At 48.6% G+C, this 262,836-nt stretch overlaps 3 protein-coding genes, 1 non-coding gene and 1 pseudogene across 22 annotated transcripts; 4 read left to right on the forward strand and 1 right to left on the reverse strand.

Annotated features, from left to right (window-relative positions):
• Nucleotides 1–3,038: 3,038 nt before the first annotated feature.
• Abcc6 (ATP binding cassette subfamily C member 6) lies at nt 3,039–55,878 on the forward strand. 10 transcript variants are annotated; one of them, XR_015450501.1, is made up of 32 exons: nt 3,046–3,427; nt 4,769–4,951; nt 6,529–6,654; nt 6,790–6,918; nt 10,575–10,700; nt 12,025–12,086; nt 13,808–13,939; nt 15,632–15,838; nt 16,901–17,078; nt 17,379–17,540; nt 19,539–19,631; nt 20,629–20,832; nt 20,977–21,123; nt 21,989–22,076; nt 25,397–25,472; nt 26,347–26,473; nt 26,643–26,819; nt 29,115–29,282; nt 30,140–30,314; nt 31,656–31,719; nt 33,080–33,200; nt 34,846–35,053; nt 38,521–38,831; nt 40,685–40,884; nt 42,228–42,354; nt 42,899–43,000; nt 44,148–44,294; nt 45,634–45,792; nt 45,864–46,030; nt 48,211–48,405; nt 48,698–49,938; nt 50,063–55,878. XR_015450501.1 is itself a non-coding variant. In XM_087209183.1 (31 exons), exons 1-31 carry the CDS (start codon nt 3,392–3,394, stop codon nt 48,804–48,806), a joined length of 4,431 nt encoding a protein of 1,476 aa, XP_087065309.1. In that variant the 5' UTR covers nt 3,044–3,391; the 3' UTR covers nt 48,807–55,878. The 10 variants fall into 10 exon arrangements, 8 of the variants coding, with proteins under 8 accessions (XP_087065315.1, XP_087065314.1, XP_087065313.1 ...); XM_087209183.1 differs by having other exon boundaries at nt 3,044–3,427; nt 19,614–19,631; nt 48,698–55,878; XM_087209184.1 differs by having other exon boundaries at nt 3,044–3,427; nt 19,617–19,631; nt 48,698–55,878.
• LOC147828681 (U4 spliceosomal RNA) lies at nt 7,828–7,966 on the forward strand. The gene has a single exon (XR_015450519.1). It is a non-coding gene; the product is annotated as a U4 spliceosomal RNA (small nuclear RNA).
• Nucleotides 53,095–192,450, reverse strand: Abcc1 (ATP binding cassette subfamily C member 1 (ABCC1 blood group)). Of its 4 annotated transcripts, XM_021237215.2 has the most exons (32): nt 192,295–192,413; nt 168,786–169,061; nt 154,809–154,985; nt 151,048–151,173; nt 147,581–147,718; nt 145,673–145,798; nt 132,897–132,958; nt 130,281–130,412; nt 120,393–120,629; nt 119,583–119,760; nt 117,950–118,111; nt 114,626–114,718; nt 113,390–113,593; nt 101,827–101,973; nt 100,590–100,677; nt 97,644–97,719; nt 95,058–95,184; nt 91,790–91,966; nt 90,142–90,309; nt 88,337–88,520; nt 78,284–78,374; nt 73,198–73,330; nt 70,330–70,537; nt 68,111–68,421; nt 66,227–66,426; nt 64,826–64,952; nt 64,073–64,174; nt 61,221–61,367; nt 59,220–59,378; nt 58,160–58,326; nt 56,893–57,087; nt 53,095–54,710 (listed from the first exon to the last, which is right to left on the reverse strand). In XM_021237215.2, exons 3-32 carry the CDS (start codon nt 154,833–154,835, stop codon nt 54,602–54,604), a joined length of 4,401 nt encoding a protein of 1,466 aa, XP_021092874.2. In that variant the 5' UTR covers nt 154,836–154,985; nt 168,786–169,061; nt 192,295–192,413; the 3' UTR covers nt 53,095–54,601. The 4 variants fall into 4 exon arrangements, with proteins under 4 accessions (XP_021092874.2, XP_004855847.2, XP_087065307.1 ...); XM_004855790.3 differs by lacking the exon at nt 168,786–169,061 and having other exon boundaries at nt 192,295–192,450; XM_087209181.1 differs by lacking the exons at nt 130,281–130,412; nt 168,786–169,061 and having other exon boundaries at nt 192,295–192,450.
• Nucleotides 192,451–202,793: 10,343 nt separating this feature from the next.
• On the forward strand, nt 202,794–203,414 carry LOC110344223 (U6 snRNA-associated Sm-like protein LSm3 pseudogene; annotated as a pseudogene).
• A 40,368-nt stretch (nt 203,415–243,782) lies between these two features.
• Cep20 (centrosomal protein 20) lies at nt 243,783–260,896 on the forward strand. 7 transcript variants are annotated; one of them, XR_205705.3, is made up of 6 exons: nt 243,783–243,940; nt 246,507–246,704; nt 249,958–250,042; nt 256,349–256,485; nt 259,375–259,534; nt 260,651–260,896. XR_205705.3 is itself a non-coding variant. In XM_004855785.3 (5 exons), the coding sequence occupies exons 1-5, from the start codon at nt 243,913–243,915 to the stop codon at nt 260,716–260,718; spliced, it is 516 nt and encodes a 171-aa protein (XP_004855842.1). In that variant the 5' UTR covers nt 243,784–243,912; the 3' UTR covers nt 260,719–260,896. The 7 variants fall into 7 exon arrangements, 2 of the variants coding, with proteins under 2 accessions (XP_012931913.1, XP_004855842.1); XR_001184204.3 differs by lacking the exon at nt 260,651–260,896 and adding an exon at nt 257,497–257,625; XM_004855785.3 differs by lacking the exon at nt 259,375–259,534 and having other exon boundaries at nt 243,784–243,940.
• Nucleotides 260,897–262,836: the final 1,940 nt, after the last annotated feature.

Genomic DNA, 262,836 nt, shown 5'->3' on the forward strand with positions numbered 1-262,836 from the left:
ACACAGCTAAGAATAACAATGAATTAAAACTACACAATGGGCAAAACCTTCACAGGGGCTTCAAGAGAATGAAACATTGACCACAGGGCCATTGACCACAGGGCCACATTGTGCCTGACTTCTGTTTCTCACTCTAATCCCCACTCAAAATACAATGAGGCTCTCAGCTAGTGTCATACAGAGAAATGTTTCATGTAGTGTATTCACTGGTGTTTGTTATTTATGACCATAATCAATACATGCCTTTTGCCCTCCTTAACATGAACCTCTGTTTTTGGTTTTGTGTTGTTGTTTTTTTTTTCTTTTGGTATCAGGGATCGAACTCAGGACCTTGTGGTTGTGAGGCAGGTGCATGAATCTCTGATATGTCTTAGAACATCATCGGGGGTGAAATCCATGGCGGTCTGTAACAGCTTCTCATCTTGTGGAATGAGAAGCAGAGACCAGAGAGGGGAAAAGGACTCATCTAGAACTCTTTATGCATAGCCATATGTGTTCTAAGAGCTAGAAAGTAGGAATTGGGATCCCCAAGTCCTGTTTTTTTGTTCACCCCGATTGATTTCTGCCATGTTCTTCTGACTTCCTGAGCAGGTTCTGTAATTCATCTTCAACCATACAAAGAAATAAACCCCCAGGGTGGTGACAGTGTCAATGAGAAGGTGGTGGTTTGCAGGAAGAGAGAGGTTCTACTTTCCCCATAATTTCTATGGCTCCACCAAAACCACCTCAAATAAGCAGGTAAGATGTTCATGTAAGGAGCAGACCTGCCATGCTCAGCTTCAAGACAAACCCTGGTTCTTTGTGAGTCTCCTCTTCCAAAAGACATGTGCAGGTGGACAGCTGAAGTGGGCCAAGAAACCACACTGGATGGGGGAGACTCCAAAGATAGGCAAGCAAGGCATGATGATGCAGGAGGATCACAAGTTCAAGTCTCACCTGGGCAACTTATCATGACCCTGTCTCAAATTAGGGGGCAGGCTGGGGATTTAGCTCAGTGGTTCCACTGCCTGCCTTGCAAGCGCAAGGTCCCAAGTTCGATCCCTGGTACAAAAAAAAAAAATAGACCTTCAAATTAGGGGGCAGAGTGAGAAGCCTGAAGATGTATCTATAGCTCAGTCTAAGGCACTGAGTTGGATCCCAAGTACCAAAAAGGGGTGAGGGACGGGTCTTTGGGACCCCACAATACGGAGGCCCTGTGAGAGGTGAGGCTGGAGAAAAAGGAGGACAAGATCTGGAGGAAAGTCACATCTGGGGAGGGGCTTACACCACACCATGCCACACCACTGCTCTGCTGGAACACGCAGCTACTGGGATCCTGCTAGGACTGTGAACTCTCAGCTTCAGTGATGAATTAAAGAGGCAGAGTTTAAAATAAAAGAAGATGGGAAAAGATGGGGGGAAAGGAAGATAGACAGCTACTCTGAGAGAGTGGGGAACATCAGAAGTGAATACCTGTGGATTTTTGTCCTCAGCTCCTTTTTATTTAGGACTAGTGATTTCTCCCACCCTCCAAGGTGGGCACCCAGAAGTTGCTGCCATCTAATTGGCTCTGGCTGTCTTTGATCCTAACCTAAGCACTTCTATCTGGCCATTTGATTTCTTCCTGTCCCTTTGTGATGGATAAGGGGGGGAGGGTAGAGAAAGTTAAAGATTAATGATTAAGTGAGACATGTTAATGATTAATGGTTACGTTAAGGGGACATTTGTGTTTTATATATTAAACAAGAGTCCTTAGCTGGCTCTTCCTTATCTCCTTTTCATTTTGGGAAGGGCTGGTTACCCTGACCTTTCATGTTCCTGGCTACATCCCTGTTTTGCCTGTGAACTCTTCTTACTAAATCATGTTAATTGTGTTACCTGGTGCTTTCCCGGGTCTATTCTCTCTCTCTCTCTCTCTCTCTCTCTCTCTCTCTCTCTCTCTCTCTCTCTCTGATTGCTGGATCTAACTGCAGAGGCCAAAAGCTGCCTTTAGTAAGATTTCCTATTAATTTTGTTAATAAAGCTTAATTAGATTCTATTTTATCCTTTCTCCTGGCTATAGCCTCCTGCCTCTACAGAAGGACAGACAGAGCAGAGGTTTTTATTCTTCACCCTCACAGAATACCAAGAATTGTCTGCCTGAAAGAGCTAAGTTGTACAATCCTATCTTAAATGCATGCTTGTTCCTCTCCAAAAACAAAAAAGAAAAGTAGCATCCCTGTGATTCCTGTACTGGTGCATTCCCATCTTTTATTTATGCATTTATGATAACGCTACAGTCTTTGAAAAGATGCAGCAGCTGCAAACTCTGACACAAGCTGCACATCTTGCTTTAAAACTCAGGACACAGGAAGAGTGGTACACGCCTTACCTTCAGTATCACATCTGGTGTGGGTAGATTTTATCTAGGGTTCATAAACTTTCAATCAATACAAGATTTAGAGATATAAGTCTAGAAGAAGAAACCAAATCACTTTATTAGAAAGAGGCGAGTAAGAAAGGGAGCCTGGAGCCAGTACCCAGCCTCTTTTATTATATGGCACGGAAGGGACTCTCTCCTCTGAGAGCTGTTATAACCTGGTGGGCTCTTTTAGGCTCTGAGACCCTGAGTCGGCCACTGTCCCTTTGCATTGCCTACCTGCAAATTCTTGGGTAAGCTCTCCTTGGTCCTCTTTGTTTTGTCAGGCAATGTCTTTGAGATTTAAAGCAGAACCTTACATTCAAGGCTGAATTAGCAATCAGTAAAGGGATATATGTACACTGTAGTGCATTAACATGGTGAGAGAACAATAATCTATATGTATTTGTATGTAGGTGTGTGTGTCCAGGCGTGAGCCCAGCAGTTTGAGACTGGTCTGGGTAACATAGCAAGACCCCTGTTTAAAATATAAAAATAATATCTAACTTATTTAACATGTACTGTGTGCCCTGCACTGTACTAAATTTTTTTTTTTTTTTTTGGAACCCGGGATCGAACTCGAGTCCTTGCGCTTGCGCAGCAGGCTGCGAAACCACTGAGCTAAATAAATCCCTAGCCCTGTACTAAACTCTTTATTAAGAATCCTCTTAAATTTTTCCTGCAGATAGTGCCCACCCCCGTGGTTGGACACTTAGGCCACCATCACACCTCCACTTACGACACAGTGCACACCTGTCGCTCCCTCCGCCAGTCTAGAGTGTGGTGGTCGCTGGTCTGGGGATCACCTCCCTAGGCGCCTGCCTGGGCCTGAGTCCACCTCCCCTCGTTCCGCCCGCACCGTCCTCCCCAGCCGTGCAGCCAGACCTTTGCCCCGGGCCTGGCGATCCGAGCTCCAGCCGCTCCCGGACCCGCCCCTTGCCCGGGAGAGCGCGGGGGTGAGGCTGCGGGACAGACGGACCGACAGACTCCGCTGGAACCGACAGCGGGGCGCCGATGGCCGCGCCGGGCGAACCCTGCACCGGGCCCGGGGTGAGTTCCGCTCCCCACTCGTAGTCAGCCAGGACTGCAAACCCGGGGAGAGGAGAGACCCCCCGAACTCTGGGCCCCTGCCGTGCAGGCACCGCGGATTGTGACCGGCAGAGCCCAGGACTTTTCAGGGGTCCCAGGACCTCGCAGATACTGGGGACTTTGACCTTATTTGCATAAAGCTGGGGGACCTTCCCACTCTCAGAGAGCCCCTTCCTGTCTCCTGGAGCCCCTGCCTCCCTGGCTGCCTCCCCCTTCGGATCCCAACAAAGCACTGCAGGGAGTGGAGTTGGTGGGGTGGCCTGGGGGCCGCGAACTCCCGACGTCGGGGAGGGGGGGGGGACAATGAGACGGACGCTGGCTCCGCGCCTGCGCTGTGCGGTGGCTTTCCGCTAGCGTCCCACGCATCACCGTGCTTAGTGGGAAGGGTGCTCTCCCGTTTCGTCCCTGTAAAAGGGAAGGAAACGGAGGCCCTGCGCCTGGCTGGTGAGTAGTGAAGCCAGGACCAAAGATAAGCGCTGAGCAGGGTGGGGTCAAGGTCGGAGGACTGGGGCCGCCAGGCCCTCTAAACTCGCCACACTGCTAGTCCCGAAGAGAGGGCCCGCAGAAGGGTCCGGGTAAACACCGCAGATGGAGCTGGGCTCAGGGACGCACACCTGGGACCCCCGCGCTCCGGGGACCTGAGGCAGCAGCGTTGCAAGCTTAAGTTCAGCTTGGGCAACTTAATGAGGTCCTGTCTCAAAATCTAAAAAACATTGAAAGGGGTCAGAGGTGCACCTCATCGTCTCCTCGTGAAGGCCCTGGATTCCATCCCCAGTACGGGGTTAAAACAAACTCGCAAATCCAGACAGGCTTCGAGGCAGTTGTGCCCCTGCCAGAGTCAGCAGCTCCTGTTTTGTGGGCTGGAAGGGAGCAGCCTACCTCTTGGTGACGCTCATCTACTGTCTGTGGCATGGAGACAGTGACATCTGCCTCCTAGAATTGTTACCGGCAGTGACCCTCTGTGTCTAGCACTCATTACGGAGCCCAGGCTTTCTCCACTCCAGGACCCAACTCCCCGGGTTCAAATCCCAGCCCCACCACTTCCCATCTGGGAAGCATCAGCCAAGTTACTCAGCCTCTCTGGGTCTCAGCTTCCTCATCTGCTAAATCAGTGGGATGACTGCATCTACTTTGCAGAGCTGAGGCTAGGATGAGAAGAGTTGAAAATCCAAAGACATTCCACAGAGGGCTCGGAACACGTGTATGTAATGTTAGGGTCCAAAACGCTGCCTGACCCTGTGGGTGAGACTGGGACCCGGCTGTTGTTCCGTGCTAAGCTCCCCACCCTCTGTGTCTTTTCAGGTGTGGAACCAAACGGAGCCGGAGCCTGCTGCCTCCCACCTGCTGAGCCTGTGCTTCCTGAAGGCAGCAGGGGTCTGGGTGCCCCCTCTGTACCTCTGGGTCCTCGGCCCCTTCTACCTTCTCTACATCCACCGGCATGGCCGGGGCTACCTCCGGATGTCCCCCCTCTTCAAAGCCAAAATGGTAGCCATTGCCCCTGGGAGCACAGAACCAGACAGTGGGGAGGGGCAGGCTGGAGCCTGGCGGAGATCCCAAAATGAACACCCCTCCCATCAGGGCGCACACAGGGTGTGATGGAAGGGAACCTGCTGAGGAAGCAGATCAGTACTCCCGAGGTGCCAGAGATAAACCAAGTGGAGCACAGTTAAAGTTCCCTTGGACACATTTTGTAATTGTGAAAACCCATGCACATTCATACAGACACACACGTGTTCTAGGACGGCAGTAGCTCCCACAACCTGCCATTTCCCACTGTGCCATGGGCACTTTTGGGGTACACAGAATGCTTTTAGGACCACACAAGGATAGACTTCTTAAATTTTAACAGTTAAGCTTTTACTTTATGGGATTTTATTTTCTGGGCTGGGATAGGAAGAACCCAGGGGTTTGTGAATGCTAAGCTGCACCTCAGAGAAATAGTCCCAGCCCAGTTATGCACTCATTTTTGTGTTTCCCCCGCTGACAAACCTACTGAACAATTTTTTATATTGTTATGTGCTCACGTTAGTGTGTTAGTTAACACTGGCTTTCCAAGTGCGAGCCTTTGTGCTCACTGTCCTCCATACTGGTATAGGAATGTTCTTCAAAGTTCTTTCACTTCCATGGCACCTTGCTAAGTCAGCTCTGCTGCTGCCACCTGTCTGTCCAGAGACTGGCAGACTGAGAGGGCCAGAGAGTTGGGGCTTGCAGGCCCCACAGTCATCTCCCTTCCAAAAGCTGGGTTCCGCTAACGCACTGTGAAAACAGCCATAGAAGTCATGAATAAATAGGCGTGACTGTGTTTCAATAGACATTACGGTCACTGAAATGTGAATTGCTTCTAATTTTCCCTCATCACTAATGATTTTTTAATTTAAAAAAATTTTTTTTGTTGTTGTTTTTGTTTTTGGTACCAGGAACCAAACTCCGGTCCTTGTGCTTGCAAGGCAGGTGGCGGAACCACTGAGCTAAATCCCCGGCCCTTAAAAATTTTTAATGATTAAAAATTATTTCTAATGATTTCTTAGCTCCCAGGCCATACAAAAGCAGATGCCAGCCCAACTTAGCCTGGAGATGGGATTTGCCAACCCTGCTCTAGGCTAACTGGGTACTGGAAGAATTCTAGCCTGCCTTCTCTATGGTGTATGCGTGCACACTTTTTCTTTCTTGCTTTATTTTATTCAAAAGAGAGAGAAGTATATAGCAGAGATGCCTGGAAACTTACTGACCGCACGCAAAGCTTCTCCTGGACTTAGTAGCACAGACTGCAGACGCTTGGTAGAAACTCCTCTTCCCTCCTGGCTTCACGCTGGAAGCCACGGCGCACCTGCACTGGTGGGGATCCACTCGTGGGGTCCTGGCCTGCTGCGAATGACTCATGGCAATCACAGTCAGGAGTGGTCTGCGGTGTCCCTCCTTCGGTCTTCATGGTGACACACTGATAACATCGGTTCATTCCAGGGCCCCGCTGGGGACTCTGCAGAACCACCACCCAAGTGGCCTGAGGTCATTGGCTGCCACCTTCCCTCTTACTCACAGCCTTATCTGAGCTGTTTCCCCAGGTCCTTGGGTTTGCCCTCATCCTCCTGTGCACCTTCAATGTGGCTGTGCCTCTGTGGAGAATCCAGCAGGGGAAGCCCCAGGCCCCGGAAGTCCTCATTCGTCCTGCAGTGTGGCTCACCACCATGGTAACAGCCTCTCTGCTGGGCCTGCCTGGCTGCTGCTTTTCCAGCGTGGGTGGAGGGCATGGGAAAAGTGGCGTTTCCCTCCATCCCCTTCCCTCCCCGCAACCCTCTAAGGCCCATCTGGACTTTCCTGCCCAGACCTTTGCCATGTTCCTGGTCCACGTGGAGAGGAAGAAGGGCGTCCAGGCATCCGGGGTGCAGTTTGGGTACTGGCTGCTCTGCTGTCTCTTGCCAGCTACCAGCACTGCCCAGCAGGCCTCAAGTGGGGTAAGTGGAGGCCTGGGCCATGGGGGAGACCAGGAAGCCTGGGTCCCTTTTGCCTCCTCCTCTTTCCATGCATGATTTCTACTCTCCATGGGGACACCCAGGCTCTTACACGCTGAAGACACACAAACACATCCTCACCTCTAAGTACCCGTGATTTCATACATTTTCTATTTTGTTTTAAAATGACCCATAATAATTGCAGATATTCATGGGGCACTGTGTGGTTGTTTTGTTTTCTTTATTTCACGGGACAGCGATGGAACCCAGGCTGTCATGCGTGCTAGACAAGTGCTTTACCACTGAGCTGCATCCCCAACCCTTTAAAAAAAAATTTTTTTTTTAGTACCAGGGATCGAACTTGGGTCCTTGCACTTGTGAGGCAAGCAGCAGAACCGCTAAGCCAAATCCCCAACCCAACCCAACCCTTTAAAATTTTGAGGCATGGTCTTGCTAAGTTGCTTAGGGTGGCCTCAAATTTGTGATCCTCCTGCCTCAGCTGGTATTTTGATGCATGTGTGCACTGTGTAATAATCAGAGCAGGGTATTTAGCACACTAACACCTCACACCGTCATCGTTTCTATTTGGTTAGTGCATTCAGAGTTTTCTCCTCTACCTGTTTTGAAATATTCAGTGTAATATTGTTAATTAGGGTCCCCCTGCTGTGACCACTATAGTGCGTATTATTCCTAATTGTACCTGCTGACAACTCTCTCCCTGTCCTTGCTCCCTCCTGGTAACCACCATTCTACGCTCAACTTCTATGGAATCAACTCTTTACATCCCACATGTGAGTGAGGTCACGCAGTATTTATCTTTCTGTGCCCGATTTATTTCCCTTAACATAATGATCTCCAAGTTCATTCACACTGTTGCCCAGACCTTTTTTATCGACACAAATTCCCATTGTCAGCTTTGCACAGTGTCAGTATCGGAGCCAATGAGGTTTATCTGAGGTGCGATTATTGCTAATTGAAAACTTCCCAATACCCCGCCATGACGACTTGAAATATAGTCGGCATGGGCAACTTTTGACAGTCTCTATGGAGACTGAGAAAAAAAATTCCCATTGTCCTACACAGCTTTATCACATACTCTGTTCGCACGCTACACACACACACTGTGCCTCACATGCACAACCTGGTCACACACGCGTGTCTGCTCTTCCTTGTGTACATGCAGGCTTCCCCTGACCCTCACACGGGGATTCTCCCCCACATTCCCAGATGTGTATTTACACTCATTTTGCCCAGCCACTTATATTTCAGTTTCCCAATTTGGGAAGCGGCATTCCTGTATCAGAGGACATAGTGGATCATTTTCTTTGCAAAGAAAAAAAAAAATATATATAGTCCGAACCAGGTTTTCTATAGCTGCTTTCCGTTTAGCACTGCTGGGGATTAAATCCAGGGCGGGTGGCTGTCACCAAGCTCCCTACCACTGAGTCTCCTCCCCACCCCTCCTAGACTAGGTTCTCACAGGCTCGGCATTGTTGACGTCATGGCTGGAAAACACTCCACTGGGAGATAAGGCTACCCCATCCTTTGTGCCCTACCCACTTGCTACCAACATGGCAGCCCCCAGCATTGCAGTATGACCCCCAATGCCTCTAGATGTTGCCAAATGTCCCCTGGGGGCACAGCCACCCTCCTGCCTGGAAGGCAGGAGAAGGTGCCCATGATGGAGGCAGGTCGAGGCTGGACAGGGTTCCCATGCCAGCAGCAGTCTAGTCTAGCACTCACTTGCCTGGGCTCAGAGGAGCCACCTGGAAACCAGAGATCAGGCTGCAGCAGGTTGCACCCCATCATTTCCTCTGCCCAGTGATTACTTTGCCCTATCCCTACAGGGGAAGGTAGAGGAATATCATCCTGTCCTTAAGGAGAGAGTTTTATTTTGTACTTTTTGTGTGGTGCTGGGGATGGAACCCAGGGCCTAGCCCGTGCTCAGCAGGTACTCCACCACTGAGCTATGCCCTGGCCTAAGGAGGGATTTTTAACAAGTCACCTGTTTTAATTAATGGATACAAAAGGGGTCCCATGGCTGACCTCTGGATCAGCTCTTCAGAGCACAGTGCAGAAACAGCGATCCTGGGACCCTGTTCGTGCTGGGACTCCAGCCCTGGCATGTGCTGCAGCAAGTGCTCATGTACAAGTTCTCACTGGGGTCACATTAGTGCTCTGTGGTAGAGTCTAACAGTCTCACTTAATTTTATTATTATCATATTATTTTGTTTTGTTGAGACAGGGTCTCACTATGTAGTTCAGGCTGGCTTTGAACTCACCATGTAGCCCCAGCTGACCTCAAATTCCCAGCAATCCTCCTGCCTCGGCCTCCTGGGACCGGGATTACAGGAGTGCAGCACCACATCCGTTTTAATGGACCCATCGTAGATGAGGACAGAGGCTGAAAGAAGGGCGTGACTTTTTCGGGGTCACACACTTCTGTAGTATGGAGGCCAAGTCTGTCTCACCCATACTCAGAACAAACTTTCCAATATAAAAATAGTGGTAAAAATGGTAGGACGGGGAAGGTGGAGCACAAATTTCCTGCTATCTGTTAAAAGAAAATCCAGAAGAAGATACCATCCGTACAGGAATTCTGGTTTGAAATGAGGGCTCTTCTTTAAGCAGCAAAAGCTCAACTCACACTAGTTTAAGGGAAAGGAACCCGAGGGAATTTACTAGTTCATGTCTTTACTAGCTCGCATCTACAGGATCTCCCAGGCATAATGGATCCAGGCGCTCAGCACCACCAGATGTCCTCTCTGCGTCCCTTGGCTGTGCCGTGTCATCTTCATTCTCAGTGAGGCAGCAGCAGAACCCCATAGCTCCAGGCTTACGTTCTGCCGGTGCAGTGAACCCTGGGACTCTCCCAATGGACTCGGCTCTCATTGGCTCAGCATAAATCCTGAGTCCATTCCCGATCCAGCACGGTTGCCAGGCCCGGGAAGGGACTCATCACCAGGCTCAGTGTCCTGCTCACCTCGGAGCAGAGTCAGTTCTGTGCAAACCATGTGGCTAAGCATAAAGGAAAGAATACTGGGGTGCCGTGACCAGAAGAGGGGGCAGCAGCATGACAGCAATTGCAGCAGGTGGCAGCAAAAGCCCCCGTTTAAATCAGACAGGCTGTGTGCTCTGGGCCCAGTGCTATGGGTTCTCTGAGGCTTGGTTTCCCCAGGAGTAAAATGAAGCAAGTTAACTCCCACTGTTCAGGGACAACACTGCATGTGCCAGGGTGGAGGAGATGCCCAGTAAAAGCAGCTCCCTTTTCTGTCAGCCGGAGGACCCTGTCCACGAGGGAATGAGGTGGGAGATTGGGATGGGGGACCGAGATGGAGAGATGATTTTCTTTCCACACAAGGAAAACGTCCAAGCGTCCCGGAATCTCACTGTTCCAGCACTGTGGCCGGTCTACACTGGCACAGCCTTGACTCCCACTTGTTCACACGGAGTGTGTGTGAGTCGGGTAGTCACAAATTGGGACAAGCAGGAATGCTGGAGGCTCTGGATTTCGAGCACCGTGGCCCTGGTCCCATCTAGACTGCTGCTGGCACGGGGACCCTGTCCAGCCTCGACCTGGCTCCATCATGGGCACCTTCCGCTGCCTCAGCTCCTCACCAGCTGCAGGCTCAGTGTGGCTTCTGCTTTCTCCCCTGCAGGACTTCCTGAGTGACCCCCTACGCCACCTGTCCACTTACCTGTGTTTGTCTCTGGTCATGGCTGAGTTTGTGCTGTCCTGCCTGGTGGATCAGCCCCCCTTCTTCCAAAAAGACTCCCAGCAGGCTGTAAGTCCCCAGACCCCCCGCCCAGGGACTCCTTTGTCCCTGTGTCTGCTTCCCCATGTAGCCAAAGCAAGCTGAACTAGGACACAGGCCTTTCATTTTTTATTCACTCAGGCATTCAGCAACATGTGAATTTGCACAGCGATTCATTGCCACTGTTTGGCTTTCTGTTTAGGGCAAGGAAGAAAATCTTTTAGGCTTTGTGAGCCGTAGGACCAGCCTAGCTCGTCTCTGCCATCATGGTACAAAAGCTGCAAAAGGCGTTATGTACACAAGAGAGCAGGCCTGTGTTTTGATAAAACTTTATTTGTAGAAACAAGCAGTGGGCCGGGTTTGGCCAGGAGGCCATGGTTTGTTGCCCCTGTCCTATACTTCAGCAGGATGCTGAGGATTTGTGGTGAACGGCAGATATGGTCCCTGTGCTTATTAGTTCCCAGTCACATCGGGAAGCTGCTGTTAAGGAAGTCACATATTATGTAACTGTGTAGAAGCTGGACCACGGGTTTGTGCTTTGCAGAAATACAGGCTCCTTGAGAGTTTTCAGCAGGTAACAGTGAAGCAGTCTGTGAAATCAGGAGAGAATTCTCTGGGGGAAGATACTGACCTCGCTTGTCTTTAAAAATGCTCAAATGAGCCAAGCTTGGTGACACACCTGTAATACCAACATGGTGGGAGGCTCAGGCAGGAGGATTACAAGTCTGAGCCCAACTTGGGCAACTCAGAGAGACTCTGTCTCAAATACAAAACTTTTAAAAAGGGATGGGGATGTAGCTCAGTACAAAGGTCCTGGCTTCAATTGCCAGTACTGAAAACAACAATCAAAAAAAACAAAAACTCAAATATTCCAGTAATCTATTTAAAACCATAACAGGACTTTTTCCCTGTCAGAATGGCAAAAAACCCCAAAAACCCGACAACAAACTGTGATGGCAAAGATGTGGTGAAATGGGTACCCTCGTGCCTCGATGGTGAAGAGGGTAAATCCTGAGTTCCTTCCAGAGCAGCTGACAAAAAGCACAGTGCAGAGCCCTCTGCACAATGTCCACTCAGAGATGCAGCTGAGGACTCTCTTTCTCATGCACAGTCCTTGCTTTGAGAACGTCTGGGTCTCAGTGTAATAATAGTCGTTCTTGTGAGAAGCTCTTATTCTTACCTTGTGAACACAGTCAGTGGTCAGTCCAGGTGGACCAGACCCTTCTTGCCTTGGCTGCCAGGAAGCCACCAAGCTCACTGGGCTCCTCTGGTCAGTGCACCCTGTGTTCCTGACCTTGGTCAGCTGCTCTCCACGGAGGCCAAGGTCTTCCTCTCCCTCCTTTGTCTTTTGCAGAATCCATGCCCCGAGGCTGGGGTCTCCTTCCCCTCCAGGGCTGCGTTTTGGTGGGCTTCTGGGTAAGCAGGTGCAGGGGAGGGCTGGGTGGGGCTGCTGCTCTCACTCCTCTCCACGCTTTGCCCCGTGTGTCCCCCACCGCACCCCAGGGCTGACATCCCAGCCCAGCCAGGGTCCCCACCACTCACTGGAGTGACGGCCAGACTTGAATCCTCCTTGTCAGGACCCCTGCTTTCCCCTCTGTAACATGGGGACAGAGATGACTCACCTTCATTAAATGGAAGTGCCTAGTGCTTGCCCATAGCAGGCACCCAATAAAACTATTTATTATTCAGTTCAGTCATTTCACCAACACTAGGTAAGCACCTACTATGTGCTAAGCACCAGGCGCAAAATGAAAAAGACAGAGTCTTTCTTGCCTGGAGGGTCCCAGGCTGATGGAGAAAACAGCAGCTTCTCTGGCACCAGCCCACACCAGGCACTACAAAGGTGCCCACCTACTGGCGCCCCCCCGCCGGCGCCCCTCTGTTGCCGCAGTCAGACTTCCGTATTATGGGGCCACAGATTGGAATCCTGGCCCCACCACTTCCTGGCTGTGTGACCTTGGGTGAGCTACTTAGCTCTCTGTGCCTCGGTCTCCACACCTGTGAAATGGGAGTAAGGACAGCATCTACCTGTGGGCTGTGAGGTCCAAGTGAGACAGAGATGGCGAGACTTGGAAAAGGGCCCGTACATAGTGTTCTGTCCAGTACCCGTTATGTAGACGAAGAACATGTGCTTCCGGATTTGTGGAGGTGGTGGGAAGAGAATAGAAGTTTGCTAAACAGTTCTACTTGGGGTCTTGCCCTCAGCTTCCTAAACTTTTCACTCTTTTTTTGCCACATTGGGCATCACCCCAACTCCAGGAATGTTTTTCTTTAATCCAACTCATTCTCTTACTTTAATAAACTTTTAAAAACAGGAATCTTTTTATCACTGCCCAAACTTGAAAAATCAATCAAATTGCTTGCCCTGGAAGAGAAGTTCAAAAATAATTTCAGAGAAAAACCAATGTTAATCATTTCCAGGCCAGGCCTGTGGCTTTCCCAAGTTGCTGTGAGTCAGAAAAGGGCACCTGGCAAGGCCTAGAGAGACAAAGGCCAGCGCCCAAAGACCCTCCTCCACCACACTGTTGGAGAGACAAGAGACTCAATAGGAAAACAGGGCTCCCACTGTGGAAGTCCTGGGCAGTTGTGATGGAATCTCCTTGGCTAGGGAGGTCAAACCAAGCCTGCCTGAGAAGCCATGTCTAAGCACAGATGTGAAGGAAGAGTAAGAAATGGCAGGTGAAGGGCAGCAGGAAAAGACCTTGGAGCAGAGTGGCATGCAAAGGTCCTGAGGCCAGCTGGCTGGAACCATGAATGAGGAGGCTGGGGCATTAAAAGGAAGGAGTTCAGGTTTCCTCCACAATGAGTTTTAGACCCCAGATTCCTGGCTCTTGGGAGGGGTAACTTCCCTGGCCATGCCAGTTGTCTCTTGCTGAAGTCACTTAATCTCTCCCCACCTGTTTTCCTCCTCATCTATAAAATGAGCCAATAACAAGCTACCAGATGCAAGCATCTCTATAAACTGAGTAGTGCCCTGCAGGTCTTAGGTGGGTGTAGGCTCTTTGCCTTCATTGACCCAGGAGTCAGCAGAGGTGCAGAGAGAAGTAAAGCGACTCCCCCAGGGTCACAGAGCTGCCAGCTGGGCCCCTGCCGGGGTGGATGACGAGAGGCGCTTATATGGGTGCTGTCTTTTACAGGCTACTCTGGAGGGGCTACAGGAAGCCACTGAGACCAAAAGACCTCTGGTCCCTTGAGCCAGAAAACTCCACAGAGGAACTCGTTTCCCAGCTGGAAAGGGAATGGATGAGGAACCGCGGTGTGGCCCAGGGGTGAGTGGGTGGCGAACCAGACCTCAAGCTGGTATGGTTGGCCAAGCTCACCCATCGCATGGCTCTCAGTCCAGTCGTGATCCTGTCAGGCTGAGTATACAGCTCTCCCCAGGGTAGACATCCCAGCGGAGACTCCCAGTGGGGGCTCTTGGAAGGCCCCACAGGAAGCGGTCATGGCGGAATGGCAGGTGGGAGACAGAAGGGGGGTTAAGTCTGGGCTCAGAGCGCTAGGTGGTGGCTCATAGGTGCAGGCAACTGCTTGCTTCTTGTGCCATTGGTCGCCTGGGTCAGTTTTCTCACCTGCTCAATGGGGGTGGCATTGCCCAGCAGGTGCGAGGCTCTGGGTTCCATCCCCAACACTGCAGAGGAAAAGGGGGAGGTCACTGGGCCCTCACTCATAGCTCATGGAGTCATAAAAAGAGATGATTTACGGAAAATGGCAAATCCTCAAAATTGGCAGAAACACAAGCAAAGATTAGCTAGCCAGGAGATTCCAAGGTCACTGGAGTTGCTCACTCCACCTGGCCGTGCCGTGCCCTTGGTGGCCTCTCTGGGAACAAACTTGGCTCTAAAGGAAGAATTTCAGGGTCCCCTACAAATTCTAGGGCTTTGGTGGTTGCTATGGATGGCCGAATCCCACAAATGACAGAGACAGTCAGACAGACAGACAGACAGAAGACAGTAGGCTCATGTGATTAAGATGTGGCCTCAAGCAGAAAGGGGAAAGGCAGGGTTATACAAGCCATTTTCTGAGCTAACTGACTGCACCTGAGAAAAGTTTGGGTTTATTTCTGAAATATCTGAAGTATCTGGGGAAGAGAGAGGATCTCATCCAGAGAGGACAAAAGGCAAACCACCTCCCACCAAATCACCTTCCCAAGGTCTGTTGGGTCCACATGGTATTTTGCTATTGTTGATTGGATTGTTCGGTTTTGTAATGAGTTGCCTATTTTTATTAGTACACGTGTGCAGGACAAAATGCTTACATCCCTGGTGTGGCATTGGTCCGTGGACATCACACGCCTTCATCCTTTTTACGCTCGACCCCCTTAGCAATGTCACCTAACAAATCTGGAATCCTGGTCTCTCTAAAAGTAGGTCCGGCAGCCCACACCCCTCCCACTGCACAGCAGGCTCAGCAGGCAGAGACCTGAGACCAAATGCCAGTGCTTTTTATTTTTTTATTTATATTTTTTCAGTACAGGGGGTCAAACGCAGGGCCTTCAGACTAAGCTACAGTCCCTGCCGTGTTTTTGCTGAGTTGCCAGAGTTGGGCTCCAATTTGTGACCCTCCTGTCTCAGCCTCCCAGGGTGCTGGGATTACAGACGTGCCCACTCACTCCACCTGGCGCAGATCCTAGCTCTCTTCCCTCAGCTGTCTGCCCTTGGTACATTCGCCCCTCGGAACCTCAGTTCCCCATCTGTGAAATGCGGACACCACCCCCCCACCCCCCCACCCCCGCTTGCAGGGCTCCCAGGAGGACTGCGCATGCCTGGCACACAGCAGGTGCTCGCTGTGGTGTGCGTTTGCACGAGCGAGCGCCCGAGCCCGCCTGGCTCCTTAGTGAGTCCTGGGCGGGGAGGGCCATCAGGGCCACGCCGCGGGCCCCTTTTGCTGAGGGACCCCCCCCCGCCCTTCACAGCTGCCGGCCGCCCACGGCTAAAGCAGGCGCCCGCCCTCCCTCTCCCCAGGTGCGCCACCGCGGAGTTAAAAGGCCCTAATCGCGGGAGCGGGAGCCGGGCGGCCCCGGAGCTGCAGGCCCTCGTGCCCCGGGGAGGGCGCCCGCGGGGCCCGCTGCTCAGGGCCCTGTGGAGCGTGTTCTGCGGCTCCTTCCTCCTGGGCACGCTCAGCCTCCTGGTCGCCGACGCCTTCCGGTTCGCGGTCCCCAAGCTTCTCAGGTAGGTCTGGCCTGGGCCTGGCTGAGCCGGGGGCCCCGGGCGCCGGCCCAGGCCAGCGCAGCGGCCTCCTCTGCCTCTGCGGTGCACGCGCCCAGGCCCCGAGGCCAGAGGGAGGGAAGAGACAGCGCCGGGGCAAGCTGCAGGGTCGCCTCCTGCGTGGTCGGCGAGGGCTGCACACGCGGCCCTGGGGTGAGGGGTTAGAGCCGCGGGCGCCCCCCAGCGGCGCTTTCCTTGGATGGGCTCCCCCGTGTGTGGCCGGCTGCTGGGCCGGCTGGAGGTGGTTGCATCCGCATGGCTCGTCCGTGATCGACGCAGTTCCCCTCCTCCAAAAGGCTGCGCAGCCTTGTTCACTAGGAAGGTTCCAGAAGACGGAACAAAAGCTGTGTTTTCTCCAGAGCCCCAGGCTGCAGCTGGCAGTCTCGCTGCCTCCGTGGTGGTGGGTCACAGCTGGTCACAGGACCCGCGGGATTCACGGGGTGGAGTGGCCAGGCGCGGTGGCACCTGCCTGCGATCCCAGCGCTCTGGGAGGCTGAGGCGGGAGGGTCCCAAATGCGAGCCCAGCCTGGGGAACTCAGAGACTTAGCAGATCCTGTCTCGATAAAAAAGGCCTAGGGAATACAGCTTAGGGCTCAGGGCTCAGGCCCTAGGTTCAGTTCCTAGTGCAGAAAAATAAAAACAAAGCAGGCTGGAGTGTTAGGCTGCCACAATAAAGTGCCACGGAAGAACGGGGGTGCGAAGAGCAGCACTTCATCTCCCTCCCGCCATCTGAGGCTGGAGTCCAGGAGCAAGGTGCGGTCAGCCCCTTCTCCCTGTGTCCTCGGCGTGGTCCTCTGCACGTGTGGACGCCCAGGGATCTCCGTCCAAGTGTCCTCCGGGGAGGACCCAGCCGCCGGCCCCTCTCCCATCACTGTTTCTGTGGGGACCCCGTTCGGCCTCACGGTGGGACAGAAGCCCACCTGGGGAGCAGGGGAGCCGCGGAGTCGCACCGAGAAGCAGTGGACGTGGCGGAGCCGACTGTGGGGCTGTGTCACTCATCCCAGGCCCGGGCCCTTCTCCCCCAAGCCTGTTCCTGGAGTTCATGGGCACCCCCCAGAGCCCCGCCTGGCAGGGCTCGCTGCTGGCCGTGCTGATGCTGCTCTCGGCCGGCCTGCAGACGCTGTTCGAACAGCAGCACATGTACCGGCTCAAGGCGCTGCAGATGCGACTGCGCACGGCCCTGGCGGGGCTGGTGTGCAGGAAGGTGAGCAGCGGCGCGGCGCGGCGGGAGGGGGCGCCCGGGCTGCGACGATTCCCACTCGGCCGGTGCCCTTTGCCCCCAGGGCTCCCTCCTGCCAGGTTCCGTGAGGCCCTGTGATGTGACCCCGGCGTGGCCACCCTGTGCCTACCCCATCCCCCAAGCACACCGGGCTCCTGTAGGTCACCATTCATTTCCTCCCCTCTTGGGACGCGCGCCAGGGCCTGCTGCTCACAAGCAGAGCTGAGGCTGGGCGGACAGAAGCTGCTGTCCTCCCTCCTCCCTCCTCCCTCCTCCCTCCCGCAGGTCCTGGTTCTGTCCCGCGGCGCCAAGAAAGCCGGCGCGGTGGGCGACGTGGTCAACCTGCTCTCCGTGGACGTGCAGCGGCTCAGTGAGAGCGTCCTCTACCTCAACGGGCTCTGGCTGCCGCTGCTCTGGATCACGGTTTGCTTCGTCTACCTGTGGCAGGTGTGTGGTGGAGGCGGGGGCCCTTCGAGTCCTGCATCTCCTCCCGGTCCCCCTCCTCCTCGCTCATGTGACCGGAAGCCTTGGAGAAGGGTGGTCTTTGCTTGCCCTTGAGCCAGGATACTGACCTTCCCTGGGACTCAAGTTTCCTCTCTCGTAAAATGGTGACATTGGTACCTCTCGGGTAGGTTCTCAGGGTACCCAGTAGGCAGATTAAACAACTTTGAAGTTATCGGTAATGCTGGGGCATCATTGTCGTTAACAAAAGCAGTAAAAAAGAAACCAATTTTTTTTTTTTTTGTACCGGGGATTGAACTCGGGTCCTTGCGCTTGCAAGGCAGGCACCGGAACCACTGAGCTAAATCCCTGGCCCCCCAAAAAACAATTGTAAGCGGGGGAGAAATTGCTACCTAGTGTTTGAAAAGCATGACGCAACCATCAGGAAAAAACCAAACTTTTCCAACTTCCTTCATTTTGCCCTGTCATATTAGTATTTTTACAAATTGAAATCACAGACTCTGTATCAGTACTGCCTGGGTTCAAATCCTGCTCTGGCTGGGAAACCTCTCATGTGTGGCATTTCTTCATCTCTAGGAAGAGATCACAAGTAGGAATCGTACCCTGGCCTAGGATTGCCAGGGTATAGATGGGCTCACACAGGCTGTGCGTCCTTAACCCACAGTGCTCAGGACCAGAAAGTGTTTCAGATTTGGGTCTTTTCTTGGTGTTAGAATATTTGCACATACATGATGAGATCTCTCAAAGATGGGACACAATCTAAACATGAAATTAATTTCTGTTCTCTCCATGCCTTATACACATGGTCTGAAGGTAATTGTATACAACATTTTTAGTGCACCAGTGTTTTGGTTGTGACCTGCCACATGAGGCCAGGTGTGGAATTTTCCCCTTGGGTCATGTTGGTGTTTAAAACATTTTAAGCCAGGCCAGCACTCGGGAGGCCGAGGCAGGAGGATTGCAAGTTTGTGCCTAGCCTAGGAAATTTAGTGAGACAGTGTGTCCAGATTTTTTAAAGGGCTGGGGATTTCAATCCCCGGTACTGAAGGAAGAGCGGGAGGGGGAGCGTCAGAGTCCAAGACGTCTGCCTGTAATATAGCTTGTGTATATCCACATACACACCCCATCCCTGGCGCCCCCAGCAGATAGCTCCTATATCAGAAGCCACCATGCAATCCTAGTTAAGGAGGGACAGCTATGGGTGTTGCTACAGATGGAGGACACCATTTTTGTTTGCTAGAGAGAGCTTTCTGCCTTGTCTCCTGGAGGTTTTTCCAGTCCCAGCGGTGGGCATTTGCCTTCTGGACACTTCTCCGTGGAGCCACTGGGTGGCGCCATTGCCATATAAATGAAACAAACTGGGTTCATTCCCAAGATGAGACGATAAATGTAATTAAAGGTGGAGGAGAGAAACTGAGGCCCGCAGAATAGAAATGGCCATATTCAACAGAATATCCAATTAAACTTGAATTTCACATAAACCAAACAATATCTTAGTCTAGCTCTCAAATACCATCTTACATAGGACATTAACAGACTTAAAACTTCTTATCTGAAATTCACATTTGTATGGTTATCTGCTAAAGCTGGCAAATCTCCTAAGGGCTGAAATGAAGACTAGACTAATAATCGCATTGGATGACAGGAACAACTATTCCCACTTTGCACACAGCAACTGCAGCTTACAAAGCGTGGGCGAGTTACCCAAGGCCGCACTAGCCGGTGTCAGAGCTAGAGTGAAACGGGTCCATATCCAAAGGTCGCAGTGCCACCCTGAGGTCAGGAGTGGCCCTCACCCCGGCCGTCTACACGCAGGACCCCGCCTCGGAGCCCTGAGCACCCGTCTTCAGCAGCCAGCGTCTCTGGCCCCCCGAGTCCTGTCCTTGGTGACCTCAGCTGCCTTCCTCAGGCCCTGATGTCCCCCTGCCTTAGGACCCTCATCTGACCAAGACCCCAGGGCCATCTTACCTCCTTTGTCCCCAGCTCCTGGGGCCTTCTGCCCTCACCGCCGTCGCTGTCTTCCTGGGCCTTCTTCCTCTGAATTTCTTCATCTCCAAGAAGAGGAGCCACCATCAGGTTTGGCATTTGGGGACAGGAACAGGCCAGGCAGAAGGGAGGAGCCTGCAGGGCCTGCATTGGTGGCAGACCCCAGGAGCGGAAAGGCCTGGGGGCTGGCGGTGTCCTTGTCCTTGTTCTGTGACTGCTCATCACCAGCCCCTGGGCTCCGGCCCTACCCAGGGTGTGACCCTCTGACCTGGATCTGGTGGCCACCCCTCCCTGCCTGGCCGACTCCCGGCCTCTGTGCCACCCCTACATGCGGGCTCATCTCACTCGCCAGTCACAGGGGACGTGTGGCAGCCAGACAGACCTGCCACCTCTTCCCAGACAGGGCCAGAGACCTCCAGCGCGGTGGCCTGGCCCTGCGACCTCTGACCCCCTCCTGCCTGTTACTTCCCCTCTGTCCCCCAGCTGCCCCGCCTCTGGCTTTGCTGCCCCTGTCGGAACCACCCCCACGCACAGGCTCGCGGCTCCTTGCCCTGCGCTGTTTTTTATTCCCTTGTAACCCTGTCCCTGGGCAACCGGCAGGCGTCACGGTCCGTCCTTACTGGAGTGGGTGCTCCAGCTCCGGGGGTCCCTGAGGCTAACTGGGCACCCGACTAGCGGCGCATAGAAGGTGGTCCTGGGAGGGAGAGAGACGAGGGAGCGGAGCAGGGGAGGCCCCTCCCTGCCCGGGTACCTGGGCTCTCAGCAACTGGGTGGCCAAGGTCGCCTCCACCCAGCCGCTCTGCTCTGGTGCGGCCTGAGCCCCGAGCCTGCCCGCCCGACTCCACCCGCACCCCGCCGGCACACTGCCTCTGCCCTCCGCTGCCCCCACCCACCCTCTATCATCCGCTCTCCGCCGCGCTCTCCCTGCAGCTCAGGCGGCACCTGCACCTCCAGGAGGCCTCCCCGTGGGCCTCGGGGCTCCCTCGGGTGGCTCCTCATCCAGCGGGGCGGGCGCCCAGTGCGGGCCGGCGCGGGAGGAGCCGGGCAGGCACCGAGGACGCTCTCGCCCCTGCCTCCCTGGTCCCAGGAGGGGCAGATGAGGCGGAAGGACTCCCGCGCGCGCCTCACCAGCGCCGTCCTGCGGGCCATGAGGACCGTCAAGTCCCAGGGCTGGGAGGCCGCCTTCCTGGACAGGGTCCTGCGCATCCGCGGCCGGGAGCTGGGCGCCTTGAGGACCTCCAGCCTCCTCTTCTCCGTGTCCCTGGTGTCCTTCCAGGTGTCCACGTCTCTGGTGCGGACCCTGTGGTCCCCCCGCAGAGGACTGGCCGAAGGAGGGTGCTGGGGTGGGCGCCGGTGCCCACGCCGACGGGGTCCCTGGCTCGCCAGGCTGCCGGGCGAGCGCCGCGGCCCCCTGGTCACCCGTGTGCCTCTCCAGGCGGCGCTGGTCGTGTTTGCCGTCCACACCCTGGTGGCTGAGGAGAACGCGATGGATGCGGAGAAAGCCTTCGTGACGCTCGCGGTGCTGGGGATCCTCAACAAGGCCCAGGCTTTCCTGCCCTTCTGCGCCCACTGCCTCGTCCAGGTGCGGGCGCCGATGCGCTGGGCCTGGATTCCGTGCCCTGAGGAGAGGCGGAGGGAGGCGCGGCCCGGAGCCGTGGCCCAGGGTGCAGAGGGCGGCCTGGGCCTCACAACGCTTCCTCCAGGCTCGCAGAGACTCGGCGTGTAAGAAGAACTCACCCCGAGTCCGTTCTTCTTCTCTCGTGGTACTGGGGCTGGAAGCCAGTGGCGCTGTGCCAACGAGCTCTTTTCATTTCATTGTGAGATAGAGTCTTGCTAAGTAGCCGTAGCCCAGGCTGGCCTCAAATTTGTGATCCGCCTGCCTCAGTCTCCCAAGTAGCTGGGATTCACAGACGTTCGCCGCCACACCCAGCCCAGTTCCCTTTGTTGGACAGAGCCCCTTTATTTCTCTGCCTTTAGTCATGAGTCCTTTCCCATTGTGCAACCCCGGGCGTGCTGAAAATGAGGAGCGACGCGTAACTAAGCCCCCTCTATTTTACTTTATTTATTTTTTAAGCCCCCTCTATTATAATGGTTCCCTTTTGAGTCTTCAAAATGGGTTTGGCAGGGATCTGAGCTGGCGCCCCCAGCTGGACAAAGTGTGAAATTACTCCACGTTGTGGTTTGAGGAGGACAATTCGAAAACTCCCTGTTCTCTTCCCAGATTTTGTCTGCAGTACTGGCTGCTTGGTTTCTCTCACTTGGAGCTGGAGGCGGGAGAGGCCCCAGCACCATGACGGTCGCAGCCTCACGAGCACGTCCTCCAAGAGCTGGAACACTGTCCCCATGCTTTGCAAACACACAGGGCTTAGTGGGCAGGAGCTCGAGCACACATCTCGAGGGCTGAGCGCTCCGCTCTTCTGTGCTGACCGGGGCTCTGGCTTCCCCAGGCCCGGGTGTCCTTTGACCGCTTGGCCGCCTTCCTGTACCTGGAGGAAGTTGACCCTGGCGCCGTGGACTCGAGTCCCTCCAGAGGCTGTGAGTGCTGAGTGCAGCAGAGGGTCTGTGGGAGGCTGGTGTGGAGGAACATGAGGAGACCCGGCCTCCTCGCTGGGGACCGCAGGACTGCTGGGCATGGGGTGGCAGGTGCAGATCCTGCCGCTGGCATTGTCACCGGAAATAGGCATTGTGGGCTGCTTTTCTGTAGGTTGCTCAGTGATTGCTCCCAGGTCTCCTGCAGGCGGCATTCTGAGTGCCCAGCAATGGGCACTCTAACCAGTCCTTGCCCTCACCCAGAAACCCCAGGGAGAGAGGCCCAGGTGTCTTTTGTGAAGGTGGAGAGAAGATCAGAGTTACAGGTGCCACCGGGAGGTGATTCGCTGCGTGCTGGTCAGCAGGGCCTCCCAGCTCTGCTCCACCTTCCCTTCCACCTGTAGGTTAGCAGCATCCACTGCTGCTGTGGGAGGGTGACCTGTTGCTGGGCCATCTGGTCAACCTGCTTACCTAGAAACACCTGGGGAGTGGTTAAAAATCCCAGCCCATGGGGATGGATGAGCCAGGTCCACATTCTGGCCCCAGCGCTGACCTTGGCGAGTTACTAACCCCTCGGAGCCTCAGGGCCTCCATCTGTGGGGATCATAACACCTGCTCCCTGTGCTTGCTGTCAAGGTCGGCTGTGTGTTTAACTAAATGATACCCTTGGCATAGAGCCCAGTGCAAAGTCAGCTATAGATGTGTGTTCTTAGTATAATTATTAGGGAGAAAACTGGAAATAGCACAGAGCCCTCTAAGAAACCCAAAATTGGCATTTTTGAGATGACTCAAAGCTCTGACCCAGTTTCCTCTGATTCATTCAGCCTAATCAATGAGATTCGGGAGTTCAGACCCAGAAACAGGGCTCAGATCTGTGCCCACCCCTCCCTCTGGGGCCCTGGGCAGCAACTCCTCCCCTCCTGGCCTCAGATTCCCAACTGCCAGCATCCTCATAGCAACACAAGAGACAGCAAGCACCTGGCTTTTAGGAGCTGCTCAGTAAATAGCTTGGGTCCATGACAACTGTGCCATTAGCTCTGCTGGAGTTAATATGGGTCCTCAACCAGAGACCCAAGTGTGATCTTAGCCATGAGTTTGACACACCTGGTCACTTGTTTGGGGTCAGAGCCTCCGTCTCCCAAAGCTGTGCTTGCAACAGTGAGATGAATGCTGACACCCACTGCTCGTGCTAAGTGGATGCTTACCACATGGTACGTAGTTCAGTGTGCTCTGTGTAAAAATAAGCCCAGCCACGCGTGGTTGTACACACCTGTGATCCCAGCTACTCAGGAGGCTGAGCCAGGAGGGTCACAATTCCAAGCCTGGGCAACTTAGAATCTCCAAATAAAAATGGCTGGGGATGTAGCTCAGTGGTTTCAATAAAACTTTATAAAACTGGGATGTATGATGCCATGGGCTCAATCCTTAATAGAGGGAAGGGAAAGGAAAGAAAGGAGAGAAGCAAGGAAGAGCACCCCACGTTCTCTGAGCAGCACTGTGAGTGAGGTGCTTCCAGGACTTGCTCATTTTACAGATGGGTAAGTGGAGGGCAAGGGAGAGAGGGATTCCTGCACCTCAGATTGTAGATGAGACAAATCCCCTAGAGTACAGTAGCTAGATTCATGAATGAAAATATAGAATGCCTAGTTACATTTGAATTTCAGATAAAGAGAATTTGTTTTTTAGTATATGTATGTCGCGTGAAATATTTGGGGGCATATTTATACCAAAAGGAGTAAACATTTCTCTCTTTATCTGAATTTCAAATTTAGCTGGGCACCCTGCTGAATCCACCCCTCAGATTCTGATTTAATTGATTTGGGCTGAGCCATAGAAAGCTTTGTTTTAGAACATCTTCCCGGGGGATTCCAAATGTGTGTTCAGAGTGGAGAACTCCTAATCTCGATCCTCCCTCATCACAGGGATGAAATCTGAGACCCAGAGATGAGGAGAAGCCGTCCACCTCTCTCCACACTGCTTATCCCAGTGAGATAAACAACGCCCCCTCCATTGGCCAAAGCCTTGGATTGGGTGTAAATTATATCACAAGCTCACCAAGTTTTTCTGTAAAGGACCTGAGCGTACATACTTTAGACTCGTGGCCCTACGTCTTTGTCATGACCATTCAACTCTGCCATTGTAGTGTGAAAGTAGCCATTTTTAAAAACTGATAAAAATATGGCAAATGTTTAAATTTTTTTTCTTTTTTTTGGTACCAGGGATCAAGCTTGGGACCTTGCGCTTACGAGGGAGGCGCCGGAACCACTGAGCTAAATCCCCGGCCCAAATGTTTAAATTTTAAAAATGTATTATAGTAGGGCTGCGCCTGTCTCTAAAGCACCAGGTCCTGAGTTCAATCCTTGGTAACAGAAAAAAAAAAATTATAATAACACATTGCCATGAATCCCCGTTGCTTCAAACACACTTATCTCATCGTTCTTGCCACTTTCTGAAGCAGTTGTAAAGTCTTCTGAGTGTCTTTAGTGGCTGTCTCGATGTTCTGAATCAATTCAAAATGTTTACCTTTCATGGCCATTTTTTTTTTTTTTTTTTTTTTTTTTTTGGTACTGGGGATCAAACTCGGGTCCTTGCGCTTGCACAACAGGCAGCGAAACCACTGAACTAAATCCCACCCCTTCATGGCCGTTTTGACTTTGGAAAGAGCCGGAAGTCCCATGTACCAGATCCAGTGGATGAGGACACACCATAATGTTTCCATTTGGCAGACGTTGCTGTAAATGTTTGATCAGTGGGTGATCAAAATAAGTGAGCGTTTAAATAAAATATTTATTACAAGTAACAGGCATATCGCCATTGATCACCCTCAATATTCTCAAAATACTCAACTTTGAACACACATCCCATTATTCCTGGTGATGTCTTTTACTGTAATGTTTTTTAAAAAATTTAAACATTCATTGTATTTTTCAACCACTCCCTTATATAAACGAATAGATACAATTGCGGGGGTTTTTTTGTTTTTGTTTTTTTGTACTGGGGATTGAACTCGGGATCTTGCACTTCCAAGGCAGGCAGTGGAACCACTGAGCTAATTCCCTGGCCCACGATTTTGTTTCAATAAAACTTTATTTGTAAAAATAGGCAGGATTTGGTCCCCTGGCTGTGGTTTGCCTTCCCCTGAATTATGTGGCCACGGGACACAATGGAATCCCTGCAAGTTCACCCACAACTGGCGAACAGTAGGCAGGTGGCTCCCTGGGAGGTTTCAGCTACAGCCTACTACTGGGCTTGGTGGGTAGGTGCCAGGGGGTCCCCGGATAGGCCAGACAGGAGCCGCCCAGTGACCCGCCTTCTGTGCCCTGTAGCCCCTGGGAAGGACTGCATTGCCATACGGGATGGCACCTTTGCATGGTCCCAGGAGAGCCCTCCCTGCCTGCACAGGTAGGAATGACCCCCCCACCTCCCAGGAGCTACCTCCACCTTTCTAAGAAAGTGATGTGTGGAGCACCTGGCACTTCCTGACTGTGAGACAGGGCAGGTCTCCAGCCCCATGTTGGGGGTTTCCTAGCAGAATTAGGAAAGCAGGCATCTTCATGGATAGGGCAGCAGGGCATCTGAGCCTCCCTAGTGAGGGGGAGATGCCTCCCTGCTCCCCAGTTGGCCGAGGGGACAGCATATGAGGCTGGACGTGGGTCATAGTCTTTAAGACTTTAGCTTTGACCTTGAGCGGGGTAGAAATGCAGAAAGGCTTCAGCAGGGCAGGGTGGTGATCTGATTTAGGTCTTAACAGGTCCCTGGGGCTGCAGGGTGGAGGGTGGACTACAGGAGATGGACAGGAGCAGAGGCAGAACAGCATGAACCATCTTCACAGGTGTGTGTGTGTGTGTGTATGCACTTGTGCACAGTGGGTGCATGTACATGCATATGTGAGAGGACTGTACAGATATATGTATCCAAGCCTGTATACATGTGTGCACACAGCTGTGTGGATTGTGTGCATGTATGTGAGCAGGTGCACTTGTGTGTGGTAGCTGCATGTGGATGCTTCGTAAGTGTGCACACCTGTGGTATGTGGCTACAAGTATGCTTATATGAGTGCCACCTGTACCTGTGTCCTTGTGTGAGTGTGCATGCATGTGTGGAGTTTGCATGTGTGTGTGCACACCTGTATAAAGTGTGTGTGCATGTGAGTGGACAAGGATGGGGAAGCGTGGAGGAGTGGCCAGCTGGACGGGCTGGCCGTGTCCAGGGCTCATCTGTCCTGCACAGACAGATGGACCCTGACCAGGGCTGCATCTCTCTCCTGGGTTGCTAGGATCAACCTCACTGTGCCCCAGGGCTGTTTGCTGGCTATTGTGGGCCCAGTAGGGACAGGGAAATCCTCCCTGCTCTCCGCCCTCCTCGGGGAGCTGTCAAAGCTAGAAGGGTCCGTGAGCATCCAGGTGAGGCTGCCCTCCCCCCTGCTAAGAGGTCCCCATCCCGGAAGCCCCTTCCTCCTTCCTCCCATGGCCCTCTTCACAGCTAAGACCCTTCCATCTCCTCTCTCCTAGCCCAGCCCCTCTACTCCAGAATCATCCCCACCTCTGTCTTCAAAAGTGAGTTGTGTTTCAGGGTCCGGTGGCTTACGTGCCTCAGGAGGCCTGGGTCCAGAACACCTCAGTGGTGGAGAACGTGTGCTTCCGGCAGGAGCTGGACCTATCCTGGCTGGAGAGGGTGCTGGAGGCCTGTGCCCTGGGGCCAGATGTGGACAGCTTTCCTGCGGGCATTCACACCCTAATTGGGGAGCAGGTGAACACTTCAGGCTTTCTTGGGATGAGGAGGCATTGCAGCTAGGGGCTGTTTGCTTCCCTGACCTGTGGACAGTGACAGAGCAGGTCAGGGAAGTAGGAGAGAAGGTCCCAGCTCAGGGTCAGACGTAGCAACACCCAATAGTTGTTAATTAATAATGATTGAAAATAGAATCAGAGAGAAAAGCAGAGAGTTGTAACCAGGATTAGTAATGAAATATTTTCCAACAGCTGCCAGTAAGAAGACTGTTATGGCTTATGTGTCGATGTCCCCACAAAGCCCAATGCAGTCATAGGTGGGTTTTTTCAGAGATGACTGGATCTAGGGTGTGTGATGCTGGGATTAAGGAATTTCCACCCTTGGGTGTGGGTGGTAGCCTGGAAGTTATAAAAGGGAGAGGCAGGTAGGCTGCTGCTTCAGCTGCTGCTGCTTCTGCTGCCTTTGCTGCCGTCATTGCTTGCTTCTTCCTGCCCTACCTTGCCATGGCCTGTTTTTCCTTCCTGATGTCCCTGTGTCACGCCACTCTGGTTTGGAGCCAGCTGACTATGGATTAAAACCTCTACAAACTGTGAGCCAAAATAAACCTTTCCTCCTTTAACTTTGGGCATTAGATATTTTGTCTCAGCAGTGAGAAAACCGAGACAAAGACCTAGATTCCTGCCCTGCTCTGTCCTGCTGTGTGATGTTGGTCAGATTTCTTCTCTTCACTGGGGCTCAGCAAAGGGTCGGGGCAGAGATGTACAATAAACAGGATATAGGCATCCAGAGCTGTGGACTGGCCAGGGACCGGCAAATGGTGTCCCATGTGTCAAATATGGCCCACTGCCTGCTTTTATAAATAAAGCTTTATTGAGACACAAGTCACATTCATTTTCCTATGGTCCATGGCTAGTTTTTTGGTTAAAAGTTAGAGCTGAGCAGTTGTGACAGAGACTGTGTCCCCAAAGCTCAAGACTGTTACTCTTTGGCCTTTCCCAAAAAAGCCTTACTGACCCCTGGATTAGGGAATTGTCAGTGAGAAAATGGGAGTTCAAGTTAAGGGAGGGGTGAGGTTTCCTGGGAGGAGAGGAGAGGCCTGGGGAGGGTCTTGGGGAGCCTGCTAAGGGCTGCAGTGCAGAGGACAAGCCGGACAAGTGACCAAGGGTGGTGGGGCGGGGCATCATGGAGGCCAGGGAAGAGTGTTCCAGAAGGGAAAAGGTGCCGGCTGCCTCCACGTCTGCCCAGCTGTGTCACACCCCGGCCAAATGCCCGGTCCCCCAGAACCACCTCCTCCTGAAGGCTCTGACCCCCTCCTTGTGTGTCTGATTCTCTTCCTCTGACATCCACAGCGCCTGTTGTGTCTTCCCCAGGAGCAGGCCTGGAATGTCCCCTTGCCCCACCACATCGCTGGAGTAGCTTCCTCGATGGCTCCTTGCTCCTGACCCCAACCTCCTTCACCCAATCCCACTGCTTGGCCAGAGGGAGCCAAAATCCTGACCTCCTTGGCCAGATGCCCTGCCATCCCGTCTGGCCCTACTTCTCTCTCTCCACATGTCCCTTCATGCTCCCCCTTTCCTGCTTCTGTTCAGCCACAGGGATCCCTGCAGTGTTCCCTGATACCCAGAGTACATCCTCACCCCAGGCCCTTTGCACATACTTTCCCCTCACTTCTGTCACCTTCAGACTGCCCTGGCTGCCTTACCCCGCCCTGCAGTGACTCTGCTCCGGTCAGTTCACTCTGTACCCACCTGCTTACTGGTCCTCATGGCACTTGACACCATCCTGTGTACCATCTGCTTTACCTGTTTGGGTCATGGATTGTCTGTCCCCTTGCCCTACCCTCATTAGAATGAGAGACAGAAGAGCAAGGACTTGGTTCCGATCATTGCTGTATCCTTAGAGCCTAGGACCTTGCTGGATGCAGAGTAGCCATGCAATGAGAATTAGCTGAATAAATGAATGAATGAATGAAAATAAGGACTGAAAAGGCAATACCACCAGATTAGGCAACAGGGAAACGAGTGATGTCCTCCATGAATGCTGTGTCTGTGGAGGAACCAGACTGAGCAGGATGGGGAAGTGAACAGGAGGAAAGTGGACACCTCGGGTGTGGACCACTCCTCCAGGAAGCTTGGCTGGAAGGGAATGGCGAGGCTGCAGGGCATGCTGGATGGGAGTGGGTGCCCTTCACTAGCTGTGGCCCAGGGGACAGGCACACTGAGATCTGGTGTGTCCGACCTGCCTGGCCCAGTCATTTCCGTGTCACCCAGCAGATGTGATGTAGACCCACCCCCTTGCCCCTCTCTGTGACCACAGGGCATGAGCCTCTCTGGGGGCCAGAAGCAGCGGCTGAGCCTGGCCCGGGCTGTGTACAGAAAGGCTGCCGTGTACCTACTGGATGATCCCCTCGCAGCCCTGGATGCGCACGTTGGCCAGCATGTCTTCAACCAGGTCATCGGGCCCAGTGGGCTGCTCCAAGGAACAGTGAGTCTGGGAATGTTTGTCAGAGGCCACAGGACAAGGGAAGAGGAAGCCCCTAGAAACCAGTCTTTACCCACGCTATCTCAGTACTCTCCCCTTCAGTCCAGTTTTCCCCTTTGTATTTGTCAGCTTTTACTGCGATACTACCACATAACAAACAGTCCCCAAATCTCTGTGGCTTGCAACACCCCTTATTTGTTTAAGAGTCTGAGGTTTAACTACTTAGGATTTTTTCAATTTTAGGATATGCAAAAGTGATAGGCATTTAGCAGAAACCATGCAATTTGCATTTTGACCTTTTCCTGGGCTATTAATACTCTCATGGTGCTGAGCAGTGGCAGCCAGTGAACCCCACAGTTACAAAGGGGAAGCCCAGGGCTCCACAGTGTGCTGTGTGGCTGAGCTAGGACCTTCATTAAGTTTTGTGTAATAAATGCACTCTTGACCTATGATGTCATTTTTTTTTTTTTTTTTGGTACTGGAGATCGAACTCAGGTCCTTGCGCTTGTGAGGCAGGCAATGGAACCACTGAGCTAAATCCCCGGCCCTGACCTATGATGTCTCTAACTTACCCTTAATCCCCACACGGTGACCCCAAAGTCAGTTGAGAGCACGTCAACTGCCCAGCTCTGCCTCAGGTCACGGGCGAGGCTGAGGTGAACACCACCTCCTCCTGCTTGGAGATATGGCTCGAATGAGACCCTCGATCTCTCTCTGTGGACATTGCTGCTTTCCAGAGGGGGCAGGAGCACAAGACAGGCATCTCTGCCACCCTGGGCCCGGGGACGAAGCCCTCCCTACCCTTGGCTGCGGAAGACCGGCCAAGCACATGTGCGTGACTTCTGCCCCTCTCTACGCAGACACGGATCCTCGTGACCCACGCACTGCACGTCCTGCCCCAGGCTGATCGCATCGCGGTGCTGGCAGACGGCTGCATCACAGAGGTGGGCTCCTACCAGGAACTGCTCCGCAGGAAGGGGGCGCTGGTGGCACTTCTGGAGGGAGCCAGACAGTCCGGCGGTGGAGGAGACAGAGGTACTGGCTGGGCTTTGCTGATTCTGTATCTGGTCCTGCTGCCTGGGAGAAGGCTCCACAGTCCCCTGGTGTGACTGGAGTACCCTCAGCGCCCTCCTGTGGGCCGGGCTGGAAGCACCTGTGAGCCAGGGGCTGTGCGAGGTGATGCTGTAACATCCTACAGCTGAGCAGAGAGAAGGGATCACACGCCCAAGCTCCCCCGTGGGCACTTAGGTGCGTCCAGCCCGAGTCTATGCTCGACGCTGCTGCACAGACCAAGCCCGAAGGTCGTTGGTGCCTAGAAAGCTGCAGCATGTTGGCTGGGGCTCCTGCTAACCCTGAGGACACCAAGGCTGCTGGGCCAGCCGTGCCAGTGTACCCACAGTGAGCAACAAGTACAGACTGCGGCAGCTCATTGAACCAGTGCAGTGCCTCTGGGGCTTGGTGCTCTCATTGTCCCCACTTCACAGATGAGCAGACTGAGGTCCACATGGCTGATAAGTGGCAGCTCTGGGATGTGAACCCAAGCGACTGGACTCTAGAGTATGTGCTACATCATGACAAAAGCAAGGACTCGCACCAAGGTCTCCCCAGTTTTGGTGCTACCTCTCCTGGAATCATCTGCTCAGCACCGGCCCATCCTTGTCAAAGCCCTAAGTGTCAATTCAGTGTTCCAGTCCTGGGGCTTGAAAACGGAGCACACCTATTTGTGCTGGTCAGCTTTTGCTGTGACAATGCTGCATAACATACAACCCCCAAATCTCAGTGCCTTAAAACAGCAGTTGCTTTTTGTTCATGGATTTGTGCTTAACATGTTCATGATGGGGCCACAGTTCCTACGTCTCGCTGCTGGGCAGCTTGAACCACAGGTGGTACATGCATGACTGCACCACTTCTACCACCAGGGGCACGAGTCACCCCATGGGACAGTCATGATGAACCACCAATGGTTCATGCCAGCGGGAGCAGCTCTGCTGGCCCAGACTAGGGAGTGGATGGGCCTTCCTGGGAGACATGGCACCTGAGGGTGGAAGTTGGCCAGGAAAGAGCATTCCAGGCATAGGGTTGAGCAAGGATGTCTGGGGAGCCAGGGGAAATTGGCTTTGTGTAATGTCCACTGCTTTTTTCTAAACCCCAAGTGTGTAGCAGGTGCTGAATTATATTTGCTAAGTGGATAAGTCAGTCAATGGGGAACGAATGAATAAGGTTCCCAAGTGAACCCAGGGGAAGGGTTGGGAGGTTGGAAAGGCAGCAGGAGCCAGATCAGGGACACGGATGCTCTCATAAAGTGATGGTCGAAGCCAGCATCTGGGTCCTGTGGAGTGGCTGCCACTGTGTGATAGGACTCCCTTGGCCTTGCAGAAGCACAACCTGCAGCCAGCACCAGTGACCCTGGAGGCAGAAGGCCTGACCACAGATCAGAGAGGTGAGTTCGCTGCAGTGCTGGGCACAGGCTGAGATTTCTGTGGGTCCTACTTGTGACCACTGCGTCTCAGGTGGTGGAGTGTGGTGTGGTGCAGACTATCACAGGTGGAGCACCTGCTGGATATTCCACGTGCTTGGTGTGGCATGATTCACCAAGAGATATTTGCCAGTCTTTTGGCCAAAATGATAAAGTCTCCAGAGGGCCAGTTCACAATGTGAACAACTGGCCCTCCAACATGGTGGGCGCCCTACTGTGCACTGAGGACGGTTTGTCAGAGTTGCCTCGCTGCTGCAGTAAGGCAGGTGGGCTCCAAGAAAGATCCTCACCATGACCACAACAGCCTCATCCTTTATGCCTTGACAGCCAGGCCAGCCAGAGGACTCAAGTCCACACCCAAGGCATCACTGGGTGCTGGGCAGGACACACAGGCGGAGAGGGGGCCACCAGGAGGAGGTCCACTGTCCCCTGTTCTCTCAGCCTCCAGGGCACAGCTAAACTCACAGTGGGGCTATCTGTCGCAGCAGAACCTACAGCTGGCCTGCCTTATGGAGGGCAACCAAGTGAAGCAGAGGGCCAGACACTTGGAGCTGAAGTGCCAGGGGTCAGGGGACATGCAGGGGGACCGTGGGGGCTTCAGTCCTTGGGGATATCGAGGCTGGGTATAGCTCCTCCCTTCCCATCCCAGTGAGCCACCTTGAGAGCTCCCCTGAGTGCAACACAGGCACTGTTGCACAAGGATCCTGAGTGAGAGCAGATAGAGATGGATGGATGGATGTGTGTATATGGGAAGATGGACAGGGAATAGGAGGAAGGATGGATAGATGCACTGAGAGGTGATTCGTGATAGTATAAACAGATTGATAAATGATAAGTTGGTAGATAATGGATAGGTGATGCATCAAAATGGTAGATATCACCATCTTATAAGTGGAGAAACTGAGGCATGGGGTAGTTAAGTCAGCCCACGCATCCACAGATGAAAGGAAGATTCAAGGAGTCTTAATCAGTGCAAAACCGACCTGCTAGGTTGGGCCAACAAACATGAGGGTAAACATTAGGGACAGAACAATTGCAGCAACGTTTAGGCCAGACTGAGAACAATTCCAATTTTGGACAAACATTTGTTCCATGAAATGTCACAGGAGGAACAGGCTTGCTTGGCTCTGGGGTGCTGGATGGCGCTGAGCTGGCTGCCACATGGGGAGAAGGGCAGCTGACCCCCAGCGGGACTCAGTGTGTTAGCTGAGGGAGGGGAGGGGAGGAGAGGAGAGAACCTTAGGGCTCAGCGGTCCCCAGGGCCTGAGGGCTGGGTCACCCTCCACGGGAAAGATACTGACTTGTTCTCACCTCTAACTTACAGGTCCATAAAGCCAACCCCTACAAGGGGCGGTGGCATCTCAGAAGCCCAGGCGGCAGCTGCTCTAGATGGTCCCAGGGGGACAGGACAGCCAGGTGGAGAGGGCAGTGTGCAGTACGGCCGGGTAACCATCAGCCGCTCCTTCCCTTCCTGCTGTTGCCCCCAGGCCCGAGTCCGCCTCCTACCAGATCTAGCCCTGGCGCAGCGGGAGGGGGGGGGCGGACCTAACCTTTACTGAGCACCTACTGTGTGCCAAGTAAGATCCTAGACCTTCGTGTCTTTTAACCCTTATAACCATCCTTAAAAATAGATGGTGCTGGGCTGGGGATTTAGCTCTGGTTCCAGCGTTTGCCTCAAAAGCGCAAGGTCCCAAGTACAATCCCCTGTACCAAAAAAAGATGGTGCTGGCTCTATTTTGGAGATGAAGAAACTGAGTTATGGGAGAGTTAAGAGTCTTGTATGTATGACAAACTTGGTAACCAAGTCTAGGTCGGTCCAAATCTGAAGCTTGTGTTGTTTTTATTCTTCCATACTGCTTTGTCCATCCATCCATCTATCCACCCACCCACCCATCCACCTATCCACCCTGTCTTCCATCTTTATGTGCATTCACCCCTTTACCCATCCACCATCCCACCAACCATCCACCTACCTGTGAAATCATTTATTCAGCCATCCTCTCATCTGTATGCCTATCTGTTCCCCATCTATCTGAACACTCATCCATCCACCTACCCCTCGCTGACGCATGTATCATCTGTCCTCCCATCTGTTCACCCACTCATCCATCTACCCTGCCACCTATATACCTGCTCATTTATCCACCCATCCGTCCATCCACTCATTCACCCACTCATGCAAACATCCGCCTGCCCGTTCGTCCATTCATCCACCCAGCATTCACACTCCATGCCAGGCAAAGTCTGCCCTGTTGCAAGTTTCATGCTAGTGAAGGGGGCAGACAGTAAATGCTTGGACCAGTGATGGCGAACCTTTTAGAGCTTTGAGTGATCCAAACAGTCTGCTGGGTCACCCAGGCCATAGGTTTGCCACCACTGACTTAGACTGACTTCTGATCATGATGAGAAGAAATGAAGGGTGATGAAATGCAGCCCAGCTGAGGGTCAGGGCAGCCTGGATGGGATGCTGTCAGGAGCAATGTTTGTGGTGTCCTGAAGGATGTGAAGGAACTCGCCAGGCAGTGTGGGAGGAGGCATGCTCGAGGCAGAGGGAACAGCGGATGCAGAGGTGGAGGTGGGAGAGCTCGGAAAGGCTCTGTGACGCTGGCACATGCTAAGTGGGGGCACTTTGAGTGAGAGAGCCACAGGCAGGTAGCAGCAACGAAGCACAATTAGTTGATGTTCTCAGAAGTCCGCTCTGGCCACAGCCGGGCAGAGTGCTCCAGAGTGGAAGGACCGGTACCTTATACGAGCTGCTGCTCCTCTCTGTGCCTCAGTGCCCTCATCTGGGGAATGAAAGTGATTGTAAGCATAGAGATGTGTGCCTGTCTCATAGTAGGTGCTCAAGAAAGTGCTCTGAATCCAGAAGTCACCCCGTCTGTCACCATTAAGACTTCTGATGACCCACTGGGGACACGCTGGCAGAAGGGGGCAGCAAGGCTGGGCAGGGCCTGGAGGGGAGACGGTGCTCCTGGTAGGAGGGACTGAGAGAGGATGCACGAGGTTCCCTTGGCCTGTTTTGGGGGCACCTCAGCTGGCCTTGCCCTGACTTACCCCTCTCCTTGGCCCTGACCTCCACCTGTCCCGCAGGTGAAGGCTGCCATGTACCTGAGCTACCTGCAAGCCGTGGGCATCCCCCTCTGCACCTACACGCTCTTCCTCTTCCTGTGCCAGCAAGTGGCCTCCTTCTGCCGGGGCTACTGGCTGAGCCTGTGGGCGGATGACCCAGTTGTGGACGGGCAGCAGATGCAGACGGCCTTGCGTGGTTGGGTCTTTGGGCTCCTCGGCTGTCTCCAAGGTACCTGGTACCCATGAGCTCATCTCCTGCCTCCACTGAGGGGTGCTCTGGGCTCCCGTGCTCTCCCCGCACTGGCTCAACTTGTCCTCCCTGAGCGTCTGTGGGAAATACCCTGGGCCCAAGCACAGACCTGTGCTCTTAAGATGAGGCTGGAGGGAGCCGATGCTTGGGGAAGAGGACGTTGCTCTCCTGGAATCTGCCACAGATCTCCCAGCCGCTCCCACTTGCAGGGGCAGCTCCAGGCCACCTGCTGTGGACCCTTACTGCCCCGCTTCTGGATTCTTGACAGAACAAAGGTCCCTCCTAAAAGAGATCCCTGCCACTGTCACCTACCCCCTATCTTCCTGTCCTCTCCTTTTAAAAGGTGAACTATGTACTGAAAGAACAGTAGGTTCACATTCAGGTGTGAAACATAATGCAGACCTCCCTCCCGCATTCCGCCCATCACTTGGCAAAGTGAGTACCACGTCACACACAGGAATTGGCAGTGGCCAGGGCATTGGTCTTCTCGGGATTTGCCTAGTTTTACTCATGTGTATTTCTGAGTAATTACTCACCAGAGACAGTCCTGTCTTCTGCTTCTGAGCCTCAGTGCTCACATTGGCCATTTCTGCTGCCTACACTTTCAGTAAGATTTGTGATCTCCTGAATTCCTATTTAGAACCTTTTTATGGACTCAGATTCTTCTCTGTGTTGGTCATTCACGTTTTGGATCATCTTATTTAGCTGTGGTAGCTTTTTTTTTGGTACTGGGGATTGAACTCAGGACCTTATACTCGCAAGGCAGGTGGTGGCACCACTGAGCTAAATCCCTGGTCCTCTGGTAGCTTTTTTATTAGTGTCTTCTGTAGGCTTTTTGATTGTACTCTTTGGCTCCGTATCTGCTTACTTGTATCTTCTTGCCAAGTGTCTCACTGATTTCTTTTGTCATCTCCTCTGTCATCGTTTCAAATTCTTCGGTTGTGTGGCTTTTGGTCTTCTCCCGTTTGATGTTCCCTGGATCAGCTTTGGGGGAGTTGCGAGTTTCGGAGTCATTTTTTTGCCTTCTCATATTTTTATTTTTTGTTGTTTGTTTTTTGTGTTCAAGCTTGTGGGTTGATTAGGGTAGCAAGCTTTGTGGCTAGTATGGACACCTCTTTAGTTAATGTCTACTTTCAGCAGTGCCCTCTGGGTGTGGCTAACTATTTGCTGTTGCCATGGTGCCAGGATCCAATCACCTCCATGAGCTTGGGCGGACAGGTTTTAGTGTATTTGGCCCAGTATCCAGTTCTCCAGGTATGGGCCACAGTATGGTTAGTGACCCCCAAGGCAATCCAGACATTGGCATATAGAGAAAACCAATTAATAGCAACACCTGTGTCACCTTGGCTATAGTAATAAAATCAGTAACAGTGTCAGAGACAAACTAGATGTTAACAAACTCCAAGAACCAATAATGTACTGCCCTTAACCAGAGAAAAGAGAACTATAATTATAGTATGAACATTAAGACAAACCAAATATTAACCTACTGTTGACCTGCAGTAAATATCTACTAAACTTTACTTCCACTGACAATAAAAGTGTTAAGCGGTATTAAGTTAACTAGCTATCTAGAGATCCATAAAGCTTAGTAGTAAAGGTGAGGGGGTGGAAAAAGCAAAATTTGAAAAATTAATGGGATGTGGGATGGAGGAGAGAAGAGCGAGACAGAGTGTCCTACTGGAGAATAAATGGACGTTAGAAAGCAATCACAGAAAAGAACGAGCCAGAGTACAGGTGCAAGCACCCAGTGATAAATGGAAACGTACTGCATACCTAAACGGGCCGGTAGAACAATGAACAAGAAGAAAACCAGCAAAATACAGGAAAATGAAAGACAAAAAGGCAGAGAGAGATAGTTGAAAGGGGAAAAGAAAACTAAGGAGAAAACAATACCAAAAAAAGATTGTAAAAAAGTCCAACCCCCCAAAACCAATGAAGAGACTAATAATTAAAAATAGAAAAAAATTTAAATATGAAGTTGAAGAACAAATTCCTCTGTGGTTTTGAATGAGTGGCCTCTTCCCAGGTTCTGCAGTCTTGGAATCTAGTCAGTCACGATTTTCTCTGCCCAGCACTGGGGCCTGTGGGCATCTGAGATGCCCTTCCCATGCCACAGGCCCCTCTGTCCATTCACCCCAGATGGTGGTTGCCATTCAGGCCGGGGAGTGTCCTTGCTCACACTAGCAAGGGGGAAAGTGGTCAGCTCTCGGTCTCTGCTGGATGTTGGCTGCAGGGCTGGGGTTCAAGCGTACTGGTGGACTTAAAATTGAGGGGTCTGGTTGCTCCCTACAGAGGCCAGTGCCCGTGTCCTCCTCGGCTTGAGCTTGCTCTTCTCAGGGAGGTCTATGTCTGGCCACTCCCTTTCCGTGGGGGTCCCCTGTGGTTCTCTCATGGTCACTCTGGGCAGGTAACACTGGAGTCCGGAAGCTGCTGGCCAGGTTCATACTCTCTCCCTGGGTCTGCTGGGCCTCCGGGTTTACCTTCTCTCCCCAGGCATCTGCTGCCTCAGCCTGGAGTTGGTGGATGGTTGCATTGTGCACAGGGTGGTGTCGCCTGCTGGGTTTAGCCTCAGCTTTAAAAGATGGTTTTAGTCTGGTCTCCTGGGTGACCGTGGCCACATTGCCAGACTGGTCTGAGCCCATGTCCTCCACCCCTGGAAAAGGGGCACATGAGGCCTGAACACAAGGACCCCTCTAGTGGTAATAACTGGGAAACCTGCTCCCCAGGGCTGGCTGGATGGTAGTGCCTTTGGGCCCGTGCCTACTTAGTCCAGAGGGATCAGACAGGGAGCTGTCCACATTAGTCCAGCCCTGGGATAACTCAGGTTCTCATTTGCATGGGGCAGTCCCCTCTCATTACATGGCACATGACAGTGTATCAGTTTCGTAGGGCTGCTGTAAAACAAACTGCCACCAGTGTGGTAGCGTAGAACACCAGAAACATACCCTCTCACAGTTCCGAGGCCATAAATCTAGTACAAGGTGTGAGCAGGGCTGGTTCCATTGGGAAGGCCACAGGAGAAAACCCTCACTGCTTTCTCCTGGCTTCTGGTGGCCGCCAGCATCCTTGACTAGTAGATGCAGCCCCTCATCTCTCCCTGTGTGGTCATGGAATCTTCTGAGTCTCTGTCTGTCTCACCTGTTCTCGCAAGGACATCAAAAATTGGATTTCAAATCCACTTAAAGATTAGAATCTTTAATCATGTCTCCAAAAACTATTGCTAAGTAAGTTCATATTCTGAGGTTCTGGATGGACATGAATTTTGGGGACATTATTGAAACCTCTAAAAAAGTGGATCCATCGGGGGCGGGGGGGGCAGATAATCAGGGTGGCCAGATGATAAGATGACCACCCCAGGGCTGAGGGAGTCCTGCTCAAGTCCTGCAAGGAGAGTCTCAGGGGCCTCTGGGTCCACACTCTGACTTCCTCTCCTTCCTCCCCAGCCATTGGACTCTTTGCCTCCATGGCCGCAGTGTTCCTGGGCGGGGTCCAGGCGTCCAGCCTGCTCTTCCAGAGGCTCCTGCGGGATGTGGCTCGGTCTCCCATTGGCTTCTTTGAGCGGACACCTGTTGGAAACCTGCTAAACCACTTCTCCAAGGAAATGGATACGGTGGACGTGGAAATCCCGGACAAGCTCCAGGCCCTGCTGACTTACACCTTTGGACTCCTGGAGGTCTGCCTGGCAGTGATGACAGCCACACCCCTGGCCATCGTGGCCATCCTGCCACTGATGCTCCTTTACGCTGGGTTTCAGGTACAGGGATGTCAGAGAGGCTCCGGGGCCAGCTGAGGCCACCTCCGGCAGTCCCAGCTCTGGGGTCAGGACTGTGTGAGGGGGCTGCCCAGCTGAGCACATGGGTGGCACCTAGCGGCAGCACCCGAAGTAGTCTGTTCTTCTTGATGTCTGGCCTTGCTCCTGCTGCTGCAGGTTCCTCTTTTCCACTTATCTGGATACCAGGGAGTGATTGCAGTGGCTCAGAGACTATTCTGTTCAGCTCAGATCCTTTCCATTGCCAGGGCCAGAGACCAACTTCAAAACAACAGAATTGAATGCTTGCATTCTAGGGTGCAGTGGGCCCGGCTGGCACCAGGGCACTTACTGTCTCACATTATACTCAGTGGATCTCAGAATGGGACTCCAGTCTGGCAACATCAGGCTCACCTGGGGAGAGGGAGGGATGTGGGTTCTTAGGTCCCTCCCAGACCTACTGACTCAGATGCTATCAGAGTGGGGCCAACTGCCTGGCTGCTAACGGCAGTATTCTGTTGTGTGCTAGTGTTCAAGAACCACTGCTTAATGCTTCTTTATTTTGTGCATACACTTTTTTTTTGTGCTGGGGATCGAACTCAGGACCTTGTGCTTGTGAGGCAGGCGGTGTAACCATTGAGCTGAATCCCTGGCCCCTGCACATGCTCTTTTCAGGGGTGGGTCAGTGACCTTTAGCAGCCCTGTGCTCACATCATCCTTCATTAGCAACCCAACAAAAAGAACACTCTTCTCCGAGACAGGTGTGGAGGTGAATGCCTGTAACCGCAGCACTTTGGAAGGCTGAAGCAGGAAGATCTCAAGTTTGAGCCCAGCCCTGGCAACTTAATGACTTAGTGAGACCTGTCTCAAAAAATAAAAAGGGATGGGCATAGAGTTCAGTGTGAAGACCCTGGGTTCAATGCCCAGTACTGAAAAATAAAACATACTCTTCTCTAGCTCAGCATTCATAGGTCAGTCCCAGGGAAGATTCTGATTGGCTCTTTCTGGATCATGTGCCCATTCCTGAAACTAACTGACTCATTGAATAGTATATCCTGATTGGCTAAACAGGGAGGGCTGTGTGACACCTATATGATCAGGTCCCATGATTGACAGTGCCACCTTCCCAGCACCTCTCACCTATAGATCAGACATAGAGCAAAAGAAAACACTGTCGTCACACAAATCCCTGGCCACCACTGTCCTCCGAAGTGACCCTAGGTCTTCTCTAAGTCCTCTTGCCTTGGGGCAGGGCTGTTTCTCTGCCACTTACTGTGGAGCTCAGAGAGCTGCTTTAGCCCTCAAGCCTTGGGTGCTCTCACCTGTCAGCCATGAATGAGATACTGTTTGTAAGGATCCTGGCGCTATAGCTTTCTGCCTGTCTGCCAGCTGCAGTCAGCTGTGTCAGCCAATTAACAGGTACTGTGCATCAGCGGAGCATGTAACTCTTGAGCAGTGAACTGTCTCCATTGCTCATTATGGGTTTGATCCCACAAAGACCTATCAAAGACCTGACCTTTGGTGTCAGAGTTTGCTAGTGAGAGATTTCGACTTGGTTGATAGTTCCTTGACTCTGGCTTTTAAATAAATACCACACCAAGATGATTTCTACAGAATCCTGAATCTGGAATGTAGGGCATTGGAGGTTTTCAGAGCTCCCCAGGTGATTTTTTAAAAGAATCATAGAACTCTGATTCTGGAAGGAAACTGGAGCTCCGAGAAGGCAAGCAATTGGCCCCAGGTCACACAGCAAGCTGGTAACTGAGTCTGAACCTCCTGGACTTGGGGCTCCCTGTGCTTCTGAAAGTTACCTCTCTGTCTCTGGCTTCTCCCTTCACTCTCCCACCCATCTCCTTCAGAGCCTGTACGTGGCCACTTTGTGCCAGCTGAGACGCATAGAGTCAGCCAGCTACTCATCCGTGTGCTCCCATGTGGCCGAGATGTTCCAGGGCAGCGCAGTGGTCAGGGCATTCCAAGCCCAGGACCATTTTGTGGCTCAGAGTGACGCTCTCATGGACATGAACCAGAGGGTCAGTTTCCCACGCCTGGTGGCTGACAGGTAGGCAGAGAAACCCCTGTGATCCACCTGTGTCCTCAGAGTGGTCCCCAAGATCTTACTGTGTGGTCAGAGAGGTCAGGTGGCCCCTTCAAGGTCAAAAGAAGGTTGGGGAATGAGGAGGAGCCTGGGTCCCATGGGCCGTCTCGGGACTGCACTGCGAGCACATGGACCCCAGCCGGAGAGGTCCCCACCAGCAGTGGCAGGAGGTGTGGGAAGGAGACTCCATGGCCGGGCAACTGGTCCATGCCTTGTTGACAAAGTAGCTGCTTAAGCTCTTGAGTACAGACAGATGCAGGTTCTAATCCCAGCTTGGCTGCTTAGGAGCTGGCTGATCCTGGCAAGTTGTCTGACCTCTCCAAGCCTGAGCATCATCTGGACTGGGCTTGTGCTCAGAATGGCTATGAGGACTACATACATACTCATGGGTAATATTTGTAATGTGGCTACTACATGCCGGGCACTGTTCTGATATATATATATATATATATATATATATATATATATATGTAAAATTTTATTTTTACTGTACTAGGGATTGAACCCAGGGCCTTTGCACTGAGCTACATCCCCAGCTCTTCATTTTGAGACAGGGTCTCACTATGTGGGCCAGGCTGGCCTCACACTTGGTGACCCTCTTGCTTCAGCCTCCTGAGTAGCTGGGATTATGGTGTGTGCCACCACTCCCGGCAAAGCAGGGAGTTTTAACTGTTTTATTCACAGCCTCATCTCCAGGACCTCCACCATGCCTGGCACGCAAGTGTCCAGTCCAGTATGTATCCCATAAGTGAATGGATGTTGAGTGGATGGCAGAGCAGGGACTCAACAAGAGGGTCCATATTCACTCATCATCCACTAGATCCCTCGAGCACCTGCTATGTGCTGGGACCTGTACAGGCCCTAGAGATAATGCCAGGAGTGAGTCAGACAAGACCTGCCAAGCTCTGATCTCCCAATGGAGCTTAAACAGTCGATGACCGATTACATTTTAGTCATAAGAGATGGCTGCCACAGAGGATGTCACCAGCACTGTGTTAGAGGAGAGGTAACAATGGAGGTGACCTGCAATGAAGATGATGTTGGCCACATGAAGGAGGACACATTCAGGCCAGTGGACAGCAAGGAGATGTGCCCGGGCATATCCCAGGGACATGACAGCTCTCCTGAGCTCTGCCAGGCAAGCAGGACAGTGTCACCTGCCCCTACTCACCTAGCTCAGGCAGGACGACACCACTGCTGGGTGCCCGTGGGCACAGAGCCACTGTGAAGGCAGTCCTTATGCGCAGAGCAGTGGGTCCCGGCAGATGAGGGAACCTGCAGACCCTGTGCCCTGCTTCCCTTTGCAGGTGGCTCGCTGTCAACCTGGAGCTCCTGGGGAATGGCCTGGTGTTCGTGGCTGCCATGTGTGCTGTACTGAGCAAGGCCCACCTCAGTGCTGGCCTTGTGGGGTTCTCTGTCTCAGCCGCCCTGCAGGTAGGTACCCCAGAAGAGGGCCTGGAGTGTGTGTGTCTGCTCAGGCAGAAGGCACCAGGAGGGGCCCTGGAGGATGTGGCTGGGGAGGACCTCATATGGAAGGTGGGGCTGGAGAAGGGAGCCTGTAGTAGTCCCTGGGGATGGGGGCAGCCAGGCTGGGCAGGGCTGGAGCCTGAGGTGGCTCCGTGTGTGACAGGAAGTCAGCACAGGCCCAGCCTCACAGGTCTGGATCCCTCTGGATGTCCTTGAGAGGGCGGGCTAGGCACCCTCCTGGCCCTGTCTCCCCTCCTGTATCACCGTGCTCTGGACGGACTGGCATCTGAGACTCCTTCCTGCTCTGCACATTCTGGTTCTACTGAAGGAAGGGAGGGGTCCTATTGGCTGAGGCCAAATCCCATCCCTCTGGCCCAGGAGGCCTAGGTCCTCCAGCCACCCTGTTCCTAAGTTCCATCCTGATTCCCTGGGTCCTGTCTCCCAGGCCCTGCCTGGGGATGGGGACTCGCAGATCCAAGGTGAGGCAAGCCTGTGATGTCTTATTGCACAGGTGACCCAGACCCTGCAGTGGGTGGTTCGAAGCTGGACAGACCTGGAGAACAGCATGCTGTCGGTGGAGCGAGTACAGGACTACGCTCACACGCCCAAGGAGGTGATGGATGGGACATGGGGAAGGAAGTGGACCCAGGTCCATGCTGCAGGGGCTTTGGAGTCTGCACCCTTTTCTGTCCCACTAAGCCCACCAACTGTCAGCTGCCTCATAGGGTGGCAGGGATGGCTAACAGCATCCAATCCTGCTTCCTAGTTTGAGCAAGGCACAGCACTACTGGTCTCAGTGAAAGGGGGCATGGAGAAACGGGCCAGGTTATGCAGCAGCCACGGGAGATACCATCCCTGCAACATAATTGCAACAGTGTGGGATCAGATACATTGTAGGAATAGAATAGCAACACTGCAGCAACACGACTAGCCCGCTATAGCTTTACAGCAACTGTGATAGCAACAGTACAGTCACAGAAAGGAGCATAGCAGTATACTGGGTTTTTTCATTAGTACATGTTTACAGTATATAATACATTCCTCCTGGGAAGTTGGTACATGTACATAACACATCTTATTTTTTTTCATCCCCTCTCATCTTTCGGTTCCCTTCCCTTTTGCAAGAGATCTGTCTTCCTATTTCTACTTACTTTTTATTTATATTTTGAGTTTCTCACATAGAGAAACCATGTGACATTTAAGCTTATGTGTCTGATTTCTTTCACTTAACTAATACAATATTATGGTCTCAAGATGCATCCATTTTCCTACAGATGACTCGTTTGTCCTTTATGGCAGAGCAGTACTCCATTGTGTACAAATACATGTATGCTGACAGAGACTGGGTTTACTGGGAGGATCAGCAGCGATCCCACAGTGGACTTAGTCTGGCACACTATGGACACTCAGTACGTGTCCACTGCTCTTCTGGTCCCCATTTCAAAGATGAAGCCAAGGCTCAAGGGGGTGGAATGACCTCTTCTAGGTCCAGGAGTAGCACAGGGCGGCGCTGGCCTCCACACCACAGTCCCTTCCCCTTTGCAGAGAGTAGTTTTTGACAATGAACTGCGCCTGACGCTAGTAAGAGATAAAAGGTGTGAGGCCGGGAACTGTTTTTAACATTGCTGTACTCTCTGCTTTTGGGGTTTACTTTCTACAACAGCCCTCTAAAATGTCAGAAAAGATCCCCACTTTGCAGAAGAGATCGAGGCGCAAAGAGCTAGGCAGGCTCCTCTGATCCAAGTGCCCTCCTGCTCCAGGCGCCCTGGACGCTGCCCGCCTGTGCAGCCCGGCCGCCCTGGCCTCGAGGCGGACAGATTGAGTTCCGGGACTTCGGGCTGCGACACTGGCCAGAGCTGCCGCTGGCTGTGCGGGGCGTGTCCTTCCAGGTGCACGCAGGAGAGAAGGTTCGAGGGTCTCTCGGGGTGTGCTGGGGCGGCACCTCGCAATCCCCCGCTTGCGGAGCCAGCCCTTCTGCCCTGAGCTCCCCACCCTCTACTCTGCTGCCCTCCCCACCTACCGGGCGTCCCCACGTGGGGAGGCTTCTGTCTGACCCCCTTCCTCTGACCTCCGCTGAACACCCAGCCTGTGCGGGGCAGCACTAAGCATCCTGCCCGCCCCACCGGGTTGCACCGTGTGGGAATATCAGTGCTAACCTCGGCGTGGCTGTGACGTTTGAGTTAGCACCCAGGAAGCGGTAGACAGAGCAAGGGCTCCAGGACTGTGGCTGATGGGCTGCTTCATCATCACTGCCCTGCTTATCTCACAGCCGCCCCAGGAGGAGGCAGGCACCAGCGTTACCCCGTTTCACAGACGCCTGGGGCCCCTCCATGGGACCCTCTTCCCTCCCCACCTGCACACAGCTCCCACCTCTGCCCGCCTTCCTCTCCCCACTCCTTGCATCCCGCCGCCTCCACCTCAGTCTCCGGGATCTGCACTTGAGCCCGTCATTCCCCCGGCTCGGGCTTTTACCAGTTCCTCGCTTCCCTTGGGGTAAACTGAGTTCCTGATCTTGACATTCAGAGCCTTTCCCTCCTCCTCCTCCATTGCTCTGCCAGGGCTCAGCCAAATTTGGGGAGCTGCTGGCTCTAGGCCAGGTGGGCACGGGATGCTGTACGCTCAGGGGGGTGTAGTCTCCCCCTTGCTGAACTCCTACTCATCCACTTGTATTCCCCTCCTCCGGGAACTTTCTCCCCATCCCAGGCAGCACGAGCAGCACCCTCTCACCGAGTCCTGAGCTTGTGCAGAACCCCATGTTTACTCTGAGAGTGAGCACTCGGTGTCTATTCCTCGTGCTGAAAAGCATGCCTGTCATGCGGGGAGGGGTGGAGTGGGGACTCGCGGGTCCGTTTATGTGTTAACCAAGTGGCGCTGACTCCCCACCTGTGTCTGTGTCTGAGGGCCCCACAGTAGCAACAGCGAGAGGGTGAGGGACAGGCAGAAGGACAGACAGGTGGGCGGAAGGAAGGGTGGGACCCCCAGGAGCATGGATCGGGGGTGGTGGGTAGGGTGAGAGGGGATGAGCAGCAGGAGGAAAGGTGAGGGAGGACGGAAGGGTGCGGAGGGAAGCAGGCGCGGGCTCGGGAGGAAGGGGGCTGCTGGCGAGGGCAGGAAGCGTGGAGGGAAGAGACGGGCACTTAGCACGAGGAGCAGATGCACAGACCTCCCAGATGGATGCCCGCGACCCCTGGGCCGTGGCTTGCCTTCCTCGGGTCACCCCAGGTCCTGCCCTCCTGTCCCTGGCAGGTTGGCATTGTGGGCAGGACAGGGGCTGGGAAGTCTTCCCTGGCCGGGGGCCTGCTGCGGCTCCAGGAGGCAGCCGAGGGCGGCGTCTGGATCGACGGGGTCCCTATCACCCAGGTGGGGCTGCACATGCTGCGGTCCAGGATCACCATCATCCCGCAGGTGAGGTCTGGAGCGGCTGGGCAGAGCCGGGAGGGTGGCAGGTCCTGCTCTGATCCCCCACCTCTCCCCAGGACCCCGTGCTCATCCCCGGCTCTCTGCGGATGAACCTGGACCTGCTGCAGGAGCACTCAGATGACGCCATCTGGGCGGCCTTGGAGACAGTGCAGCTCAAGGCCTTCGTGGCCAGCCTGCCCGGGCAGCTGCAGCACGAGTGTGCGGAGCACGGCGAGAACCTGAGGTGTGGGCCCATCCTGGGGAGGCAGGCAGGGGGAGGACAGCCGGGACCCTCAGGACCGACATCCACTCCCCCAGAGCATTGGCTGACCCTTCTGTTAATAACTCCTTGATGCTCCAGCCCTTATCTGCAATTCCCAACCCCAGCGCACTCTCTGAATACCTAGGTTTGTTTTTTTTGCTAAATTAGCTTTCAAAATTTGATGGCAGAACTCAACCTTCACTGACATAGGTCTGCTTATCATCTCTATCTTGTTCAGGGTTTCATTTTGCTACAAAAATATTGTGCTGGATGTTGGACACTGACCTCACTCTCCCTGGGCTGGATATACCCTTCATAAAAAAAAGTTTTAAGTGTGGTAAAATACACAGAGCATCACACTTGGCATCCTGCTCCCCTTTAAATACGGTGTTTAGTCAAGACTGGGACATGGCATTGCACCTCCAGGCGGTTCACATATCCAGCAGTGGATCCACCAGAGTATCCTGCCCAGTGACGACGTAGCCATTGAGGTTTGCCTAAGTCTGCTGGGTGAGGGTGACACGCTTGTTAAGTGATGCAGGACTGTATGTTCACACTGTCGTGTGACAGATCTCCAGGACTCTTCTCTTGCAAAACTGAAACTTTGGCCGGGGATTTAGCTCAGTCGTTCCGCTGCCTGACTCAAAAGTGCAAGGTCCCAAGTTCGATCCCCAGTACCAACCCCCCCCCCCAACAAAAAACAAAAAAAAACCCCAAGTAAAAAAAACTGAAACTCTGTATCCACTAAGCACATGCTGGGCAAGTGCTCCACCGCTGCGCTCCATCCCAAGCCCTGCCCACTGACACCACCTGCCCATTCCCCTCTCCCAGCCCACCGCCACCCTTCCTGTCTCTCAGGATCCCAGGAGCTTTATACGAGTGAAGTAAGATGGTGTATCTTGCACCTGGCTTATTTTACGTAGCAAAATGTCCTTCAGGTTCTTCCATGCTGTAGCACAGGTCAGGATTTCCTTCCTTCCTTGAGGCTGAACATTACTGCATCGTATGGAGAGGACACAGTTTAGCCATCTGGCAGTAGACCCGTGGGTGGCTGCTCCCTTTCGACCACCATGAATAAGGCTGCCGTGAACACGGGTGGACAGGTGTATGGCTTGTGAGAAGCTATATGTTCTGAATTCGTAAACCCACCTGACCCTAGGGTGGCAAGGCGGGGACCGTGGACCTCAGGGCTTCCGCATCAGACAGGCCACGTGGCTGAGGGGTGGGGCTCAGACTGGCTCAAACCCAGCCCCCCCCGCTTGGTGTTGCGGATCCATGGCCGTTACCTGATCACCTGGGCCTTGGTTTGCTCGTCTGTAAGACAGGGCCAACAGTACCTACCCAGGTGAGGAGGAAGTGAACTCATATCTGTGACCCAGCGAAACCCTGCCTGGCACAGACGAACGGCAAGTGTTCCTCTGACTGCCCCAAGCCGCCACCTCACCGCTTCTATTGCACCGGCTTGGAAGCCGAGCCCCAGCTTGCTGACCCTGCATGGCCCAAGCAGGCTCTGGGTCTCTGAAGAGAACTCACGCCACGGAAGAATGGTTTGCTGTGAGAGAAGCAGGTGGGAGAGGAAACAGTCCCAGCCCCCCACCCCAGAGGCAGCGTTCTCACTGGCCAGGACCGTGGTCCTCGACGTGCCATCTGTAAGAAGCTGTCGAATGCCAAGGGCTTCCTGTGTGTCAGGGCTTAGCTCACCTTCGAGCCTCAGTGCGGAAGGAGCCATCAGCAGCATAGACTCTGGAGTCGGAGGTCCTGGGTTCGAATTCCACCTCCCTCACTGTGACCTGTGACAAGCCACTTAGCCCAGCCCTTCTCCCTTCCGCCTCATACAAAAGGACAGAACAGTCTCCGCTTCGGTGGATGCCATCTACATAAGTGCTAGGAATGTGTCTGCCACATGAGCCCAGAACAGAGGAAACGAATAGCTTTACGCGTGGGGAGCCTGAGGCATGAAGGGTCCGGATCCTTCTCTGAAGTCAGCCTGCTCGAAGAGGGTGGGACGGGGATTCCAAGGGCGCTGTGGACCTCAGACCTTGGGTGTGGGGATGCACAGGAGCCCCCGCTTCTGCAGCTGTCCCAGGGACCGGTGCATAGGCCTGCCCTGTAAATCATGACCTGCAGACACACATCCGGCCTCACTTCCCCTTCCTTCACAGTGTGGGCCAGAAGCAGCTCCTCTGCCTGGCACGGGCCCTTCTCCGGAACACCCAGATCCTCATCCTGGATGAAGCCATGGCCGCAGTGGACCCGGGGACGGAGCTCCAGATGCAGGCAGCCCTCGGGCACTGGTTCGCCCGGTGCACCGTGCTGCTCATCGCCCACCGCCTGCGCTCCGTGATGGGCTGCGGCAGGTAAGGGCTAACCTCCGCCGTGCAGCGGGGGGTGGGTGGGCGTGTGTGTGCAGTCCCTGTCTTCAGGCCCTCACATGGACCACGAGGTACCCACCCACTGTGCAGGTGGCAAGACCGAGGCCCCAAGGGGGAAGGGATGGGCCCAGGACACATTCTTCCAACGTGCTCTTGGGGCCAGGGAGCTGCGTGGAGGGCTAGGCCTCAGGAGAGCAAAGCTTGAAGCAGAGGGGGGTTCTCAGAGCCCTGAGCCTGGCCCGATGGGCAGAGCTGTCCTGTCCCCTCTCCCCCACAGGGTGCTGGTCATGGACAACGGGCAGGTGGTGGAGAGTGGCAGCCCAGCCCAGCTGCTGGGCCAGCAGGGACTGTTTTACAGGCTGGCCCAGGAGTCGGGCCTAGTCTGAGCTGGGTCTCTCCACTGTCCCCGGCTGGGTCAGCTACAGATCCTGCTGTGCCTGGAGAAGCCAGTGACCCAGGCTCTTCGTGGTCCCAGGTAGTGTCCTGGTCTCTGAGAGGAAAATAGCAAAGAAAGCGTCTGAGTATCACCAATGTAAGGCCCAGGACACGGCCAACCCCAGGCTGACCTGGGCAAGGCCCGTGCTGCCCCGTCCACCCTGGAGCCAGCGTCAACAGTGGCTCTCAGTCCTGGTGGCTTACAGGTCTCACGTGGCTGACAGTACTATGCCCCGGATGCATTAAATCGGAATTCATGGGGCTGGGGCAATGGCGCGTGTACTTTTTCCAAATTAACCTTGAGCTAATCATAGATTCATATGCAGTTTTATGAAACTGGTGGGGTGGGGCATGCCTGTAATCTCAGTTCCTTGGGAGGCTGAGACAGGAGGACTAGCTAGGGCAACTTAGTGAGACTCTAGGATTTACAAGGGGCTGAGGGTGCAGCTTGGAGGTAGAGTACTTGGCTTGCAGCACGTGGCCCTGGGTTCAATCCCCGGTACCACAAAACCAAGCCAAACCAGAGATCTCTGGTGCCCTCGACCCTGTTTCTCCCAGTGATGACATAGTGTAAAACTCTAGGGCAAGATCACAAGCAGGACACAGACATTAATAAAACCACCCATCTTCAACACAAGGACCCAAGTTCGCTCCCCGGTACCAAAAAACAAACCCCACCCATCTTGTTCAGCTTGGCTCGTGTGCTTATTTGCATGCACAAGGATTTAGTTCTAAGTGTTTGGCCATGGAGGTTTGTGCACACACAGCCCTCTGCCACCCCCACAACCTCAGATTGGGTCTCTGTCATGGCACTTTTTTTTTCTGGTACCAGGAATCGAACTCAGAACTTTGCATTTGCCAGGCAGGGCCCGGTGCCGCCAAGCTGCATCCTGGCCCATCTTTGTATAGAGGTTTAAGCTTCTCCTAGGTCTCCAGCATGCAGCCAGGACTGAGGAAGGCCGCCCGGTGCCTGCTGCTGCCCCTCTGCCCCTGTAGAGAAGCTCCCGGGAGCCTCTTATCTGGTGTGGACACAAGCCAGGTGCCTTCACCCCTCACAGAGAAGGGGCTCTCTGGGCAAAGCAGGTATGTGCATGGATTCAGTCCCCAACACAAGAGAGGCGGGTGGCAGGACACTCTGCCCAGGACTCTGCACATCTCAGGGATGTGGTTGCTAAATTCCAACTCCATTCTGTGGGTGCCCCTGCAGCCATCAGCACCCTAAATGATTCGCCCACACTGCTGCCCTGGAGACTGCTGAGAGTTGAGCACTTGCTGTAACCAGGGATGACCAATGCATGGCTCACTACTGCTCGGGCCTGTCCATGACAGGGGTCAGAAATCGAGCATGGGCTCATAAGACCAGCTTCAGGCACCAGGAAAGAAGAACTAAGAGTCCAGAAGAGCCAAGCCTAAGGGTGTGCGTGCGCGTACACACACACACACACAGGTGAAGGGCAGCAAGAGGAGTCAGTTGGGTCCCTCAACGCTCCCGATGCCAGCTCGGAACTTCTCACTGGCTGCGTGGCCCTGCTGCACAGTTAAGACACGCTGCACACAGCAGTATTTGGGGAGGCAGAGGAGACAAGCCAGGCTGTCTCAGGCCTGTCACCAGGGACACACAGGGGAGGACAGTTCCCGTGAGGAATTGCATAATTCTGTCCACCGCAGCATGTTTAGCAGTATCGCGGACTCTACTCCTCCGAGGCAGGAGCAGGCCATGCCCATCTGCAGTTGTGACGAAGATGGTTCCACACAGTGGCATGAAGCCCCTGGGGGTCGAATCACCAGTCTAACCGGCCCCACTATTGTACCTAACCTGCTGATAGACAGGCAGTGGCTGTGCTGGCTTTGGGCAGAAGCCTCCAGGACACAGGGCTGGCTCTGCTCTGTCCAGGCCGTGGCCCCTCTCTGGTGGCCCATCCCGGTGCAGGCTTTGGAGGTCCCCTCATCCCTGGGTAATCTAGACCCAATGGAGCTTCTCCACCCCCCTTTCAGAGATGTGGCCAGCAGCTCATTTGCTGGATTCATCCAACAAGAGGAGAGAGTACCCCTTAGCTCCTCCATCTTTGTGCTCCCCACAAAGCAGTAGACCGTTCCTACCAAACCCAGGCGGGTCCACTGGCACACAGGACATGGGTTGCCAGGGCCCCAGCTATAAGGGGCAGAGCAGGGATTCACTCCTGGATCTATACCGCAAAGCTCAACCCACTGATGGGCGCCTCCAGGCTTTAGAGAAAGGGAAGCTGTCAGATGCAGCACAGCTTCTCTGCCCACAGCCGAGCTCCTGGCATCCTCTGTAGAGGGACCATGGCCAGAGGCTGCCAGAGTCTGGCACACTCAGCTGAGTTCACTCCAGGGCCACCAGAGTCTCTGTCATGGACCAGCACTGGCCAGCAAGTGGGAGCCAGCACCTTCGTCAGTGCTAACAGGGCTGCTGTTGGGCTGGCACCACAGCGCCCTGGGCGCTCTCTAGGCCATCAAACCCCTGCGATGGGCTCTGCCAACAGGGCCTGGCTGGAGGGAGGAGCCCAAGTTAGCGCCAGCAAGGGTGCGCACAGCTGTCTCTGGTGACTGCCTCACAGCTTTGCAACCTCACCTGCGCCCTCTCTCGCCTGGGTGCCACTCAGTGGATCCTGGCAGGAGGTGGGCACCACCGTGTGGGCCCCACCAGGACCTTGGAGGAGGATGGCACTACGGCTGCACCCCTTTGACAGATGAGCGGACAGACAGCCTTTAGTGAGCAGGCAGCTCTACCCAGCAGACTGGTGGCAGAATGCCTGTCCTAACCACGGAGTTGCCCTGCCTCCTCTTGGGCTAGGATCTCAGCCCATGACAAGAGTCACTTCCGCTCTAGAATCCCACCCGGAGGACAGGGGGGAACATGCTTCCTGGCCTCCTTGAGCGAGGGACCTGGGCAGGTTTGTCCAGCGTACTTCCCCTGCACCGGCACCATGCACAGGTTCCACAGGCGCTATGTGGCGGGAGGGAGCAACGAGGGACAGCCACCCAACGCTGCACAGGTGTCCTTGGCAGGCGAGGTGCCGAGTGCCTTACCTGGTCTGCTTCTGTCCTCACCAAACCTGGCCAGGAGCTGTGATGATCCCAGGTGCATGACGGAACCCACAGCTCCTGAAGGGCGAGGCTGAGGCACCCAGGCTCCCGGCGCACAATCTCCCCATTAGGGTAGGCCCTGGAGGAGGGTCTGAGCCAAGATCCAACACGGAAGTCCCCTGCTCACCTGCAGCTGCCATCCCGAGACAAACAGGACAGGAGCGAGCTGGGCTGGCCTGCGTGAGTGGGAGCCAGGCAGGGCTGTGCCAGCAGGATGGAGGGAGGAGCTGACAGCTCCCAGGAAGGCAACGTCGGCAGGGCCTTGAGGGTGGGAGACCGCTGCGGAAGCCTCGCACGGACACAAGGGAGAGGGGACAGTGGCAGTGATGGGGAAGGGGCAGTAGTGGGATTCTGGGTTGTTTCGGAGAAAGAATTTGCCACAGAACCGGTTTGAGGGACAGGCGCTGGAAGCATCAGGCCCAGTCTTTACCGCCCTTGGCCAGGGGCCCTTCCAAGGAAAGAGCTTTGCCAACAGAAAGCCAGGGCAGGGCACACAGTAGGGGCACAAAGCTGACGCCGCCCTTGCTCCCTTCATCACTGAGGCACTTACCTGGGAAGGGCTACTGACCCTGTGTTGGCGTGGAATAGACCTATGCTCCTCTCCCAAGTGTCTGTAGCCTGACACTGCAGCGCGGCCCTGCCCACCCTAATACAGAGGGATATGCCAGGGTGATGGTGGCCGTGTGGCATCTCTGCCTTCGACCTGAGGTGGATCACACGTTCCAAAGCGTCACCACTCAACTTTGTGACAATCACAGCCTGTGAAGTCATTCTGACCAGCCCCACTGTACGAGAAGCAGCGACTGAGCACCCGGCCTAAGTGACTTGCCCAGGGTCACACAACCAACAAATGAGGGCAGGACTCAGGTCTGTCCAATCCCTGCACCTCACCGTGCTGCCTCCTTGCCCAGCCCCACCCCACCCATGATCTTAGCACCCCCACGGTTTTTTTTGGTACCGGAGATCGAACCCAGGTCCTCAGCTCGCGAGGCAGGCGGTAGAACAGCACCCCCATTCCTGACAAGGGCACATCACAGACCTCCCATCGGCCACATCCGGATTCTACCAGAGAAGGCTGAATCCTCTGCTGATGCTTGTAAGAAGCCGGAACAATTGTTTAGAAAGAAATCATTTTTTTTTTTTACTGCAAATGTTTGCTTCCAGTGTAAGTCATTACAAAAAGATCCCCAAGAAAAACGTGGGTTTTCTAACCTGAAATGATGGTATAACTTACAAAAAATAAATATATATTTCCACCTAAAAAGAAGAAAGATGGTTCTCTGGGTTCGAAGTCAGCAGTGTACAGTAATTCATAGCAAGTATGAATCCTGGGGCAGCAGTGAGCTCTCGCTGCTGACGGGGTCTCACTTTGGTCTGTAACTGAGACACCTAACGGCCCCTCTAGACGCGAAGGGCTTCGCCTCTGCTTTCTTCCAAGGATGCTGAATGCCAAATAAAGAGCCAGGTTTGCCAGTCCCTGCTCCTTGGCCCAGGACTTCCTCCCAAGAAATTAAACCCTTAAGACAGTCTTTCTCCCTGGATAGTACTTAAAAAACAAAATTACTGATATTCATGAATGGGGTCTTTTCTTCTCGTGGAAGAGCATCGGTATCCAAAATGTCAAGCTTTCCGCCATATGCTGCCCCCGGCAGCCAGCCAGATGCCAGGGGTGAGAAATTAAAACCAAAGAATGAAGAGGAGACTCCAGGGGACTCCCTTTGGTATCAACTGGTAATACTTGGGAGGTCCCTCAGGCTCTTTGCTCTGGATGCTTCGTAGCCAATGGCAGTCCTTCTGCTCTTCCCAGTACTGACAGAAGTAAACCCGCCCTAGCAATGGGTGTTAGGAGGCCAAAGGAAAGCAAGGGAAAGGTGGAACAGGTGGTGAGTGAGCAGGCTGGAAAGTCAGCAGCAACCACCCGGCCCTGGGGTTTCCGGTCCGGGTCAGCCACAGGTCCAGCCACGCCCTTCCGGTGAGCACAGAAGCATGGTGGGGCCACAAGGCTGCCTCTGGCCACTGAAGCACAGCCTGGCAGGCAGGGCTGGAGTGTTGCTCCCAGCATCGCAGTGTCTGGAAGACCAGATGGTGGCAAGAAGGCTGCCAGGACCCTTGGGAAACGGCCTGGGGGTCAGAATGATTTTCACCAGGCCTCTCAACCTCAGGGCTGAAGCCCCAAGGAAACGAGGCATTCGGCTGGAACCAGGTAAGGTTCTAGAGGTGACAGGGAGCCTCTTGAAGCCTTGAACCACAGGCTTTGGCTGGAGAGATGAGGCAGCTGGCTGGGTTTGGTCACTAGCATGTTCTACACAGCCAATTTCTCCGAAGTCTGGCTGCTGACGCCCCGCCGTGTAACCACCCGGGACACAGCTTGCATTTTTGAAGTGTGAGCACATGTATGGGTCTCCTGGGGGCTGGGGTGTCTGGGCTCTGTCTCCTGTTTCTTCAAGGTCCATGCTGGGCAGGGGCTAGATGATGGCAGCTACTTTGTGTGCATTTTGGTTTGATGGGTTTGGTTTTCTTTCTTCTTTTTTTGGTTTTGAGAGGACTGCGTACCCAAGGACGCTGGCTCATCCCTGGACCCTGGACACTGGTGTGCCGGCCCTGCAGTTCTGACCAGGTGCAGCAGCTCCGCCACTCACACCAGGCCGGCATCTCTGGCCATGCTGTAGAAGAGGCCCCTCTGCTGGAGGAGGTCGGAGGGGGTGCCACACTCCCGGATTTCCCCTTTGTCCAGCACAATCACCCTGCAGGGGAAGGATGCAGACATGAGGGCCAGGAGCTTGTGTCCCTGAGAGCCCCTCTGGGCAAGTCACTGTTTTGGGGCTGATCCCGAACTTCCACCGAGGCTGCTGCGGTGGCCTTCCAGCTACTGGCTGCCCAGCTTTAATCCCTATTTCTGATCCATTTCAAACTCCTGCCCCCTAAATTTCTATCCCAAACAGTGTTGGGGACAGTTCATAACGATAATGATGTCAATTGTTCAGATTCATTGGTCCGTTACACTCAGAATACAATAAGAAGGTCTTAGCATTGTCTACAACAGGGCTCAACAGCCTTTCTTCTGGAAAGTTCCAGATGGTAAACATCTTCAGCATGCTTTCAGTTACACTGCTCAACTCGGCTGTATTCAAAATGTGAAAGCAGCCAGAGGTGACAGGAAGATGAGGCTGTGTGCCAAAACAACTGTATTCATACAAATGGACAATCGGCTGAGTTTGGCCTGTGGGCCATAATTTGCTGACCCTTGGTATACAAGGTTCTGTCAAGATCCAACAATGTCCATTTCTGATCTCATGTCAAACTAATTTCCACTGGGTCTCAAATGTGCCACCATGGCACCTGTTACATAGCAGGTGCTCAAAAATTTCTTAAAACTGTCACATCAGCTGGGTGTGACGGTGCAGACCTGTAATCCTAGTACTCTGGGAGGCTGAGTAGGATCACAAATTCAAGCTCAGCCTTGGCTACTCAGTGACTTAGCAAGACCCTGTCTCAAGATAAAAAGCAAAACGAGGGGGATGGGCCTAGGGATGTAGCTGTGTGAAGGGCCTGGATTCAATCCCTAGAAGTGAAAAAAAGAAAACAGGTCACTCCCCTGCTTAAGACCCTCTATGACTTCACAGTGCTCTTGGAATAAGTTCCTAACCTCCTCATGTGACTACCTGGTGCTCTCAGGTCTAGCCCCTGGTTACCGTTCTGGCTTCCTCTCCTATCAGGATCCACTCAAGTCTAACCTCTAGGCACAATGGCCTTCAAATTCAGTAAACACATTCCCATTTTAGGGCCTTTATACTATGCTGTGCCCTCTGCCTAGGATATTCTTTCTTTAGATCAAAGTTTGCCAAACTATGGCCTGGTGGCCAAATCTGGCCCTCTTCCTGTTTTTATGAGTAAAGTTTTATTAGAACATAACTGTGCTCACTCATTTCTGTATTGCCTATACCTGCATTCATGCTACTATGTTGGAACTGAACAGCTGTAACCATGACCTCCTGACCTGCAAAGCTGAAAATATTCTGGTCCTTTACAGAAAAAGACTACTGAACCCTGTTCTGGATTTTTCTGTGGCCAACATTCTCATTATTCAGGCCTCAGCTCAAATGTCACCTCCTCAGGGGGGCCTTTCCTGATCACCCATGCTAAATTCAAAACCTTCAGCACCCTGCACCAGGGCCACGTGACGACTTCTGTGGACAATGATGCCTGCATGGCTGCTTGCTCCATACCAATGTTTTTTTTTTGTACCGGGGATCGAACTCGGGACCTTGCATTTGCCAGGCAGGCGGTGGAACCACTGAGCTAAATCCCCGGCACCAATGTCTAACAATTTGATTTTACAACTGTGTAGGTATAAAGACAACTATAATCTGGGATGGATTATATTTTTTTCTTTTTTCTTTTTTTGGCAGTACAAGTACTAGTACTATAGTGGGTTTATACTGAGCTACATCCCCATCCTTTAGTTTTTTATTTTGAGATAAGGTCTCACTAAGTTGCCCAGAGTGGGTTCAAACTTGCAATCCTCTGCTTCAGCCTCCCAGAGTACTGGTATGACACCACCAAGCACAGACTGCTACTGCCTTCCCCTTTGCCCATTATCTTCCCAACATATACTGCCCTCTGAAATCATGTTATTTGTTGCTCTGCTCATTGTCTCCTCAAACTACACTACCCAGTCCCTGGATGGGTGCCCTGGCCAACAGCATCATGTAGAGCTCCCAGGGCCCAGAGCTAAGCCCCACTTCTAGGCACATAGAAGGCACCATGCATAGAGAAGATGAGAATAAATGAGTGCATGATGCCACAAGCACCTGGCACTACCCAAGATATAGAAGCCCCACCAACGGGCTGTTCCTTGGCATAAGGACTGGATGGATGGATGGATGGGGCAGTGACCAGAGCCAGGCCTCTTAGCTAGGGCTTCACCTTGTGTAGTCCATGATGGTGTTGAGCCGGTGGGCAATGGTGAGGACCGTGCAGTCCTCGAACTGTGTCCTGATGGTGGACTGGATGAGGTCATCTGTTTCCAGGTCGACGGCTGCCGTGGCCTCATCCAGCACGAGGATCTTTGTCTTCCTCAGCAAAGCCCGGGCCAGGCACACAAGCTGGCGCTGCCCAATGCTAGAAAAGCCGAAGAAGACCAGAGACCATGTTAACCAAGCCTGACCCTGAAGCCAGCTGATCTGGGAGAAGGAGAGGAGACACTTGGTCCTGTTTAGACCAGAAGAGCCCACCCACTCCCCATTTCCATGCCTGTGGCAGACATCACTAATCAATTGTCTATTTCCTGTGGCAGGAGAAGCAGGATAAATTTCTACACAGGGTTCAGAGGAGCTATTCAAAATACTGGTCCCGTTCACCATGAGTGGTGTAGTGAGTAGCAAATGGCCCTTATCCATGCACCCCTATCCAACCACACGGCCCTCACAGCTGACTCGACTTGGCCATGTGCCTGGCCTTGATGAAGAGGATGTGACAAACACAGGGAGAGCAGAAGCCGGACCTGGGGATGAACACTGGGCCTTCCCCGTCACCATGACAACAGGCCCACCTGGTCTGCTGGGGGACGACAGGCACATGGAGTGCTCCCTACTGCTCTTAAGAAGGCCAGAAAGATCAGCCAACAGCCAGGTGACCCTCGCCACATGAGTGAGCGCAGTCAGGCGAACAGAGCCCCCGGCAGACCACCCTAGCATGTGAGCACAGGGAGGACGGTTGTCATGGCGATGGGTAGCTGAACCAAGCTCTGACTAAAGGCACTGGGACAAGACTGGGGAGATTCCTCACTGAAACAGGCGTTAGCTGCGGAATCCTAGGGAGATCCCGGAGACCCTGAGAAGAAAGCCAAGGCAGCAGGGACGGTGGGTAGGGAGGCTCAGAGCAGAGCTACCTGCCAACTGGTACAGCGCCCTTTCATAGTTTAACAAATGACAGGCACCCTCAGTGCGTTTGGGCCAATGTATGATGGGAAATGCACTGTTCTTCCTGGTTATACTTCAAGGAAAATAGAGCCTGGAGTGAAAACGATTTTACAGCCATGGAGGCTGAGGCGCCAAGGGGCGAAGGGACAAGTGGCTTGTCTGTGGCGGAACCAGGCCTCAAACCCACACAAGAGGGCAGAATCTCCACACACGCGGGCCTGGGCGGTGCCCAGGGGACCTGCTTCCCGCCCGACTGGCCCGGCTCCAACCACCTCAGGTTCTCTCCGCCTTCCGCGCACTCATGGTTCAGCTTGTCCGGCAGGCCCGACACGAAGCCCTTCAGGTGAGCCAGCTCCAGGGCTGTCCAGACTTCGTCGTCAGAGTACTGGGCGAAGGGGTCCAGGTTCATGCGGAGGGAACCCGAGAACAAAACAGGGTCCTGCGCAGAGGGGAGAGGAGCCGGCATGTGAAGCTCGTGCCATGTTCAGCGGGGACAGAACCCAGAGGCAGATGCAAAACGTTCTCCACAGAACTGCGGAGCAACAGACTTCAGAGTCCCTCAGAATCCCTAATTCTAGAGATGTTCATCATTTAAAAAAGAAAAGGAAACCTCAGGTTAAGTGGTAGGACACAAATCTCCCTTGGGCACAGCTTCTCGGAGCTTTCGACAGGCAAATGTGCTGGGGTCCACACAGAATGTAGCACCGGCAAATGCTAAGGTGCTGTGGCTTCCTCCCGTCTCCCACCTCTGGAACGGAACCCTGGGAGAAATTCTGGGAGAGTAATCCCAACAGGCAACGTATTAGGGAGCCGCCACCTACACCGATCAGTCTGCAGGGAATTCTCACTCGGTTAGTCTTGGAAGCAATAAAGATTCTCATTCTGACTCTGACAGCCAGGAGAGGAGACAGGGTTGCACTAAGACCCCTCTCAGATATCAAAATCCACAGGTGCTCAGGCCCCGTGGGTAATGGTGCGGTATATGTATATAACTTACATCCTCCTGTACACTGTCGGCTACCTCTAGATTATTTAGAGTACTAGGACAGTCTGAATGCTGTGTGAGCAGTTGTTATATTGTATCACTTAGGGAATGATGTCAAGAAAAAAATCTGTACATGTTCCATATAGATCTAAATTTTTTTTTTTTTGGTACCGGGGATCAAAGTCGGGTCCTTGCACTCGCGCAGCAGGTGGCGAAACCACTGAGCTAAATCCCTGGCCCTAGATATAAATTTTTGAAAAAAAAGAGAAAACATCTGTGATTTAGGGTTGGTCGAGTCCACACACAGCAGGCTGCTGTCACTGTCTGTGAGGGCCCACCGGCCCCACCTGGGGTATTATGGTGATCTTGAAGCGCAGGTTGTGCAGGCCGATTTTAGCGATGTTGATGCCATCGACGACGATCTCGCCTCCAGAGGACTCATTCATCCGAAACAGGCCCAGGGTGAGAGAGGACTTGCCGGCTCCTGTTCGCCCCACGATGCCCACCTGTTGGACAAGAAGGGCCTGGATGAGGTGGGAATGCTCAAATCTGGGGCTGCCCTGGCCTCGCAGTGTCCTCACTGTGGGCGGCTGGGCGGGAGAGGTCCAGTCATCTGCTTGACCCAACTCCCACCAGCACACTCTGTCCTCAGATCCCCAGGACACTCCTGTAGGGGCTGCTTTGGCCAAATGTCAAGAGACACTCCCTTGTGGGGTGTGGGAGTCACATGCCTGTGATCCCAGCACTCTGGGAGGCTGAGGCAGGAGGACTGCAAGTTTAAACCTAGCCTTGGCAACTTAGCAAGATAGTCTCAAAATAAAAAATAAATAAGGCCTGGGGATATAGCCAAACTCAAGGAACTTAAGTCAGCAGAGACCTCCAAAAAGACAGGTATCAGGCAGAAGGAATTTTTTTTTTTTTTTTGGTACCAGGGATCACACTTGGGACACCCTGCACTTGCAAGGCAGGTGGTGGCACCACTGAGCCAAATCCCCGGCCTCAGAAGGAATATTTAATAAGGCCTATTACATTCAACTCAGGAGAGGATTAAGCAACGGTTGGGTATTTCCTTTTCTTCCCCACCCTGTGTTTCACTCCTCTAATGGGGATCTTCCCAACCTGAGCTACTGAAATTTCTGAGACGCAAGCAGATGCCACCGACCCCTTTTAATATGGCCTGGTCTCCACTGGAGAGATCTGGGCTTCCCATTAACAGCCAGCGGCTGGCATCCCTGATGCCCCACACAGCCTCTCTGCCTCCGGCCTGGTGAGAGGCAGGCTCCCACAACCCTGTAACAGATGTCACAGCGCAGCAGGCAGGAGCAGTTCCTATGCTGTGATGTAAGTCAGAAAGACGCCGTGGGAATACGGGCTGCCCTAGTTTCCCCCTTCCCTTGTTAGAAGTCATCTAATGGGAATGAGATGTTCTGAGCCTCATGCAGGGAGAGTTTAACAAATCCGTATGATCAGAAATACCAACTGCCAGGAAGACCTCTGACCTGATTTCCGGGGAAATTCTAAGGATCCCAAGGATGTCTTCCAGGAATAGCTTCCAACCAAAGGAAGGTCCTAAAATCCCCACAATTTGTATGTGCCTCGAGCTGCCCCTAAGCAGTGACAAGGACATCACCTTGCAGGCCTTCAAAGGGCCCAGCTGACACCATGCAGGGGGAACAGGGAGGCTATAGAGCTTTTGCAAATGGGAGGAGGACCAAGAGACTAAGGCGGAGGGAGGGAAGGGGACGCAGAAGGATCTTGGGGGTGCCACGTACACGCACCGGCTAACCACAATGAATGCGATCATCGTGTGCCACAAACGTGAGCTAGAAAGAAAAGAAGAAAGAAAAGGGGGGAGGGAATCTACAGCCGGAGAGATGGAGGGAGGAGAAGGGGAGGGAAGGGGAACAGAGAGTCAAAATACGTTAGGTGCAAGTGCCCAGTCCCTAAAACCAATGCCAACATGCACTGAGTGCATGCACTAGTAAAAAATAAAATCATTCACTCCAAAAAAAAGTGCCAGGAAGGTGCATTGGTCCAATGTTGTTAAATGTCCTGACATGTCAAGCAAAGTGGCTGTGTTTCTGTGTAAAATGTGAACAGACTTTTCAGTATTCATGACTCGCTTGCATCCCCCCTCTCTCCCCAAACAAATCTGCAGCCTCATTTGGCCTCTGGGCTCCTGGCATGAAACCTCTGGACACGGATCAGCCCTCACTTCCACTGGCCCCACACAGTGCGGGGCTGCCCTGGCTGGGGAGGTGACTGTTGGCTTTAGCTGCCTGACTCCAGCCCGAATGCCCAACTGTGAACAGGTGTGTGTGTGGGAGGGGGGCACAACACAAACCCACCTTTTCTCCCCCTTCGATGGTGAAGTTGATGTGCTTGAGAACCAAGTCCAGGTCCTCTCTGTACCGCAGGCTGTAATCCCGGAACTCCACTTGGCCCACCTGGGGCCAGGTGCTGGGTGGAGCTGTCTCCTGGATTTGCCAGGGAGCCTTAGGTCACAGGGAGGGACAGGAAGGGGGAGAAAAGAGGAATCCTGAGTCCGTCCTGCACGCCACAGGCTCTATCAGAACAGACCTCCGACTTCCCTCCCGCCCTGTCTCCCTCCCTGTCCTGCTAGACACACCCCATGGCCTGCCTCCACCTTTGCACCTCCTGTTTGCTTGTCCGGGAACGCTCTTCCCCAGGCTACCCACTGGGCCCCACGTTCACCTCCTGCAGACTCAGGGCCACCCCCGGCCCTGTGTCCTCGTGCCCTCCCCTGCTCGGTGGTCCTTCAGAGCGCTGACCACCTCCCACACACCCCTGACCACCATGCTCTGACACTGTTTTCTGCTGTCTCTATGCCAGAGCACACAGTAGGGGGCTGATGAAATGCTCACGGACAGAAGCGATGCGTGAGTGGCCTTCTCCCAACAGGCGTGAGAGTAAAGGTGCACAGCTGACTCCCTGGCCTGGAGAGCAACAGTGACGCCATGGCTGGCTGACACTAGACCACCAAGTGCCAAGCTCCGCACCCCACCCATGACTGTCACCTGACCTCATTCCTCCTCCCAGGGACCTCCAAAGGGTCCTGTGACATCCCCAGTCCACACATGAAGAAGCTGAGCTGAAGGCAGGCTAAGCGCCTCACGCAGGTCATGCAGCCCCTACTTCTGAAAAATGCAGTTCAGCATTTGCTGAACCCACAAGAGGTATGCTCTGGGCCAGGCTTGGGGGCTGTGGCCCAGGGAATGCATATCCCTCCTGAGACCAGCACGTGCAGGAGCATCCTGCTGCAGGTCAGCAAAGAGCAGGACAGGGCGGATGACCCGTCTGGCACAGAATCACTAAAACACACCAGCGTGTTTAGGGAGCACTTACAGTGCTCTGGGCGCTCCGCTCAGTCTTGGTGACTGAGGATCTCACTGGAGGCTCGAAGCAAACCTACCAGGCAGGGACTACTGTATTTTTTCAGATGCAGACATGCCTGGGCCCCGAGCAGGGCCAAAGACAAGGGGGAGCACCTGCACAGAAAAACCCACACATGTGACTGGGGTTAAAAGAAACAGAAGCATGCAAGGGTGTGCATACGCCAGGGAAAGGTCTAGGACCTGCCTGTGAATAAGGGCTCTGTCCAGGGAAGGAGCCAGCGCAGGGCACAGGAAAGGACAGCTGTCATCTGTTCTCCCCTGGAAACTTCCTGCATAAGTCTTTTTAACAATAAGCCTACCTCCACTCTATAATTTAGGGACATGCACGAAGGCGACATGTTATAGAACAGAGAGGACTGGAAAGAAGCGCATGGAGGATCACCGCAAGTTCCAGGCCAACCTGGGCTACACAGTGAGTTTGAGGCCAGCCTGGACTACATGGCCTCCAAAAAAAAAAAAAAGTAAAAATATGTAAAGTGTTTTCTTAAAAACAGCTGCAGGGCATGTGGATTATATCTCGATAAAGCTACTATAAGAAAGTAAATTCACCGTGGGGTGGGTAACAGCACTGGACCCACTTTCACAGTAGACCTGGGTCATGGTGTGGGTGAATTAAAGGTCAGATGCAGGCCACTGCGCTGGCTCTCAGGACAGACCTGCACTGGGACTTTGGTCCTGGTCCCAGAGGGGCATGTTCTCAGTGGGCAGCAGGGCACCATGCAGGCCCACATCTGGGTCCACCGTCTGCCAGACATGTGACCGGGGTGAGTGGCTCACACCTCTCTGAGTCTCAGCCTCCTTGCCTGTAAAGCAGACCTAATAAGAGCATCTACTACAATGCAGCACAGTGGTGACGGTGAGTCACCCTGTGCAGAGACATTCAGGACAGGGCCTGACCTCACCAGAGCACAGCGTGTGTCCCTGGTGGCCTTGCCAGTCACTCTTGTTACTATCATGACTGTCACTAACACTGCTGCTGGTGGGGCTGCTCAGGCCTCGAGGGTGCCATCAGGCTGGGGACCTTGGTCTTAGTCCCCTGCCGCCCTGAGCCCCTTGTGACCCTGATTGGCACCGGTCCTTCCTGGTCTAGAAAATAGAGACCAGCTTTCCTGAGGCTCAGGCAATGCCTTACCACACCAAGATTTCTGCCGTAACCATCTACCGATTCCTTTGTCACTGACTTTCTGTCACTTATTTTCGACACTGCGAATCAACGCATTTCTACTTAATTGTTTAACTTACTTAAAAGGAAAACTTCTATACAATCACAAATGGAAAACTAGTTATCTTCTGTAACAGAAGCTCCTTGTAAAACTACAAAACAAATAGCAGGTCATCTTGGCTGGATAAATGCTGCCCCTTGAAGGCTGCTCTTTACATCTGCTGGCGGGAGATTATCTTCAGATAGTGCAGCAAACTAAGACTTTCTCGGCGAGGCCAACAAAAGCTAGAAATGATGAGAATCAGGAGGGGTAAGATGTCCTCACTACACAGTGAAGGCTGTCTGATGCCCTGAAAACATCCTGTGACCTTGTATACTGGCCTCCTATATCTGGGAAAAACCTGGATAATTAGAAACTATCTTCTTACTCTAAAACCAGGTGGTTCCAGGCAGGCATCGAAAGAGGCAATAGGAGCACCAGACGGACTTCTACCCGGTGGGGCATCCAACACACTGTCCCGCTCAGAACAGGAGGCACAAGCCACGGCTGCTCGGGTGTCTTCTGGGGTAAAGCCACAGTGATGGGCAGGCCCAAGGGGTCAGGCTGGGGCCCCGGCTTTACCTCTTTCTCGGTTTCTGAATACTCCTTGAGTCTCTCCACGGCTACAATGTTGGTCTCCATCTCGGATGACATCCGAACCAGCCAGTTCAAGTATGAGGTGATCTGCAAGTGGAAGAGTCAGCGTGGAGCTTACAGAGCGAACGCGACTTACTTTATTTTCATCATGAAACACTTCAAGTAAGAAAAGTACAGATGTTAGCAACCCCACAGACAGCGGTCACCCACACTGCCCGCACTTCATCCCTAAGCACTGTGTTTTTCAAAATGATCATGGGCCACACAAGTCTTTGGAAAGGAAACCAGAAAACACTTGGAATTAATCGATAATATGAAAACACAATGTATCAAAACTCATGAGACCAGAGGGAGGTAAATCCGAATTTGGGGTTTGCTGTGGTTTTTTGAGTCAGGGCCTTGCTAAGTTGTCCAAGCTGGGCTTGAACTTCTGATTCTCCTGCCTTAGCCTCCCTGAGTGCTGGCTTGAAATTCGCAGTTTTAAAAGCGTTTCCCTTGTAGCTGGCAGCATCCCCTCACGCCATCGAGGAGTTTTCTCGACTGGTGGAGAATCCCGGCCGTGTCAAATCCCTCTTCTGCTTCAGGTGGCCCAGGTTCTGCACTCAGATCTCCCCGGTCCTCCTGCTCCCTTCCCTCTCTTCCCATTCCTGAGAGAATGCAGTCAAGGCCCAGGAACCTGGCAACTGTTTCTCCCCACTGTGAGATGTGAACCGTCCAGCTAAGAGCGGCCGCTCCTACCTGCAAGGAGTAAGACACCGAGAGGCCCACCAGGCCGGCGCTGAGGCTGTTCCGGGAGATGACTGCGAACAGGGCGGCGAACAGGACGATGCAGTTCCCCACGCATTCCAGTCGCACCGCGAGCCACCTGCACAGAGGGAGACACAGGCGGACGGGCACACAGACACACGCACACAGTCAGCCTTTCAGAGACCTGGCTCCAGGCCATGGGGGCAGACGGTCAATGTGCTAGCTGGAATGACTCCCGAGAGTTCTGGAGAAAGGCCTTCTCAGCGCTGCCCGGAACAAAACATGTGGCCTGGCCACGGGGCCAGGGCCCGTGAGACTTGAAGTTCCTACCTCCCACCGGCCCGGTCAGCCCCAGGAGAAGCACAGGGTTCTCCAGAAGCTTTTCCCCTGGAATCTGAAACTTGCCTTCTTAGGAACCAACCTTTTCTCAAGAAGTCTTTTAAATGTTACGCACATACGCATCTCATAAAAAGATACCCTAGAACTTAAACACAAAGAAGCCCTCAACGGTAAGAGGCGCCACTGATTTAAAATGAGTCTCCTGGGCTGGGGCTGTAGCTCGTGCTAGAATGCTTGCCGAGCATGTGTGAGACCCTGGGTTCAATCCCCAGCACCGCAAACGAATGAACAAGTCTCTGAGAAAGAGACAGATCTAGAAGGGAGATGCACGCTACTATGTTCAATGTGCCTGACATGTTCTCAGAAACACAAAAATGTATTATTTACTTTTTTAAACATAAAGATATTTTGTGTGTTTAAAGTTAACTTTCATAAGCTATCATGTAGCCCGAGAGAAACTATTTTCACATTTTAAAATGTAAAGGAGTTTGCATTTCTTTCAGGAAATAGGGCGGCTGGATCAACTTTTTTCCCTTACCATCTATGTGACTGATCCTCTTATGTGTGAAATTCTCCTACAGACAAAGCCAGACTTTGGCAAACTTCCTAACAGCCCTGCCAGGAAGTCAAGGGCTCCAGCAACTCTGGGTCTCCACCCAGCCTGTAGCGATGGGATCAGACTGTGCCCAGTGGGTGAGGTTGGCGATGATCTACACTGCCTTTCAACAAAGTGTGCCAGCGTGCAAAAGGGTGAGGAGGGGAGGCTATTTGGGGATACAGCAAACACTACTCTAAATTCAGCAAATAATTTGCAAACCTCTGCCCGTCATGGAGGACCGGACGTCACCAAGACAGCAGTAGACAGTGCTCGAGGGACTCTACGACTCCAGCAGAAACCTGTCCTGCGCTCACAGCGCTCCTGTCTGTCTCGGACGGTCGCCGTGCCTCCCCTCCGCAGGGGCCCCAGCCTGTCTGCTTGGCTGCTTTGCGCCCTGCCCATGACCCAGGGGCCCAGGCGGAATCTCCCGATGGCCCTCCCATCCCAGTGCCCACCTGTTGGCCACAATGCTGGGGTAGTAGGCCTTCTGGTTCTCATCCACCTTCAGGTCACTCTGGTGGATAAAGCGCTCCTGCTCCTCAAAGGCGCGGATGACGCTGACCCCCAGCAAGGTCTCGTTGAAGTGGGAGTAAACTGGGGAGCGGCTGACTGACTCAAGGCGCTTTAGCTGCCGAGAGGAAGCCACGTAGAACCTCTGGGGGGGTGGGGGAGAAGCGACAATTTGGCAATGGTTGGCTCATCTGGTCCTGCTGGGGCTGTGCTGGAGAAGTCTGGATATGACTGATACTTCCAGGAGGCAAAATGCTGGGCACTTAACAAGTGTCCTGCTCACCTGGTGGACTTCAGGCACAGCGTGGACAACAGTGACAATAACCAATATTTACACAGAGCCCAGTGTCCACGCCCAGTGTATGATCCTCACAGCAAACCCACGAGGTGCTCCCTCGCCCTCCTGCCTCAGGCGGAGGAAATCAGGCACACAGAGCCCAGCAGAGGTGGGGCCTGGCTGGAGGTGGGCGCTGGGGTGGACCTGGAAGGTGTATTCCCGTCCCCGCTCCCTGACGCCCTGCTTTCTGGCTGCCACGGGGCGAGCACCTCTTCCTCTGCCGTGCTATTTCCGCCTTGGAGCCAGCTGGCATGGACTGAAACCGTGAGCCAAGATAAACCTCTAAGCTGTGGGTGTTGGATATTCTGTTCTAGTGATGGGAAAGTGGCTATGATACAACACTTTCAGTAAATGCAGCTACAAGATTTGCCAAGAAAAAGTGGCACCAATTTAAAGAGGCTATGGGGAGGCCCTGGGAACTGGATCTGGCCTCTCTGACTCGGTCCTTCTTCCTGCTCAACAATTCCCAGGCTGCAGTATAAGGGGGTCCAGGGGTGGGCTGGACCAAGGCCTGCTGGACCTCACCCAAACAGAGAGGAATGGGGTACCATGCACCCCTGCTTTGCCGTGGGAACGCTCCCATCTCAGCCAAGAACCTCACCTAGCAAGTGTGCTACAGTTAATGCTTTGGTGCAGCCGAGGGCAGGACAAGCTTGGGTTCACGTGCTGAACCCCGGCACTTGGGTAAGATGCTTCTCCTCCTCGGGCCTCAACACACTCGCCTGTCAACTGGGAACACGATCTGAGAAACCAGTGTGTTCAAAGAAAAGATGGTAACAGGTTCTACAGAGGGGCTGGGGCAGAGAATACTAACTGCTTGCACAGTATCCTCTTCTTTCCCAGCCAAAATTTATTATCGGAAACTACAATGTGCCCAGCTAAAAAACTGCACTTGCTACCCTCCTTGCAAAGAGCAGGGGTCACATGACCAAGTTTGGACCATTAGCTGTAATTAAATGGGTAGAACTGATTCAGCAACCATACACTTTCTTGGCCTGTTCCTTCTCTTCGTCTCACTGTCTGAAAATACAGATATGATGGCTGAAACCCCAGCAACCCTCTTGGACCATGAGACCAATTTAAGAATAGAATGCTTATGCAAGAAGGGAGAGAAGAAGAGACAATCTAGCACACTAACAAAGTCATTGAGCTGCCATCTCAGCCCTGGCCTACCCCGAGATATCTATTACAAGAGAGAAAAACAGACGTCTATCCTGCTTAAGTTGCTATCTTTTGTGTCTCCATTATCTGGTTATATCTAGCAGATGTATCTTTATACCTATACAGTTTTGTTTTCTAACTCAAAGCTAAAAAAGTACAATTTACTAGAAGGAACACATATGCGTTTTGGTTATCGCAGCTAAAAATCAATTTAGGTATTCAAAACAGACAGAAGCAAACCTAAGCTCCCTCCAGGAAGTCCTCGACCGCCCTATGCTGGGCAAACAGGGAGATGTCGGGTGACAGGCCCTGGACACCACACCTCCCTCACCTGCACGAAGAAGTAGATGAGGCCCAGCGGCGGGATGACCACAGCAGCGATGGGGGTTGCCAGCAGGATGAGGATGCAGGAGCCCAGGACGGTGAACAGGGAGCCCATGAACATCTTGATGACCTGAGGAATCATGGAGTCCACCGTGTCCAGCTCCTTGGAGAAGCGGTTCACCAGGTTCCCGCTGGGGGTGCGCTCAAAGAAGCTCATGGGCGACCGGAGGACGTTGTGCAGCAGGTCCAGGTGCAGGCGGCGGGAGGCAAAGATGCCCCCGATGGACACCGTCATGGAGTAGCCAAACACGGCAACACCTGCAAACACTTGCGTGTGAGGCTCTGTGGTGGGGAGGGGCCAGGCAGGGGCTGAGCTGCAGGAGGAGGGATGCACGGAGCAGGCAGGCCGGACTCCCAGCTTCCCAGAGTGGCAGTGCACTAAGTACCTGCAGAGCAGGGCGCTAGGCCTTCACACCTGTCTAAATCTAGGGACCCCTGGGTAAGTTCTACTGCTACCTGCTTCAGATGAGAAAATGAAACCCAGACCAGCGGATTCTGCGCAAAGCGTATTTAGCAGATGAAAGCAGAGTGGGCCTGGGCTCCAGGCTCCCAGCCTTCACCCCTGGGCCTTCGGCAGTGTCCCAAGCTGTCCACCTGCGTGGTCCAGGAGGGCGGCACCAGCCGCAGTGGCCACTGAGCACTGGCCGAGTGGTTCATTCAACCCAAGAACTGAATGGTCAGTTCTCACTACCTGGAATTCAAACAGCCACCAGAGCTTGTGGCTGCAGAGCAGACGCTGACTGTGTGGGCCCAGGTAAGCATCATACCCTCTCTGCTCTCTGCTTTCCCTCAAAAAGAATTTGCAGGCCACAGCCCTTTGCCCCACTAGTAGGGGAAGGGGAGGTTACCAACTGAGAAACTCAAGAAATGCACATCTGCTCTTCTGTTAATAGCTTTTTCCAAAGCCACTTCCTAGTGATCATGACTCATCTGAGGCTCCTCCAAACCACCCCCAGCAGAGTGCAGTTCTTTCCAGGCTGCAATGCGGTAGGTGTGGAGAGGCTTCCCCGGTGGCTGCTTTGATCAGGAAGAAACTCAGAGGCCAGGGTGAGAATGGGAGGGTCTCGTCTCTGGCCAACACTGCCAAACACTATCTCTGCCACTTGCTAGTTTGGGGACCTTCCCCAAGTCACTTAACCTCTGAACCTCAGTTCCCTTATCTGTAAGATGGGGACAATGACATTTACCTTAGAGCACTATTGAATGCCAAGTGGCAACGTGCCTGCCATACAGAAGTGCTCCAGTGTGTCAACCGTATGCATTTACTGTACACGCTCACATATCACAGACACCGGACAGGTGCAGGCATACCCGCAGTTTCTGTGAGCACATACGCAAAATCCCATGTCCTGCACAGCACAGCCGCTAAGGGTGTGAGCCCCTGAGCCCAGAATGACTCATTCAGTACCTGCTCTGCCATGCATTCGCTATGTGACTCTGGGCAACTGACTTAACCTCTCTGGCCCTCACTTTTTCTACTGCTGAAAGGGGGAAAATAATAGCTCCTCCCTCATGGGATTGCTGTTAGGATAAAACACTTTAGCACATGTAGCAGAGCTGAGAGTGGAGCCAGGCACCGAGTAAATGCTCTGTTGTGTCCGGGTACCTCCATGGGTCACACAGAAGGCAGACGACAGAATTCTCCGTCTCCTCACTGCTGACTCACCCTGGCTGCTGTGGGGCTGTTCTGTGCACCCTGGAATATTCAGCCTTCAGGTGCCAGGGGCCACAACCCACCTCCCCTCTGGATGGGACAACGAGAAATATCTCCGGGTGTGGTCCCGCATCCCCAGGGACAGCACCCAATAAACCTGAACCTTTGCACAGCAGGCCACTGCTTACAGAAGACTCTGCAGGAGCCCCATCAGGCAGCAGAGCAATGGGACAAGGGGCCTCCAGCCTGCACAGCTCCCAGCGGCCCCTGCTCCCAACTTTCCCCATCTGGAAAATGGGCAAGGAGCTCACCTCCCTCCAGCCTCCTCGGGGCCGAAGAGTCAGTGTATTCGAGAAGCATTACCTCTACAAATGCCTGAGGCCCTGCTATGTGACTGATGCTGCTCACCTGGGTTTGGCTTGGTTTTGGGGATCCATGCAACCTCGAGCACTTAGGGGCCCAATTCTGTAATCAGACGTGAAGTGATTACAGGGTGGGATGGTGACACCCACCTTGTGCGATGCCCAGAGCTCCGTAGACGCCCAGCCGGACATTCGTGTGCTCCTGGGTCCCGTTGACGACACGGTCGTCCGTCCACAGACTGAGCCAGTAGTTGGAAGCCAGGGAGGAGACGTGGTTGCACAGGAAGAGGAAGATGCTCAGGAAGGAGAGGAAGAGCCCGATCGCCTTCATGTAGTCCCAGTACACCGAGAGCTGCACCTAGGGGCCGCGGAGACAGCAGTTGGGGCAGGGTCGGCAACATCCCTAGCTCGTTTCCACCCAGACCCACACCACCCTCCCTTCAGTCATTCGACGGAGGAAGCCGTCAGAGGACAACAGTCAAAGCCTCTGCCTTTGCAGAGCCTCCAGCCAAGGGGCCACACATGTTGCCATCCAATCATCCACGGGGTAAATGCATGATCGGAGAAAGGCTATCATGGGTGTGCAATTCCAAAAGTATTAAACTGCACACCCTAACCTAACCCCCAGGGAGGGGGTATCAGGGGAGGTTTCATCTAAGGAAGTAACAGTAGGGAGTTCACCAACTGAAAGTGGAATACTTCAAGTGGAGGGAGCAAGTGCAAAGGCACGGAGGCAGGAGGAAGCACAGCACCTTTGGGCAACTGGAAAGGGGCAAAGGTGGCTGAAGTGAGAGCACGGGGTGGAGAGGAAGGTGAGGTTGGAGGGGGAAGTCGCACCCGGGTCACCCACGGTCTGGCGATTCAGGTCAGGGTTCTGATCTTCACTGCAGGACGCTCAGGAAGCCGTCAGAGTTTTAGACCAAGGGTAAGGTGGGACACGCTGTCTACCAACCAAAGCCAACCGTCACTGCCACTGCACAGTCGGTGCTGCCCGTGACTCAGCACCAAGAACCACCTCGGCTGGATGCCCACTGCTCGGTGCTTGCTGAGCCCTTCAGGGTGACACCGGGGCTAGGAGACACCTAGCGGCCTGATGCCAGGGGCAGGCTTCCTAGTTTAAGCCAGGCCCCACCCTAACCGCTCCAGGTCTCCCTTCCCGCGTGTGTGCTCACTGCCGCTTCAGGCTTTGCATGCTTCCATCTGGAAAATAAGAATCATCTGACTGCAGAAGGCAGGGAGATCGCAGGTCTGACACACAGCCGTGGATTTCATTGCTCCTGTCCAAGCCTCCTCCTGGCACTGAAATACTCAGGGTGCGGCCTCCAGGAGCAGGCTCAGAAGGGTGAGCTTCTTTCACCACCTGGCCTCAGCATGCAGCCGAGCGGCCTGCCGGGGACCCTTTGCTTGGGGGAAGTGGAATACAGAGGTGTCAGGGCTCAGAGAGCACCGGGGAGTGTTGAGCACGGCTCCACTCTTGTCCACCTTTGGCAAGTGTGAGGCTCTGGCCTCACAGGTCCTCATGTGTAAATCGGGGGTGACCTTGCAAGCTGTCTCCGGCCAACTCGGGGACTAGATGAGGATCACACAGGTCTGCAGCTCTGCCTTTCCTTCCCATGGGTTGGGTCTGGGCTAACTTTTCTGGCCACTAGGAGGGTAGTATGAGAAAGGAGAGGGGACACTACTGTCACCTCTTGCCCTTGGCCAGGGCCCTTAGTGTGACAACAAGACAAGACACCCAGGGGCAGAGGCTGCCAAGAGGCTCTAGCTACAACTGAGCAGAGGTAAGAGAGGGTGCCTGTGAGGCGGGACTGAAGAAGATACAGACAGGACGGAGACGTGGGAAGCTGTAATGTTACAACTGTACTTCTAAGGAACTACAGCTTCTGGACATAATCAAGTTACACAAGGTCACGCTGCCCACCCCCACCTGCTAGGCAAATGACTCCAAAATTCCTGAGAGTCTTACGAGTCAAGGTATTGCCTCTAAATTCTCCTGTAAGCTGACCAATTCCACAGACTTCCAGCCCCAAGACCACACAAATTCCCCCAGACCATAAGCACCTGCACCCCTTTCTGGGGGTGCTCTTTGATTCTGCTTAATACACCTGCCTGTGCCTCCCGTGCTTGCTGTGTGCTGCAACACTTTTCTGGGATGAAAGTGGACACGCCTACTCCATGGAGTGGGGGCAGGCTGAGGGTCCCCTATCTTCTTTTGGGGGACCTTCCTTAGACCTCATCCAGTGGCCCCTGACCCTGCTCAGTCTATTCCTACCTTTTGTAGGTGTTTTGGTTTTGTCTGTGTACTTACTTTCTACTTATTTTACCAATATGATTCCCCATTTTGGGGAACATGGGAGGTGGAACCTAGGGCCTTGTACAGCTCCATCACCCAGCTATAATCGAGGCCCATTTTTGTTGTTACATAACCACATTTACTTCTTAAAGTAAACTCTGAATTGCTACTGTAAATGGAAAATGACTGATGCTTGCCCGATCAGATGATGGCAGGTGATCTTTAAAAAATACAATGAAAGGAGAGATCCATGTTGGGTGCTAAGACAGGCTAGCCCTCAAAGGAAGCTTTTATACTGATGTAATCATAAAGGCTGAAACAGACGCGAAGAGCGAGCACTGACCACGTCAGATCATGATGTCGAGTGTGTGCTGTGTCTGCACACAACCTGAAACCGCCTCTCACACATCTAAAGCGCACTGCATGGGAGGCCTGGAGCTAAAGGGTCCAGGTTGCCTAAGCTTGGGGAGGCCTCAAGCTGCTCAATGAGAGGCGGGAGTCAGGGCTCCACCGCCAAGTGCCAAGCCTGGAGCCCAACAGCAGGATTCAGAGCTGCTTGCCAGCTGTGACCCTGGGTAAGAAGCCACTCAGTCCCTCTGGCCTCAGTCGCCGGCACCTGGATAGGCTCATCATCAGGGTGCAGGTGCTCATGGAGCCCCCACATCCCACACACAGCCAGGGCTGTGCAAACCTGGTGTCGTCCTTCCCGAGGAGCAGGCCCTCACCTGCCCCGTCTGCGCCTTGTCCGCCTCCATCAGCTTCCAGCTCTCCTCCTGGGCCCCGGGTTTCTGCAGCTCAGTGGCGCTGGTGTGGTGCTTGCTGGCATCACCGCTGTAGGAGGAGGAGCTGCTGAGCTGCCTGGGAGGCAAAGCACAGCAATGTCAACCAAGGATGCCTCGACAGGCACCACGCTGGGGCTGCAACAGGGGCTGCCAACAACGCACATGCCACGCACATGCATGAAGATGCACACGTGTGCCCACATATCGGCCCCACAGCCGTGAGTCCTGGGGAAAGGAGTTAATGGCCCCCAGAGTCTGCACAAAGCCGACGACCACAGGCACACGGAGTGTTTTCTGCACAATGCCTGCATGAAGAGATGGTTCTGGATTCTCCCAGGGGCCTCTGGGGCGAGTCCAACCCTCTCCACCCCTCTTCTACATCCATAACGTAGGAAGATCCAGCAAGTTGGATACTTATCTTAGTTTTTTCATTTGGTTTCAATTTTTGGATGCTTTTTCATGCTTGGAAGATGACCTAAGATCAGCCCTTTTGATTTATTTTTATCTTTGTTTTTTGGAGGTCAAGTCTAATGCTTTTTGGTAACTATCTGCATGTAATTTCAAATTTATAGCAAAGCTCCAAAAATACTATGAGAGATTCTGTACATCCTCTACCAGACTCACCCGTTCCTCCCATTCTGCCCCCATTTGCTTTACCCTTTAACCATAGGTATCATTCTCTTGGAATATAAATACATCAATTTCTGAATTCGGCGTCATTTTATTTTCCATGTTAAAATAGTTTAACGTTAATGCCCCAAAATACATAAACGAGATATGCTCACCACCCACAATAACAAATGGTCCCGCTATGGTCTGGACACAGCTTGCCCCCCACCGACTCGCCACAGTCTAATCTTCACAATGCAGTATTTCAAGGTGGGCTGCCCGAGGCCTTCGAGAGGCGACCAGTTTGCCCTCAGGAACGTGTTCGTGCATTCACGGGACTGACAGGGAATTTCAAGAGTGGATCTACTGTGAAAGCCCGTTTGGCTAAGGCCCCTCTCTGGCCCTCCTGGTGTCTCCTACATGATGCCTGACCCCGGCTGGGACTCTGGTGTAAGAAGGCCATCACTGACACAGTGGCACATTCTGGAGGCTGAGGCAGGAGGATTCAGAGTTTGAGCCCAGCCCGGGAAACTTAGTGACTTTGCAAGACCCTGTCTCAAAAACAAAAGCAACAACAACAACAAAATCAAAAACAAACAAAAAAAACCCTTTTTTTTTTTTTTTTTTTGGTACCAGGGATCGAACTCGGGACCTTCTGCTTGTGAGGCAGGCGGCAGAACCACTGAGCTAAATTCCCAGCCCCCCATTTTTAAAAAAAAGACTGGAGATGTAGGTCAAGGGTTCAATTCCCAGTACTGCAAAAAAAAAAAAAAAAAAAAAAAAAAAGCCATCATTAGATTTGGTCCCTTGTCCTTGGTCCGGAACTAAGGCAAAATAAATCTTTCTAAACTTTCCCAGTCTGTGGTATTGTGATTAGATACAGAAAAGGGATCATGACAGTAATATTCTGTCTTACTTCCCTTAACTCTAACTCATTAGATAGCTCCTGATGACACAGACAAAATTAAACATGAAAAAAATTTTCCTCCTTTTTTCTCTTCCCTTAACCTTAAAACCCAGTTTTGAAGTTGGTGTTCTCTTCCTGTATTTTGCATACTTTATCACCAAGGTGCACATCCATAAGGATATGTGTGTTTAATATGCAAGCCAAGAATTTTACACTTTTCGTTTTGGTTAAGAAGCCTCATTCAGAGCTTCATGCATCATGCGATGCTCTGGGCAGTGGATGAGCTGGCACCTCAAGCCCTCCTCGGCTGCCACAGCAGCCCCTCAGGCCCTCTCCGATTCCAACGGCCTCCGGTTTCATGGAGACCCTCTTAGACCCCCTCAACACAGGCACAGCAAGCCCATGTGCCTGCTGGCCTGGGGGACACAGAAATGAGGAAAGGGGAGACAGCAGACACTCAGGCAACCAGGGAGTCAAGTCCACAGGACGACAGACCTAGCTCCAGCCAGCGCGCTGCGGGAACACCGTGCCTGTGGTGGCGGGCCTCTCAGTGCTCTCATGAAGCTGAGGATCAGAGCTATTGATGAGAGATTATAGAGGCCAGGTAAGAGGCACCTGGCTTTCTCCAGTAGAACCTTCTAGCCTCCACGGGTCTGTGTATCACCCGCCCAAGATCACAAGGGCCTAGGGCAGGGGTCCGGGGTGACTCATCCCTGGGCTGTACCCCCAGAGCTGGGTCCCCTGTTAACACTTCCGGAAGGGATAAGCCTTCAGCACCTCCCTCCTTTAGACTAGGTCCCAAGGGGCATCTTTCCTCACCCTGGAGGTCTGCTCAGAAGTCTTTGGCTGAGGAAATGGGGGTGCAGAAGTGGACCCCCCAACACAAAAATATAAGTGAGTGCTCAGAGAGCAGCAGGAAGGAGAATGAGGGCCACTCTGGGGACACCCAGAAAGGTGTCCAGAATCCAGGCAGGGAACTGGGGCTTCCTGCTTTGTTTTTTGGGGTTTCTTTTTGTTTTGGTCCTGGGGATCGAGCTTGGGACCTTGTGCCTGCAAGGCAGGTGGCAGAACCACTGAGCTAAATCCCGGCCCCTACTTGCTTTGTGCTCTAGGACCATACAGGTTCATACGTCTGGGACAGAAGGCCTTCCGCCTTCACCTGCTGCCTGGGGTCTCCCGCTAGCCTAAGCTCTGGGGATACTACTGACAGCAAAGGCCACAGGCCACATCTGTCGAGTGTCCACTCTACACCAGGCACTGTGTCAGCTCTGCCATCTTTGCTCCCTGCTGACTCCAAAAGCAACCACAGGTCCACAATCCTCTCTCCAACACTGGGGGACAGACATGCTCAGTCTGACTTGTCCACTTGACAAAAATAGTGTGGTGAAGGTAGTGCAGGTGACAAAAGCCCAGGGATCTGGGGAAGCCCCATAATCACACGCACAGATACTTCCGCAGTGAGAGGCAGGAACAGCTCCACCAAGAGAAAAGCAAAGGTTTGCTGGGCCTCAGGACAGTTCAGATTCTGCCGTGAAATAAGTGTGCTGCACACTGAGGTTTAACTCTACCAAGTAAATCTTCTACCAAATGAGTCTCCTACAAGCCCACTTCCAGAGCTCGGGGGCCTATGTCACTGCACTCACTTTGCAGATGGAGAACCCTGTTCCTGGTCCCTGAACTAGGAAGCAGTAGGGCTGGGATCTGAACCTGGCCAGCACCTTGGCTGTTTTCATGACCACGGGGGCTCCGGGGCGGAGACAGTGCCAGACTCAGAAGAGGGACTGTGTCTGGATGAGGAAGCCCTCCCGAATGGAGCACGCAGGAGGACAGGAAGGCCGGCCCCACACTTGAGGCGGCACTGCCCGTCTGCTGACCGACTCCAAGATGCCCTCCGAGGGACTCTGTCTCCAGACACATGCCCTCTTGCCACCCTCGCCGGAGGTGTGGGCGTCACCCAGCTGTCTCTTTCACCTAGGGATCAGACCCCGACTGCCGTCTTGGTCTGTGTGCTTGATCAATCGGGCATCTGAGCTGAGGCGTTCTGAGCAGCGGAACTGGAGGGCCTCCAGGTAATGGCCAGTTAGGAATGGAGGACACAGCACCGAGCTCTGCCAAGAGCCATGTGAGCCTGAGCCTACACAGAAGACTCCAGCCCAGACCATCATGCTAGCTACAGACTCCTAAGAGACCTTGAAGCAGAGGACCCAGCTAAGCTGCACCTGGACTCCTGACACCCAGAAACTGGGAGGTGATCAGCTGCTTGCTGAGTTTGTGGACTGATCCAGCCAGTGGTCTGCGGTCTTAGCCCGCTCCCCTCCATGGCACCCTCCAGCAAGTTCCTGCTATCACCTGTCCCTACATCTCAAGACGACACCTAGGTGTGGACCATGAAGTGCCTCACTCACAGCATGCTCCGCACATGCTATCCAAGAGTTCCAAGACACCTGGCCACCACCTGGACTGCTGTGCCAACAGGTCAGGAAACACTTCCGCCTGCCCCATAGGACAGCGTTGAGCTCAGGAGGGAACTGCAGGCACCGCTCTGACAGGCACAACCGTGCCCATTTCCTTCCCAGCCCCATCTCTGAAATCACCCACTCCAAAGAGGCAGAAGTTCAGGCCACCCCAGCTGCCTGGCACTGTTCACATGCACCATACTGTGTCTACCCTACTACAAGCCCATCTGGTAGGAATTACCATAAACCCCACTTGACAGATGAGGAAACTGAGACACAGAGGCTCTGCAACGAAGCCTGAGATGCCACTGCCAATCACCCAGTGGCTTCACCACTGCTGTAAAGCAGTGGAATGCAGAACTTAGACCAGCTCAGAGGCCGGAGCTGGGTACGAAACCAAGCTCAGCTTCTTTCTAGCTGGGTGACCTGTGAACAGCGCTCAGTTTGCCCACCTATGAAATGGAAATATGACAGCAACTACCTCCAGTTCAACAGACCATGCAGGGCCTGGCTCCTCATGGTGCATAAAACATAGCAGGCATTATTAACGTGACTGTTTTTTAAACACTGGGAATTGAACCCAAGCCTTGTGAATGGTAGGCAAGCACTCTACCATCTATACATCAACCATATCCTCTGTGTCCCCCCACTGTTTTGAGACAGGGTCTAAGTTCTCCAGGCTAGCCTCCAAACTGCAATTCCCTTGCCTCTGCCTCCAGAGTAGCAGGGACTGCAGGCATGGGCCACCACACCCAGCTCATTCTATTTTTAATCAAACATTGCTCTGCAGAGCCTGACCACTGTAGGCCCTGTGAGTGGCCTGGACAGAGACCCACACCACGCAGGGAACGTGAGTGTCAGGAGTGGGGAGAGGGGTTTCAGTTGTGAGGCCTGGGAGAGTTGTGCAGTGGACACGAACAGAACCAACTTGTGCTGTGGGCCTCCAGAAAGTGGGGTCCCAGAGGACTTGGATGGGGGCACAGAGGGCCTTCTGGGGGCGGTGGCCGGCACCCTGTCCCTCCTCTCCCCACCCAGGCGAGCAGGGCCCTGCGCTCACCTCTGCAGCTGCCTCCCAGTGGTGTCCGTCACCAGCATGCCGTTCTCCATTTGCTTTGGCTCCTTGCCTGGACCACTGATGCCTGTCACCCCTGGCAGGAGAGAGACGAAGGACACGACTGGTGTTTAGGAGCTGATCAGAGCCAAAACTAAAGACAAGAAAACCGCCACCTCGGGGAAGAGTGGGCAGGTAAGCTGGCTGCCAGGAAAGAGCTGCTTTGTGAGGGCACAGAAGGCTCTCCCGCCTCGGCTGGGGGCTGGGATGGCTACAGGTGAAGGTCCCGGGCTTGGGCAGCTGCCCTGTGCTGGTGGTGATGAGTAAAATCCAGTCTAGTTCACAGGTACATTTAGCCAGCGGGATGGGGCTGCAAAGGATCACACAGAGCCCTCTGGTGGCCAAGCGGTCCAGGGGTGTGTGTGTGTGGGGGTGTGTGTGTGTGTGTGTGTGTGTACGCAAAATAAAAAACAACCAGTCGACAAGGGCGGCAGGCAGTGAGGAGAAGCCCCTGCAGTGCAGGGTTAATCTTTTGGTGGACAGATCCTTAGGCCCCAGGAAGTACTTCAATATGTAAACTGAGGAGCTCCTGCACAGCACCCCACCTAGACAGGCCCCAGTCCCAGAAGGATCCACTCAGGCTCAACAGAGATCCCCAGAACAGCAGCCAGGACAACGACGGCTGGCAGTTTTGAGGGGAGGATCAGCACTGTGCTGGGTGGAATCAGTCAGCTCTTTGCATCTTTAAGCCTCAGTGAGGTCAGGGAGGTGTTATGACCACGCCCGCTCTGCACCGATTTCCTCCTCCTCTGGGGCCAGGAAAGAGAGGCAAGTACAACACAGAGCAGCACAGGGCTGCCCTGGGAGGAGACCAGGAGAGAGGTCACAGATGGGCTAAATACACTGCCAGCAGCATGGTCACAGTGGCCCTGGGAACACGATGGTGTGACATGAGTGTACACAGAGTGCAACAAGCCAGGCTCTCAGAGGTGACAGCACAGGGAGTGTGGGCAACACTGGAAGGAACAAGGGAGCCGGGGATGGGTCCCAAGATGGGGCAGGTGTCTTAGCCAGGGATTCTCCATCACGGCTGGGAATAACTCTCCGAGGGTGAGGGTGCTGTATAAATGAGCAGATGCCCCGGTCCCCACAGGGACTTGGAGCTGGGGCAGAGGCAGGTGGCCCAGGCTCTGGAGCTGCTCTCTCACTTCCTAGCTGTGCACCCTGAGGAAACGGGAAGCCTCTGGAGCCTCAACTTGCACATCTGCAAAACACATCAGTAGATGCCAGCGTCAGAGGCAGGGGGCTGAGATGGGATGGTGTGCGGCCCCGGGCACAGCCAGTGCTCTGGAAGAGGGAAGAGTACGGTGCTCACACCGCGAGCATTTGTCAACGCAATCTACGGGGAACTCTGGACACGGGAGGGCTGGGGATCACTGCTTTAAACATTCTTTGAATGTCAGCTTCTCTTCTTCTTGAATAAGCCACAAAAACAAAAGCAGCCCATCATCCAGGAAGGAAGAGTGGTAACAAGCAGGCCTTCCCATCCCATGCAGCCACAGGCAGTCAGTGCTCAAACACGTCACTGGCAGCCAGGTGTGGCACAGCCACCACTCGCCATGCAGGACGCCCAGCCTGAGAGTGCCAGGCTTCAGAGACGTGCTCTGCCCCAGCCGGCTGCCCTGGCCACCCCTCTGTAAGTCTTGGCCTTACCTTCTCTGCTCATCTTTCCTGCAGCCCACCGGCTCTCCAGAGGAACTCCACAGGTGGTCTCCTAGGCTGCCTCACCTTCCACCCACTTGCTGGCCCCAGGCTGGCCTCCAGCCGGGGTCTGGAAAACCCGACTCTGCCGGGGGCTGAGGGTCTCACGGGAGGGACAGCAACAGGCCGGCCTGCCACCCACCCAGGCAGGCCGCCCCACGGGTGCTGGGCTCCCCCGGCCAAGGATGGCCCTGCCCGGGTCCCCAGGATTCTGCACTGTATCAATGGCCGAAGGAGCACAATGATCCTAGCTGGTCTATCCTCAAGGGTCTATGCAGATTCCCAGACTTCCCAATCTTTGACTTCGGCCATTTTCTAAGGTGGCCAGAGTCAGCATCTTGTCTGCAAAGAGCCCTTGGTCTGGACCCTCAGCCCCACACCACTGGGTACAGGAGCAGCAGGGACAGCCCAGCCAGCGTGGACTCTGCTGGCCAGCACCCTGCTCATCCCCACTGCCAGTCACCCTGCATCAGCTGGCCTGGGCACATTCCAACCACGCTCGGGAACGTGTCTTGGTGTCTTTCATCATCCACCCACTGTGCACCAGGCCCTGCACACTGCAGTCAGCGACCCCAGGACAATAAAGCTTAGCCAAGGCCCAGGTGGCACGCCAGAGCTGGGGAAACCCAAAATGTATCCTCAGCACCACCACAGAGCTTGGAGGTGAAAACAGAGACATTCAAGGCCCCTTGCCAGGCATGCAATGACAATCCTGGTCCATCTACGGCCTCCATCTACAGTCTATAAGCACAGCTAACTGCGACCCAGGCGCTACTGACCTTCCTCCTCCTTGTCCACCACTTCGCTGCCTGGGAAGTCACAAGATCCGAGAAGGTGTTAAGAACCCAAGCAATACCCTTCCCCATGCTTCCCTGAACACCCAGAGGGAATGGATGGATTCTCTCAGAAGAGTGAGGGGCCAGCACTGCTGAGGGGTCCCCCTATTTGTGCCTCCCAAGCACACTGCCTGAGACCGGCCCCTTTCTCCGAAATTCCTGTCTTTGAACATCAAAAGAGCTAGAAGCTGAGCGTGGTGTCGTGGCACAGCTGTGATCCGGGCACTAGGGAGCTGAGCAGGAGGATTGCGAGTTCGAGGCCAGCCTGCACTACCTAGCAAGACCTGCCTCAAAAACACCCCAAACAACAACAACAAAGAGCTAGAAAATTAATGCTGCAAAACAATTTTCCATCTTTTTACCTGCCTTCATGGCAGTGGAGGGAAGAGATTTGCAGAGGGGTAGGGCAGGCATGAAGCTGGGAGGAGGCACAGGCCTCAGCTCCAGACACACATGGCCTTAGTTGCTGGAGGACAGACACTGCCCTGAAGAGGAGTCCACACCCATGGAAACTTATACGGGGACAGCTGCACAAGGACCCCAGAAAGGGGGACGAGACGGTGACTGGGCTCCGATATCATCCCAGACCCCCCAGAATGGGCTCGGCCCTTTTCTGGGCTCTCACAGGCCCGAGGCTCCCACTGCCGCCTCACTGACCACCAGGACGCCCTCTGTCACTTAGCATTTGTTCCCCAGCAGACGATGGACTGGTCCTTATCCACCACTGTACTCCAGCACGGGACACGCCCTGGACAGCTCTGGGGAGGAGATCTACTCTGCGGGGTGGCTTGGGTGCCAGGCGGTCCTGCAGCACACAGTAGTGCCCTTGTGGACATAGCGGAGGGGCGTGTGGACAGCCCGACAAGTGGCCAGCTGTGAACAAGCAGAGCTGACCTTCCAGTGCCACAAGGACATCATGCAGCTTCATAACCTCTTGCATAACCTCCCGTCTCTATAAAGCTGGCTTCCAGACTGGCCCCCAGAGAAACTGGTAAAATTAGCTCACGTTTTCTTTTAATCTGGGATATTTATGCAGCTTTATTACAATCCAAAACCATCTGACTCATGGGTTTTTTTCCTCCCCAGTACTGGGGATTGAACCCAGGGCCTTTGTGCTGAGCTACATCCCCAGCTGTTTTTATTTTGAGACAGGGTCTCACAAAGTCATTAAGTTGTCCAGGTGAGGCTCAAACCTGTGATCCTCCTGCCTTGGCCTCCCAGAGTGCTGGGCTCACAGGCGTGTGCCACTGCACCTGGCTAACAGTTTACACAGGGGACATCCTGAACAATCAAGGTGTGATCTACTCACTCTCTTACATAAGACATAATATCAAGTGTCTACTTTGTGCAGGTGCCGTTCTCAGTCCTTGGGGATACAGAGGCAGCCACGGGGAGAGAGAACCAGTAAACAAACCACAGACCCTGAATTTACTGCCAGGCGGTGTGGTAGGTGCGACAGAACATAAAGCAGGGTATCAGGTGGCGGGTCTCTGGTGCCGGCAAGCCAGGTCTGTCCCCGCCCTGAGCCCCAGAAGTGCAGCCCGGGCAGAGCCAAGCCAAGCTGACAGCATGCACAGCAGCCTTTCAGAGGCTGTTTATGCCAACGCTGCCTTCGCTTGGGAAGGGTCTGGATCTCGGCCCGGCCTCCCTTGGGAGAAGAATTCAGCTCACTGCTGTGCAGGCGACATCTCGTTTTTGACCAAAAACGGAATTGGCTGGCTGTACCACCCAAGCTCTCACTCGAGCTGGAGCTACGAAAGTTGTCTTTCCTCAAAAGAGGATGAAACTCAGGCCCTGCAAGGGCTCAGAGGACCTTGCAGTCCACTCACTGCGAGGGGGCCCTGGGGATTCAGGGAAGGAAGAGGGCAGGTGGGCAGGTGCGGGTGAGATGCGGTCTTCCCACCAGCCCGACTTCCCCCGGCCTTTCTCCCTGGCAAAGTGGGGGCTGTTCCACGAGTCCTCTCACGGCCCCAGCCTGCCTGCTTTCTCTGTTATGGAGGGGCGGGAATGCAATTAAGTCCTGAACTGTGTGAGGTTTAGCAGCACTGCCGGGCTCTGCCCAGGGGATATCTGTAGAAACCCCAATCCAGGGGAGACGGCAAAAAAACATCTCCTCCAGTGGTCAAATGCCCAGTGTCATGACTGTTCACCGTGGGAAATCCCTGACCTGGGCTGTACGTTCCTGAAGAACAAATGCAGCTCAGTGGTAGAGCACCTGCTGAGCAAGCGTGAGGCGCAGGCTTCATCTCCAGTACTGTGGAAGGAAAAAAAGAAGAAACCAGCCAGGTGCGGTGGCACAGGCTTGTAACCCCAGCACTCTGGGAGGCCCAGGCAGAACTGCCAGTTTGAGCCAAGCCTGGGCAATTTAGAACTTCATGTGATTCTGTTTCAAAATAAAAATGTAAAGGGTTGGGAATATAGGTCAGTGTGAAGGCCATGAGTTTCCCCAGTACTGCAAAAAAGCAAAACCAGACAAAAAACAAAACCAAAGTTATAAAAATGTTCTTTACTTCTCACGTATGCACGTTAATAAATTGCCATCCGAAATAAGTACTAAATAGATTTCCCAGAAACCAGTATAGTAAGCATCCATTTTCATCTCACTTTTGCCATAACACTAAGAACCATCCCCAACCAACACTGCCTTCAGCCTGGGTGTTAGACCTCAGGAATCCAACCAGAGAACGTTTCCCCTTTAGGAGCCAAAAATGTGGCTCCACAGACCCAAGGTCACTGGTTGCAGCTGGCCAGGGGTGAGCAAGACGGGGGCGGGATGCCAGGGCTTCCAGATGGGGCCACCTGGTTTGAGGCCACAGGCTGAGGATGCCGCGTGTCCCACCTGGCCAGAGAGGAGGTGGCTGGCCTGGGGACGTGGGCACAGAGGCACTTGGTGGTAGGTGGCATTCTTATCACCAAACTAAGTGCCAGTGTACACAGAAAATAATAAAGAAACGGGCCACTTTCAATGTTCTGTACAAGCTGCTTTGCACACGCTGGCAGCTGGAGAGGAGGGGCAGGGCAAAACTCAACCGAGCCGATAACTGAAGGAGGTTCCTTGGTCACCTGGGTGGAAAGGGGGGTGGGGACAGACAGCAGCTGAGAAGGAAAGACAGAGAGAGGCAGAGACAGACAAAGGACAGACCATCTTGGAAAAAAAGATTCAATTGAATCCATTCCCTCAATTTAGAAAGCAAAGCATTATTTTTACCTAAATGCAGCCCACCAGGCAGATCAACGAAGAGAAGTCACCAGGACCCATCCCTGGGGCTGAGAGACAGAGACAGGAGACCCTGCAGCAAGATGGGACAGGCTAGTCTTAAGGCAGAACTTCCCAGCTACAAGGGCCCGAATCTGTACAAACTCATTCCAGTCACAGAAATTAAAAGCTGAAGGGAACGTCAGTTATCACATACAGCAAACAAAACAACAACAACAAAACCACAAGCACAACTTTTCTCTTAACACACAAGACTCGGTGAAAGAAGCCAGTCCCAAAATGTCACACATCACGGAGTTCGTTTACACAAAAAGTCCCGGCTAAGCCGATCTATAGAGACAGAGAGATGAGTGGTCGCCTAGGGCTTGGCTGGCAAAAAACGGGGAGTGACTGCAAATGCGTACGGGGCTTCCTGGGCGGGTGAGATGACAATATTCTCACTGACGGTGGCAACGGCTACACAGCTCTGAATACACGAATGGTCACTGGATTAAGGGACTTTAAGTGGGCAAGTTATACAGCACACGAATGCTCTCTCAATAAATCACCGCTAGATTAAATTAAAAACCACCAGGAGAACTGGGACACGGTGGCACTGCCTGTAATCCCCAGCACTCTGACAGGCTGAAGCAGGAAGCCAGCAGGTTCAAGCCTAGCTTGGGTAACTTAGTGAGATAGTGGCTCAATCCCCAGTACAGTACCGCCATAAAACAAAGCCAAACAACAACAAAAAATCCACTAAAAGCCTCACAGGAAGACCCTAATACATGAGGTGCCCAAGACCAAACTTGAGGTCCGATCCGCCAGCAGCAGCTGGGAGTCCTCAGGGCACTCTTCCTTCACTCTTACCGAGGGGCTCCCCATGGGTTTAGACCAAAGTCCCCATCTTGAAGGCTGCGCAGGGGTGTCCTCGCCACCCCCCATGCCCCGTCCACCCTGTTCTGGCCACACCAGGCTCCCGAAAGTTTTTATACAGATGGAGACCACGCTGGTCCCCAGGCCTCTGTGCCTGCTGGTCCCTGAGCTTCTCCGCCTGGCTCCTTCCGCCTGTCACCTCCCTGTCTGAGCGGCCAGCCTGCCACCTCACTGCTCCCTGGCCTGTTCTCTGCTTTTTTCTTCACAATGCTTAATGGTACCATTTCACTTGCTTCTTGTCCTTCTCTCCCTCTAGACTTTAAGCTCCACAAGGACAGGGCTTTGCCTGAATCTCAAGCACTACTGTCTCTCCAAGACCTTGAAGAGTACTGTTTGAGGTTGACTTGGTCCCTTAAAATTCCTCTGTGGAAGCCCTCCCTCCAGCACTTCAGAATGTAACTATATTTAGAGACAGGGTCATTGCAGATGTACAAGGGGTGATCAAAATATACGGCGAATGTTTACATTTAAGCAATTGATTATAGTAAAAGACACTGCCATTAATCTCCCTCAGAATACTCCCTCTTGGGCCCGGGGATTTAGCTCAGTGGTTTCACCACCTGCTGCACAAGCGCAAGGACCTGAGTTTGATCCCTGGTACCAAAAAAAGAAGACTCCTTCTTGCTTTAAACACACATGTCACCATTCTAGCTAATCTCTGATGAAGCAGTCCTGGAAGTGCTCTTTTGTGAGTGTCTTTATGAGATGTGATTAAAAAAAAATATATGGTGAATGCTGCTGCCAAGTGACATCCAATGTAGAGGCAGGATCATAAAAATATTACAGTGTGTCCTCATCCACCTTATTCACTGGGCCTGGCACCTGTGTTATTTGACTCTTCCCCAAAGTCAAAATGACCATGAAAGGTAAACACTTTGAATTGATTCACTACATCAAGGCAGACAGCACAGTGCAACTAGAGACACTCGTAAAGGAGGTTCAGAAACCTGTAAGAATAATGGGATGAGTGTGTCCAAAGTGAGAGGGAATATTTTGAAGAGGGATTAATGGTAATGTGTCTTTTACTATAATACATTTTTAGAAATTTAAATATCCTCCCTATTTTTTGACCACATGTTGTACTTGTTAAAATGAGGTCATGCTACAATATAAACTGGTTTCCTTATGGGGGGATTTGGAGTTGGGGGGCTGTGGGGGATTAACTAATGGTCAACTTGCAACGCCCAGCTGAACTGAATCAGTGTGGTCTGGGCATGGAGGATCCACCTGAGGACTGTTATCAATAGCCATAAAAAGAGAACTGGAGGGGAAGATCGTGGGCTGTTGATTTTCTAGGAGAAGCTTGGTGCGGATGGTTTTCCTGATGCGAACTTGGGTGTTCTCATTGGAGGAAGAGCTCGGGGCCTCGTTGTCACTGGGAATGGCTGCTGTTCTCATCAGGGGAGCTCTGATCTTCACTGTGAGCATCACTTCCTGGCTCCAATGTAGATCCCTCAGCCTGGTGGTACAAATCCTTCATTCCATTGGCATAGGTTTTCTGGCTTCCACCACTGGCCTTTGGGCCTTCCAGGTGCAGATCCTCAATACAGACAAGCACGAGACTTGTCCACTGGCTGGACTCGAGGAGGACATTGCCTTGGACTCTAGGCCTTCAGCTGGACTTGTGTGGGAAACTGCTGGGATCCAGGCCCTCAGCTGCATCCTTTGGGCCTCTAGTGTGTGGCTAATCTCTTGCACTCCTTTGTATTTGACTTTTTGAGTAAATATCATAAAATAATCCTATAAATTATGTGTCCTGTATTAAATCTATTCCCTTGCAAAACCCTGACTACAACAGGGGCACCATGTGAGAGGAAGGCACATGAGAGAACATCATGTGAAGAGGAAGGCAGACCCCAAGCTGGGGAAGGCCAGGCACCAGCCCTCCCCTCGAAGCCAGGTCAGGCCTGCAACAGATTCTCCCGCATGCCATCCTCAGGAGGAGCCTCCCTGCCCACACCTTGATCTTGGACTGTGAGATAATAAATGTTTGTGGTTTAAGTCGCCCAGTCTGTGGTGCTATGTGACAGCAGCCCTAGGAAAATAATACAAGTACTTAACACAAAGTGAGAACTCAAAAAATCCCTCAACCAAATAAACAAACACCTAATAGCTCCTTTTTGGCAACCTCAGGGCCCCTTGGGCTGCTGGGCTGTACAACTCCAGGCCCTTCACACGGAGCTCGGAGTGGGTCTTGCCCGTGGGAAGTTGTACAGCCCGGCCCTGTAGCCATGCCCCGAGGACAGTTTATCTGTGGCCTGTCTGAGACAAAGTGCGTCACAGACACAGCCCAGAGGCCCAGCGAGTCTCTGCATGCCTCCTGCAAGAAGCAGGTCGGGGGGGGGGGGACAGGTGACCCCTCTTTTGAGCAGCACTGAAACCAAAGCAGGGTCCCCTAGACAAAAGGCATGGCCGTGTGGACCGCAGAGAAAGCATCACATGACATGTGCCCATCCATGTCAATTCAGGCCACAGCTCTCAGACAGGTGAGCGGAGGAAGCTCCGAGATGCCAGTGTGACCACGAGGACACAGCGCAGCCTGAGAAGCCCGCAACTCACCCCACGCTTGAACCAACTGGTGAGAGGCAGCGGGATTCTTACAAATCCACCCTGCCGAGAAGCCTCCAAAGTGCCCCAGAGCAACCCACTGTCAGATTCCAGCCTGGGGGCATCCCAGGCAAGGTGGCTGGGAATGGGCAGGTCTGCTGTGACCCGAGGAAGCCAGGGACAGCCATTCTCCCCGGGGCCCTAACAATAACAGCTACCACTTCAGAACACTCAGGAAGGACTGGGCACCGGCTGGGTGCTGTGTCCATTGGACACTGAACCACCACCCCACGCCAGGAAGCTGTTTCTGCTGTCACACTGCCTTATCAGCGAGGACACAGGCTGAAGGGTCTGAAGGACAAGTCTGAGGTCACAGAGCTAGTTAGAGCAGCAGGCAGGATTTGAAGCCAGGGCCAGTGACCCAAGAACACAGGCTCAGCTCTTGAGCCTCACCTGTCCGGAGTTTTACCACGCATCCTTGCCCCGTCTCAGTCTCAGTCTCTGCACAGAGGGACTATAAAATTATCAGTGTCCTCGATTTTGCCCTCAGGACCCCAAAGCTCATGGAGCCAAGGGTATTTTTAGGAAAGACTGGCTCCCACGCTTAGGTCAGCTGAACTGAGGCCTGGTGCTCTTGGGACATGAGATCTGGCCCTAAAGTATGCAGTCCCCTCCCCATCCAGCTGCTTCTTCCTGATGCCTGCATGAGCCCCCTTCCCAAGGTGGCTGGTGGGAACCTCCGAGAGGCACATGTGGCCTCAAGTCAGCACCCCGCTGCCTTACCGTCATCCTCTGAGGCCTGCTCCTGCTCCATGCTGGCATACGTGCGCAAGAACTCAGCGAAGGCCCCATCCCGGGCCAGCAGCTCCTGATAAGAGCCCATCTCTGAGATCTTGCCGCCAGTCATGACGACAATGACATCCACCTGTGGCAAGTAGCTGATGCCATGTGTGACCAGGATCCGAGTCTGCAGGGTCAAGCAGAAACCCAGTTACAGGAGCTCACACATGTGGACAGCCTCACAAGGCACAACGATGACTAAGGGAGGCATCGCCAGGCCTGGGGCAGCAGCACTCAAGTCTGAAGGCAGGGCACGTACCTGGGACAGAAGCAGGCTAGAGCCCGAGTCTGTGTGCCGGGGTCTGCCCTGCACAGGGGGATAGGCACAGAGCTGCGGAGCAGGGGCATGTAGCAAGAACAAGACCAACAGAGACCCCTACCCCGACCCCAGTACGGAGGAGAAATGAATAGGAAAAAAGGTGCACTGGATGGTGCAAGCACAGCCAAAAAGGGAACAGGTGGGGGCGCAAGTTTAACAGGGGTGATGGGGAAAACACTGCATGCAATGGCCTAATTTTTTTTTGAAAAGCCAACTCTCCTTGTCCCCCTTCCCCAAAAGCCACTATGAAATCTGTATATGTATATATATATTTTTTATTTCATTTATTTATTTTGGAGTGCTAAGAAGCAAGGGTATGTTTTATCTATGGATGTGGAAGTCTTGGAAGACATTCATTCAACTGTTAGTAGAAGTCAGCCAAGTCCCTTCTCACAGGGCCAGATGGTAAATGTTTCTGGCCTCACAGCCCTTACAGTTAGCGGGCAGCAGCTCAGCTCTGAAGCAGCCACGGTGACCCCTGAAGCACAGGTGGCTGCACTGCACCCCAAGAAAGCTTTATTCGTGGACAATGATGCTTAGACTTAATATGATTTTGGCATGTCACAAATCACTGTTTACATTTTTCCTGCCAACTTTAAAAGATGTAAAACCCATTATCAGCCTGCTGACTTCTGCACTCAAGAAAGAACTTAGAGGCTCAGGATGCAGGGACCCATGAATGGACCTGCACACACACACAGGCACACACATATCTATGTACTCTTTGATCTTGTTACCACGGCCATGTATTCCTTTGAAAACCTAAAATATATTTAAGAGCTTTTTGCACTGAATGTTAGTGGTGTCCACAGGACTGCTTAGAGCAGGGTACGTGCTATGATGCTGTCTATATAGATAGGTAAGACGTGATAATCCTACTTAAAAAGTTTATACACATAGCAAAATGACTCAAAAGAAACACAAAAATCTAAGTAGTAGGATTATGCATAACTGCTTTTGCTTTCCACAAGCTTCAGTATTCCTCCATGGGGATATGTTTTCATGAAGAGGTGGACTACTATGCCCCCTTCCCTCACTGTCCGCCCACCCCAAGCACAGGAGCTATTTCCTACCACATTAGGTGTCCTGGTGAATTTCATACTCCAAACCTGCATCACTCGGTCACCTCCGCCTGGAAGTGGAGCTATCTCAGTCCCAGGAGGTCACGGGTGGGATTTCCCTCTGAGAAGCCAGCCCCATGACTTAATTGGGAAGAGAGGCCACCTTTGGGCAGCGGATGCAGTGAATTCAAGTCAGTGCCAAGGACTTACCCTATAAAGACGAGTCCAAGGCAACTGCCTTGGGAAGGCTTCCAAGGGAAGCATGAGAAATGTGTTCAAGTCCAGTTTAAAAAATAAAAAAGCCTGGGAAGAGAACTCCTAAAGGGAGCATATCCTGGCTTAACCAAAGAGCAGGAAGGTTACAGCACCTTATTCTTCAGCATCCCTTTGGGGCCAATCACGTTTTCAAAAATGTGCTTCCCCACGTGGGCATCCACGGCTGAGAGGGGGTCATCGAAGAGGTAGATGTCTGAGTCACAGTACACGGCCCGGGCCAGGCTCACACGCTGCTTCTGGCCCCCGGACAGGTTCACGCCCTGGGAGACACAGCACAGAAGATGGGTGTCCTGGGAAACTGAAGATGCAGGAAATGCAGAGAGCTACTGACCGAGCTGCTGCCAGGGATGCAGAGGACCCAGCCAGACTGCAGGGCTGTGCCCCGGCCCTATGACAGCGTGAGGCATGAGAGGATGGCACAGCAGCAGGCCGGCCCTTCCCACAACAGGTGGCTCAAAGCCACTGCCATGCCTGGCTGGGGGAACGAAGTGGATACCTGCTGGGTTAGCCTGGCAGAACCCGAGATCCCTGGAAACTGTTTATCCTTTCCAAGGAGCTGCAAATTTATGTCAACTGAAAGAAACCATTCACCCAGTCAGAGAGCTGATGGAGCCGCCAGCCTGTGACTGGAGACAGACAGGTGGGCTCTTTGCACTCTTGCTTTTCTGGGGAGTGGCCGCTGCTTCTAAGTGTATGCTGTGAATGTGCACTGGACTGCCACCAGGGCACGGGGGCAAGCAGGCTGGGCCAAGGCCAGGGAGTGGGAACCCTGGGGCTGGGAGCACGGAGTGGGCTGGAGGGGCAGAGTGCGGGAAGGGAGCACAAAGAACAGCCATTTTTCAGAAGTAACCAAATGAATCAGGTGCAGTCCTGCATGCCTACAATCCTAGCTTCTGGGAGACTGGGGCTGGAGGATCCCAAGTTCAAGGTCAACCTGGGCAATTTAATGATTTAGAAAGATCTTGTCTCAAAATAAAGTGTAGCTTAGCAGCAGAGCATCACTGGGTTCATCTCCATTATGACATACACACATACATAAGAGACAAAAGGTAGCAGGGAAGAAGGACAAAGGAGCCTCTCTCTCTAATATTCTCTGGCTATGTGGCCTCAGGCAAGTCATTTAGCCTCTCTGGGCATCTTCCTTTCCTCACCCATTACATGGGAGTAACATCAAATCCCATGGGGGGGGGGAGTTGCCATGGCGATGAAATAGGAAAAGTACTCAGCACAGGACCTAGTGCAGAGCAGTGCTCCACGCATTAGCTGTTACATTATCACCTTTATTACTCATGTCTGTTGGCAGCGACTGTGGACAAGTGAGATGCCCACAGCCCTCCTCCCTGTGTCATACTTTCTGTCAACCTCGCAGCCATGTGATTGCAACAGTGGAGTGCCCCTCCTGTGATCTGCTTTGTGTGAGTCAGGGGCAGGCCATGCTGCTTCAGTTGTTCTCTTGGGCTTTTGCTGTTACAGGACAGAAGCTTCCCTGGGGCAGCTGCTGGGCCTCAGCCCAGGCCCCAGGAAGAGCCCACATCGGGTAGACTGAGCCAAACTCCCAGGGTTCTACTGGAACAAGCATGGAGCACAGCCTCCCTCCCAGAGGAGCCAGCCCGATCACAGTGGATCACAGCCCAAACACAGGACAGTCGTGTTCAGCGCTGTATGTCACTGAGACTGTGACTGTGTGCTATAGAGCCAGAGCTGCCTGATCCAGGAGCCTGGTGCCGATACCATACCCACCTTCTCGCCAATCTCGGTCCGGTCCCCGCTGGGCAGGATTTCCAAGTCTGGGAGGAGGGCACAGGCCTCGACGACAGACTTGTAGTGTTGTTCTTGCAGCTGGTGCCCAAAGAGGATGTTTTCTCGGAGAGAGTCGTTCTGAATCCAGGCCTGTTGAGGGACATAGGCCACCGAGCCCTATGTGATAGGTGAAGGGGGTGAGACAGACAGACAGACTCAGTCAGTGAGACAGCAGCCTACATACCACTTGCCAAGAGAACCCTACTGCGCATGACATTTTCATTACAGCTACTGCTTCAGTAAGAGGGAAATTGAGTCACACAGAGCCCATCTGAGGTCAATCACTGACTCCAATATCAGGAGTTAAAGAGCTGAAATCCTGCCGGGCCTGGTAGCGCACACCTGTCATGCCAGCACTCAGAAGACTGAGACACAGCCGAGGATTTAGCTTACTGGTTCCGCCACCTGCCTCGCAGGTGCAAGGTTCTGAGTTCAATCCCTGATACGATAAATAAATAAATAAATAAATAAATAAAAAGAAAGCTGAGACAGGAGGATACTGCAAGTTGAAGGCCAGCCTGAACTATATAGCAAGACCTTGTCTCAAAAAACAAATCAAAATGAAACAAAACAGGGCCAAAATCCTGATTGCTGAAACTGTAGTTATGTATTTAGTATTTACTGAATACCCATGACAGCAAACAAAAGCCTGCCTTCAGAAATTGGGCATCCCTCAGAGGGCCAAAAGAATCATCTGATTAGTGGGAAATGCTATGGGATAAAAACATACAAGGCCTTTAAAAAAGGTCCTTTAAATCCAGCTGTGGGGCGAATGCCCGTGATTCCGACACTCCAGAACAGTGGTGGTGAACCTATGGCACACACATTAGCGCGCTGCTTGTTATCACTGAAGGCTCTAAAAGGTTCACATCACTGCTCTAGAAGGTTGAGGCAGGAGGATGCCAAGTTCAAACCAAGCCTCAGCAATTAATGAGACTTTATCTCAAAAAAAAGAAAGAAAAAAGGGCTGGGGATGTAGCTCAGTGTGAAGGCCCTGGTTCAACCCCTCGTACTGCAAGGAAAAGAAAAAAGGCCTTTAAACACTGCCCATTTTCTTACTTTACAGTGCTCACCTAATTTGGGGCTTTGGGGAGGGAGTCCTTGAGGAGGTTCTCCCAGTGAAATTTAAGCAAAGACTTCTATAGCAAAATGGCTCATGTCAAAGGCTGTTTTGTTTGTATTTTCATGTGACTGAAGGCATCAAGAGTAGTACAGGATGGGGCTAGGGTTAAGAGAGTTTCTTTTATGGGTTTAGTAATACAAACACTGAGATTACTAGAATTTGTTCTGAACAAGTCAGAATGGTGAAGGATCAGAGTCTCCCAAAGAAGACAGAAGAACACTGAAGTCAGAGAAGCAGGGTTGAAGACAAGAAGTACTTGGTGCACTGAAGACACAGGAAGGTCGGGGGCCCGGACGGGGGTGGGCCCCACAGGGGGCAGACAGGCAAGAAAGAGTCAGGGTGGCCGGGCCAGCTCACACTGGGCTGGTGGCCAGACTGACCGCACCATCAGCCCTATGGGAGCCGCCAAAGATTCTTAAGCAATTCTGGGACAAAGCTGGGTGTGGAAACCAGGGGTCCTGACTCCTGATCTAAATTCCCAGATAAATGACCAAACTTCGGGCTACAATACTCTAACTTTTTTTTGAGACAGGGTCTCACTATGTAGTTCAGGCTGGCCTTGAGCTCACTATGTAGCCCAGGCTGGCTTCGAACTCAAAGTGATCGCCCTGCCTCTGCCTCCCGAGTGCTGGGATCACAGGCATGCGCCACAACACGGCCTTGATACTCTTAACTTGTAAGGGATCAAAATGTCAGAGCATCAAACCTGCAGATAATTAGCCATGGTGGGCACAAGCCATACCAACAAAAACATTTATCTGACCCCAAAGGTGCGTAGTGCTGGGATTGTGAAGACCGAGGTTAATGAAAGAGAAGGCAAAGTGGATCCCAGTGTGGTAGAAAATGTTCTTTCATTACTGCAGCTCACACTGCCCATTATCTTACTTTACAACGTGCTTGAAAGCTATTATAGAACAGTTCTTAAAACAACAGCTAAATATCATTAACCTGGACCCAGTGACTGCAATGTTTGCTTTCAAAAAGGCACCATATAATGACCAAGAAACGATTTTGCCTGAAATGAAAACAATGGCATAAGCTATCACTCCCCAGTGTTTATGCCACAAGACAACTAAGTAGGTCTTGGAAGAAAACAAAGAAGTCCAGGCAACCGTAGCTGCGACACACTGGTTAAATGAAGTTAAGTTTTTTCGATTTGCAAAACTTCTCAGAGCCTTTACTTTGTTAATGTTTCCAAGAGGGACGGAGGGAGAGGTGAAGTGTTTCCCAAGATGTAGGACCTGGGGGCCCTTTATCCCTGAAACATCCAGCAAGATGAATCCATTGCATGTTGCACTCCAAAGAACGCTGGTGTCAAATTATTTCTACACCAGGAGAGGCCTTCGGAGGGGCAGATAATGTGCGCGACAAGCTCTTGATTTCCAGCGGGACTTATTTGTATAGGAGCCTCTTAAGCTCTCTCTCAAGGAATTTCAACGTAGTTCAAAGCACTCTATTAAAAACAGTAAAGCCATACTGTTCTATCAGTGCCACATTAAGATTTCAACAAACACTGATAATTTAAACTGGTCCCTCATAAACGATGCTCTAAGAAAATATTCCAACATTTTACAATTTTGTTTTAGACGGCACAGTGGCACACACTGGTAATCCCAGCACTCTGGGATTGCAAGTTCGAGCCCAGGCTGGGCAACTCGGCAAACCCTGTCTTCAAATAAAAAACTTAAAAAGGACCAGGGCTGTAGCTCGAGGTAGAAGCAGTGGGTTCAATCCCCCGGACAGGAGATTTGTGCTTGTAAGAAGAGAATCACAGAGACTCATAAAGAGAAAGAATAAGCCAGAAGACTCACACGCAGGGACCACAAGATGCAGAGGGAGGAGAGACTGGGCAGGAAGGAAAGACAGAGTGAACCACAAGGTATCTGTATGCTCTCCACGTTTACTGATGGCCTACCCTGCTCTAGGAGCTGGGATGCAGCAGGAGTGACTGACATCCTGCCATCTGGGATGGCGGGCAGGGTGGGGGGCAGGAAGTGAAACTCGGTCACTCTCTCTTCAAGCTCAGAGACAGTCCTAAAGGGGAACAGCTCAGTCCTTGACCTCCCCCTTCAGCCCCTCTCCTACCTTGAGAGTCACATGCCCCTCCAGCTTGTCCATCTCTCCCAAGAACGCCGAGAGCAGAGACGATTTTCCGCAGCCCACCTGGCCCACCACAGCCACCAAAGCGCCTTCTGGGACGGAGAAGGTGATGCTGGAGAGAGAGAGAGAGTGTGCCTGCCTCAGCCCCAGGGGACAGAGGTAGGAGGGGGTGGACACCAGGGGGGGTGGTCGAGAGCATTTAAGGTCTCAAAATTCCTTCCACCATTTCTGTGGCTGAGCCGAGCTCAGTGAGTTGCCTCCGGGCTTTGGGGGAGTGCGTCAGGTGTGAGGCAGGTGCCAGGTGTGAGGCAGGGGCTGGGATGAAATTCATCTGGGGAGGGCACAGAAGAGGCCCAGGGAGTCATGTCACACCCAGAGTTAAACCGAGGGGTATCAGGTTTGTAAGACAGGTGGCAGCCAGGCCTGGGAGGACCTTATGGGACGTGGTGCTGAGACACCTGCTCTTTGCCAACTGGGAGCCACCAAATGGCTGAAGGGAAGATTGACATGAACTGATCTGAGCAGAGTTTCAGAAAGACCTCTACAGTACTGTCCTTTGATAGACGAGTCAACCAAGTGAGACGAAAGAAGTGCACTGCCCTACTAGCAAGACCAGCTAGCACAGGAGGGTACACAGCCTTGGCTGCTCTTGCTGAGACAGTGCAGTCCAGCCAGGGTCCGCCCCTGAGAGGGTGGGCTGGCAGGGCTCTGCGCTCCCCTGCACTGACTCCTGTCACTGCTGCTGTTCTAACTTCACTGTGTTAACAGAGACGCCGGTAGGTTCTGACTGATATTCTCTCTCTCTCATGCTGGAGACTGAGCCCAGGGCTTTGTACATTCTAAACATGCACCCTACCACTGAGCTACATCCCCAGCCAGCAAACACTAGATCTTGTACTGGTCGATGGTGCCAGTCTTACGGCCCTGCTGCTGGGTGGCGTGGCTTACTCTCAGGCCCGTGTTAGGTGGGGAAAGGGTTATGGGCCCCAGTGGACAGGAAGCCCAGGGAAGGCGAACCTGCCACTGTCCAGGTGAGACTGGAATACTCTCTTAGGCTGGGGGAGGGAAGGGCTGAACATAGAAAGGATTCCGGGGCTCCAGGGGGCAGAGTGGCTGGAAGAGGAGGCCTCTGAGACAGGAAGGAGGGAAAGAAGGGGCCCCAGATACAGATCAGCTGTGCAGCATGACAAAGGGGAAAGTTACAAATAAAACAGGATTTAAATGAGACATAAGCAAGAACTTCCCAGACATGCAGTCCCACCGAGAATTTCCAACAGACCTAAAAAAGAGATAGACTCTGTTCTCTGAAGAGTTTGTGCCCTGCTTGATAAAATACAACAGTAATGTGGCCATCCAGTCATTTGGCCATCTTCTGGGACTTCCCTAAGGCCCAGGCAAACTGTGAAGCAAGCATGAGGTGGATGTGACAGCCCATCCACCTGTACTCCCGGCACTCTGGGAGGCTGAGGGAGGGGATCACAAGTTCAAACTCAACCCGGGGGGCAACTTAGGGACTTAGTAAGAGCCTGTCTCAAAATAAAAAATAAAGGCCTGGGGATTTAGCTCAGTGGTTCCGGCGCCTGCCTTGCAAGCACAAGGTCCCAAGTTCGATCCCCGGCACAGAAAAAAAAAAAAAAAAATAGTGAACATTAAAATAAAAAATAAAAAGGGGTGAAGATGAGGCTCAGTGCAAAGCCCCTGAGTTCAATCCCCAGTAAGTGAAAAAAAATAAAGAAAGAGAAAGGAGGCGCATACCGGTCACCCAGGGAACAAGGCCAGTTCTCTGGACACAGTACAGTGGGGGAAGATCAGGGCTGCAGTGGGCAGGGTCCCGGTGGGAAGGTGTTGAAAAAGGGCCAACCAGGCGGAGAGGGCCATGGAGAGAACAGAGACAGTCAATCCCACCCTAAGCAGAAACACAGCGGCAGACGATAGCTTCTAGCACAACAACTGTGGGCTCCACAGGCCACCAGCCTGCCCAGGCCCTCCAAGCACCTTGACTGGTTCTGGAAGGAGCACCTGACCCAGTCTGGACCAATAGGAGGCAGGTAGCCTCCCACTGATGTTCACAGACACATTGATTGGCTCAGGGAGGAGCCTGGGACCTGGATGGAGCAATAGGAGTTAGGCAGCCTCCAGCCCAGTACACCCAGAACTGCAGACTCTGCCACCCCACAGGAGAGGAAGTCAGAGAATGAAGCACAGAGGAAAGCGGAACGAACCATGGTTGGGCAGAATTCTCACAGCCCAGGCTGAGACACTGGATCACCCTGTACCTGAAAGGGGAGGATCTCAGTTATGAGGGCCAAAACTCCCCCATGTTGCCTCGCTGTGCACAGTTCCTGTCACTTACCCTCAGGGGAGCCCTGTGTGCTAGGCACCCTCTCGTCTGCTCCTCACATAGCCCAAGAGTGTGACTAGACCTGTTTTCCAGATGGATAAACTGGGGCTCAGACAGGCAAAGAGATCTGCTCAAGGACCCGGAAGCGGAGAACAGACAGAATTGGAATCCATGTTTGCCCGGAGCCCTGGAGCTGTCTCCATGCCCCTCGTGACGGCACCCTGGCTTACCCATTCAGCGTGGGGGCTTCGCCTCTGGCCCATGTGAACGTGGCGTTCTTCACAGTAACGCTGTTCGTCCCCCCAGCTGGAAAGCACCAGAGACAACATGTCAGGCACAGATGGAGCAGAGGCACTGAGTGTGAGCAAACTGCTCTTTTCTGTTTTCCCTCATCGAGCAGTTTAACCTCAGATGCCGGAAGATGATGGCACTGGGCCTTATCTGGTGACATCAACCACAGTTCCTCACCAAGCACACCCATCTGGAGTTTGGGCGGTGGCCTCAGACCCAGAAAGCAACTGGAAACCACAAGAGGGTTGGGCTCCTGGGACTGCAGTCTGTGGTGCCAGACACACAGCTCGAAGGCATGGGGTGTGGGGGCCCACACAGGGTGCTCCGTGCCGCTCCAGGAGGGCCGAGTGGCAGCCAAGGCCGAGGGGCAGAGGGGACCAGGCAGTGCCCACATGCACATCTCTCCCACGCCAGGGGGCCCATCATGTGGAGGCTTCCCTCACCTTCAAAACGGGGTCCCCTGCTCTTCAACTGCTGGGTCCTGGCCTCCCAAATGCTTCTTTCTTGCTGTGTCCCCTCCCTCTCTCCAGTCCTACCACCCCGCACACCTCCTGGCAGGTCAGTCGTTTCAAAAGAGCGGTCACAATAAGCTGAACACCAGCAGGTTGTGAACAGGAAGTGTGGCAGGCAGTGGGGGAGGGCCGAGGTCTAAGACAAAGCCCACATTATATGGTTCCAGGGAGTCCTGGCTCTTGGCAGCTCTGTCTCCATTTGCTTTGAATGCCCTTGTTTTCCTTTCACTTCCTATACCTTGATTAAAAAAAGATTGTCTCCTAATTAGGAGCCACTTTAAAACCATCCAGAGATAATATAGGGGTATTTTTTTAAGGTTGTCAAATGAAGGAATAACTTCCCCCATACATCAAAGAAACAAAAAACTGCCAAGAGGAAGTGACTGATTGCCCTAAATTAACCTCCCACAGCTCCCGCAAAAGAGGAAACTGCTTGTTTTCTTGTGGTGCTAGGGATGAAATCCAGGGCATCCTAAATGCTAGCACTGAGCCACATCCCCAGGCCCTGAAGAGGAAACTGGAAGGTGCTATGTAAGGAATTTTGGAAAAACCACTCCAGTCAGCCCCAAGCTGCCAAAGCACCCAATCTGGCACATGCAGAGAATGCGGATAAACATCTCAGAAAGGAGCAAGACAGAAAAGCTCAGGGTTTCCTGAAGCTTGTAGGGCGCTGTGAACAACTTCAGTACAAGAAACCTCCTGTGGCCTTCTCAAGTTTCAACCGGTGTTTTGTAGAGAAAGGCAGCTCTGGCATAGAAGGCATCATCCCCATACCTGTGAGGGGACTTGGTCCTCAGGGCAGCTGAAATCTAGGGAGGAAGATTCCAGCATCTACTTAGGCAGTGGCTCTCAAAGAGGGGCGACTGTGTCCCCTCAACAGACAGCTGGCAATGTCTGGGAACAGTTTTGGCTGTCAATATCGGGGTAGGAACACAGTGGACAAAAGCCGAATATGCTGAACAATACCTACAGTTCACAAGACGGTTCTCAACAACCGAGGACCATCTGGCCCTGAAGGTGGTGTGTCCAGCATGAAGAACCTGCTGCAGGTGGTGCAGCTGAGGAAGCTACCACACTAGACAGGTGAAAACTGCCACCTGTCTGCTCCATGTGTAGCGTCTTCTATGCAGCAGGCATGCTGTGAAGTATTTCATGTGCCACTGAGACATCTGAAAACCTACCAGGCACCAGGCAATGCTGACAGATTATAGCCAATGTCTACGCATGTTCAGTCCTCCGACTTTATTGAATTTGAGCCAGATCACATGGGCTTGAAGCCCTGTGCTACCACTTTCCAGCTGGGCAGCCACAGGCAAGTTACTTAACTTCTCTGTGTCTCTTTCCTTCTGTAAATGGGACAGATGACAGTGACCTCAGAGGGCTGTAGTAGGAGTCAAGGAGGAAATACGCACAGAGCGCTTGCCACAGTGGCTGTCACACAGCAGGTGCTCGGCGAATCTCAGCACAGCAGTGCACAGAGCGGCTAAGAACAGGGATTCTCCCAAGCGGCTAGGGATGTGAATCCTGGCTTGATTTATACACTGAGCGATTTCAGGCAATTACTTAAGCCACTTTCCTCACCTGTAAAGTGGGGGTTTCCACAGCCCCCTTTCCAGCGTGCCACGCCAACCACTGGCTAAGTTAATACACCGACACCCTTAGTCAGCAGAGTCACGGAGGTGAATGGGTTGCTGGCTGGTGTCACTGATACTTATTACTAAGTGCCTAGCAAGACGGCAATAAACAAGACCCCTGCGGGGCTGGGGATTTAGCTCAGTGGTTCCCCCGCCTGCCTCACAAGCGCAAGGTGCCGAGTTCGATCCCTGGTACCAAAACAACAACAACAACAACAACAACAAGACCCCTGCCCAAGGAGACGGCTGGAAAAGGGTAAAATAATAGTCTGTAAAACAAATAAACCAACCAATAAAAACCCATAGAACACCCTGCCAGAGAAAGGTACTTCCATTCCCATTACCCCTGTGAGGAAACTGAGGCTCAGACCCACACAGATACAGCGCCTGAGTGGTACAGCCTGCCCGGTCCCCACATCCTTACTCTGCCTGTCCATCTGCTCAGAACAGAATCAAGGTCCGGGCCCAGGAACCCGACTCCAAGGAAGGCTTCAGCCGGGGGCTCCCTCTCAGCAAGCAGGCAAAAGGGCAAGTCCATCCCCTTGGGATGTGTGACCTAAGAGGCCCGTGGGATTCCGGGACGCTTGGCCTCCTATCCTGTCTGCCCCGCTGCAGAGGCCTTGCTTCTTGGTGTCTTTCAGTCAAGCTGCTGGGCAGACGGGAGCCCAAGGGCAGCAAAGGGCGAGCAAGGCTGGGGTCTGGGGGCTGCGTGGCAGGAGGTGGGGACAGTGGCACACACCGTCTTTGACAGGCTGCCGCTCGATGCTACCAGGCTCCAGCTCCTCGTGGGACAGGAAGGTCCTCAGGCGTTTGAGGGAGACACTCGCCTACACAGAAACCAGTGACAGGGCATGGTTAATTTTAAAAAGCATTTTGCACAATACATCCCCGCTGACTTTCAGTGGTTTCCCCTGGGCGAGGAGAGGGCACATCCTCCCTCAGTTCTCAAGACTCTGCACAGTGTATCTGCTGCAAAATAAAAAATAAATGGGTTTTCCTTCTTGTTTTTCTTCAGAAGGCCACAAAAGGCAGTAAAGTGTGTGGGTGTGTCGGGGGTGGTGCTCAACAGAAAAGGACTTCACAAACCTACCAACCTAAGGCAAGAGAGGCAGCCAGCCATGGAGATGATTCTGGAACTCTTCAGGGAACTTCAGCATAGACTGAGTATTATTTTAAGCAATTACTGGCAATTGGGTTCGGTATGATAATGGTGTATAATTATGTAAGATGAAATGCATACTCAAGTATTTATGGGCCAACAGTCAAGAGGTCTGGGATTTGCTTTAAAATTCTTCAGCAAACAAAGAAAGAAATGAAGGAAGGAGGGAGGGAAGGAGGATCAGATGAAGCTAGTGGGGCAAAATGTGGTGGCTGGGCCTGGGTGATGGGGACATGAACTCACACTACTACTACTTCTATGTACATGTGAAAATTTTCATAACGGAAAGAGTACTCTGTTTCTGTTAAAACCTACAACCGGAGCTATATAATCAGGTCTTTAGGGCAAGTTGTCTCTGTAGCTAAAAACGGAGTTGAATATGTGCAAAGCTGAGGAGAAAAATGTGAAAAATACTGGCAGAAACGCGGCAGGGGCTTCAATAGCACCAAAATGTGACAAAGTACAGCACGCGCTGGGAGTGTCAAGGGGGTTGTGAAATTCATCGAGGGGGGTCAAGAGCTGTGTTTTGAAAAAGCAGGCTAGGACAGGCCAGGGTGGCAGAGGAGAGGACATTCCAGAAAGGTTCTTCCAGAAGCCCGGGAAGGCCTTGTCGCATCAAACTTTTGATCCACGCACTCAACAGTGAGTTCCCATCAAGAAGTCTAAGGTCTTTCTTGGGGCCAGCTGTGGTCCGGGCCCTGCTAAGCCCAAGGGCACACGGGCGGGTGAGGCAGAGGGAACACGGGGCCGGGGATTTCTGTGCCTTCCGCTTTGCCCCTGACCCCCGAGGTGCCGTCTCTGCCAAGCCCCTCGGTACCTGCACGATGCTGCTGATGACCATGGGGAGGATGTTCAGGGGAAAGCGGAGGATGTTGAACAAGGCCAAGGACACAAAGGCTCTCTGGGCATCCAGGACGTTGTTCTTGTCGATGGTCACGTAGACGGCAAACGTAGACAGGGCCACCTGCGAGCAGGACACCGAGCTCTGAACACTGTGCCCAAATGAGGGTCACAACCACGGCCCCTAGGGAGGCACGGCCACCTCCCCACGTGACCGGGCCGCACAGCAGGGAGTGGTCAGCGCCTCAGGTGGCATCTGCACAAGCAGGTGCTCACTAAACTGCCAAAGAACACCTGGACAATGAGTGACAGCGGCCCCAAATGCCTGCAGCTCCCACCAACTTCCTAGGGGACACCGCGGGGCACCCCCACTCCTGGGCGGGACCAAACGTGTCCCCAGTGTGGACTTCTGCCCCAGTCATGTTCTAGCTGTCCCCTTCCCAAAGGGCCGTGCACCTGCCCCAGGGCAGCCCTGCCCAGCACTGTAGCCCTGACCCCGGCTTCCGGCTCACCTTCCTTCCCTGCGCCTCTCACTACCTTGTGTAATGGTCTTACGCAGGTTTATTGTCCATCTTACACACCAAAAAGCCACCTCCTCGCAGGGACTTGGTTCCCCATGCACGGTGCCTTCTGTGTCTAGAATGATCCCTGGAACTTAGCGACAATAAAGACAACCTCCGGGCAGGTTTACTTCTTCTCCCAGGGCCTCAACTCTCCCCTGCGTGAAATGTGGCCGGAGGATGAATGTCTCTGTTTAAAGTTCCTTCCAGCTCGTACAGTGTATGATTCTATGCTTCAAGGAAAGAAATACTTTAAAAAGGAAAACAAAAGGCAGGGGTATGGTTCTGGGGAAGCCCATCGGTCCTCAAAGACTCACCCCAGGCCCTTGGTGGCTCCCAGGCTTGACCCCCAGGACTTAGAGATCCCCTGAACTTGGGCTAGCGGTCTGGGGGACAGCACCTTACCCATCAAGTGCTTCCTTTCCCCCTTGACAACCCCGGATGGGAAGGCTGGCTAAGGAGAGCAGTAAAGAGGAACAGGCGGGTTTGGGGCAGCCACTCTCGGCCAGGTGTCACCAGTGGGACCCCACAAGCCCTCTGACAACTGCAGGCAGCCGGGACAAGGGTCCTGGCAGAGTGCTCAGCAAGGCCCGCCAGGGAAAGCCAGCCTGTGGCGGCTGGTCTCTTTTTGTTCTTAGGAGCCGAGGGCAAGTGCCTGGTGCAGCCAGTTCCAGCGCTGACAGTAAAAAGTCAGCCGACCTCGCGCAAGGCTCTGGTGCTAAGTGGCTCCTCCACAGGGCACAGCCAAAGGCCTCATGCACCAGCCTTGAACCCAAGGATACTCTAAAAACCCCATTTTTTCCTAATCTATTTGAACTGATATACTATATAAAAGTTGTACCTATCACTGAAACACCATGTAATGCTTAAATAAGGCTAAACAGATCTACCTCAACCATTTCTCATTTCTTTACAGTAAAAACATTTTGATTCTTTCCTTCTAGCTTTCTGAACTTGTCATCTTTGCCACCCCACCACGCAACAGCTCAGCAGAGCTTCTTGGTCCTAACTGTAACTTAGTACTCACTGATAAAGCTTTCTCCATCCCTCTCCCCCTCAAAGATATCCCTGCTCAAAACCCTCCAAATATATCCACACAATGGAATATTATTCAGCCATCAAAAGGAATGCAATCTTTTTCTTCCAGGACTTGGATGGAGCTTTACGCATGCCAGGCAAGGACTCCACCAGCGAGCTACACCCCCAGGCCAGGAATGCAATTCTTACACGTGTTACAACAAGGATGAACCTGAAAACATCAGGCTACAAGAAAGACAGACACCGGAAGCCATGAAGAGTTTGCTTCCCTCTATGTGAAATGTCCAGAACAGGCAAATACCCAGAGGCGGGAAACAGATTAGTAGTTGTCATGGGGTGGGGAGCAATTACTAGCAGTATAGAGTTTCCTTTTGGGGTAATAAAAATGTTCTGGAATTAGTAGTGAAGGTTGTACAACCTATATGAAGAATACTGAGTCATACACTTGAATGTGATTATATCTCTACCAAAAAAGAAAAAACACCTCTCTGAAGCCAACCTTCTACTTAGTACAGAATCCAAAGTCTTAACCCAGGGCCAGGGGCCATCTGATTCATCGGTGGCCACCTGCCTCCCATCCAGCCAGATTCTCCTCGCTCCCTCTGTGCTAGGCTCCATGGTTATCCTGCCTGTGAGCAGCATAGTCCTACCGCAGGGCCTTTGTACCTGCTCCCCCCTTTCCCCACCTGGCCTCTTCACTGCCATCAGGTCTGTACTCAAATGTCACCTTCTTGGTGATTCTCTGACCACCCTCTTTAAAACCCCAAACCCTCCTTGTCACTCAGACACAATTTTTCAAAAATTCTATAGCAGTTCTGACAGTGTACCATGCAATATGGTTTATTTATTTATTACTGTCCATCTCTCCCAGTTATAATGAGAGCAGTCACTGGTATCTGCAGTGCTCGGTGTTCTCTTGTCAGTGCCTAGCACAGCACCTGGACCACTGCAGACACTCAGTACATGTTTGCTGGCTGCATGAGCGGTGGGCGGACAGAGAAACCTGTTAGAGGGATGTGAAGGTCCCGTGGGTGAGTGGGTGGAGGATTTGCCTGAGGGCAGGAGGGCAGGAGCATATCCACTCAGAGGCATCATTTGGCAGTGAAGAAATCAGGCCTCGACAGCTCATGGTCAGAACATAACTCCCACTGTTGATCAGAGGCTGCAGGCTGGCAGGTCAGAGACCCCAAAGAGCGGACAACATCGTGCAGTCTGTCAGGCCTATGGTTTTGGCTTTTCCAGGAGGTGAAGGTCACCCGCCCATTATTAATTAACCACCGAATGTGCACAGGGCATCAGCCTAAGGGCTGGGGCCATGGGCAGTGGAGAGGTGAGGAGGCCCCATAATAAGTGAGGAGCCTGGGCTGGGGATTGAGCTCAGTGGTTCCGCTGCCTGCCTTGCAAGCGCAAGGTCCCGAGTTCGATCCCCGGTACCAAAAAAAAAAAATTATTAAAAATTAATAAGCGAGGAGCTTGAACTGTAGCCCAGCTCCTCAGCTCCTGACGCCTCCTTGGGCAGAGAGATGTTCTTCCTGGTGCCCAGCATCTGTGCCTCTGGTTCTGGAGCCACCCCACTTTTCCTGTGGGAACTGACATTCTTCCAAGCTCAAGCGATGAGCGCCTCAGTCCAAGCATCCCACCGCCTAGGCCCAGTGACTGGGCCAGGAACAGGCGTGTGACTGTCTATGTGCAACCAATGAGGCCACATTGCACAGCTTCGTAAGAACCACTGGGAGAGAGCAGGGTGGTCAAAAACGGGGTTCTCGGGGCCGGAGATTCAACTCAGTGGTTCCGGCGCCTGCCTCACAAGCGCAAGGTCCTGAGTTCGATCCCCGGTACCAAAAAAACCCCCAATAAAATGGGGTTCTCCGCTCACAGGGGTTACTGAGGTGACAGAACGATCCAGAAGTAGTGGCTGACAAAGAATCCACCATGAAGAAAGCAGAGGGGAGAGAGAGCTACTCCCAACTTTATCTCCGACACATCTAGATCCAGCCATTCTGTACCCCCAGCCATGCTTACAAGTAGTTTCTTCCTCGGTTTTACGGCTCAAAAATCCTCATGGCTTTTTTCACTGCAGTTGATTTGAGTGAGGTTTCTGTCTCTTGCAAGATAGTTCCTGATTACCACAGGTCATTTCATTCATTCAACTACATGTATCTGCCAAATGTGCACCATCTGCCGAGTTCCCTCTGCTCTGGGGATGTCAGCATTCAACGACATGGCCTGTGTCTCCGGGACCTTATTATCTAGTCAGCAGAGAACTACATGGCAGAGAATCATGAGGTAAGAATTATTCCAAGGAAGAGACATACAAGGTAAGTAGAAAGCAAGAAGCACACAAATTATCTAAGATGGAAAATGCTAACCATTGACAGGCTGCTTGGGGCTGCTATTTTAGGCACGGGTACTAAGTGGACATGACAAATGCCAGACTCTGTGTTCCAGAACGGCAGCCCCATTCGGCCCCTGGACGGCATCCCCAGGCCCATCTGCCCACCCCGGTCTGTCTTCCATCACCCCTACCACTGGATAAACAGCGCATCATCCCTGCAGCACAAGAATTTACCAGTGGAAAGAACATGCAAGAACCTTCCAGGGAAACGGCGGGCCACATATTTTATCCTAATGTAGTCAGAGGCCTTGGCATCTTGGCCAAGGCTAAGGTCTTTGGCTGACACCCAGGCCCATCTGCTCTTTGCCAAACAGTCCAACAAGCCCTGTGCCTGGAAGCCCGGGACCTCCAACCTTCACCATCTACCTGGAAACCAAGGGGGAAATTCAGAGGTCAAGATAAGCCAGTGTGGCTCTTCAGCATCTTTCCCTGTGGGGTTTCTGATGGGGACCAGGGCAGGAAATGAAACACAGGACCATAATGTTCAGGTGACAACCTAGAAATCACAGGTTCTGTCAAAGGACCCAACACGCAGGGTAAAGGCACAGGAAAAAATCCACTCTGTCCCTACTCTGACCTAAATGGAAAATACCTCACAGACAAAGCTGGTCACCTCCCGTTCTGGTCTCAGGCTTCTGCCCGTAAGAGAAAGCAATTTGAAACACCATGGATTCCTGTATAGTTAGCAATCACTGGTGTCACAGTAAAACAAACAAAGAAACGTAACTACCTGTACTGCGTGTATCCACTGGTACAGACAGAAACTCTCCAAACACACACCAGAAACTGCTGTGGGGAGACGGGTGAAGTGGAGGGGTGTGAGGTGGAGGGGCTTGGCTTTTCACCGGCACCTCTGCTCCCCATGCCGGGGGGATTTGTCTCCAGGGGACTATTTGGCAATGACTGGAGATATTTCCAGCTGTCACAACTGGTGACACAGCGGAAGGGACTGCTTGGTATCTAGTGGACAGAGGCCAGGGATGCTGCTACACACCCTACAATGCACAGGGCAGCCCCACATCACATAAACAAGGAATGACCTGTTCTCAAACATCAGCAATAGTGCTGAGGCTGAAAGTCTGCTCTGTGGGGATCATCAGTGCTCACTGTGGAAGTGCTCAGTGGTAAAGCACATGCTCAGCATGCGACAGGGCCTGGGTTCAACTCCAGCACATAAATAGACAAATAAAGTCCTATGGGATGAACAAAGGCATTAAGATACTCAGCTGAGCTGGGTGTGGTGGTACAGCCCTGGAATCCCAGCTGAGACAGGAGGATCACAAATTCAAGGGCAGCCTGGGCAACTTAGCCACAACTCACCTCAAAACAAAATGTAAAAAAGGCTGCAGGTGTAGCTTAGTAGTAGAGCACTTGCCTAGTGTGCGTGAGGCCCTGGGTCTCATTTCTAGTACCACACAAAAAAATAATAGTATTAAAGTAAAATAAAATAAAAATGTATCATACCTAAAAATGAGAATATTTCACAGTGACATACAATGCATACAGACTTTAAACAGTTCAAAGAAAAATGATAAAATGAACCTCCTATATCACCTTCAAGCAGTCTGAGATCTGATTTACAAAGAGGCTGCCCATGACCTGGGAAAAGTCTGGGGCACTGAAGCGAAAAAAGAATTCAAGATCATGCTCTGGCTGCCCAGGATGCCAGGGGAATCGATTGCTCCCTACTGGGATTCCCAGAATGGTGAAGAGATGTCACTGCTCGTGACAGCAGATTGCGGTCCCCTAGAGGGTCACTGGGCCTGCTTTGGCGAGAGAGCACCATGACTGACTTTGGCTGTCTGCTGAGGCCACAGGAGGGCAGGGCACGGCCCTGTCTTTGACACCCTGAGATTTAACCCCTTCCACGTTCACATGAGAAAATCCAGAGCCTGGCCGGCAACAGAATGCGGCAAGTGTCCTGACTTTCAGAAAAACACCCCAGTGTTCTATGCCAGGGGCCCACGAGGCCAACATCTGTTTACAGGTGGTTTGTGAACTCAGAATGGATCTTACATTTTTTAAATGGTTAGGGGAAAAAAACAATCCGAAGATTATTCCATGACACACAAAAATTTTATAAAATTCAAATTTCAGTGTCTATAAACACAGGCTTACAGGAACATGGCCACACTCACTAGTTTATGGCTCATCAGCTGCTGCTTTTGCACTCACCTGGGACATACAAGTATTTGGAAGAAACTGTACGGCCCAGGATACCTTACATATTCACCACCTGGCCCTTTACAGAAAAGACTGCTTACTGCTGCTCTCTGCATGTCTCTAAAATCTCACATATGTATGAACTATCTACAGAGCCTGGTAAAATTCAGTTTCTGTTTCAACTGGTATTGGAGGAAGCCTGAGAGTCTGCAATATTTCTAGCAATGAGCAGGGGATGCTGATACTGCTGGTCCACGGACCATGTTTGAGTAGGGAGAAGACTCTGGTGGGTCTCAAAGTGCGGGCCACAGGGAGAGAACCAGCAGTGAGTGCCTGGGAAGGAGGCACAAGGGAAGGCACTCAGGCCTCCCCTGCACCTACTCGGAGATGTTGGGTGCAGCCCGGCAGGCTGGGTTCCAGTGGGCATGCAGGTGACTCTGATGCATGCTCATTTAGTCTCCCTTCGCCATTTCAGCTCCTGTGCAGGTCCAGGTTCTGGGAGATGGGCGGTAAGCTGACAAAAGCCGGAACAAGCACAGTTTGCAAATCTTGAAAAGGCAGGAGTTTCCTTAGGGACTCTCCCTGCAGCTCAGCTGAGATGGCGCAGGCAAGGGTCTAACAGAAAAGCTGCCTAGTTATGAAAACGTGATTTCAGTTCACAGAAACTTCCGAGAACACAAACAGTTACCCTCTGGTCTTGGCAGGGGACTGGCTCCCGGATCTCCCACGGATACTCCAACCCAAGGATGCTCAAGTCCCTTATATGAAACGGCCGAATAGTTGCATCTAACCTGTGCACACCCTTCCATATGCTTTAAGTCATAACTCATTTCTGAATTAGTATAATACCTAATGAATGTAAATGGTATGTAAATGGCTATTATTTTTCTCCAAATTTTTTAAAATCTGCAGTTGGTTCAATCAAGGATGACGAACCATGGCTATAGAGGGCAGCTGTATTTACCAGCATAACTGAGAAGGAACAGACATTGCTAGCAAAACATTTAAAAAGAACAACCTGGCCAGGGATTTAGCTCAGTGGTTCTGCTGCCTGCCTCGAAAGCACAAAGTCCCAAGTTCGATCCCAGGTACCAAAAAAAAGAACCATCACTGGGGATGGTAACGTGCACTTGTAGTCCCAGATACTCTGGAGGCTGAGGGAGGAGAACTGCTCGAAATCAGGAATTTAAGCTCAGCTGGGCAACATGGCAAGATCTTGTCTGAAGGAGGGAAACAAAAGAGGAAGAGGAAGAAGAGTGGGAAAGAAGGGAAAGAAGAAACTTCTAGGGCTGGGAATATACCTTAGAGCATGCTTAGCATGCAGAAGGCCCTAGGATCAACCCCTAGTACCAAACAGAAAGGACAGTTAATAATACAAAAAGACAGAAAACAAAACAAAACAAAAACACAGGAGTAGGGAAGGCCAGATACCACAGTCATTCTGAGCTGTTTAACGGTGACCAACTGCGCTTAAAGGGAGCGTCTATATTCCATCCCTACACAGTCTCCTGGTTGGGGGCCAGCTTTGCACTGTTGTTTTCAACCTTTTCACTAACAGTAAAGAATGGACCAACCTGAATGACCAGAATGGTAGACAGGCTGGGTCAACCTGGGACTGGGCATCCATGTGCTGGAGAAGTGTGCTTCACTAACACAAATAAAACTGACCCAAAGGCATGAGCCAAGGGGGACAGATTGAATGCAGAAATGACATAGAATTCTATGTATGAACTGTGATGTAAAAATAGAGTGGACTGGCTGGGGATTTAGCTCAGTGGTTCTGCCTCCTGCCTTGCAAGCGCAAGGTTCCAAGTTTGATCCCTAGAACCAAAAATAAATAAATAAATAAAAATAGAGTGGCTGCTGAAATTTTAAAAAAATTATGACAGTAAAAGACACATTACCTATTACAATGTTTACATTTTTGATGCATTTCTGTTCTAGTTTAGCGCATGGTGAGAGATGTGGGTCCAGGTTTAAACTTTATCACGTGGAAAGCCAGTTTTCCCAGCACCATTCATTAAAGAGGTTCTTTCTTCCAGTGAAGGTGTCTGGCCCCTTTGTCAAAGATGAGGTTGCTGTGTGTCTGGAGTGGTTTTTTTATCTTCTACTCTTTTCCGTTGATCCTCAGGTCTTTTTTTTTGTTTTTGCCAATGCAATGCTGTTTTTATTACTGTAGCTTTGTAGTATAATTTAAAGTCAGGGATTGTGATGCACCCTCCCTTGCTTTTGTTGCCCAGAATTGCCTTTGCTATTCTAGGTCTCTTCTGGTTCCAAATGAATTTTAGGATGTTTTCTCTAATTCTGTGGGGTAACTTACTGGTATTTTGATCAGGATTGCATTAAATCTGTATAACAATCTTGGCATTGTGACCATTCACTATATCAGTTCTTCCTAAGAACAAGGGATATTTTTCCATGTTATGTTATCCTCTTCGATCTCCTTTCTCAGAGTACTATAGTTTTCAGGGTAAAGGTCTTTTACTTCCTTCATTAGATTAATTCTTAAGTATTCATTTTTTTCAATGTTACTGTGAAAGGTGTGGTTTCCCTAATTTCTCTCTCAATGAGTTTATTATTTGTGTACAGGAAGGCTATTGATTTTTGGGTGCTAACTTTGTATCCAGCTACATATCTGAATTTGGTTATTAAATCTAGAAGTCTTTTGGTGGAGTTTTTGGGGTCATCTACGTAGAATATTATATCATCTGCAAATAATAACTTAACTTCTTCCTTTCCTATCTTTACTCCTTTTATTTATTTCTTTTGTCGGACTGCTGTGGCTAATGTTCCCAGAACTATATTGAATAGGAGTGGTGATAGTGGACATCCTTGTCTTGTTCCTGAAAAATCTGCTGGAAGATAGAAAGGTAGTGCTCTTGAAGACACAGCTGTAGGCATAGACTTTATGAACAAAACCCTGATCGCACAGGAAATATTACAAAGAATCAACAACTGGGATCTCATCTTATTAAAAAGCTTTTGCACTGCAAAAGAAACCAACAGAGCGAAGAGACAACTCACACAGTAGGAAAAAATTTTGCCAGCTGTTCCTCCGACAAAGGACTAATATCTAGAATATATAAAGAACTAAAAAAAAAAAATCAGACACCCCGCCCCCAAAATTTAAAGACCCAATCTAAAAATGAGCATCTGAAATGAACAGATACTCCTCAGGTAAATAAGTACAAATGGCAAATAAATCAACCAATAACAAATGCTGGTGAGGCTGTGGGGGAAAAGGAACCCTTCTGAGTATAGACTGGTACAATCACTGTGGAAATCTCTGTGGAGATTCCTCGAAAAACAAAAAGTAGAGGTTCCATTCAACCCACTATTCCTCTTCTTGGTATCCTCCCAAAAGAATTAAAAGCATCATACCACAGCGATATATGCACACCCATGTTTATAGCAGCACAGTTTATAATAGCTACATCTTGGAAACAGCTCAAATGCCCATCAACCAATGAATGGATAAAGAAGATGTGGTTTTTAAATATAGTAGAGTACTATTCTGCCATAAAGAAGGATAAACTTGAGACATTTCTAGTTAAATGGATGCACCTTGAGACCATACTCTTAAGTGAAATACGTCTGACAGACATTCGTAAATACTGTATTGTTTCTCTGGTGTGACAAACCAAAAGGGTAAATGAGGACCAAAATGTATAACAGATACTGGGAAAAAGGAAGACAATGTTCAATTGAGAAGGGGAACAAGGGAGTAGGGAGAGGGAAAGGAAAGAAGGGAAAAGAAAAAAACAGAAAAAAATGGCAACAAAAATTTTGCAAATAAAGAAGGGAAGAGGTGTTGAAGGGAGGGGAGGGGATGGGGGAGAAAGAATCAAGATATATCATGTACAGGTACAAATTCCCTACGCTGAATGTGATCATTATGTATATCTAAAATGCACCAATAAAATTAGTTTTTAAAAGACACATTGCCATTAATCCCCCTCAAAACACTCCCCCTCACTTTGACCACACTTATCCCATTGTTCTTGCCACCTTCTGAAGCAGTTCTGAAAATTATTTTTCCTGAGTGCCTATAGTTGCAATGTTGTGGCTGCCCCTATGTCCTGAATGAATTCATCTTTCAGGGTCATTTAGACTTTGAGGAAGAGCCAGAAGGTGCATGGTATTAGATATGGTGAATAAGGTGGATGAGGACCCAGTGTCATGTTTTTACAAGCCTGCCTGTCCTACGGATGGCGCTCAGCCCAGCATTCGCCATATTGTTGATCACACAGTGGAAATAGACTCGAGAAAGAGGACTTCAGAACTGCTTCAGAAAGTGGCAAGAATGATGAGATAAGTACGTTGAAAGCAAGGCAGAATATTTTGAGAGCAATTAATGGAAATGTGTCTTTTGCTGTAATAAATATTTAAACATATACCATTATTTTGATTACACCTTGTATAGCATGATTCCTTTTTAATATTAAAGATGTATTTTAAGATACCCATATACTTAAATATATTTTTTAGAAAAGATACATAAAACCATCACAATGGAGGAGAGGATAAGATACAGGAGAGGACAATATGCTCTTACATGTGACATCTTTCTTTACGATCTGAATTCTTCTCCGACAGCCCCAATATTTATTGACAAGTGAACTCTTTATATTTACAAGGCAACCAATTTTACACAGCATTTGTTAGGTTTTGAAATTTCTGTATACTAAACAAGTACTTGCTGAGTAGCTACTTGGCACTATTTTATTTTTGTCTCTTTGAGACAAAGTCTTGCTATGTAGTTGAGCCTGAACTTGAGCTCACTAGGTAACCCAGGCTGGCTTCAAACTAGCAGCAATCCTCCTGTCTCAGCCTCTGGAGTGCTGGGATTATAGGTGTGTTACCACACCCAGGATACAGCAGTCAACAGAAAAGGCAAACCCCTGCCTGCCTGGAGCTGACATTCTAGTGCAGACAGACAAAAACAAAATAGTAAATTATTGAGGTGCATTTGGTGGTGCCACTGAACTAACTTGTGGTCAACTGGTCACCAATGCATGATTGTGACCAGCTGGTAAAGAGAGAGCAGGGCCTACGTTGTAGACCAGTTATGACACTAAGTACACTGTTTAGGTCACGAATGTGCTTTTCCTGCAAGACTTTCTCGGTGAAGGCAGCAGAGACTGGTGTACACCTGGGTGCACTCCTGTCTCATAGCAAACACATAACAAGCAGTTCCTAATCTGGCTGGCTGGAAGCTGCAAAGGGCCAAGAATAAAATAAAGGGGCTGGAGAGTGGTGGTGATCTTACAAAGAAGCAGTCAGAGAAGGCACTGTGGAAATAGTGACCTTTTCAAAATATCTGGGTAGCAAAAGCAAAGAAAACATAAAGCAACATGACCCATGAGAAACGGGGCTCCACTCACCAGGAAAGGAGTGCAGACCCAGGTGAAGGTCCCCACGGCCGCCAGGTAGGCAGACTTCTTCAGCACCTTCAGCTCCTCCTGCCTGATAGCCATCACCTTGTCCTTGAACGCCAGCTCCCATGCATACAGCTTCAGCACTTTGATCCCGTTGAGGATTTCATTCATCAGCCTGATCCGATTGTCTTTGCTCTTCATGTGGGCCACCTTCACAGACACGAGTGATCAGCGGTCACCGAGGGCGGGTCACTCACCTCTGTCCTGCCGTCACTTCATCACCCAGTGGCACAATGACTAAATACGGTCTCCCTGGTGCTGGAAGGCTGGCGCTGGAACCCCTGTGAGCCCTGGGCTTGGCCTGAGAACACCCCAACAGACTCCTCGATCATGAAAGAACAAGCTGCTTCGAGTTCCACTAGATCAGACATTAGAGAAACCTATTCAATTTAGAACCATGGAACAGAAGTGAAAAAGACCTTTGGAGCACACAGAAGACAGGACCTGGGCTCCGCTCTGCTGATAAAAACATAGCAAGGATGGTGTTACTTTTCTTCTCCATTTTCTCAATTGATCTGCTACCAGTTCGTGGCTGTTAAAACCTGAAATGTTTCCATAGCAGTGGCACTGGTTTCTGACCACTGGGTGCCCATGCTGTACAGGTGGTTAAATAGCTTACTGCTGCCCGGCGTTTTCCACCAGCCAGGCACTGTTCTAAGCATTTCATACACATTCAGCAATTCAACATGCATGACTGGTGACACAAGTGAGACAGTCATGCATGTACCACAGGGGTTCAAGCCACACGGCAGCGAGACATACGAATTATGGCCACGCTGTGAACGTGTCGTGCTCACAAGGACCATGTAGGCCCCCCCCGAGGTCTCAGACGGGACACTCTGAAGCATCATGACCTGCACACCAGTGAGGGCAGCAAAGGTGCCCACCAGGAGAAACCCACACACCCAGGGGACGGATGGGAGGTGACATGGCCCTAAACCTGCTGCCTCCCTTCCCCGACCTGTCGCGCCCCACCTGGCCCCCGTCCTGGAACTCACTGTCCCTGCAGATTGCAGCGGGGCCAGGAGCGCTCATGTGAAACCCACAGGCACATCACAGCACCCACCCATCTCCAGAGAGGAGAGAAACAAACTCCATCTCTCTTATATAAAAAAAAGTATACGTCTGTGTATACAGGGCTCGGCCAGTGGCGTGTGCAGCCTGGCAGGGACAGGCACCTACCTGATAGGTCTTAGTCTTCATCGCCATCACAGCATTAAAGGGCACCATGAGGATCATCACGGCCACCCCAGCCAGGACGGAAGGGCCCAGGTTCTAGAGAAAGAGAAGACAGTCACTCAACAAACAGGACAGAATAAGGTCCTTCATGTTCTACACAGGCTGTCTGTCCTACACGGATTCGGCCAAGTGAGCTTGGGGCAGACGCATTCCTTCTGCCCACTGATGGGGTAAAAAGCTGGTGGCTTGGGGGCCTCCCTACCCCTTCAAGAACGTCCAGGTCTGTGATCCTTTATGTGAAGCCCTTGGGCCCAGATGAGTTTTACAAATTAGAAGTATAGAATTTTAGAAAGGTAAAATAATACTGGGTAAGACACAGTTCACACAGCTGTCCTGACCCCTTATGGGACTTGAAAGGTGCTTGCAAGTTTGGCCCATGGCCGGGAACCTGGATTTCAGGAGGGTTTCCGCCACTCACGAAATGGGCACGAGGGGCTCACTGTGTCTGAATTGTCTACACAACCAGGGGGGCTTATGTTGGACTCTGCTTTTCCTCCTGGGAGGCTGGAATCGTGGAAGGCTCTAGGCAGAGGACACCATGCGACCAGCTCTCAGGAACAACTCCTGGCACTGCGTATTTATCCTACTGGGGGTGGGGGAACTCACGAGTGACTCTAGGGAATTGTTGCTAGGGAATTAAGTGCATCCGTGTGCTCCACTCCCTGGGAGAGTCTAGAAGCCTGGAGCTGGTTCCCCTGGACTTCGCCCTGGCTGCCTCTTTCCTTCGTCAACGGACTGTCCTAAATTACAGCCAGGGGTGCTACTGGCATTAGATGGGTAGAGAGCAGCATGCTGATAAGTACTCTGGAATGTAAAGGACAGTCCCCAAAGCGAAGGCTTATCCGGCCCCAAAGGTCCACAGAGCTGAGACTAAGCAATCCTCCTCCACACGAGAACAGTGGTGTCAAACAGCTTTTTTTTTCAGTAAGGCATATTAGGAAGACACATTAACATGCATAGATACACAGTAAATAATTAAACACATGCCACTCTCAGTGAACTATAAAGAAAAAAATAACATGAAGGGAAAAATTGTTTTCAGAGAAATTTTTGTCTTTTAGAGCGATCACGTGTCTATTTGCATATTAGAAAATTATTAGACTTGATATATAAACTTGTCAAACAACTTTTTTTTTTGGTACTGAAGATCGAACTCGGGACCTTGCGTTTGCAAGGCAGGCGGTAGCACCACTGAGCTAAATCCCTGGCCTCAAACAACTTTCTTAATGGTTCATAAACCAATTCTCTGAAAATTGAAGACAATTCTAAAAAAAACAGCATTCCAAAAATATTTTCACCTATAGGTGGTACTTTCTGGGAAAGTAAATACCCCAGATACTTGCCTAAAAAGACATTTTACCTAGATATTTATATTCTAGTGTTGAGGGCTAGGGATGTACTCAGTGAGAGAGCACTTGCCTAGCATGAGTGAGGCCCTGCATTCAATCCCCGGCACTGCGTGAAAAAATAAATAAAATTCTGGTGTTTTCCCTTCTAAGTTTCATCAGTAAGAATACTATGGGGCCGGGGATTTAGCTCAGTGGTTCTGCCACCTGCTTTGCAAGCGCAAGGTCCCGAGTTTGATCCCCGGTACCAAAAAACAAAAAGAAAGAATACTGTGGAGTGGGGGGGTACACTCAGTGACTGACACACACACACACACACCCACCCATACATACGCATATGGCTCACAAAAATATACACAAAAATATAAACTACAGTCACAGCAACTGATAATTGGCTGGGTTCATACCATGTATAGCCTGTCTGGGGTGCATCTCCAAGTCGCCAACTTGCTACCAGGGCAAGGTAGCAATGAGTACACAAAAATTGCAGTATACAGAAAAATTTGTTTGAGACTTTTGTTTGTTCACTCATTCACTCACGGTACTGAGCCTTGAGCCACATCCCCAGCTCTTTTTATTATTTACTTATTTATTTATTAATTAGGTATCAGGGATCAAAATCAGGACCTTGTGCTTGCAAAGCTGGCGGCGGAACTACCAAGCTAAATCCCCGGGGCCTTATTTTTTATTTTGAGACAAGGTCTAGCTAACTTACTAAACTGCCCAGGCTGTGCTCAAACTTGTGATTGTCCTGCCTCAGCTTCCCAAAGTGCTGGGATTATAGGTGGGTGCCACTATATCTGGCTGTTATTTCAGAAAGTAAAATCAGGTAAATTCCTGTAAAGTTATCTGAATTCAAAAAAGCAAGAAGTCTATCTAATTGAGAGGGAGAGAAAAAAGTCATCAGAAGGAGCATTAGTCATATCCTTGAAGGATGGGCAGCAGTTCATTAGTTGGAAGGAAGGAGTGAATGGAGGGAGAAAGGGGGCAAGAGAAGAAGGAAAAGAGTTCCTGGTAAAAGGAAAGACGTGTGCAAAGGCCCAGAGGTGAGAAAGAACAAGGCACGTGTGATGCTATGCGCCCCATGCTCATCATCTTTTCACTCTGGGAGATGTCTGTCCCCATGTGTGGATATGGAGAGACTATCACATCTCCACAGTGGGAGGAGACATGGCTCAGGCTGGCTGATCAGACTTCTCCCTCTCGGGCCACAGCAATTAGTTGAGGGGCGGGAACAGGATCATGCTGGGCCGATCAGAAGCCCGTGGGATCTGGCTGAGGCCGAGGATAGTCTTCTCTGGGACTCCGGTCTGTAAGATGACACAAGCTCAAAGAAAACGGGGCCAAGAAACAGTGAAAGAATGTGAGAGTAAGTCCTTAAAACACTGCCTGATCTCCTAGATCACGCACACATGCCACAGCGGGCTGTTTGTTATCACTGAAAGCTCTAAAGGGTTCACTACTGCCATCCTAGATCCACCCATGCCCGCAGAAAAATCCTTAGATTTCTTTCAGATACCTTAAAAATTCCCTTTATTTGTTAGGCTAAAATGGATTTCTATCCCTTACATCAGAGAGAAGCTTGACCCACATAGTTAAGGACCAATGAATGAGTTTCATTCACATTTGAGAGGGAAGAGTGGGAGAAACATGGTGTGTGTGTGTGTGTGTGTGTGTTTTGTAGGGTTGTTTATTCAATACACTCAAGAAAAGGCACATGCAAAGAAACACCATGCCCCAAAGAGAATATACTCCTGACAAATTGAGGGAAGGCATAAAATACCCAGAAATTGGTTAATGGGCCAGAAAATAAATGACAGCAAGAAATGCCAGCTGGCTACAGAACTCTCATCAGAGCACCCACTGCCTACGTGTGGAGGCCCCTTGCTACCCGTGCACGGGAAGGACACTGGACACACACCAGCCAGAGGAGGTAGAGCGCGAGGATGACCTGCAGAGGGGCTGACCAGATCATGTTAATGTACGTGGCCAAGTCCATGAACCGCTGGGCATCCACAGACATGAGGTTGACGATCTCCCCGACCGTGGAGGACTTTCTGGCTGAATTGGTGATCACCAGGGCCTGAGGGATGAAGGAGAGGTGAGTGCAGGCAGTGATGGGCCCTGGACTCCTCTTGCCCCAGAACCGGGAGCGGAAGGCGACTCCTGACAGTAACAACACCATGGATCTTTTCTCCTCCCCTGCCAGTCCAGCTACCTTCTCAGCCTTAGCTAATCCGCGTCATCACGAAGGCCACATGCCTATCAGTTGCAGTCACTGCCTCCCCATGGCGAGTCTTCCATGTGGAAGGGCCCTCAGATGCCCTCAAGCCAGGGCTTTGCACACTTTGATGTGCACACATGTCACCTGGGGACCATAAGGCCAAGCCGCTTCTGATCAGCAGGTCTGTCATAGGGGCTGAGGTTCTGCATTTTTAACAATCTCCAGGGTCACACAGACGCTGCTGGGCCTAGACCCTGACAAAGGACCCAGAGTCAAGGCCAGAGGTACTAGCCTTGGCATTCTCAGCATTCAGTCCTGGGTCACTGTTTGTGTGCTTATTCTGTACAGGCTGAGATGCTCTGCTTAGCAGCCTCCCGGGCCTCTACCCACTAGATGCTACATCCTCAGTTGTGACAACCAAAAATGTCTCTGGACATTGTCAAACATTCCTGGGGGGAACAAACCACTGGGTGGAGAACCCCTCATCTAAACCACTGGTTCTGAAATGTGGTTCAACACTATCACTTGGAGAGTTTAAAAAAAATTTTTTTTTGGTACTGGAGATCGAACTCAGGACCTTGCGCTTGTGAGGCAGGTGCAGTGCCACTGAGCTAAATCCCCGGCCCTGAGTTTTAAAACCCTTGACACCCATGCGCCCTTGGCTGTTCATTCAGCTGGTTTCAGGTGCTGCTTAGGCACCAGGACTCCAGCTCCCTTGAGAATCTAACTCACAGACAGCACTGAGAACCACTAGCCTACTTCTTAAAGACACTATCTATAGGACTGTGGGGCTCTTCCCAAACCGTGGGCCAAGCAGTGTCCTTGCCTCCAAAGGCTCTGAAATGAGATCAAGAAGCTAAGCTGGTTTCTTTGAAGCCAGGTGTGGAGGCGGAGGCTATGGCTCAGTGGTGGAGTGCCTGCCTACCAACCCAAGCTCCATCAAAAAAATAAATGTGTTCAAAGTTAGAAACTGTGTACTCCATCGTTCAGGGTATACATCTCCCACTCAGTTTAATTCAAAGGTGAAAGCAGGTCAAACACAGAACATTAACAGCAGAAGGATCTGAACTTGGATTTGCCCACATCGAGGACCGCCAAGCCCTTGAAGAAACTCAGTTACCCACGGCTGACATGTGGGCTCACAACATTCCACACCCCAACCCAAAAAACCCTGCTTTGCTAAGGGATAAGGACTGAGGGGCGCCATCCTCACCACCCCTAGTCATTTCCGTCCTCTCATCCTCTTGCTCCAGAGACTTGGCTAGACATCCCCATGGGTGCTAGAGAGACCAGCCGAGTCCAGCAGAGGGGATGTGGAAGCTGGCCCTACCTTGCGATAGACAGCCCCGATGACAGCGGTCTTGATCCTCATCCCACTGACAAAGCAGATGTGGAAGTACTGGTGCAGCACCAGTGTCTGCAGGCAGGCGGTCACGAACAGCAGCGCTGTGTAGAAGTAGCCCTGCCAGTCTGGGGCCTTCTTGTCATTCACAAAGTTGATGAGCAACCTGATAGGGGATAAGGTGTGACCCCGGAACCACATCGGTAGAACCCATGAAGCTGGAAAAAGTGCTTCCAGGTCAGCACTGCCAGGCAAGGCAGGCTCTGGCCTCCAACCTCACAGGCACAAACAGGAGCCCACAGCAGCCATCTGACTGTGCAAGGGGCCCGTGCCACGCACACAGGGGCCTCTGCCTTGGGACCCCCACATTGGTTTCAAGGATATGCCTCCCCACCATCAAGTCACCCAGAAGGGACCAAATGGAGAACACAGGGACAGAGAAAAGGAGGGAAAAGGAACGACCGTGAGGCCCAGAGAGACACAGGGAAGGGGAGAGGCAACACCTTTCTGAATTCCTAGTCCCACTGTAATTTTTCACAAGAGCTGCCTGCATCTCCTTGCTCTTGGCTTGCCAAGACAACCCCATTCCCTCCCGTCTTAGATTAAGTAGGTTTCTGTTACTTGCAAAACAAAATGACTTCCATACAAACTGCAGTTAAGCAAAGAGGGTGAAGACAAGGATACCTGGCTACAAGCGCCCATCAGCACACGGCAGGACCCCAAGGTTAGGAGCAAGGCAAGCAAGAGGTCAAACCAGGGAGGCAAAGGGGAGCCCAGCTGGGAGGGAAGAGCTCTTACTTTAGGATCTCAGGGCCAGCAAACATCATCAGGTCGTGAAGAGCCTTAAACAAGAAGCTCATGAGGAAGTAGGGCCCAAAGGTCTTGTATAGCACTTTGAACAGGGAGGGGTCCCGCTCCCTCGGGGGGGACTTGACAATCAGAGACTCAGCCTCCTCGTGCACATCCACCTTGGAACTCCCTTCGGGCTTGGCGGCATCCTTGGAGGAGGAGGAGTACACCATCTTCACGGGGTGCCTGCAACACAAGGACAGGGAGAGGAGGTGAGATCCTCCACACATGCAGCCAGTGCCTGAGAGACAGGTAGGGCCCGAGACAAGTCACCAAGGAGGGGCTGCTGAGGAGAGCCGCAGGGCAGGAACCCGGACTCGTGCCCGGGGTTCAGATCCTTTGCCAGCTGTGGGGCTTTAGGCAAGTCACTCAGCTTCTCTAGGACCCACATCGTAGGGTGGCTGTGAATGAGTCAATGTACATGAAGGGCTTACAAGGCTACCAGCCCCAAACTTAGCCACAGAAGCAATGCAGTCCCTGCTGGAACCCCAGCTGGCTGCCTGTACAAATGGGTGTGTGAGTTCTAAAATTCATATGAAAATTCAAGAGACCCAGCATAGCCAAAACAGTCCTAGAAGAGAAAATAAAGGTGAGATTCACACTTCCCAATTTCAAAACTCCCTACAAAATGACAGGTATCATGACAGGCACAGGAACAGGCACATAGAGATCACTGAATTAGGAGCCCAGAAACAAACCTACTGACTTTTGGCAAGAATGTGAAGACCATGCATTGGAGACAAAATAGTCTCTAAAACCTGGTGCTGGGAAAGTGGACAGCCACATGCAACAGGATGAGCTTGGGCCCTGATCTTACACCAAATATAAAAATTAACACAGAATGAATCAGACTTTAGTGAAAGCTAAAACTCTAAAATCCTTAGGCAGAAACAAGGGTACATTGTTACACCCTTAAATTTGGCAATACAGTCTTTGATATCACCTGAAAAGCACAAGGACAAGAGAAATTACCCAACAGATAATTATCCAACAGATAAATTAGACTTTATCAAAATGAGACACTGGGGCCTGAAAAGATACTATCAAAAAAGTGAAAGGACAAACAACCTTGGGAGAAAATATCTGCAATTAATAACTGCATAAGGGACTTGTATCTAGGACACACAAAGAATGCTTATCATGCCATAAGAAAAAGACAACCCAACCTAAAAAGGCACAAAAGATATGAAGAAAGTTCTCCTAAGAAGATAAGCAACCAGCTGATAAGCCCATGAAATGTTGCTCAACATCACTGGTCATCAGGGAAATGCTAATTAAAACCACAGTAAAATACCATTTCACACCAGTAAGATACCATTTCACACTGACTAAGCCAGCTACAAGTCAGATAATAAAAAGTACAAGGATACAGAGAAACAAGAACACTCCCAACAGGAATGCAAAATGATGTCACTGTAGAAAACAGCCATGTGCCTCCCTGAAATGTTAAACACAGAAATACCATGTAACTCCTAGGTGTATACCTAAGAGAAATGAAGATACACACACACCTAAAACTTTGTAATTGGATATTTACAGCAGTAATATTCATAATCGATGGAATATTAGTTGGCCATAAAAAGCAACAAAGCACGGAAACTTGCCACAATACAGATGCACCCTGACACCACGCTAAGTGAGAGAAACCAGATACAAAAGCCACACATCAATTCCATGTCCATGAAATGTCCAGAACAGGCAAATCTATAAAGACAGAGAATAATTTCAGGTTGCTTACATGTGGGGCTGGGAAGATGAGGAGATTAGGGGATAAAAGAAGTATGAAGCTTCTTTCAGGAGTAGGAAATGAAAATGTTCTAAAATCAACTGCGTTGAAAGTCGCACAACTCTGAGGATATAATGGGAAAATAATCACCAAACAGCACATTTTCTTTTTTGTACTGCAGATGGTTTTTATTTTCCTGACATCTACATTATACAACCCTAATCATTAAGTTCTTCTTCATACGTGCTCTTCTTTACCCTCGGGCGCTGTGAATCCTCTGAGGTCGAGGGGCCCCCTGTGCGGGGTTCCGTTGGTTCTGCTCTCCAGTCTTGGCTGCTGGGACACGATGGCTTGGCTGAGACTCTCCAGAGCGGGGTCTTCCCCTTCGTCTTCACTTTCTGCTGCGTCCTCAGTGTCTTCCGGTTCGGGAATTTTCTTCTTCTTTTTTTCTTTCTTCTTGGGAGGCTCAAGTTCTCCAAGCATATTTTTCGGACAGGCATACCTTAAGTGTCCACTTTCCCCACATTCGTAGCACTTCGATTCATCAAAGTAGTTTCACCTTCAGATGCATTCAGCGGCTCTACCATTGTCAATAGCAACGCTTGCCTTTATCACTCTACCAAACAACTGTTTTGCTATGGCTCTGGTGCAGTTTTGTGCAGAATCTTTATCCAAAAGTAATATAAATGCGGCCCCTTTACTCTTCCTCGTATCCTTGTCATTCATTATAGTAACCTTCACAACTTTGCCATACTTGGAAAATAGCTGGTGTAAGTCGTTGTTCGTCAGGGAGAAGGGCCAGTTGGACACATACACTGTGCCGCTCTTACTCGGAGCCAAGCCACCACCCATCTCTGCAGGGTCGGCGGTCCCGGCGCAGCGGGGGTTCAACCCCGACTTTTTCTCACCCCTCACAGCGGCCTGGGCATCCCGTGCCCAGGCAGAGCCTGCACAGAGCCCTACAAATGCACATTTTTAATACAGAGTGTATGAATTACATCTCCATAAAGCTGTCACCAGGCAAAACAGTTCACCTGGTCCCCAACTTACGATGGTTAGACCGAGAGCTGTCCAGTTTCCTGATGGTACAAAATTTGGCAGAAAACGTACTTCAAATTCTGAATTATGATCTTTTCCCAAGTTAGCAATCTGCAGTAAGACCCTTGCTCACGATGCCAGGCAGCGGTATCCAGGCGTGGTGCAGCCACATCACATCACAGAAGAACTGAGCGCAAGGTGCACTGCATTGCTAAGCTACGGAGCCAGGAGGGCCGGCTGTATGACCTGCATTTCTTTACCGAGTGCATGTTTGTGACACCAACGATGATGTCTGCTGTGGAGACCTGGCATCTGCACACCACAGATCTCCATCATTTTCAACCCTTTTGTCTCTTCCCTATCTCCAGGAGTCTGCCTTCTAGTTCCCCATCACCTCTCCTTTCCTTTATTCTCTTTGATATTTACATTTTAGGTTTCTGGTGTAAGAGGAAGCATGTGAGACTAACAGATTCAAAGAATCTAGCTTCTTTCACTTGGCACGATGGTCTCGAATCCCATCCATTTTCCAGCAAATGACATGATTCCATTTTGTTTAATGGCGGAATAACACTGCATCATGTATACATGCATTTCTTTATCTAGCCATTTCTTGACAGCACCTAGGCTGTTTTCAGGGCTTAGCAATTGTGAACTGTGCCACTATAAACATAGGTATACAGCCAGGCATAGTGGTGTAGGCCTGCAGTCCCAGCACTCCAGGACGCTGAGGCAGGAGGATCACAAGTTCAAACCCAGCCTGGACAACTCAGCACTCTAGTGAGACCTTGTCTCAAAATTAAAAAAGAACACAAACAAACAATGTAAAGGTCTGGGAGTGAAACTCAGTGTGAAGGCCCTGGGTTCGATCCCCTGTACTGTGCAGAAGAGAAAAAGGGGGGCGGTGCATTAAATGGATTTTTGATATTTTAAACTTACAATGGGTTTACTGAGACATAACCCCATTATAAGTCAAGAGGCATTGGTAGTTTTTATATTATTGAGATATTTCTTAAAAATGCCAGTCAACACAACAGAATGTTATTTGTTATTTTATGTCAGGGCTAGACAGGAACTAGAAACATGGCAAAGTCAAATCCATCTGCTCCTCAGGTACGAGCTGAGGTTCAGAGAGGTCACACTGCTGGTCCAAGCTGCACAGACCTGGCAGCCTGAGGTGCTGGCGAGGTACCACTGTGTCACCACCCCACACATCATGGCAGCCAGCCTCAGAGCGGGCCTGCAACAACTGAGTCCCACCCTCCTGGGGTTTGTGCCCCGTGGAATCCCTTCCGGCTCAGAACAGGATACCATGGGCAGGGTGGGCCGTGGACCCACACTGGGTGACGGAAAACACTGGCTTCCATCTTGCCTCTCTTCGGTTGCTCACTCTGGACAAGGTCAACGACCATGTCCTATGTACAATCAGTCCTGGAGAGAAGCCCCCTGGATTGATCTTGCAAAGAGCCAGCCTAGCTTGCAACTGTGAGCGACCCAGAAACAGATCTCGCAGCCCCTGCCAAGCCTTCAGAGGAGTGGCCCTAGATGGGGACACCACAAGACCCTAGTCCAGAACTCAGGGCTAAGCCATTCCCTGAGGCCCAGAGAAAACGTGAGTCGATGCTCATTTTTATTAGGTTAAGCTGCTACTTTTGGAGCAATTTGTTTTGTAGCACAGACACTAATACACCCCAGCTCTCCTCTCCCCAAATGCAGTCAGAGCAGTATCATCTCACATCCAAATTCTCCCACACTTCCAGAAGTCTGAAACCTCCAGTGGAGGCACAAGGGGAGAAATCTGCTTCCTCTCCCTTTCCAGCTTCTAGAGGTCTCCTGTACCTTCTGGTTCACGAAGTCTGTGATCACACCAGAATAGTCTCCCCATCGTTAAACTCTTAAACACAGCTACAGACATTCTGCTAAGGAAGATTACATACTCTCAGATTCTGGGGCTCAGGAGGGGACATCTTTGGAGAGGAAGGGCATTATTCCCTCTGACCACAAGGATTATTTCTAGTTTTCATGCTGTCATTGTCTTCCCTAAGGTCCTTCCCTGGTCACTGCACCTCCCTCCCTCGAAGCTGGTTCCTCCTGGATGTTTAGGACAACTTTCTTTTCACCCACAGAAGCCTGCATGGCCAGGAGGAAGGGAGAGGCTCCGTGTCACTTCCTGAGTGGGGCCCTGGCCTCCTGGGGTATGGACTGCCCTGACCCTGGGCTGTGCTTAGGGAGAAGGTCTCAGCAAGCAGGAAGGAGGAAGGCTCAGGCCGGAGTGGAGGAAGCCAAGTGCAGTGGAAGTGATCAGAGCAGGGTGAGTCAGGAAAGGGAAATACCTGGCAAACTAGGAGAAAGGGAAGAAGGGAGGGAGGGAAAGAAGGAGGGGCTGCCAGACTGGGAAGATGCAAGCAAAGCTTCTGAGCAGTACAGCTGGGCGGAGTCAGGAAGGCCGGACAGGGAAGGCCCAAGTTGGGAGAACACTGCCCAGAACAGGGGAGGAAGAGGGGACTCACTGACCTGGCCCATTTCAGTGGATTGCTTGTAGGTGGAGAGCTGGCGGAGGAGAGAACAGGAGTGGTGGAGGAGGGGAAGGGTGCTCCAGGCAGAAGGAACACAGGGAGCAAGGCCTGGAGGTGAGGAGGAGTTAAGGGGTTTGGACGCAGCCCCTCTGAGAACTGTAAGAAGCTTCAAAAAAAAAAAAATCACAGGAGGCCATTGTTCTGGACTAAGATCCTGCACTGGCCCCGGCAGACCAGAACAAACTAAAAACAGATTCCAAATCCACACGCTAAAACCCCCATGGGGTCACTGGCCCCAGAGCTCCAGGTCAGCAGGCTGCAACTGTGTCTGCTCTTCCCTGCAGTCAGGGAGAGGGAGAACAATCTCCCGAGCAGGGCAGTTTGACATGGCATCAAGAAGTCCCCTCTGCCTTCATTCTCACACAGGAAAAGACAACCTGAAGTAACCTGGCAGTAACTCACCAGTTATTTTTCTACTCTTCAGTCTCCCTGTCCCTGCTTCACAAGAGAAGATTTCAATCTTCGATTCGTTTTATTTTTGTTCTGCCTTCTGCAGCCCTTTTCTGTCTATAAAATCAACCTCTTCTGCTGGGATCTTTGGAAAAAACCAAACAAACGGTCTGCCCTTATCTGCAGGGGACATGTCCCAAAGGCCTAATGGATGGCTGAAACCCAAGACAGCACTGAACCCTGTCTATACTGTATTCTTTCCTCCAGGTACATCTACTGAGGTAGAGATGTACAGAGACGGGCAGAAAGCAGACAATGAAAATCCTAATTGTCAAACTATCCTTAAAGAGAGAAACAAAAACTCCAGCCTCGGGACATAAGAGTTACCCACGGTTCTGATGCCTCTTTCCCCTCCAGAAAGCTCAATCCGGGCCTCACAGATACAAGAAGCCCATAATCAGGGTTTGTGCTTTCTACCTGTGCACTGAAGGGCAGCGTCTCTCTGAACAGCACGTTCAGGCGCTTTACATTCTGACACAGTCAGCAGGAAAGCGCGTAGAAGACCACCCTGAGGATGCCCCAAGACCACACAAAGCCCCAGCCCATAATCGGCCTCCCTCCCACAGGCCTGCATGCTCTTCTCTCTGAGTGTGCTCTTCTTTATCCACCTAATTCTGTGCCTCTTGCTGAGTCATCCTACAATTCTTTTTTTTTTTTTGCTCCTGAGGATTGAACTTGGGTCCCTGCGCTTGCAAGGCAAGCGACGGAACCACTGAGCTAAATCCCCAGCCTGATCCTACTATTCTTTTCTGTGATAAACATCAGCAAACCTACAACCTCTCCTACGGATTGGGCAGTCGAGGTCCCCATCTCCTCTCTCGGGGGGCTTCTTCGGAGCCCATCCAGTGACACTACACTAAGTTTAATGTATAAATCAGGGAATTGAGAGATTAACAATGAGAGCTAATAACAACAACTGTGACAATATACAGTACTGTAGCAAAAGTTATGTAAATGTGGTCTCTCTTTCAAAGTATTTCCGTATTCTGAATTCAACAGACACACTCCCCACCTTTTTTGCCGTACTGGGGATTGAACCCAGGGTCTGCACGATAAGCTACATCCCCAACCCTTTTTAAATTTTTTATTATTTTTATTTTTGAGACAGGGTCTGGCTAAGTCACAAGTTGCCCAAGCTGGGCTCAAACTTGCAATCCTCCTGCCTCAGCCTCCCAGAGTGCTGAGATTATAGGCATGCACCACCTGGCTTAACTCTCACCCTTCATGATGGGAAATGATACAGTGTCTGCATGATTAGGTGGGACAGAGGCACTGTGAGGTAGCACTAGGCTACTACATAAAGATTACTTGAGCACAAGCACCATCAATCTGATAACCAAGAGGGCTATTGAGTGACTGAAAGGTGGGTAGTGTATACAGTGTGGATACACTGGACAAAAGGATGATCCACAGCCCAGGTGATGATGTAATGGGATGGTGCAAGAACAGTTCACACTTTAAAATTTATGAATTATTTCTTGAATTTAAGATTTAATACTTTCAAATTACAGTTACCACACATGGCCGAAACCACCCAAAGCAAAACTACAGATTAGAGGAGACTACTGAAGCTCAATTTTTTTTTAAGAATATAAGCTTTTGTGAACACACTATTTTGTTTCAGACTTTGCCAAGTGTTGGTCACTGTTCTGCAAAACCTCATCTCCAAGGGTGATAATGCTGCTGGTACTTTAATCTCCAGGAAAACACCGAGGGATTAGTTGGGATTTATACCTGGGGTAGCTTTTGTACACTAAAATACATGTTGCTTAATTACAGATTATTCACTTTTCAGTCTTTGTTTCCTATCTAGGGAGAGTATCGTATTGATTTTTTTTTTTTAAATCAGATACACTGGTAGGTTGGCTGTGCATCTGCAGATTTTGGTATGTAAGGGGTATTATGGAGCAGACCTAGAGGGAAATTGCTCCTTTCTGTCTGTTTTCCTTCACTCAGTGTAACGATTCCACATTCATCCTTCCTGTGGCATTGATAGTTCAATCTTGGAGACCTCTTTGAAGGAGTCCACGTGTGGATTCCATGGTTGGCACCATGACCTGTACCGCTACTCACTTATTAATGAGTGACTTGCTTGTCTCTGGTTTGGCTATCACACAAAGCAGCTACAAGTCTGTACAAGTCCTTTAGGAGAGTAAGTTTCCAGCCCTCTTTGGTATCTGCCTAGGAAAGGAGTGGCTAGTGGTATGGCAACTATGTCTAATTTAAAAAAAAAAAAAACAAAAAACTGCCAAACTCTTTTTCCACAGCCACTAAACCACTTTATACTCCTGCCAGCTGGAGCCATGATCCAAAATGCCCTTAAGCCTGGGTGGCTACGGGTTGAAGAGAACACAGTCACTTAACAAACCAATGAGGCACTGGCTTACTTATTTATTTATTTATGTGGTACCAGAGATCCAACAGAACCTTGTGCTTGCAAACACTAGGTTTTTTTGAGGCAGGGTCTTGCTATATTAGCTCCAGCTGGCCTTGAACTCCCGGCAATTCTCCTAACTTCGCCTTCCAAGTGCTGAAATTGCAGGTATGTACCACCACACCTGGCCAGGCACTGGATTTCAAAACCCACAGGTTGGAGCTGGGAGGCAAAGCAGTCCTGGCTACTGAGAGGGGCCAGATGGAGCCAAGATACCAAGGAAAAACTTTGCCCACAATCCCTCACCTTCCCCAGAACCCCCAGGACTCCCCACGGCCCACAGCCCACCGGAGGTGCACACTTCTCTGTTGACTGGAGAGACATGGGTGTGAGGGACCATGCTAAGTTGAGGCCTAGCAGGACGCGCATCCTCTGAGCCCTCCACATCCACACTGGGTTACACCCAGCTGATGCTCTTAAAGGCCACAGCACCAGCCAGGTCTGCCCTGAGGGAGGTGGCTTTCAAGCCCCATGGGCCAGCTCTTGCCATGTCCTCCCTGGTGACAGAAGCATACAGCCCAGGGCTGCACTCCGGTGAATAAAAGTTGATCCATCCACCTACACGCCAGGGTTTCCAGGACCAGGTCAGAGCTTCGAGGTGACAGAGAACTCTGACCTCTTGGGAAGCCCTCTGAGTAGAAAGGGAGGCTGGGAGTGTGGCGTGAAGGGACGTCCCAGGCAGCCCCTGAGCCGCTGTCCATTCTCTCCACCACCCAACCTCTCCAGGGCTCCCCGTGCCACTGCCCTGCATCAACCCTATCTCCTCACTGCGCCTGGAGTCAAACCCTGAGTCTTCAGCCCAGCCTCTGAGACCCCCGGAACATTCCTCTGCCTTCCTCCCTCCTGTTTTCGCCATCACCCACTCCACGCAGGCTGCACGGTCACTCTGCCACTGTGTGTGGCTCAGGCCCTTTCCACTGCTTATTCCCTGTGACTGGGAAGCCCTCCTCCGGGGTCACATTCCCTCTGCCAAATCTCTGCTCAAACGTCAACTCAGAGCAGCCGTCCCTGACCCTGTATCTCACAGCTGGGTCGCACTCATGTCCTTGTTCTCCTCTCGCCCTATGGGCTCCGCAGCAGCTCTTCAGTGCGTGCTCGGCTCCTGTCTCTCTTCTAGACTGGAAATGGCACCATACAAGGTGCCTGCCCCGAGCCTCGGAGCTGGGCATGGAAGGAGCAGCGAATCACATCTGCTCAGTGAATGCATGAAGGCCCAGGCCGGAGGCAGAGCTTCTTGATTCAAGTCCCATCCCATCTCCCACCGGTCAGCTGGACAAGCTCAACAGCAACACACCAAATGGCAGGAGCACTCACAGTGCCAGGCGCACAGAGGAAGGCACAAAAAGTGAACATAAGGGAGAGAGCGCCGCACACCCCAGGCACACACTCACAGGGGTCACAGCGGACGGAGTCTCCTTTGCTGCCCAGACTGCCTTTGCCACGGCCAGGTCCACCTGGCAGATGAGACGACGGCAGCTCAGGGAAGGGAAGCAACATTCCTGAGCCCACGAAGCTTGATGGTGGTGGCACTGCCAGCGTGCTGGCCTGGAGCAGACCGTGACCAGCTCATCCTAGGGTATGTGGCTTCTCCGGAGTGCAAGAAAACCCACACTTACTTCCTACACTTGGCACATTCCTTCTTCCAGTTCCTCACCAACACAGGCACGACCTGTTCCGATGTGTCCTCCTTATTCAGGGACCAGAGGTCACCACCCTCCAGGGGCTGCCGGTAGCCTTGAACCATCAACCTGTGGCCAAGACACAGGGGCAGGTGATGAGCACTGACGAGGGCAGGAAGAGGACAGTGTTGCAGTCCATGGGCCTACCGACACGACACGGCTACCCCAGCAGCTAGGTGACCGGGAAAATCCCAACAGGAGGGCCATTAGGGCACACAGCTAGTTCTGCCACCCAGGGAAAATGGCTCCATCTTAGAGAGATGCATGTAGGGTATTCAGGGGGGAAACATCAGAAAGCTTCCAATTTAGGGTTCCTTTTTTGTGTTGAGGGGTTTTGTGGTTCTTATGGTTTTCTGCAGTGATGGGAATGGAATCTAGGACCTCATTCAGATGAGGCAAGCGCTCCACTGCTGAGCCACATCCCTAACTCTAACTTACTTCTTAAATTTTAAATCAGAAAAGGCTAATATGATGAAACACTATCATTAAATCTGAGTGATGAGTTTACTGAATTTTATGATACAGGTTGAACATCCTTTACTGGAAACACAAGTATTCAGATTTCGTATTTGTTCCCAATTTTAGAATATCTTGCATGTACTGAAGGAGATAGCCTGGGGATGAACATGAAATTCATTTACATCTAATATATATTTTATCCACGTAGCCTAGAGGTAAATTCATACAATATTCTTAATTCGCCTGAGTTTTTTGTTGTTGTTTTTTTTGGTACCAGGGATGGAACTCAGGACCTTGCACTCGCCAGGCAGGGGCGGTGCCACTGAGCCACATCCCCGGGCCTGTGCCGGAGTTTGGACTGCAACTCGCCACATGAGGTCAGCTGTAGGAATTTCCACCTGGGAGGCGTCACCTCGGTGCTCGGAGTTTCAGTTTTCAGAGAATTTCAGACTTCAGGTGTGAGATGTTCAACCTGTACCAATCTATCCACATGCTTGAACACATTCAGAATAAAAAGTAAACCCCGTATCTTTACTTATTTTGAAATAAGTTCAAACTTATAGAAAAACTGCATAAATTACAAAAAGAATTCACTTAAGTTTAATGTATTTGTGGTATCCCTCTATTTCCATCTGTATGCATACAAATACACAAATACAAATTTTTTCTAGATCACTTAACAACAGGGTAGACTCTACACAGCTTTGTCCCTAAATATTAGTGTACAGCCCCTGAAAATCGGCCATACATGCTGATGTAACCAGGACACAATGTTCAAGAACAAGAATGCTATCAGTATGGAGGCTGTAAGCATCAGCCCAACTATTTCAGTGATGGTCGCTTTTTCTCTTCTTCATGTTTTTGAAATAGAGTCTCGCCTTGTAGTTCAGGCTGGTCGTGAACTCTCTATATAGTCCAGGCCAGCATCCTGCCTCAGCCTCCCAAGTGCTGAGATTATAGGTGTGTGACACCATGCCCAACCAGCTTCCAGTGATTAAAAAGTAATTTACTTGATAAAGTAATGTGAAAAATATTTATTACAACTATTTAAGAACTATATTTGCAAAAAGCTTCTGATGACAAGAACCATGCCTACTAGGGGAAAAATGCATTCAAACAACCCCCAGTAGGGTTCTGACACACAAGAAAAGATGTGGCCTTTGTAAGCAGGGAGGGGTGGAGAGGTTGCAGAGAGGGCAGGGTAGTGGGGAAAAATAAGAACCACGATACATCATGTAGAGGTACAAGATCCCAATGATGAATGTCATCATATTGTACAGCTAAAATGTACCAATAAACTTAACTAACAAAAAAGAGATGTGCCAAAACACAGGAGGACCACAAAGAAGCCTATCCAGATGCTGACGGGGGAGGGGGCGGTGCCTCTAAGTTTTCTTGCATTGTTTTTTCTATGCATACTTTTTTACCCACATTTCCTATGCTGTGTATGCATGGTTTTTATAATGGGGGGGAGAGAATGCCAATAATAACACAGTCAGCCTTCCGTATGTACAGCTCCCACACCCACAGATTCAACGAAGCATGAAAATATTAAAAATGTGTCTGTGCTGAATATGTGCAATTGTTTCTCTTACCAGCATTCCAAAGCAATATACTCTGCAAACTATTTCTGTAATATTTACATTGTATTGGGTAAGAAATCTAGATAGGATTTAAAGTACACGGGAAGATGTCCATCGGGCATAAGAGGACAACTGCCTGTTTTATGTAAGGTACTTGAGCTTGGAGGATGGTAGGAGCTGCAAGGGTTCTAGAACCAGTCTTCTTTGGACACCAAGGGATGACTAATCTTACTTCGTGTACCAAAATCACCCAAATCCGCAGGTGACCCTGGAGCTGGACAGTGCCCAGGCTGAGCCTTTCACAGCGGCGAGCCACTCGTGTCTGTGTGGACATCACACCAGGGTTCAAGAGCGCGGGGCGGCGTCAGTGTCTCTGAGCCCACACGGCCAGTGGAGGGGGACTTAGGACACAACTCCGAAGGGGAGTGGGGAAGGGAGCGGGAGCCGCGCTGCATGAACCATTCATTCATTCATCCCCACCACCTGCCCAGGGACTGGGGCCCGGCCTTACCCTGTGATCCACCAGAAGGTGATCCTGGAAAGGAAGGAGGCGCCGGATTCCGGGCAAGGATTCTAGCAGAGAAAAGCACAGGGTGGGGAGGAGATGGGATACACAGTTAAGCATTTCATCTATGCCAGAGCTAGGCCAAGGGCAGTCACTGCTCTCACAGGACCCTCACGCACTCCCACACTGATTCTTCCCCCGAGCCTCAGGAGAGTGCAGCCCGAGGCTGCTCCTCTGGTTTCACACACTCACACATACACACACACACACAAAATTCCCGAGTGTCCACTATGTACAAGTACGAAGACCGTGCCACAGACCCACCCCGTCGTACATTCCCACAGCAACCCTGCCGGTTATCATCACTGTTCCACGTCACTCATTCATTCAGCAAGTATTTGCCGAGGACCCTCTGTGTGTCTGGCACTCTACAAAGCACTACAGACCTGCCTTTCCCTCTAACCCTACAACAGTCCTAAGGGCCGGTGCCACTGCTGTCCATGCTGTACTCCCTTCATTCACTGAGCAAACATTTACGGAGCACCTACTATGTGCCAGGCAATATACAAAGAACTATGGTCTTGCACTACATCTCCAGAGAACTTGGTGAACATATTATCTCCATCTCATTCATTTATTCATCCAACAGAACATCTACAAGTACCACGCATTGTGTACACGAATCTGAACAGAGACACAGCTCCTGCCTTCACGAAGCAAGTGGCAAGTTACTGATAACCATCCTGCTAACCCGCTCTACTAGTTGGCCTGGTGCTACGAGCGTTACACAGGTTATCTCATTTAATCTTCTTTTGCAACCTTTGTGATCCAAACTATCTCAAAGTTAAAGACCAAAAGTAAAGCAAAATAATGCACAGGCTCCAGTAATACACACTGAAGTGTTTATGCAGGTGATACACGGTAAAGTCCATGGCAGCTCATTATATGTTTGTCATAAAAGCGAAATGCAAAGTCCCCTGCAGCAATCCAAACACACGGCCTGCACTATGATGGTGGGGCCACAAAGCCCCACTGCCCAAGAGAATCACTGGGGACTTTGCAAAACACAGGTGCCCTGTCCCAGACTGACTCAATCAGGACCTCTGCAGTTGGGCCCTGGCATGAACATATTTTTAGTAAATTAAATCAGTGCAGTGGGTCCATGGACCAATATTCCAGACCAACCAAAAGCAAACTAAATTCAGACCATGGAGCCAGTAAGTTCAAATCCTAGCTCTGGTATTTTTCAGCTGAATGACCTTGGGCCAAGTCCTTCCGCCTGCAAGCCCTGGTTTCCATACCCAGAAAGTGGGAGTGGGAGCCCGACAGCTTAGCATGCCTCACAGGACAGCCAGGAGCCCAGTTGGGTAGGACGCTGGGGCCTCGTGGTAAGCTTGATCCTTCCAGACAAAGGTGGCAACATTATCTGAGGAGGAGGTGGAGACAGTGGCATTGTAGGCCAGGCAGAAAATATTTCATTGCGGCCTGGTTATTCTTCCAAAAGAGTAGGCACCTTCCTGCCCAAGGCCCGCCCACGCCACCATCAGGGGTTACCAGGGAATCACAAATCCACTGAGACCACAGCCCAAGTCTCTGTGCCCCCTGGCAGGGAAGAGATGAGAGGGTGGGTAACAGCCGGCAACGATACATTTATTTCTCAGGCAAATAGTTAGGGAAGACCTGCTTATACAAGGATGAGGGCCGAGTGCTGAGCACAAGGCTGTGAACCAGACCGTGCGGTCTCTGTCCCCACCCAGTTTCCCGAGGGACACACGGACACAAGGCAAACCAAGGGGCTGCGTGTAAATACAGAACGATGTAAGAGGTGAGAAGAGCCAGAGGGGGTAAGGGGCAAGGGAGAAGGGGGCAGGCGCAGCTCAGGGTGAAGCAGCTGTCTCAGGAGCTGTGGGGCCTTGGGCAAGTTGCTTGGTGGCACATATTAAAGTACTTGGTGGCCAAGTACTTAGAATAGTACCTCGTTCACAGTACAAGCTCAAGAAATGGTACTAGTATAATAGTAAAAACAGTAACAATGGCTTCCATGTATAGCAAAACAGCAAGCTGCATATCTTAAATATTTAAATATGTGTAATTTTTATCTGTCAACTTATCAATTGTAGGGAACAGGGAAAGGGGACGTTACTAGAGCCTCTGCAGTGAGTGCCAGTCTCCAGCGAGCCACGGCAGCACAAGGTGAATTAACTTATTATACAGGAAAGGTAGAAAAAAAAGGGACTTTGGGAAGAAGCTGAGCTTTGGGCCTGATCAGTGCTGCTCTGGGCGGCAAAGACCAAAGCCCCCAGCTGACCACACAAACAAATGTAACAAATGACTGGCAGAGAGTTCAGTACGGTGGGAGAAACAGATGTAACAAATGACTGGGGGGTGATGGAAATCCAAGAACAATGAGGATCTGAGTAGATGTGAAGATTTTGTTCCTCCCAGGATGTCTTCAGCTGGTGTAATCTTGTCCTGGAGCATCACAGCATCACTGGATCATTGACGTCTCAGCTGTGACCGGAGGCCAAAATGGAATTATGTCTCGAAATGCCATAGCTGGCCTGTGGGCAGGAGAACTAGGCCTAATCAAATGATTTTTCCCTAAAGCTATGTAGCACTGCTCCCAACAATCAATAAAGCAGAGAGAAAAGAAAGTCAAAGGTTTCCATTTCTTGCAGACCCATGAGAAGCTAACTCTTGCACCAGATGCTTTCTGTATGGGGGTGAGGGAGGCAAACAGTGGCCCACCAGCTGGCTGTTTCATTTACACACTGCGGCTGCTCTTGAACTACAAGGGAAGAACTGAGTATTGCAACAGAGACTACATGGGCTACAAAGCCTGAAATATTTACTAGGTAGCCCTTTACAGAAAAAGCTGACTGACTCCTGCCTGTATCAAACTTCACACACTCTGCGATATGGTGATTATTAAGGAGTGAAGCCAGGCCTCAAACGACAGTCTTTGCCTCCAAATCCAGGCTTCCTTCGGCCTTGGGATCAACGAGGAAGACAGGCTGCTAATGGGGGCCGAAGTGCAGCCTGCTCCTACACTGCCAAGGCCTATGGGCACCAACCCCACCCAGGCTAGTCGAACTGAGGTCCCAGCCACCAGCAGAACACCCACTCTGCAGACAGAGTAAGGTCACAGCATCAAAGGAACATCTCGCAGTCTCTAATTCTCACCCACAAAGAGCTACACCTCATCTTCTCCCGGCGTCTCCTCTCCTCCGGATCCAAACACAGATTTTCAGATCAGCCGAAGTGACAGAAACAGGGACCAGCCCAGGACTGCCTTCACCAGCGCTGAAGGAAATCTGAGCGTGAAAGCTGGTCTCCAGAGTTTCTAGGGGATGCAGAAAGCCTCATTTGATAGCAAAGACCTGTCATGAAGTAGCTGAAGATCAACAGTTAAATAGGAGGGTCAAAGCCAGGCTGGTGAATAAGGGTCCTGGCAACATCGCACTCCTTGGAATCTATGGTCCAGCTTCTGGAGGAATTCATTAAGTGCAAAAGAGTGGCCAGCTGAGAGACTGAAATCAGCACTCCTGCCCCGATGGAACGAGGGAGGCTTATTAACTGGTACCTCGTTCACGAACTCCAAGTGCCGTGGCACACACCTGTCATCCCAGCACCATGGGAGGCTGAGGTAGGAGGATCACAAATTCCAGCCCAGCCCAGGCAACTTAGCAAGACCCAATATCAAAATAAAAAATTAAAAAGGGCTGGAGAGAGCCAGGTGTGGTGGTACACACCTGTAATCCCAGCACTCGAGAGGCTGAGGCAGGAGGATCCCTGTGAGTTCAAGGATAGCCTGAACTACATGGGAAGGCCCTGGCTCAAAACATTAAAAAAAAAAAAAAGCAGGTCGGGGGGGGGGGGCGGATTTAGCTCAGTGATGCTGCACTGGCCTGGCAAGCACGAGGTCCTGAGTTCAATTCCCAGTACCAAAGGGGGGGGGGCTGGAGATGTAGATGTAGCTCAGTGTCGAGGTCCTAGGTTCAATCCCAACAAGAAGAAGGGGAGGAGGGTGGTGGGGTGGGGAGGAGGAGGAAGAAGAAAAGAAATAAAAACTCCAACAAGTCCCGGCTGAAGGCAGAGGGAGGGCACATCTGATTTACGTAGCTCAGAAACTCACTCTTTAGCATCCATCCACATATGCATCTGTGTTCTGCACCAGGTGACCTGGCCAGAAACCATGGAGGAAATGAATTTGGTCAAAGAGCCCCAGATACCACTTCTTTTAGAACGGATCACGAATGACCACGCACGGGGGATCTGATCTGGGTCTTTCAGCCTTTGGTTTGTCAGAAATTCTCTGGGTCACCACATACATTTCTGGTTTTGCTTCTGCTTTCAGTTCTCACTGGTTTTCTGCAGGACACTCCCACAATGCACTGCACACAGCCAGAGAGCTCAGAGCAGTGGTTCTCACCTGTGGCTCCACCCTCATCAGCACCTGGGAACTGGTTAGAAACACAAACGTTCTCGCCCCACTCAAACCTATGATACTGTGCACCACGAGACCCAGCAAAGTGCATTTAACACAGGATGTGATATGGGCCAAGAGGGAGAACCCAGTGGGACGCCGGCAGCCGCTTCACCATTCTGACCCTCTTTGTCCTCATCTGCTCATCCCGCCTTGCTGGGTTACTACGAGGACTAAATAAATTAACAAATAAATTAGTGCATGGAGCCACTGGCTGCAACAATCTAAATGTTCCAGGAGACTTCCCAGTACAATGTAAACACTGGCGCTTTGTTTGCCCTGCTGCTCACCAGCTGTGCAAATCGCCTCCCTGCTCCGGCCTCTATTTCCCTCCAGGGTAGCACACACCCGAATCCTTCTCCAGGCCTTTTCCCATGAATTTACCCATTTTTTTCTCTTGGTTTTTGGCCCTGTTGTGTGCACGGACACACAACACAATGTCCTGGCTGTCTCTGGGGTCATGGTCTGTTCATCTCTACCTCAGCTCAGGCCTGGCTTTGTAAGTGCCACCAACATCCCCATGTTCAATGCAACCTCCTCCTTTCATTTCAGCTGGAGGGATCCTCCAAAACCATGTCCTAACTGAGGGTGTCATTCCACTCCACAGAACCTTTTGTGGGGTCCCACCACGGTAGAGTTAAAATTCCAAGTTCCCACCATGGCTCACAATACTATCCTGCGCCCTCATCCTTGGCTTCCTATCATTTCCTTAACTCCTGACCCCTCCAAGGAGCTGAGCAGAATTCCAGGACCCCCCCAACACACACAAGCTCCATCACAGGGCTGGACCTGCACCAGGAGCGCCTCTGCCTGTCCTACTGCCTCTCCCCTTCCTCAAACAGCAGAGGCCTCTCCTTCCTTCCACTCAGCCACTGCCTCCCTCCCTGCTGGGATGCTGGCCCTGGGGTGCCTCAGCTGAGTTGGGGACTGCTCCACAGGCCCCCCAGCCCCAGCACTCCCCTTCTTCAGCCCCCGTGGTCCATCCTACAGACGCTAGTGCATTTGCCTGCTGCTCCTCACCCTTCCATCTCTCCCGGGGGTCTGCTCACTTCCAGCCCGGCTCAGCCTGGCACAACACTGATCTACTTAATGAATGAAAGCATGGGAAAGGGAACGGAGTTTACGCCACAGTACAGGATCGGACCTCAAAGAGGAGGGGGATGAAGTCTGACCGTGAAGTGGTTCAAGGGAACTCTCTGGGCCCCAGTAATGCTCTGTATCTTGACAGCCATTTATTTGCTTATCAAAACCCATCAAAGAGTAACAAGATCGAGAATTTCATAGTATCTCTTTCTCTAACAGAAAAGACAGAACTGCAAACAAAACATTGAACTCCAGCTATGATCTGCATACAGAAGTGTCTAGGGGAAGGAAAGGAACATACTTCAAATAATTTCCATGTGTAAAATTTAGCAGGCTGGCTGAAGACAGATGTGTGATAAGGCAAGTTTAGCATAATGTTAACCAACCGTAGCTCTCTGGATATATGGCTGCTCATTCTATAAGTCTTTGAACTTTGCTTCCACTTTGAAAATGTTCACAGTAAAATGTCAGTAGAAAAAGACTCCAAATTGCTTGGGCAGGAATAAAAATACTTCCCACTCCAAATAAGCTGAGCAGCTCTTGGGCAATCATCTAAACCAGTGGTTTTCAACCGGGAACCACCCGAGGATCTTGTTACAAGTGAGACTCTGATTCGCGTGGGTCTGTGTGGGGGCTGAGGCTGGATTCCAGCAAGCTCCCAAAGCATGCTACACCCATGCTGCTGCCCCATGGACCCCACAGGGAGCACCAAGGATACTAACTGACCTCATTTGGCCTCTACTCCTTGACCTTTGGGATCCACCTCCACCCACCCGATGTCCTAGCCTCAGGGCCAGCAAGAAAAAAGGACTAGAGCCTGGGGATGGGAGCCCCAGGAAAGCTCTGAAAGCTTGGTCAGCTCGTCCTGGCCCCCAAAACCCCCGCTGGCCCTGGCTAGAGGACAGATAGGAAGATCCCCACCAAGAACCAGGCAGGGGCAGGAATAAACATCTGAGTCACGGAGCAGGCACGGGGCCAGCTGGGGAGGATGGTCACTTGGTGACTCAGCACAGGCAGCCTGGAGCCGGCCCCGCCAGTCCCCACCCTGGCCCTGCCTGACCCAGGCTGCCCTGGGGCTTGGCTGACCACTCACTCTGAGGGTAGGTGACATGTGATTGCTGCTGCTGCCTTGAAGATGAGACAGCAGCAGGACCTGGACACCCCCGATTTTCCAGGCTCTACTGTCACCCTGGCCCAGAGGGCTGTAAAGAGACAAGCTGAAAGGGCACATTACAAAGTCATCCTCCTCAGAAGACTGAAGACCCTAGAGCTGGGAAGGGCCGCAGCCAACATCAAATCAACCACAACCAATTTTCAGAAAGGAAAAGCAAGCCAAGCGTTGTAGTCCACGCCTGTAATCCCAGCACTTGGGAGGGTGAGACAGGATTACCACTACTTCAGTGCCAACTTGAGCAACATAGTGAGTTCAAGGCCAGCCGGAGCTAAAAAAAGTGACTTGCCCCAAGTCACGAGGCTAGTTCATGTTCACATTATCAGATTCTACCCGCCCCTGCCTACAACTGGCAGTCTGTTGGCTGACGTCAGGCTTCCCAGGAGCCAGGGCTGGTGGCATCTTCCAAAGAGAGCTAGGACGCTCTGGAGGTTTTCTTGTCCCTGTGTGCCCTCCCTGCCATGAGGCATGGCCATTTCTCCATCGAGAGGTAGGGTTTCCTTCCCCTCCTCTGGCACCTGGGCAGTTAGTTACCTATGACAGTCTAACCAACTGAGCATGGTAAGAGTAACACCGCGTGACCATGGGAACAGGTCTAAAAAGTGACAGACTTTTCACATGGAACACCATGTGACACACTTTGCATGTTCCACATGGAACACCAATTCCAGCATGGTGGCATACTCCTATAATCCCAGCTCTCTGGGTGCTGAGGCAAGAAGACTGTCAGTTTGAGCCCAGCTTGGGCAATTTAGCGACTTAGCAAGACTCTATCTCAAAATAAAACATTTAAAAAGCGGTGCGGATGTAGCTCAGTGTGATGGCCCTGGGTTCAATCTCTCATAACACACACACACACAAGTGACAGCTTCCACTTGGAACACTCACTCTTGGAGACCAGCTGCCACGCTGTGCAGAGAGACTACTCGTAGGTGTCAGCAGGAGGTGAGACTGCCAGCGGTCCCCTGCCTTCACCCCCCAACACTAGAGGAAGCCTCTGAGTTACCTCAAGTTGCAGCTACCATCTGACCGTGACTGCAGGAGGGAATGACAGAACTGGACACACTCTAGACACAGGACCATGAGGTGTCACCATCCATTTCTGTTAAATGCAGAGAAAGCCAGGACTATACAGTTGCCCCTTAGAATCCATCCATTCTAGGGCCCCTGTTAGAAACCCAAATCCAAGATGTTCAAGTCCCTTATATAAAGGAGGGCAGTATCTGCATGTGACCTACCGTGCCTTCCCTACACTTTCACTCCTAAACTAGATCGTGACTCAAATACCTAATAAATGTAACTGCTGTGCAAATAATTGTTATACTGCACTGTTTAGGGAAGAATGACAAGAAAAAAGTCTGCACATGTTCAGAACAAATTTTTGCCGCAAATATTTCAATCTGTAGTTGGTTGAATCCATGAATGGAGAATATTCCAATACAGAGGGCCAACTGTATTGAGTCATCAATTCTGACCCCCTCAGAATAGGCGGCCCCAAAATGTGCCACTTTAGCACAAAAATGGTTTTGAGCTGCGAGCAATTATGCACCAACAGTGCAGAAAATTCCCTGTCCTTCCCCTACCTGCCTAAAGGCAGCACATAAAGTCCGTTTCCTGCTGGTTTTCCCGACTCCTCTTCCGGACCAGGAGAAGAACCAGCATTATCAAGGCAGCCCCAATGGATCCACACAAACCAGCCTTACTAAAATAATCCTTATCTTGCAGTGGTTTCTCCCATCTATTTACTTTCTCACAATGTGCCACTCATAGAAGCCTATGCCCTTTTTGCTTGGTCTTGTCATTTCTCCAAAAATCTACCACTCTGTTAAAAAGGTATGTAACAACAGTGGTGAACCTATGGCATGTGTGCCACAGCCTGCTGTTTGTTATCATTGAAAGCTCTAAAAGCTTTGCCATCACTGGTCTGTAAGCTCTCAGGCCTAACCACTTCTAGAGATTTTCATTTTTTGTGAGGCCCACCCTTTGTGTGTATGTAATAATCATCTCCTCCCATTAATCTTTTATGGGTTTGATTCACAGGCCCCAGACCCCGAACTTGAGAGCAGAGGAACAGTGTTCCCTCTCCGACAGTTCAAGCTGTGTCTGTCTCACACACTGCTGTGTACCCAGCACACTATGCAACAGAAGCTTAGCAAATGCCTGTTGAAGGGATAAAAGAACCAAGGTGGAACTAGAGCCCAAGTCAGCGCAATTCCAGCAGGGGTCTCCTCTTCCATCGCACCACACCACCACCATCATCAGGGTATAAACGGGGACCCAGCAGCTTAATCTCAGTTGACATTGAGCCACAATTCTTTCACACCTTAACACACACACACACACACACACACGTACACCCCTTGGGGCTAGGGATGAGGCTCAGGGGTAGCGAGCTTGCCAGGCTACTGTGAGGTTTGAACCAAGGTTTCTAAATTTCTTTGTGCACAAGAATGCCCCGGGACACTGTCCAAGTGCAGGTTCTGGTCTGGGAAAAAGCCCGAGAGACACTGCTCATCTAAGTACGCTCCAGATGAGATCAGTGCTACTGGTCACTGTTCCCACGTAGAGTGGCAGGACTCTGAATGAAATAGAAAGCTCTTAATGCCATTTTAAGTTCTTAAGATGGCAAACCTTGCGGCCAAGGTGGTGCTGCCACCTGCCTCGCAAGCGCAAAGTCCTGAGTTCGATCCCCAGTACCAAAGTTTTTAAAAAGGCAAACCTTATATACTGTATCACAATAAACAAATTAAAAAATTTTTAAAGAGGAAAGGAAGCTCTTAGTACCACACCAGGCCTTCAACAGGTCACTATACAATGCTGATCCTTTCTCTTCCACCTGCTAACATGAGAAGAGGGCAGAGGCAGAGAGAAGTCGTGGTCTGACCTCCTGGGAGGTCCCAGGCAGACCTTGCACTTTAGCGAGACATCCACACTGAGCACCTCCCCACCACACAACAGCAATGAATTACCCTAAGGGCTTCATGTACACAGGGCCCTGTCCTAGGCCCTGGGACCCCAGGGCAGGTTCTGCCCCATGGAGCTCACAGCCCAACACAGAGCTGTTTAATTAGCCAAGGCCCTGCCCTCAAGCAGGGGTAGGATTCTGCAGAAGGCCCAAGCCTGAGCTTGAATTCCTACTCCACCACGGACACTGGGCAAGGCATTTTGTTCCTTGAGACTCAGTTTCTCTGCTGGCAAAATGGAAAAACCAGTATCTTGAAGATCACTGAAGCTGGCATGAGGCTTAAATGAAGCATAGATATGAAGGGCTCAGCACAGTGCCTGGTAGACAGCAGGGACTCCCTGTCCTCACCTGTTGTAGGAAAAACAGACCCTGGATAAGGATGGCAGACAAAAGCGGAAGGTAAAAGTCAGCAGCGCTCAAGCAATGGGACAGACCAGGAAAAGACAACCTGCAAAGAGCCAGACTGGAAATACTCCGGGCTCTGCAGGAGATACAGTCTGCAGCAACTACTCAGCCCTGCTCCACGTCTCCAGGCGGCCACCAGCAACGCTAAGGAACAAGCATGGCTGTGATCCGGGAAAATTTTGTTGGGGCCACTCCCTGGTCTACAGCCCAAACTGCAAAGAGACAAATGGCAATCCGCTGGGTTTCTGAGCTGTAACTCAAAGGAGGCAGGCTGGCGAGAGGGACCAAGGAAAGCCTCCCAGCTCAGAGGCAGAAACGGAGCAGGCCACAAACCTTTGTCTGCCACTGGATCTCGCTGCTCGAGAGGCAAACCCGTGCTTTCCAGGAAGATCAGGAATGACACGGAGAGGGTCGGAGGCGAGAGACCGAAGCTGAGACACAGTGACTAGGAGAAGATGGGCGGCGGCGGGGGAGCCCAGTGTCCAGGGAACACAGAAAGCGGGAAGAGAGGATCAGGTCAGCCTAACAGATGCATTCCCAGGGCAGAAGTAGAAGGGAAACGGGGGAGAAGGGCAGTCTAGGGGACTGAACCCTGGGCCTTTACACTGAGCTACATCCCATTGTTTTATTTTTTATTCTGAGACGGGGCCTCGCAAAGTCACTAAGTTGCCCATGCAAGGCTCAAACTTGGGATCCTCCTGCTTCGGCTTCCCAGGGTGCAGGGTCTATAGGCTTATGCTACCAGGCCTGGCTACAGAGGGATTTTTATGGAGATTCCCCCAGTGAGAGAAGAAAGTCACCCCCTATAAAGCTTCCAAGAAGCAGGAAGGGTCAGGTAATCCCCACGCTGGCCTGTCAGCCCACTTGGACCTGGTTTACCCCCAGGGCAACCCAGGGGTTACAACCAATCAGGTGGGCACAACTTATGTAATGCGGCCCCCGCTCTGCAGGACAACCCAACACCGAGGGGGTGTTTCCTGCAGCAAACACTTGGCCTCCTCCCACCTACAAACAGACGAGCGAGACACAGTACTAGCCCACGGCAGGCACGGGCCGAGAGCCCGACGGGGGGGCCCTAGGCGCGCTCACTGCGTTTCAGAACTTTACACCTACACACAGACACAGGTGCACACGTGCACTCACAAACAGCAGGGGACAGGAACACACTCTGACATTTGTGCAGACAGACACACGTGCAAACACACATACATGCACATGTAAATACACAAACATACAGGAGCACACACAGATACGTGAACTCATAAACACACACACACACTTGGCTAAGACTCCAGCTTTGTTCCTCCCTGAGCAGAACGTTCAGGAACTGGGTCTCCTAGAACACGTGGGAACACAGGTTTCTGTGACCTCTCGGCTGTGTCAACCTCCTCCTCCATGCCAGTGGCTTTCCAAGTCTTTCCTCACCCACAGCCCTTTGCTGAGGTCCAGGCTGAACCAACAGAACTCGCAGCAGCTGAAAACTGCTCCCACTGCAATCCGCCCACTCACAACTGATCGACCAGGAACAAAGAGCCCCCCAACGGCTTCCTGCCTCCTTCTGGAAACATCCAAAGGGCCCAGGGGACCCTCAGGGGCCAGCTCACCTCCTAGGTCTTTCCCGACTCTCGCTGCTGCAGTAACGCTGGGTGTTCTGCAGTTCCCTGCACACTCTCAGACAGCTCCACCCAAGGGCCCTCGCGCCTGCAGCAGCTATGCTTCTCTGCCTAGACCCCTTCTTCTCTTGGTGTCAGCCTGGCTGCCTCTCTCTCCAGAGACTTCTGTCCACGTGTGTTCCTGGGGAGGCCTTGCCTGACAGCTCTGATCACACACTGCACAAGACCCTGGCTAGCATCCTCCACAGCCTTCCCTGATTTCTTGTCTCAGCCTCTACCACCGTCTAACACTGGGGTCCTGGGTTAATGTTTGCCCCTTACCCCTGAAAACATGAGCCTCAAGTGGGCAAGGACTGTGCTTTATTCACTGCTAAAGCCAACACCCAGATCCAGGTTGGAAGGAGGGAGGGAAGGAAAAAAGAGAGGAGGAAGGAAGAGAAGGAGAGGAAGGAAGACAGAACGAAGGAGGAGTGAGGAGGAGGAGGGAGGGACTCCAGGGAGACAAAGGATTTTGCACCCGAGCTTCTACCAGCAGGACGAGCGGCCACCTCCTTGCTCCAGCTGTCATAGCTGCCGTCACTGAAGTAGAGTGGAGACAAAGGTCTCAAACCTGAATCCCTCGGGGGCAGATGTGTGCCGTAACGGAGGGCAGCAGGGGCTGCGGGACCCAAGGGAGCACAAGAGACTCCAGCTACACCCTGCGGTTCCTGCCAACTGCTCCCCGTGGGATTCTAGCCCAAATCTGCCAGAACTTCTCATTTTTTAAGAAACCTAGCCAGACCACATCTATATAATATTTACTGATTTCTTAATATTTGCTCGCATTTTCTAAAACCACTGTGCCACTAAGCCACCTACAACCAGCAGGCGGATTCTCTCCCTAAGCCTTCCTAGCCACATCTAAACCTTGGTGATCATACCTATGCAGCAAGGAGGTGGCACTGCTTGTCTTGGACATTTGAGGTAATAACAAGACTCAGAATCAGCCCCAGCAAGCGTTGGCTGGTGTCGTATGATATTTCTCTCCTGCACGCAGGCACACACGTTGGTCACACTTACGGGGTCGTTGATGGTTTCGGAGAACAGAGGCAAGCGGTCGGAGAAACAGGCCAACACAAGTTGAATCAGCACAAGGAAAAAGTACAGGTAGAACGTGATATCACGGAACAGGCTGACTTTGGCGCTCTGAATGGGAGAAAGGAAAAGAAAAGATCATTTTCCAGAAGCAGCTGCCAGGCCAACAAGTTTGTCTCCTCTAAAACTCATGATCAAGGCTGAATCCCCAAAGTCATGTGGAAATGGTATTTGAAGGCAGGACCCCCATGATGGCATCAGCAGCCTTAGGAAATAGAAGTCACACAAGGTGCCACATGCTTGGAATCCCAGCACTTTGGAAGGCTGAGGCAGGAGGACCTCAAGTTTGAGCCCAGCCTGAACAGCTTAATGAGATTCTGCTTCAAAGTAAAAAATGTTTAAAAGGGCTGGAGACGTAGCTCAGTGTGAAAGCCCTGGGTTCACTCCCAGTACCATCCAAAAAAAAAAAAAAAAGAGGACAACAGACCCAAGTTAGGGTGTCTGCTGAATCACCAGACAATGTCCTGAGCTGCCCTGGGCTCTGCACAGTCCTCATCAGCCAGGTGTCACCAGATGGAGCGCCTCCAGCTTGGAGCTCCCAGCTCCAGAACCACAAACTGAGTACATTTTTATTCTTTATAAATTATCCACTCTGTAGTACTCAATGATGGCAACAGAAAACTGACAAAGACCAGCCAGGAGAGTGGGCTACCGGTGGCCCACTTCTCTGCAGCAGGTCTAGTCACAGGCTTCTGGCTGTGTCCTACCTCCTCTGAGACAGAACAGCAGGAAAGGTGGCTCTGTGCCTCGTCGCCACACTGCTCACTACTCCCCAGGAGGGTCACGCACAGCAGGAGGAAGGCCAGGTGTAGGAGGGAAACTGAGCAACATACAAGGCCTGGCTCTGCTCACACGGGCCCTGGGTCCTTGTGCACTCTCTTAGCCTCTCTGAGTCTCGGTCTCCCCATGTACAAACAGGCCAGGGATCCTCAACTAAGGGTAAGTTTGCCTCCCAGGGGATACGCCTCCAAGTTAGGTCTAGGGACTCGTTTGTTTTGACTCGAGGGGAGGGATGCTGCTGGTACCCAAGGCGGGGAGGCCAGGGAGGCCTCTGAACTTTCCAAAGTCCAGGACAGCAACCTGTTACAAAGTCACCTCCGGCCCAAAGTGCAACCGCTGCTGAGGCTGAGAAGCGCTGTCAGTCGTCGTGAGAAGTCACAAGATTAGTCATAAAAAAACTCAGGCCCTGAGTGGCAATGAGAAAGCAGGAACTTGATGAATGTCAGCAGCCATTAGGATCAAAGAGAGCATTCTGCGCTCCCTGGATGCTCGATAAGTGTTCCTTCCTTTCCCTTCCTTTGCCTCAAGCCAGTCCCTGACTAGCTCCAAGGTAGGTGGGCACAGCAGGTTAGAGTCAAAAAGTGCACACTCCTCAAATTCCTAGAGCGGTTCACAGCAGCCAATGCAAACTTCTTCAGCCAGAGGAGCGGCTGATGGTACAGAGGTAAAACAGGGACAAGTCTAGGGCCCCTGGGGAAACAATCACTCTGCAAATACCACTCCCAGCTTAATGCCACTGCAAACCGGAGACACATGGAGCAGACTTCCTTTGCGGTACCGTGGACAAAGGTTCACAGTGTGACACTATTGGCCCCCAGCTCTTGCAAGAGCCACGTGGGCCCCTCGGGGATACACAGTCAAGGGGAGATGAGGGAAAAAAGGTTCTAGGACAAAGGTCACAGCCGACTTGGTGAGGATTTGATGGAGTAGGGATGGCCCCAGGGAAGAAGACATGGTACCCATGGCAACCCTTAACTTCTACACACGCGAGAAGGAACAAGCATCTCTCCCACGGGGCCCTGAAGGAGGATGCCAGAGGAGGCCACCACTTACCTCTTTTAAGGCGGTTGTGACTCTGGATCTGAAGATGACAAGGGCACACAGTAGGGCTATAAGCCAGAAAGTGAGCATGATCCCCGAGGACTGAACACCCTTCCTTCTCTCGAGCTGAATTAGAAAGGTGGCGAGCAGCTAGAAGGGAAAAGCATCCAACATGAGCTGATCAGAGAAGGCGGATCCTGAGGCCCCCACTGTCCCAGGACATGGCAGGTATCAGCCAAGAGCAAGGACTGTCATCCACCAAGACCGCAAGAACTGCCACACAGGTGCTGCAGGGCAAGTCACAGAATCGCTCAGAGCCCCCAAGGCCCCATCTGCAAACTGGAGACAGGAGCCATCCCTGGAGAGTGCTGGGGATTTAATGAGACCCTAACAGAGACCTGAGAGAAAGCTTAGTTTAGCTGTAGGACCACATAACACAGGTTTAGGCTTCGTGGACTAGTCTCCTTCACAACTACTCAGCTCTGCAGCTGTATAATGAAAACAGCCGTGGATGATATGTAAGTGAATGGATCTGATTGTCTATGTCAATAAAACTTTATTCACAAAACGAGCAGTGGGCTAGGTCTGGGCTATCATCAACCAACCCTCGATCTAGAGCCCTAAAGACCTGGGTTGAAGTCCTAGCCCCCACGGTTACTAGGTACCTGCCGTACTGGTCCCGTATGAGGTGCCTCAGGTGCTCTGCCATAGACAGCCCCACCTGGAAGACATAGGAACTAAGGTCCAGACAGAGAACACCTCCCACCTACAGAAATCAAGATGCCCCATCCTTGCTCCAACCCTTTCCCTTTAGGACCAGGGGTTCAACCTGGGGTGCAAGGATGGGCTGGGGCTAGAAGCCAGGGCTCTATGACCTTGGACAGCAACAACGACATCTTTCCGTCTGCTGATCAGCACCACCAAGGCGGAGGGAAGGAGCATCACGCAACTGTGCAGCACAGATGGCCTTGTCACCAGCCCAAATCAGCTATCTCCATATTCCATAGGTGTACCCAAGGATGCCTCCACCTATCACGTACAGGCACTGCTACTTAGGAATTAAGGCATCATCCCACCTGCGGCTAGAGCTGGATTTGAAGTGCATGAACAGAGAAGCATATATCTTTCTGATTAGATTTGCTTTTTAGCATCTTGATTAACTGTGTTTAACTCTGATTCATTTCCTAGCCTGAATGTCCTGCAACTGAGGAATAAATGACGGATGGAGTGCATCACAATCAAATGCTCAGCGTCTTACTGAGTTGCCCAAGCTGGGCTTGAACTTGTGATTCTCCTGGCTCAGCCCCCCAGAGTGCTAGGATTTTAGGTGTGGGACCCCGCGCCCAGGCTAAGAAAGATCTTTTGATTCATACAATGATGAGACCTCAGAGCTGCAAAGCCAGAGCTGCTCCAGCTGACAGTCTCAGTCCCGTGACACTCTGGAGGTGCAGAGCAGTGGGACAGGAAACACCTATCCTGAGCAGTGACGGGGCGGGAGGCAGGAAAGGCAGCAGGAGGGAACTCTGGGGCAAGGGGCAGCTCCTCAGGCTGTTCATGCAGGAGGAAGGCACACGACAACACCGGATTCTCAGAACTCACAGAACTGTACAGGAGAAGAGATGAATTTCACTGAATGGAAAATTAAACCTTGAGTATAAATATATGTGGATGCCACATCCTCTTCATGGGTGTGCGTGTGTGTATGTAAATGGGATTGGTTTCCCTTATTAGCCTCTGCATTTTATGTTTACAAGAACATTACTCTAAGGAGACTTACACCAGGATGGCAAAGGCTGAAAAGGGTCTGGAAGGCATAAAAAAGGTTTAGGACCCAGCTTTGGAAATGGAGAAATAAAACCCCACTAGCCCCGATGCTCCAAGTTCTGCCGGGTCAGACTCTGCCTTCCCTGCTGCCCCACTCCCCTCCTACCTCCTCTGCATCTCTGCTCCAGCCACACAGGCCGCCTCAATTTCTCCCTCCTGCCCCAGGACCGCTGTGCATGCTGTTCTCAGTGGAAGGGTCCTGGGCTCTCAGTTCCTTCCTCCTGCTCATCCTTTGAGCCTCAGCTCCACTGTCCTCCCCTGAGAGACATCTCCCTACCCTCAGACCAAGTCAAGTCTCCTGGCTTTATCCTCATGGCCCTCTATATACATGTACACATTTTGTGCCTTTGTGGGGGAACTGTTTGTTCTGTGTCTGTTTCCCCAGCTACACGCTTTTTTTTTTTTTTGGTACCGGGGATAGAACTCAGTTCCTTGCGCTTGCGCAGCAGGCGGTGAAACCACTGAGCTAAATCCCCGGCCACCAGCTACACACTTTTATCACCACCTTCTGGAACACAGTAAGTGTGACAGTTAAGCTGGGCTGTGAACTTGGCTGGCTAGGGATCTGTCTAGGGGTTACCAAAGCGTACTTCCAGGTATGTCTGGGGGATCATGAAGGCATGGCCTTGGGACTATATCAGGTCCCTTTCTCTCTCACACTGTTCCCCTGCTCCTCTTCCGGCCACCATGCACTAAGCAGCTTTGCTGCCTCCAGGCCCTTACACCATGACATTTCTGCCTTGGAGCCAGATGACCATGGACCGAACCCTCTGAAACCGTAACTACTAAGCCTCTCCTCCTTTAAGTTGTGGGTGTCAGGTATTGTGTCCCAGGGGCAGCAAAGGTGGCCAATACAGAAGGACAGGTAGGGCTGCCTCCCATCTCACATTCCTAGTGCCTGCCAGAGCTATGCAGTCCCAAAGGAAGCAAGGCCCAGCAGAACACCCACAAGGACCGCATGCAGGACAGATGCATGACACACGTTTGGAATCTGGCCCTACCACTTTCTGGCTGCATGGCCTTGCACAGTTCCCCCACTTCCCTGTACCTCCGTCTGCTTATCTGCGATATGAGGGAACTGGTCAAATACACATAAATCAGACAAGTGAAACATCAGGAACCCTGCCAGGTACAGTAAGCCCTCAACGACTTGGGCCGTAATTAACGAGGTGGCTTCCGGGGCAGCATGGAACCCCACCTGCTACAGCACAGGCCCTGAGGTCCCAGGCAGACCTATAAATGACTGAGGTAGCCAGCCTGAGAACACAGGGCAGCCAACACAACGGAAGAAGGCATCTGTCAATCAGCCGCAGGGGCGGGAGGCAACAGGGGACGGCGGAAGGGCAGCTGCATCTCCATTCCAGCTGATCCCGCCCTGAAACAAATGCGTGTCCAGCACTGCCAAATCTCAGAATTGTTCGAGAGGAGGCGGATTCTGGATTTTCACCTTGGACTCTCCTCATGTCCAACTGCCAGCTACTACTTTTTTTACATTTACATTTTAATTTTTACTAGTACATGAAGTACATAATGCTTCCATTCATCGTGGGGAGCTGGTATTCTTTCTACTTCCCCTTCCCTTCCCACTGGCTACTACTTTGGGTCCCAACAGGGCATGGTACATGGCCAAGGGTCTGCAGCCGGCTTCTACTCACCATGGTGATGCCCAAGAGGGTGGGGCTGACCAACAACACTGGGGGCACGGGCTGGCCCTGACTTCTCTCCCACAAAGAGTAGAAGAGGTCTGCCCAGCAGATAACCCACAGCAAGGACCCCAAGGCCTGCAAGAGAAGAGCACACATGTCTGTCTCATGACACACAGCACTGCGCTGGCCCCTGTGCCCCCACCGAGGCTCAGGCCAGGCACCAGCCGGCCCCCAGCGATCACTCTCGGTCTCCAAGAAGCCCCAGCTCTGGGAATACAGCCAAGTCGAGCTCAGGCTCCTCTGCCAAGTCTGGCTAATGCTGTTGCCGCATCAAACACTTGAGAGACGGGCCTGGGGCTCTCAAATGCTTGGGGAAACAACAGAGAACAATACAAAGTTGCTGCCTTCATGGAGCTGATGGTCTAGTGGAAGAAAACAGGAAAGAAACAAACTGAAAAATGCACACACCCATGCCAGACAGGAGTAAGTGTTTCGCAGAAAAATGAAATCAGTTAATCGACAGAGTGGTTCGGAAAGGCCTCTCTGATCAGGCAACATCTAAGTTAAGAATTGAAGGAAATGATTACGTGAAGAAAAAAATAACCCAAACAAAACATGCAGGAAGTGCAAAAGCCCTGTGGTAGGAACAAGCCCAAAGGGTTTGCTGCAGTTGCAGAATAAGCAATGGCCGTGGTAGGAGGTGGCTGAAGAGGAACCTGTGTCGGAGCCAGATGTGCTGGGCCAGTGGGAGCAGTTCCAGGTTATATTCCTGGTTGTGAAAAGCTAAGGAAAGGTTTTTGAGCAAGGCAAAGAACAAAATCTGATTTATATTTTTAAAATGATAATGTTCCCCAAGAAACATATGAAGTACTCCTAGAGGTCTGAAAGGAAGACATCACATCTAGTAAAGGATAGGGAAATGCATGACATTTTTTTTTGTATATCCTTTTATTGGTACATTTTAGGTGTACAACACAATGACATTCATCATTGGAGATTTGCACCTTTACATAATCTCTCTTGGTTCTTATTTTTCCCCCTTCCCCTACCCTCCCTTCAACCCGTCCATCACTCCCTATTTACAAAGACTTTGTTTCCATTTTTTCATTTTCTCATATTAATTCCATTCCCTTCTTTCCTTTCCCCTACCCCTCCCACTTCCCCTTCCCCTTTGCCCCTTTTCTTCCTATTTCACATTACCTATTATACATTTTAGTCCTTATTTACACTTTCAGTTTCTCACACCAGAGAAACTATTCGGTATTTACGCATGTGTATCCTATTTATTTCACTTAAGAGTATCACCTCAATGTGCATCCATTTAGCAATAAATGTCTCTAATTTCTCATTTTTCATGGCTGAGTAGTACTCCATTTTATTAAAAAACCACATTTTCTTTATCCAGTCTCCAGTTGATGGGCGTTTGGGCTGTTTCCAAGTTTTAGCTATCACAAACTGTGCTGCTATGAACATGGGTGCACATATATCACTGTGGTATGATTCTTTTAATTCTTTGGGGAAGATCCCCAGCAGTGGAATAGCTGGGTCAAATGGGACTTCCAGTCCTAGTACTTTGAGGTATCTCCATACTGATTTCTACAGTGCTTTCACCAGTCTACACTCCCACCAGCAGTGGAGCAGGGTTCCTCCTTCCCCACAGCCCCGCCAGCATTTGTTATTGGTTGATTTCATGATAGCAGCCATTCTTTCTGGAGTGAGGTGGAATCTCAGTGTTGTTTTCATTTGCCTCTCTCGAATGACCAGTGATATTGAACATTTTTTCATATGTTTATTTGCCATGTCCACTTCTTTATCTGAGAAATGTCTGTTCATTTCAGATGCCCATTTTCGGATTGGGTCTTTAAATTTGGGAGGTCTGATCTTTTTAAGTTCTTTATAGATTCTAGAGAGTAGACCTTTGTCTGAGGGACAGCTGGTGAAGATTTTTCCCCACATTGTGGGTTGTCTCTTCACACTGCTGGTGGTTTCTCTTGTTATGTAGAAGCTTTATAGTAAGAACAGATCCCACTTGTTGATTGTTTGTGCTGGTTCACGGGCCACTGAGGTTTTGTTCATAAAATCTTTTCCTACGCCAATGTCTTCAAGGGTTCTACCTAACCTCTGTTCCAGCTGGTTCAGAGTTTCTATTTTAATATTTAGATCTTTAATCCATTTTGATTTTAGTGTAGTGCATGGTGAGAGATACAGGTCTAGTTTTAATCTTTGGCAAGTTGAAGCCCAATTTTTCCAGCATCATTTATTAAAGAGGCTCTCTTTCCTCCAGTCAGGGTGTTTAGCTCCTTTGTCAAAGATGAGTGGATGAGTGTGTCTGGAGTTGTTTCTGCATCTTCTAATCTGTCCCACTGCTCCTCAGGTCTGTTTCTTTGCCAGTACCATGCTGTTTTTATCACAGCAGCTTTGTGGTATAGTTTCAAGTTGGGGATTATGATACCCCTTGCCATGTCTCTGTTACCTAGAATTGCTTTTGTTATTCTGGGTCTCTTCTTGTTCCAAATGAATTTTTGGATTGTTTTCTCAAGGTCCATGAAGTATGCTGCTAGGATTTCAATTGGGATTGCACTGACTCTATATAGCAGTTTTGGAAGTATGGTCATTTTTGCTATGTTGATCCTTCCTAGCCAGGAGCAAGGGATGTCTGTCCATTTTCTGATATCCTCTTCAATCTCTTTTTTCAAAGTGCTATAGTTTTCAGAGAAGAGGTCTTTGATTTCTAAAAGACTTGTTTTAAAGCAGTCTGAGGTTCACTGAAATATTAAGAGGAACATGCAGAGACTTCCCATCTGCCCACTGCATGCCCCCCGGCCCCCATCAACACAGCTGCCCCAGGGTGGCACATTTATTGCGAGTGATGAGCCCACAAGGACACACTGTTGCCACCCAGGGACGCACGTTAAAGTTCCCTCTGGTGACAGACACACCATAGGCTCGGAGGTGGGGTACAGGAAGAGGTTTTAGGTCGCTGGGGGTATCCCATCCCCCTTGAAGGGGACTGTGGGACCCTGGTCTCTCAATTTTCCAACCATGAATTGAATGGCTTGGTCCGCCATGTGTCCCTACCGTGATGCACTGCTGGCCAGACGTCCCAAAACTGGTGAACATAAGCAATGAGTATAGGCCAGTGATGGCAAACCTTTTAGAGCTTTCAATGCTAACTAACAGCCCGCTGTGGCAGGCGTGCCACGGGTTCGCCACCACTGGTATAGGGAGTCAGCAGTAGTTCTGGTAGCATGCTTGGAACTTTCATGTAGTTTTAAGTTACTTCAAAATAAAAACTTTAAAGTAGAAAATAAAAAGAAAATAGGAGGAAGACCATCTGATAATTTCTTGATAATCCCTAAATAACAAGTCTATCAACTCCACCACACAAATGGAAAAGAGAAGGCTTGGTGAAGTTAAAAAATGTGTCAAAGGTCACAGAACTAGAAAGTGACGGAGCCGGGATTTGAACCTATGTTTGGCTCCAAAGCTCCATCTTTCATCTACCACACTATTCTTCTGCCTTCAAGAAAAAGGAATGCAGGGTCAGGGGTTTAGCTCAGTGGTTTTGCCTGCTGCACAAGTATAAGGACCTGAGTTTGATCCCCAGTACCAAAAAAAAAAAAAAAAAAAGAAAAGAAAAGAAAGAAAAAGGAAGGTAGGGCCAATTAAATGAAAGGAAAATGTGAGTTTGAACAAGGGTCCGTGGCTGCCCACCCAGGTGCCCCACACCCTCCACTCCCACCACCCTAGTGATGTCGCAGGGGACTTACAGTTTTGGCTTTGTTGAGGTGTGTCATCTGAATGTAGCCCCGGTCATGTCGGGAGAGATACAGGAAGTAGAAAGGGAAGCAGGCCCAGAGGTAGCAGCAAGGCACCCACACGAGGACGGTGTTCTGAAAGCACTTGGTGAACTCAGGGCTGCTGGTGGACCACGTGGCATTCCAGTCCTGCAGACACACACGGCAGCACAGCTTAGGGACCGCCCCCCAACCAGGAAGGCGGGCTTGCCCGGGGCTCAACACAGCTGCTGTGGAGCTGCCAGAAACAGACCAAGCTCTGCACCCCACTGCCCAGTGGGGTACAAGGTTGCTGCCCAGGAAGACCACGAAGCAAGGGCTGGGAACACAGTGATTCATGTCTCACCTTGCAGCACAGACAAGGTCCTGGGACTCTGGCAACTCCCACTGCTGTACAAATAGACAGCGCCACTTCACAGGACCATAAAGATGCTCTTTTGTAAACAAAGGACCCTCTGGTTACTCGGGTCCCTCTAACTTTACCGTCCTGGGAACTGAAAACTTTCTGATCCACTTCATCACCTTCACCACCACCATCACAGCAGCTCTAGTGCCAGGCCCTACTCCAAGTGCTTGGATAAAGCACTTACTACATCCTTTGATTCTAGGAGTTAAGTATTTTATCATTTCCTTTTTTCAGATGTGAAAATTAGGGCCAACTGTGGTGGTCCACACCTGTAAATCCCAGCACTCAGGAGGCTGAGGCAGGAGGATTGTCACAAGTTCGAGGCCAGCCTGGACTACATAGCAAGACCCTGACTCAAAAAAAAATGTGGAAACTAAGTCACAGAGAAGTTGAACCCAGGATCACATAGCTGGGAAGTTCTGGAGCTGAATCCAAATTCAGGCAATGAATCCTACATCTCACCATTAAACTATCCAACACTCAGGAGGCTGAGACAGGAGGGTCATAAGGATCATAAATTTGAGGCTATATAGCAAGTTCAAGGCCAGCCTGGGCTATTTAGGGAAACCCTATCTTAAAAAGTAATTAATTAACTAATTAATTAATAATCCCAGCACTGAGGGAGGCTGAAGCAGGGGAATTGCAAATCTGAGTCCTACCAGGGCAGCTTAGCAAGATACTGTCTCAAAATAAAAAGGGCTGGGCTATAGCTCAGTGGTAAAGCATCCCTGGGTTCAATCCCCAGTAATGGGAGAAAAAAAGAAAGAAAGAAAAATAAAATAAAATAAAAAGCTTGTGTTTTGTTAAAGAGACATGCCGACAAATAAACAGATCCACATGTGTGTAGCTAGATCAGGTATATCTGCCCAAGAATTAACCTCTACTAGCTGTTGGAATTCTGTAATAGAGAACCTAACTTCGCTTTCAGTCCTGATCTGACTGTGGACCAGGTACACAACTTTGGGAAAAGTTGGTGCCCTACGGTGGGGGTCTCAATTTCCCATCTCTGTCACAATTAGACTGGATAAAATGAGAAGTATAAAGCAGACCCCAACCCAAGGCCAATTTAGTCCACCAATAGTTCACTGCCGCAGTTTTAGGCATGCTTTAAAACCTCAGATTAGTTGCTTACTATAATCAGCTCACTTTCACATAAAATTCTGGATTTGGGGCTTCTTTGCAAAAGTCCGAACATGGGCCCACATCCCTGCTTCATACCCGTCGGCAGGAGCTGGCCCTTGGAAAAGGTTCCCGAGTGGCCGTGGGCTACAGTGTGTACGGCCTCCTGTGTCGCAGCCCAGCCCACACGCCACTGGTTACACAGCCCCTCACGGCACCCACTGCAACAGCATCCTCAGTCTCAGGGCAAGGCCACCAAGGAGCTCCAGGCAGTACGGAGCTCTACAATGCCACACCGCAGCTTCAGAGAAAGGGAGAAGCAAGCAGATCATTTCACCTGGAGAAAACGGCTGAGGGCCGGGTGAGCAACTCAGGGGAAGAGCCCTTGACGGTGGGCACGTGTGAGACCCTGGGCTCCCTCTCTACCCCCCCCAAAAGAAAAGAATACGGGTGACAACTGATCAACATATGTGCGCCAAGAAGTTCGAACCAGGGATCGACTTAGGCATAAGAGGCACACACGGCCACAGAATCACACACTTAAAAACCGCTCAAGAGGTTATAAATGTAAGAAATAAAGGAGTTTTGCAGTTTGACCAGAGAGAGAGAGATCGAGCGATCTAGATATAAAGCAAGTACCTACACCAGTCTTCAGAAATATAACTATTATTTGGACAAAGGATTATTAAAAAGTAAACTTGAGAAGGCTAACAGTCAAAGAGATTTAGTTTGGAAACTTCAAGACATAAAAAAACCTAACAGTAAATAAATTAAAAAGTTTTTAAAAGACAAAGCTCAGGCTTTTGTGGACTTGGGCATTTAGAAGAGAGCCTCATAAATAAGAATTTGATTAGGGAGAGGAGTGATTTATATTAAAGACTGATGATTTTAATTGGTTTCACGCCACGTAAGTCTTCAGGTGATAACTGAAAGGGATTAAGCTGTTGGTGGTTATTACACACAGAACAATTTCCGAGCAGTTGCCAGAAAAAGCTCATGCCAAAGGAATTTGCCCTTCTAGAAAGAAAACCAGGCTGGGAGCTACAGAGTTATGTATACAAGAAACGTAATTCATATGAGAGATATTCAACGATCTGACCCTGGCTCAGTAAGTCCTGGCCTAGGCCATTGCAATAGCAGCTTGTGCCTCTCCTGACCCTCCTCAGCGCCGGCCCCCAGCCAGTTATCCAGCCCATGTCCCAGCCCATGGACATCCACAGACATCCATGAGACCACCCACCCACCTCTCTGTGGATCTACCCACCACTGTGTGCAGATCCATGCCTCTACTCGGCCCCCAGCCACGCACATAAATCCATCCCTATTTCCTTCTCTCTCTCTGGACTTGTTTGTTTATAACAGCTAATACATTTGGGTGCTAATGCTTTTGCAAACTACACAAATAGCATATGGTAAAAACTAGGTTTCCCTTAACTAGCTGCCCCTCATCTCACCCCACAGGCAAACTACCACTGCACACACCATACACCTGTTCCAAATACAGAACATCTATTTGGTTTCCTCAAAGAGTACTGGGAGATTTTACTCTGTTCTCTCCTTTGCTTTTTTTAACCTAAGCAGTACTGGAAACTGACCTTTATCAGATGCAGATTTGCTTAATTCTTGACATTTGAATTTCTTTTGATCAGAATAGAAATGAGAAGTCTTCCATCCCATTCCTTAAAATCTCCCTACTCAGTTCCTCTCTCTAGAAGCAACTATTACCAATTTCTTGTGTGCCCTTCCAGAAAGTAACACATACATACGCAACAAAACAGGTGTTCTGTTATCAAATGCAAGGAACCATACTTCACATAATATTCTGTACCTTGGTTTTCTTTTTTTTTTGGTACCGGGGATTGAACTCGGGTCCATGCACTTGTGCAGCAGGGGGCGAAACCACTGAGCTAAATCCCTGGCCCTTGCTCTTAACAATAGATCTTAAATTGTACATGAACTTTCTTCATTCTCTGCGATGCATGCTCTGTGTTCCTTTGTATGGATGAACTTAAAATGCCTCCTGCTCCCTTGGCTTTTGGGTTACTCTTCCAAATAAACAATGCAGCTTTGGGAAAAAATGTCATTTCACAGGCAAGCAAGCACATCTATGACACAACTTTCTAGAGGGGAAACTGCTGGGTTGGAGGGTGCACACTTAAAGGTAAGGCAGGCACTGTCACCAGAGCATTATCATCGATGTGTGCTCTACCTCCCTGGGCACAGTGTTCCGGGCTCTGGGTCTGCCAAAGTGATAGTAGAGGCCGGGGATTTAGCTCAGTGTTTCCGCCGCCTACCGCACATGCGCAAGGACCCGAGTTCAATCCCCAGTACCAAAAAAAAAACAAAACAAAAAACCAAAGTGATAGTAGAAAATATCTCACTGTAGTTTAACTTCCCGTTCTCTTTATGTTGAGTGAAACTGAAGACCTTTTCATTGTGTTGAAAAGCAGCCAGGAAAATTCACAGGCTCATGTATTTGCATTAATGAGACAGCGGTGGAAGAACGGCTGAGGGGTATAGGGCTTGCCCAGCACGTGTAAGCCCCTAGGTCCAATCCCCACCTTGTGGGAATACACGTACACACACACTCACACACTTAGTAAAAATAAATGAGACTGATCTAGTTGCCCTCTCCTGTGGCTAACACCCTCCAAGGTTCCGCATGCCTTCTGCATGCAAGTCCCACCTGCTTCCCTGCAATTTCCCCAGCACTGGTCTTCAAAGTGCCAACCCCGGCATTTACTCAAAGGAACATTTGCCAAGACTGTGTTCACGCCCCGGGAGATGGGGGAAGGCCTGGTCCTCGCCCGCAAGGCACTATGCAGAGCCTAGGAAAATGACTGGTTTCTTCCATTGTCTCTTGCTAGACCTTCTCTCCATACTATGTTTCCCCTAACAAACTCCTACTCACCCTTCAATTCCCAACTTAGATACCTCCATTAAGAAGGCTTTCTCCTTTCAGCCCCTCACTGTGGCAATGACTACTAATTGACTATCACTGTGCATGTAAGGATCTGAACCATGTTTTATCTACCTTTGACTCTGATCTTCCTCACCCAGCAGGTACCCAGAAATTACAAATAATATAAAACCATGCCTTCCTTCCCCGGGATTATATCCTACTTCCTTTGTTGTTAGTTTCCCTTGTTCATGTGGTTTTTGTACATAAAAACTGGTCCCAAGCTGGGTGTCGCGGCAAATATCTGTAATCTCGGCACTCTGGGAGGCTGAGACAGGAAGATCTCAAGATCAAGCCCAGCCTAGGCAATGTGACCACTTAGCAAAACCCTGGCAAAAAATGAAAGGGCTGGAGATGTGGTTCAGCATGAAGGCCCTGGGTTCAATCACCAGCACTGGGGGCGGAGTCAGTCCAGGCAGAGGCCAGCTACGAGCTCTGGCTTTCTGATCAGGAAAGGTGTGGATTCCGACTGGACAGGCGACTCGCTTTCCTAGTGAAGCAGACAGGAGGGCATACCTCCCGGGAGGTTCCAGAGAGAAGGCAATGGGCCCACGAGGGCGGCGCTGTGGGGGCTGGAGCGCGCTCCAGTCGGCAGTGGCCGCGAGGGGCAGACACCAACCAACAGCCGCCCCCACCCCTTCGAGCCCCACCACTGGGGTCAAGCAGCTTAAAGGCCAAAGAAAAGCTCCGGCTGGCAAGTCGGCTTGGGAGGAAAGCAGGGCCTCTAAGGACACGGACCCCAGGAAGGAGAGGTCAGGAGCGCCCAGCAGAGGAAGGCGTCCCTGACAGAGGGCAAACTGAGGCGAGCTTAAGGCTGGGTTTCTGCTCACAGCCAGGCGGCAGCCAGAGAGGGAGAGGAGCAGGGACACAGAAAGGGGAAATCTGCCCCAGAACAGGAACTTGCACTGCTCAGGAAGGCAGCCAGGAGGCCCCCTGCCCCTCACCCAGCCGCAAGGTGCTCTGACCACAGCCGTCCCTGCCAAGAGGGGTCTCCTGTGAGTCCCTCTGTGGCCAGACCCAGAGGTGTCCTTCACCCAACCACAACCTCCAACACCCGGGAAGCAGAAGTGTGGCCCTCTCTCTTGGGGTTCCTGGGGGTGCTGACCACTGGCCTCACCCACGGCTCCAGGAAGGGACGAGGTAGAAATCCAATGGGTCCCTCGCTGCTCCCGACTCAAGAGGCCGAAGCCACCCTGGGCCACCCTGGGCCTCCCTCCTAGGCCACAAGGGGCCTCAGGGATCAACCCGGCCGGGCCAGCCCTCGGCTTCTGCTCAGGAGAACCATGGACCCACAAAAGTCAGCTCTGGAAGAGAAGCCAGGAAGCCCGCACCACATGGCTCTGGCCTGCACTCCGGGAAGCCTTGGCCCCAGGAATTTAAGCGTGATGGTACGTCCTGGCCACCTCACCACCACGCTGGTCTTCCCAAGATGCCTCAGCAGCTTAGTCTCCTTTGAGGTCCCCTCGCCCTCGGCTCTGACAGGATCTGGGGAACAAGTCCACGTTGGCTTGCCGGGGGCGCTGTGCCTTCCTGAACTTGAATCACTGCACACGGCCCCTCTCCGGGCTGAAGGACCGAGGCTGTCGGGCCAAGGCCCCGCAGAAGGTCATGGCCCGTGCAGTCCTCCAAGAAGAGGCCCTGCTTTACCCCCATTCCACAGCTGAGGAAACTGTGACCCCATGAGACACCTTTTCAAAGACTGTGCTGTAGCATCTGTCTTGTGCTACAGTAAAAATACATGAAGCTTTGATCAGTAGACTCCTAGTAAAATAAGCTTATAGTCTTATGGATAACACACCACAGCTGCCTAGCATTAGCTGAGCACTGATCACTGAATTTTATGTAAATTAACTCATTTAATCATCACAATCACCTATAAGGGAGGTTGTTTTGATCCCAATTAGATGAGGAAACTGAGGCGGAGAGAAGCCAAACACCTTGCCTAAGGTTGCAAGGCTTAGAAATGATATGGCTGGGGCTCACTCCTAGGGGACTTTATCCTTGAGCCAGGGACCATCCCCTGTGCCAGTTCCTAGTGCTGGTAACAAATTTTAACAAGGGACCTCTTGGCTTTACCTGTGGGAAATCTGGGCTGGGTTAAGCGAAAGAACTGAGTTCTCAAAAGGCCACCAAGTTCAGAACCAGTTACCTATGTTGGTTTCCTATTGCTGCTGTTACAAATGATGGCTTAAAACAGTACCACATACAGTTCTGGAGGTCAGAAATCTTAAACAGGTCTCACTAGGTGACAATTTAGGTATGGACTGGGCATGATGGTTCGTGCCTATATCATCCTAGCACTCTGGGAGGCCGAGGCAGTAGTATAGCAAGTTTGAGCGCAGCCTGGGCAACTATGACTTAGCAAGACTCTGTCTCAAAACTTTTTTTTAAAAGGCTGGGAATAAAGCTCAACGCAAAAGCCCTGGATTCAATTCTCAGTACAGCAATCAATCAGTCAATCAATCAATAAATATTAAGGCATGGGCAGGGCTGCATCCTCCTGGAGGCACTGAGGAAGAATCTGTGTCTTCATCTTTCCAGCTTCCAAAGGATGCTCACATTCCCTGGCTCAAGGCCCCTCCTCTCTTCAAAACCAGCAGCACCAGGCTGAGTTCTCTGATTCTCTCTCTTCTGCCTCCCCCTCCACTCTCACAAGGACTCTAGTGTTACCCTGGGCCCAGCCAGCAGCCCCAGATGATCTCCCCTCTGAAGGCCGGCTTCGCAGCAACCTTCGTTCCATCTGAGACCTTCTCTTCCCCTTCCACACAGTGACATGCAGGGGCTCCTGGGGACGAGGTGGCAGCTGTCTTTGGGAGGCCACTCTTCTGCCTACCATACCTCTTGGGTTTCTTCTGGTCTCCCTTACACCCCACGGTGCAGGCCTCACCATGGGGTCAGATCCAGAAGCCACCGCACTCTCGCTGAACACAAGCAAGCAGTGGCCTCGTGCCAAGAGGTGGCTGCGCACAAACCTAGGACAGGGCCTAGAGCCAAGAATAAGACTGATGGTGACTGGGCCTCCCGCTCAGAAGTGCCCATCTTAGACGGGCCATGGCCCAGGCACTTCCCCAGCCTCCCTCCATTCCGCTGCTCCAGCCTGGATGGCATGGCTTCCAGAGGGACACTGGGCAGGGGGCGGCCCAGGACCCAAGCAAACAGCTCCGGGATAGCAGGGGTGGATTACGAACCTGGAGGCTGCTCAGTGTCCCCCACGCCTGCAGTGACAGGAGCTCTTGTGGTGGCAACAAGGACTTAATAGGTACCCCGAGCTCCACTGGGGCCTGCGTTGTGATAGCAACGTACCACAGTTCCCATTTATAAATCACCTAGGACTGGTCAGGGATGTCTTCTTAGAAGGATTCAAGAAAGATGAACAGCTGATCTCCAGGGGGCTGATCCACACCCAGCAAGAGGCAGGCGACTATTAGTTTTTGGTTTATTATCTTTTGTTCTGTTTGAATATTTTACTCTGCATGTATTGGCTCTATCATAACAGCAACAAGTCTAGTTCACACTTTAAATAAACAAACAGCAGCAGGAATTTAAGGGTAGAAATTTCTAAATGCTGAGTTGGGAAAAAAGAGCCAGAGCAGCACTGTTTACCGGGTGCCAGCAATAACAGCAACGGCTCGTCCTTTAGCGTCTTCCCAGTCGGAGTCCTTTTAAACCTCCCAACAGGGCTCCACAGCCAGCTGCTAAAACTTCCTCCTGTTCCGGCAAGGACCCTGAGGTCCAGAAGGTCTCACAACTTCTTCCGTTCAAAAACCAGGAAGAGGTAGAGCTGAGACTTGAACCTGTGGGGAGCCTGACACTGAGCTTCTAGCTTGTTCTTGAAACCAGGTGCAGGGAGCTCCCAGGGCTTGGCAAGACCATGGGTGCGGCGCCCAGCCTGCCACGGCCCAGAGACAGCAGCTCTGGGGGTGCATGACACCCACTAGAGGCACTCAGCCTCAGGAACCAAGTTCATGCGCACAGAACAGAGAAGCAAAGTTCTGACTCGACCTGCAGTGACCCACGCCCCACAGAACGCAAGCAGCCCAGGGAAGTGGTGAGGAACATGGGCCACAGGGCTGGGCTTGCATCTCTACCACTTGCAGACCAGCGTCCCCAAGTGGGGCTTCACCTCAGAACCAGTGACATTTGAGGCTGGATTACTGTCGTGCGCCTGTTCCATGCAGGGCAGGATGCTGAGCGGCATCCCCAGCCTGCACCCACCGCCCACCTCCAATCACAACGAGAATGTCTCCAGCCACTGCAAATATCCCGCTGCCCCAAAGCAAGTCTGCTCACTGCTGGACACCCCAGCTGCTCATGTGTAAAATGGGACTCACTCGTTCTAGACCCGATTACTACAGAGTGAGCAGGAGAGTGAAACTGGACAACACAATTGGCCCCAGGTTCGATTCCCGGCAGCTGAGGGCCGGATGTACGTGTACAAGTGCAAGTTCTGATCACTGGTCCATTCAACCCTGGCCAAACCCTGGGCCAAGCATGGGGATCTGAGGCCAAATCAGACCTGGTCTCTGCACTCTTAAAACGCACAGTCATGCAGTATGTAAGCTCACAAATAAAAATGTAACGACAAAGAGTGGTGCTTGCTGGGAAGGACAGTGAGCACCAGGGTGAGGGTCTGGGGAGGGGACATTCAAGGCTGGGGGAGGGCACTGCAGAGGCCCTGGGACAGGAAGCCCACGCGGCTGCTGCATCGACCAGGACCCAAGATGGGGCTGAAGAAGTCACCTGGGGCCACAACTTGGCCAATGTTGAAGCTGCGGTAAGGAGTGCAGATTTCCACTCTGTGTACCACAGGAAGCCATGGGTAGGCGAGTAACAGGCGCATGGCACTGCCGCATGTGCAGGCGAAGGGATGCTGGGGGCTCCTGGGGGAGGGAGGCAGGCAAAGAGGCTGGGTGGTCATCAAGGCAACAGAAGAGACGACAGAGAAGCCTGGTACAAAGTGACCACCAAGTCAAGGCTTACAGTGATAAGACATTCACTTCCCCATAACCTTAACAGCAAGTGGGGACCAGAAAGGCTACAGAAGTTTTCCAACACCATACAGCCACGATCGGGGATGCAAGGGTGTCTGACATCAGAGTCAGCCCCCAGGAGGTGCACGGAGTACCAGCTGCTCCTTGCAGGGCGGAGTCTAAGTGTCTTTTACACTGGTTGTGCAGCCTGCCTGCTGCCGGGGCTCTGCTCTGCAGTGAAGCCGTGTGCAGAGAGGCGGCACCCTCGAGGGATGTTGCTCCCCACGGAGCTTGCTGTGGCCACCCTTCCCTAGGGACAGAAAGAGCCTGCGCCTTCTGTATGCAGACTGGTGCTCTGTGTAGTCAACAAAAATTAAAAGGGACACAGATCCATTCCATACAGGTTTCCCTGAGAATTAAAGGCAACAGCAGCCCCAGGCCCTATGATGCCCAAATCCCACTCCCACAGCTGAATGCTCAATGCCAAGAGGCACAAAACTCCTGAGCGAGGGAAATATGAGTGACATCCCAATCCTGACCATACGTGGACCACAAAAAGGAACTCACAACCCCTGCGCACGGTTACAACACTGTCCCAATAGCCAGACCACCTAGATGTCCACCCATGGATGAACGTACACAGGCAGCACATACATGCAACAGAATATTACTCAGCCTTAAAAAAGAGGCAGACCCTGCCACTTGTGATGTGGCTGACCCTGGAGGACATTCTGCTAAGTAAGATCAGCCAGGCACAGAAAGACAAATACAAACTTACTTCTTACACATGGGCTCTAAAATGAAGTGCAGCTCATGAGGCAGAGAGCAGAGTGGTGGTTACCAGGGCCCAGGCAAACAGGAGGTGCAAAGTTCAATTATTCAAGATGAGTAAGTCCCAGGAGCTACACAGCACTGTGCACAGTTAGCACTGCTGTACTGAAAACCTGAAAATTCACTAGGCAGGTGATCTTACGTTAAATGTTCTATCACAAATAAAGAGGGATGAAACTTTTGGGTGCGAAGTGTTCGTGGCATTGAATGTGGTGATGGTTTTCACAGGGACGTTCTTACCTGCAAACTCGAGTTGTACACATTAAATGTGCACTCTCTGTACACCAATTATCCCTCAAAAATGATGGAGAGAAGACCAGACCAGCACAGGTGGTCTGCAGGAGGGGCAGGGACCCAGCTCCCAAAGCCCGCACCTGGGCGAACTCAACGAATTATATATGGACACGCACACAGGAAGTGCACAGGCATATCCACACGTGCGCAAAATCTCTCTGAAGAGAAAGCCCGGGAAACTGGGAATGTGGTCGCTTACTTCCGGGAAAGGCCCTCGAGAGGCTGGGACAGGGCCGCGTGTGACCGTTCCCAACAGGTACCTTTTGCATCTTGAGCCAGGAGGAGGTACAGCTTTTTAGAAACGAAGGCACACAGCCCAGGAGAAGAAAGGAAGAGAAGGCAGGAAAGGCATAAAGAAGATGAATATAAAAGACAGTGCCAACAAACAAGGGGACCTGGAGCCGGAGGGACTAGGTTTGAATCCAGTCTCCATTCCCAGGGTCCCTGCCACAAGAGACAACATGCAGAGCTGACACGGGGTGCAGCCCCTCGGGATGGCAGCTCTGGCTAACAAGAGTGGCAGTAACAACAAAACGGCAGCTCTCACTAAGCCACAACTTCATGCCAGGCACTGGGTTCGGGTTTAACATGTTCCTGCCAGCTTGAACCACTGATGGTTCGGAGCCACCGAGCAGCGAGACAGGAATTACGGCCCCGTCTCGAACGTGTTAAGGACCCTCCTGTGTTACCATCCTGGCAACCCTTGGAGGCAGGCACTATAATTATTTCCATTTTATAGAAAGGGACACAGAGACAAAACAGAGGGGAGAGGACCAGCCACAAGTCACTTGGGCCTGGGTCAAACCCAGGCAGGCTGGCCCTGAGTTCACAAGCTCTTCCGCCTGACACAGCCCGGAAAGAGCCAGGCTTAGAAGGAACAAGAGGCCACTTCTGAAGGCCATTTTTGTGGATAATCCCACCACTGTGAAAGGCTGAGGCAGGAGGATTCCCAAGTTCCAGCCCAACCTGGGCAACTCAGCACCTTAGTAAGGCCATCTCAAAATAAAAAATAAAAAACGGGCTACGGGTCTAACTCAGTGTGAAGGTCCTGGGCTCAATCAAGCCCAAGGAGAAGAGGAGGGGAGAGGAGGAGGCTGTGCATGGTGAACCACACCTAGCACTCTGGGAGGCTGAGGCAGGAGGATTACAAGTTTGAGCCAAGGCTGGGCAACTCAAGAAGACCCCATCTCAAAAGAGCTGGGGCTACAGTTCAGGGTGAAGGCACTGGAAAAAAGGGGGAAGTGTGTTAGGCACCAGCCCAGACACAGGTCTCCAGCCAAGCCCGGGGCAGCCTGGAAGCCAAGCACAGCTGAGCAAAGGGGCACAGAGAGGCCAGCAGTGAAGGTAGGGCCTGCTGGGCTGCTGGACACTGAGCCCGCTGAGACATAGCACAGAAGTCCACATCTAGCTGCCCGGCACAGCGTGGGCCACGTGCGGCCAGCGGCGTGGTACAGGGCAGGAGAAAGGCAGTGACAGCAGCACTGTTGGCAGCGAAGCCACCCCTCGCGATGCTGGGCTGAGCTGACCCTTCCCTCGCCCTCTGAGTCATCAAAACTAAAAATAAAGCCCAGAAATGTGGAAAGGGAGGGCCGAGTCCAGACCGTCACCAAACACCCACGGAGGCAGGGTACGGCCCAGAGTGGTCCCTGCACTGCCCAGCAGGGGCCCCAAACCCTCCTGCCCAAGGCTCAGAGCCACAGAGCCGCACACTTGGGAGAAGGCAGAGAAAGAGGCCCTGTCTTACGGGGCTGCCAGCACTGAAGGCAACAGAGCTGCGCTGCTCCCCCAGGTGCCCGGAGGTCACCGTGGGCAGCTTGTCAACCCGCTTCGACCTGACTCTCCACAGGGCCCCAGGCGGCCCTTCCCACTCATCCTTGTTCCAACTGTGTTGCTCATTTCCCCCCAGCCACTCATCAGACCCTCGGGCTGCACCAAGCTCCTTGGTCACAAATCCCGGGGCTCATGGGGCTCAGCGATGTGCCAGGCACAGGGATGTGTCTGGAACATGGCAGTAACAGGACATGGCATTCATCCCATGCACTGGCCCTTGAGTGAGGGTCAGGCAGTTAACAACAGGAGAATGGACTGCACCTGCCCTGCTGGAAGTGACGCCCAAGGAGACGGAACAGACAGTAAGATAAAGGACAGGTGATCACACACACACAGAGTGCATGTGTGAGTGTGTTAGATGAAAAGGCCTCAGAAGAGGAGGACTCCTTGCTGAGCATGTGCATTTGAATAAAGGATCAGAGGAAAGAAACAAAGGCCTAAGCCAAATAGTGAGAGGGGGCGGGGGGGGGGGGCTGCTCCAAGCAAGGAAAGAGCAAGTGGAAAGGTCCTGAGGCAGGACCATGTTTGGCATTTCTGACCAAAAGAGAAGCTGATAGGTCTCAACAGTACCTGAGAGAGGAGGGCATGGAGGAGACAGACTGGGTGGGGCTCACAGGCCATTACAGGGATCCTGACTGTTACTCACAATGACGTGGGGGCCACGAACTGGATGTCCCATGATCTGATCTACGCTCTAACAGAGTCTCTGTGTGCGCTGGGCAAGTGCTCTGCCACTGAGCTACAGCCCCAACCCGGTTCCCTTTTCAGAACAGGCCAAGTAAGCTGACCACATCTCGAGGCTTCCACTTAAAACTGGACCTTGCCACGTGGCTGCCCCACACAGGAGCCTCCGCTCCCTGGTCCCTGTTCCCTTCCTCCACCGGGTGGAGCGCACTGTTTACCCAGTCCTACCGACAGCCACTTGGGTCATGGCCAATCTTCTGCTACTGCAAACAATGACCCAATGAATTCGCTTAGGGACTGCTTCTTGAGCTAAAGAAAACAAGGGTGGGCTGGGGATTTACCTCAGTGGTGCCACTACCTACCTGCAAGTGCAAGGACCTGAGTTCGATCCCAGGCACCAAAAAAAAAAAAAAAAAAAAAAAAAGCCAACAAAAAGAAAAAGAAAAGGGAAAGCCTGAGCCTCAGACTAATTGGGCTTTCCTTCTAATAACTGCTAAGGCTTGAGGTTCAGAAAACAAGGAGAAAGGTTCAGGTGAGGTGTGCAGACTGGGAGCTGCACACTGAGAGCCGGAAAGCAACAATAAATAGCAACCCAGTAATGCTCATGGGAATTTCATGCTTCAAGCTCCACTAGAGGAAGGCGTGTGTATGCCTGGAGCTTTATAACTCTAAGTACTATAGCATATTATCACAGAACATTTAAATTTTAGCAGAAGAATACACTGTGGAAATCTGCATTGTCCAACACAGCAGCCAAAAGTCACGGAATGCTGGCCATTTCCTACGGCCCAATCTCAGGTTAGTTATTTTAGGCATCATTTTTCCAGACCCCACTCCCCACCCCCCCACACACACACCCGGGGCAGTGAATGCTCAGGCTGTTGTCCCTGGATGCGTCACTCATCGTTGCTGCAGGGTCCCTGGAGGACACTCGAGGTGCCTAAGGAATCCACCGACAGACACCAGAACGTGCCTCCACCCAAACGGAAGTGCAGGACAGTTGAGGTTTGTGATCACTGCGCCAGGACCAGGTCTCAAACCCAAACCGGGAAGTGAAGATGAAAATGTCCCAATGCTGACTGGTGACAGAGCCACAACTCTGAATGTAGTACCAGACGCCACTTAGCTGTACACTGTAAATACACAAAGCATGAATTATAAAGCCAGTAAAATAAAAAATGAGTGAGACCCGGGGTCATGTTGACAGAGTAATTTCACCTACACGTGAAGGACCTTATACCCTCCTCAAAAAAAAAACCTCAACACACTTCATCTCAGTAAGAGACATCATCTAAGCTAAAATGTGTTTGCAGCATTTGTTTAAAATTTTTAAATGCCATGTTTTACATTGCTACGTCCCTTTCGCCCTGGGCTTCACACCCTCCGCTCTGCTGATATTTCAGGCCACTACTTCTATCCTATGCATTGCAGGACATTTAGCAGCATCCTGGCCACTGCCCCATTAAAGTGTCCACCCTCCCACCCCCAGCTGTAACAACAAAAATGTCCACAGATACTGCCAACTACCCCCAAATTCGTTCCCAGCTGAGACAGGCTGCCACAACAGTTTTTCCATCTGGCCCCAACCCTGCCACCAATGCCTAGCCACTCCGAAGCCCCACGCCGGGCCCATCCATCCATTCAGCACATCTGCTGGGCCCCGTTTGTGTCAGGACTCCAACCAGAGAAAAACACGCTTGCATCTTGCCCCCCAGGGGCTTAGACTCAGCTGTATGTGGTGGTGCACACCTGCAATCCCAGCACTCCAGGAAGCTGAGCCAGGAAGACCACAAGTTCAGGCCCAGCCTGCACAACTTACCAAGACCCTGTCTCAAAATTTTTTTTACAAAAAAGGGCTGAGGATATAACTCAGTGAGAAGGTCCTAGGTTCAATCCCCAGTATTTAAAACAAAAAGAGTTTAGACTCTTAAACACAAGGTAGAACAGTTAGCTAAAGAGCCATCATGAAGATTTCAAAAGCAAAAAGCAAAGAGATACAGGGAAATGACAAGAAGTGCCTCTAGGAGAGGTGCTAATTCACAAGGCGAAGGAAAGGAAGACTCCATCTCCTGCTCAAGGGCAAGGATGACACCTGCTTCTCAGAAACACACATGAAGTGGCTTCATCTTCACTCGGAAGTGGTGTGCTCTTCCCACTTTGCAGAGGGAGCGAGTACAGTGCAGAGACAGAGGTGCAGGGCTTGTCCCAGGCTGCACAGCTGCGAATGGAAGGGGTCCAGGACACCCGGGCAGGCCACCACCCTGAGATGATAAGGACAAGATCATCCACCTGCCAACAGATGGAACCGGGGACCACCCTATGGAAGCCCCGCGTGGGAGACCAGAGCAGGCTTTTCTTTTTCTTTTCTTTTTTGAGATAATATCCCACTAAGTTATTAAATTGCCAGACTGGATTCAAACTCACAATCCCCTCAGACTACTGGGATTACAGGTGTGTACCACCGCACCAAGCCAGAGCCAGCTTCTTTTTTTACCAAGTAGGTAAAATTCAGAGAGCAGCAAGATGGGAAGATTTGCCCAAATGTAAAGAAGGAAGAACAGCCCGTGAGGGGCCACTAGGGAACAGTCACTGGGCAAGCCCAAGTGTTGTAAGTGCTGTACGACCCAGGAACAAATGGACATGTCTGAGACAGGACAGGTTAAAGAAAGTGAAGCTTCACTCAGGATTCCCATTAGGGTGCTGCAAGAACTCCAGGAATTGCGAAATCCAGACAGAAAGTGTGTGGCTTAGCTTTCTCCTGTAGACAACTAAGAACTGGAAACTGCCAGCCTCAGACACACCTTGGAGAAACCCCACGCCCACCTACGTGTATCGGGACCCCAGCCGTGGGTCTCGATCTCCTGCAAAGCAATACAACACAAGCTAAAGCGAACAAAGACAAGAAACAAGACTTAAGGAGAAAGCTGGGTCTGGGGCCCGTCCAAGCTGCTCTGGGCAACAGACAAAAGGCACCAGGACATCCAGCATTGATTACAAGTGTGGGAAGGAGCACAGGGTATGCTTGAGACACCTGGGGATAGAGTGGGAAGCACTTGGGGATAGAGGGTATCAGGCAAATCAGGCAAGGCTGTCAGAAGGGAGGCACTGCTTATACTGCTGGAGAGAACAAATGGATACCAGGTCTGGGTTGTAACTAACCAGCAGCCCGTCGGGTTAGTAAGGGAAGCTATAATTCAGGGGGATAGAAATTAATTGGGGTCAAACTCACCTCAACAGGGCCCTGCTGCTTCACAGACCAGGTCTTAGGTCTCCGTGGCAGTCCCGGGCACAAGAGCTGTGGTTGCCCACCTCTGCCATCTGACATGCCCATGCGAGTCAGCAAGGCTTTGGTAGGACTCCTAATGTAGCACAGCCAAAATACGGGGAAGAAGCTTGTGCCACTTATGGCCTGCTACACACACGCACCCCTGCCCAGAGCCCTGGCCCTGGGAACATCTGGCCGGCCCCTCCCACACTGAGGCCCATGCTGTCCTCGGGAACCTCGAGGAGACAGGCGGGAGCAGGGGGCTGAAGGAGAGGCCTGGACACAGTGTTCGGGTGGGCTGTGCGGCAGCAGACCTGGCCTCCAGCCCAGTACTACCACTTTCTGACTGTGTGGCCAGGGGCGGGGGGTCCCACCTCTCAGACTTGCTGTTCCCTGTGTGGCAGGGACGACACTCAGCACAGGGGACCTGGTTCAGGAAGGGTTGAGTTTGGCTGCTGCTCCCACCATAGAGTTACTATTGTCACTGCCACCACTGTTTTTCCTAAAAGGCTCATAAAGCCACAAGCCAAAATTCGTCCAGGCCCCCAGGAGACTTACTTTCTTCTGCCTTGCTCCAGGATTGGCCAGCCTCACAGGGTACAGCCTGCAGGGAGGGGTCCTCCCTTCCCTACCCCACCCCAGGGTGCTCCTATCCCTCAGGCCACCCAAGCCAACCTGGACACTCCCATTGTGGTGGCAGGATGGAGTTGTGCCTAAGAGCCTGGAATCTGAGCCAAAATCCCAGGTTCTAACCCAGCTCTGCTACAAATCAGTTGTGTGACCTTGGACAGGTCACAGCGGATTCTGGGCCTCAGTTTCTCCCTCCATAAAATGGGGGTGATAGTGTGTCAACTCCATAGGGCTCTGAAGGCAAAGTGAAAAGCATTCTGTAGAGTGCAGAGACTAAGACCCACAGGAATGTTAATAACTAACATCTGCCACAAGCTTTCCTGGCCCTGCAGGGGATGCTCAGGCCCCTGCTCAACCCAGGGCAGGGGTGACAGGCGGGACTTGGGAGCCAGACAGATGCCTTGGGTTCAAGCCCGCTTCTGCTGCTAACTAGCACGATGGGATGGATGCCTTCAGCTCTCACCACCTTCATTTCCCCACCTGCAAGATGGGAATAACCACAACCCCAATGCCCAGGGTGGGAGGAGGGATGAAATTATTCACCTAAAAGAGTGTCCAGGGGCCTGGAAGTGCTGTCTAGGGGTCCACTATCAGTTGTCTCTCTCCTAAGTGTCTTTTTTCCTCCCTACTTGTAATTTCCCCCAAGCAGGAAGGTATCTGTTCAATTCACCTGGTGCCCTTTATATACTTGTTCAATGACACACAGGAGGCGCCAGGTGTGGTGGCACACTTCCCTGGAGGTGGCAGTGCTGGCCTCCCGGGGGCTCCCATCCTCTAGCAATCACCTCTCAGCCCCATGTTGAAAAGAGAACGAGAAATCTACCAAGGACAACATCTACAACTCCCTGAGAGCGGAGAGGAAGGCCTAGGAGCAAGATCACAAGGAAAGAGACATGTTCAACGTGGAAGGCTCATCTTCCTTCCTTCCCCAGAGGTCTGGGACAGTCCCGACAAACCCTCGACAGCCCTGACATGGTTCTGAGCAAGTTATCAATTCATCTAATCCCTTCAACACCCCTACAGGATAGGCACTGTTACTGTCCTCCTCTTTACAGAGGTGGGATATGAAGCACTGACTAAAAAGGCCTCAGGACCTGAGCCAAGGAAACCAAGCTATGCAGAGGCCCAGAAGTTAACCACGCACAGCCAACTTGGGAGTCTACCGAGAACTACAGCAAATCAGGGCCTCCTTCCAGACCCCAGGCTCCACTGTAGCCCTTGGTGGGGACTGGTGTGCTACAAAATGACAGTGCTGATGCAAGTCACAGTAAGGGGGAGAGCACATTAACAGCTTATGAACTCATCTAATCTTACAGCTGTGAGGCAGCCACTGCTCTTAGCCCTATTTTACACATGAGAAAACAAGCACAGATAGGTAAAGCTATTGTCCAAGGTCACATAGCTGGTGAGCAGCAGAGCCAGGATCTGGGCAGAGGCTACACTGCTCAGAAGGTAGGACCCCTACAATTCCCTAGCCCTGTTCACAGCTGTGGCCTCCATGAGAAACGGACAGTAGATGCCTCGCTCACCATGCTGTGTGTCCCAAGCACTTAGCACGGATGTTCAAGAATAAAGGAGCTAATACTCAGAAGGCAAGAAGAGAGCGAGGAAGGATGGGAGGCAAGGAGGACGCCATCACCACACTGCACTAACCCTAAGACCCCCGTTTTTTCCTATTCTAATGTCTTTGATGTCAGCCTGCGTCCCACAATCAGCCCGTCCTACAAGCACTGTCGGCCCTGTCTTTGTAACGTCCCTAAAATCGGGATGGGTGTCACGATGGCAGGCCTTGTGGGGTCCATGAAACCCAAGACACCTGCACCAACAGCCTGGCCTCTCATCTGATCTAAACTGACTATGCAGGGTGGGGAGAGGCTAAGTTTCCAGAGTCTGGAAGGTAAAATGAAAGATCCCTTTACTTCGGGGAAGCAAGATAGTCTCCACACCCCCTGTAACACCTCCGCACCCCAGCCTGCAACAGTCAGTCAACTGCGTGGGTGGGGACAGGGGTGAGCTAAGGCCCGGGCCAGCCCCGGGCACCTGCTGCCGCCTGGTCTCTGATCACCTCCGCCTGCCAGCTGCCTGCCTGTCTCCAAGGCACATGCCCAGGCCAGCTGGTTTTTGCCAAGCCCAGGCAGAGAGGAGGCCATAAAATCTTCTACTCACCAGTGCTCCATCTTTTCCAAAGCATGTGGGCACCAGCTTCTTCCTGGCCCCAGGAGAGAAATGCTCTCCTCCTCGAGCAGTGTTCTTTCCCATCAGACACTTGGGTAGGCCTCCTCCAGGAAGCGGCTTCAGGGGCCAGGAGCTGCCCCCTCCCAGATTTCAAGGCCAATTTTCTGTTGTGAGGGTGTGCTGTGTATTGCAGGACACTCAGCCTGTCTCTGGCTTCTCCCCTCTAGATGTCAGTAGCACCCCCTTCCCTGAGCTGTGACAACCAAAAATTTCCCATATGTTGCCAAGTGTCCCCCGTGGGTAAAAGCACCCAGCGCTGAGAACCACTGATCTAGGCAGGTGGCAGAATATCCTTCTTTTTTTTTGGTACAGGGGACTGAACTCAGGTCCTTGCACTTGCAAGGCAGGCGGCGGAACCACTGAGCTAAATCCCTGGTTCCTTTTTTGAAAATAGGGAAATACACCTCCATACATGCGGGTTCTGTATTTACAGATTCAACCAACTGAATATTTGAAAAAAAACTGCATCTGATGCCAGGCGTGATGGTGCACGCCTGTAATCCCAGCACTCAGGAGGCTGAGGCAGGAGGATCCCCATGAGTTCAAGCCCAACCTGGGCTACACAGTGAGTTCAAGGCCAGCCTGAACTACATAGCAAGACACTCTCTCAAAAAACAAAACAAAACAAAATTGCTTCTGAACATGGACAGAAATTTTTGTCATTATTTCCTAAACAATATAGTACAATTATTTACGCAGCATTGACATTGTATTAGTTATTGCAAGTAATCTAGAAATGATTTAAAGTACTTTATATTAGGGACCTGGGCATGTTGGTACCTGAGGGGGTGCTGGAGCCCATCCTCTGCAGATACCGATGGGAGAATTTAGGTACTTTAACAGCTTTTAGGTAAACACATCACTGGGACCAATCTCTGACTTCACAGATATTTTTAAGTGATAAGAAACTTCCTTTGGGGACAAACTTATTAAAGTTAAAAAGAAGCAAACCGATTTAAAGAAAAGTAAATAAGTATATGGCAGATACTACTGTCAGGCTTACTCTACAGCCTTGGTCAACTCCCTTCTTCATTGCTGCCTCCACTAGGGAAGCACAAAATCAAATGCTCACTTTTCCTGCCTCCCTTGCACCTTGAGGTGGTTATGTGATGCCATTCCAGCCAAGAAGACGCGAGCAGAAGTCTGCCATGTGATACAGGGGCCTTTGAGAAGACTTTTGCTGGCGTGGTCCTTCCCTGTTCCAACCGTGAGGCTAGAGGTGTTGGTGAGAACTGCAGCGACAATTGTGAGACAAAGATAATGAAAATGACAGAAATGTTAGCCTTCACAGCGAAGCCAGAAACTACCAGAGGTGCTGGAATTCCTAATTTGTAAATAAATTAATAAATACTATTATGTGTAGGCTATGGGAATCAGGCTTTCTGTTTCTTGAACCCAAATGTTAAGATAGGAGCTGAGGTACAGATGTTACAATCATGAGGACTATATGCAGATTACTGAGGAGAAGCCCAGTAGGGATAAAGGCAGGCTCAGAGGTCACCATCTGAGTTTGAATACTGTACCTGTTACACCCCTTGGTAGCTGTGTAACTACAGGCAGGCTTAACTGTGCCTCAGTTTCCCCATCTAAATACAGGGTCATAAGAGCACCTACCCAGCATTACTGTAGACCTAAAACAAGGAATACACAAAGGGCTTAGTACACTACTTAACACAGTAATTATCAATCCCTGTCATTTTATTTATAAAAAACTCTAATCAAAATTACATAGGACGACAGAGATGAAATAGGATTAAACAGTGTTAATCACTGGTTCTTTCCAAGACTTGAGAAGGGAATCAGCCTTTAGGGACTGCACTTTAAGCAATTTTGTGTTAGCCAGATGTGGTGGCACATGCCTGCAACCTCAGGTATACTTGGGAAGCTGAGACAGGAGGATCAAAAGTTCAAGGCAATATGGGCAACTTAGTGAGATGCTACCTTAAAATAAAAATGGCTGGGGAATGTAGCTCAGCACTCACTGGGCTAAATCCTCAGGACACAAAACAAAACAGACAAAAAACAAATGAACTCCTGTCTTAGAGCTAACAGATAGCAAGGAGATGGGGAAAGGAAGTAATACTGGAGCATTCGAGTCATGCACATCATTTCTCAGCCTCCTTATGCTCCTCCTCAACCTCCAGCCACAGTGGCCTTCACACTAAGCTGGGGAGCCAGGGATTTAGTTCAGTGGCATAGTGCCTGCCTGGTAAGCATGAGATCCTGAGTTGCATCCCTAGTACAAAAAAAAAAAAAAAACAAAAAACCACACTAAGCTGGGGATTCTCTAGCTTCTTCCTCTGTCTAGGATATTTTTTTACCTTCTGTTTTTGTCTATGCAGCATTAAATGCTAGTTGTTCTCCAATATCCATTCTCCATGTACGTGCAATGTGCAGCTGGGCATGTGCTTATTCAGAAAGAAAACTACATTTCCCAGGGTCCTCTGCAACTAGGTGTGACCATGTGACTAGCTACCAGCCAATGGGACGTGAAGAGAAGTGGTGTAAGCAGCTTCCAGGCAGTGCCCCTTCTTCCTTCTCCTGGCTGGCGTGTGCACCTTGAATCTGTAATCTTGGTCTACATGAAGGACAGCAGGACAGCAAGATGGGAGGAGTTGGGGCCCCTGACAGATCTACCATACCAGATGAGATTTTTATTTGAGAAATTAGCTTGTATCTTAAGCCTCTGTATTTGAGGTCTCTGACTCTCTCAACCACACCTATACGATAATATAGGCTCCTACTTCCCTTCTTTCCAGCCAATTCAAACCCTTATAGCACTCACTGAGCACCAAGGAGTTCCCCTTCTCAGCACTTCTTGGTTATGGTTTTCCATTCATTTGTCCATTTCTCCCATAAGATTGGAAGCTCAAGGAGGGCAGGGACCAAGCTCTGTACACTGTTGGATTCTCAGCCTGGAGCCCAGGTGAAGGACACTCAGGAGTCTCTCAGACAGAGACCATCGAAAGAATGGGATAGGCCATAAGGCTAATTCACGGGCCTGGAGTGGTGAGCTGCAGGGGTTCTATGTCCCACAAAGGCCATCTAAGAGGGCTGAAGACACCCACTCATCCAAGCCTTGCTTCACATTTTCCCCAGGACCTCTCTGTGCAGCAGTTGAAAAACAAGGCTATTAAGTGGATGCACACTGAGGCGATACTCTTAAGTGAAATAAATAGGACACACATGTATAAATACTGAATAGTTTCTCTGGTGTGAGAAACTGAAAGTGTAAATAAGGACTAAATGTATAATAGGTAATGTGAAATAGGAAGAAAAGGGGCAAAGGGGAAGGAAGTGGGAGGGCTAGAAGAAAGGATAGAAGGGAATGGGATTAATATGAGAAAATGGAAAAATAGGAACAAAATCTTTATAAATAGGGAGGAATGGAGGGGTTGAAGGGAGGGCTGGGCAAGGGTGAAAAATAAGAACCAAGAGAGACTATGTAAAGGTGCAAATTTCCAATGATGAATGTCATTATATTGTACACCTAAAATGTACCGATGATTAGATGAATAATCGATAATGCAAAATAGGAAGAAAAGGTCCAAAGGGGTAGGGGTAGTGGGAGGGGCAGGGAAAAGGAAAGAAGGGAAAGGAAAAATAGTGAGAAATGGAAAAAAATGGAAATAAAGTCTTTGTAAATAGGGAAGGGTGGACGGGGTGAAGGGAGGGCTAGGAATGGGGAGAAAATAAGAACCAAGATGCATTATGTAAAGGTCCAATTCCCGATGAGAAATTTAATTATGTTGTATACCTACAATGTACCAATAAAAGAATTTAATTAAACAGAAAAAACAAGGCTATGACCAACTGCCTCAAGAGGAAAGAGTTATTAGCAAAGTACTTAATGAGGTTCAAGTTTACATTTCAAGTAACTACCTGTTCGGTATGAAAAATGGTTTGTATCCACGATGCACTGGTCCAGTGGTGGCAAACCTATGGCACTTGTGCACAGCGAGCTGTTTGTATCATTGGAAGCTCTAAAAGGTTCACCATCACTGCACTAGTTGGTGAAAATGAAGAATAAAGAACATGTTTTCACAGGGTCCCACTCTTATTTGCGCTGTGGTGGGAAAGGGAGACTGAAAATTATATACGCCAATCATCAAAGAGATTATATCTACAAGAATGTAATGGAGGACTTTCACTTTTTACTATGCCCCCTCCTCTGTATTTTATCATGTCCCTCTTACAACATCAGACACAGAAAAGAATGAGGAGGACAAAAGAAAGAAACCCCTCTACATAATTCAATCCCTACCATGTTTGTAGAATTAGAAAACCTGGGACTTCTCAAAGCACATGTCACAGCCCTCAGAGCTGTCACGGCCAGGCTCATATCAACAACCCATGACTTAGGTAGTTAAGCAGGTTTTCTTAATCCCGAGCCACACTCAAACCTACAAATGAACTTCCCCACATCAGTCCGATTTCACAGCTGATACCCTACATTTATTTTACCCAAGACTGCTCACACCCCTCACTCGGACCTGTACATATTACAGACAGACACCCCAGAACGACTGGGCAAATTGACCTGAATCGTCTTAGAGGCCCAGATGGGTGTCTAAATCCCCATGTGAATAAGGAATAAATCAGGATGTCCAAATGGGCTCCATCTTGATTCTGCCACGGCCCACATGGACCCACAGGCTGCAGAAAGGCAGTCAGCACACCAGAAGCCTCCACTCCGCAGCCTGCGACTGTCCACTGCTGTCCCTTCCTGTGCAGCCACCTCCTTCCTAACCACTCCTGTCATCTGCTGCCCATCCACTATGTGCCCCACACTGCTGTGCTCAGCAGCCTCTGTGAATCAGCCCCTTCTTCCCCACAACAGATACGGCAGGATCATGATGCCTACTTTACAGATAAGGAAACTGAGGCCCCCAGAAGTGAAGTAACTGGCCCACTTGGCATGCTGGGAAGAGGCAAGACCATTTTCAAACCCAGTCTCCTGAACCTGGCACCCTAACCCCAGCCATGTACTACCTCCTTGGCTTTCTTTGGGGGCTGCACCTCTCCCTCCTCATAGGCCCTTGGAGAAAATGGAGAGTTGACACAGAGGTGAGCTCTTTCTCCAAGTCCTCCTCCACCAAGTGTGCAGTTATCTAGAAGTAGGCCGGCTGGGTCCCCAACACCAAGTGTGAAGGGGCCCACCCAGACCCCACGGATCTTGGGTGACGTTAGGGCTGTGTCTAGATGTCCTCTCAAAGCTTCATGTAGTCATGGGTGGGGCTTTTCAGAAGTGGCTGGATCTAGAGTGTGTGGTTGCTTCAGGGTGCAATGCTAGGATTAAAGGTGCTAGGGTTAAAATGGGTAATTACTAAATCAGCCCACTGATTGGGGTGGCACTGCCCTAATCCTGGTAGCCTGGATACAATCTAAGGGGCAGAAAGAGACTTGCCTTATCCTTTGCTTGCTTTGCTACCTTCTGCCCAGCATGAACTGTTTCTCCTCTGCGATGCCCCTCTGCCATGGACTGAAACCTCTACAAACTGTGAGCCAAATAAACCTCTCCTCCCTTAACTTTGGGTGTTGAGTGTTTTGTCTCAGCAATGAGAAAAGTAGCTAAGTCAGGTGAGTAAAAGGTAAAAGACAGGAGAGCTCCATTAAACTACATCTGCAGCCCGTGCTGGGCACGGTGGCACATGCCTGCAATCCCAGCACTCCGGAAGGCTGAGGCAGATGGATCTCAAGTTTGAATCTCACCTGGGAAACTTGGTGACTTAGGGAAACCCTATCTCAAAATTTTAAAAAAATTTTAAACGGGTCAGGGACATAGCTCAGTGGGAAGCCCTGGGTTCAATTCCCAGTGCCACAAAAACAAAAAACTACATGTGCAGTCCCCAAAGAGATCCTGATCTAACATATGCCCTTGACTAACATGTCTGGGTTAATAAACTAATGAAGTCTTATCAGAGGACTCTCAGACAAGGCCACCTGGTTATAACTACCGAGGTCAGCTTCTCAAGGCCGGCCAGTTCCAACCTTTCTCTGTGTCACTGGTCTCCAGCCTTGCAAGGCTGATGGAAGGGACCAGAAAAACAGTCTGTCATATCTGTGCTTCTTCTTTTCTTTTCTTTTCTTTTTGGTGGTGATGGTGCTGGGGACTGAACCCAGGGCCTTGTGAATTTTAGGCAAGCACTGCATCACTGAGCTACGCCCCAGTCCACATCTATTCTGACACTCTGTTAGAATAACTCCTTTTTGGAACATATGTTAGGCAAAAGCTAGAGTGTAACCTTTTCAAATGTTACGAGCCGTTCCCTCCACTCCTGAGAATGTGTTCTAAGAAAATAAGCCAACTGGTACTACATCTATCCATATGATAGCTATTAAGTATTTTCTCTAAAAGAAAAAAAGAAGAAGGAAAATCTGCAACAGCAACCTAAATGTCAAACCACAGGTAATAATGACATGAATTGTACTCCACCGATGGAAGGAACTCTGAATTGAACACTAAAGGGTATAATTACAGAGGTTATGTAGGGACATGGAAAATTCTTACAACAGTAAAGAAAAACACAAGATACCAAAGGGTACAAGTTTGATCTTGCAAAACCATACAGACATGAATAAGACTCCAATGTTAACATGCCAATGGATCAGCGATGACTTGTGTGTTATACAACATTTTCAATGACCTGTAATACAACACTTATGATATACAAAATAGACCAAAGGGCAAGGTCCCCAATGTACCACAAGCCCCTGCAAATTAACAGGAACAAGATTAACCAATCTAGAGTCACCATGCCCATAATCCCAACACTCAGGAGGCTGAGGCAGGAGGATTCCTGGGCTACACAGAGGGCCCTGTTTCAAAAAAACCCCAAAAAAACAACTTGTATAAATCTACTCAAAAAGGACAGAGAAAGATACACACAGAAAAGCACACACAAATCACCAGACTGTATGTCTCAGGGTGCTCAGCTTCTTACTATAAGGGAAATATAGATGAAAACACTATAAAAAAAAGAAAACATGCTTTTTACCCAGCAAATTAACAAAATTTGGTCATGTTCAGAACCAGGCATTATGCCAAGAAATAGGAATTCACTGTCAGTGGGAAGGGATTTACTAACTTTTTGAAAAATGAACAGCCTATATCTATTGAAGATAAAATTTAAATAATTTTGACCCATGTACAAGAATTCTCCACTGTCTCCTAGAACCAGGAAAATGGGAAATCTACCCAAGAATGGTCATTAATAGGGAAATAGTTCAATTAATTATTGCAAACCTGTAATTTGGAATAGCACACGACTATTGTAAGGGATTAGTGAGTTGAGTTTTTTTGTTTGTTTGGTCTCGCTCTGTAGTTCAAGTTGGCCTTGAATTTGCAGTGAACCTCCTGCCTCAGTCTCCCAAGTGCTGGGATTACAGGCGTGTGCCACCATGCCCGCCTTTTTTTTTTTTAATCTATGTTTTGACATGTCTGGCATGTTAAATTAAAAAACAGTAATAAGGGTGAAGGTGTAGCTCAGTGGTAAAGCACTTGCTGATCAGGTGCAAAGGCTTAGGTTTAATTCTTCAGTTCCAATCACACACAAAAGCAATGACTATAAAATAATCCATTTTGATTTAAACATTAGTTAAGGTTATAAATATTTATGTGATTACAAGGAAAGAAATGGAAGAACGCCTAAGTTATCAGTTAGGCCTGGAGAGTAGAATGTATGAGCCATGTGCCACTTTTGTAATAAGACAATTCTTGGGCTGGGGATTTAGCTCAGTGGTGCTGGGCCTGCCTTGAAAGCACAAGGTCCTGAGTTCGATCCCTAGTACAGGAAAAGAAAGAAAAGAAAGAAAAGAAAAGAAAGAAAGCTTTTCAAAGAAAATGCTTATGCTTAAACTAGAAAGTTTATGCAGAAACAGTAAATCACAGTGACATCAGCACTGTGGGATTCTGAGTAAAGCTTTCCATATTTTGTTGATTTAAGAGCACTTTTTAATTAATTGAGAAGTCAAAAAATGCTTAAAATTCAAATACATCTTTTAAAAACCGGAACAAAATTAAAGTACTCCTACTTTAGTATTCTGACCTAAAGCCTTTGGAATTTAAGGTTTCACCTCACTGGACAAAACTCTCTCACATAGAAGAAATCAACCAAAGCTGGATCAATTCCCACCTTGCTCAATGCTGATATGCCAGGAACACAACAGGTATTTAATAAATGCTGGTGGGTCCATTAGTAGGAGTATAAACTTGGCAGCAACCTGGCGATTATATATCAAATTTCAAAATGCAAATATGCTTCAACCTGGCAATTTCCTGTGGGGGAATTTATTCTGCTGAGTCATTTACATACACTTGCATATATGTGCACAGCATGGAGCACAGGAATATGCTGACTAACAAACCAAAAAAACTGAAAAAGACAGCCCTCAAGAGGGGACTTGTAGGAACGTGTCTCAGCTACAGAGGAACACAGGGCTTGTAAAGATCATTTCCTTTACTTTTGATCTGCATGGACTTAACATGGAAATAAAATCAGGTTCTTGGGCCAAGGATTTAGCTGAGTGGTTTTGCCACCTGCTGTGCAAGTGCAAGGACCCGAGTTTGATACTCGGTACCAAAAAAAAAAAAAAAAAAAATCACGTTCTTAAGGGAAGAGAGCAAGATATAGAACAGGATTTAGGACACGACCACATTTGGAATGGGAGAAGGTACATATGAAAACACACATACATCTGCACAGATATTGGCAGGTGGTTGAAATTTTTCTAGAAGGATGCCCAAGAAACTACCATCAATGGCTGCTTCCGGGAACAGAGGGGCAGGGAGGGGAAGTGCCAAAGCTTTACTTTTCCATTTTTAGATTCTAGATTATTCAACTTCTTTAAAGTAACAGCACCATCCAGAAAGTTACACTGCAAGATCTTCCTCATGCTAACCACCCAGGTTGATTCAGTCACATGAAGTTTTTTGGTTTTTGTTTTTTGTTTGGTACCGGGGTTCAAACTGGGGACCTTGCGCTTGAGGGGCAGGCAGTGGTACCCCTGAGCTAAATGCCCTGCCCCCACATCAAGTTTAAAATAAGTTTTCTAGTGAAAATCACCCTGTGAAAGAAAGTACCTCTTCATGGGTTGCAAAGAGCCTTTCGTAGGAGAATCAAAGGCAACTAAGGAGTGGGGAATCCCAACTCAGTCTCAACCTGGAAAGTTTCAGCAAAGGTTCAGAGACAGATGAGTCATGAAAACTACAAGCTTAGGTTAAGCTGTTTTTTTCTTTTGATCCATAACATTTTAATACTTTTCCACTTTTAAATACTGGTTTAAATTTTTTGATTGTAACATGGAAGATTCAACTTTATTATTTTTACAAAACATCATCAGAATCATAAAGCTATTATAGTTGCTTACACTCTACACACTCCCAAGGTACTTTAAAATGATTATGTTTTGAGTCTGTAGATGAACAATGACAGAAAGCCAAATATACCATCTGTACAACCTGGACTAAATACTGGTGAAGTGTTTTAATGGACAAACAACCGAGAAGCTTAACGATAACCAGCACAATTTCACAGGAGAACCAGTTTGGCCCAACTAAAAATGTCTTGATAGCAACTGACACTGATGTACTGTTGTACAAATTAGCTGATGAAACTGAACAAATGGGAAATCCATTCTTCCTCTTCCTCATTTTGCTTTCTTACCTCTCTCCTTTTCCTCCCTTCCTCTCCTTGGTCTGGCTGCCCCTGTAACAATCCCAAACCAACTGCTGCTCCTTCTCTACCAAAAACCAGGAGACCTGAATTCCAAGTGAAACACTGCTCTCTCGTCCTGGGCAGTGAGCACTTAGGGACAAAAACCTCAGATCACCAGTATTTTTCAGGTTTTGAACAGCACAAAGAAGTGACTGAGTAGAAAATAGAGTAAAAGGATAATTTTTCTTTTGCTTAGGGGAATAAAATTATCTGTGGATGAGAAAAATGTGAATATTCAGTATGTAGGAATTAGTCAAATGAAAATAATTTTAGATGGGTTGAAATACTACCTTAAGGCCAATATCCTTTCAAATGTTGACCTCTTTTGAAACATTTCCATTTTCCTGGACTCATTTCTAAATCTGATTGGGCAGGCAGGATTTACTCCAGTAAAGTACCAGTACAGTTATCTAAAGGTAACATGTATCTTTTCATTCTTTTTAAATACAAGTATTTTTAATGTAATCATTTTATTCACAGAATTGCAAAAAGTATATATCATCACCTTTAGTGCAAATGCAATGATAATTAGATTTAGATGCTGCTTTGTAAACTTTCCATACCTTTGTAAAATATAGTTATCCGATTTAGTTATGAAAGAGTTACTTGTCTGTACTCATGATGTTACCAGACATGGCAAACAGAAACACAGTGGGCATGGAGAATTACACTGAAGATTCCCTTCAGCGCCTATGAGTGAATGAACCTCCCTCCCAAACCCTCCCATTCTCCCATCCCAATCCCACAGCTGATTATAAAATAAAATACACATTTGAGGTATAAACTTTTTTTTAAACATCACAATATAAAATGTTAACTGGTGAAGTAGTAAACTGGTATGATAATTTGTCTTATTTGCCTTGCTACCTTACCACCATGTAAGCACTTTTCCACAGTCAGATTATGAACAGCATTTCTCTGTAATAAGGCATATTCCATGCACATCATTTAGAGAAAGGTAAATTTAAAAATAGAAAAGATTTATGGAGCATGAAATCTGCATGCATGTGAAGTAAGCATATGTTTTATATGTATTTTTCTCTCTGTACAGAATGATAAATATCACTATATCTGAGGCAAGTAATCCACTTCCAGGATTCTGCATTTTAAGTGATCAGGCTAAGCCCATCATTAAATTATCACCTTGCATTTATCATTAAGACTCCATTACCATGTAGGCAAATGGAAAATATGCAGGACATGTTCTATGGGACGATTTTCTGCTTTACAAAATGGGTCTGTTTTCTGTGTTTCCAAAGAGATGAACAAGTAAGCAAAGCATCTACAAAATGCCTCTGACTTATATAAACACATCTGTGTGTAAACACAATGAAGATTTGAAGTGGGCAGTCACTCTGACTTCAATGAGTACCATTCCTTGCCTCAACTCCATGCTTCAAGGTTTTTCACAGAGGACTAAAACTAAAGAAGGCATTTTACACGTTAAGTTCTTATAGCAACTAAGGAAAGTATCAATTTGAGTAAGTGGAGTCCTTTGCTATGTTGCTGAAATCTGTGATCAAGAGGCAAATAGGAACAACTGCTAAGATTTTGTGTATACCTTGCAACATATCTTTTAAACTGACCCAAACTAGGGTGAGCAAATATATCTGTTACAGAATACTAGATATTTATATTGAATCAAATGTCAAATTCAAACAGGCCTATTTGCCTTAACAAGTATACTGTATATTCTGCTACAAATTTCAGAAAAACATAAGCTCATCTTATCCTGACCATTTTACCAGAAAGGATTCAATACCCACAAGATTTGTACAGATGTTTCTGTCTGGAGGCAGGCAGAGCCAATTTAAGGATTAACAAACTGTGTTTGTAACAAACTGAAAAAAATCTGTAGCACATAGTACACAACCAAAAAAATACAACAGAAATATAAAGGTATGGGTGGGGGGAAATAAAGCTTTTCACTCTTTCTCCATCAGAACCAAGGTTGGTTAAGTTTTAAAACTCAAGATTCATTCACACATAAAAGGATCAGCAGGCTGTGACTCTACTGGGCTCTGAGTACTGACTGTTTCCCTTGCCAGGCTGGGGTAAGCAACCTCCCCGTGATTTCCAGGCCCTTTCTGACTGCCACATGCCATTCTGTTAGTGTATTATGCATTCTGGAGAATATCCCAAGCACAGTTTTGGTGAGCAAGCTCTGCAGTTATTCTGAGTTAAATTCCGTGATATAGTCTGGCCATATCAAGTTCCTCTGGGCCTTTGCACATGTGATTCCTTCTCCCTGAGATGCCCTTTCCCCCAGATCTCTGCAAGGCCATCTTTGCCACAGAGATCTTGGGTCAGATGTCACCTCTTCCCAAAGGCCTTGCACAGCTAGACATCAGCTGGGGCATCCCCAGTGCCAGCCCCAGGAACATGGTCGTGTCCATTTTGTTCCTTGCTCCCACCCTCCTCCAGTGTCTAGATTAGTGCTGAGGTGTGCAAGGTGCTCAATTAATAGCAATCAAGGAAAAGATGAAAAATGATTGTAAGAACACACTCAAGTTTTCCACTGGGAAAAATAAAAACCCATAGGCACTCAATAAATGCTCTCAATATGCTGAGAGCATCCTCAAGCAAGTAATTAACCAAAAAGGCCGATAAAAAATGGCCTGAGGTTCTCACGCACAGGGATGCAGAAAGTTCATAAGGAGATGAACCCCTCACAATTAGGCCAGGTGAACACTTAGATTAAATCTCCACTTTGTAATCATCCCCTCATCCTGGAGGGGTTTAAAGTGAAGGCACAGAGCTTCAAAGCTGGCCCCGAAGGAAACGAGAAATGCGTTTTCACGGCTGACACTTAACTGTCCCACATTTCAACCAGAAGAACCGAAGAGGGTGGAAGAGAGACACAGCCCCTCGGGTCTGGGTTCCTCCCCAGCTAGTGGAGTTTAACCTCCTTAAGCCCCATTAAGCTCCTCCCTCCCGCAGCCTCGGGAAGCCAATTATGCCAAGGTTCCACAGCCCACGACCTCTTAGGGGGATTCCAGGACGGGGAGGCAGTCTCACCACAAATTTCTCCTCTGAACCAGTGACCACGCCAGTCCCACCCCCTCGGCGATGTCCGAACACAACAGGGGGGAGGTGCTCCCAGCACCCAGTGAGCAGAGACCAGGGACAAAGCCAAACAGAGAACAATCTGGACCAAGTGCCAACAGGACTGAGGCTGAGAACCTCGCCCCATGTCTCCACACCTCAAAAGATGGGTCCTTCCAAGGCCCTGCTCAGCCCTCGGGCCGGGCAGACTCTGCCTGGCTTTCTCTCCCGGGCAGCAAGCATCCCTCAGGACTCCTGGCCTCTCCTTACTATCCCAAACCATTTATTTATTTATTTTTGCAAAATGTTCAGGCATGGTTTTATAAGCTGGGTTTTACTAACCATTAAGATCTGATAACTGAAGTTAGGCCCCTCTGAGAAAAGTCTGGAGCCTAGGTACTCTGGTTTCAAATTCCTCAGGCCACCATAATTAGTTGACCATTCCCCTCCTGCTGCCTCAGGCACTGGATTGTGTCCTCAGAGTCAGGCTTGGAGACACAGCTCAGTAGTAGTGTTTGCCTAGCAGACAGGAGGGTATGAGTTCCACCCTCAGCACCACCAAAAAGAAAAAAAAAAGCATTTAAAAAAGTAGTGGTGGCCAGGTATGGTGGCACAAGCCTGTAATCCCAGCATTGGGGAGGTTGAGCCAGGACAATCACTGTGAGTTCAAGGCAACCTTGGGCTACACTGTGAGTTCAAGGCCAGCCTTAACTGTTTAGAGAGGCTCTGTCTCAAAAAATAAAACAATAAAATTAAATTTAAAAAGTGGTGGCACACACCTATAATGCACTCGGGGAGGCTGAGGCAGGATGATCCAGGACTACCATAGCAAGACCTTGTCTCAAAAAACACAACAAAATCTAGCCAGTTAGAACAGACCCCAGTGCAGTCACTGAAACGCTGGGATAAAAAGCAACAGATGCCGGTTCAAATACTAGCAGGTACCAGGTGGGTGGCAAATTTAACAGAGGGTGACCAGGTATGAGAAAGTACAGTGAAACAGAGAACAGACACTTGGCCTTAAATGAAAGCGACAGTAAAAAGAGGTGAGGACTTCAGCAAACTGGAGTAAACAGGCCTGTCCCTAAGGGGGCTGCCCCTGCTAGGCCCAATGCACTCTGGTCACCTGATTTTCAGAAATCCAAAACCCAGACGTTCCTGTGAACTTTTCCCATTAGTAAATACTGGAATTATAGCCATTCACATAATCAGAATAAAGCCAAGCCAGGCCCCTGATGGACTAATGGAAACTCCAGTTCAGGATGTGTCTCTGATACTCAAACACAAATGCTGATTGAACCTACGGTGTTCGAGGTGCTGGGGTCTGGGGAAAAGAGATGGACAAAACCCTCTGGGAAGCTGGGTGTGGTGCTGCATGCCTCTGATCCCAGCCCTAGGGAGGCTGATGCAGGAGGATCGCCATGAGTTCAAGGCCAGCCTGGGCTACATAGTGAGACCCTGTCTCAAAAAAAAAAGACCCCATGGGTAACCCTGCAAGACAAAATATAAGCAGCCCAATGGAAGCTGGAGGGCCCTAAGTCACCCCCAACAAGTGACATTTCACCCAGACTATCTCTTCAGAGAGGCTTCAGCGAGGTTTGCAAGCCATCCCAGAGCTTTAGGACATTCATTCATTCAACAAGTGTTTACTGAGTGCCAGGTACTCTCCTAGTTGTTGAGATTACAGCTGTAAACAGGCAAAATCCTTGTCCCTGCAGAGCTGACCTTTTGGTGGAAATTTACAGTAAGCACTATAAACAAGTAGAACACTGCATAGCCAAGGAAGCAGTAAGAGATATGGGGTGTGAAGCAGAGAACTGTGCACGCAGGGGAAGGGGAAGGGGGTCACAGAAAGCTGCCTGAGGTGACAGCCCAACAAGATAAGGAGGTGAGAGAACACTCCAAGCAGTAGAGGCAGCAAGTGCAAAGGCCCTGAGGCAGGAGCAGGCCTGGCAGTGGTGTGGCTGGAGTGGAGTGAGACAGAAACAGCAAGGGATGAGGTTCTGGCTTCTACCCTGAGGACAAGAGAGGAGCAACTACCTGGTTCTAAGCAGAACAGGGGCAGGATCGCATGTGTATCTAACAGGGTCCCTCTGGCAGCTGGGCTGAGACCAAGTTGCAGGGGTCAGGTGGAGTTAGGTCAGCATTGGCAAGGTGAGCACTCAAATCCAGGCACTAGCTGCTGGGAGGCCATGGGAAGCAGGCAGATTTGGATACATTTTGAAGGACCTGGCAACAGGATTTGCTGATGGTTCTGATACGGGGTGGGAAGGGGAAGGCGGCAAGGACACTGCTTTTGTCCTCTGTGAGGGCAGCACTGCCTACCCTGAGGCAGGAGGGCTGGGGGAGTCCGAGCTCCTCTGGGATCTGGTAAGGGGGAGGCACCTCTGAGTCACCAGGGGGAGAGATTTGCTCCCTAAGTTTAGTCCACAGCAGACAGGCATTTTGTCCCCCACCACCATGTTCTAAGACCAGGCACCTCCAAAACCATCACAAAGACGCCAGGCAGCTCAGGACCTGACCCCTTGAGAGAGTCTCAGCCAGACCCGCGAGCTGTGGCTCCCTCCGAGAAAGGCCTAATCTGCTCATGCATTGTTCTCTCCAAGGCCAAAGAGGCTCCTCCTCCAAGAGCTGTTTACGTCGTCAGGACCTCAGGCCTGGTCCAGCCACCACTCAGGTTCAACATCCACCCAGAGAAGTGGGTGTCAGGGAGGCTAAACTGCAACAGCGCTCGCCAAGGAGCCTCTCGCTCTGCCTCAACTCACCACTCCATTCATTATAGGGACTGCATTATCCCACATGGGGAAACTGAGGCTGCAGAGGCAAAGTAAAGTAACTTGCCTCAGCTGCAGGGCCAGGATGTGGACCCAAGGAATATGAGCACTTGCTCTGCCCAACCACACTATACTGCTGAGTTGTCTTCTCGACCTTTCCATATTTGCCGATTTTTCTACCGGGGCATGACACATTACCACACATTGCTTTTTAAAAAACTGACTGGCAAGGGGTGCCCCAGACCCATTTTCCTGACCATCGTTCAAACATCGGCCACAAAAAGCGCCCCTCCTACCCACTCCAGAGCCCCCACGGTCACACTTATGAACGAAGACGGCCAAGTACCAGGAACTCAGCCCCCGTTTTGCATTTAGGTAACAAAGTTCCTGTTTCCTCGCCCCAGTGCATCTGCCTGGGGGAGGCGGCAGTCAAGACCTTAGCACCAAGGCGTTTCCCCCTCCCGGTTTTCCTGGGGGCCAGAGGCAGAGAGGACACCAGCCGGGAACAAGGCTCCAGAGCAGGGGTGGAGAACCTAAAGCACTGGGGCCACAGCCAGCTGTGTGTTATCACTGAAAGCCTAAAAGGTTCTCCATTGCTGCCCTAGAGGGTCACACGTGGGCCAGCAACCTTGATTGCAAGAGGAACCAATCAGGAGTAGCTACATGGACTTCACAGGCCAAATCCACCCCTGCAAGCAACAGAAAAAGTGAGTCCAGGGAAGGCAAAGAACTGGAACAGAAAGGTTCATCTTTGGAAAGAATGATGATAACTGCTGTTTATCTCTGTGCCAGGCACAGGCTGAGCCGCTCCCTGATTCACAACTCCAGGAGGCTAGGGCAGTGTAGCTCCTGTCCCCACTTTACAGATGGGGACACTGAAGGACGGAGGCAGCATGGCTTGCCCAAGAACACACAGTCATCAGACTGGCTGAGACCCGGCTCTCCTTGCCAGGAGCCACCAGCATTATGCTGCATCTGCACTCTCCTGCTATGTGGAGGCTCTGTGCACCAGCTAGCCACTCACAAATTCTGGTCTCAGGGCACCTCCCAAAACTGGGGCATCCAGCAGGTCTAGAAATCCAGGGGAGGAGAGGTAGAAGAATCCTACAAGGCCACAACTGAGGGCGGCATGGGGACCCGCCCAAGGTGAAGACTAACCACCAAGCGCAACTCAGGCATCTCATACCTGCTGCAGCAAAAGGGCCTTGGGAGAGAAATACACAACCTGTTTCTGGGATGGACTATTTAGCTAAATCAAGAGGAGAGAGGATACCTTAAACGTAATTCACCTGTCATCCCAGCCTGGAGCCATCAGTCAAATACATCCTGATACAAAATCTAACTTAGGGTCACGTACACTTCCCCTTACCTTAGCAGAAGAAAATAAACAAGAAACTACCCCAGAATTCATGAAGCACTAAGCCAGATCCTCATGTGGACCTTCCAGAAATAATCTTGCTGTTGGTACACCTAGTACAGGGCTCAGGGGACCCAAAGTCGCTCCTAATCCAATTGCCAATAGGCTCCAATCACTCTCAGACCCTGAATGCAAAGTACCTGTGCTATTTCAAGCCCCAGGGTAAATCTCCAACTCCACTGGCTTAAAAGTGAGAGTACCAAAGTGTGCTGTTGGGTTGTTCCACCAAAATGACACTCTCTAACAAGAAAGCCAGCCACCCAGGGCCCTTGAAAGTGACTTTTCAACACTGGGGAAAGGACCATAACACAGGACAAGAAGGTATTTCTGGATGCTAATCACCAGCTCCTGAAAACCCAGGGTGTTTTTCCTGTTTCCTAAACGAAAAGCAAAACAACTGTGTCCAGGTTTGCCTGCGATGTTTACCAATAATCCCAACAGCGTGACACAGAAGTGGCCTCCTATACGAGGGGCAAATCGCATTACAGAGACACTGGGGATTAGAGCACAGAAAGTGAACTCTGGAGGCCTGGCTGGCCTGAGCACTCCACGTTTCAGAGGAAAACCCCACGGCAGTGCCAGAGGAGCCTCACCACCTTACCGGGAAGGCACAGCCACAGGTACCAGGCTGCACTGGAGGCTCAGGTGGAACAGGCCTGGACATTCCTGCTCCTCTGGCTTCCCCACCCCACCCCGCACACATAGCATTTAGGCAGAAAGGAAGGAAAAGATGACAAAAATATGTAACCACAGACAGTAATGGGGATGTAAAACAACGGGGCAAAGCCCGGTCCAATCAGCGTGAAGCCCCTTTCTACAATCTGGGACCGTCCTTCCCCAGCTCACCGGTTAGTAACGGGGTGTCTTTGGTGAAAAGGGGGTCCCAACACTTTAAAAAGACGGGTGAACGGGAGGCAGAGAGCCAGGGCTCCCCGGACTCCGTCTCCATGGCTCCCTTTCCTACGAAGTGAGGAACTGCAGAGAACCCCACAGCAGAGAGTCCCCTTAGCTCTCCCAAAGCCCTGAGTCTGGCACAAGCCCTCCTCACCGCCACCGCCACCCCGCCATGCCCTGCCTGCCAGGACCCGCGTCGCCCGAGCCCCCCCCACCCGCCACCGGCTGCACTGGGGGGAGGACCCCGGCGGCTGCCCGGCGGCTGCCCGGCGGCGACCTGCGGTCCCCGGGGGCCGGACGGCGAAGGGCCCGCGCCTCCCCGCGCCGCCGGCCTCTAAGCAGCGGCCTCCCTGCCCGAGCCCCGCGCGTTCGCGCGTCCCCTGCGCGTACCCAGAAGGAGTCGGAGCCCTCCGCGCTGCAGAAGCCGCGGAGCGCCATGCGGACGGCGGCGAGGGTCGGCGGTGAGGCTCGGCAGCAGGCAGACCGGCCCGGCGCGGGCGGCAGCGGTGGCGGAGGAGTCGAGCGGGGCCGCAACGCCGCCGGGTTGGCTGGCGTCACCGGGATGCGAGCGGAGCCCCGCCCCGCCCCGCCCCGCCTCCCCTCGCCTCCCCTCGCCCCGCCCAGCAGCACGGGTCGCCTAGTGGCAAGGCGTGGGCAGCGTGCGGACCCCTTGACACCCAACCTGCAGGCCTGCGTCCTCCAGCGCCCGAGCCCACCCCTTTTCCCACAGCCCCGGGGCATTTTGGTACCCCTGAAGGCCTGCCCAGGGCCTTGGCAGGAGCTTCTGAGTCTTGATACAAGGGCAGCAATCATAACCTGGAGAAACACCTCTGCGAGTCTGCACAGTGCCAGAACCCATGGCTGTGTCCTCGCTATTACTACTTCCTCTTGGTGCAGGAGCAAAACCAGGGCCACAGAAGTTGAGTGACATTTGCCAGGGTCACCTGGCTCTCAACTGGCGGGCAGGGATTTGAACCCAGGCAGTTGCCTCCAAAATCGATAGAAACAGGAAGTGGAGTCTCTGAAGAATCTACCCTTTCTAGATGGGGAAACTGAGGCTCAGAGAAGAAACTTGCTGAAGCACTCAGTAAGCAAGGAATGGAGGTGGGGTTCAAACTCAGACCAGTCTGGCCCAGAGCAGCTTGGCTCTGGGGCTATCTCTGGCCCACACACCTGTGCCCTCACCCCACCCCCGCGTGTGTGCAAAGCACCCTCACTGCTTCTGGCCCCCTGAGCACCACCCAGGAAATAAGCAGATGGTCGATCTTCATCTCAAAGGCAAAGAAGCAAGTCCAGAGACACACTGGCAGTTAACAGGCATCCATGGTGCCAGCTTCCTAGGGCTGTGTGCTTAGCCATTGACATGAGTTAACCTGTATCGTTTGCATAACAGCCAGGAGGGAAGTGATATTGTTGTCCTCATTCTGCAGAGGAGAAGCCTGTGGCCCTGAGCGGCAGAGTACTTTATCTGGGGCTCTTCCTATGATAAGTGACTCAACCCAACTTTGAGCCCAGGTGGTCTGGTTGGGGACAAGGATAAAACAGCCACTGATGGTCACCATTGTGCTGTGTTGTCGCAGGCAGCCAGACGGGGGCACACCTGCTATACCACCACTGCGGGAGGCTGAGACCGAAGGATTGTAAATTTGAGCCCGTCCTGTGCAATTTAGGGAACCCTGTCTCAAAATTTTAAATGTTAAAGAGCCAGTATGGAGGTAGCTCCGTGTGAAGGCTCTGGGTTCAAACCTGTAAGAAAAAAAATTTTTAAATGAAAAAAGCAGTTAGAGACGGGCTGGGGCTGGGGCCAGGGATTTTAAGCTTTCTCTGTGATTCCAGCAATACCTTTCCCCTGTCCACTCCTCCGTAGTTCCCAGACTGCTGTGTGGTTCCCATTACACACGCACACGCAAAACAGGTGCAGCAAGTAAAACAGGAGCTGAGTTTGAATTTGAGACCCGTCTTCCTTCAGAATGATTGGGGGAGGAAGGAGGGAGATGGCATCTCCAGTGATTTGTTTTTATTGGCCAGGTCCCCTCAGGGGGAGTGAATTATTACAGAATAATTACTTTCAGGTGATAATGCTGGCTGTGCTATCACTTAGTAAATACTTACGGAACATCTACTGTATGCCAGCTGTCTGACGACAGACAGACTTGGTTTTTGCACCTGGTATCACCACAGATCAAAGCCAGGGTCTTGAACACACTAGGTAAGCACTCTGCCCCAGGACTATCTCCTCGGCCCCTCAACTCTGAAGTGATTTTAAAGAGCTGGGTTGTTCATCTTTAGGTGCATTGATGGTAAGGCAATGGATATTAATCAAATACGTGCATAAATAAAAGTGTGTTGCCAGGATGGTAAGGCCCGGGAAGAAAAAGTGAGCATAACAGGCCTAAAGGGCCCTGGCCCTGGGCGTGGGTGGATGTCAGGAAAGCTTCCTGCAGGAAGGGCTTTCAGCTGAGTCCAGGCAGTGAGTCAGGCTCCAGGCTGAAGGAAGCAGCTTAGAGAAAACTCTTGAGGCAGAGGAGCTCTTTGCGGGGACCTGAAGACCTGTGTGGCTCAAAATCAGAATACTGCTCACCACCGGCAGATACTGAGCAGGAAAGGGAGCAAGAGAACTCGCCAGGGGCATGGAAATGGTCCATGGAGCTCCAGGGAGGGAGGCAGAAGGGCCCCATGTGACAGAGGAGGGCGACAGCAAGGGCAGAGCAAGTAGGATGGTGGTGGCCAAGGGCGGGGCAGTGGGGAGCCGCAGGTGGATTTTAGGCAGAACAACAGACAGATTGGTTTCCTTCTCGTCCTCTTTAATCATTCATTCTTTCAACAATTTGTTAAAATAAATTTTATTTTATTTTATCCCGTTCCCCCCTCAAGCCCCCTCCCCTCCCTATGTACAAAAGCTTTGTTTCCATTTTTTCCTATTTTTACCTTCCTTCCTTTCTCTCTCCCTCCTCCCTTGTTCCCCTTCCCATTTGAACACTTTCTTCCCATTTCCCAGCATCCATTATACATCTCAGTCCTCATTTCCACATTTAGTTTCTCACACCAGAGAAACAATGCGGAATTCACACGTTTGTCCGATGGATTTCACTTAAGAGTATGGTCTCAAAGTCCATCCATTTAGCTATAAATGTGTGCGGCTCATCCTTCTTTATGGCAGAGAAGTACTCCATTGTATAAAAACAGATCTTTTTTATCTACTCATCAGCTGATAGGCATTTGGGCTGTTTCCAAGATTTAGCTATTACAAACTGTGCTGCTATAAACATGGGTGTGCATATATCACTGTGGTAGGATGTTTTTAATTCTTTCGGGAAGATGCCAAGAAGAGATATAGCTGGGTTAAAAGGAACGTCTAGTTTTAGTTCTTTGAGAAATCTCCACAATAGGGCCGGGGATTTAGCTCAGTGGTTCTGGCACCTGCCTCGAAAGTGCAAGGTCCCGAGTTCAATTCCCAGTACCAAAAAAAAAAAAGAGAGAAATCTCCACAATGATTTCCACAGTGGTTCCACCACTCTACACTCCCACCAACAGTGGAAAAGATTCCTTTTTCCTCCAAAGCCCCTCCAGTATTTGTTAGTGGTTGATTGTTTTGATAGCAGCCATTCTTTCTGGAGTGAGATGGAATCTCAGCGTTGTTTTAATTCGCATCTCTCCAATGACCAATGATGTTGAACATTTTTTCATATATTTAATTGCCATTTCTAATTCTTCGTTTGAGAAGTGTCTTTTTATTTCAGATGCCCACTTTTTGCATTGGGTCTTTAAATTTGGAGGGGTTGATTTTCTTGACTCCTTTATATATTCTAGATAATAGTCCTTTATCTGAATAGCTGGTAAAAATTTTTTCCCACTTTGTGGGTTGTCTCTTTGCTCTATTGCTGGTTTCTCTTGCTGTGCAGAAGCTTTTTAATAAGATGAGGTCCCAGTTGTTGATTCTTTGTAATATTTCTCCTGTGGTCTCAGTTTTTTTCATGAATTCTTTGCCTACTCCTATGTCCTCAAATGTTCTACCTATTCTCTCCTCCAGCAGATTTAGTGTTTCTGTTTTAATATTTAGATCTTTGATCCATTTTGATTGTAAATTAGTACATAGTGAAAGATATGGGTCTAATTTCAATCTTTGGCATGTGGAAAGCCAGTTTTTCTAGTACCATTTATCAAAGAGGCTCTCTTTCTTTCAGTGAAATTGTTTGGCTCCTATGCCAAAGATAAGGTGGTTGAGTATTCTGGAGTTGTTTCTGCATCCTCTAGTCTGTTCCATTGATTCTCAGGTCTCTTCTTTTACCAGTACCATGCTGTTTTTATCACCATAGCTTTGTAGTATAATTTAAAGTCAGGGATTGTGATACCTCCTGCTTTGCCTTTGTTCCCAGAATTGTCTTTGCTATTCTAGATCTCTTCTGGTTGCAAATGAATTTTAGGATTTTTTTTTTCTAATTCTGTGAGATATGTTGTTGGGATTTTGATTGGAATTGCATTAAAACTGTATAATAATTTTGGAAGTATGGTCATTTTCACTATATTTGTTCTTCCTACCGAAGAGCAAGGAATGTCTTTCCATTTTCTGATATCCTCTTCAATCTCCTTTTTTAGAGTACTGTAGTTTTCAATGTAGAGGTCTTTTATTTCCTTTGTTAGATTGATTCCTAGGTATTTCATTTTTTTGGATGCTACTGTGAAAGGGATTGTTTTTCTCTCTCCATGAGTCTGTTATTTGTACACAGGACTTTTTTTTTGGTACTGGGAATCGAATTTGGGACCTTGCACTTGTAAGGTTGGCGGCGGAACCACTGAGCTAAATCCCCAGCCCCTGGCTATTGACTTTTGAGTATTGACTTTGTATCCAGCTACACCACTGGACTTGGTTATCATGTCATCTGCAAATAATGATAATTTAGCTTTTTCCTTTCCTATCCTTATTCCTTGTATTTCTTTCTTTTGTCTAATTGCTCTAGCTAATGTTTCCAGAACTATACTGAACAAGAGTGGTGACAGTGGACATCCTTGTCTTGTTCCTGATTTTAGAATGAAAGCTTTCGGGTTTTGTCCATTTAATATGGTGTTGGCTGTTGGTTTGTCATAGATGGCTTTTATCGGATTGAGATAATGTCCACCTATACCAATCTTCTGTAGGGTTTTTATCATGAATGAGTGTTGGACCTTGTCAAATGCTTTTCCTGCATCTATTGAGAGGATCATATAGTTTTTGTCCTTGGCTCTGTTAACATAGCATACTGCATTTATTGATTTGCATATGTTGAACCATCCCTGCATCCCTGGGATGAATCCTACTTGGTCATGGCGTATAACCTGCTTGATGATTTTCTGCATTCTGTTTGCCAGTATCTTATTGAGGATTTTTGCATCTATGTTCATTAGGGAGATTGGCCTGTAATTCTCCTTTTTGGTTGGATCCTTCTCTGATTTTGGAATCAGGCTAATGCTTGCTTCCAGGAATGAATTTGGGAGTATTGCTTCCCTTTCAATTTCATTGAAGAGTTTGAGGAGTAGCAGCATTAGGTCTTCTCTAAATTTCTTATAGAATTCAGCAGTGACTCCATCAGGCCCAGGGCTTTTCTATGTTGGTAGTTTTAAAATTACATATTCAATTTTATTGGCTGATATTGGTTTATTTAGAATTTCTCTATCTTCTTGATTCAGCTTTGGTAATTCATATGTATCTAGGAATCTGTCCATTTCTTCTGTATTTTCCATCTTATTAGAATACAGGTTCTCAATGTAGATATTGATGATCTTCTCTATCTCTGCAGAGTCTGTTGTGATTTTACCCTTTTCACTCCTAATTGCATGGATTTGAGTCTTTCCTTTTTTTTGATAAGATTGGTTAAAGGTTCATCAATTTTATTTAATCTTTCAAAGAACTAACTCTTCAATTCATTGATTCTTTGTATTGTTTTCTTAGTCTCCATTGCATTAATTTCTGCTCTGATTTTTATAATTTCCTCCCTCGTACAAGCTTTGTTCTTGACTTGCTCTTCTTTTTCTAGAAGCTTGAGGTTCAACATTAGGTTGTTTATTTGAGCCTGCTCTGTTTCCCTTGCTATAAATTTTCCTCATAGCACGCTTTCACTGCATCCCATAAATTCTGGTATGCTGTATTGTCATTATCATTTAATTGTAGAAATTGTTGGATTTCTTCTTTAATTTCATCTGTGACTCATTGGTTGTTCAGGAGGGTATTATTTAATTTCCATGTGTTTATGAAGTTCTTGTGGTTTCTTTTGCTGTTGATTTTCAATTTAATTGCACTATGGTCTGAAAATATGCATGTGATCATTTCAATTCCTTTGTATTTACTTAAGCATCTTCTATGAGCTAGTATATGGCCTATTTTGGAGAAAATCCCAGCTGAGAAGAATGTGTATTCTGATGTGGGGTGGAATGCTCTGTAGACATCTACTAAGTCCATTTGTTCAAAAATTTGGTTCAATTCTAATATTTCATTGTTGCTTTTTGTTTGATCTGTCTATTCATAAGAGTGGGGTATTGAGGTCTCCCAATTACAACTGTATTAGCGCTTATGATTTTTCATGTCCCTTAATATTTGTTTTGTATAGTTTGGTGCGCCATTATTTGGTGCATATATATTTAGGATTGTTATCTCTTCCTCTTGGATTGTTCCCTTTACCAGGATGTAGTGACCTTCTTTGTCTCTCCTAATTAGTCTTGGCTTGAAGTCCACTTTGTCTGCAAATAGAATAGCTATCCCTGCTTTTCTATAGTTTCCTGTCGCATGGAATATTGTTTTTCATCCCTTGACTTTCAGTCTGTGAATTTTTTTCTATTAAATGTGTTTCTTGTATGCAACAGATTGTTGTATCTTGTTTCTTTACCATTCTGCCAGTATGTTTCTTTTGATTGGTGAAATGAGATCATTAGCATTGATGGTTATAACTGATATGTATCGTCTTATCTCTGTTATGTTATTTTCCTGCTATTGGCTTGTTTCTTTCCTTTTCTGTTTAATTTCTTACCTTGCCTGGTGTATTCATTCTGTTGGAGTTCATAGAGTTGTTATCTTTATTGTCTCTTTCTACAATATCCTTCAGAACACTTTGGAGTGCTGGTTTTGTGGTCATGAATTTCTTCAGGTGTTGTCATGGAAGTATCTTATTTCTCCATCAATTTTGAAGAATAGTTTTGCTGGGTACATCAATCTAGGTTGGAGATTGTTTTCCTTTAGGCCTTGAAATACTTCACTCCAAGATCTCCTTGACTTGAGAGTTTGTGTTGAGAAGTCTGCTGTGATTCTGATGGGCTTTCTTTTATAGATGATTTGTTTCTTTTCTCTAACAGCTTTTAATATTCTGTCCTTGTGTTGTATTTCGGAATCTTGACTATTATACGCCTTGGTGAAGATTTTTTTTTAATCATGGCTAATTGGAGTTCTATATACCTCACTTATCTGCATGTCAAATTATTTTTCCCTGTTTGGGAAGTTTTCTGCCATTACTTCTTTTTTTTTTTTTTTTTTTTTTTTGGTACCAGGGATCGAACTCGGGTCCTTGCGCTTGAGAAGCAGGCGGCGGAACCACTGAGCTAAATCCCCAGCCATCTGCCATTACTTCTGAGAAAAGTTTCTTTATGTCATTTGCACTATCTCCTGCTTTTTCATTGACTCCAATCAATCTTATGTTATTCTTCTTTGCATCGTCTAGCAGCTGCTGGACTGATTTCTCATGGTCCCTTATTTTTGAGAAATCTCTTTCCTGATTGCTAACCACAATCCTGTCTTCTATATTTGATATTCTGTCCTCACATTGGCTCATTCTGCTGTGTATAGCTTCAGTGGAGTTTTTAATCTCCTGGTTATCTGTTTGAATCATGGATTCCATTTCTTTCCTACGTTCATGGTTTCCATCACCTTCCTGAGCGCCTCTATTTTTTTTAGTCTGTATCTTTCATTCTGGTCACCTTCTCTGTAGTTATCTGGGAAATTATTTCTGCTTTGATTTTTTTCTATCGCCTCATTCATCTGCTTTGTTACTTTGTTGTTACCACTTCAGAAAGTCCAGGTGGGTGGCTTTTGGGTTATTCCCCTTTAATGCCCCCAGGGCTTGCCTTTGGTGAGCTGAAAGTCTGTGAGGGTTGCATCTTGTGCAAGTGTCTTCTCATTTTCTATTTTTCTAAAAATTTGATTCCTGAGTTGATGCTTGCTATGGCAATTTGTTGTCAGTATTCAGAATCCTTAGGAAATGAATACTTCTCAGAAGCACCTTCCAGGTGTAACTAGCTTTTGGGTTTTGAGCCTGCTTTCAACAATTGTATTTTCATTGAGCAAACATATGAAAAGGTACTCAGTAGCATTAGTCATCATGGAAATGCAAGTATAACAGCTTTGGAATTAAACTGGCAATTTCTACTGACGCTAAACATACAGACATAGTGACACAGCAATTCCACCCCTGACCGGGAGGAGAGAGTGCTGGGTCTGCCAGAGACACCACACCGACAGACATGTTCATCACAGCAGCAGTCCCAGGGGCTCCCACCACACCTGGTAAGGAGCAAAGGAAGGCAGGCAGGAGACAGTGCAGCTTCTGTGATGGTCAAGAGCAAGGAAAACGAACCTATGGGGAGCAAAGTCAGAACAGTGCTCACCACTGGCAGATACTGACCAGGAAGCAGAGCAAGAGAACTCACTAGGGACATGGTTGATAACTTGACCTGGTGGTAGTTCCATAGTTTTAAAAATGTATTTACACACACACACTCATGTATTTTAAAATGCATTGAGCCTGAGATTCAAGGTGGCTGTAATTTCCCTTCGAAATCTATACCTCTATTAAAAATTTTAAAACAAAATATAGTTGGACATGGTGTTGCAGGTCTGTAATCCAGGTATTTGGGAGGCTGAGGCAAGATGATCAAAAGTTCAAGGCCAGCCCAGGCAACTTAACAATTTACCAAGACCTTGTCTCAAAAAAATATATATATACATATATATATATATATTTTAAAATTTATATATAAATATATATGGAGAGAGAGAGAAGAGAAAGAGAGAGCTGGGAATGTAATTTGCTGCTATCCTCAGTAAGGTGTAGGGTGCTTACCAAGCTAATGCAGTGCATAATCTGTTTAGGAGAACATGAAAACTGGGCTGACCAAGAGTCAAATTCAGCTGGACAATTCTTCAGGCTCAGATAACAACAGATCAACTAAAGCTCACAGCAGGACATACAAGATTTCCAAAACGCATGCTCTGTAACTTTAAAGTGCTGCAGTGACCTCTCCTTTGAACACCACTACTTCCTATTCACTTAGAAACTTGGTACTGTATAATTATAGATGGCCAGAAAATTTGCACTTTACATCAAGTAAGATGCTGAGCATGGGGCTCAGTGATAGAACACTTGCCCACTATACATGAGGAATTAGATCAAATCCTCAGTGCTGCAAAGTACAAAATAAAAATAAAAATAAAGACAGAGCTATAGAACGTAAAATAAAATACCAAAACAAAAAAGTCCCCTAAAACAAATAAAATTGAATCAGCACAAATGAAATTATCTTCCTCTTGAGAAATTGCCTAGAGACCTAATCTACAGACCCAAAGAACTTTAGATAAGGGTTTTCTGAACAGTCCACATCTGTTTATTGTATTTGCTATTACTGGCTTTTTGCTGCACTGGAGATTGAACACAGGGCTTGGCACATACTAGGCAAATTTCCTACCACTGAATTTTATCTCTAGTCCAACAACAAAGACTTTTTATTTTGAGACAGAGTCTAGCTAAGTTTTCCAGGCTCGTCCCAAGCTTGCAATCCTCCTGTCTCACCCTCTCCACTAGCTAGAATTACAGGAAGTTGCCCAGCTAGTCCACATTGACTGAATGTTGTAGTTTCTATGGGCACAGGGTTCTGGGGTCCACTTTGCTGCTCACCCCTTTACTCACAGTCTTATTTTTGTTTTGAGCCTATCAAAACTCTGCTTCATTTCGTCTTCACCCAAACTTGATCCTTCCCTCAGTCCTATAGTAGCCTTGTTTTTCCTTTGTTTGGTGAGGCATCACATAGTTGCTCTGGGGTGCTCTTCCTTGTTATAAAGCAAGCTTTCTCTGACTACAGGTTTGTCCTTGATCACTTTTTCAGATTGGGAAGGGGTAATCAGGTCCCAATTTGAAAGCGCTAGCTTTTTCTTTATTTATTTTTGGGGTGCTGGGGGTGGAATCCAGGGTTTCATGCATGGTAGCCAAGTGCTCTATTCCTGAGCTGTACCCTCAGCCCAATACTAGCTTTGTAAAAAGGATATTTTGCACTGGGTGTGGTGGTGTAATCTTATAAATCCAGCACTCTGGGAGGCTGCACACAAGGTTCACAAGTTTGAATCCATCCTGGGTAATTTAGTGAGACCCTATTTCAAAATGGAAAAAAAAAAAAGAGCAAAGGCTCTGGGTTTAACCTCTAGAAATACACACACACACACACACATACACACACACTGGTATTTTGGTGGAATCAGGGAAATTTGAATATGAATTGAGTATTAGTTGATGTTAGGGAATTTTGTTAGGTGTGACACTGGAGTTGTGCATATTTAAGGGACCATCATTATCTTGTAGAGGCAATTGTGGAAATATCTGTTGTAAAGTATCATGAAGTCAAATTACTTTGAAATGATTTCCAAAATCTTAAGTCATGAGTAGATAAAGATGGAACAAATATGATGCTATGGTAATGTCACTGGATAGGGTCTGTCTGAGAAGGTCCCCCTAAAGAGGAGATAGGGATCTCTCATCTCACCTGGGGCAGGTTCTTGACATCATCACAGAAAAGCCTTTCTGGATGCATCAGCAAGAGGCATAGGTAGGTTTATCAGGCAGGAACAAAGGAATGCACTCAGAGAGAGTGTGGGTGCTTCAGAGGTGGCACGCTATGATCTGGCGTTGAGAGGGTGTATATGTGGTCTTGGGGTACTCTTAACATGGATGATCTAGCAAGATGGCGGATGATGTGGACCAGCAACAAACCACCAACACTGTAGAGGAGCCGCTGGATCTCATCACACTCAGCCTGGATGAGCGAATCTACGTGAAAAGGAGAAATGACTGGGAGCTTCGAGGCAGATTCCATGCTTATGATCAGCATTTAATATGATGCTGGGAGATGTGGAAGAAACTGTGACTACTATAAAAATTGATGAAGAGACATATGAAGAGATATACAAATCAACAAAACAGAATGTCCCGATGCTCTTTGTCTGGGGAGACGGTGTTGTGCTAGTTGCCCCTCCACTAAGAGTTGGCTGAAATGGAGAATCTGTCCTGTGTGGAAACAGTTGCCTCTTTAACTGCACAAGACATTCAGAGAACAAGGCTGCACACACACTGATACTGAGAAATAGCCAGGGGATTTGTTCACCCCCGAAATGAGTTGATTTGCAAATACCTTACAACATTTTAAGCTAAGTAGCATTTTTGTTTTTCTTTGAGCCTTCCACTAAACATGTTCACCAAGGTGCTGGACTCTTTTCCAGGAGTTGATTTGCTCCATTGTTCTTGCAGTTTCTAGTGGTTTTTCCTTTACATTAAACTCAATGTTTCCTTTTTAATTAAAAAAAAAACCATAGATGATCTAAGCTGGGCATGATGGCACATGCCAATAATCCCAGCACTCAGGAGGCGAGGCAGGAGGATCACTGAAAGTTCAAGGCCAACTGGGGTTACATAGTGAGTTCAAGGCCAGCTTGGACTATATAGTGAGATCCTGTCTCCAAAAAAGGATGCTCTAGGATGTTTAATTTTTGAGTTACTTATTATTTCCTTAGTGTCTGATTGTTCCCCCTCCCCCTATCTTTTAGTAGCCTTGGAGATGGAACTCAGGGCCTTATGTATGCTAGTTATGTGCTATACCCACAGCCCTAGTGTCTGATATCTTTAGGTTAGGTTGCCCATTCTGGGCTAAAGCAAAAACTGACTCTATTAACTATCTTCCAGTACAAACTAGAGCCCTGTATGGTGGTGCACACAAGGAGACTGAGACAGGAGGATTGCAAATTCGAAGCCAGCCTAGATAACTTAGCCTATCTCAAAAAAACAAAAACAAAACTTTTATATGTGGATTGAAGTTTAGAGATGTGTTATCCAATCAACAGTACTGTTTCTTTGATTTTAGTTTCTGCATTGACACTTGTAAATTGCTTATGGTAGGTAGCTTTATTGCTAATATCAAGCGCTCCTTAGGAAATGACTACTTTTCAGAGATGTCTTCTAGCTGTAGCTGGCTTTTGGCTTTTAAATCTGTAGAAAGATCTTACCTCTTCAATTTATTTGGGGATGAGAAGTTGCTGCCTATTTGGCCTAGTCCCTGGTTCTTTGGCACTGGCCTATAGTATTGTTTAAGATCCTTAGGCAATCTCAGTCTTGGGATACAAGGAAGAGCAACTGATTAGAACAACTATATCACCTTGGCTAAAGTAGTATGACCTGTAACAACAATTGCATCAAGCACAGCCTGGAAAATGGCAAACTGTGGTAAGTATTAATTTGCCACCTTTATATGAACAAGATTTGTAGTTATATAAAAAAATCTAAAACAAACCAGAGAGTTGCATACAGTAAATATCCCCTCAACAGAGTAATTTTATGCTCAGTGGAGAAAACTTGAAAGGGGTAAGAGGAAAAAATAGAGCAATAGAAGAAGAGAAAGAGATTAGAGTCAAGGCTGAAGGATATAGGAAGATTATTTGAGCTTTGGGAAACTGGTGAAAAAAAACAGGAGGGAAAGAAAGAAGGAAGAAACAGAAATGAGAACAGAAAAGAACAACAACAAAAAAAACTAGGGCCGGGGATTTAGCTCAGTGGTGCCATGCCTGTCTTGCAAGTGCAAGGTCTGGAGTTCAATTCCCGGTACTAAAAAACAAAAACAAAAACAAAAAACTAAAAACAATGTTCACACTTATAAAAACAGAAACAAACAAGAAAAGAAAAAGAGAGTCCACTTCAGGACACTTCTCTGCGGTCACTGGCAGACAAAGGGGGCAGACAGAGCCCAAATCCATGTTGAGTGATCCAAGCCAGCCAGCAGCAGAATTATGGTGGAGTCGTGGATAATCCCAGCAAGCCTGCACTTTCAGCTCCACTGAAGTTCAGGCTGATCATGGTTTCTAGCTGTGAGGCTAGAAAGATCCATCAATGTCATCACAGATTCTGTTTTTCCTTTGTCAAAGTCCTTCTTTGAGCATCCTATAGACTCAGCAGTAAAGGGAACTAGCAACAGAAAAGGTAGTGGCTTCCAGGCTGAACACCCAGTTTGCCACCCACCAAAGATGTGCCCTGGAGTCCCTTCACTCCTGAGTCTCCATCTGTCTCTGATATCGGCACAATCACAGACCCTGACTCCGAGCTAACAGTGGCTGTGGTAGGATGCAGCGGGAACACAGAGCACGTGGCATAGCATGAAGACCCCATGAGGGCTCGCTGCTGTCTTCCTTGTGATGGAAAGAACTGGAAGCCATGGGATGGTTCACTGTTGCTGTTCTCAGACTGGTGCTTGTTGTGGAGATTTTCTGCTGCCATGGTGCTCAGCACACAGTAGGTCAGGCTTTGGCTGCATGTGGCTTGAAAGCCAAATAACACAGGGTGCCAAGAGCCAGCCAGGCAGTGAGTCAGGCCCTGAAGCACACCCTGGTCTTTGTTTGAGTCCATTTCTGGAGTCCCCGTCTGGAGGCTTTTCCTTCTCCCTTTCTCTGTGCTATCTCTCCTTCCACCTCCCCTCTGCCTTCTTCTTCCCCCTCCACCCTTCGGCTGCCCTGTCTGCCATGCTCAGGGTAGAGCTCTGGGAGAAGAAGGATCCTGCTCTTCAGTTTCCTTTCTGTTTTCAGAGTCAAATAAATATGGGCATCTTCCACCCTTTCTCATTAGTCGTTCATTCATTCATTCATTCACCTTCCTTGCAAGCCAAGTGTGGCCCTTGCAGTGTGCTGGTGCTGGGTAGACAGCAGACTTTGAGGTAGGCTCTTGGGCTTCTCATACGCACGTGGGATCTGTCTACAAATTCTGTTCATTCTTCCCTCCAAGTGGACTGATCATCAGACACTTCCCACCACTTCAGTGCTTCCCCCAGCCCACCATCCACTCTCACACAGTTCTTACTTTTGTTCTTGGCCACCTCCCCAGCACATAGCCCCCCCCAGCAGCTACTGATGCTCCTAAAATATGAGTCAGATCACACTACTTCCTACCTTACCATGAGTCCCAGCCCTCTCATGCTCACGGGAGAGCCTCTGTGATCTGCCTCATCTCCCTTGCCATCCTCTACTCCAGCACCTCTTGATTCTCTGCTGTTTCTCAAACTTAGCCTTCATGTTCTGGCCCTACCTTTGAGCTTGCTACATCCTCTGCTTAGAGTGTCTTTTCCCCACATAGCCATGTGATTATCCGGTGTTTCCTTACTGGCCCCCTCCTAGGCCAGTTCTTTTCTGGCCACCCAGTCTAAAATATCCTTTTTCCCTGCCTTCTTCCTTCATATCCCCTTCTCTCCTTTACATTTTTCTTTGCATTTAATTATAAGTTACACTCAGTACTGTACATATTGATTTTGTAAGTATATTAATCTGTTTTTCCTTCCCACTAGAATTTTACCTCCATGGTGGGGGATTTTGACATGTTCTGCTCACACACGAAAAAACCTAGAACACCTAGACTGAGAGAGTAGCAAATTTTTTTCCGTAAAAAGCCAGATAACAAATCTTTTAGGTTTTGCAGGCCATGCAGTCTCTGTTGCAAACATTCAGCCTTCCCCTGAAACACAAAAGCAGCCACCAAAATAGTGCATTGAGAAAAATAATGCATAAGCAGCTGAACACGGCTGTGTTCCAAGAAAACTTTATAAATATAGGCCGGTGGCAGTGCTTACTAGCTCCTGCTTGTGAACTGCCTGACTCTCAATTAATATTTATTGATTACTTATGTGTGCGTATCTGTGTGTGTTTGTGTGTGTGTGTGTGTGTGTGTGTGTGTGCACGTGGTACTGGGGACTGAATGCAGGCCCTCAGGCATGCTAGGCAAGGACTATACCACTGAGCTACAGCCCCAGCCCTGTTGATTGAATTCTTTTTTTTTTGGTACTGGGGATTGAACTCAGGACCTTGCGCTTGCAAGGCAGGCGATGGAACCACTGAGCTAAATCCCCAGCCCTTTTTTTTTTTAGTACATTATTTTATAATTACAGTTTTGTTTTTTGTTTTTTCGGTACCAGGGATCAAACTCGGGTCCTTGCGCTTGTGCAGCAGGCAACAAAACCACTGAGCTAAATCCCTGGCCCTATAATTACAGTTTTTAAAATACATTATTTTATAATTCCATTTTTTCAGTCCATTATTTTATAATTACAGTTTTCACATTATTTTATAATTACAGGTTTTTTTGTTGATTGAATTCTTGAAGGAAGATGTGTTACTCAGCTGTGACTGTGACAAAATACCTGAGTGGATCGACTTAAAAGGAAGAAAGTTTTATTTTGGCTTACTGTTTCAGAGGTCTGTGGCAACGCAGTCTCTCACGGTGGAAGTATACAGTGCTGAAGGCCTGTTCCTCCCATGGCAGTGCGAGGTAAAGAAGGTGACAGGAAGGGGCTGGGGTCCTAATGTCCCCTTCAAGGTCATATCCCTAATGACCTGACTTCTTTTCAGTAGGCTCCACCTCCTGAAGGTGCCACCCCTCCCAGGGAAGTCAGAGGCTTCCTTCCATACATGGCCTCTGGGGACTGTCCAAATGTTAGCAGGAGACAAGGTCACTCCAGGAGGAAAGTTGGGCAAATTAAACAATTTCAGACAGTGTGAGGTGCTATGAAGAAAATAAAGCAGGTAGTGGGATGGAGGGGCTGATGGCTGGGTCAGTTACTGAGGGAAGACTTCCCTCCCTGAGGAGGTGGCATTTGAACCGAAGGATGAGCATGCAGAGGGATGGCTCTCAGGAGAGCCGGGCCAGAGGCTCCCAGGCAGAGGCAAAGATTTAGAGCTGGGAATGAGTTTGGTGCGTGATCAGGACACAGAGAGTCACTGAGGTAGCTCCCACACAGTGACTGAGGAGTGAGGTGCAGGTTGGCCCGGAGAAGTGGGTAGAGGCCAGGCCTGGAAGGATTTTTAAATCCACTCTATTTTGGATCCTCTATTATTTTTAATTGTGGTTAAAATATACATAACCTAAAACTTACCATTTTAACTGTTTTGTTTCACAGTACTGGGGATTGAATCCAGGGCCTTTGTCCTGAGCAATATGTCCCCTGCCCACGAAAAAAAAATTTCATTTTAAATTTTGAAACAGGGTCTTGCTAAGTCACCAGGCTGGTTCAGACCTACGGTCCTCCTGCCTTAGTTCTCCAGAGTGATGGGATTCAGTGCCCCCTCCCCCAACGCCTGGTTCATTTTTACCATTTTAAGGGTACATGTCTGTGGCGCTGGCATTACAAGTGTTCGCTGTGTTGCACAACTATCACTGCCATCCGTCTCCAGGGCATTTTCATCATCCCCACCCACAGCTCTGTCCTTGTTAAATAATCTCGCCCCATTTCCCCTCTCCCAGCCCCTGGGAGCTGTCATTCTCTTCCTTCCCTATGAATACGTTTATTCCAGAAACCTCACTTAAGAAGACTCACACAGACTGTGTCCTTTCATGACTGGCTTGTTTGGAATAGTATAGTGCTCTGAAGGTTCATCCGTGTTGCAGCATGTGGGAGATTTCCTTTCTTTTTGAGGCTAGATAATATTCCATGGTGCATATATGCTGCCCTTTGTTTATCTGATCACCCATCTATGGGTACTTGAGTGGCTTCCCCTTTTTAGCTATGGTGAATAATGCTGATCTAAGCATGGATGTGCAAATATCTGTTTGAGTCCTTGCTTTTCTTTTTCTGGGTGTATCCCTAGAAGAGGAAGTGCTGAATCATGTCCAGTAGATGCTATACTAAGGACTACGTGAGGCCACCCCGGGCTGGATGCGGGGTGTGACTTCTGGCTGCTGTGAGGGACCGTGATTGCCATGGGGTGAGAGGAGACCTGGGAGAAGGCAAGGGCAGAGTCAAGGTAAGAAGAAAATGGCAACAGCCCAAAGCTTCCCGACTGGCTGGGGAGCAGACACATCAGGGAGTGATTACAAGCAAGTAGGGAGAAGTGCTGCAAAAGACATGAATGAAGACAGGGCGCTATGATCACAGGAAAAAAGAGAGGAAGCAATTCTGTGGCATTCTTCTCTACCAACTCAGACTTGAGTTGCTAGGCCGCTGACACTTGGATCATAATCCCAAATGACTCTGAGGTCAGTTGCGTGGGTTTGGCACCAGGCCCATAGCCTCTCTGCCTCTGTTATGATACAAGTGCCCCGGATGGGGAACAAGGGGCTCAGGGAGAAGGAAGGGAGTGGTTTGGTTCTAGGGCTGAAATTGTTGCACAGAAGGGTTTGGTGGTTAAGACCAGAACTGAGCCCTGTTTCTGCCAAACTCCAGTTGAGAAGTCTGTGACAAGTGGTCTCAGCTTTCTAACTCCCAGTTTCCGCTCCTGGAAAATGATAGGCTTGTTTGGTCTACAATCTGTGTGCTCTGTCTGTGTGTGTGAGCGTTTACTGGAAACCAGGTCCTTAGACATGTTAGGCTAGCGCTCTACCACTGAGCTATATTCCCAGCTCCACTTCCTCTATGAGACAATAGGAGTATTTGTTCATGCTCTGCCTATTGCACCTAATGTATTGTCTGGGCCACGGTAGGCCATAGATAAGTCTATTGATCTTATTTATGTACTTATTGCGCTATTGGGGATTGAACCCAGGGTATCTACACTTGCTAGGCAAGTGTTGATCTACATCCCAAACCCTTTTTATTTATTTATTTTTGTGGTATTAAGGATTAAACCCAGAGCCTTTGCATTGAGCTACATCTCTAGCCCTTTCTTTTTTGAGACAAGGGCTCAATAAATTGCTAAGTTGCCCAGGTTGCCCCTTGTGCTTGTTATCCCTCTGCCTCGGCCTCCTGAAGTCCTGGGATTACAGGCATGCATCACCATGCCCAGCTATATTTTATTTTATTTTTATTTTTTATTTTTTGGTACCAGGGATTAATCAGCTATATTTTATTTAAAAATTTTTAGGGCCAAGGATTTAGTGCAGTGATTCCGCTGCCTGCCTTGAAAGCGGAAGGTCCCGAGTTCGATCTCCAGTACCAAATAAATAAATACAAATTTTTTAATTGAGGTATAAATTTCATAGGAAAATTATAGCCACCTTAAATCTCAGGCTCAAGGCATTTTAAAATACATTTGTGTATGTATGTATGTATACATATATGCAAATTAATGTTTTGTAAAAGCCCACGTAACTACCACCAGATCAAGTTAAAGACCATTTCCATGTCCCTTATAGGTTCTCTTGCTCCCTTTCCTAGTCAGTATTTGCCAATAGTGAGCTGGGTATGCTGATTCATGCCTTTAATCCCAGCACTCAGGAGGCTAAGGCAAGAAGATTACTTTGAGTTCCAGGCCAGCCTGAACTGCACAGTGAGACTGTCTCAAAGAACAAAACCAACCAACCAACCAAGGAAACAAAACAAATCAAAGCCAGCATGGTGGCACAAGGCTGTAATCCTAGCCTATAATCAGGAGTCTGAGTCAGGAGGATCACCTTGAGTTTGAGGCTAAGCTGGGCAACATAGTGAATTCAAGGCCTTCCTGAGCTTTATAGCGAGATGCTGTCTCAAAAAACTAAAACCCAAAACAAAACAAAACCCAAAACAAAACAAAACAAAACAAATATCCACCAGTGGTGAGCGTTGTTCTGACTTTGCTCCCCACAGGTTCATTTCCCCTGCTCTTGACCATCACAGAAGCTGCACTGTCTCCTGCCTGCCTTCCTTTGCTCCTTACCAGGTGTGGTGGGAGCCCCTGGGACTGCTGCTGTGATGAACATGTCTGTCGGTGTGGTGTCTCTGGCAGACCCAGCACTCTCTCCTCCCGGTCAGGGGTGGAATTGCTGTGTCACTATGTCTGTATGTTTAGCGTCAGTAGAAATTGCCAGTTTAATTCCAAAGCTGTTATACTTGCATTTCCATGATGACTAATGCTACTGAGTACCTTTTCATATGTTTGCTCAGTGAAAAAACAAATTGTTGAAGGAATGAATGACTTGCAATTAGTTGTGGTGGCGCACACCTGTAATCCCAGCACTTGGGAGGTTGAGGAAGGAGGACTGCCCTCAGTTGGAGGCCAGCCTGGGATGCATAGTGAGCCCAAGGCCAGCCTAGGCTACATAGTGAGATCCTGTCTCCAAAAAAATCAACCAAAAAAAAAAAAAGAATGAATGATTAAAGAGAACGAGAAGGAAACCAATCTGTCTGTTGTTCTGCCTAAAATCCACCTGCGGCTCCCCACTGCCCCGCCCTTGGCCACCACCATCCTACTTGCTCTGCCCTTGCTGTCGCCCTCCTCTGTCACATGGAGCCCTTCTGCCTCCCTCCCTGGAGCTCCATGGACCATTTCCATGCCCCTGGCGAGTTCTCTTGCTCCCTTTCCTGCTCAGTATCTGCCGGTGGTGAGCAGTATTCTGATTTTGAGCCACACAGGTCTTCAGGTCCCCGCAAAGAGCTCCTCTGCCTCAAGAGTTTTCTCTAAGCTGCTTCCTTCAGCCTGGAGCCTGACTCACTGCCTGGACTCAGCTGAAAGCCCTTCCTGCAGGAAGCCTTCCTGACATCCACCCACGCCCAGGGCCAGGGCCCTTTAGGCCTGTTATGCTCACTTTTTCTTCCCGGGTCTTACCATCCTGGCAACACACTTTTATTTATGCACGTATTTGATTAATATCCATTGCCTTACCATCAATGCACCTAAAGATGAACAACCCAGCTCTTTAAAATCACTTCAGAGTTGAGGGGCCTAGTGTGTTCAAGACCCTGGCTTTGATCTGTGTCGATACCAGGAGCAAAAACCAAGTTTAACTGCTTCTCTCAAGGCACTTGGCATACAGTAGACGCTCGGTAAGTATTTACTGGATGAATAAATGTCAAAGCAACAGTTGCAGGCTCCCACTGTCAAGGAGCCAAGATCTGGTAGGTGATGAGCAAGCACAAGTGGCCCTCCACTATCACGGGTCCTACACCTGCAAATTCTGCATTCTGGCATTCAGCCAACCACAGACACAAAATATTCCTCAAAAATGTTTTGTCTGTGCTGAACATGAATAGACATTCTTCTTGTCATTATTCCCTAAGCCAGTGGTGCCAAACCTATGGCACGCATGTTTTCTGTTTTCCTTTTAAGACAAAAGATATTAATGTATGGATCGTTTTTCTAAACAGAAACCTCAGTGTTCAGGGTTAATTGCAGTGTTGGCGCTTTGTGATAAATCAGTGGGTTTTGGGTTGCAGTTTGGGAACTCGTCTCTGAAAGGTTCTCCATCACTGTGTAACAGGAAGTTCCTTGGGAATATGTTCCTAGCCTTAGCATTCACTGGTTCAGGGGTGAGCCTGTGACCCCATGGTAGCCCAAGAAGCATGGTATAAATTGGGCTGAGAATTTTGGGGAAGAGAACTTTGTTTCAGATTCCCTTCTCCTCCTCCCCACTGGTCTGAGAGGGCATGGGCACTGGATCGGCAACCGCCATTTTGCTGCCTCAGGAAGTCTAAAAATGGAAGCCAACATAGAGCAAACAGAAGCCAAGAGGCAGAAAGAGACCTCCTGACTTCATTTGGATCCTGAACCCAGTCCTGCTCATGAACTTTTTATTTACAGGAGCCCCAAACTCAGATTTTCTGAGAATTTTTGCCAAAAGAGGCCAAAGGGCCCCATAGAACTCAAGCTTGACCATCATTCCTCTTGTGACTTTACTCCACCTGGCCTTTACCTGCCCAGGTGAAGTCTTCACCTTCAAATCCGGACCAACTTGGCCCCACCTTCTCTAATCCTGCTAAAGCCTCCTGTAACCATTACCTCAGCCAGCGCCTTTCAGACAACCCAAAAATGCAGCTATAAAAATTGATGACAGCCAAGAGTGTGCCAGTTATCAAGGAGAGCAAGCTGATATCAGAAAAATTAACCTGCATGGTACTGACATTTTTTTTGAGGCGGGTGTATTTTATTTTCATTTCAAATTTAATTGACACAAAATAATTGTATATATTTACAGGATACACTGTGACAATTTGATACATGTACACAGTGTTTAATAACCAAAGTGAAGTAATTAGCATTTCCATCTGTTTTGACATTTATCATATATTTGTATTGTGAATCTTTGGACTTCTTGATAGGTCTCCCACTACCTCAGTAGCTATTATGTATAGTAGCTGCCTTCCTATTGTGCCTTGCCCCCTCCCCTGTGTGACATCATGCCAAGATGGCTGCTCCCACCAAAGAACAAACCCTTCTTCCCAGCATGCCCCTGTTCCCACCTAGAGAGTAACCTAATACTTGCTCACCTCCTACGACTAGTGACATCCCCGGGTCCTCCATTCCCGAGTCACTACCTCACTCAACGCCCCCTCAGCCCCTACAAGCCCCACCCCAGTCTCTGTAAAAGACACTCCTTCCCCTGGCCATATTGCTTTTGTCTCTCCTTTGTTCAGAGACAGCCCAGCAGATCTGTTCTCCTAATAAAGGCTCTTTGTGTCCTGGTCGGGTCTTGGTTTTCAGCATTTTACCTGACACTTCTCTCTTCTAGTGCTTTATGAAATGTATATACATGTTTAAACTATCACCACCTGACTATGCTGTAGAACACTAGCACTTATTCCTCCTATTTAGCTGTGTTTTTGCATTTTAAAAAAATCTAAAGTTAGCAAAGGCTGAAAAGCAAATCTTATTCCTACAGCCAGGGATTTCCTTCTAAAAAGATCTAACATCTCATAAAAGATGCCTAAAATTTCTTTGGAAAATATAAAATTTTATTTAGAAACATTAAAGATTTTTTTTTTTGAGACAGGGTCTTACTTTGTAGTTCAGGCTGGATTTGAACTCACTATGTAGCCCAGTGTGGCCTCAAACTTGCAGTGATCCTCCTGCCTCAGCCTCCCAAGTTCTGGGATTACAGATGTGCACCACTGCACCTAAGGATCTAAGTAAATGGAAAGATGTACCATATTCATTGATTGGAAGAATCAAGATGTGAAAGTGTTAGTTCTCCTTGCATGGATTTATAGATAAAATGCAATTCCAATTTTAAAAACCTCAGCTTTTTCTTTCTTTCTTTTAAGAATCTAGCTCCAAAACTGGTGTAGGAATGAAAAGGGGCAAAACTAGCTAAGACCCTCTTGGAAAAGCAAGGAAAAAACAAAAACAAAAACAAAGAAGATTTGTTTTACTGTGTATCAAATTTTATCATAAGACTATAATTATTAGGACTCACCTAAGACAAAAACATATAACAAAAAAGATTGATAAATTCAACTAAACTAAATTTAGAAACAGTTTATCAAAAGAAACTTCCCCAAAGGAAGGTTTTTTTAAAAAAGATATTTGTAATACATGCAAGTATGTGACAAAGCATTTGTATTAAAATTGTATAAAGAATGTCTCAAAATCATGAAGAGGAAGGAGAAGGAAGGGGAGGAGGAAGAGGAGGAGGAGGAGGAAAAGGAGAAGGAGAAGGAGAAGAAGAAGAGAAGGAAGGAAAAAAGACCATTAAAAAATAGAAAGACTTTCATGTGTCTAATAATTGTATGAAAAAGTGCTCAGCTTCATTTGTAGTCAAGAAATGCAAATTAAAACCTTGTTGAGATCCTACTACATATTCTTCATATATTATACACTTTTTAAATGCATGCTGTATTTTACCATAATTGTGCATTTTAAAATATTACACATAGGGCTGAGGATTTAGCTCAGTGTTTCTGCTGCCTGCCTCGCAAGCACAAGGGCCCAAGTTCAATCCCCGGTACCAAAAAAAATTTTTTTAATTACACATAAATGAAGCAAAAAAACCCGATTAAGTTATACATATACAAAGTAAAAGGAATTCAAACAAAACAAATAGGTAAAAAGTAAGTTTTTTTACCACTGGGCCTCTCCCTATAGATATCTGCCATTATTACTGTCTAGTGAGCCTTTCAGATATGACTATATCTGAAAGTCACCTTTCCTCAGGTAATTACTAACATACTTACATCAGTTAGGTTTTGACTGGGGAAACAGAACCATGATGCATTCTTAACACTGATAACAAGAACTGAATGGGCCAGGGATGTAGCTCAGTGGCCCTGTACCTGCCTGGCAAGAGCAAGGTCCTGAGTTTGATTTCTGGTACTGGGGGGTGGGGGGGACAATATTACTGAAATCTCACACAACTGTCGGAGCTGCTGAAGTCTATGGAAGATTGCTACTTCTGTAATTTAGACCATTTTCTGTTGCTAAAATAAAATACGTGAGGCTAAGGACTGCATAAAGAAGAGAGGGCTATTTAGCTCACACATTCGAAAACTGGACGTCCATGAGTGGGTGGATCCATTGGCTTTGTCTCTGATAGGGCTTCATGGTGAAGGACATTGTAACAGTGGGAATGCATGAAGAAAAGATCACGTGGCAAGACAGGTAGCTTTGCCTTGAGGGATTCAGGGGCCTGGTCTACTCTTTTATAACAACTTGCTTTCCTGAGAACTAAATCACTCTACAAGAACAACACTAATCTCCTTCAAGGGTGATGCAAACATGACATAATTACTTTGTACTAGGTCATACCTCTTAAAGATTCTGCCACCTGAATTTTGTCATACTGAAAAACTTCCAGTACATGAACCTTTTGAGACACACTCAACCCACTGTGTTTATGTTACAGTTTATATCTAAAATGTCCCCCAAAGCCTCTTGTGCTCCAAAGTGGGGCTTTTGGGAATAGCTGGATCATTGGTATGTGATACTGGATTAAGGGTGTGATAACTAGATTAGTCCACTGAATAGTTTAGCACACTTCTGTAGCCTAGATGGGATAAAAAGGAAAGTAAGGCTTGCTGCTCACTGCCTCCTGTCTACCCTACCATGGACTGTTTCTCCTCTGCCATGTTGCACTGCCTTGGAGGCAGCCAACTATGGACTGAAACCTCTACAAAATAAACCTTTTCTTCTTCTTCCTCTTCCTCTTCCTCTTCTTCTTTGGTACCGGGGATCAAACTCAGGTCCTTGCACTTTCAAGGCAGGCGGTGGAACCACTGAGCTAAATCTGTGGCCCCAGCTAAGACAGTTTATAAAGTCAGTACCATGAGGTTCCCCCCCCAAAAACCACAAAAACACTAAAAATAGAACTACCATATGATCCCGCTAGCCCACTACTTGAAACCACTCTCCAATATATTGCTTAGGGTATATATACAGAGGAAATAAAATCAGTGTATCAAAGAGACACTTGTACTTGCACCATCATTGTAACATTATTCACAAGAGCCAAGAAATAGAATCGATCTAAGTGCCCATCAATGGCTAAATGGATAAAGAAAATATGATGCATATACACAATGGAATATTACTCAGCTAAAGAAAGCATGAATCCTGTCATTTGTAGCAATATGAATGGAATTGGAGGGCTTTACATTAAGTGAAATTAATCCTATACAGACAAATATTCCATAACCTCACTCATATGTAGATGTTTAAAAAGTTGATTTTTTTGTTTGTTTTTTTGAGACAGGGTCTCTGTCTTAGCTACTTTTCTCTCATTGCTGAGAAAAATTCCTGACACCCAAAGTTAAGGGAGGAGGGCCAGAGATGTAGCTCAGTGGCACTGTCTTCCTGGCAAGCAGACACAAACTTAACTTTAAATTTTAACTTTAACTTAAACTTTAACCAAAGTTAAAGGAGGAAAGGTTTATTTAGCTCACAGTTTGTAGAGGTTTCAGTGCATAATCAGCTGGCTCCAAGGTAGGGTAGCATGGCAGAAGGGCATCACAGAGGAGAAATGGTTCATGGTGGGCAGAAGGCACCAAAACAAGAGATGGCCACAACTCTTTCTATCCCTTATATCTTATCCAGGCTACTTAGAGTGGGTAACACTCACACCCTTAATCCTAGTGCCCTTGATCCTAGCATTGCACTATGAATCAATCCCAGCATCACACACACTAGATCCAGCCACCTCTGAAAAAGTCCCACCTATGACTGTATGAGGCTTTGGGGAGACATCAAGAAATAAGCCATAACAGTCTTGCTTTGTAGTTCAGGCTGGCCTTGAACTCATGGTGATCCTCCTACCTTAGCTTCCCGAGTGCTGGGACTAACAGGTGTGTGCCACAATGTAGTCACCAGAGACTGAGAAAATGAAGGGGGAAAAGGGCTACAGAAATACAGATAACAGAAGTGGCAAGAATGATGGACAAGTATGTTCAAAGCAAGGAGGAGTGTCTTGGGAGGAATTAAGAGCAATGTGTCTTTTATGATAATAAACTTCCAAAAATTTAAACATTCACTATATTATTTGATCATCCCTCATATATTCTCTGTTATACTCCAAACCAATTAAGGCCCACATATTCCTTAACTACAAAAAGCCCAGTAATGAGGCTCATGATACTATTAGGGCCCCATGAAAATAGTTTAGTTCTATTAAAAATTGGAAGAAAACATAAAATTAACTCTGCCTTTATTATATTTATCTATATAAAAGCAATCATGACATATATTTATTTTTCCTTTTATCAATTTTTATTTTTTATTAGTACATTTGTATGGTACATAATGATTACATTCCTTGTGGGGAGTGGGTACATGTACTTAACACATCTTAATTCTCTGTTCTTTCCTTCCCCCCACCCCTCTTTCCACCCCCCTGTTTCTTCATCCTTTTCCCATAGGCAAAAGATCTATCTCCCTATTTCCCATTATCTAGCTTTTATTCTGCTCTTTATTTATATTTTGAGTTTCTCATATAAGAGAAACCATGTGATATTTAAACTTGTGCGTCTGATTTATTTCGCTTAACATTATGGTCTCAAGGTGCATCCACTTTCTTACACATGATTTAAGTTTATCCTTCTTTGTGGCCCAGAAGTACTCCATTGTGTGTAATGCCATATTTTTAAAATCCATTCATCCACTGATGGACGCATACAGTATATGGGCTGCTTCCAGGTTTAGCTATTATGAACTGTGCTATTATGGAAGAAGGGAGCCTACAAGTCGTAATGTGCTCCAGCCAGCAACTTTACCAGGTAAGTACTATTGTTATACAAAGAAAGAAACTAATGCCTCAGAAATGAATTGGCCAGTGTCAGACAGCTGAAAAGGGTGGGGTTAGAGACTTGAATCCAATTTGAGGAGGCCCTGCAGTTGTTATGCTGCTGAGCTCTGGGTCCTCCAGATCAGCACTGTCACAGCCTACAGACACGTCTGAGGGCTGGGAGATTTATCCTGGAAGGAGAAGCCTCGGGAGATATTTGATACAGTCTTCAAATATTTTAAGAGCTGTCATGCAGAAAAAGGATTAGCTCTTTTGTTTTCCTCTTGAGAATGGAGCTGGGAGAGGAGGAATGGGTTGCGGGAAGGTTGATTTAGGCCCCGTGATACAATGGACTTACGGGAAGGAATAAGATCCCTCTCAATGGTATGTACTGGCTTATGAAAATTGGAGGTGGGGAGTTTGACCGCAGTCTCTGACAGAAGAGCTGGAAACGAGGATGCATTGTAGAGAACTGCTGCCTTGGATGGGAGTTGGATAAAAACTAGATGAACAGGCCAGGGATTTAGCTCAGTGGCACCATGCCTGCCTCGCAAGTGCAAGGTCCTGAGTTTGATCCTCTGTACCAAAATAAGAACTAGATGAACAGCATATCCCATTCAACTCAAAGATCCCATGGTTGCAAATATCAACAGTTTGCTAACAGGAAGGAGTTGGGACTCTCCTTACATCTACCTCAGTTTCATCAGTCCTTAGTGAGCTCTCTTAAATACAATTGGTGGGAGAATAAATCAGTACAGATTTTTTGGAAGGTTTGTTTGGCAGCCCCTACTAAAGTTCATACTGTTCCTACCCTTTGACTCAGCAAAGCAGTATACGTATAAAAACCTATGCTACGACATAAGCACACAAATATGCAAAGATATTTCTCCAAGGATGTTCAACATGGTGTGTTTTTACTAGCAAAAAGTTGACAACTTTGGCTAGGCATGGTGGCACAGCCTATAGTCACAGCTACTTGGAAGGCTAAAGCACGAGGATCTCTTGGGCTCAGGAGTTTGCAGATGGCCTGGGTAAAATAGTGAAACATGTCTTAGACAAACAAAAATGTTGGCCACAGCCTAAGCTTTCATAGGAGATAGGCTAAATGAACTTAATGATATAGTCTTTCCTCAGCATCTGTAAAGGACTGGTTCCATGACCCCTCATAGATACTAAAGTAAGCAGATGCTCAAGCTCCTTGGATAAAGGAACGTAGCATTTGCGTGTAACCTATCCCTAGCCTCCTATATGCTTTAAATCATCTCTAGATTACTTGTAATTCCAAAGCAATGTACATGTTCTGCAAATAGTTGTTATATTGTATTTAGTAAGTAATTACAATGAAAAAAGTCTGTACATATTTATGATGGATGCATTTTTTTCTCTTGATTTTCAACTCAAGGTTGGTTGACTACACAGATGCTAAACCCATAGAAACAAAGGGTGGCCTGTATATGACTGATGTATTGTGCAGTGTGTTCATGAACCATGGCCGGCTGTAGGATCTAGGAAACACCAATGACCTGAAGGTCATTGACCCTGTATACTGTGACAAAGGTCCTTCCCCTTATGGATTCTTACCTTGTAAAAGGTAGAGGAATGATAGGCAGTAAATAAGCACAGCCAGTCATGGTCACACATGCCTGAAATACCAGCACTCAGGAGGCTGAGGTAGGAGATTCGCTGCAAGTTTGAGGACAACCTGAGCTACATAGTGAGTTGAAGGCTAGCCTAAACTACATAGTGGGACCCTTATGGGTAGCTTGTTTCTTTTTTTTCTTTTTTTCCGGTACCAGGCATGGAACTCGGGTCCTTCTGCTTGCACAGCAGGCAGCAAAACCACTGAGCTAAATCCCCAGCCCAAGGGTAGCTTGTTTCTAAAAAGTGGCTCACCAACTAAACATTACCAGCTTCAGGTTGCTTGCTTCTCCTTCTGGAGTTAGATTCCAGGTTCTTCTTGTCTCAAACAAAGAACTGGATGAAATGAGCAAAAAGTAGTGGGAGAGTTTGTTCGAGAAAGTAAAAGTGAAGGGTGGAAAGAAACTGGCTCTGCAGAGTGAGCTTGGGCTGAGTAAAAAGACAAAAAAAAAGACAAAAATAAGAGAAAGTAATGATAACAAAGCCTTCAGGGCATGGATGTGTCCTTTCATGCTACCCAAATCTTGAGGAAACCTGGGGGAACCTTCTAGTAAGAGCCCTGGGAGGAGGTGCTGGGATCCCACGGCTCAGGCTGGTGGCAGATCTAGGGTACCCTATGGAAAACCTGCTCCAGCTCTCCAGAGAGGTCCACGTGCAGGGCTTTGGGGTCAGTTCTGCACATGTGTGAACTTGTAATTTACAGGTCACACCTACTTTCCCAGGCAGCTTTTGCCACACCTTACTACTCTCCCACTTCAACCTTATCTCAAATAAAATAAAAACATAAGGAGTTGCTAAGGAAATCACACAGCCTATTAGAGGGTGGGAAGCACCATGAAGAGAGCTGTGGAATGCAGAGCAGAACTGAGAACAAGTTGCAATTTTAAGTGAGGTCAAAGAGGACATTTGAGTCAAACCTTGAAGGCCATTGGTGGGACACCTGCCACTCCCTGTGGTTCTTAGTTGGAAAGTCTCTGGGAGGGCACTTGTAAGGGGCCTCGCACTCAGGAAGCCCTGGAAGGACAGTAGCTACTGTTCATTTTGGTCCTGAAATTAAAATAGTCACAAAGATTGCTGACCCTAGGAAGAGGCCCTAAAGGCAAAGAGGTTTGCAAGTAGAGAGTGGGGAACGTTTGAGGTGGTGACTTTTCTATCTGCCTCCCAGAAATAAGTGAAAACATTTCATCCAAGGGGATGTTTCCTGCCTGCCCTGGCTGCCCTGCTGGCCTCTGAAGCAATCTGCCCACTGTGTGCCACCCAGTTTAACCCCCGGGGGGAGGCTCCATGGCACCCTCTGTCCCTGCTAAGGCCGGCCTCTGGTCGTGCCCTGCTTTGCCTTCCACATCAGCCAATGAATGGCAAAGCCTTTGGTGTGGTAAGATCCTTCCCCTGACAGGAAGTTAACCATCAGCAGCTCCTTTATTGTGGGAGTTGGTCCATATTGGTGTATTTCTTCTGAGTCATGATGACAAAGGAATCGGATTCCTGACTCCTGCAAGCCTTATTTAGTTTCTTTTAAAAGTGACCTTGACTTCCCCTTCAGGATAACTGCTATCTATTGGGGTCTGCTATGCCTTAAATGTTCCCTGCATAGCAGAGGTCGATAGTTTGCCTGTGTGTTACCAAGAAGGTGGGAAAATGTCACCACCACTAATAACAATAATAATAACCACACCTTCACTACCGGGGTCCGCTCTGGGTTAAATAGTCCCTAAACTAAACTGGGTGTGTGTCGCACATCTTTACTACCAGCACTCTGGAGCACTCTGGGAGCCTGAGGCAGGAGAATTACAAGTTCAAGCTTAGCCCAGGCAATCTAGTGACTTAGCAAGGCCCCATCTCAAGCTAGAAAGGGAGAGAGAGGGAGAGGGAGGGGGGGGGAGAGGGAGAGAGGGGGAGGGGGAGGAGGAGGGAGAGGGACAGAGAGAGAGAGACCTTCAACACAAAGGCACCAATTGGTACCCTAAGAGAGGTCACATTAAGCCCTAATTAGGGAAATTTGGAAGAGTTTCACCGATATTAACACAGGAGATTAGGGCGCGTGGCAAAGCTGGCTGGGGAAGTGGGCATTAATTACAAGATCCTGGAAAACATGTGCAGAACACTTCCCAAAGCCCTGCATGTGGACTTCTTGCAAGAACTCAAGCAGGTTTTCAATAGGATGGCCTGGACCTAACGTCAGCCTGAAGCGTGGGATCCCAGCACCACCTCTCGGGACCCGATGTTCTCGCGGGTTTCCTCAAGATTTGGACAATATAAAGGACACCTGCCAAGAAGCGCTTGCAATGGTGGCTTCCCTTATGATACTCCACTCTGCTTTCTCCATGGTGTTCATTTATCTTTTTCCTCTTTTACTCAGCCCAGCCTCGCTCTACACAGCCCGTTTCTCTATTCACTCTTCACTTTTACTCTGTCAAATAAACCTTGCCACTGATTTTTGCTTGTTTTGTTCAATTCTTTGTTCAAGACAGGAAGAACCTGGAATCTAACTCTGGATGGAGAGGCAAGCAACCCAGAACCTGGTAACGTTTAATTGGGGAGTCACTTTTAGAAGGAGCTCCCCAGTAACATTTTGGCATAGCCAGGAGATTCTGATAACAGTACCAATGGTGACATGACCAAATGAGAGTCTACTAATTAGGGTTTTGACATAGGGAATGGGGAATAGTGTCCCAGCCAGAGGACATAACAGAGGAAGATCATGAAGGCTGCTGAATATGGAGCTTATTCAAGCTGTTCTAAGAGCTCCTTTTGTCTGAAGCCTCATGATGTAGAAAAGAATTCATAACAGTAATAGTCAATATTCATATTGTACTTGCCTGTGCCCAGCAGCTTTGTAAACACGTGTCTATGTGTTATGTGTAAAAATCCATGGGACCCTCACAACAATCTTGTGAGAAAGCGTATCAGTATCCCAACTTTGCAGGTGAAGAGACAGTGGCGAAGATGGGTTGATAATTTCCCCACATGGAGTTTATAAAATGCCACCTTCAGTAACAATGCCACCCATGCCACCACTGCCACTGACTGGTGACCAAGCACGGTTCTGAATGTTGGGCATACCTCCTCCTCCTAGGGTTTACTCCTCACTGTCCGGGTGAGGAAACAGGTTGGGGAGAGTGACTAGCTTGAAACTGTGTAGCTGGACATGAGTACAGCTGAGATGGAAACTCAGGACTGACATCTAAGTGCTCTGTTGAATCACAATTTCCTTACCTCACCAGGAACTGACAAAGACGTGTTCTGTATATGTTTATCTGCCAACGAGAGTTTGGAGAGAAGGGAGAAAATAAAACTTAAGATCGATGCAATGAGTAGAACCAAGCTGTCTGCATATCAGAATCCTTGGAGGAAGTGTGGGAAAACGTAGACTTCTGGTCAGACAGTGTGAGGTGGGACTCTTGAGTCATACTTTAAACAAAGGCTCCAGGTTTACTTTATGGACAGCAAAGCAACGTGGTAAATAAATTCTGCACACTCACGAACAGGGCTTAAATTCCAGCTCTGTTTCTTATCAGATATGTTCTGGGCAAATCATTCAGCCTGGCTCTGCTTCAGTTTCCTCTTGTAGAAATGGTATTTTAAACATTTTTCATTGGTCCATGTTGGCATAATGATCACATTCCTCATGGGGAGTTGATGCATGTACACAGCACATCTTAATTTTTTAAAAAATCCCCTTCCCTTCCTCTATCTCCGCCTTCCTTCCATCTCTCTTGGTCCCCTTCCCAAATGAGAAAGATCTATCTCTCTATCTCCTATTATCTATTTTTATTTTGCTTTTTATTTACATTTTGGGTTTCTCATGTAAGAGAAATCATGTGATATTTAATCTTCCATGTCTGATTTATTTCACTTAATGTTATGGTCTCAAAGTGCATCCATTTTCCTACAAATGACTCAAGTTTATCCTTTTTTATGGCAGGGTAGTACTCCATTGTGCATAAATACCACATTTTACTTATCCACTCATCTGTTGATGAACATATAGGCCACTTCCAAGATTTAGCTATTGTGAATTGTACTATTATAAACATGGGTATTCATGAATCACTGTACTATGATGTCATTAACATTTTCAGGAAGATACATAGAAGGGGAATAGCTTAGTCAAATGGAATTTCTTTAGTTTTTTGAGGCATCTCCATAATTATTTCCATAGTGGCTGTACTAGTTTACACTCCCATCAACAATGTAGAAGGGTTCCTTTCCCCTGCATCCTTGCTGGCATTTGTTATTATTTGATTTTTTTTTTTTTTTTTTGGTACTGGGGATCGAACTTGGGTCCTTGCGCTTGTGCAGCAGGCAGCGAAATCACTGAGATAAATTCCCGGCCCATTATTTGATTTCTTGATGATGGGCACTCTTTCTGGGGTAAGATGGATATTCAGTGTTGTTTTAACTTGCATTTCTCTAATGGCCAGTGATGCTGAACATTACTTCATGTATTTATTGGCCATATGTACTTCTTCTGAGAAGGGTCTCTTCATTTCAGATGCCCAGTTTTTGATTGGGTCTTTTATTTTGGGGAGACCTAATTTTTAAAAATTCTTTACATATTCTCCATATTGTTCAAGGTGTACCCGGCAAAATTTTTTCCCCATTCTGTTGTTTGTTTCCTTCATTGTGCAGAAGCTTTTAAATTTGATATGATCCCATTTGTTGATTCTTGATACTATTTCTTCTGCAACTGGGGTTCTGTTTAGAAAGCCTTTGTCTATGCCTATGTCTTCAACAGTTTTACCTATTTTATCTTCTAGCAGATTGTTTCAATTTGAACACTTAGATCTTTGATCCATTTTTATTTTAGTTTAGTACATGTGAGAGATATAGGTCTAGATTCAATCTCCTGCATGTGGACACCCAGTTTTCCCAGCACCGTTTGTTGAAGAGGCTGTCTTTTGAACAGCGATAAGTGTTTGGCCCCTTTGTCAAACATCAGGTAGCTGAATATGCTTAGAGTTGTTTCTGCACCCTCTATTCTGTTCATTGATTCACATGTCTGGGTTTGTTGTTGTTGTTGTTGTTGCTTGTTTGTTTGTTTTGCTAATACCAGGCTGTTTTTATCACTATAGCTTTGTAGTATAACTTGAAGACCAGGATTGTATGCCTCCGTCTTGCTCTTGCTGCCCAAGATTGCTTTTGCTATTTTGTCTTTTCTGATTCCATATGAATTTTAAGAATATTTTCTCTACTTCTGTGAGGAACGCTTTTGGCATTTTCATTGGGATTGCTTGAAATCTGTATATCAATTTTGGAAGTATGGCCATTTTGATATATTGGTTTTGTCTATCCAGGAACAGGGGATTTCTTTCTTTCTTTCTTTCTTTCTTTCTTTCTTTCTTTCTTTCTTTCTTTCTTTCTTTCTTCTTTCTCTCTCTCTCTTTCTATCTACCTTTGCTAGCTTTTCATTAATGTCTTCTATAAGTTCACCAATTGTTTTGTTTATTACAATCATTATCTACTTAGTTATATCTTTTATGAACCCACCAAGCAGCTTATTGATCTGGTTTTTTGTTTGTTTGGTTGTTAGGTTGTTTTTTTTTGTTTTTGGTACCGGGGATCAAACTTAGAACCTTGTGCTTGTGAGGCAGGTGTGGCACCACTGAGCTAAATCCCTGACCCTTCATCTGTTTTTTAAACCTTCTCTATTATCCTTTAAAATAATTCAGATGTGTGACTTTTTCTTTCCTCCTCCTCCTTGGTGTCTCATGGACCAGCTCTGGGGGAGATGAGAGTTTTGGGAGACATTCTGTTGCCTTGTTTTCTCATGTTTCTATTGTTTTGTTTGTTTGCTTTGTGCTTAGGTTTGCAATAGCTTGTAGTGGAGAGACTTTGTTGCTAGTATGGAGATCCTTTTGGTTAGTCTGCATTTCAGGGGTGCACTGAAATGGCTAACTATAGCTCTTTGCCTCTGTCCTGAGATTCTAGCACCTCTGTTAATAGGAAAGCATGGAATGCAGCACTCGGTTCATCAGGAATGGACCGCAGTATTGTTACTGTCACAAATGTAATCACATATTGGTATACAGAGAAAAACTACTAAAAACAATAACTATACATGCCTGGCAATGTTAAGTAAATTAGTAACAGTAATATCATCCAAGACAAACTAGATATTGACACACTATAAGAATCATTAATGTACTACCCTTAATCTTAGAAATTAAATCTACAATTATAAGTATTAAGACAAACCAAATGTCGGCATACAGCAGATATCTACTAAATGAGACAGTTATACCTCTGCTAATGATAGAAAAAAATTCAACAGTAGTAACATAGAGTCAACTATCTAAACATTAATAAAGCTTTATGGTTATATAATTAAAGATACAGGGGCTTAGGAGTTAGAGAATGTAAGAATTATTTGAAAAATTAAACATTGGGAGCTGAGGAGGAGAGAAAAATTGGGAGGCTGAGGCAGGAGGATTGCTACAAGTTCAAGGCCAGCCTGGGCTACATAGTGATTTCAAGGCCAGCCTCCTCCTCAGTGCCCATCTCAAAAAAAAAAAAAAAAAAAATAGAATTAGATAAAAGTAACAGAAAAAAATAGAAATAGGAGATAAAAGAAAAATTAAACTATATGGAGAATGAAAAACAGAAAAACTTAAAAGGAATAATGAAAGGGGAAAAAAAGAATGTGAAAAAGAAGAAAAAAAGAAAATGAGTCCAAAGACAGAAAATTATTTTCTCTCTATATCTGAATGGGTGGTTTTCTTCCAGGATCTGCAGTTTCGGAGTCCAGCAAGTCATGGTCTTCTAGCCCTATCGCCTGTGGGTTTGGGTTTTTTGTTGTTGTTTTTTGTGTTTTTGGTACCAGGGATCGAACTCGGGTCCTTCCACTTGCGAGGCAGGCGCCGGGACCACTGAGCTAAATCCCTGGCCCTCACCTGTGGGTTTGTGAGGTGGTCTCCCATTCCAGAAGCCTCTTCTGTTAGCCCAGCCGTGGCAATGTCCAAGCCGAGACCCATCCACGTTCACACTGGTAGGTAGGGAAGTCAGTCAGACCTCAGCTCTGTTGTAGATGTAGGCAGCAGGACAAGGATTAAAGTAGTTTCAGACACACCCATTTCTGAGCAGAACTCAAACTGGGCCTGGCTTCTCACTGGAGGGCACAGGGCCCATGGCCTTTCGGGCCTGGGTTTAAATTTGTCAGGGTGTCTCCTAGCCCACTCTGTGCTCCACGCATGTCTCTTGGGGCCGTCTCTCACCCGGTCCCTGTGGGAGGCTAGCACTGGGAGTCCTGAAGTGAAGTTGTTTATAAAAAATTGTTTTGAGTCCTAGATTTAAATAACCAACTCCTGGTTAAGCACTCTGCGGCATTATGGCAGACGCCCACGCTTGAATCCCACCTCAGGTGTTGCCCACCGTGCGGAAGAAGTCCCCAAAGGGCAAAACCCCTGGCTGCTTTCGCAGTTCACAGCAATTTGCAGTTCACAACCTCTCCTTGGATGGCCCGGCTCCAGGGGCTCACCTTGCTCCTGGCTGCCCTCTCCACGAGCCAGGAACCGTAAGCCAGGGCAGGAGTCCAGGTTGTTTCCTTCTTTTCTCTGCGTTGTGGCCCACCTCTCCAACTCCTCTGTAGCTTCTAATTTTTCCTGTCCATTTCTTCCTGATTCCTGGTGATCCACTTCTCTTTTTTTCTTCACTAAGTTGTTATTTCCCAGTGTCTGGAATCCAGATCTTGGAGAGGCTGAATTTTGCAACCAGTCACCATTTTCTTTCCTCTTGTCTTTTTCACTTATTGTTACATGTGTAACAATGTCTTCTTGTTCTTACATGTGTACAATGTCTTCTTGCCTCCCCAGTTAGACTGTAAAGTTATATGGTAATCTAATAGTACGACAGGATTGGTTTCTTCTCTGCCTCTTCTGTACCCTATCTCAGGGCTAATGTAATGCTCTCTCTTTTTTTTTAATGTTTGAGATAAGGTCTCACTTCGTAGTGTGGGTTGGCCTTGAACTCACTATGTAGCCCATGCTGCCTCAAACTCACAGTGATCCTCCTGCCTCAGCCTCCCAAGTGCTGGGACTACAGGCATGCACCACCACACCCAGCTGTACTGCTGTCTTTGTGGTAACAGTACTTCTTCTTTTCTTTTTTTTTTTTTTTTTGGTACCAGGGATCAAACTCGGGTCCTTGCATTTGCACAGCAGGCTGCGAAACCAGAGCTAAATCCCTGGCCGGGTAACAGTACTTCTTACCTAGAGTTTCTATATGGACAAAAATTGGTATATACATGTGAAATGTTGCCTTTGTGACTTGTACAGTCAGAATTTGATAAACATCTGCTGCTATAATAATAACGGTCTTACAATGAATTAAGAGAATAGTTAAGTCATGTAAACTGCACTTCCCAGACCTATCCTCTGACCTAAGAGAAAAGAATGTCCTTATCATATGAATTTGTCGATGGGCTATTCATTAAATAATAGAAGATATTTTCATTCCTAGAAAACACAAATTGATTTAGATGGAAAGGGGCATAATGTGTGCAACTTACTCTCAAGTAGTTCAGCATTCATTATATACATTATGTATGTAAATGTAGACTGTAGATGCTGAGGGAGCACACACACAAACATGAGCAAGTGTTGATGATGGCCACATCTACATGAAGAGTATTAGGAAGTTCACTGTGCTATTCTTTTTTTTTTTTTTATTACGGAAAAGGCAATTAGTTCATCTCCAAGAGTTGCCAAAGTCCTAACAGTTTCCGCATTGCTACGAAGTTCAAATCCAAAGTCTCCTCTAAGATTTAAGGCAAAGTGAGCTATAAGCCCCTGTAAAAGCGAAAAGAAAGTTAAACACTTCCCACATTCAATGAGACAAAATAGACATTTCCATTCCAAAAGTTACAAACAGGGGGACAGAAAGGACCAAAGCAAGTTCAAAATACAGCAGGGAAAACATTAAATCCCACAGCTCCACTTTGAGCACCCCAGCAATCTGTGGCAAGTTGTGAACTCCAAAGGTCTTCGATAGCTCTGCCCCTATGCTACTGCAGATGGTTGTAGCTCCCATGGCTGCTCTTGAGCCAGTTCTGCTCCCTCCTTGCAGTTTTACTCCAATGATCCACGCTCCTGGCTTCTCTAAACTTCTGGGGTCTCCACTGTACCTTCACTTCACACACTGCCCTCGCAGAGGTACACTTGCCAGGCCTCCTGGGCCTTCTTCTGAAATCTGGGTGGGAGCCTTCCTGACCGCACAACTCTTCCATTCTGCATGCACCTAAAACCAGCACCACGTGAATGATGCTAAGCTCTGCTGCCAGCTGAAGCAGTAGTAGCCAGTCTTCCCTTTCTCTTGGCTGAAGGGGGCTAGTGCCTGGATCTCTGAGCACTTTGAATCCAATTCCCAGGAAAAAATTCTTTAGGCTGCCACCATTCTGGAACATGGTGCCCTGGGGCTCTCTTCTCAAAGCAAAGTCTTTCACATTTGTAATTTTGAAGCCCCAAAGGGTGGAGTCCTGGTGCTTCCTGTGATGCCCTCAGGCCATCTTTTCCATGCTCCTGTTACTTCTCAATCAAGATTTCCTCTGCTCTAGCTTTGCAGTCCACAGCTTTATTGGAGCTTTCTTTCTGGCCAAACTCAAAACATTTTAAATGGAAAATGGAAACAAAGTCTTCTTAAATAGGGAGGGATGGAGGGGTTGAAGGGAGGGCAGGGGAAGGGGGAAAAATAAGAACCAAGAGAGATTATGTAAAGGTGCAAATTTCCAATGATGAATGTCATTATATTGTATACCTAAAATGTACCAATAAAATAATATTCTTTTGGGGGGGGGGTACCAGGGATCGAACTTGGGCCCTTGTGCTTGCAAGGTAGGCACCAGAACCACTGAGCTAGATCCCCAGCCCTAAAATAATATTCTTTAAAAAAACATTTTAAATCATTCTGCTGGGCTCTGTGCTCTTTTTTCTCAACATAGATCTGGCTAAAACCCCCCAACACTAGCCATGCCACCACCTCAATATTTGACTGCCTTGAAATTTTTTCTGCAATATTAATTAGAACACTGTCCTAAACTCAGTCTCAAGCAAAGTATCTGGACACGAACAAATGCAGACAAACTTTCTGCCAAGCCATAACACATATTGTCTGGAGTCCAGCAGCCAATGCAGTCCTTCTTCCTAGCAGAAACTTTCCGAGCCTGGTCTTTACCAGCTTTCTGGTCTTCTGAGGGTTTAACCAGAATCTCCCATACAGTACAGCCTATGGCGTTCCAGCTCTACTTCAGCTGGCATCTCTGAACCTTTCTTAACTCTTCCAGTTCCCACAAGCCAGTTCCAAAGGCTCTTGAGCCACATGGCCAGGTAATGTTACAGCAACAACCCTACTTCTCTGGTACCAAATTTCTGTGTTAACTACTTTTTCTCTCTGCTGAGACAAAATACCTGACACCCAAAGTTAGAGGGCAAAGGCTTTATTTAGCTTACAGTTTGTAGAGGTTTCAGTCCATAGTTGGCTGGCTGCAAGGCAGAGTGGCAGAGGGGCAACAGTTCATGGCAGCAGAAGACAGGAAAATAAACAAGAGCTCACTGTGCTATTCTTGCAACTATATATGAAAATTATTTCTTTAAAAAAGAATATTCCTTGTGGGGGATTTAGCCCAGTGCACCGCACCTGCCTCAAAAGCACAAAGTCCTGAGTTCGATCCCCAGTACCAAAAAAAAAAAATTCCTTGAAAATCACATTGGCTTAAAGCCAGGCATGGTGGTACATGCCTGTAACCTCAGCACTTGAGAGGCTGAGGCAGGAGGATTGCTGCAAGTTTGAGGACAGCCTCAGCTACATAGTGGGTTCAAGCCTAGCCTGAACTACATAATAACACCTGTCTCCAAAAAATCATCACATTGACAGCCAGGCATGGTGGCACATGCCTGTAGTCCCGGTTACTTGGGTAGCTAAGGCAGGAGGATCACACATTTGAGGTCAACCTAGGCAACTTAGTAAGAACTTGTCTCAAAATAAAAAAATAAATACTGAACAAATAAGTAAGGGCTGGTGGTGTAGTTCAGTGTTAGAGAGCTTGCCTAGCATGTGTGAGGCCCTAGGTTCAATCTCCAGTACTGCAAAATAAATAAATAAATAAATAAATAAATAAATATCACACTGGCTTATTCAAGCTACAAGAAGTTCTATAGGAAAATAAATTGTTTCTCTCAATATCTCAATATCTTCTAATCTAAAATGCTTTTTCTTTTTCAGTAACTCTAGCCAACACTTTCGGCATAGTCTAGCATCATATATTTGTAAATGAAAGGGAGAGAGGGTGCCTATGTGTTGTAGAAGAAGAATTCACAAGACTAGGCAAAATGACTCAGGAATGTGGACTTTGGCACTGGGAGAGTGATGAAACCATAGAATAAACTCAGTTCCTCTGCTGGCTGGGGGTAGCGGTAACTGAGAAGATACTGAATTTTGCTTCAGATGTGAGGTGTTTAAGTGCAGGCTTTGAGTAGCATTGTCAGAGATGCCTCTAGAAATGGAGAAAGAAGTTAGTTTTATTCTACAGTTTAACAGCATAAACAGTAGAAGTGTCTACTAAGTGAATGGCTGAGGGCACTGGAAGATATAGGGAAAATGGATGTTTTTATTTTCTCCTACACACCATCCATTTCTCCTGCTTTTGGTAATGGTACATCAGGGTTGTTGTTTTTTTTTTTTCTTTTGGTTCTGGGGATCGAACTCAGGACCTTGAACTTACAAGCCAGGCAGTGGCACCACTGAGCTAAATCCCCAGCCCATACTGGAGGTATTCTTGATGAGACTGTCAAACAAAATCTTCTTTCTCTTTTGGCACCACGTAGGTGTGTGAACTAACCTGGCCGATTAGATTCTTTCTCCTGGAAATATGAATATTAATCAAAGTGCCATTGGTAGTAAAAATGTTTGGGTCCAATTTGTTCCATCATCACTGCCCTGAAAAAGCAACACATGCACATTTCCTATGTATCATCTTGTCAAAAGGGTTTAACTTGGGTCTAATCCTAAGAAAATAATGAGACAAAGCCAAAAAGATGGAACATTTTATCAGATATCTGGGAAAAGTTCCTCATAAAAGTCAAAGTCATTTAAGAAAAGGGAGAGGGAGAATTATTCTGGATTGAAATAGTTGAAAGATGCATAAAAATCAAATATAGTACAGAATATTGTTTGGATCCTAAACTGAGTAATAAAAGCCAGCTATAAAAACAAACATTTAAATGACTAAGCAAAGACTTTTAAATCAGTTGTTTCAAATATGCTGTAGGAGTAAAGGAAATTTTATATGGAAAACTAAAGGTTATTATGAAAATGATGTCTTGCCAAGCAGACAATATACTGATAAAGAGAGAGAAATTATTACAAAGAACCAAATAAAAATTCTGAAGTTAAATGTATAACTGAAATGAAAAATTCACTAGAAGGTTTAAGTAGCAGAGTTGAGCAGGCAGAAGAAAGAATTAATTCACTTAACCATAGCAAAATTGAGATGCTCAGTTTAAGAAGAAGAAAAAGAAAATTGAGCAGAGTCTAACATAATGTTGTGGGACAACATCAAGCACCCCACCAGGCATGTAATAGAAGAATTTTGAAGAGATAGTGACCAAAAAGTCCCAAAGTTGATAACACAAACCTCTAAGAACTGTAACGAAGCTCAAGTAGGACAAATTTAAAGACACAATGAGACATATTACAATCAAACTGCAAAAAAGGGAAAGATAAAGAAAGAATACCAAAGTGTTAAGAGAGAAGCTATTTGTCACATATAAGGGACTCTCAATGAGCTTAACTGTAATCTCTGCTATTTGGGAGGCTGAGGCAGAAGGAACATGAATTTGAGGCCACACTGAGAGATTTAACAAGACTTGGCTCAAAATAAAAAATAAAAAGAGCTGGGGATGTAGCTCGGTAGTCAAATGCCTCTGGGTTCAGTCACCAGTTGGGGATTAACTGCTGATTTTTCAACAAAATTATAGGGACCAGAAGGCAATGGAACAACATAGTCAAAGTGCTGAGAGAAAAAAATTGTCAACTAAGAATCTCATAGCCCCAAAACTATTCTTTAAAAATAAAGGTAAAACTAGGAGACCCTTGGAAAAATAAAAACCAAGAAAATCATTGCTACTACTTCACCTGACCTTCAATCAATGCTAAAAGGAGTAATAAATGTTAAATAAATGCTAATAAATGCTAGCTTCAATAAATGCTAAATTCCTAAGCTGAAATGAAAGAATATTAGGAAGTAACTCACACCAAGATGAAAAAATAAATAATGAGAACTACATAAGTAAGTGTATTTTTGGTAACTTCACCAGTATCAAAAAATTCTGTGTTTTTACTCCTTTTTTATGATTTAAAAGACCACTACAAAAACAAAACACTACATAAAATAATAATTACAAATATATGGTGATGGGCACACAATGTATAAAGATACAATTTTTGACAGTAACAACATATTGGAGATAATGGACCCATATAGGATAAAATGTTTGCATACTATTGCTACATTAATTTGAAATATATAGTTATAAATTAAGATGGAAATTTAAAAAGAAAAGTAGCTGAGTGTAGTGGTATATATCTATAATCCCAGCACTCTGAAAGGCTGAGGCAGAAGGATCACAAGTTCAAACTCAGCCTGGGCAATTTGGGAACTTAGCAAGACACTGTCTCAAAATAAAAATTTTAACAGGGCTGGGGATGTAGCTCAGTGTGAAGGCCATGAGTTCAATCCCCACTGCTGCCGGAAAAACAATGTTTATTATAATCTCCAGGGTAACTACTAAGAAAAAATAATGAAAAGGGAATCCAAATGGCACTCAAAAGAAAGTAGTGCTGGTGAAACAACAACAACCAAAAGTAATTTGACATATAGAAAACAAATAGCAAAATAGCAGAAATAAGTTCTTACTTAATCATGAACATATTAAACGTAAATGAATTAAACTCTCTAAATAAGGGACAGAGACTGGCAACATGGAAAAAATAACATAAACCACCTATAGTTATCCCTCGAGATCCATGGTGAATTGGCTGATATGGGCTACACATGTCTCTAAAGGGATACTTTTTGTACATAGGCTACATATATCTTCCTGTGTGCTTTAAATCACCTCTGAATGACTTGTAATACCCAACACAGTGGAGAAGCTGTATCAATAGTTGCTCTGCTATATTATTTAAGAAATCGTGACCCAAAGTCTACATGTTCAGGAAAGGCACAGTCATAACCCCACATACATAGCACATGAATGAGCTGAGAGGGGCGCAAGACTCTGACAATGAGCGCTGGGGACCCAAGGGTCTGGGGAGTGGTGGTGGCTGCAGCACGTGGGCCTGTAAATGACTACATTTGCATGAATTCAGCAGAGTGCTTGGCATGTAGCAAATTCACGTTTTGCTTTTTGGGATTGCCTGGATTTTCTTGTCCAAATATTTTCAGTTGGTGGTTTGTTGAATCTGTTGCTGTGGAACCCATGGATAAACAGGGCTCACTGTAGACACAAAGACAAAAAGTTAAAAGTAAAATGATGAAAAACCATATTCTATAGGAATAATAACCAAAAGAGAACTGGACACATTATACTAAAATTAGAAAAAAAGACTTTAGGTAAAAATGTCTTATAACTGGGCATGGTAACGAACACCTGATATGCCAGCACTCGGGAGGCTGAGGCAAGAGGGTTGCCATGAGTTCGAGACTGGCCTGGACTACATAGTGAATTGAAAATAGACCCCTAAAAAAAAAGAGAAAGAAAATAGACCCCTAAAATAATGAAACAAATATTGACATGTTGAAGGAAGAAATGGAGAATTCACAATAGTGGAGACTTAAACATTCTTATTTTCAATAATAGAAATAGGCAGTTCATAATAATGAAGACTTTAACATTGTACTTTCAATAACTGAACAAAGTTGGTGTGGTGCCTCATGCCTGTGATCCCAGCACTGAGGAGGACGAGGCAGGAGGATCACCGTGAGTTTGAGGCCAGCCCAGGCTACATAGTGAGTTTAATACCAGCCTAAACTATCTAGTGAGAACCTGTCTCAAAAAGTCAAAAATAAAATAAAATAATGGGTAGAAGAACTAGGCAAAAGATAAACAAGAAAATAGAAGATTTAATATTATAAGGCAATTAGACCTAACACATTTCTATTGTATATTTCATCCAATAGCAGCAGAATACACATTCTTCCCAAATGGTCATAGTCATTCTTTAGGATCAACCATATGTCTGACCACAAAACAAGTCTCAATAAATTTAAGAAGCCAAGCATGGTGGTGCATGCTTTAATCCCAGCAGTTTAAGAGACTGAGGCAGGAGAATTCCAAGTTCATCTGCCTTGCAAGTGCAAGGTCCCGAGTTCAATCTCTGGTACCAAAAAAAAAAAAAAAAAAAAAAAAAAGAACCAAACGTTACTAGAGAGATAGTCCCCTGGGAAATAGATCAAGGACAGGGGTAGAAAGGGAAAGAAAGAAAAACAGCAACAGACAAAGAAAGGCACCAAATGGCCTTGGGACTTGCACCAAGAGAACAGAAAAAGAGCTGACGGGCAGGGCACAGAAAGCCGAGTGCACAAACAATAAGCCGCCCACCTCCAATAAAAGATAAGCAAAGCCAAAAGGGGGCTGACTAACCGCGTGGGAGTGTGTCCTCACACCTGTGCACCAATTTTCTATACACTTACATACACGCGGATTCACTCTAGACTCGTTATATTCTTCACTCCATAGTAACTGTAGAGTACAATAGATATCCACAAATCCCCTTACTAACTCTAAGCTACCCATGAATAAGGTACCTCCAGGCCGGGGATTTAGCTCAAGCGCAAGGACCCGAGTTCGATCCCTGGTACCAAAAAAATAAAAAAATAAAAAAATAAGGTACCCCCCTTGCCAGCTAGCCAGCCACCTACCCCAAAGATAAGGCCTGAAAAGGTAGGTCAAGGGCAAGTAAACAGATAGACAAAAAGAAGCTGCATGTAGACTACTGGGAGAAATGACGGTAGGCCAAGCTGCCCGGAAGCCAATCAACTCATGGCAAGTCCTGGGTGGAGGGGAAGGGTCACTCGGCCTCCTATAAAAGCAGCTGGCAACAAAGGGCCCCGGGGTCCTCCATCATTTCCAGAGCCCCTACCCTGATTCTTTCCTATCAGGGTAGCTGTCTGTCTTCTTTCTCCCCCTTCCTTTTCCTCTTTGCAAATAAAGTGTCTTCCTTTCATTAAACTTTGTCCCTCTAATTGTTTAATGGGGCCAAGTTTATGATCCCGGTGGGACAGTAGAGGAACCGTAGTCATCTCCCAACTGCAACAGAATGAGAGGGCGATGTGGAAAAGGCGTTTGACAAAAATCCAATGGCGTTTCATGAGGAGAACGCTCCACAGCTAGGACTAGGAGAGAATTGCTTCAACAGGATGGAGGGCGTATGTGTACAACAAACCCGCAGCGAGTTCCATGGAGACAGATCGAGGACGCCTCTTTCACGCCTTCTTCAACACTCATTGAGTGTTTTTAAATGGAGGTTTATGTTATTATTCAGGTATCGAAAGACCACTGCCATTGGAAAGAGTGTGTGCTAGAGTCACACTCTCAGCAGGAGAGGGACACCACACCACTGGGAGTGGGACACGTGGTACATGGCTGAGGGGGACCCCACCTTCTCTTTAGGGGTGCTTTCTCCAACCTTGTCCAGGAATGGTTTCATCAGGAAGAAGCCGGAGAGCCAGCATAAGCAGGTTTAGAACTGGCTAGTTTGAAGAACTGCAGAAGGTTCTCAACCCTGGGGCTATGTCCAGTTGTCTGATGCCTGGCTACACAAGGGTTAAGGCAGATGGGTCTGGATCTGCAGTGCCCAAGCCCCATGAAAGAGGTGTGTGGCGGTGTGGACTCTGGATCTGATGTTTTGCTTTTGAAAAACACACTTCAGGATGAGTCACTTACTATCTCCAGGAGTTGGCAAGTCACGGGAAGGACCCCAGGTATCAAAGCATCAGAATAAAAAAATAAACTACGTGGTCAATGCATTGAACTTCTAGCCAAAGCATTTAGGTAAGAAAACTTAAAAGCCACCCAAATTGAAAGGAAAAATTAAAGCTATTCAGAGACGACATGACCTTACATGTGAAAAAATCCTAAGGTCTACATACGACTAAAAATAATCAGAACTTATAAACATCACGCACACATTTCTTATATGTGACATAATACAATATGAATTCAAGGTAACAATAGTAAGTCATGATAAACATTTGAAATTCCTGGTAAAATCAAAGAAAATAAAATCATGAATTGTAGTTAAAAAGCCAATGGATACAATAAAAAGAAAAACTAAAACAGAACAGGCTAAGCTAAAAGGAGATAGGAAAAGAAGGAAAAAGAACAAGGACAGGGAAAATAGAAGAGAAAAAGGTGAGACAGTAGATCCAAACTCAACTACAGCAACAATTATATTAGTTCTACTGTGGGTCAGTAGGCTAAACATTCCAGATTAAAGTCACAGGAGCATGTGCAGTACAACAATATTGGAGATAAAGATGGTTGAATAAATCCAGAAAGATTTTGAAATCCACAGGGATCCAAGCTGATCCCTTCAAGCTAACAGTTTCGGTTGGGTTGCTGGTCTTTGGGCAGGGGGTGGCTGATGCGGAGGCTTGTCCTATTTTCAGAAGCTGTCTTGACTTGTCCCGTGAGAGGACGCCATTTCCATAAAGAGACTGTCTCCACTTAGTAAAATTCCCCCTGGAGGAGTTTTCCCCTCCTACTCTCCAGAGCCTCTCACTGTGGCTGCAAAGCAAAGCTCGTCTTCGAGGAGGAAAACCACTAAATCTTGAAGGACATTTCATTCTTTTGAACCCAACCTGAAGCTTTGTCCAGCTGGTTTCCTCTGACGACACACATTTCAGAAAGTTCTCTCACGAATTCTTTAGTCTCTAATCCTCTTGGTAAACAAGACATTGAATGGATCTGTTGCTTCTGTCTGCAAATGGCCAGTTGAGTGTGGTAAGAGTGTTTTACCCAGGCAGTCCCTCTTCTTCCTCTAAAGTTGGACATGAATATCCACCACTTCTCTATCACCAAACAACTCCACTTGAAAACTTCCTCCATGACCACATTTAAATGTTAGAACAAGGTGCACGCCAGTCTAGAACTTGGGGTCTCTCCCCTCGGTGGGTTTCATGGTCTCAGTCCCTATATGGGGAAAAGGGTGGCCTTGGTCTCACCCACATCTGAGTTCGAATCCCACCCCATCGCTCGTAGCCTGATTGCTTTAGACCACTGACTTGATACTGCAAGATGACCCACCCCAGAGGACTTCATCCTCTCATTCAGTAAATATTTGTTCTGCCAGAGACAAAAGAGACAGGCAAGGCTTTCATGTTCTGCAAAGCAGCCAGGGTGGGTACCCGATGGGGAACAAAGAGAAGAGTTGTAGCAGGTACTGGCTGGAGCTTTGAGGGAGACTGTGAGCTTATCCTGCTGGCTCCAGGTACGAGGCGGCACACCCTCTGCTTGGGCATTACTGAGCCCTGAGTCACCCAGGCACCTGGGGCTGAGCAGAGGTAGGGGACCCAAGGCAGCCTGACTTGTTACTGGGCTCTGGGATGGAGCCCCAGCTTCCCTGGGGAGATCAAGGGGGAGCTCAGTGAGCAGGGGGCTTCCAGGGAGGACTCCTGGGATCTACACCCGGAGGGAAGGCATTAAGGGGCTTCTAGGCAGCTTCAACCTGCCTCAGCCACTCTGTGGGACACTGCGATTTGAGGAGATGCCATGGGATTGACCAAGCTGGGGCGAGGGAGCTGGAACTTGTTTCGGGAGTACTGAGGATCCAGCCCAAGTGTGCTCTACCACTGAGTTACATCTGTAGACCTTTTTATTTTGAGACAGGCTCTTTCTTGCTAAGTTGCCCAGGCTGGCCTTGAACTTGTGATCCTCCTGCCTCAGCCTCTCAAGTAGCTGAGATTACAGGTATGAGCCACCATGCCTTGCCAGGGGCTGAAAATTTATACCCCCAACAGGGGCCAGGCGCTGAAAGTAACCTGCCCCCAAGAAAGGATATGACCTTGGCCTGGGTAGGGCGATGGGGTGCATCCCTGCTTGGAAACTTCCTTCTGCCCGGTGCTTTGCCCTTTTCTCAGCCCTTCTCACTGCCCAAAATCAATCTGAGAAGAGAAGCCGAAGGTAGGCAGGAAAGATTTAGGATAAAATGGCTCATAGACTGAAATATGAAGGAGTGGAAATGAACTAGAGCAGGAGGTGATAGGACTCCCACCACCTCAGCAGCTATTGTGTATAGTAGCTGCCCTCTTCCTATGGTGCCTTGCCCCCTCCCCTGTGTGACGTCATGTCAAGATGGTTGCTCCCACCAAAGAACAAACCCTTCTTCCCAGCATGCCCCTGTTCCCACCTAGAGAGTAACCTAATACTAGCTCACCTCCTACCACCTAGTGACATCCCCGGCTCCTCCATTCCCGAGTCACTACCTCACTCAACCCCGCCTTAGCCCCTACAAGCCCCACCCCAGTCTCTATAAAAGACTCTCCCTGCCCCAGCCATATTGCTTTTGTCTCTCCTTCATTCAGAGACAGCCTGGCAGATCTGTTCCCCTAATAAAGGCTTGTTGTGGCCTGGTCTGGTCTTGGTCTTAGGCCTTTTACCTGACAGGAGGGAGCTTCCAGGCTAAGGGAGGGGCCAGACAAGGGGGGTGGAGCGGAGGGGAGGGGCAGGAAAGGGGGAGGAGGAGGAAGTGGAAGAGGAGTAGGAAAAGCTTTTTCTTAAAGCTCCATATAAAATATTTTAAACTCCTGTCAGGCTTGGTGGTGCACACCTGTAACTCCAGCACTCTGAGAGGCTGGGGCAGAAGGATCTCCAAGTTCCACCCCAGGTTGGGCAATTTAGTGAGATCCTGTCTCAAAATAAAAAATAAAAAAGAGGCTGGGGATGTAGCTCAGGGTGAAGGCTCTGGGTTTAATCCCCAGTACTAGGGAGGAAAAATTCTCTTGAGCTTCGTTGTAACTTTCTCATTGTTTTGTTGTACAGAAACAGCCATAGAACACAAAACAAAAGAGCTTGGGTGTGTTCTAATAAGACTTTATTTGGAGAAGAAGGAAGTTCCATTTGCCAACATCAAAATAAGGCCCTGTCATTTGAGGAGACTTTTATTTCACACCCCTTCTGTACATGGCCTTTTTTCCCTCCTTGGAGTGTTCTTTGTACACACAGTTTTATATATATATATATATATATATATATATATATATATATATATATAAATATATATATATCTGCATCCACTTAGCCAATTACATAACAGTAAAGTTCCTGTTTTATCATCCAAAGAGCTCATGAATTCAGATTCCAGGATGTTCGTGGTCATTTCTTCCTCCTGAGGGCATCAGTGGTCCTGATCTTTGTTAAGATAAGCTCATAATCACCGTAATGAAGAATCGCACAGGGCTGTGAATGTGAACAAGCTCATCCCCTGCCCCAGGTGGGTACAGACCCAACATACCTTACAGGTGTTCCCTAGCAGGGTGGGCCACACATTTTAAATCCCAGCACTCTGAGAGGCCCAGGTAGCAGGATCGTACATTTGAGCCCCACTCTGGCCAATATGGTGAGAACTTGTCTCAAAAAAAAAATTTAAAAAGGGCTTGGAACATTGTTCAGTGTGAAGGTCCTGGGTTCAGTCCCCATCACTGCAATCAATCAGTCAATAAATCAATCAAATTGATCAGGCTGGTGATGTAGCTCAGGGTAAAGCGCTCCTGGGTTTGGTCCCTAGAACCACTACCTCCACCAAAAAGAAAGTATTTGTTTGTTGTTTATGGAGATAGCCTCTGTAGGCCAGTTCTATACCAGCAGAGTCAACTGACGGAGTACCCAAGAGAGCCTGCACTGAACATGCACAGGTTTTTTTCTTATCATTATTCCATACACAACACAGTATAGCAACTATTTACATAATATTTACATTGTATGAAGTATGACAAGTAACCTAGAAAGGATTGAAAGTAGAAGGATATGCATAGATTTTGTGCAAAAACCCTTTTAATTCACTTTGAATTTTGGCAAGCAAGACATGGAACAGTTCCATCCCAAGAAGTTAGTCCCCTAGTGCATCCTGGTAGATGATCCTTTTCCTCATCCTCAGCACCTGGCAACCACGGATCTATTTTCTGTCCTGATATTTTGCCTTTTCTGTAATATCACATAGGATGTAGGTTTTTAAACTGCCTCTTTCTTTCTTTCCTTCTCTCTTCTTTCTCCCTTTCTTTCCCTCTTTCTTTCTTCCTCCTCCTCCCCTTCTTCTTCTGCCTCCTCGTCCCCTACCCTTCCTCCTCCCCTTTTTTCATCCTCTTTGTTTTTGGCACTGGATATCGAACTCAGGACCCTGTGCTTGCAAGGCAGGCAGAGGAACCACTGAGCCAAACCTCCGGCCCTTTTCATCCTCTTAATTCTCTTCCTCTTCTTCCTTTTTCTTTTTCAAAACTGGGATGAGAACCCAGGGAGCACTCAGCTACATCCCCAGATAATTTTTTTTTTTTTTTATCTTGAGGCACAGTCTCACTAAGTTACCCGGGCTGACCTTGAACTTGGAACCTCCTGCCTCAGGCTCCTACATACCTGGGATTACAGCTGTGCTCCAGCCAGGCCCACCTTGAACCTGGTTTCTTTCACTGAGCACATTGTTTGGGACTAGGGGACACTGTCTCATTCAGTGATTGGTTCCTTTTATTACTGAGTGATACTCCATGGTACAGCAATGCCATAGTTTATCCAACACTAGTTGTAAGACATTGAGTTGTTTCCAGTTTGGGGCAGTTATAAATGAATCTGCTGTTACTGGGTACTGGCTTTTGTGTGGACACAAATTTTTCTCTCTCGGGATTGGAATTATTGATCATGTGTAAGTGAATGTATTACTTTACAAGCAATTGCCAAACGGTTTTCCAAAATGACTCTACCACTGTTTTCATACCAGCAATACACGAATGGTTACCAACAGTTAGTATTATCAATTGTTTTTGTTTTAGCTTTTCTTATACTTATACATAGTTCTTGTCTACCACAAACACTGCGACAATAAGTATCCTTGTAACATACCCTTTATCATTGGGGTGAGTATATCGGTAAGATACATACTTAGAACTAGAATTGATGGGCCAAAGGGTTTGAAAGGTTGACTTGGCCCCCCAAACTCCTGGGCTCAAGCAGTTCTCCTGCCTCAGGCTCCTGAATAGCCAGGACTACAGCCATGCACAATCACATCTGAGATTATGTCTGAAATGATGTTTTTAAAGAAAAATGTACTTTAGACAATGGCCACATGAGTATCTACCTTATAAGTTTGTTTTTGTTTTTTGGTACTGGGGATTGAACTCATGACCTTGTGCTTGTGAGGCAATAACAGTGCCACTGAGCTAAATCCCCAGCCCTACCTCATGAGGTTTTGATGAATACTTAAATGTAAAACTTCAGCACGGGACCTACCATAGGATGTTAGTTATTATCTGACCATTGCTAATCAATTGCACCATTCTGTACCTCTCTGCATTCCTGTATCCAGTAGTGCTGTTCTCTGAAGAGCTCAAACATTGCTCCTACGGAATTCAGTTAATCCGCATAAATCTGAAAAGCTGACCAGGCATTGAGGCACTGCAGTTTCACAGAATAGGGAAACTTGACAGGATGGGCTACAGGGTAGATCTGTTTCCCACAGGGTCAAACACATCAATCTAACTCAAAAGTGGAATTGATTCCTCCAGATTATGATGCCTTTCAAATTGTTTTTGGACTGCTACCCACTTGCAGAAACACCTGGGGAGCCAGAACGCATATTACTAAAACAATGTTCTGTGTTTTCTCTTTGTTACATTTTATTTCATTGAACATGTGCTCAATGGGAGCCACTGATAAATGGATTCCTACTATTCGATTGACGAGCATTTTTTTTATTTTTTACTTTTTATTTTTTTGGTACCGGAGATCGAACTCAGGACCTTGCACTTGCCAGGCGGGTGGCAGAACCACTGAGCTAAATCCCCGGCGTTGACCAGCATTTTAAAGAGCACAGTTCTAGAATCTGGGTCAAGATACCTCTTATTAGAAGAAGAAAAAAAAAGATCCTTCTCATTTAACCACATCTTTCAACTTTCCTGTCATTACAATTTCGCATTCAGTTTGGGCACATTTTTCCTATGTTCTTTGTTGGGGGGAGTGTTTTTGAGACAGAGTCTTACCAGTACTATGTAGACCAGGCTAGTCTTGAACTCCCCATGTAGTCCAGGCTGCCTTGGGACTAGCAGTCCTCCTGCCTCAGCCTCCCAAGTGGTGGAATTATAGGGGAGCCTTCACGCCAGGCTCCATGTTCCTTTTTCTTTCTTTCTTTGAGATACTAGAGCTTTTTTCTTCACTAATTATTTCCAAAAATACTTCTTGGACTCCATATGTGTGCTGACTAGTATTAAATGCTAGTGGAAGAGAACAAGCTTTGAAGAGAAAGCCGTGGATTCAGATATCACCTCCATCATCTGTGGGTGATTTTGGTGAAGACTTTTCAGCTACGGAAGACTCAGTTTCTGCTTCTGTAAAAAGGGCCTAATCATAGGGAGATCATTGAGTTAAGGAGCGTAAAGGATTTGGTACAGTGTCCGGGACATAGTAGGTGCTTAGTACCGTGATCCGCCATTCTCACAGCATGACCAGGCATTGAGGCACTGGATCAGCATCAGCCTGGCAACTGGATAGAAAAGCAAATCCTCCGTCCTCATCTCAGATTTACTGAATCAGAAACTCCAAGGGTGGGGCCCAGCGATCAATTTTACAAGACTTTCAGCCATCTATTTTAACAAGATATTGATGCCTGCTGTAGTTTGAAATTCACAGGATTAACATTCCTGAAGCTGCGGAGACGAGCAGCTGGCAGGATCACGAAAGGCTCAGCAAACTACTATTGAGCTCCATGGTACCACCTGCCCCCAGACTTGAAAGGTTTTGAACTGTTTGTGTTTCTCCTCCCTCCGACTTCAGGAGGTCCCGCCTACCCCGGTCTCTGATTGGTAAATTCTCCTTGACTATTCAGGATTCACCCAACCGCAGAAAGAATACATTGACAGAGGTGGGATCGGGCACGCCGAAATCTGTGCGCCCATTGGCTCTAGACCACGCCGCAGAGCGGGGCGGAACTGCGCTTGCGTACGGCTAAGGCGCGCCCCCGCCGGCCATTAAACATGGCGACTGTCACCGAGCTGAAAGCTGGTGAGTGCAAGAGGGGTGGGAAGCGTCGGACTTTCTGTCTGTAAAGCAGGGGACCCAGGGAGAAAACGCAGAGACTTGGTCGGCCTTTGCAGGGCTCGTTCTGCGGTGTCATTGCCTGCGGGGAGCGTCTGGTAGGTGTCAGCCACCGCTCATGCCTCTGGGAGCGCAGTGGTTGTCTAAAGACTGTTTTGTTTTGATACCAGGGAATTGAACCCAGGGCCTTCGGACTTGGCGATACCCCCAACACTTTATCTTTAGTTTTGAGACAAGGTCTCGCTAAGTTGTCCAGGCTGGACATGAACTTAATCTTCCTATCTCAGCGTCCCAGAGTCCCGGGGTCGCAGGCGAGTTTCAGGACGCTCCGCCCGGGCTCGGGCTGATGATGTTAGTTCCACAAGCTTCGCAGGTGTTAAGCACAGTCCTGAACCATTGGCTGCCTGGTTTGTTGGACCCTTACAAGGGCCCGTGAAGTAGGTTAGATCCTGCTTGTCCTTCGGGAGAAACTAGAGGCAGCGTTCCCTGTCTTGGACGTTCTCCTTTTTCGGAAAATTTCCCCAAAGATAAGTAGTTACGTGGAAGTGGCTAATAATATTTGTATACATTAACCTTGAAACAGATATCCAGTCAGGGGATAGTAATTATGGTTATCAGTGTCAGGCGCTTCAGAAGCCATGTGTCATCTAGTTGATTGCACATAACAACCCAGTGCCCATTTTGTGGAAACTGAGGTGCTGAGAGGTGAGATCCCCCGGCCAAAGCACTAAGCTAGGAAGAAGCAGAGTGTGGGAACTCAGATATGATGCACCAGCCCTCAGGTCTTAATTGCTGAACAATACTGCTGCCCAATGAATAAACTCAGTTCCGGGTTTGGAGTACTTAGAGTCTAAGCAAGTAATTAGAGATTTGGAGAGAAAACAGTTGAATGTCTTTGAGAATATGATTTAGTAACCATTGATATAAATGTATATTTTGGACACTGGTAAACAGTCATGGGACAGGCATGCCTATGTCCACAAGATCAGACTTCACATGAAATCACTGGAAAATACACATGACATATAATATTGCATCCAGTTTCAGAAGGTTTAAAGATGCACTGTCAGCGATAAGCCAGGTTAAGATGTGTTTCTGAAGAGGTTTTTATGGTATAATGTTCAAGCACTACAATAATAAGGGTTGGCATGATAGGAGGTAGCATCACTCCTGGAGTTTAGAGATGCCCTACACAGACTTAGGAGGCCTTTTATATATATTTTTTTCGGGCATTCCCCAGCTCTCCAAATGCTTTATGTCCACAAGAAACTCAAGGAAGACTTGCTTGATAACCAATTATCTTACATTTTTGGAGCCTTTACCTTTTTAAAGCACTTTCACATTTTCCACCTAAGTTGGTTGTGTGTCTGAGAGGTCGATCTCATTACCCTGGAGAATGCACCTGAGGCACGGTTTCCATGCTAGACTTCCTAATTCCATCTTCATGAACTCTCATTTCTCTGCTGAGTGTGAGGCTCTCCTGTGTGTACTACAGAGTGATCAGGATACGAACTTCTGATGGGGGAAAATTTCAGTCCATCTGAGTTCCAAAGATAGAATTAGAGAAGGTGGCTTCAGTTATGATCCAAAGTATGACAAGGCTTTGCTCTCCTTTTATGGGCCTGTTACAGAGTCTGATTGGTTGATAACTACTCTTTCTGGAAAAGGTTGAGGGAATGATTTAACAATAAGCGGAAAGAAACGGTGAAATGTCTAGTAAAGATTGCATCCCTTTAATCATATGTCCAAGGAATCTTCTTGTTATTTGTCAAAGCAAGTTGATGTCCATGCCTCCATGGATAAACTCTCTTTATGAATTTTTCTGATTGTGGGGTGCAGATTTGGTGCCTCTGGCAGGATGTGGTGCAGTATTAACTACACTGATTTCACCAGTAGTGTACAGCACTGCGTTACAATGCTGTGTTAATTTTTTCGTATATTATAGGCACTGTGGATGAGATGTATTCTCTGACATTATCATTTAGCCATTAAGGACTAAAAAAGGTTCCAGGCCACTGCAGTGGATGGTGCCAGTTCAGCTCGAGTGCCTCATTATTCATACTAAGTACAGCTGAGTTCCATTATCTCATTGTCAAGGTGACCCTGCTCGTCAAGAAGTTAGGTTACATTTAGCATATACACTACATCCATGACTCCTTAAGTTAGCTGTTATATAGTCCTGTGTTAGATTTCTAATGAGGCTTAACAATGTCAAGATAGATCCTTGCCAGCGTGGTAGTGGCACACATGTAATTTCTGCACTTAGGAGGCTGAGGCAGGAGAATGGCTTCGAGTTTGAGGTCAACCTGGGCATCTTAGTGTGGTCAAGGCTACCCTGAACTACATAGCAAGACCCTGTCTCAGACCCTCCCCCTACCAAAAATAAATATCCAGCTGTTTTGAACAGTTAACTTTTAATTATCTTTTAAAAAAACCCAAACACTTCATTTAGAATGGGTTATTCCATTAGAGTGGTGGATCTTGCAGGTTTTTTTATTATATAACTGAAGCATTAATATTTTCTATTTAACAGTTTTAAAGGACACCTTGGAAAAGAAGGGGGTCCTAGGGCATTTAAAAGCAAGGATCCGTGCTGAAATATTCAATGCCCTGGATGATGATCGTGAACCTCGACCATCATTGTCGCATGAAAACCTTTTAATTAACGAATTAATTCGAGAGTATTTGGAATTCAACAAATATAAGTACACAGCATCTGTCCTCATAGCAGGTAAGTGATCATTGTGTATCATCTGAGACAAAGTCTGCTTCCCCTTCCCCCAGTTCACAGTAAGTGTCTCAAAACCTAGTTTCATTACCCAAGAGTGGTGTAACAAAAGATCACATGGGTTCTTTCTGTAGCTTGAACAAGTTCTCATGACACTTATTTCACCGTAGGGAAAATAATAGCCCGAACTTTCTTTAACAGATAATTTAATATTAGGCATCTTAAGTTCATTGGCCTAAGGATTGTCCGAGTCCGTATTTCTACTTTCCTCTGTGATAGGTGGCTGTGTGGTGCTACTCATGCTCAGAAAAGAAGCAGTGTTTGAAAATATCGGTTAGTCGTCTTGGGCTTCCCTAGAATGAAATACTGTGTCAGTAGTCAATTATTCATATTCGTATTAAATACTCAGCTTTAAAAAACCAAGGTACAATGTACATACAGTAAAATGTACTGTTTTTAGTACTATTGTGTGGACTTTGTCAGTGGCATCCAATTGCGTGACTAACACCAGTCACAGGCGTGATGTAGAACATTTCTGTCACCTCATGTATTCTTGGTGGCCTTTGCTGGGCAGCCTCTCCGCCTCCCCCACTCGTAGCATGTTGCTGATCTGCTGTTCTGCTGTTCTTATCCCTTTCCTTGTCCAGAGTGTCATGTAAATGGAACCCTGCAGGGTGTGTGTGGTCACTTTCGAGTCTGCTGCCTTTCACTTAGCATGATGCCTTGAGATTCAGTGATGCAGGTTCTTTTGCCTGTGAATAGCATTTATGGGAAAGCACTATGGCTGTGCCAGAAGGCATTTGAATTCTTTGTAGATTTCGGCAATTATGGATCAAGTCACCATACACATTTTTTTTGTTTTGGTTTGGTCTTTTTGAGACAGGGTCTTGCTTTGCAGTTCAGGCTTGCCTGGAATTCACTATGTAGCCAGGTTGGCCTCAAACTTGTGGCAATCTTCCTGCCTCAGCCTCCCAAGCGCTGGGATTATAGGCATGTGCCACCACGCCCAGCCACCACACACATTTGTGTACAAGTTTTTTTCTTTTCTTCTTCCTCCTCCTCCTCCTCTTCCACTTCATCTTTTCAGAATTAGGAATTGAACCCAGAACCCTCACACTGAGCTACAAGTATTTTTAAGACAGGTTTTCATTGAGTGACCCATGCTGGCTTCAAGCTCATGATTCTCCTGCCTCAGCCTTCCAAGAAGCTGAGATCACAGGCGTGAACCTGGTACATACAAGTTTTTGTGTACATATGTAAATAGCTAATAGTGGAGCTGCCAGTTTGGTGGTGTATGCTTACATTTATTGGAAAACTGCCCAACGGTTTTTTTTTTTTTTGCACTTTATTCTTTTATTGGTACATTGTAGGTATACAACACAATTACATTTCTCATTGGGAATTGTACCTTTACATAATGCATCTTGGTTCTTATTTTTTCCCCACTCCTAGCCCTCCCTTCATGCCCTCCACCCTTCCCTATTTACAAAGACTTTATTTCTATTTTTTCCATTTCTCATCATTTTCCCTTTCCCTTCTTTCCTTTCCCCTGCCCCTCCCACTACCCCTACCCCTTTGGACCTTTTCTTCCTATTTTGCATTATCGATTATTCATTCTAATCATTGGTACATTTTAGGTATACAATATAATGACATTCATCATTGGAAATTTGCACCTTTACATAGTCTCTCTTGGTTCTTATTTTTCCCCCTTCCCCTGCCCTCCCTTCAACCCCTCCATCCCTCCCTATTTACAAAGATTTTGTTCCTGTTTTTCCATTTTCTCACATTAATCCCATTCCCTTCTATCCTTTCCCCTAGCCCTCCCACTTCCTTCCCCTTTGCCCCTTTTCTTCCTATTTCACATTACCTATTATACATTTTAGTCCTTATTTACACTTTCAGTTTCTCACACCAGAGAAACTATTCGGTATTTACACATGTGTGTCCTATTTATTTCACTTAAGAGTATCACCTCAATGTGCATCCACTTAGCTATAAATGTCTCTAATTTCTCATTTTTTATGGCTGAATAGTACTCCATTTTATTAAAAAACCACATTTTCTTTATCCAGTCTCCAGTTGATGGGCATTTGGGCTGTTTCCAAGTTTTAGCTATCACAAACTGTGCTGCTATGAACATGGGTGCACGTATATCACTGTGGTATGATTCTTTTAATTCTTTGGGGAAGATCCCCAGCAGTGGAATAGCTGGGTCAAATGGGACCTCTAGCCCTAGTTCTTCGAGGTATCTCCATACTGATTTCCACAGTGCTTGCACCAGCCTACACTCCCACCAGCAGTGGAGCAGGGTTCCTCTTTCCCCATAGCCCTGCCAGCATTTGTTATTGGTTGATTTCATGATAGCAGCCATTCTTTCTGGAGTGAAGTGGAATCTCAGCGTTGTTTTCATTTGCATCTCTCGAATGACCAGTGATGTTGAACATTTTTTCATGTATTTATTTGCTGTTTCAACTTTTTTGTCTGAGAAATGTCTGTTCATTTCAGATGCCCATTTTCGGATTGGGTCTTTAAATTTGGGAGGTCTGATCTTTTTAAGTTCTTTATAGATTCGAGATAGTAGACCTTTGTCTGAGGAAGAACAGGTGAAGATTTTTTCCCACATTGTGGGTTCCAACTGTTTTCTAAGGTGGCTGTACCATTTTGCTTTCCTACCTGCAATATATGAGAGTTCTGGTTGCCATGCATCCTTGCCAGCATTTCACATTGAGTTTAATTTTACTTTTAGAATAACCGCCCCTAAATGGACATTCTTTTTCAAAAATGATTAGTACTGTTATGTTTTAATTCATAGGCTTTTCAGAAAACAAACTGGAGTCCAGTATTATAGTTTAGATGTAAAAACAGTCTTTTTACAACCAAAATCAGGGGATTTAAAGGGTGAATTTATGAGCCAGGAGTGGTCACACATGTCTGCAATCCAAGCTCCTTTGAGGTTGAAGCAGAAAGATCATGAGTTCAAGGATAGCCTGGGAAATATAGTGAGATCCTGTCTCAAGAAACAAACAAACAAAACAAGGTGAATTTATGTTAAACTATATTGAACTATGCATTTAACAAAATGGGTTTTTGGAAGTTATAAAATCATATGCAGTTGGATCTGGCTGGGTGTGTGCTGTCATCATTCTTTGAAAATCTGAAAAGTGTATATAACTGGTAAGTATGGTTATTATCAAAGTCATATGTGCTTTTTAGATTAATAGACTCAGTGTTCTCATGAATTTTTTCCCCCCAGAGTCTGGTCAACCTGTAGTTCCACTGGACAGACAATTTCTCATCCGTGAACTAAATGCCTTCGAAGAATCAAAAGATAACACAATGTAAGAAGCTTTTTTGAATAGGTTTTCAGATGTTGAACTGGAGTCATAATTGCATAGCGGTGGTTATGTTTCATTCTAATTCATCAGATACTTACTCAGATCGAGTGTGTGTCAAGCATTGCACTAGAACAGGTCAGACAGGGTCTCTGCTGGAGCTGAGATTCCTGTGGCTCCACTTCTTTCTGAGGTAACTCCTCTTGGCTTCTTGGTCCATTTATCTTCCCAGTCATTGCTTTCTCATGTTCTTTTTCATACTTGACTCTTTCTCCTCACTGCTTCCTTCACTTCAACTTATAGATGAACTTAGCTATCTCCTAAAAACCTGTCAACTCCTAACTCCATGCTACTTCTCATTGTTTTGTTTGATTTATTTATTGATTTATTTATTTATTTTACTGCAGATATACTGCGGCTATTCCCCACTATCATTTTGCTCTCCCCTCTTTTGCCTTCTCTGTATCTTAAATTCTCCCCTGGCCATTTATACTAAACTATACCTCAAAAAGAAGGGTGACCACTTTCTGGTAGTTTCTTAGTTCTTTTCCTATGTAATTGTTTCTTGAACTTTTCCAGAGGTACCTGAATGTATAAAAGAAAACAAAACACAACAACAACAACAACACCCTAGTTGGACTGAGTACATAGCTCAAAGCAACCTTCTCTAGCAAGATGCTTCTTTGAAGGCTTTAGAAAAGTTGATTGAATATTTCATTCTCCTTCATGGCATAACTGTGTTTGTGTTACCGTGGAATGTTTTAAGTTTCGTGCCAATTAAATTTAACTCCTGCAAGTCTCAGCTGCCTTAGGCTGTGCTTTGTGGCAAGCTCCTCGTACTAACAGTGGGTGTGTGAGTGCTGCCAGTGTGAGAAGCTCAGTTTTGAGTTTCTGCAGCATTTTATGTTGATGCCTCTTTCTTAGAATGCTTTTTGTCATTTATTTATGACTCTTTACTGTCTTTATTTCCCTGTCTCCCTAATGGTGCTTGCCATCTCTTTGTTGACTGTGTTAGGCTCCTTTAAATTGTGAGAACCCCCACTGCCCTCCTCTTTCATTTCTCCTTGTCCCCACCTCCTTTTCTAAGTACTTTTGAGTCTTTAAGGGTGCCTGCCTGAGACTGCTTTAAATCTGGACAGTCTTCCCAGTTGTGGGCCCATGTTTCTGCTGCTGTCTCAGACAGTGTGGCCAGAAACCAAATGTGTTATTTTCATTTCCTCACCACCCCCCATAGGTTCCTCATACAGTCACTCAGGTTTTAAACTCAAGATTTCCATACGTTTTTGATTCATTCTCCTTTCTCTACTAATCCCTTTTAAAATCCCATTGATTCTGCCTCTGCGCCACCTCCTAGCCATTCTCACTGCCCTATGCTGTGCTCTTTAACCTTGACTAGTTTATCTCCAGTCACTTTCTTTTCCAATTTATGTTTTACCTTTCCAGCTTGTCTAAGATAGTCACTGCATTACTTAAAAATGTAACTCCATTGTGTACGTGACATGTCCCAGTTCTTTGCACGGTCTTTTAGGCCTCTATCGGTTTACCTTTGTCTCTAATTGGCTCTGCTCACACATTGTTGTATATCCCACGGAGACATCGTGCACCTTTCCGCTTGCTTGCTTTTGCATGCAGTGTTCCCTGGCCAAGAATACTTTCTTCTTCCTCTTAACCCCTGTGGGAGCATCTTTCATCTTACTGATCCTGCTCAGATACTAACTCTTTTATGATAGTTTTCTCTTCCTCTTCCAGTTAAAGTTTCTCTTTTTCTTTAAGATTTGATTATACTTTTGTTACACATATATTTCATTCTTTCTTAAAGTTAACTGTCTGCTTTTTCTTCCACTAGGCAGGAATCTTTAAGAGAAGAGACTGAAATGTTTTCTGTCTGTCATGGTATCTCACAGGGCTCTTTATAAGATAAAATGCTTATTACATTGAACCAAGAAAATTTTTTATAAAATCAGCGATCTCGATAAAGAAAAAAGGAAAACATTTCTGGTTTTTGTTTTTTAGGCAGGATCTTGTTATATAGTTCAGGCTGACTTTGAACTTGTTATGTAGCCCCAGCTACCCTCAAATTGTGATACTCCTGCCTCAGCCTCTTGAGTGCTGGTATTACAGGCAGGCAACATCATGCCCAGCTAAGAAAACCTTTTTTAACTTGGTTCCATTGATTTGTATTTTCTTTTTTAAAAATCTTTTTTCTTTAAAATCTTCACGTTAATATTAAATAGCTGCAAAAGTATCTAGCAGCAGTGTTAATCTGATTAACAAGGAAGATAATTGCCATTATACTACATTTTAAATCTAGAATAGAAAATAATCTGAATAAGTACACTTTGGGGATAATGCACTAGTGAAACATTGTTATAACAATGTATTTACCTAGAAAAGTAACTCTTGAAATTGCTTTTTTGGGGGGAAGAGGTACTAGGACTTCCACACTGAACTACATATCCAGGCATTCATTCACTCATTCATTCATGCATTTATAGACAGGTTTTTGCTAAGTTACCAAGTTGCCCAAGCTGGGTACAAACTTGCAGTCTTTCTGCTTCAGCCTGCTAGAGTGCAAGTATTCTGGGCATGTGCCACCACTCCCAGCTACTCTATATTTAAGGCACATCAAGGTATATTTTCTTTACATATATAAGGGATTGTGTTTCAACAATTTATTTTTCATGCCAGCATATATAAATGTTCATCTTTTTTTTTAATGTTCATCTTTTTAAGATTATGAATTATTTGAGACATATAGAGAAGCACAGAGTGATTAACAGACGTCTCAGTTCTTTCCTCTCAGACTTGGAATGTTATACTTTGTCTTTGAGATTTTTAACTACATAGTGTTAGGGACATCTTTGAAGGCCACCTCTCCTATTCTCATTCCTCCCTGGCATAACCATGTTTTTCCTTTTTGGTTTTTTTTGGGTTTTTTTTCCTTTTTGTTTTAAACAGTTCTATAGTTGTCTATGTTCTGTAATCAAGTTATACATTATCTTATTAATAGAGATTTAGGTTGTTTCCAGTGTTTTGCTATTACACTTAAAAATATTTGAGTACTTGCTTCGTGTCAGACACTGTGGTCGACTCTGGAGATCAGACAGTTGAATGCTGTTTTCTTCAGTGTTTCATCTGGGAATCAGCTGTTCCCAGAGTGTGATCCATGGAAATACTGTACTTGTTCATTGAGATGTTCACCACCAAAGGGATTCCGAAAAGGAAAGCCTGGCGGTACCACATCCCTCTTGGAGATTCATGATGTACACTATTGAAGCAGTTACTCTGGGAAATCCTGCACTGAAACTTAGGATTTCAGGCTTGCTCGACAGAAGAATCCTTTTTTGCCACAGTCATTCACATCCTGTACATGTGATGCTCACATAGATGTTCATGGGTACAGTTAATCACTGCATTTATATATTTCAGTGTTAAACCAAAAGTGGGTAACACTTTAAAAAGCATAGATGTTGATAATTTTGGCAAAATATATAAGTACTATAGTTGAAAACACTGGGAAAAAATAACTTGGTGGAATCTGTGACTTGGGATGAGCAGTGAGGTATTGCTTTGTTCAAACAGAAGGCGTCAGTTTGGATTTAGCGGTGGTTGGGAATGGGCGCCTGTCACATGCCTGCTGGCTTCTTGGTGGCTTTGAGGTATTTGCTGCAGGTGAGAGTATTAAGTTGATGATGGCTTTATTTCCACAAAGTTGGGGGGCTTCAATACCTTTTTTCTCAGACTTCAGTGACTTATGCTCACACCTTGCTGTATCCATCTGCCGCTCATTTTATTAGTACAGATGTGCAGTGCTTGATCAAAAACACTTGAGGCCAGGTGTGTCTTGAAAGTCCAGGTTTCAGATTTTAAAAAGTAATATGGTACCTATAACAAATAGCAAGTATACAGTAGGGGGTCTAAAGTGGCACTCTATAGTCACATTTATATTTTTTAGTAAAATGTGAGAATTTTCATACCTAGTAAAGTCTCTAATAACTCTATGTTAGGTAAAGCTGGGCTGCCATACCAAATGGGTATGTGCCTAGTATAGGAAGAAAATTCTAGTTTTCAGAGGTTTTGCTTTCCAGAATTGCAGGTAAGGTATTCTGAGGCTGTATTGTCTTTTCTTTTCTTTTCTTTTTATTTATTTTATTTTATTTTTGGTTTTTTGAGACAGGGTCTTGCTATTAGTTCATGCTGGCCTTGAACTCACTATGTAGCCTAGGCTGGCCTTGAACTTTAAGTGATCCTCCTGCCTCAGCCTCTACAGGTGTGCACCACCACACCTAGGTAGGCTATATTTTTCTTTAAATGACCTTTTTAAAAAATAAACCTTAATGTCCTTAAAATTTAGGTTAAACGTACTAATTATGTATTTTCTAATAATTTGAAATATGTAATTTAAACATTTTAAAACTTAAGTAAATTTTATTGTATGTTAAAAAGTTTAAAATTAAGCAATTATCTTGAAACAACTGATGCTGGAAAAAGGTTAACTTAAAGTAAACAAAGATGTATTTTATATCCCTAGGTGATGCTTTCCTGAGAGTTGAGGCATCATGTTAGAGGAATTTACTGTCCTGCCTAACAGATTACCCCAGAATTGGGTGGCTTAAACAGCAAACCTGTATTGTGTGTGGGATACCTGGGAGATGAGCTCCACTGCGTGAGTCTGGCTCGGGCCCTCTCGAGGTGTGGTTCTCTGCACACTTGACTGGGGCCAGTGGTGCTGCTTCCACACAGCCCTCTCATCCTGCTGCTGAGGAGGCCTCAGTTCCTCAGTGCATGTTCCTCTCATGGGACTGGTGAACGACCTCAGACTTCTGCCATCCCTCAGCGACAGTGATCCAAGAGAGAAAGCAAGGAAAAAGCCACTGTCACTTAACACCTTATTCTGTGTGTTAGAAGTGAGTTCGGGCCAGGTGTGGTGGCACACACCTGTAATCCCAGCACTCGGGAGACTGAGGCAGGAGGATCAGTGTATAAGTTTGAGGTCAGCCTGGGCTACATAGGGAGTTCATGGCCAGCCTGAACTACATAGTGAGACCCTGCTCAAAAAAAAGAATTCAGCTCACGAAAAGGGCAGTTAGGTTCTGTTTAAGAAGGGAGTGTCAGGGCCGGGATTTAGCTCAGTGGTTCTGCCGCCTGCCTTGCAAGTGCAAGGACCCGAGTTTGATCTCCAGTACCAAAAAAAAAAAAAAAAGGGGGGGGGGAGTGTCAGACCAACTAATCTCAAAATCTCAAAAAATAAATCTAGATAATTGTATCTTCACTGATGAGATTGGAAACCAAGGGGGATGCGTCTGAGTTGTCAGCTAAGCAGCTTTCATTTGTGCAAGGGTGCCCAGGAAGCATGTTATGCAAAAAAGAATATGGCATTTGGTGGTATAAGCATAAATCCTCAGAAGGACTCTAACAAATCTTTCCTAGGCCCTTATTTTCTCATTTATAAGTTGGGGATAATGATTATGACATCACAAACTGAGGATAAACAAAGGTAAGAGTGATTTGTAAACTGTACAGTAGCTTTGCAAACATTACCCCTCTTGTGTAGCAATCATTTATGGACCGTGTAATTTGTGCCAAGCACAGTTCTAAATATGACATTTATTAACTTATTTACTGCCTAAAAACCTTGTGGCATAGGGATTATGCTTATCCACATTTATAGAGGAGGAAACATTTATTATGAGGTTAGTGAATCCCCCCAAGGCTTCGTGGCTGACAAGCGGCAAAGCCAGGTCTTGAACCCAGCCAGTATAGCCTGTAGGACATGAGCACATTTCTGGTCAGTGATTTGTCAACAGTGTTTTACTGGATGAACACCTGCTGCATGTCAGACAGTGATAGACACTGGAATATTGTCCTGGGCTTGGAGTTTAAGAGCTGAATCCCTATAAATTGAAATTGTATTTCAATTTAAATGAATTTTAAGTTGTTAACATATTTTCTCTATGGTTTGTTGTTTTTTAATACTGGGGATCGATTCCAGGGCCATCTCACTGAGGTACATCCTCAACCCTTTAAAACATTTTTATTTTGAGGCAGGGTTGCTAATTTGCTAAGTCCAGGTTGGGCTCAAACTTTCAGTCCTCCTGCCTCAGCTTCCTAGAGTGCTGGGATTACAGCCCTGAGCCACATGTAAGTGGTACTTTTATGTTTAAGACTGAACAGTTTGCAACTTGGAGAACCAACTCTTTAAAGTCTAGTGAATTACTTGGCCATTTTGGTATCCGAGCGTAATTGTTTTAAGCTGTTTTGTTGTAATGCAAAGTTAATTGACTTTTTCTTTTTACTTTCTCCCCACCTTAGACCTCTTTTATATGGAATTTTAGCTCACTTCTTGCACGGCACCAAGGATGGCATCCGAAGCGCACTCCTGAAAGGGTCCTCACTTCAGCCTCCAAACCCAGATCTTGGCAGGCCGCCTAGTGGGAGAAAGCAAGAGGGTATGAGTTCCCTGCGATTCTCCATTTAGCTTCCGCAAGTGTATTTTCCTTCCTGTGCAGTTTTATCCTTAGAGGAGCTTTTCCTGAGCCTTGGAGTCACAGTTTAATTCTGCTTATGTCTAATATAGTTAGCCTATGTTACTTAACCTCCAAAAATAATGCTTTTTGGAAAGCAAATCTTAAAAGCAGCAGGTGAATAACTGAAAAAAATTCTTAGAGATTATTGCTGTATGACCATATTGAAAAACCTGATTTTCACATACATTTTTAGTCATAATCCGTAACATTCTACATGTAGTTTTTTAAATGAAATGATCGTTTTTTCCAAAGGCTGAGAAATAAAAGACAAGAGTGCCAAACACAGATGGAAAAGACACAGGTGTATGTGTCCTTTGTGTTTTCAGGGTACTTTTTATGATAGGTGGTAGTTATTTACAGATAATAGATTCTTAGAATGGCCCATACTTTGTTTTCAGAAAGCTCGCTGTTAAAATGAGATTTCAGCAGTCTTGATCACATCAGTGGTAGGACCTCAGTTTGGTCCCCTGGGTTGAGTGGATTATAGCCCAGTGTTTCCGGCCATGGGAGACACCCATCTCTTCTACCAAGGACGGTTATAGTGGGGCCCAGGCATCTCATTAGCAGAACAAATGCAACCGTTTTTTTTGTGGTACTGGAGATTGAACCCAGGGCTTCATGCGTGCTAGGCAAGTGCTTTACCGTTGGACTACACCCCGAGCCCACAGTTACAACTCTTGAAGGTTGAAAAAAATTTTTAGCAACCACCTAAAATGTATATTGCCATTTGTAGCTTTTCTAAGCTGCTCTGACTGATATTTGACCTTATTAGATATTTGGTGTCTCTTAAGATCTGAAAACAAAATATTTGTGAATAGGATAACCTCTCTTTTGAAGATTATTTCTGAGTTCACTAGGAATTATCCTTCTGTGTATCTTATAGTTCCGAGCTGGATGGAACATTGGAAAAAAAATTTTCCCACTTATTTACAGTTGAGACAACCAAGACTAAGAGGCCCGTAGCAGATGGTAGTTAACAGTCAGCACGTCTAGTTGCCATTCCAGTATGCTGCTCCTTTTCAGATTATGGAAAATGCTTCCAGGTTCTCTTTTCAGGAATTGGTAAGGAACAGACCCTTGTGCCTTGTATTTGTCAAATACTTTAAAAGCAAAATAAAGCAGTAATTGTTCAACTACTTCAATAAATCTCAAAAAATTTAAAATAATATAAAGATCCTTTAACCTCTCCCCTACTTGCCTCTCCCTGACCCCACAATCCTCCTTCTTTTTATGGAACATACCCTGTCAACATTTTGGGAGGTATCATTCAGAGATAGTTTCTGTGTAGTTAAGTATATATGCACCATTATTTTGTGTATTATCCTGAAATTTGCTTTTTTAACTTGTCAGTGCCTGTGGATCTTTGTGTAGTGTTCCATGGTATTGCTGTCATCATTTTTTTATAGTATTATAATGTGACAGTGTGTTTTTGGCCACACATACAAGTATTTCTTTTGTGTGGATGCCCAAAGTAGAACTGCAGGTTCAAAGCAAATGCATATTTAAAAATAGAGTACATGTTATTTAATTCCCCTCCAAAAAGGCTTTCCCAGTTTCTATACCAAAACTACATGACAGTATTCAGTTGTAACCAGTGGTGACACGTTAACATTTATTAACATAGCAACCCCAAGACATTGATTTAGTACCATAAGGAAAAATAACCTCTTGAGAAATAACTTTTCTGACTTTTAAGCTTTTTATAATCAATCTCCTTAAATTTATACTAGTAAGTATATTAAGAAACTTAGAAGTAAAAATAAGAACCAAGATGCATTATGTAAAGGTACAATTCCCAATGAGAAATGTAATTGTATTGTATACCTACAATGTACCAATAAAAGAACTTAATTTAAAAAAAAAAAAGAAACTTAGAAGTAACAATATTTCATCCAAATTCTGTTCTGAGATAAAAGTCACAGATTAGCTACTTGTAACCTTAAGCCACAGGTAGGGAAGGGATGGAAGAAGAGAGATGGAGGGAAGAACAGAAACACTTTGACATATAAAGTGCCAGAATACATCCAGGAGAGGACTGTGAGTCCTTAAAGCAGGTTTGAGTTCTTGAAAAGCTCAGAAATGAGGCTGACCAGTGAACTGGTGGGATGAGAGCAATGATTTTGTAAATTATTTTCTTGATCATCAAAAATTTTTTTGGCATAATAATGCAGTGACTCAGTGCAATGACTTGAGAAGACTTGTCAGCCAAATTTTTACATCATGTTTCAGGAACACAGATAGGCATTGCACTTACTCTCTGGCTTAATTTCTGAAGCTGCATAACTATTCTTTGACAGCACTGAAAAGGTTGTGAATGTAATACAGTGATAATCCAGGTTACAGCACCTTCTCTCTACATAAGCTTAGCCAGCTGCGATATATGACACTAAAATGAAATATGTAAAATGAAGCATGCTTTTATTTGAAAATAAGTCTGAAGCATGCCGAAATGAAAACACTTCTTTCATGAAACCTTTCAAAGTGCTCAAAAAAACCTGAAAATGATTTGTAGAGGCACATTCACCTTGGAAATTCATGAGTCCTGCTGCTCTTAGCATTTGTAATCTTGGAGGCAAAGTAGTTTTTGCTCTACTTGTGCCAACTCCACAAGGAATGTAAATAGTACATATTGCAAACAGGTACAAAAATGGGGTGGGGAGTAAAGAGATGGGTAGAGGGGAGGCAGGGGAAGGGGATGAAAACCAGAGTTAAGATTCATTATGTATATGAACCAGTGCCCCATAAGGAGTGTAAACATTATGTACTACAAACATGTACTAATAATAAATAAACTTTTTTTAAATTCAAAAGGGACAAGATGGGAAAAAAGAGATGAGATTTTTATAACAGAAAAGACCTTTACCAGCTCAACTTTATTGCACTGTCAAGTACAAAAATAATAGACTTCTGTTGAAGACAGTGGGCACATGTGTAATCCCAGCAATTTGGAGACTGAGGCGAAGGATTGCAGGTTGGAACCCAGCCTGTGCAGTGGGGAGAGGGAGTGTGGTTCAGTGGTAGAGCACCCCTGGGTTCGATCTCCAATACCACACACACGAAAAGACTTAGCTTTTAAAATAGGACTTTTCCAAAAGACCTAAAATCATTATGCTCTGGGGAAATTGTTAATTTTTGTTAGCAAAGTTGCCGGGACTGGTGGGGAGAGATTTTGATCTGTTACCCAGACGTAGAAAGTGGCCTTAGTCTTGGGGCTGATGAGCTGTGGAGGATCTGGAACCCTGTGGGAGATCACATTGTCTCAGGGAGTAGAAAATTGAGTGTGAAAATTGAACTTTTTCCAGTAGCTTATCTGAATTTGGCTTCTTTGTCTTCTGTTACCTAAATTGTCACATAAAAGTGTTTTTTTCCCCTTGTAAAAGTGTTTGGAGGCCGAGGGCCCTACATAGTTTCAAGAATCTAGTTTTTGCTTTGCATTTCATGTTGTCTTTGAATATTGTCTCTGGATTCTTCTAATCTAGAGCACTTCTATCCGTTAGTCTTACACTCCTGTGACAAGAAACTGAGTGGAGGCGCCCATCTTTGCTGTTGCCCAAGTGCTATCAGTGGTTACGGGTTCTAGGCTCCCCTGACCTCTTATGGAGCTTTTGTCTTTCTTTTTGGCTTTTAAAAACATTGCCCACAATTTCCCCAGATAGTTTTACAATTTTGGCAGGAAGATGTAAAGGGCCTGTTTCTTTTCTTGCCACAAGAGGGTGCAGCTGGGAGGATTTGAAGGTTTTGTTTTTCAGTTGAAGGGCTTTGGAGTCCTCAGCATGCCCAGTGAACACCTTGTTCTTTTTGTGAATTCCATTCCTTACACATCAGAGAGGCCTGTAACTCTGCACACAGGGGTTTACTCCGTGCTGCACTCTGTTCACTTAACAAACAAGTCAAACACTTTTGAATAATTAGAGTGAGTACCAAATATTTCTGGTTTTCTACAGGGCATTTAAGAAATTAGGGTTTTTAAAAAAATTTGCCTTAAACCACCTTCTAAACTCAAAATAGACAGCATCCTAAAATACGTGTCAGTGTATCTGCCTGGCTCCCTGTATTGACTCGACTGTATTGTTTCTGTTCATTCCAGATGGCCCGCTGGGAAAGGAGAGGGGCCCGAGCACCAGTGTCCAGGAGCTCCGTGCTTCCCAGCAGTGAGGAGATGACGCGTCTCTTAGGGCGTCTTTCATCTCACCATGACGTGTACCGAATAACTTATTATCTCAGTGTTACCAGTATGCACCTTTATTTGTGTTTTGTAGAAATTTGAGTTTCTGCAAACATTTAGACCCCCATGTTTCACTGCATTTGTGAATAAAAGCTGTCATCTGCCTTATGGGATGTGACTGGAAAGAAAATACATTGTTTTTAGGAAATATTGAAAAAGTTTTTTAAGTTTGTGAAAAATGAGTTTTTCAGTAATTTGTATATTCTTCTAAAAAAGATTTTTATCCATGTGTCCTGCTTTTTGACATAGCACATTAATTACATTTTCTTCAACTTGAATTATGTGGATTTGTAGGAAAATTCATTCGTGTTTTTAAAAGGAAGTTAAAAGAACATTATAGCCAGAAAAACCTTAATTCCTGTAAAGTTTGTTTTATTTTAAAAGTAGCTGTTTTTCATTTAACCCTTCATAATTAGATGGAATAGCTGAATTACTACCTAAAATTGACCTTTTAAACTAGGTAACAATGTTCTTTTTATTTCCTTAGACCATTTTGGCTTCTACTGGGAGATTTAATTAAAAGGTAGAGGGGGAAATCATTCTTTTAATTTTGCTGTAAGTAAAACAAAGAGTTTATTATAGGAAGAATGTAAAATACGCATAAAGACACAGGCTTGGGGAGAAACACCAGAGAGTGACTTTTAATAGATGGCATTGTTTAAGCGCCCTGTGGCTCTCGGTTGTGTAACTACTGATGCAGTCTAAAGGGCTGGCCGCTTCTTCCTCGGGCTCTGAAAGGCTGATTAAAGATCAGTCTTCATTCTTGGATTGAAACAGAGTGAGAGCTTTTCCAGTACTATCTCTAAATGCTCTTGATATTTATTGGGGAAGTTTTATAGTGCAGCAGCAACAGACTCACCTCACAGAAGCAGCTGTGGTACTAGACAGTGCTAATTGGCCAGAGCCACGGGGATATTCTGAATGCAGCGTCCTGGGCTGGCTGGAGAACTGGCAGAGTGCAGTGGAAGTGTCTTCCACAGGGCAGAGCCAGAGTCCTCATAGGGTGCTAGGACTGTGCTGACTTTGAAAGTTAGGGAAACTTTTGATGTTAGTAAGTGTTACTCCTTATAGATTTAAGAATTTTTATCAAAATGCAAAAAAAATTTTTTTTTGTGCTGCTGGGGATTGAACCCTGGGCCTTGAGCACACTAGGTAAGTGCTCTACCAGTGAGCTACACTCCCAGCTCCAGAAAAATATTAATGATACCATTTTAAACTACACATTTTACATATAGATGCAGTCTTTTAAGAGCCCACTTCCATTTTTAAATCTCCAATATCTGATTACAGTTATGAATTGCATTGTATTGTATGTGGGAATCTAAATATCTGAATTTTCCCAAAGGACTTGGTTTACAGCCAAGGATGTTAAGTTTACCTCAGGAATTGCAATCATGTAGGACTAGATTAAGAAAAAATGCTAGAGTTTATAATGTTGGATGCTGATATAAAATCATCATCATGAATGCTAAAATCATCACATGTAGTCCATAGTGCTTTTTGTATGCATTGTTCTGTACCTTGTTTGTGCCTAGGCACATTTTATACTTTGAGTGTATTATTTAATTTAAAAATTACCTCACTTTTTTGTAAAGAATGTTCTGTTGTTAAGAATCAGAAAGAGGTTTGGGGCTGCCTCTCTGGGCTTGTGGTTGGGGCCCTCAGAAAGCTCGCTGTTGGAGAGAGTGGCATAGGGCTGGTGGAGCGTAGTTGGTGTCAGCCGTACCCCTGGGAAAGCTACTCTTCTTAGGCTGTCAGGGATGGGGTCTTCTGTGGTCGGTCTCTGGGGATGGCATCATAATCTACGGTTTCAAAAAGCAAGTTGGAAAAGACAAAAGCATCTATTTTCAAAACACTACAAGATTTTTATCCAAAAATGAGGATTTATATTCTTAAAAGTTGAGAAAGTCTACTCTAGAAATTTCTGTGCTTGGGATTTTTGAAGTGTCAATCACTTTAAAAAGTGTATGGGCTGAGACATTTAAAACAATAAAAGACTTAATACATGTATGTTGAACAAAGGATTAAAGTATGGACAACCCATCGGG

Source organism: Heterocephalus glaber, unplaced genomic scaffold, assembly GCF_053883595.1.
Source record: "Heterocephalus glaber isolate CG9 unplaced genomic scaffold, H.glaber_assembly_v1.0 deba00000943, whole genome shotgun sequence".
In the NCBI taxonomy this organism is placed as follows: Eukaryota; Metazoa; Chordata; class Mammalia; order Rodentia; family Bathyergidae; genus Heterocephalus; species Heterocephalus glaber.

Coding starts and splice junctions, on each gene's coding strand:
- Abcc6 (XM_021237218.2), top strand. CDS start 3,392: ATGGCCGCGCCGGGCGAACCCTGCACCGGGCCCGGG. Junction 6,655..6,789: donor CAGTGTGGCTCACCACCATG/GTAACAGCCTCT, acceptor TTTCCTGCCCAG/ACCTTTGCCATGTTCCTGGT. Junction 48,406..48,697: donor TCCGTGATGGGCTGCGGCAG/GTAAGGGCTAAC, acceptor TCTCCCCCACAG/GGTGCTGGTCATGGACAACG.
- Abcc1 (XM_004855790.3), bottom strand. CDS start 192,342: ATGGCGCTCCGCGGCTTCTGCAGCGCGGAGGGCTCCGACTCCTTCTGG. Junction 100,678..101,826: donor TCATCAGCAGCATCGTGCAG/GTACCGAGGGGC, acceptor GTTTCTGTGTAG/GCGAGTGTCTCCCTCAAACG. Junction 58,327..59,219: donor AGATCACCATAATACCCCAG/GTGGGGCCGGTG, acceptor CCCTCTGCGCAG/GACCCTGTTTTGTTCTCGGG.
- Cep20 (XM_004855785.3), top strand. CDS start 243,913: ATGGCGACTGTCACCGAGCTGAAAGCTG. Junction 243,941..246,506: donor TGTCACCGAGCTGAAAGCTG/GTGAGTGCAAGA, acceptor TCTATTTAACAG/TTTTAAAGGACACCTTGGAA. Junction 246,705..249,957: donor AGCATCTGTCCTCATAGCAG/GTAAGTGATCAT, acceptor TTTTCCCCCCAG/AGTCTGGTCAACCTGTAGTT.